The sequence below is a fragment of the Cheilinus undulatus genome, linkage group 9 (assembly GCF_018320785.1).
Source record: "Cheilinus undulatus linkage group 9, ASM1832078v1, whole genome shotgun sequence".
NCBI lineage: Eukaryota > Metazoa > Chordata > Actinopteri > Labriformes > Labridae > Cheilinus > Cheilinus undulatus.
The window spans coordinates 19,322,357-19,610,714 of record NC_054873.1 but is presented as its reverse complement, the minus strand read 5'-3'; the positions used below and the strand labels follow the sequence as shown (position 1 = coordinate 19,610,714).

The 288,358-nt window shown below is 39.5% G+C and overlaps 7 protein-coding genes across 19 annotated transcripts in view; 4 read left to right on the top strand and 3 right to left on the bottom strand.

Annotated features, from left to right (window-relative positions):
- The window catches only part of reln (reelin), a 119,783-nt gene extending 92,058 nt beyond the window's left edge, over positions 1-27,725 (top strand). For 2 of the 3 annotated variants that reach the window (XM_041795404.1, XM_041795403.1), the window contains exons 22-64: positions 253-365; positions 3,967-4,104; positions 4,259-4,445; positions 5,085-5,290; positions 5,394-5,565; positions 5,810-6,016; positions 6,118-6,353; positions 6,450-6,607; positions 6,719-6,926; positions 7,707-7,783; positions 8,302-8,460; positions 8,575-8,769; positions 10,588-10,861; positions 10,957-11,097; positions 11,199-11,376; positions 11,494-11,578; positions 11,683-11,865; positions 11,964-12,132; positions 12,283-12,388; positions 12,512-12,738; positions 12,853-13,076; positions 13,794-13,944; positions 14,057-14,315; positions 14,453-14,702; positions 15,012-15,180; positions 15,419-15,559; positions 15,869-16,046; positions 17,196-17,389; positions 17,494-17,744; positions 17,983-18,137; positions 18,254-18,468; positions 18,667-18,844; positions 18,926-19,101; positions 19,190-19,296; positions 19,409-19,651; positions 19,743-19,918; positions 20,014-20,087; positions 20,705-20,866; positions 20,993-21,150; positions 21,442-21,661; positions 21,825-22,022; positions 22,641-22,739; positions 26,344-27,725. In XM_041795404.1, the coding sequence (XP_041651338.1) occupies positions 253-365; positions 3,967-4,104; positions 4,259-4,445; positions 5,085-5,290; positions 5,394-5,565; positions 5,810-6,016; positions 6,118-6,353; positions 6,450-6,607; positions 6,719-6,926; positions 7,707-7,783; positions 8,302-8,460; positions 8,575-8,769; positions 10,588-10,861; positions 10,957-11,097; positions 11,199-11,376; positions 11,494-11,578; positions 11,683-11,865; positions 11,964-12,132; positions 12,283-12,388; positions 12,512-12,738; positions 12,853-13,076; positions 13,794-13,944; positions 14,057-14,315; positions 14,453-14,702; positions 15,012-15,180; positions 15,419-15,559; positions 15,869-16,046; positions 17,196-17,389; positions 17,494-17,744; positions 17,983-18,137; positions 18,254-18,468; positions 18,667-18,844; positions 18,926-19,101; positions 19,190-19,296; positions 19,409-19,651; positions 19,743-19,918; positions 20,014-20,087; positions 20,705-20,866; positions 20,993-21,150; positions 21,442-21,661; positions 21,825-22,022; positions 22,641-22,739; positions 26,344-26,440 (7,494 nt within the window). In that variant the 3' untranslated portion in view covers positions 26,441-27,725. Of the gene's footprint in view, positions 1-252; positions 366-3,966; positions 4,105-4,258; positions 4,446-5,084; positions 5,291-5,393; positions 5,566-5,809; positions 6,017-6,117; positions 6,354-6,449; positions 6,608-6,718; positions 6,927-7,706; positions 7,784-8,301; positions 8,461-8,574; positions 8,770-10,587; positions 10,862-10,956; positions 11,098-11,198; positions 11,377-11,493; positions 11,579-11,682; positions 11,866-11,963; positions 12,133-12,282; positions 12,389-12,511; positions 12,739-12,852; positions 13,077-13,793; positions 13,945-14,056; positions 14,316-14,452; positions 14,703-15,011; positions 15,181-15,418; positions 15,560-15,868; positions 16,047-17,195; positions 17,390-17,493; positions 17,745-17,982; positions 18,138-18,253; positions 18,469-18,666; positions 18,845-18,925; positions 19,102-19,189; positions 19,297-19,408; positions 19,652-19,742; positions 19,919-20,013; positions 20,088-20,704; positions 20,867-20,992; positions 21,151-21,441; positions 21,668-21,824; positions 22,023-22,640; positions 22,740-26,343 lie in introns of all 3 variants that reach the window. The other variant, XM_041795402.1, reaches the window with a different exon arrangement.
- A 1,115-nt stretch (positions 27,726-28,840) lies between these two features.
- On the bottom strand, positions 28,841-29,212 carry LOC121514474 (protein Bouncer-like). The gene has a single exon (XM_041794598.1). It carries the CDS (start codon positions 29,210-29,212, stop codon positions 28,841-28,843), a length of 372 nt encoding a protein of 123 aa, XP_041650532.1.
- Positions 29,213-29,214: 2 nt separating this feature from the next.
- Positions 29,215-32,308, bottom strand: LOC121514895 (small integral membrane protein 29-like). Of its 3 annotated transcripts, XM_041795311.1 has the most exons (6): positions 32,215-32,308; positions 31,849-32,121; positions 31,740-31,765; positions 31,534-31,642; positions 30,962-31,432; positions 30,725-30,864 (listed from the first exon to the last, which is right to left on the bottom strand). In XM_041795311.1, exons 2-5 carry the CDS (start codon positions 31,993-31,995, stop codon positions 31,379-31,381), a joined length of 336 nt encoding a protein of 111 aa, XP_041651245.1. In that variant the 5' UTR covers positions 31,996-32,121; positions 32,215-32,308; the 3' UTR covers positions 30,725-30,864; positions 30,962-31,378. The 3 variants fall into 3 exon arrangements, 2 of the variants coding, with proteins under 2 accessions (XP_041651244.1, XP_041651245.1); XR_005992334.1 differs by lacking the exons at positions 30,725-30,864; positions 31,534-31,642; positions 31,740-31,765; positions 31,849-32,121; positions 32,215-32,308 and adding exons at positions 29,215-29,231; positions 29,967-30,090 and having other exon boundaries at positions 30,926-31,081; XM_041795310.1 differs by lacking the exons at positions 31,534-31,642; positions 31,740-31,765; positions 31,849-32,121; positions 32,215-32,308 and adding an exon at positions 29,967-30,090 and having other exon boundaries at positions 30,175-30,869; positions 30,962-31,077.
- pik3c2g (phosphatidylinositol-4-phosphate 3-kinase catalytic subunit type 2 gamma) lies at positions 30,999-55,083 on the top strand. Of its 2 annotated transcripts, XM_041795307.1 has the most exons (34): positions 30,999-31,071; positions 33,618-33,758; positions 34,464-35,049; positions 35,180-35,259; positions 36,247-36,404; positions 37,622-37,736; positions 37,845-37,956; positions 38,325-38,395; positions 38,556-38,619; positions 38,727-38,852; positions 39,113-39,143; positions 39,275-39,458; positions 39,578-39,700; positions 41,548-41,676; positions 43,556-43,670; positions 43,764-43,897; positions 44,037-44,225; positions 45,149-45,242; positions 46,010-46,104; positions 46,361-46,541; positions 46,650-46,757; positions 46,856-46,948; positions 48,526-48,655; positions 48,761-48,897; positions 48,994-49,163; positions 49,249-49,405; positions 49,494-49,603; positions 51,159-51,327; positions 51,817-51,935; positions 52,017-52,113; positions 52,207-52,270; positions 52,405-52,484; positions 52,572-52,697; positions 53,599-55,083. In XM_041795307.1, the coding sequence occupies exons 3-34, from the start codon at positions 34,606-34,608 to the stop codon at positions 53,749-53,751; spliced, it is 4,158 nt and encodes a 1,385-aa protein (XP_041651241.1). In that variant the 5' UTR covers positions 30,999-31,071; positions 33,618-33,758; positions 34,464-34,605; the 3' UTR covers positions 53,752-55,083. The 2 variants fall into 2 exon arrangements, with proteins under 2 accessions (XP_041651241.1, XP_041651242.1); XM_041795308.1 differs by lacking the exons at positions 30,999-31,071; positions 33,618-33,758; positions 34,464-35,049 and adding an exon at positions 35,403-35,484 and having other exon boundaries at positions 35,211-35,259.
- A 168-nt stretch (positions 55,084-55,251) lies between these two features.
- Positions 55,252-77,028, bottom strand: LOC121514894 (1-phosphatidylinositol 4,5-bisphosphate phosphodiesterase zeta-1-like). Its single transcript, XM_041795309.1, has 11 exons — positions 76,839-77,028; positions 73,601-73,802; positions 71,428-71,572; positions 70,957-71,109; positions 67,189-67,374; positions 66,898-67,057; positions 65,146-65,262; positions 63,287-63,459; positions 61,101-61,227; positions 55,608-55,757; positions 55,252-55,341 (listed from the first exon to the last, which is right to left on the bottom strand). The coding sequence occupies exons 1-11, from the start codon at positions 77,026-77,028 to the stop codon at positions 55,259-55,261; spliced, it is 1,686 nt and encodes a 561-aa protein (XP_041651243.1). The 3' UTR covers positions 55,252-55,258.
- A 33,408-nt stretch (positions 77,029-110,436) lies between these two features.
- Positions 110,437-245,860, top strand: LOC121514781 (pleckstrin homology domain-containing family A member 5-like). Of its 7 annotated transcripts, none has more exons than XM_041795094.1 (25): positions 110,437-110,554; positions 110,653-110,729; positions 113,427-113,484; positions 188,564-188,647; positions 200,105-200,225; positions 200,389-200,493; positions 206,335-206,407; positions 208,442-208,542; positions 211,509-211,624; positions 213,334-213,837; positions 215,240-215,720; positions 217,943-218,026; positions 226,193-226,255; positions 226,344-226,424; positions 228,622-228,771; positions 228,889-228,990; positions 229,543-229,701; positions 232,587-232,707; positions 235,225-235,340; positions 236,634-236,849; positions 236,934-237,095; positions 237,649-237,782; positions 241,413-241,555; positions 241,797-241,896; positions 244,758-245,860. In XM_041795094.1, the coding sequence occupies exons 1-24, from the start codon at positions 110,463-110,465 to the stop codon at positions 241,886-241,888; spliced, it is 3,435 nt and encodes a 1,144-aa protein (XP_041651028.1). In that variant the 5' UTR covers positions 110,437-110,462; the 3' UTR covers positions 241,889-241,896; positions 244,758-245,860. The 7 variants fall into 7 exon arrangements, with proteins under 7 accessions (XP_041651028.1, XP_041651027.1, XP_041651025.1 ...); XM_041795093.1 differs by having other exon boundaries at positions 217,940-218,026; XM_041795091.1 differs by having other exon boundaries at positions 200,105-200,261.
- A 3,283-nt stretch (positions 245,861-249,143) lies between these two features.
- LOC121515609 (zinc finger protein AEBP2-like) lies at positions 249,144-286,556 on the top strand. 2 transcript variants are annotated; one of them, XM_041796465.1, is made up of 9 exons: positions 249,144-249,796; positions 250,674-250,884; positions 253,640-253,747; positions 254,010-254,196; positions 260,095-260,219; positions 269,587-269,654; positions 282,010-282,123; positions 283,199-283,228; positions 285,608-286,556. In XM_041796465.1, the coding sequence occupies exons 1-9, from the start codon at positions 249,222-249,224 to the stop codon at positions 285,612-285,614; spliced, it is 1,425 nt and encodes a 474-aa protein (XP_041652399.1). In that variant the 5' UTR covers positions 249,144-249,221; the 3' UTR covers positions 285,615-286,556. The 2 variants fall into 2 exon arrangements, with proteins under 2 accessions (XP_041652399.1, XP_041652400.1); XM_041796466.1 differs by lacking the exon at positions 283,199-283,228.
- The last annotated feature ends 1,802 nt before the right edge of the window (positions 286,557-288,358 follow it).

Below are 288,358 nucleotides of genomic sequence, written 5' to 3'. Positions count from 1 at the left end.
CTATTCTGTTAATCCTTGTCTTCTAGTGCTCAAGGCCAGAGACACCATAATCCTGCATTGTCTATCTAATGCCTGTTCTTTGAGGGTACTGCAGCCTCAGAGGGATATTGCAGCACATCATGCCTTCTCAGAAGAACATTACCCACAAAAACCCAAACTGCTGAATAAATAACTTATTAATGTGTAATCAGCACTTCGCCAAAAAAAAAAGTCTCTCTTACTTTTATTTTCTTCCTCATTTCCGTTTCTTAGGCTTGTCTGCCTGGCATGCCAAGCTGCTCTGAGTTTACAGCTCCCAGCGTTTACCACCCATCAGAGTTTAAGGACTGGAGACGGATCACTCTTTCTTTGCCTCAAAAGACGTGGTAAGAGATACTTCTGGAAAATTAACACTAAAAGAAAAGTTGTGCACTCTGAGAAAAAGATTTGAAATCATGCTGCTTTTAATTTTATGAAAATAACAAAAGTCATAGAAAAAAATGGTAGGTGGTATCCACTCATACTAAAGAGAGGAGATGACTAGCAGGCATATTTTGATTTGTTTCCAACACAAATGAGGATGTAACTATTAAGAAGCACGTGGGGATGGGTCATTTGTAACCCTACTTTAACTTTACATATTTAGATCACTGGACTGGATCTGGACTCTCTTAGCAACCTGTAAACTTTACTGTAAATATGTCAGGGCTAGCCAAAAGGCTAGATTCCAGCTGGAGTCCTTGCCAGATGTTAGAGTAGGCCCCCTAAGTCTGGCCACAAACTACATGATTTTAAGCCTGATTTTGGGCCAGATTTGGAGGCATATTACAATTAGAGGCTCATCAAAATGATTATTTGTCTGAATAATTCTCAAGTGTATGGTGTTAACAAGATTGTTTTACTGCTCCAAAAAGCATTGTAGCCTCCCAGACCTTAAATTAATATTTACAATTCTGGGTTGGATGTGTAGAAAGAATGCCCTCAACAGCCAATGAGAGCGAGTATGCTGGGTAGCGCCACAAGCTGGATGTGACGTACTTTTAGTGCTCACAGACAAAAACACAGCTTTACCTTTTTTCCAGTCAGGAATGCATCCTGATTCTTTTCATTCGTTTATGATTACTGTAATTCCAGGACAGCCTGTTGTTGAGTGACTGAGGATATCGATAGTAATCCATGTTGGTTATTCTTCTGAAGTCATGTTTGATGATGTGAGATTCTGTGAAATCTCATGTGTGGGGAATCTTCACTGTGAGGTTTTTGGCAGCTCTCCAGTGGTCTGACAGACTGGCTGAGTTGTCATGTCAAATGTGCGCTCAGAGGATAAGATGAACAATCGTTTGAAATTGTCTGTCTATTTATGGTCTCCTGTGTTTTTAAATTTGTTTAGTGTTTGGCCAGCCTAAAACTAGACAATAAAAACAAGAAAGAGAGAGGGAAGGAAAAACATTACAAAATAAACAAGCAAAAAAGAGTAATAAGAGTTCAAGCAGTACCTGGCATTGAAACATTTCTATAATCTCTGTATAGATATTACATGACAATGTTGGAGTGGGTGGGTAAGTAGCCATAGTTACAAAAATATATAAAGCATGCATGACAAACACAAAGCGGCAGGAGTAGATGTTAAAGAATACATTCAACATGCAGGAAAAGCATTTAAAGTCCTTAAAACTCATGTATGGAGATAAGAGACTGCGACTCAGCAGGATTTTAACAGATCAAGTTGCAACACAAGCAAGATACACATGCACACATTTGAGCTATTTTGAGCGTAAACAATACAGGAAGTTTACAATATTTCTAGTCACTTGATAAGCTCAGATTAGTTTCATAAGAAACCATCAAACAAGTAAATCTCTAAGTATTGCGGGGTGGGCTTAAGTTAGGTTTAGGTTCCATGAGTATCATTTGAAGCTTACAAGCCTGTAATTACTCAGTTGGAATGGGTAACAGACCTAAAACCTACTCTGTAAAGTCATCCTGAGCAGTTCATGAGGAGAACATGTAATATTAAAGCCCCTGCCCACTCATTTATCAACTCAACTAATCATATAAACCTTTCTCACTGAGCACCGTGACCTCCACCTCTATTTCCTTCCACTAGCAGCTCCTAAATAAAGGTGGTCTAATCTCCCGCAGAGTGTTATGGGAGGTCACGGTGTCATGGCAGTAAATGATAATAAAACAGTCACGGTGAGCTCTGTATGACCAGAAGGTGGTCTGAGTTGATATGGGTCACCAAAGCAGCAGACCAAGAAACCTCGATGCTATATAATCCCCAGAATACCTGACTATCTACACTTCTGCTAACATTTGTCATCACTGCACATGCCCAAACAGCGAGCAGTGATAGGCACACGCATGAAAAAACATGAACCCACACTGTACACACAATCACATCCAGTGCCTACCTGTAACAGTGATTATTTTATGATGATACTGCCCTCTCAGTGACATTCATATCACTCAAATGCATCGCTTCCTGTCACACACAAGCACACACATGTAGACATGCAACATGTGATAAGGTTTATCTTCACCTGCCACAACACTAAATCCACAAATCTCTACCCCCTGCAGAGAGGGGGATTAGTGAAAAAAAACATGACTTTAACAGAATAGTAACACTTTATTATCTACTTTTTCATGCAAAGGCAAAAAATTGTCTTTACTTGCATGTGCACACACTATATAAACTGTTTATATAGTAAGATAATACATTCAAACAAATAAGGTGGCACATTTCAAGAAACCACAGAAGCTAGAACTACTGCCTATGATTTATATGCTTCCTACAAGGTATAGAATTCCCAGGCAGTGAGAGTACAGTGGTCGGTCAAGCAGAAGGGCTGTGCTGGTTTCTGTGTAGAAATGTTGTAAGAAGGGTTGAACATGAACCCTAATAACCTTAAACTTTGACCTCCAAAATCTGTAATGTTTGAGGAAAAGAAATGAGAAAGAAATGAGACGATATGTTTACACCCAAGAGATGAACAAAAGGTCCAGAATTCTTCACCTTTAACCTGCAAAATCTAAACAACTAAATCTTGAGGCATTGTGTACATTTTTGCCAAGAATTGACTCAAAGCATTTTTAAGGTTTTGTGTTTACCAGAAAGGCCTGGAAGGACAGAAAAAAGGATAGCAGGAAAACTCCAACCATGACTATTGCTGGCATGGAGGCATAAACACAGCATGCACAGAACTAAAACAGACAGAGTAGAGCTACCTTAAAACAAGGCACCAGTTGTTAAAATAGATGCTGAAGGGGAGTTAAATATTTATTAAAAATTGCTCTGTGCAGTATTAGGCAGTAGGCTGACTTTAGAGTGTCCTTACTGATTAAATATAGAGTGGCAACTGGGACAAAGGATTTTTTTTCAATGCCTTTCTCTCCATGAAAGGCTCTGCATCTTTGTCCTGATGGCAAAAGCTGAATGTGTTGATTTAGTAGTTGGTTGTCCATCTATCCATTTACTATACCGCTTATCCCGTTGGGGGTCGCGGATAGTTGGTTGTGGTACTCTAAGATTTCAGTGCGTTATTTTGATACCTTGCCAACGCAAAGCATTCCCGATAACTCCAAAGGAAAGGCACAAATTATGTTATGTGAAGTTACACCTGTTTCCTTTACTTTCTATAGGCATACTATTTCTGAATCATTTACAATACTGAGACAGCTTTTAAAACACTCTTTTTCTCTTGAAAGTACCAATTCAGGCAGCTTTTAAGGGGCACCAACTTAAAAAAAACTCTATTTCAGTATCAGAAATGATACCCTAAATTTTTCGCAGCAGTGAGAATGTTGAGTATCTTTGCATCCTCTGAAATGCAGGGATTGATAAACTTGTATTACTTTATGAAAAGATGGCCAGTTATTGTCTTCACTTTTTATTTCATTCTTGTACTTTTTGTCTGTCATTAACTGTGTGAAACAACTTAAACTTTATGTTTGTCTACATATGTGTTTACTTCTTGCGTTCAGGTCAAGTGCAACACGTTTCCGCTGGATCCAGAACTACTATGGTGAGCAGGATGAATGGGCCCTGGATGACATCTACATTGGTCAGCAGTGTCCTAACATGTGCCACGGACACGGCTGGTGTGATCATGGGCACTGCAGGTGAGTTTCCCACTGTGTTCTTAAAGCCATTTAACACTTGGACTCTAAATATACTCTATAAATAATGTTTGATTGATGTTCATTCAGACGTCATATGAAAGAATAGGTGGACACAGACTGTGATGACAAGTTTGTTCCCTGCCCTCTATTGCAGGTGTGATGATGGTTTCTCTGGAACAGACTGTCAGCCTTCCTCCCCACTCTCCTCCAGTGTACTGTCAGACTTTGAGTCCCAGGATGCACTGCTGGCCACATGGCAGGAAGTCATTGGAGGAGAAGTGGTCACCCCTGACATGGGCTGTGGGGTGGTGTCATCTGGATCATCCCTGTACTTTAGTAAGGTACAATAACTTTGAAATTGTTCATGAAGGATACAATATATGGTCCTTTGTGTGTCTGTTTTAGTGATCAGGGTATAAATCAAGGCTTAGGTCAACAGATTCTAGTAGTAATTTTTTGATTGAGCAATACCACATGGACCAGTAAAAAGTTTTGACCAACAATATTTTTCAAGACTGCAGAGGTTTTGAACATTTTCTTAATCTACCATTAACTATGGCCCTAATATGAGACAGAATCAGGCGTACAGTTCCTGTAATTGTCCATTGGCATTGGTGGAGATCTAGATTAACAAAACTATAGAATTAATGTTGCTCTATCAAAATTTACTAATGCTGAGGAATTTGCAATCTTTGCTTCAGCGCTTGATGAAATCCCTGATTACTTTCTATTTATTCCTGCCAAAAACTGTCGACCTACGGACCTCTTCCTTGAAAGAATTTCTAAATTACAACACATAGCTCCAAATTTACATGTTGCAGCTGTTACCAGGAAACAGACTTCCATTTTATGCTGTAGCATTTACTCCAACAACAGAGGTACTGGCAAAACAAATATTCACTTTTTTCAGACCTGGAAAGCCTCCATTGTAGGTGGGACACCCTCTCATATGTACTACTATGTGTTTGCTTTGTTTACAGGCTGGGCTGAGGCAGCTGGTAAGCTGGGACCTTGACACTGAATGGGCAGAGTTTGTGCAGTTCTACCTACGGGTGGGTGGAGACTGGGCAGAGTGTAACCAGGCAGACAGCAGGGAGGAAGGAGTGCTTTTGCAGTACAGTAATGATGGAGGCATCAGCTGGGGACTCATCGCAGAGATGTACTTCACTGACTTCACCAAGCCCCGGTGAGAAACCTGATATTTTATTAGTGCACAAGATCTGTTTTTTCTGTTTTTTAAATATTGAGGTGATTGTATATTTATTAAAACATGGCTATTTCTTTCTCAGCTTTGTCCACTATGAGCTTCCCTTGGCTTCTAAAACTCCATCCACCAGGTTTCGCTGGTGGCAGCCCCTGCACTCCGGGGAGGGTTATGACCAGTGGGCAATTGATGATGTCATAATTTTATCAGAAAGGGAAAAACACATCATCCCCATGGCAAATCCAACTTTACCACAGGTCAGAGACTATCTGAGGTTTTTAATTTGCTTTAACCTCCCGAAGCAATGGAATTATTTCATTTGAATTTCCTATCTTTTCTTTTAATGGAAATTGTAGCCTTAATAAGAAAGAACAGCTGAGAAATCTTGAATCTCTCTGGGGGAGTTGTACATTTATTTAATGGAAAACCCGTCTGGTGCAGACATTTATTCCTTACAGCATATCATAGTAGTATAAATGCTTTTCTCTTTTTTCTTTATAGAACTTTTATGAGAAGCCAGCATTCGACTACCCTCTAAACCAAATGAGTGTGTGGCTGATGCTCGGAAATGAAGGGATGGAGAGAGAAAGCAACAATAGCTTCTGTGCCCCCACACCCTCTGCCATGGTGTTTGGTCGCTCAGATGGGGACAGGGTGGCCGTCACCAGGGACCTGGCGCTACGTCCTGGTTATACCCTTCAGTTTAAGGTACCCACATGGAAATACATTTTCAACATTTGGACATTAAAAGAAACACTCAGTGCTACTTCATCCTCATGTCAATAACTTGTTCTGGTTTCCTCCACCAGTTGAACATCGGCTGTGAGTCAGAGTTCAGCGCCTCTGCCCCAGTCCTGCTGCAGTACTCCCATGATGCCGGTCGTACCTGGGCACTGGTGAGAGAAGGCTGCTACCCAGGAACCCCAGGGACAGGTGTCTGTGAGGGCAGTGGCCGTGAGCTTCGAGAGCCCACTGTCTACAATACTGGAGACTATGAACAGTGGACGAGGGTCACCGTGGTCATACCACGCAATGTTGCAGCCAGGTAGCAATAGTAGTTTTTTTATTTTCATTTTTTTAAATGAAATTTGATAGTTAGAATTTAACAGCTTTTCTCTCTCCCCTTCCCCTCATTTTCCAGTAAAACCAGGTTCCGCTGGTTTCAGGAGAGCAGTGTGTACAGAGATGCCCCCCCTTTTGCCTTGGATGGGGTCTACATCTCTGAGTCCTGTCCAAACCACTGTGGTGGACATGGAGATTGTATTTCTGGAGTCTGCTTCTGTGATATGGGATACACAGGTAAAGATATTACAGAGTGAGAAATTAAACTGAAAGAACAAAAAAGTTGCATTAGTTTCGTATCGTCATGTTTTTTTTTTTACTGAAGCAGTTTACTGATTTTTTCCACAGTGGAGCAGGACAGCTGTGTCCCATCAGTAGCCAGTCCCACAGAGCTGACTGAGGGCTTTGAGGGTAAGCTGAGCCCACTGTGGCAGAGCCTGAGTGGGGGACACATTGGAGGAGGCTGTGGCATCATTGGCGAGGGCAAAGCACTTTACTTCAATAGTCCTGGAAGGAGAGAAGCGCGCACAGTACCTCTAGACACAACCAACACCAGGTGAGCCGCTTTCACACCTTTAAACCTCTCTTCTGGAAATTGTGAAAACAAGGTAAATACAGTGGTTAACAAATTTATTAGGTCACCTGTCATATTTGTCTCAGAGACCATCCAGCATCATGAAGTGCTTTAATGCGGACTCTTTTATTTTTGGTGAGCTCTCCATATCTTACCAATTTGAACAGGAATGAGGAATTTCAAACTGAATTCACCTTTTTATACCCAAATTTGAGCCAGCTCACTGGGCTTCTCTGAGAAGTCAGAAATTAATCAAGCATAACATTCAACCACTAAAACTATTTTTTCTGTTAAGGAATGCAAGTAAATAACTATAATTTGACATATTAATCAAGAAATAATAATGTGATTTACTATTTTTTCAGCTTTTTTGTAAATCAGTAAATTTGAAAATTCATGGATAACAATAATAATGATATTTTAGCATTAAAAATATCATTTGGGTTAAAGAGCTTCTACATATTGGTGTATTAACCATTGCAGAAACATACAAAATGATTTTGGTTATTACCAATGCTGTTAATTTAGGGCAGCTGTGGCTGTGTATTTTAAAAGCCCAGCTAGGGAAGGGCATTGCAAATTAGCTTAGGTTACAAATGCTGTAGTGTGTGGCAACGGTTTACTTGCTCCATACTTGTCCCTATACAAATAAACATTAAATAAATAAATTAGCCTTACTTTGGGTGGTGGTCTAATAAATTTGTTAAGCACTGTACATCGATGTCTGATGTTTATTAATGTGTTAATTCTGTTTGCATTCAGGCTGGTTCAATTCTACATACGAATAGGCAGCAAGAGTTTGGGGCCAACTTGCACCAGACCTCGCTCTCGCAATGAAGGTAACTATCACTTGGTGAACTCAGGCTCTTTGCTGCTTTCATGTGGTTGTTTCTTAACAGTGCAGTCTTAAAAAAGCACCTCCACATAGTTCATTCTTGTCACCATTGGTTTGTCTCCATCTGTTCCTTTTTACAATTTGTCTTTCAAGTGATGTTAGATCCAATGAAGACTGTGTAGGTACAGATGTAGTCCTTGTTGTCAAAGTTTTAGAGTAATGGAAAATCAAAGCAGAGTGTACTTGTTTTATTCTATACATCAGTGAACAGATAGTGGATTTCTAGCCTGCAGCAGTGCCGAGGGCTGAGTCTGATTGTTTCTGTAGCGGCAGATAAAACACTGCCAGCCTCCTTATCAGCATGGCTTATATAATCAGAACTTACAAACCGTTTTTTCTTCTATTGCAATTTATTTTCCTTACATACTGCTAAGAATTACCCTCTTCTTTATGTTTATCTATTAGAACAGTATTTCCCCTCTGAAAGTGCTCTCTACACTTGTGTGTTTTCTTTTTCTCTAGGTGTCATCATCCAATTCTCCATCAACAACGGTGTCCAGTGGCAGTTCCTGAGGGAGCTGGACTTTAGTTCCTTCCTGGAGCCCCAAGTGGTAACTATTGAGCTACCACCTGCAGCAAAAACCCCCTACACAGTGTTTCGGTGGTGGCAGCCACAGCAAGGTTAGCAAATTATGAACACCAACTCACAGTTAGAAAACTACAATATTTGAATATCCTATAGATATCAGAGTTTAGTTATGTGTTAAAGTTTCTACTTCCTGTCTATCCTGCCAGGGAAACACTCTGCACAGTGGGCTCTGGATGATGTCTTGATCGGAATGAACGACAGCTCCAGAACAGGTTTCCATGACAAGTTTGATGGCTCAACACCTCTGAGGCACAACTGGTATCGCATTCAGGGTGGAGAGGTGACTGTGGACTGTTTGTCTCTGGACACAGCACTCACCTTCAACTCTGAGGCCATTGATAGTAAGTCACATTAATTTTACAAACCCATGCAGGATGATGCCAGGGCTTAGACTGCAGGTTACATAAACTTAGCACAAAAAGTAAGGACATTTGTGTTTGGTAGATTATTTCTTTGTTGTAACAGTGCTTCTTGGCAATAAATCTTATACTGTTGGAAAGTCTGTTTATTACCCTTTTAAATGGTGCCACATTTGTAAGGAACATGCATTTGTGGGATGAGCAGCAGAGCTTAGTATGTGGGTTGCGCCCATGCAAAATTAGCCAAATCTTCTCTGCCAATGCCAAACAGCTTATTCTGCCATTGACTTTTGTTTGGTGTTTGGTGGATTGGTTGATTGAAGTTTGAAGAAACAAGACATTTTGGCAATTTAACAATTTATTCATTTAACAAACTGGAGCCTCAGTAGTGTGTGGAAGAACCATACACAGCCACAACAGCCGGGCACCTCCTCCTCATGCTGGTCACCAGCCTGGTCACACACAAGATTTATTGCCAAGAAGCATTGTTACAACAAACAAATAATCTACCAAACACAAATTTCCTTACTTTTTATGCTAATTTTAGATATAAATGCCTGCACTTAAAGAGAAGGAGTATTATACTGCTTTCACAAACAGTCAGTGTCAAGAAGTCCTTAAAAACAGTTAACTCACAACAGGGAAGCTGAATTGTTTGCAGTGAATGTGTTACAGTAGATGATTGCAATGGATGGACATCACTGTAAAACAGCTTGACTTCCACTGACTCTTTCTACAAAAAGATTTTAATAGAATGTACAGTATATATATACAGTATATACAAATACATAAGGATTTAAATCTAGGATACCTCTCTTACATACATTTACACACACACACCCACACACACTCAACTAACCACATAAATAGCTGCACAGTGACATCACAGTATTGCGCACACAACATGCTGAAATTGAATAACCCATTTACTGTGGTGCTGTGGGTCCTGAATTATTAATGAGAGCAAACCTGAATGGGCCTCCTGCTTGTTATTTATGCTTGCATCAAGCTGTGTGCGGATTTACTTTACACAAATATTACATTACAACTGGGTCCTTTCATTTAACATGCACAACAAGACTATGTACAGCAAGACTAATATGGCAACACAAATAAAAACATAAAGCTTTTGTGCATCAGTGTAAATACTTATGTCACACTTCATGTCTTTCTTCTTATGTGGCTATTATGCAAACACTGCAGACACAATTCTATGTTACCTATTATTTTAAAGGCTACTGTTGGTATTTGAGGATGTATGTTGTAGACCAGCAGTTTTCAACATGTGTTGTGGGCCTCCCTTTGGAGGCACCGCAGGACTTAAACCAGAAAATACTACTTTGCCAACTTCTGCTGTGTGTGGGGGAAATTGGACACATTTACAGTTACAACAGAGACTACACTATAGGGTGACTATTACAGTTTTTTGCGAGTTTTTCCTGTATTGGTCCTAATGATTCTCCACAGCCACAGTGTTTAATTTGCAAAGACTTACAGGCTAATGACATTATGAAATACATGATTGAAAATATAGTTGTTTTGTGGGGTTGGTGATCCATGGAATAAATTATTTTCTCCTAGGGGACACTCACTCTCCCTCACTTTGAAAACCCCTGCTTTAGAGGCTTAGAAATCAAGGAAATTTGGGGATTTGTCTTCTATGATTGAGCCACATTCTCTCAAATCAAGAACCTGATTGATGATGTTCAGAATGAAACTGTTTTTAGTTGAAGAAAGTTGAAATGTAATTCTGCATTCTTGAGTCAAGAAACTGTTGTTACTTTCACACTCTGTCTGCAGAGAAGCCAAGATACGCAGAGAGCTGGGACTTTGAAGTGACAGGCTCGTCATTCCTGCAGTTTGAGCTGAGTATGGGCTGCAGTAAGTCCACCTCTTTCTCCCATGGTGTGCGACTGGAGTACTCCACCGACTGTGGACACCACTGGTCCCTCATCACTCCAGAGTGTGTGCCACCAGCCATTGGCTGTGCTGGTTACACTCAGAGTTCCATCTATACCTCAACTCAGTACAAACACTGGAAGAGAATCACTGTCTACCTGCCCAGTGCTGCCAAGTGAGTTTCTTCAAACTTTTATTTCTGAAGAAGTACATGGTATTGGTGAATTTCCTCAAAGTGCGTTAACTCTTGACTTCTGATGACTCCCTCAGTTCTCCTAGAACTCGGTTCCGTTGGATCCAGACCCACTTTACCCCAGGAGCAGAAGGATGGGCTCTAGATAATGTGTTGCTTGCCCCTGGCTGTCCCTGGATGTGCTCTGGTCATGGTCTGTGCGACAATGGACGTTGTGTGTAAGTTTATCTGGCTTCACAACACAGCTGGTAAAGTTTGACAGTTATTTTCTGTCTGAATGTAACATACCATTACCCCTGCTCACTCCCTCCTTGTAAAGATGTGACAAGGGCTATGGAGGGGCTCACTGTGTGCCTTTGGCCCCTCTACCATCTGTGCTGAGAGAAGACTTCAATGAGAACCTGCAGCAGGAGACGTGGCCTGAGGTGTACGGAGCAGAGAGGGGAACTCTGAGTGGAGAGCCTCTTAAATCTGGCATGGCGCTGATCTTCAAAGGGGTAGGTATACAAAGCAACTTGTAAAGAAATCCCAGTGTACAAATATACTTTTAAATCACAATTTTATTTGAAATCCATAGATCACTCACCAACAGTGTTGTTCTTGTCTGTTTGCAGGATGGTCTGCGAATGATAGTGTCACGGGATCTGGACTGCACCAACACACTCTACATCCAGTTTTCATTCAAATTTATCACCAAGGGTAAAAGATAGCCCAGTGATTTTCAGTTGGAATGGTCTTGTTTTGATAGTTTATTATTTTTGTGAAAGTTGTTGTTTAATAGTTAATCTTTTTGGCTTTATTAGGTGTCCCAGAGCGCTCCCATTCAGTGCTTCTGCAGTACTCAGTGAATGGAGGGATCAGCTGGCTGATGTTGGATGAGTTTTACTTCCCAACTTCTACTGACACTCTGTTCCTCCACCTGCCACTGCCGGCCAGCGCTCAGACCAACGCCACCCGCTTCAGACTATGGCAGCCTTACAACAGTGGTGAGTGGGTATACATGGTGTGGGCACACATAAAACTTTTAACATCTGAACCTGTTAACATAATCTTTTTATAACTTCCCCAATACTCCATCTTTTAGGTAAGAAGGAAGAGGTGTGGGTAATAGATGACCTCATCATTGATGGCAGCTCTTTACAAAACACACCGGTGGTGATAGACAGCTTTGAGGAAGGCCCCAACGAGTCCAACTGGCTGTTCTTCCCTGGAGGAAACACTGGCCTCTACTGTCCCTACCAGAAGACTGGACTGTAAAAAGCACATTTGGTTTATTATTAACAATGATAGGGACTTGACAGTGTTTGTTTTTTAATTATTCATAAGCCCATTGGTGATAAATTTGCAAGAACCTTTTTTTGGACCAATGACTTATTTTGTGTTTCTGTGTGCATGTGATGCAGGGAGGAGGATGAGTCAGCCATGGTGTTTGTCTCTAGTGAGCTTGGAGAGCACTCCATCACCACCAGGGACATTGACGTAAATGAGAACACGATCATCCAGTTTGAGGTACATAAAACAACCTTGATGACTAATTTTCCAAAGAAACAATCTTTATTCTTATTCAGAACCCAAACCATGGCTCATCATCTCTAGAGATGTTGTTTTACCTGTTTGTCATTGTGTCTCTAGATTAATGTGGGTTGCACAGCTGAGAGCTCGTCCGCCCATCCAGTACGTCTGGAGTTCTCACGTGATTTTGGTGCCACATGGCACCTTTTGGTGCCCCTGTGTGCCGGTGCACCACAGCCCTCATCACTGTGCTCCACAGAGCTTCATCCTGCCAGCATCTATTTCCCGGGTACAACTCAGGGCTGGAGGAGGGAAGTCATTCACTTTGGCAAGCTTCGCCTCTGTGGGTAAGGATGAAATACAGAAAACAAAACAGACTTTTCCAAACTCTTTCATCGCACCTGTTTAACTCGGACTATCTTTTTCACACACTCATCTTTGTGTTTTGGTTTTTCTTACAGGTCAGTGAGGTTCCGTTGGTATCAAGGTTTCTTTTCAACTGGCTCTAATCCTCCAACATGGGCATTAGACAATGTCTACATCGGTCCACAGTGTCAGGACATGTGCAATGGTCATGGTGCCTGTGTGGGCGGCACCCACTGTGTGTGTGACCCTGGCTACTCTGGAGCTGACTGCTCTGTGCCTGACACTCCTAACCCTGACTTTCTCAAGGAGGACTTTGAAGGTACATCAGCAGAAATTGCATGCATAGAAAGAAGAAGGTGTAGCATCAGTTTTTAGAATATTACATAGTTACAATTTTTATCATGTTCTAAAGCAGTGGTTCTCAACTGGTTGGGTATCATGACCCACACCACCACCCATTAAGATAAATCACTACCCAAATTACAGAAGGAAATTATGCCTGCATGCATCTTATTTTACTTCATTTTTCCACTACAGAATGGAAATTCTGGTAATTTCTCAGAGAATGTCCTCATTATCTCAGGTATTGTTATCTACAGAAAAGGAGATAAATAAGTAGAAATCTTAGGACAAATACTGAAATGTACTCATCAGCATAGGAAAACTTCAAAATTACATTTACGAATTTACCAAATGTCTACTTAGGGCTTCCATGCAGAGACTTATTGCCACATGTTCTTCCTTGCACACAATCAAGACACACTGGAAAGAGCTTTTGGGTCCTGATCCACCAGTTGAGAATCATTGCTGGTGTTTTTTTTTTTTTTTGTTTTTTGTTTTTTTTTTGTTTGTTTGTTTGTTTTTTTTAAGTTTGAGACCGTAATGTCTTTGAAAACCAACTGCCTTTCCAGATGTGTCATGAAAATCAATATTGCAACTTTAACCTGATTTCCTTCAGGGATTTAATTTATGTTTTATATATATGTATATTTGCTGTTGTTTGCCCACAAAATATGAGTTTTCTGGTTGTTTGCAGGGGGAGCTGTAGATGCTGAGCGCTTCAGACAACTGAGTGGTGGTAAACCGTCCAGAAAGTGTGGTATCATGTCAAGTGGGAATCATCTCTTTTTCAGCGAGGACGGCCTGCGCATGTTGGTCACAAATGACATGGACCTTTCAAACGCTAGGTACAGCTGCATCAAACAAAGAAAATCAGTGTACAACTAACATACTATCAGTATGTTTTTATCCTGATGAATCCACATTTTCAGAGGTTATCTCATGTCTAAATCCCTGCAGGTTTGTTCAGTTCTTCCTTCGCCTCGGCTGTGGTAAGGCAGCCCCAGACCCTCGCTCTCAGCCAGTTTTGCTGCAGTTCTCAGTGGATGGAGGTCTTATCTGGGGCCTCCTTCAGGAGTTCCTCTTCAGTAACAGCAGTAATCAGGCTCGTCTGGTTGCCCTGGAGATCCCTCTGCGTGCCCGCACACCATCCACTCGCCTTCGCTGGTGGCAACCCTCAGAGAACGGACACTTTTACAGCCCATGGGTCATTGACCAGGTACAATTAGGATCCATCCAGCCATCCATCAATTTATAAATCTTCATGTTCACTTTAGCATTACTGTGGTTATCCATCTAATCTTTTATTTAATCCGTTCCTCACATCAACGTTGCAAACGTGTCTCTATTCTGCAGGTGGTGGTAGGGGGCAGTGCCAGTGGCTGGGGACCTCTGGAGGATGATTTTTCCTCCATTGATGGGCGTTCATGGCTCCTTCACCCAGGAGGGACCAGAATGCCTGTTTGTGGCTCTGATGGACCTGCTTTCGCTTTTATTGAGAAGTCCAACACTCGCTATGCTGTAACAACAGACATCAGTTTGGGTCAAGATGCCTTCATCCAGTTTGACTTCTCTGCTTCCTGTTCTGTTACCAACTCCTGCTACTGTAAGCATTCAGAAGTTCATAACATACTGGGATTGAATGTCTGTACTAGATAAGGACACATCTATGATTTTCAGTAAAGCTGATTTGAATCTTGATTAAAATAGTGTCAAATTTCGCTATGGCAAAGGTGATGTATCTCAGCATCTTGACAAAGTAACTGAAATACTTTGAAAGTAGTCCTAACATTCCTTATTTATCATATTGATGTAAGATTTTGGGCTTTCAAGCTGTTTATGTTAGGAGTATTTTATGCATGTTTCTCAAGGGCATATGATGTTGAACATTCTGTTTATCCTATTTCTTCTGCAGCGGTAGAGTTAGAATATTCTCTGGATCTGGGTCTGACCTGGCAGCCTGTGGTTAGAGACTGTCTACCAACAAGCCCCGACTGCACCTCCTTCACCCTGCAGAGGCTGCTGGTGTCTGACACGTACAACAAGTGGGGCCGTGTTACCCTGCCAATCCCATCATATGCCAGGTCAGAACTGAAATATACCTTACAGAGACGCATTAACAGATGAGTCGCTTCTCTCACCTTGTTCTTTTTTTTTTTTTCCCATTTGGGCTGTTGTTGCTCGGACACAGTTTGACATTACAGTCTTATTCAAAGCACATAGTCCCGTATCAGGATTTACAGTAATTCTTTTTGTGTAAATTGTTTAACATTTTAACCCTAACCTGTGAAATGTATTTGTGACTGTTATTTTGGCTCTAAGGTCTCCAGCCACGAGGTTCCGATGGTTCCAGCAGGCTCCCTTTGATAAGCAGCAGACCTGGGCTCTGGATAATCTCTACATCGGAGACGGCTGCCCAGACATGTGCTCTGGGCATGGACGCTGCCAACAGAGCTCCTGTGTGTAAGTACTCTCATTGATAAATACCAAAGTTTTTAACGTGAATGTCTGTATTTGGAGGTGTAAAATATTCTTAAACGTTGAATAATGTAATAATGTTAATTTGTTCAGGACACTGTCCCACAGCTACAAAATACATGAATAGAGATCATGTGATTTTCTGCATGTGCTAACAGCTTTCTGTAGGTGGAATAAGGTTTTCTTTCATCACAAAAGGATTATGGATGAATACTTTATCTCTGTGTTTGGATATTTAATCTTTAACCCCGCTTGTTCTGATTGTTCATATTTGACTTGTCTATTCCTGCCCAGGTGTGACCCAGAGTGGGGTGGAGAGTACTGTGATGAGCCAGTGGTTCCTCTGCCCTCCCAGCTGAAGGACAGCTTTAGCCGAGCTCCCTCACTCAGCCACTGGCACATCCTTACTGGTGGAAAGCTCAGCACTGTGTGTGGAGCTGTTGCCTCTGGAGCTGCTCTGCACTTTAGTGGGGTAAAAACCAATCAGCCAGCTTTGTTTTATCATACTACATATCATTTATCCATCGTCTGTGTTTTTCATAATTCTATTTTAATTCCATAGAGAATAATGCATTAAATGCCCTCAAAGTCTGATAAAGACAGAACAGTTTTCACTTATCCTGGAGGGTGTTAATTGTTTGCACAACTTATTTTAAAAGCTCAATTGTATTCCACTGTGCCATGACTATTTTTCTTTAGTATGAGCTTTACATTAACTGTTCAACTAAGGGTAGGCTGTGGTTCAAAAGGCAAATCCCTACATTAAGAAATACAAAAGCACCAACATGTGCTGATTCACACAGGGCCGACAGATGTAACAGCATCTGAAAGATGTGCCTTTAAGTTATACAGTAATCTATTTAATAAAAGTCCACTAAGTAAATCACTGACAAGCTTTATGTACAGCTCAAGTTTTCCCTGAGGCACTTAGAGCAGTGTTATAATGGATGCCTGTTGATGGGCTGATCTTGGGTGGAAGCATTGCAAGGGATTGTTTTAATGGGTTACTCTGGATCTTGTCCAAGCTGTGCTAAGATGAATTACAACTATGATTTTGAACTTTGTTGTTATTTTATTGTGTTCTATTAATTACAATTAAATATCACAACAAACCATCTCTGACAGCATTTAAAACATCTTTAAGAAGTGTAGTACAGAGAAAAAAAATAAAAAGGATGCACTTAGGCTCAGTCCCTATACACCTCTTGCCCCAACCACTTATTCCTATCCCAGCATTTAGGGTGCTTAGGTCAAGAGGTAGGGTGTCCCAGTTTGTTTTGGAATGTTGGGGCAAGGTGAAGTGCCAGGGCCACAGGGCCCTTCAAACCAAATATTATGACATATTTCCAACTTTGTTTATCATCAGTAATATTGTAAAATTATGACAATATGCTAATATCATTATTTTATTTTATTCCAATGCATAATGATCCTTTGATTCTGAACAAGTATTTTAAAATGACTTTGCTTGTTGTAGAAATATCCAGCATTTACTACTGACTATCAGAAGATTAAAGGGCTGTCCCATTTAGCGGGGGAAGATTTCACCACTGTTAAGATCTCAAAAAAAGGACTGAGTCATAGACATCACAGACTTATCTTTGCTGATTTCCCTTTGTAGAGTTGCAGCCGTCAGCTGGTGACTGTTGACCTGAACTTGACCAATGCTGAGTTCATCCAGTTCTACTTTATGTACGGCTGCATGATCCCACCAAGCAATCGTAACCAGGGTGTGCTTCTGGAGTACAGTTTGAACGGAGGAATTAACTGGCACTTGCTGACAGAGATCTTTTATGATCTATACACAAAGCCTGGGTGAGTTTTTTAAATCCTTTATATAAGGGTTTCTATTTGTACACAACTAACAACAGGGTGAAGCAAGATATTTTGAATTTGTTAATATTCTTTTCTGCATTCAGGTTTGTGAATGTGCTGCTGCCCCCTGCTGCCCGTCAGGAGGGAGTGCGTGTGCGCTGGTGGCAGCCACAGCATGAGGGACTGGACCACAGTGACTGGGCGCTGGATAACGTCCTCATTGCAGGATCAGATCCAAGAGCACAGATATCTGACACATTTGGAGGGGTGGCCCTACCCAACCATGAGAGAGCTCCTGCGGATGAGACGTCAGGAAGGATAGGGCAGCTGAGTGAGCAGGAGGAAACACCCATAGGTATACTCTGTCTCACATCAACTAAAGTAAAAGGGTTGTTTTGAACACCTCAGGAGAAAAGCTATGTATGTGCAAGACTATGACATCACAATACATAGGATATGATAGTATACTGCAGACACATACCTTAACAAACATGCTATCAGTTCATCTAAATCATTCTTTCCTTATAACCTGCTAGCAGAATATTTTGCCTTTTTTTGTATTTAATTTTTTGTGTCTACTTCTTTGTTCTCAGTGAGTGATCACTGGCTGTTCTCAGAGGACTGCTCCGTGCAACGTTTCTGCAGCTCTCCTGATGGAGTGATGGTGTGTGGCAATGCTGATGGGAGAGAGGTGTATGCTGTCACACATGATATTATTCCTGACAAGGGCTGGGTCATGCAGTTCAAGGTAACTTATGAGCTTAAAATCGCTCAGTTGCACAATGGAAGTTGATCAATATTGTGTGATGATGATTGTGTTTTATCAGGGTGACATAACCTTTGAAAACCTTTGTGTTGATGTAGATTGCTGTGGGCTGCAGCGTACCTGAGCGTCATGCAGACCGACAAGTTCATGTGCAGTATTCAGTGGACTTTGGAGTGACCTGGAAGTATCTGGTGCCTCAGTGCCTTCCTGCAGACCCCCGCTGCGGAGGTCAGGTTTCCCAACCCTCAGTCTTCTTCCCTGCTGAAAGCTGGAAGAGGGCAGTCTATCCACTGCCTGACAGCCTGGCTGACACGTGAGTCATCCTGCCTCTAAGATTCCGTCGCACACTTTTCACAAAACATACATACCTGCTTCATATTTGATTGAATTGAATTATAGATACTGTAGATTAAATTGTTGGCATCCCTTAAATTATTAAAATCATTGTCATATAAATAATGAAAATGGCAAACATGTTGTTAGACTAACTAAAACTCCTGTTTTTCCTCAGCGCTGTGCGTTTCCGGTTTTACCAGCAGCACTCAGACATTCAGTGGGGTGTGGAGAACTTTTACATTGGTCCAGCTTGTGACAACCACTGTGGGGGGCATGGAGACTGTCTGGATCAGCGCTGTCTCTGTGATCCAGGATTTACTGGACCAAACTGCTATGCAAGCACAGCTCTAAAGGTATAGTCTAGGTCTCAGCATAAAATTGTCCAGTTGGTAAACAGATAAGAAAAGAAAGTATTAAGAGTCTTTTTTCTGTAGGCTTCCCTGAAGGAGCGTTTTGACTGGGAGGGTGCAGCTGGCCCCCAGTGGCAGATACTGGAGGGCGGTAGACCCTGCACAGACTGTGGTGTGTTGGTAGAGGGGACAGCCTTGTACTTTGGAGGGGCTGATGCCAGACAGGCTGTCACTACTGATCTGGACCTCCGTGGTGCAAAGTTAGTACTCAGCTTCATTAAGTTTTTTTGGTGTGTCATGAAATATTGGGCTACTCTTTAGTGTGATTTAAACTGTGTTTTTTTAAAGGTTTGTTGAGTACTGGGCCAGGATTGGAAGTGAGGACAACATGACAATGTGCCATCGCCCAACTTGTCGTAAAGAAGGAGTGCTGCTGGATTACTCCACTGATGGAGGTGCGGTAACAATGTGCATGCATACACTGTGTATATTTAGCTTGGGGACTTTTCTTCCTCAGATTATCCTCATTTTTCCATCGTACCTATTCTCCTGTGTAAAAATCTTCAGGTGTTTCCTGGACGCTGCTGCATGAGATGGACTATCTTAAGTACGTGTCTGTGAGGAGAGATTACATCGTCCTCCCAGAGGCAGCTCTGACAAATGCTACCCGTCTGCGCTGGTGGCAGCCATTCACTGTTTCCTCAGGCCTCGCCACCCCTAGCCTGGAGAGAGCCCAGTGGGCCATTGACAACATCTTAGTGGGAGGGTCAGACATCAACCCATCCACTTTGCTTGACACATTTGATGATGGTGAGTTTGTTTGTTAATGTAATCAGAGTCTTAAAAACTTAACTGAAACAAGAGATACATCATTATTCTTGATCTTTTTGCACTTCATCAGAGGGTGTTTCTCATGAGGAGAGCTGGAGTTTCTATCCTAATGCTGTACGCACAGCTGGCTTCTGTGGAAACCCCTCATTCCATCTCTACTGGCCAAATAAGAACCAAGACAGAACACACAACATCCTGGCTACTCGAGAGCTCATTGTGCAACCTGGTTATATTCTCCAGTTTAAGGTAGGGTATAACAAGAGATCCACTGTACTAAATCCATCTTCTCTCTTTTAAATGAAGGCTTTGGTTCTCACTTCTAACCTATCTTCTTGATGCAGATTGTTGTGGGTTGTGAGACAGATACCTGTGAAGACCAGCATTCGGTCCTGCTGCAGTACAGGAAGGATGCAAGGTAAGTGCAGAGGAGAGTCCTGTATAATGTGGAAACAGTGTCTAGTTGTCATAAACTACTAAAACTGTAGCAATAATGGCAAAAATCATTATCACAATAATGTTGATTGATACTGGGATCATGATTCTTAAACACAATTACTCACTGATTTTAAAACATCTGCACTGATGCATTTATTGAACTTGAACACCCTTAATGATTTAAAAAAACAAACAAAAATGAATATAAATGGGTGAAATAAAAACAGAAATATGTAAAAGGAATTAATTTCTGGCAAAAATCAACAAACATTGAAGCATTTACCAACGACAAAACCTGTGGGCAAAATGAGTTTATTGTGGCATGTGACACAGAAATCATTTAGTCAAGATTATCTTGTTTTCATGATTTTGGGAAGCCATATTGTGGTTGAAAGTGAAACTCAATTAATTGCCCAGTACTAGTAGCAGTACATGAAAAAAATTCTCTTATTGTAGAATTAGACGTTTTTGTTCACATGTGATGAAATTTGTCAGATCAAAATTCAGATATTCGCCTTGAAAGCCACCAAAACTCAACTAAATCTTTCCTTTGATTATTAATAAGGAAAACCTGAAGCTTTTCCTTTTACCCTTTAGGTCAGACTCATGGCAGCTGGTACAGTCAGAGTGCCTACCCTCCTCAGTCAACAACGTGGGCTGCTCTCCCTTCCAGTTCCATGAATCCACAATCTACAGTCCGGTCAATAGTTCAACATGGACCAGGGTCACTGTCCAGCTACCAGACCATGTCTCTTCAGGGTAGGTCCACACAAATCCCTTGCTTTTCTACATATAATGATGTCACATTGATGTATAAACAGAATAAGAGACACGGATCACTTTTCACCATTGACTGAAGCAGTGGCATGTGTTGTATATTTTCAGAGCTACCCAGTTCCGCTGGATTCAAAAGGAGGGGACAGGAGAGCGACAGAGTTGGGGCGTAGACCATGTTTACATTGGCGAGGCCTGTCCGGGGCTCTGCAGCGGCCACGGCTACTGTACAAGCGGAGTTGTCTGCATCTGTGATGAGGGACACCATGGTGGGCTACAACAGCATACTGTACTTAGATTAGTTTACACGAACACACTTTTTTCATTTTTAAATGTGCTGTGTAGATTTTCTTTGTAAGATGAAATCATGCAAAGGAACAAAGAAAGAATTTGCAACAAAACTTGATGAAGTGTTCCCAGGTGATTGAAAAAACTTTGCATTAACATATCCTGGACATAGAAATACACTACAACAGCTGAAAACACACCCTTGCTTTGTCTGTGCTTTTATTTTATCTAACAAGAACATTACAAACAGTTGCCTCTTTTCACCTTAACAGGTGATGACTGCTCCCTCTCCAGCAGTGACCTGCCCAGCTCTATTAAGGATAACTTTGAGTCCGGCAGTGTGTCTCAGGAGAGCTGGCAGTTAATCCAGGGTGGTGGAGTGGGAAGCGGCTGCGGGCAGCTGTCTCCACATGCCCACGGAGACTCGCTCTACTTCAATGGCTGTAAGATGAGGCAGGCAGTTACAAAACCGCTGGACCTCACTAGAGCCAGGTACAGGTACTATCACAACATACTGTACAGTCACTAATAATGTCATCATAAACCTCACTACCTTGTATCTAAAACAAGCCATTTCCTCCCCCAATAAGAAGTTTTATGTCTTTAATTCTTTATCTAAACTTTCCTCTTTTTTGTCTTGTCTGTCTCCCTGCAGTAAGATCATGTTTGTGCTGCAGATCGGCAGCGTTGCACAGACAGACAGCTGTAACATAGCTCTAGATCAGGCTGACACAGTCGACCGGGCCGTGTTGCTGCAATACAGCATCAACAATGGAGTCAGCTGGCATGTTATCGCCCAGCACCAGCCAAAAGATTTTATAAAGGCACAGAGAGTGTCCTACAACATACCACTGTGAGTGATACTCAGATTTAACAAGGCCATCTTCTCATGCAGCATACATTTGAAAGGTTTATTAAGGTGTTAATGGCTTTATTAATGATAATGCATCATCAACCAAGCATTGCAAATTTAAATTGAGGTATTTATGAATGATTTTGGAATCATTGACTCTCTGACCATTAGTTAGTAAGTACTGATAAACTGCTTTTGTTTGACATTGGTTTATAAATACATTTTGCAAATGTCCAACAATTTTGAATTCATTAACCAAAAAAGATTTCAGTCAACCAACCTCTAACACTCTGAAGCCTTTTGTGAAGTCTAGCCATAAAGGACTCTTCATGATAGAGACTTTTCATTAATAATTTTCACAAATGTGGAAACCCAGACATTGTTTTTAATGGTGTGTAATTGATCCTTGAGGTGCTTGTGAATGAGGCATAAATCATTTGGAAAGCCACCAGTTAAAACTAATTAATGCCCATTATAAATGGTGCTGCAGTAGAGCCAGTGACTGTGATAATGATCCTTTAAAAACTTTCTCAAATGTCATTCCTGTGAATTGAGACTACTTTAACCATAATCATATTTGATGATTACTGATCCCACATGTCTCCATGGTCTCTCCAGGGAAGCAAGGGTTAAAGGGGTGATGCTGCGATGGTGGCAGCCACGCCATGAAGGTGCAGGACACGATCAATGGGCGCTGGACCATGTGGAAGTAGTTCTGTGAGTACCCAATTCCCAGCCAGTCCACGGCCCCTCAGACTGGCCCCAAAAAGAGCCCTGATCTGCCCCTGTCTCAACCTCTGCCTTAGCCTCACCTGTAAAAAATATCCCTCAGCTTGACACTAATGCAGAGATGCGTACACATACAGACATTAAGTGCACTAAAGGGTGTGTGCTTCACCTAGTACCAACCTCTAAGCGGTTTTGTCAGAGCTCATGTAGCTTTGATCGTCTGCAGAGTTGAAAATGAATGTGCTTTGCTGTGAAAGCTTCTGTTTGTGGATGTTTGTCCCATGTATGACAGATTAACCCCTGCTGTCAGAACATCATATTTTTAGTGTCTTGTAGAACCCATGGACCTCCTAGAAGAGCTGGAGTTCATGTGTATTTCCTTTAAGTTTGGATTTAAAGTACATCATACCTAAATCTAATCAACATCATGACATATGAAGTCAGAAAGTTCATACATTTCAATTCCTTTTAAACGTATTATGAGGCACTTGTTGGATGTATGAGGCCCTTTAATAAATCACAGCATTCACTCATTAACACAAAACCAATCTGCCTCAGGTTAAGGCTCAAAGGCATGACGCTAAGAGCTGAACCAAGATCATACCACTCACAATTCAAGAAACAGCCAAGGACGTTTCACATCCATGACAGTCTCTGTTCTACTGTCCATGCATTTTTCCATTTCACTTTAAAGTGCAAAAATTGTCCTGCATTTCATTGTACTTAGAATTAAATCTCTTACAGTTTTTTTTAGTTTCTTTAATTGAAATTGCAGGCATATTGCACTGATTTGCTCATTCTTCTCTCCTCCTGTCTTTACCTCTATACATTTTGTTGCACTTTCGTCTTAGATCAGCATCAGAACACATCAAATTTCAAATACAAAAAGCAGAGCTGGAAAGTCTACAGGGCACTGAAGATATCATGAAGCTTATCAGCTAGCTTTTTCCTAACACTGCAATATCATTAAGCATTTTCTGCATGTTAATGTGGGTATTAGAGCTCTAATTTTGGTGCTGATTGTTCATTCAGACATGTACCAAGCATTTTAAATGTGCCATACAACTACAACGTAATACCTTATGATTTACACACAGTTAAGACAAATTTCCACATATACACTAACACGCTTATGCCTAACCTGAGCTTTCCCTGGTCTAAGTGGTCGCGACCTGCCCCACTCCCTCCCTCACTCCTCCCACGGTTTTCAACAGTGTCTGCTGAAAAGAGTGACCATGATCCTCACACTTTGCTCTGTTGTTTATTTCTCTCTGTTCGCCACTCCTCCACTCCTTCACACATTTTTCCTCTCCCTCCTACTCCTGCTCAATCCTGTCTTTTTATGCTATTTGTGCGTTTGTTCTCTGCTGCTTTTTGTGTTTGGTTATGTGGCCACGCACCCTCTTTCTGCTTATGCTGCATTGATCCTACCTTACTCCATCACCTTCCTCCTCCTCCTTCCTCAAAACTCGCTCTTTTCCTGTTTCTTTTTCTCTTCTCACTCTGGTACACATCGGATGGATTACTTCTAAACTTCTTGCTCTTTCTCTCCAACTCTATCTGCCGTAATCTCTCACTTGCCCTTTTCTTTGCTACACATATCTGCTGTCTTGCTCCTCAATCTCTGCCAACTCTTCTATCATTCATTCTTTCTTCCACATCCTCTCTGTCTTACTATCTCTTCTTCCTCCTCAATACTCTTACTCTCCTTGTTTCTCTCCTCTCTCCTCCTTTCTCCCCCCTTTGGGCCCCTGCCTCCCCAGGCCGGGGCTCCTACCCCCTCAGACCTTTCTGCGAGACAGCAGTCCCCTCCTCCTGCTTCTCCCCTCTCGCGCTCTAACCTCTGCTCTCTTCTGTATTCTGCTCCCTCTGGCATGGCTGTAGTGTCAGGTAAGTTCTCCGCCTCTTCCCGAATGCAGCCCCCTCCCTCACCCTCCCCTCCCAACCCTTTCTTCTCCCAGAGACACTGTGCACAACCCTCTCACACGCTCACCGACACACCCAGCCCTTCTCATCTTCACCACAGCCATATCCATGCCCTTGCTTTAACTCAAGCACCAGGCAGGTCAACAAGCAGGCCAGCTGCTCATGGTGTAAAGGTGAAGGCTTTTTGATAAAAAAATATCTAACACACAGACCTTAGGAGACATCCTTGACACAAAAATACATTTTTAAGTGACACAGTGAACAGAGGGTTGAATAGGGTGGTTTTATTAATATGCCAGTGGTGGAAAATGCTTTAATCCAATCTTAAAATGGTATTTTTACCCTGAGACACATGTTTGAGGCATTTTTAGTTGAAATTACAGTCAAATTGTATACAAATGTCAATGGTACTGTGTTTGTGTGTATATGTGTGATGTAATCCATCACTATACATATATCTGTTTGTTTTGTTCTTGCTACTACCTTTACTACAAACTGTTGTAGTGTTCTTGACAGAGCAGCTAACACACTCAATCCTACTTGAAAAAGATGACTGTTAGTGGGTGTAGCATTTATTTCAATCCAGCCCAAGCACTGGAAGATTTTTTTTCATATGAGATATCAACATCAATTGCTATGCAGGCATCTTGCGTCATGATTTCAAACGAAGGCTCTTTTGCTGAAGACTTTCATCTGACTAACCTCCTCCATCCAGCTCCTTGCATGGCTTAACGGATCGACTGTTGCAACAGCTCTCCATCTTCCTTGTATTACTCATGGCTGTCTGTCTGTCTGTTGACAACAACACCATGACTCTGAGCCAGGAGCTCCCTCCTCACTCCCCTCTGTTTTCTGACCAAGGATCAGAAAATACAAAACATGCTCACATACACTGAAACACTACAGTTCACCTGCCGGCCCTTCCATCTTCATTGGCATCTCCGCCTCCCCACCATCAGCCATCGCACACACACACCATACCTCCCTACCCCCATCCCTCCTGAACCCCCCCGCTTTGCAGAGGCCCCCTGCCTGCCCTGGCTGTACTCCTGGCTCACTGGCACCGCCCTGCTGGATGGAAGAGGCAATGAACAGGCTAAGCAAGAGCGATCTTCCGCAGCTTTACTCTGTGTCACTTAGTTTTAAAACCTCCCTTCTCTGCCCCCTTTCCTGCACTTTTATGACTTCTTTAAGTTCTTTTCTTTTCTCCCAGTGATGGCTGTTGATCTCTGACCTCAAACACTCAGTGTCAGAGTTTCCCTCTGTGGTAGTATGTCTGTAGACTCTGTGTCCCATGTCTTGTCCTGTGACATTTGGTCATGGATACATGTAGCTAGTTAACCTCCATGTTCACCATGTAGCTGCCTCTCATTTGTGCAGAACTTAAACAAATCCAGGTGTGTAGAATAGTGCCACCCATTCTCCGAGCCACAAGACCCATACAGCTGTTGAGTGTTTGAGGTTATGGCTGAAACCAGATTAGAAAGGCCAGCATGGACCTGGATGTGAGCGAGCGCGAAAGCTGCATTTGACCATTTGTGTGTTTGCATGCATGGGTGAGAGTATGTGCATGGGAATGTGAGGATTTGCCGTCTTTTTACTCGGTCACTAATGTGCCCACCCCCCCTCTTCCCCTCCCATTTTCACTTTCTTTGTATTCCTTCAGCACCCGCAAACAAAACTACATGATGAACTTTGCCAGACAGACTGCCGGGCGTCACTACTACAGCCGCAAGAGGCGGGCACTGCAACAGCGTGCCTGAACTCAGCAAGAAGGGATTCGCCGTCTGACCTGCCAATCACACATCGACCCGCCATACTCATCCTTCCTCCCCTGAAGACATATCGCCCTGTTGAGTCCTGCCCACCAGTGGATTCCAGTCAGCCTTAGAGTCCCCCACCCACTTCTCTCCCCTCTGCCACAAACATGGGCCATCCTAACAGTTTATGCGAGCCAATCAAGGCCCTCACAGCCACGCAGGTCGGGAGGAATGAAACTCAGAAGATAGGAGTGAAGCGGTCATTTTGTTTACTTTATTTCATGGACGGTCGGGGTTTCTAGATGTTTGCTAATTGTTGCTGTGGTCCTTCTGATTCCCACCTCCCTCTGGCTTACCTCCCCATCACTCCCTCCTACCCTCCATTTATCCTCCTTTTCCTACCACACTGTGAAATTGAGAGATAATATATCACTGCTGAACTGACCAGCCCTTTGGAGAGTTGCCTCCTAGTTTCACTGAGCCGCCAGGAGGGGGAACACTCCACTGCCGCCAACCAGTACACCAGGAGAAAGACCACGATGTTGATACTGACCATTAAGAGGAATACCGGTGATGAAGAAGCTGAAAAAGGAAAAAAAAATTGAGTACTGTGTTCTTGCTGTTCTGTGTGTCTGTGGGTTCTTTTTGTGATGAGTTGACTGTGGTGTTCTGTTCATTTGTTTGTTCGTTTTCTACTAATTCATATGCTTTTAAGGGAGGGGAGGGGGGTGCTGGGTTAAGTTTCTTTTCCCATGTTTATCTGGAATGGATGCGGGCGGTGCCGACAAAAAGCCCGGCCCCAAACGGAAGAAGGAACAAAAGAGCGATTTGCACGACGGGAAAAGGAGAAAATAAGAAAAAATTAAAAGACTGAACAATGAGGTTTTTTTTTATCATTTTTTTATATATGTTGGTTCCCGAAAATACAGATATTTATGGTAAATGGTTCTTCACGTAACCTATTTAAGATGCACTGTGCGTGGAATCTGTATGTTATTTTCTAGTGTTAAGTTATTAGGCAGTCGAGTCAGGCTGTCAGACTGCTTCATCTCTCCTCCTCCTTCTCTTGTGCTGTTTCCCCTCTACCCATCTCTCTCTCTCTCTCTCTGCTGATTTCTGATACCTGGAGGTGAGGCTCTATTAGTGTTGTTTTTTGAAGTCTGTGTAATATGGACCCTCTGCCCTCAGTGTAACTCCAGTATAGCAATCTCCTGTATATATATGTATATCCACTATGGGGAGACCCAGCAGCCTTATCAAAGGGAAATAAAAAACTGTCCAAACCTCATACTGTGCACACTGCTTGAACTGCTTTTATTTCTTCAAATAACTGTCTGGTGTTTTATTTATACTCTCATTGGCCAAAACCTCATACCTCCAAAATCCCCAATTTTCAGAGAATGATAAAAAAAATGCAGCATTTTTTTGAATGGATTAACACTAAGTGATTGTAGTCAACATTTTTTTTTACACTTTTTATTGGTTTAAGATTTGTAAAAACCCACTGACAGTTTTAAAGAGTGACTACTGATTTATGAGGGGAAAAATGAAAAAGGAGATACAATGTATTGGCCAGGGCTGTACAAAAGTGCAAGGGCTAGCACTGTTGCCTCACAGCAAGAAGGTTCCTGTGTCGCCTCCTGGTTAGGGCTTTTCTGTGCTGAGTTTCTATGTTCTCCTTGTGCATGCGTGGCTTTCTCCCGCCAGCAAATACATGCTTGTTAGGTTAATTCATGACTCTAAATTGGCCCTGAGTATGAGAGTGCCTGGTTATTTGTCTCTTTATGTCAGTCCTGCGACCCCACCTCTCACCCAATGACAGCTGGGTTAGGCTCCAGCCCCCCATGGGCCCAACAGGATAAGTGGTGTAGATTGATGGATGGATGGATGCTTTTGACCTCATGCCAGTGTTGTGATTTTTCAAAGAATCTGTTGCATCCCATTTAATTAATACATACTTCATAACTTTAGTTATGAAATAAGGAAGTTACCTCATAAGATTTGGACTCATTAACTTAACATCACACTACTGTGACAGATTATGTGTCAGTACAAACTAATTATTTGTCACATCACCTGGATGATTTTATCATCCCTATTTGCCAGTTATGGGATTTGCTGACAAAAATACAGTGCCAGTTTTGACTTGTTTTGTTGTGTCTGTGTTGAGAAAAAATATGTATGGAATAGTCAAACAATCACTCAATGTTTATTTATGGGCATTCAAACAATTTGAAATAAAATTACTTAAAATTCGTAGTTGAGATATTGGTATACACCGCAGTGTTTTAGGACTGGGTATACACCTCAAACCTCTGCAGACCTGCTGCATTGCTCCATGCTTATGCTGCTGAGATACAGCTCAGTTGTATTAAAACCAGGTAAATCTCCCATGACATGATGCTAAAAGACTCTGCTGGCCATCACAGCTACAGTAATCAGTGTTAGTGTGATGTAGAGGGATGTGGCAGCAACCCCTGGGCTGGAGTTGCAGTACGGCCCATCGCAGCAGCTGTAGCTCATAGTGTAAACGGTTCCTTTGAGGCGGATCTTGTGGACCTGGCTGCAGTCCTTCTTCGCCATGCAGCCCCTGGCTGACAAGGCACTGTGGTTTCCATAGCGACCATCAGCCTTGAAGCAAAGCTCATCAGGAGGGCATTCGGTCACAATGAGCTCAAACTTCTTCTCCTTTTCCAGAATGGGGCTGTAGTAGCATCGCAGGTTGTCGCAGAGCAGTGAGGGAAGAAGACAGAACCAGAGCACAGCAACGTGCATGAGCAGCAACATGTTCAACCTGCAAGTTTAAGAGAGGCCTTTGGTAACTTGACTAGAAGCCATATAAATAAAACCAAAAGAGAAAAAGTCAGTGTTTCATTTTTATAAACCAGTTACATTAAAATGTTCAGATTGTATCTTTAATTTAGCTCCAAACCAAGATGATTCACTAATTTGTGAGGGTGATCTAGAGACAGAATTCAGGTAAAGTTACAAAGCACTAAATACTTTACATCCTACAATGAAACTTGAAGCATTGTTGGCCCATTTCATGTTTAATTTATTTAAATTTATTCAACCGGGGAAACCTGGAGATTAAGAAATCCATTTACTGGATTGTCCTGGCTCTGAAAGCAGATTTTACACAGTTCCAATCATGAAATATATAATGCAAACTCTGTTTAAAAAGAACACAGATCAAGTCATATCACTTAAGACATGATATAAGACTTGACAAAGATCCAAAAAGGTGTAGAACTGCAGTTTTCAGTGGCAACTTATTACTCCCTATTTATTAAAAATTAACTTTGCTTTACTCAGCCTTCATCTTTTACTGATAGACCTTCAATTTCATCAAACAAATAGAGTTTAAGCTGCAAAGCAAGTTGATTTCCTAGCCTTGTCTCTAACAGCTGTTAATGATCTCCTCTGATTGTTATATCTTAAACATTTCAGACCACAAAAGGCATTACGTGATGGCAAAACATTTCAGTGTGCAACTTTAAAAAAAAAAAAAAAACCTACAAAGACCTACCTGCACAATTTTCAAAATCTGAACTCTCAGTTTAAAAGGGAAAATCCTCCCAAAGCTGCTCCTTCTGTGCTCAACACACTGCTTCCCCCAGATCTCTGTGCACAGGCCACACCCTCCTGCACACCTGTTTGTAAAATCAACACAGAGTGGGAGTTTAATTCATGGAGCTTTTATTTTGCTGCTCTGATCATCAGGTAGAGGTATATACCATTGAAAAACCAGGAGGATGGCTGGCAAGTCCATCCTTTTCTCTCTGGAGCATACATGCAACCATACAAGCTTTTTGCAACATTTTTCTTATTTACTGTAAATGTGAATAAAATATAAAAGCATGTGTGTGAAAACATTTAACTGAATGTTTTCACTTTGTGGAGATTTTGGGTAAATGCCTCTTGTAAAAAGGCCCTTCTTTTAATGATCTATGATGCAATAGCAGGTAATGTGGAGCCTGTTGCTGTTGTGTAATTTGCACATGAATCCCATGGCTCCTCTCTTAGGACATCAGCTTTAAATAGATCTTTTTTGTGTGTGATGATCCTCAGTAGCATCTTCAGGTTCAAGTCAGACTCTGGCCTGTTGTTACACTTGTCTTTGCAGCAGCAGGTGTGGCTGACGTTGTATTCAACGCCCCGATAAGAGACAATCTCATGGGAGCTGCAGAGGTCCAAGTCTATGCAGCCCTGGGCTGACAGCACATAGATGGGACCATAGTGTCCTCTGGAGCTGGAGCAGCGCTGATGGGGGAGACACTGGCTGGTGATGTTGGGACAGGACTTTCCTTTCTGCTGCAGGGGACAGTAGTAACACGTCAGGCTGTCCAGGCTTACAGCAGGCAGGAGGAGAGAAGAGGTGAACAGGATGGTGGTCAGGAACCAGTTTGGCCCCAAATGACTGGCATCTAAACTGATGTAAATCCACACAGACACATTTAAAACATAAAATACAAACTGGTAACATACCTGTATTAATAGCTAGTATGCGTCAGTTTTGTTCACCTGCTCTCCCCTTGTGATCCCATCTTTCTGTGTGCAGAACGTGCAAGAAAAGTGTCAACCTCAGGAACCTCCAAACATCAGCAAACCCGCTGATTACCAAGTAGAAACAGGTGTGTCTTTGGAGTTCAATATAGACATGATTTTAAAGAAAACACAGCAAGTTTTGGCTTTTAAAGTGGTTTCCAGCTTTTAGTTTATTTTGTCAGTTGCACTGTGACTTTTACTTCAAAACACTCAGTACAGCCTTTAAAAGAAAAAAGTCCCAACCAAGGTGAAGAACAGACAACAGGATGACAGTGCCATCTGCTGGGTAAGGTGGGAATTTTATAAAGTTTGTGAAGATATTTGTATGTTCTTGCTGAGGCAGATATCTTCCTTTGTTTAGATCCAGTCTTCCCTCTGCCTTGATTTTTTTGTTCATGTCCCATAGTCAGTTGAAAGATAGAGCTTCCCCTCCTTGTATAAAGGTTCCTGTAAAGAATAAATACTGTGTTAGGTGGAATTTAATGCCCACTCATGTCTGATTGATTTATTAAGTATGTGTAATGTCAAAGTTTTAGTGGTTTACTTACAGCCAGCTCCTCATCCTCATCCTCTTTGTCTTCATCCCCCCACTCATCTTGTTCCTCTGCTGGGTCGTAGCTGTACAGAGGAATCAGCCTGTGACGCAGCTCGTCTAACCTGAAGCAAAACATGCAATGAGACAAAATTCTGACTTAACATTAAAACAAATCAGACCAATCTGAAAGTGAAGCTTCCACTATAACAGGCAGCTTACCTTGTTTTCCTTCTGATGTAAACAACCTGCAGAGAAGCACAATGATAAAATCTTAAAAGAGAAAACAGTAATTAAGCAGTGTGATCATAACAATGAAAATTTCTCCTACCATTGCCACCACACATCCAGTCAGCGTGAGGAGCAGAAAGGCGATGAGTACATAGTACCCATTAAATCCATGATTTGCGCTAGGGGGTGAAATGTGAGGCGTTGTGTGATTGAAATATGATTCCTTCTGCCCAATCTCCTCCATCATACACCCGGTCTGTACAGTGCACCTCAGTTGACACCTCGGTGACACATTCAGTGGAGTGCTGTCGCTGTCATTCCCTCTGAAAGGCTACGATAGACTTTCCCAGCCCGAGATTGAATCTAATCATTGCTTTAGAAAGTTAAACAGAACACAAATGAAGTATAAAGTAAAAAAAGATTCTGCCTATAATTAGATACATCAAAAAGCTTAGGTAACTCTTACCTTATGTGTCACATTTAGAGTACATGAGTAAATATTTCCTTCTTGCTGCGTTCATTTCCCTTCACATGAGAAACACACACATTCCTCAACCGGCTCCATGACATTCCTGCATGAGGAGTGGATATTAAGTTGCTCCTTATTGTTAAACTGGAATGATCTGTTCATTAAATGCAAGGGAAGATGCAAACTGGCTTCATTTTACCTTTCTTTAAATCCTTAAGTTGATCCTTTAGGAGTAGTTAATGCATAAAGCAATCAGAGAGCATAAAGTTAACCAGCTAAAGTGGCAAAATAGTTCCAAATAATTCAAAAAGACATATGTAGATCTCTTCAGCTGTACTAACAGAGCTTAAACTCCCATGTTTGCTGAGAGCTTCCCCCTCAGACAGCTGATACAGAGACTCTCTTCACCTGTAGAGTCCTCAGACACAAAACCAACCAGCTTAAATTATTCAACCAAAAAAGGAAACTGTTTAACTCATTGGCGAGAATTGACCAAAAAAGCAAACTGGAATGCTATCTGTCCCTTAATAGGGCATAGCCTACATATTTGCGAGATACTTAAACACTGTGACTAATACAAGGCTGAGAAAATGTTTGACTATGCAAAGACTCAGTGACGGACCCTCACCATCAAGTGAGGACGCCAGAGACAAAGCTGGATCCCTAAAAAGACAGACTGTGCACCCACTGTAGCCAACAGGAGGTGGAAACAGAGCTGCACTTTCCAACCACCTGTCAATTATACAAGGACATCAGAGACAAGTTTTTTTTCCCCACTTTTCACCAGCAAACAAAAAGAATTAACCAGCATAAACAACGAAGAGATACTTTTCATATCTGCTGTGTGACGTGCGACAGCGTTCAAATGCTGCAGCACATTGCATGAGCTGTTGTTCCTGAAAAAGGACCTCAAACACCATAACACCATCTGCAATTATTCATTTCATTTTTGTTTCATTTTATTATAGAATTTCTACATTAATAACTCATTTTCTACCATATTTTTTTAGGTAAACCTAAGATTAAATACATCTACCAATTGCCATTCTTTTTCCTGTTATTATTATTCAGTTGTATTGTGCTTTGGCAGTGCCAAATGATGTTTTTCGTGCCAATAAGGCTTATTAAATTATATTATTTACATTTCTCTGATGATTTTTTTGCATGAAATATTTTTGTTATTACCTCTATTCTTGTCACTTTATTTTAATCTGTCCAGATTTGACTATTTTATCACTTTTATTTCTTTTATTTGCATTTATTTTTGTTTCCTTTTTTACAGAGTTTTTTAAATTATTTTACAACTTTTCTGCTTTTGCTTTGTCAATCAAAGTGCTTTGTAAATATCTGTTTTTAAAGTTGGCATACATTTTAAGGATGTGATGCTCTCTTTCCTCCAGCAGAGGGCGCATTGTTGTGAGCAGCAGGAGAGAGGAGTGTCTACAACAGGAAACTCAGCCCTCGAAAAGTTTTACTGGTCTAACTGGCTGAGCATGGCTTCAGTGAATTATTTACCTTATCCACAGGATGGACGCTTCTGGGTAAGTTTCTTTCTTTAAAATAAGGTTTGTAGTTCTTTTCAACATAGTGAAATTTTTTGTGGTTGTCTAAAACTGTACGTAAGTCTGCTGAATGTGACTCCATTGCATAATCCTGTCCGCTCAGAATTTTACTTTCAGTTACTCTAGTAAAGTTCATTTGAAATTATTATGTAACGATAGAAAACTTCCATTATGTTTCATTGAACACAAAGTTTTGTCACATTGTGGCGCCTTCCAGAAGATTTCCTGTTTAGATTTGAAAGCTTGTTAATCATTAAACCAGCGCAAACCTCCAGGCACATATGAATCCTGTCATAAAGCAGCTAACATTTCCTGCCTGGAATAAGGCTCATAAATTAATATAATAGCTCTCTTGTTCTGCTTTTCTGTTGACTGTTAGGAAATAGAAACACCAAGTTTAGTGTAGGTCTTTAGTTTTTTATTTGTGCACAAAATTATATTAAACAAAGAGAAAGGATATCCAGTGATAGAGGAAAAACACACATGGAATAGAAAAAGTAAAGAACAAGGCTATAAAGTGCAACAAACTAATTAATGAAATTAAAGACATTTGTTTATGCTCTATGATTTAAAATCAAAAATAAATTGTTTTCAGTAATGTTAAAATAGGGACATAAGGACATTATATAAGCCTGAAATGCGAACAATGTTCATATGTAAATAACTCCTGCTTTCTGTTCCTAGGATGACGAAGGAGTGGCAGTAAATTTAACAGAACAGCTGCTCCAGATGACCAGATCTCTGCGGATTTGTGCTCTTCTGTGCTGTGGAGAAATGCTGTCAAAGTGAAACACCCAGAAAGACGAGAACAACTTCCTAAAATGTGATGGATCCCTTTGAAAGGGGAAATGGAAAAATCCAGAGTCAAGATGCCGAAGACTACGACGTCCCCTTGCCTCTCACTGAGGATCCACTTGGAAAGCATGTTTATGAGGACGTTGTTTTGCCAGAAGTTGATGAAACCCATTTGCATGAACGCAGCCCAGCTGAATTCCAGCCCAAACCTCCACCTCATCTCATGGGGGACACAGGAGGAAATCTGTGTAACACAGACCAAAAAGGCAAGAAAGAGCCTCCACCAGTCCCACTCCGGCCCCCTACTCTCAGAACCAGACTTCCCAGTGAGTGCCAGGCAGGAAGACAAGTCCCAGCTCCTCCTCCTGTGCCCCCCAGGTCACGATTTCTCTTCAGTAACTCTAACAAGCAGTTTTCTTTTGACCTCACTGAGCCTGCTCACAAACTTCACCGCTCCAAGACAGAAATAGACGATGTGAGTATCTCCTCTCCTTCCTAAGATACACGGTCAAATACCTTGAAGACCCAAATAGAAATAGAAAACAATCAGAAAAAGTGTGATAGCTCTGATTATGATTTTTTATATTATTTTCTCCTCACATCAGGACCCATGGGCCATAAACCTCATAGACACTCCAGAAGGCAGCACCAGGAGTCTGGCTTCCTTTTGCGCTGCAACTTCTAAGTAAGAGAGTGCATGACATTTACTTTGTTCATATCGGTAAAATATGTAAACTTTTTAAAATCTAGACTTCCTTGATTAAGATATCAAATTCTATTTACCAAAACATGTACACATCATAGATTGTTTTTATTATTTGGTTTAAGTTGTAAGGGTTGGATCCTGTACTGCAGTGGTTCTGAACTGACCAAGCCTTGAGACTCACTACCAACTTCTTAATAAATTATTGTGAGTCTTTTTTCTAGCACTTTATCTGCAGTTTGCCTATGCACTTTCCAAGCCATTGTCTGTTTTAACTTATTTTTGTAAACTATCACTGAAATGTGTTTATTATGATGTGTTCTGCTGATCTCTTGGCCATGTCACCCTTGTAAAAGAGATCTTGATCTCAGTTGGTCTTTATCTGGTTAAATAAAGGTTAAAAAAAAAAACTATCACCCATTTTTTTACAACTTTAACTTCTTACCTTTTTTAGTTAATAATGAAGTTTAGAAGCAAGCAAACTTTTGCCTGAACAAAACGACAGGACAAAAGAAGCACATATAAAGAAGACTATCATGACAGAAGCCTTGGTGGAACATGCATACATAGTGAAGCATACTTTATTTTACTCTGTTTTCCCCTTGAACCTCTAAATTTTGGTTGATTATAGAAATCAGAGAAATTGACATTTTACGGTGGCCTGGAAGTGCAAGACAAAAATTACAAAATCTGAAACACTTCTACAAATCTTGGAAAACATTTACATAACAAAACTTTTGAATATTTAACGAACAACAAAACAATTCAATTCAGAAAAATGTTGCTTATGTGTGTGGCCTAACCTTTCAAAAGCTAACACATTGCCTTTAAAAAAAAAAAAAAAAAAATCCATGTTGCTTTAGTTCCTTCTGCGACCTGAAATAAATCATGTTTTTTGTGTGAGGTTTATTCATGGAACATATACGCCTTCATACCTTTACACCTGTCTTTCTTCACTGTGTCTGGCAGGCTAATGTCACGTTACAAGTACACAGATAGTGTTCATAACTCAGGTGTGGTATGGGCTCGAGTGTCACACATCCACCCTGCTCTGCTGCAGCATGTAGAGGTAAATGTCAGTGTGGCCAGAGACTGGGACCACCACAAGCTGCCCTTCCCCACCCCAGGTAAGAATAACTAGCAAACACACACAGTCACAGAAACACCTACATTTTTGTTTTATTTTTTATTTTTTTAGTAGCAATTAAAATGTTAAATAAATCAATTACTCCACACCCATAATAATGGTTATAATCTGTGTGATAATGAGGCAATGAATGAACTTAGTACACATCATTATGTTTGTAAAGGCAATTGCCTTCATTATTGTAGAGGCCAAGAAATACTGAAGGTCTTAGCAGCAATTCAGCAATGTGAAAAGAATTGCAAAAAATAACGCATTCAAAATTCAGTTCAGTCAGGACCACGTTGTCAAAAAACACACGATTTGTGGCTATTTTATTCTAAATATTCTTTATTAGCTGTTATTGGTATGCACTTCTGCTCTTATTTATATTAATAAATTTATATTTATCAATATATATTTGTAATTATATCCCCCTGCCCCTCCATGAGCCTCTGAGGAAAGCATCAAGCAGGAACAGCAGAGCAGGCATCAGTGACAACAGACTGACACTGATTAAGCCAGAAGCCGAATGAAGGGAGGAGCTGGGGTGGAGGAGGGTTGAAAGTGCAGCCTGCAGAGAGGGTGGCAGAGCGTAACCAGGCAAGAGCAGTTTAAATTAGGATGTATGCGAGCGATTAGTCAGTAGTGTACTTAGAGCAAATCAGCTGGTCGTCAGCTGATGAGGGCTTGCGTGAGATCAGTTAATCTCACGGCAGGTCTCTGTGGCCTGACTGAACTAAAGCTATAAGCTTGATTTAGGTTACGGTTATAGATGTAAGTTTTGGCCTTGAAAAGGTTTCATGAAAAAAGTAAGAACTTTGGGGAAAATCAAATTTCTATAAAACTATCTTTTAAAACTGTCTTTTTTCAGTGGCTACAGATATTTTAAGGAATCAATTACAGCTCTGAAACATTTATAAGTTTTTCTGCCCTTATTATGAGATACTATAAGAACTGCTTAACAAAAATCCAAATTGAGCAGGTCTAATTAGCCAAAAAGTAAGAGGTATATTGTGTAATGTTTATCTATGTTGTTAATGATATTTTTCTTTTCATCAAAAATGAGGTGCAGAGAAAATTTCATAATCAGAAGGATGTTCAAGTAATTTGGTGCAATATCTCCAATGTAGCCTGTTTACTGTGCACTTAAGCTCACACTTCACTCTCAGCACATGTTGACACAACTGTGTGGACTCTGAACTTTTGTCTTTTGTCTAGTGAATAGGACAGTGAGGAGTCTGATTGATGAAATCTTCCTGCTGCTGGATCTCACCCCTAACACAATCGAGAATTATGTTTTAAAACTATGTGACTCTGACCAGTATCTCCAAAAGTAAGTCACAAAAACCATGACTATAAATGTTACATTTCTAGTTGTATGATTAATTCAGATATACTTTTTTGATGCATTAAATTTCAAATCTTTCACATGGCTCTCTAGTGAGGAACTGCTTGGCATGCATGAGGTAATTCAGATGTCCTGCAAGCTGAAACTAGAAGTCCCCCTCCGGCTGCTTCATTTGAACAACCTCAAGCACTGTCTGCCCAGGGATGTAAGTTAGTTCAAACTCCTTCTCTTTTCCCTCCCATGCAGGAGATCATTAACTAAGACAGAGGAGGCATTTCTTCTTCTTGAAATGCCTCTTCCATGAACACCTGAGCCTGGCTCCTGGCCAGTTTGTTATCATGAGGGCTATTGAAGTAGTCCCCACCCTGAGTTTCTGACTTTGTTCTGTTTACTCATCATGTCATGACTGGTGACATTCAGCCAGAAATTCAAAATAGAATAAAGGTGAACCTGTTGTAGCCCTTTATTTACAGTCATATAAAAGCCAGCTAATGAGTCAACATGCTTCATGTAAATGTGTATGATTTACATTATGCCAAGACCCAGTTCTTAAATCTGTGTCTGTTCTCTAAGGAGGATGATGACAGGACATCATGTCAGCTGTACCTGCTCCTGCAGCCCGTCTGTGTGCACAACGCCTGCAAGTAAGCAGCCCTGCCTTAGTTTTCTAAAATGGTTTTAAAACAAGAACTGAAACTGGATCATGTGTCAACTAGTGTCTGTTTGTAGAAAACACTGGGAAGCTTTGCCTTGAGGTTTCCTGCCATGTTTTTATGTTTGTGTTGACCTTTCGTCCTCTCTCAGGCTGAGCCTTCAAGATGTTCTCAACAGCTACAAAAGAGAGGTGGCAGAGCTAATGAGGAGTAAGGTTAGTGCCAACCGTATTTCAGTTACCATTGTTGCGTGTTCCCACCTTGTATTGTTGTGTAATTTGTTTATTTTTCCTTTTTGGCTCTGATTTAACTCTGTCTATAGTCTGGAATGAATGCTAACGTGCTCGTTGGCTGTGTTCGCACCATCAGCAATCTTCTGTGTGGGATTTCGTGCCCGGAGTTGGAGGATGCAATCGGGGCTCTCAACAGAGTTAAACCCATGCTGCTGGTACATATCTTACTTACTGCTGAGACTATTTCTACTATTAATGACTTCTTTTTTAAATCCAAAGACAGTAAAATGCTGCCACCTTTGGCCGTTTTATTCCTTTTCAATAATTCTTTTTGTAGTATGCTGTTTTGCTTGCTCAGTGTTGCCTCTATTGAGGTATTTTGAGACTTAGGTGCACACAAAGGACACAGTGGAAAAAGACACACACCTCCACATACCAGGGATAAACCACGCATTATGTTCTTGTTTTTTTACAGAGTCATGATGAGATGACAGACTGTGAGATAGGTAAGTAGCTGCTGTGTTTTATTGTAATGTCATAATCTGAACTTGCTGAGTTTGTAGAATTCAAATGAGTGTTACATTGCTGTTGAGGTCGTCTAAACTTAAATTTTTTAATTTTATTTTCTAAATTTCAGCTATGGTCATGCTCCACCAGTCGCTGTTAAAAGTCCTTCAAATCTTTTTTGACAACTTCCACACAGACTTCAGATGTCTGAGAGGAAACTGCAACCCAAAAACCCTCGACGTTGAGTACAACACTGAAATCTTCCAATTCAGCATTGCTGCCCTCTACCAACTGCAGTTCGCTTGGATGACAAAGTATGTATGCTCACACATTTTGATGCGCACCTTCCCATTTACAAATACAAATGTTAACCACACACTGCAGTTATGCGAACTCCAGGTTTTGCTTTCTCTTTCCCCTCCTTTGTTTTTAGTTTCGAGTGTTTCTCTGTTTCCTGTGAGCTGACATACGGAGGAACAAAGATCTGTGACACTGGCATTTCTGAAAACATCAGCACCGCCCTTTCGTATGGAAACAAGATCAAGTGTAACCGCATGTAAGGGTTTTGGTCTCAAAGTGTGAATTTTATTTACTCATATTTAACTTTTTTGCCTTGTGATCAAAAGAAGCCCTGGTAACACTTTTATTTTCTCTTTTTATTGAATTTTGTATTTTAGCAATAAAACAATAACTAATAGAGCAAAGCAGAACTGAGACAAGACAACACAGAAAATAAACATCAACATAAACCCACCCTAAATTGGCAACAAGCACTGTATAGAATATTTACATAAAGGCGTTTTACATAAATGATATCAAAATAAAGTGTGTAGTCATGTGTAAACAAAAACAGTGTGAGATTGCACACGCAGGATAACTAAATACAGGAGTGATAGAATCATCAGGCAACAAAGTTGGACTGTTTGCTTTTAAATTTTCTAAAGAAATGAATCCTAGGGCTTCTATAATCTGGCTGCAATGGCTGTAATTTGTGAAATCCACATATTAGCTGTTGGGACCTGTGGAGCAGACTAATACAGCAAGATACACTTTTTGCCAGAAACAAGCACATTGTTATAAGGAGAATGATTCAACAGATAAAATGAAGAAGATAAGGAAAACTCTTTGCCAGTGATCTCCTGAGTCACAGAATGAACTTCTTTTCAGAATGGACACAGTCACATGACCAAAACATGTAGATATATGTAGGTACTTTTATGTATCTTGCACTTGAAACAAAGAAGGCAGACTGCTGTAATCATCCATAAAACATTCATAGCTGTCTCTATATATGATATATCAGTTGGTCAATAACGCTTTCTAGATGAGATAACTTTGTACAAATTTATAAATAAAGCATTCATAGTTGTGTTAGCACATGACATAATTTAGTTAATAGTGCTTACAAATAGAGTTAAGAGTTTACAAATGCCTTTTTAATGCTTACTAGTGTGTAGGTATTTTAAAGTGTTTCTTTATATCTCTGTTATCAATGTGGAAATGATGAAGAATCTTCCTCTGTTTGGATTTTATCTTGATATTCTCTGAATGACCGTTACACCAAGCAGTGATCATCAACTGGCAGCCCAAGGGCCATTTCAGCCCCCCCAGAGCTTCCCATCTGGCCTCCAAAAGATGATCAAATTAAGAAAATATAAGGAAGAATAAGATGTGGGGGGTGGCGGTTACGATATCTGTAAAAGTGACCCCCCCAAAAAAAAATTTATATTGAAACAGCTGTTTGAGGATTGACTCAACAGTTGATCTGTATTTACAGGAATCCATCCATCAGCCTATATAAGTAAATATTAATTTAACCTTTATTTAATCTTGAAAAAATAATTGAGGGCATTTCCTCATTTTAAATAATTTAAAGAGTACAACCAGTAAAATGCATTAAACAATTAAGCACAGCATGATGAAAAATTTCAAAAGCAGAATAGTTTATCATAGTTCTAAACTGACAAATAGGAACAAGCGTTTGCAGTTCAAATGTTTGTGTAAAGTGTAAAATAACGCCTGATAAACACACACTTATCAGTCCTGTCTTTATTGAGCTGCAGTTTCCTGTGTCAACTTTCCACCTCAGTCTCTTGGAGACAAAAGTTTCCCCTTCCTGGGAATCAAAATGAAAGACCTGTTTCCTTTTCACCAGTCAGGAAACACCACATTGACATCAAACCATTGATGGACAACACCACAGCCCCAGAAATATGTAGTAAATTATGTCTCTCCCCTACTAGATGGCATGGGTTGATCTTAATGTTAATGCCTAAAAATTCAGCACATTTTGGAAAAAAACGTTAGTACAAACATTAAACATTACAAAATAAATCCAAATCGAAGTATCAAAAAAATAAAGTAACCAGGGTTTTTGAATGTGTTGTGTGTCTCTGGTTTTAGGATGGTGTTTCCAGTTCCTGTCATTCAGCTGCCATACGAGAGCATGTTAACATTTCGACTAAAGGGCTCCAAGCGAGGGAAAACCCCCGAGCTTCTAGGCTGGGCTGTACTACCTCTTTACAGGAACAGGTAGGTCTCCCTCATTGTTTATATTCCACTGGGGACGTTTTTGTGGACAATTGTGGATGTTAGAAGATAGAATAGGTTGAGGCAATCTTGAAACCCATTACTAATTATAGTCTATCATCATCTGATAGATGCTTTATACCTCTGGGAATCGAGGGGAATTTTCTTTAGTTCGGCTGAAGCCAGAGATTTGCTTTGAGTGACCTGAGGCAAGATTTATTTTACTGTGTGGCATTTACAGCCTCATGGAAAGATTGTTGTTTCTCTTGTCCCTGGACTAGCGCAGTTCATCTGTTGAGTCTACATACCGTACAGAAGATACCACGACTTATGGTGAAGTGCAGGGTATATGCAGGTATACAGAGTATATACATTATTTTTTCAGTCTCCTTAGAGTGTACCTACTTCTTAATCCCCTTTGATGCACATTATTAAGTAGTATGGTGCATTTTTTCCCAGGCATGACCATGCATATAAAAAAAGCCTACTTTTAGGTGTACTAAGTATGCATCACAAGCTGCTTATTCTGTGCTGAATGGGCCACTAAAAATGTGGATAATGAATTAAGAGTATCCTAGTTCTGTAGAATTCACCCCACAATGACCATGACTTGCACTCACTTCAGCAATATGAACCCAAAATGGAAACAGACTTCAAATGTTTTTTTTCTTTTTTTCACAATTAACGAAAAAAATGTTGGCCTAAGTAGCATCATGATTCAGATTTTCGAAGGTAAGAATTAAAAAGTCATGGTTTGTCATGACTCTCTTTGGAGAAGGAGAAGAAAACAACATTTTGTGATAGAATTTGGTTGCATAATTTCAGGTATGCATTTCAGGTAATGTGGGAATATAAATGCTGATTTGTTTTATACACACTGTAAGCAGATTTGTGGCTCAACTTTGAGTGCTTGATTTATAATGGATGGTTAGCTGTACGTAGATGTAAATGTTTGTTTACAGAGACAAATAAATCATCTGAAGTTTACCATAGATGGAGGTGATTTGTCAGAGAGGACAAAGTTCCCCTGGTTTATTGTTGTCTCCTAGGACTGTATACACATAAGTCTGGTTGGTAAATACAGCTTGGACTACAAATGTACTACAAACAGAATCTACATCACTACTTCTACATCTCTTTGTATGATCTGTTAGTAGAGAAATTAGAGTAGAGGTAATATTTCTGACAGCTCGATGTATCGGATCCACTTTATTGTCTTGTTCAGACTGAAAAAGCACCAACTTTTCCATAAAGTGCCTCTGGTATGAGACAAGTTATAGACAAACAACTGGAGGAAGTCAATCTGGTGGAGTCTTTTAAACTACTTGTTTAAACTTTATCATTAATCCCTTTGAAGTCTACAAGTCTCCTCTTTGCATTAGTGTGTCTTAAGAACATTAAGGCTGCAATGTGACAGATTTAAGCTTCTGCCAGATGGAGAAAATGTTTTTCCCAGCTTCTATCTTGTCTGTATTTGTTTCCTTATGAGGACATAATAATTCTTTGTTGCTTTGACAACTTAAATGTCATAAAGATACAAAACAACTAGTCTATAGTTTATGTATGTTCTGCAGCTCTAAGCAGACTATTGATGTGTGAACTCTGTTTTCCCCTGATAACAAGAAACTTTCAGTTCTTTTCTAAAGATCTTGACTCTCTTTTCTGTATTATGCATTTGCACTGCAATTGACTTTTTTGCTTATCTTACTTACAACAAACTTGAATATTTAAAGTTCAGTTTGGCATATCAATTGCTGTGTTTTTAAGTGCTTTATCCATGTAGTTTACTGACTGTTGAAATTACAACAGTTTACAAACTTCCCTTTTGATGTTGCCTGATCTCAATAGTGTAAAATATAACGTTAAGTGTTTTTATATTTAGGTCTCTGGTCACAGGAACCGTTCTGCTCAGTATGTCCTGTTTGGCTGAGCTTCCTTCTCTTCCGTCTCCTGCTCTGTTTGACAGCCACAGACAAGCAGCTGGGGTCATACTGCAGGTCAGTAGCACCGAACATTGCTGCCCCCTGTTGATCCAAACAAAAAAACATCACTTGAACTTCACAATCCTTCATTGTCCTGATGTTCTGCAGCTCGAGTTTCAGAACGAGCAGGAGTGGAAATATCAGAGGCCAATTGCACTACCAGGGTCAGCCATTTTTACTCAGCCTTGTGAGGACTTGCATAAGAAAATGCTGGATGTCTCAAAGAAGCATTGTCTCTGTTTGTAAGTAGAAGAAAAAAAAACAGACTGTCTCACAGTACCTCTGTTTTTAAACTTGCATAACCCTGTTACTCAGAAAGTGAGTTTTCAGTTCTCTTATTAAATTCTCTTATTATTTCCTTAAATATCCCTCCTTCCTCAGTCTGACACAAAATGAGAAGGCCTTCCTCTGGACAAAGCGCTATTGTAGTGATAAATCCAGTACTTTCCTCCACCTGCTGCTTGGTGGAGCTCCCAGATGGCAACCTGAAGACTTGACAGAAATCTACACTATTGTAGAAAACTGGCCCATTCATCAACCTGAGGAGGCCCTCTTCCTGCTCAGTGACAGGTAGGATATTTTTGTACTTATACTTAAAAAGGGAAACTGTCATTATGCAAGGGCAAAGAGATTATATATACAACACATGAAAAGAGATTTGTTATGGTTCCCTTTAAACTGTCATTTCTGTTTTTTCAAAGAAGATGATGCAAACTCCAGTAAGATGTATGTCAACATGTTATACCTGAATATTCAGTGTGTTCCCACTTAGATGAATATTTTTTAAAAATCCTAACATCAAAAACAAAAATATATTTTTACCCCTCTACTTTCAGCTCTTGAGATATACAAGTGTGTGACCCATAAATCCTATATCGGCTCATATAAAAGAACCACACTGAAAATAATAGCTTTCATGTATTTGTTTGTAGTTTTAAGATAACAGTGCTGGTTTTCCGATGAAAATGAGTTAATTTAAGTTATTTTCTTGAGTTCTCAGTTTGTTTTTCCGGTGATAACAGGATACTTTTTCCAGTTTCAAGAGAACAAATATAATTTTCACAGTGATAGATCAGACCACAACATACCCCACAGCCATCGCCTACACTAATGTTTGTTTTGTGCTTCTGCAGTCCTGACAATACAGATAATTACGTTGAAATCTCTGAAAAAAACAACTAGAAATTACTTGTTATCAATGATAAACAGCATCATTAAACTGTTTTGATGCATGTGGGCTTAAGCAGAGAGCAATAAAGAACAGGGAGGACTTGTACAGATTGTTAGAAAATGTTTCAGTGGAGAATCAACAAGCTTCCCTCCAGCTGTAAATGTCCTTCACTTACAGGCTGTGGATCAAACTCTTAAAGGGAAGATGAAAAAATATTTCAATTTAACACGGACAAAACTGATTTACTATGACCACACTTAGTTAAAAAGAAAAGTTACACTCTCTGTTAGTCTCACTTAAAGTATCTGCCTACATCTTTCAGTTTTCATGATCAGACTGTGAGGAGAGCTGCAGTCCAGTTCTTTGAACAAATACCTGATGTGGAGCTGGAAGTATTTCTGCCTCAGTTAGTCCAGGTAAGCAAATCAACACACAACGTGAACTTTTAGACAATATGAATGACAAATACAGATTTTTTTTCATCATACTTGCCTGTGCCTTTTAGAGGTAATTGCTTTTTCCAAAGCCAATGTCAAACTGGTGTAAGAGAAGCAGATTAAATGATGCAATTGTTTTGTATTGACTGTGAGTGAATAAATTGTGCCTGAGAAATAAGATAATTCCTGGATTGTTCTCACAAATAATAAAAATTTCATGACGATAATGCAAACTCAAGAGTGCCCTCAGCAGTACTACCTGTTTTCATTATCATTATGAAAGCTCCTGTTTATTAAGAAATGTAGAAACTAATCATTTGGATAAATCAGCCCAGCGATCACATCAGGGATCCCATCCCAAAGTCTGGCCAAAATTGATGCCAATTTGGACAAATGGAAATGTGAGCAAGGTCAAAGAAAATACAAGGGTCAACATCTGCAGGGCAACAGATCCATGGAAACAAACAGAGAGGGAAAACTTTATTCAAATGAACTCAATCAACAGTATAATGTGATCTGATGCTATATGATGCTATGCTATACAAACATACGATACCATACGATACGATACCTTGATGCACTTTATTGTCCCCTTGAGGGAAATTTTCTTTGACTCTATTTTCTGACTGAGGCTAGTTTTGAATTTGGATTCATTGAAAAGTTCCCATTGCATTTTAAAGCAAATAGGTTATAAATATGAAAAATTGAGATCCATTATCTGTTAAAGCCTTCCTCCTGTCCTGCAGGCTCTTAAGAGTGAGTGGGAGCTGGATGGACCTTTGGTGATGATGCTGTTGGAGAGATCGCTGAAGAGCATACGAATTGCCCAGCAGTTCTACTGGTGAGCAACTGGGTTCAAACTTAGGAAATGCATTTTATTTTACCACAATACATTTATTTTGTTTTATTCACTTGAAAATGACGATATCTCAGACAGGTTCAGTCAAATTTTAAACTAAAAACATGTGTTTTGGTAGAGTAATGTGGATGTTTAAAGTAATGTTGAAGACAGAAAGGAAATATTGTCATACCTGATGCTCACATTATTGTTTATTATTGAATTTTCAATCATCTTTTGGTATTTACTATGCTGACAGGCTGCTAGAGGACGCCCACATTGATCCATACTATCAGAGTTGGTTTACTAAGGTTCAGGCAGCCCTGCAGCACTGCTGTGGTCGGACACTAAGGCAGGAGCTGGAGCAGGAAACCCGCCTTGTGTCTGTCCTCATGCAGGTGGCTGAGAAGGTTCGTACTGCTGACAAGGCTCGACGCAAGGTCAGTATGCAAATGTCTCCTCTAATATTTATTTACTCGCTCAGTGGCTTGTTATCTCCCATTTTCGGGTGCAGGTTGTTAATTTATTGCATGCGGTGCATTTCTCAGAATGTTCTGATGAAAGAAAAGTTGAAGATCAACGAGTTCTTCAAAGATGGGACCAGCTGTCGTTTGCCTCTTGATCCTGCAGTACATATAAAGGCCTTGGACGTGGATGTAAGAATGATAAACAACCTTTTTATACCAGAACTGTAATGCAACTTTTCAGAGTGATGTAGTTTTAACATTGTTTACCTCTGATGTGTTTACAACAGGCCTGTAAGTTTTACAACTCTAATGCTGCTCCTCTGGGGATCTCATTCATCTGCTCTGACCCGCTGGCCAAGAACATCAGCGTCATCTGCAAGGTCTGTAGATCAGTCAGTTCACACTGTAACATGCAAACACTTTTCATTATTTTCTCTAAGCCTCTTTTCCTCTGGAGGTTTTCTGGTATCCAAGAAAGATAACCAATGTTCTCATCTGGACAAACTTGACATAAGTTTCTTTTTTCATCAAGATGAATATCAGTTGTTCAAAAGATTTAATGAAACTTAACACAAATAAAAAGTGCCTGCTTATTGTTTTGAATTTTCATTCGTAAAAACAAAACAAAGAAAAATTAACATAGTAAAGCTGCTGCAAAAATCAGAAAATCCTTTTTTTATTCTGGGCCTTTTTCTGCCTTTATTGGAGAGACAGGTAAGTGGATAGAGTCAGAAATAGGGATGAGAGAGTGGGGAATGACGTGGTGAAAGACCCACAGGCCAGACTTCTACTAAGACTATAGGCACTATGGCAATGGGTGAATTTGCCAAAATGTTGAAGTATCCCTTTAACCACTAGCACCATGTGATCATTCACAGTTGAAAGAAAATAAATGTATTTACTATGGAATTTAACTCATCATGATTATTGCATTCATACTGACACCCCTATTGGTGATATTTTCCCAGCAAAAGAAAATTATAGCAATACAGCAGCTGAAGACCTATATACTGTACCTTTATGCCTGACAGATACAAAGAGAATAGCAGCACATAAAACTAAATGAACCACTTTATTTAGTCAAAACAACTCCATAACTACTACAAATTTGGAGTCCTCTATTCTGTCTAATTTCAGGCTGATATCCAAGCTTCCATTTATCTCAAAAATCCTTGAGAAAACAGTGCTTTTGACAAATCCAATGTTATCTAGGTAATCACTGCATTCTTGATGTTTTCCAATCTGGTTTTAAGGCCAATTACAGTCCCAAGTCCACACTTTTGAGGGTTTTTAATGTTCTTCTTTTTTTTTTTTTTTACTACCGACTCTGGTGACTCAGCTCTTTTAATGCTGTTAGATCTAACAGCTGCTTTTGACACAGTTAATCACACAACTCTCAGTGCTCGTCTCAAACACTGAGTAGGTTTAACATGAACAGCCCTTACTTGGTCCAGGTTCTACTTGACTAAGAGGTGTTTTAAAGTTGAAATTGGTGATTGTGTCTCTTCTTGTGTCCCCCTACCCTGTGGAGTTCCCCAAGGTTCTAGTCTTGGTCCCATTCCTTTCACCTTTTTCGTCCTCCCTCTAGGGATGCTTTTTCAAAAAAAAAAAAAAAAGATGGTATTTCATACCATACTTATGTAGCCAACACACACGTTTAATTCATGGTTTTGTTTCTGTTGTGTTTTTGTTTGATTTATGTGTTTTTACTGTGCAGCACTTTGGTAAACTTTAATGTGTTTTAGATCTGCTATATAAATAAAGTGGACTGGATAACTTAAGAGGTTGAGATTGTTGTTGTTTCATTAAGGCATAATGGGATTAATTAAAAGCACAACTCTACTGTGCTAATTTTCTTAGTTTTTAAAGACATCCCAGTTTGCAGGCAGCCAGTTTTGCTGATGTGTCAATCATCAACCTTTTGTTCACAGACCCTTTTGTTAACTTTGTTGTTCAGACAGGAGATAACCTGCAACAGGACATGCTGGTTCTTCAGATAGTGCGTGTGATGGATAGGATTTGGCTCCAGGACGGGCTCGACATGCAGATGATCACCTACAGGTGTCTTTCTACAGGAAAAGATCAGGGTAGGTTAATTTTTGTTTTTACATGCAAGTTAACATTTCCCTTGTCTCTTACCTCAATGGCTGTGTTGTGATGTTTTTCCCTGTCTTATTATATGTGACTGGCAGGCTTGGTTGAAGTGGTTCCAGAAGCAGTGACTCTGGGGAAGATTCACCAAGAGTGGGGTCTGGGTGGCACCCTTAGAGAAGACACTCTAGAGAAATGGTTTCACATGTGGAACAAAACCAAGGAAGACTATGAGAAGGTGAAGACTACAATAAGATATCTTATACTTAAACGTTTAAGCTTGTGTTTCTGTGTTTTTGTGGCACTGTGTGACTCTCTCCTGCTGTGTGTGCAGGCTGTGATGAACTTCATAAACTCCTGTGCAGGGTGGTGTGTGGCCACCTTCATTCTGGGGATCTGTGACCGCCACAATGACAACATCATGTTGAAACACAGCGGACACATGTTCCATATCGACTTTGGTAAGATCATGGGCAATGCGCAGAAGTTTGGAACCTTTAAGAGGTACGCTGACATAAAGGCAAAGAGCGTTTTTCACATGAAATGACACGCATGCAAAAAGTAAATTGTGCAATTTTTGAAATGACAGAGACCGATCCCCATTCATCTTTACGTCTGAGATGCAACACTTCATCACAGGCGGGGGGCAGAAGCCTCAAAGGCTGCATCGCTTTGTGGAAGTCTGCTGTGAAGCTTACAACATAGTCAGGAAGCGTTCTGCACTGATACTCAGCCTGTTGGAGCTGGTAAAACATTCACTGAGTGGCACTACACTGCAACAAACAGCACATTTAAGATTATTACTTGTATAATAATATTATTGGTGGTTTCAAGATGTTACATGCAGGAATGCCAGAACTTAAGGACTCTAATGACCTGCAGTATGTCCAGAACAACCTCAGACCTCATGACACAGACCTGGAGGCCACATCCTACTTTACAAAGTAAGTGAATGCATAACATACAGACATACACAGTTCTTAGAGTCGCATTGGTTGATATAAAATCAAAGTCATGATTATGAAATAAGAGACCAGCTTAGGTAAACTGTTGATTCTGATCTCCATGCAGAGACTGTTTACTGTTGCTTTGGGTGCTTTCAATGAAACTTATCTTTACCCCTTTTTTGGGATATAAAGTGAACTACACCCATAAATGTGATAGCTTATTTGCCTGTTTACTTTAACAGTCTTGTGAACTGCTTATAATTCTTCCTACAGAGTGAAATCACTCATAGCAGGTCAAAAATTATTTGCCATTGCACGCATCTTAAGATGTTTGGAAGTTCTTAACATGAGCAAAGATGTCTGATCATCCTGTCACACAGAACAGCTTAAGCAGATGCTTTTCTTCAGTTTGGGGTTTTAGTTTACTTGTCTCTGTTTAGTTCATAACCCCAATTATTTTATATGAACAAACCCACACCGGCAGCAGCCAGACATGCGTAGATGAATGACTGCATTTTATGCCACTGCTCTATTCCTAGCACAGCCGGCCGTGTCTGGAAGATTATTTTTCCAGACAGTGCAGCTGTTTTGTTAATCTCGGCCGCTGTAGTAGCAGCTCTGTTTGAAAGCATAGAAAAAAAAACTTAGCACCATCTTTTATTGTAGGAGTAGAATAAGTAGGAGGCCACGGCAACTGTTGAAAGCCACTGCTCCTATCGTTTTTTTTTCGCATACTCTGTGAGACGGGGACTGGAAGGTGAGCCCGAGCGAGCTCTCGGCTCTGGTATGAAGCGCCTGGTCCAGCAGTGGCTGGTGGGAAGTTTGACCATTGGCCATCAGTGTGTGTTAGGGGTGGCAGCTGAGGCACGTCATATGATGCAGCACAGCAGTGCAGCGCCAGTGTGTTTTAGGCTTAACAGTCAGATTCTAGATTCTAATGTTCATTCTGATCGTAACTGTGTCAAGTGGAGTTAAAAATAAAAGGGCTTAACTCTTACTCATTCCTTTCTTTGGTGCAGTAGAACAGGATTGTGGCATCTGTGAAGGGGCCCCTCCTTATGAATGAATGAAAGTATTATTCTAAGTTAAAAATAAAATAATTTTATGTGTTCAAATTTTAATACACTAATTCAAATGTACATGTACACATTATGTTACATTTTTACCAAGTTTGTTCTGCTAAATTCTTCTTAATATTACACACTGTACCTTTAATTGCTTAGATTAACTACAAATGCAGCCGGCAGTTGAGCTTGTTGACCTTATAGAGCTGCCAATGTCCATTAAGCATAAAAGATGTAAAAGAAGCTATTCTATGTATTCATGTACTTTAGCTACCTATCCTATGAAAGGCTAAACAAAAAGTGAAATGAATTTTAAGACAACTAAAGCAATAATGATCAGTCACGGCATAGATAATAATCTTGTTGTTGCCATGTATTGTCATCTCTTAGCGATGACTTATTTATTCTCTTCTCTAACAGAATTGCTCTGTATAATCTTCAAAATATCCTGCTTTAGCATTAATTCATTTTTCACAATATGCTTGTAGGAAGATCAAGGAAAGCATGGGCTGTGTTGCAGTCAAGTTTAACTTCTTGACACACGCCATGGCTCAAGGGAAGAAACCACAGCCCCTGTCCCAGGACGGCATCCCCGCTCCGAGCACAAATATCCAAGAAGCCATCATCCAGGGGTACACCGTCAGGTCAAAGGACGTGGTGAGGATTCATGTCACTCTTTGTGCTATGAGTATTCAGATGCAAAATAATTGTCAGTTTGTTTTTATAAAATGATGTGTATGAGAAATTCAGCTTGGTGCTTCACAGAACTTTGTGTTTGATCCCAATAGCCAGGGGAGCCCCGTGTTGAGATTTCAGTGCTGCATTGCTCTGTTTTTATGAGTCAGTCCTTCACTCTTCTGACTTGAATGAAGTGTCACTGATGTTTGTTGGTGTTTCACTGCTCTTTGATCAGAACAGCCTCCTTTATGTCAAGTTTAACAGTTTTTAGGCAGTAATTGAGCACCTGGTGAGTCAAAAGAAGCAAGGAGCAAAGCAAAGAGATTTCCCCAGTTAATTAGAGACACTGACAGGTTTTCACACAGGTATTTACATGAAGCTGGTATAAGGTTTAGGAGATTATAGAAGGCTTTTCAGTGCTGTGGATGTACCTCTTTGTTTGACCTCTCAACTTCATGTTTATTGCAGATCTATGACCTGAGGGTAACCATTCATGATGGTTTTCTGACAAGTGAGAAGACATACGGGCAGTTTGAGCTGATCCATAAGCAGCTGCAGAAATACTTCATTGAATCTAAGCTGCCTCAGTGAGTGAAGGAATAAGCGTATACTTAAATCCCAGAGATACGTCCTTTTCAGACACAATATGAACTCTTCCTCTATTACAGGTTTCCTACATGGTATCAGATGTCATTCACCCCATCCAGGAGGATGTTTCTACTAAATAAATACCTCAAACAGCTTTTTGAGGGGCCTTGCAAGGGAGTAAGTTCTTCTTGTAACTGGTTTATTTCTTACTGTGATCTTATATCATATCTGGTTCTGACTTTCAAACCTGCATCGATTTGTCACCTGCAGAATGAATATGTGTGCAGCTTGTTTCTTGATGGCCCCAACATCGTTCAAGAAAGTGTAGCTGCAGGTAATGTTCTGCTCTTTTAAAGAAGAAAAATATCACTCTAAAGGCAACATTTGAAATGCTGTGACCTATACAGCACTGTCTCAAAAATATTTGTATGCATGACTTATGCTATTCAGTTTGTGTTTATTTTGCAGGAGTTTGTCCTCAGATTCAGCTTTACATTTCTTACTCAGACGCCAAGCTCTCAGTTCTGGTAAAACACTTGAAAAACATTGTGAGTGCCCTTCACTGTTTGTAACATTTTAGAAGAAAACTCTCAAAACACTTCAGGCATGTAGTTAAAGTAGACCGTCCCTTTCAGAAACTAGCAAACGGTTCAAACCCTGATGCCTACGTGGTCACACATCTGAGACCGGACCCTCAGCAGCGCTCCAAGAAGAAGACGAAGGTGGTCCGCAATCATGATAACCCCACCTTCAATGAGCTGGTACAACCTCCATATTTCCTATCATTCAAAACATCCTTTAGTTTTTGAGTCTGCTACTAGGAAGGATAAAAAAAAAGCCATGCTCCCTTCAAATTGGCTTTTATAGCACATGCAGTAAGTTCCAGATATTTTTGAACATGAATAAGGTTATATTTACCTGTGTTAACATGAAGAATTCATGAAACAAAATAAATTAATTTAAGAAAATGCGCTTAAAGGGATTGAGAAACAGACTAAAATGTCTCAAGATCCTTGATTTAGGACTTGGACAAGAAAAAACTTGTAAATATTTCCTCACTATCTTGGTAGATAGCTTACTTTCCATTTCTTTATTTCTTTATTATTATGCCCTTCTTATAAATGCTGCCACTTGAAGCCTGAAAATTCAACCTAGCTTTATGTACCGTTTCTTTTGAAAGCCGGCTCTACCTGCTGTGCTGCTCCATCCACAATGTGAGTCTGATTTAATCAGTGTTTTTCTTAAAGGTATATTTTGGGAGTTTTTTTTCACCTTCATTTAGAGAGGTGGACAGTAGATAGACCCAGAAACAGAGATCTCACTTGCAGGAAAGGAGACAGTCTGAATCCGGGCCGCTCGTATGGGCTGCTTCCTAACCACTAGGCCATCTGCACCCAAGATTTAATCAGTGTTAAACCCTGCCAGCTCTGACCAGTACTCTTTGACATACGCAACAGTCTCTTACTGTAAAAGAAAAGCTTTAACAGAATCACTGGGAGGAAACTGAAAAAACAAAAGTGCCCGCTCCATATATGAGTCAGTTTGACAAAAAAATTAGATAAAAGCAAACTAAAAACTAAAAAAAATGTACATCTTCTAGAAACAGGATGTTCTGTCTCCAGAGCTGTTGGGTGACTCATAAATCTGCTCTTTTATTCACAGCTGGAGTACAATAATGTCCACATGCTGTATGGGATGGTGCTGGAAGTGACCGTAAAGAGCAAGAAGAACTTTGTAGCTGCCACAAACATTAAACTGGAGAAGGAGCTGCTTGACAAGGAGACATGGTTTCCACTGGGGAACTGTGCAATCTGACCTTAGGGAGGTGCACTGCAAGCTTCCTGCCTGCAGAGGGGGCAACAACACCAGTCCAATAATGTTGTACTGCATGAGTGAGAGAGATGAATTCAGCTGAGTAGAGGAACTACACACTGTGATTAAAACCTATTTATGAGATAAAACTTTTGCCCAATCCAGAGCTGAAGAAGCCCAGTGTGGATGAGGGATTTGGATGACGTTACAAGTCTGAGAAAAGGACTCAGAGGAAGCTGTTTACTGTGTGAAACATCTTTCAAAGCATGCCTACTAGTGAATATTGATCAAATTAAGAACATTTACAGCCACTCAGATAGATGGTGCCACTTGATGGTGGATGAAGGAGAAACCCTGTTTGTTTTAACATATTTGCACTTTCATTTGTACTTTGTTTTATTCACCGTGCATCCATCCATTCCTTGTAAAGGTGTGTTTAAGACTACAGATGTGACAGATCAAAGAGGAGGTGATGCCCTCCTGCTAAAAGCTGCATATCTACCCATACTAAGTGTGTTTGTCCCTTTGGGCCGTGTCCACCGGATGCCCTTGACCAGTGAAATTGGAGGTGGGAGACAGGAGAAGGGTGAGGTGAGTGGGGGACATGGGTGAGCAGAGTGTGTGAGCAGGATGACAACTCTCTCTCTCTGGCCTGAGGGCCTGAGTTAACACTACCCCCCCTCGCTTCATCCTTTGTCTTATCCATCAGTGGCATTCAAGCACAGTTATGCACATGCATGCACAAACAGGCAGGGGCAGACACTCACCTGCCCACACTAAAAAAAACCCAGAAAAAGCTCCTCCACACTCGCACAGTCTTTCTAAGGCTAAAACAGGTCCTCATGTTATCTTAATGCCTTACTCCTCCTGTCAGGCCTGCTGACCCATACTCTCCTCTGCCTCATTCACAGGATTTAGTGAGGATAGAAATAGACTGCTCTGCACTGGACTCGGTTCAATTATGAATATGTCTGCAGATAGTATTTACATTATGCCCTGCTAAGGCTTTCACAGGGAGGCAGACTTGGCTGCTGCTCTTTCATAGTAGCACTCATGGACTATTTATGTATCCTGGCATCACCCATCAGTTTTAGTTCCTGGTAGAAAAAATCAAAAGCAACATTTTGAATAGATGATTAATGCTAAAACACTACTACATCTTGTGTTTGGATAATAGACTCTCCTACAATAATGGCACTAGCATCAATTATTAATTCTATTATAAGAGTCTAAAATCCCACTCAAGGGATTTCTCCATTTCTTTAGGGATGCATGCAGAGTTATTCATGAAAGAATCCTTTAAGTTCTGCTGGAGCCTTCTTTTCCTTTGCAACACAGCAGAGAAAAGGGACATGTATTCCTTACAATAAAAATGGTATTTATATCTAAGCAAACGGTGCTTTATTTATTTATATATATTTTTGTTGTTGTTACTGAATCATCCATGCTTCTTTATCTGTTGGCAAGGTGCATGGGTGCGTGTGTGTGAGTCTGATATAGAGAGCTGTTTTTAGGAACACCAAACAAAGACAAAGAGGGAGGCTGGATCCAGGCTGCATCCGTCTCGGGACCGGAGAGGCACCCAGCGGTAGCCTGGAGGTGGAGAACAAAAAAGGGGACGTGAAAAAGAGATGTACGTTAAGCTGCTAAAAATATGAACGTCACACAGATTGGAAGAGAGATTCTCAGGAAAAAAAAAAAAAACTCCAGCACAGAGCAGAGCCCAACCTTCAGTAATGCTGACACTGAATGTAGGGAAATACGATGATGGTCACACAATGTCACCTGATGCAATTTAGCTCTTCAACCCCCCCCACCTCTCCACACTCCCTCTCCCTCTTTCTATCTCTGCAGCTCACCTCTCTTCAGGCTGGTGAAGGGCAGGGAGTACTGGCCCACAAAATCACTACTGAGGATGCCGGTCTGGTCTCGAACACAGAAGCGAATGAGGCACAGTTCAGGGACGCTGACTGAGAAGTTCATGTCTGTATCCCAGTAAGGACTCAGGGCTGTAATGGCAATCAGAACAAATGATCAATAAACAATTTTGTTTTAGCTTTTGGAAAAAATTGCTTTGGGTTGCTGTAATTCTGTAGCACTTTATTTTAGTGGATACTAATTAAGTAGTAATTTTATAGTTATAAGAGGTAATCATAGATTTCTCAAGAATAGTAAAAAGTTGGCACTTTGAAAGTAATGGCTCTGTAATAATAAGGAAGTCTTTACCTAGTAATAATTTATTAATTATCAAGTAATTCCCTGAATATTGTGGCAAGTCTCTGGTAATAAGGATGTATTTTACCAAGTAATTTCTGAGAAATAAGAGTGTAATTGTCTAAGTTGCTGATAACTCGAGTGTAATTTTTTTTATTTCGGCCTACTAAATTAAAGTGAGTCCTTCCTGAATAATTTTGAAGTAGTTTCAGGGTTAGGGTAAGATCAGACATGAACTACATAGATACTTCACTGATCCTGAAGAAAATATGAGTAAAATAAGAGTTAGGATGAAATAAAACCTAGCTACCTGAAAATTACCACAATATTACAATGAATTACTTGATAATTAATACATTATTACTAGGTAAATACATATGTATTGTACCCTTTTTTTGAGGTAATTACAGCCCACTAAATCAGGTGTTACCTTTAATTCTTATATAATGCAATGAATGAGAATGAGTTTAACTTAAAATATTATAATAATAATCATATCTTTACTCCATAGTTATCCTATGCAACACATCGTGTTTGATATCTTTTATATCTCAGTGTTTTGTTGTTGCTGTCCACAAATTCACTGCTGATTCACTATCTCAACTGTTTTTAAGTTATCAACAACAAACTTCAGATGGACACAGTTAGTATCTTGTTAATGCATTTCCTTGAGTCAGTTGTTTTTCTGAGTCGCTGGGATAACAAAGAGAGCTTCAGGGAGCAGACACAGAATGGGGGAATAATAGAGGAACAATTCTGTATAAATACTGGTAGTGTTGGATGTCTTGTGGATGTGTGACCAACTAATTGTAAACATGGTCACCAAATAACCTCTGAGGGGGGATAGAGTGGCAGTGTTTGAAGTTTTTCTCATTACCTCCAGTGGCTGAAAATATTAGGCCATGTATGAAAACTTGATTATTATTATTTCTTTGAAGGAGTGATCAATGAGTGCAGCCAAACTCCTGTGCCGACCATAAACGTGCCAGTTTAAAGCTGCTAAATGCACAGTATGTAAATTCCACAGACGAGTAAAGACACGCTTCTCAACTCTGCTCATCCCTGCTGTTTACTTGTTTTAAATTGAAAACCCTGTTCAACTAAAACTTCATTTCTTAAGGTGTGTTTACTAAACAGTCAACAGAGCTTTTGATTTGATTATTACATTTCACATTAAAAGAGGGGAAACCATTAAAAGCATCTTACTTAGATAAGGCTAGGAAACAGAAAGGGCATAATGACAACTATAAACAAGTCATGACACCCACCATGGCAAGGCATCAATAAAAACTGTTGGAAATATGAGGTTATGAAAGAACTTTACTTGAAAATATCTGTAACACAGGAGTAGTCATTTTTGAATTAATGTAGCGTTTCCATGCAATGATTCTACATATTGTATCTTTAAGGTTGTGTTAATTAAATTTATTTATCTGGGAAAGCTTTACTGAAATCAAGAATCTGATTTACAAGAGTGTCCTGGCCAGGCAGCAGCACAATCACAGAGTGACACACATAGAACATAAAAAACTATTACAAATACATATCAGTCATATCCATGTCACATAACAATAAGCTAATAGTCAAAACAACCTACTGCATCTTCCTCCATCACCCTTAATCTACTTTTAAAAAGATTTAAAAAGACTAGCTCAAGAGGTCAGATTTTCCTGCAGAAGGTTCCAGGCTGCAGGAATTATACACTTTTCTCATGTCAGTTATTCTGACTGGCTTTGGTGGTATGGCTAATCATGTTCGCTGAGAGAAGCTTTGCTATAAACTCACTAGTACAAAATAAGAACATCTTCAATTATCATCATGGAGATACTAAACCATTTTAATACACTTGACAAGAGTAGCAGTCACATTCCTGAATCAAATATCAGTTTTTCACTAATTTTATAAAGTAAAGACATTAAAAGGTACAAAAGGCCACAGATATTCATTTACACATGTCATGATGGTGGAAGATTGACTGTACTGGTGTTACAGACCAGTGGCTAACTATACAGTCTAGCAACCAGCACATTCCACTGACCCCCAGTAGCAAACCATCAGCAACGCCTCATACCGCTGAACTCCTGGCACAGGCCATGTCCCAACAGTAGCATGCCCTGAGCTCAGCTTTTTATCTCACAGTCTCTCCATGGCCAGCTGTGCATGGAGACCAATGTGAGCGGTGGAGCCCGTAGGACAGGTTTTGCTGATGAATATCAGGTTGTAGCTCGCTCTGTGCCTTTTTGTGATTTGAAGAAGTGTCTCTGATGAGTTATTTGAACCAGGGAAGGCTGAAAACCTTCTGCAAGATGAAGTTTCTGGAGATTTACCACACAAAAAAATCCCTTCCATGTCCCTTTCCGGCTACATGAAACTCCTATCCTAAAGCCTGTATGTGATGAGTGTTCATTTTTAAAGACAGTAAAAGAGGAGCAAATATATAAAAGTAATTAGGCTACGTTCACACTGCAGTTGAAAGTGACCTGAATCTAATTTTTTTGCTCACATGTGACTCGTATCAGATTTTTTTTTTTTTTTTTTTTTTGTGAACAGCGCAAGTCACATTGAATCTGACTGTTTCAAATCAGATTCAGGCCACTTTCGTATGTGGTTCTAAATCAGATATGTATCTGATCTTTTGGAAGTTGACTGCAGTGTGAACAGGCAAACAAAAAAATCAGATCTGAGAAAAGATCAGAATTGAGCATTAAGGCCTGGGGTGTGAACGCAGCCTTAGTCATCTCTGCTGCATTCTACATCTTTATCTATTTCAAACATTTCTTTCAAGCTCCTCTCTTATGTCCAAGTTTTAATTCATATGCACATTCATTTGTATTCTCTAATGGCCTTATCTGTTTCAAAATGTGAAATGATTTTAGGATTTATGCCCACACTTAAGTGCTCTGCCCTCCAGGACTTGTTCTATCTCTTCTTCTTCCCCTCTCTCATATCAGCAGCTACAGTTCTTGACATTAAGTTTATTTTCATGTTGGTGAAAGCTCCAATCGTAAGGCTTCATACCAGACTGCATGTTTAGACCTGAACACCAGCTGAACTGAAACCATGACAGCTGTGGGATTAGCATCTTAGCATCTTTAAAGTCTGTAACTCGAAGTCAACTGAAGAGCCACATATTTTGTTTATTGCTCAAGTTACAATCAATAAACTAGCCTCAGTTACCACAGCGTGTGTGAAATGAAATATGGGAATAAAAAGCCTGTGAATGTATGAGAATCACACTGAAGCTTAGAAGTACACTCCAGTAGTGCACGGTGAGGCTGTCAGCTTCATGTTTCCACTCATGGCAATAGAGCATGACAGACTCCTCTTCAAAGGAAATCCACTTCTACATTTAAAGGAAACTCATCAGCACATTTCTCCTCAGAAGCCCAACAGCAGCTTACTGGGAAATGGATTTAAAATGGAAAAAAACCTGAAACCATGAAATACTGCTGTCATAGAGAGCTGTAATTCTCTGTGACATTTCAGGTGGTTTTTCATTAATCAACTCCTTTATTGACTTCTGATCCCTAAATTAGCTTCACTAGGTGGTTGACATTTGTGTGTTTGAGTGAAATTTATTGAAGCTTTTCAATGGATTTCATGTATTTTTGTACAGAATTAAATGTCTCCCACAACACTGGGTTGTGACAGCTTATCCTTGGCACCAAGCTCCAGTCAAAATTTTAATTTTTGTGTACTTCAAGGTTGCACAGTAATGCGGTGGTTAGCACTGCCGCCTCACAGCAAGAAGATCCGTGGTTAGAACCCCAGTCAGACTGGGCCTTCTGTGTGGAGTTTGCATGTTCTCTCTCTACATGTTGGACGTTTTTCTAGCCTCTTCCCACAGGCCACAAACATGCTCATTAGGTGAAATAGTAATGAAAAATTGTCTATATTTGTGAATGAGTTTGACTGCTTATTAGCCTTTACATGTCAGCCCTGTGACCAGTCCAAGCTGTACCCCACCTTCTTGCCCATTGAACAGGATGATAAAAAAAGGAAAAACATGCCAAGACTTTCATTTAGCAAAGCCATACATAGGAGCTGTTGTGCTGTAGACCTTGTTTTCACTGTTATGTTTCCAACACAAATGTGTTTAAGCCTCTGCAACCCAGAATTTTTGGCAGAGTTTTTGATTAAAGGAAAAGTCAAAATCTCCTTGTCCAAATTATGAGAACAAAACAGCCAGTCAGCCAACACAAACACTAGGAGCCTTTTAAAACACTGCAAAAAAATCAAATCTTAACAAGGACATTTGTCTAGTTTTTAGTCCAACATTTCTAATTACATTTGAAATAACTGTGTGGCTCTTAACTGGTCTATCTTCAGGACCCATCACCTACTCAATGAGTAGTGTGATCCGAATTTCTGAAAAATGTCAACTACGCAGTACCTTTGGTGGAAAATAACAACGTATGACTGAAAAAAGTTACAAGACAAATACAACCATGTTTTTAAAAGAACATCATTACAGAAAACCTGGGAGGACATGCTTGCATACCCTCTTTTTTCAGTTCTTCCACAATAATATGTGAATTTTAGACATTTTCCAGAAATCTTAAAGAACTCCATTATCATGGGAAAACCAGCATTGTCATAGCAAGATGATGAGATAATAAATAAGTTCAAATCTTGAGGAAAAAATGCCTGTTATCATGGAGACTTTTTTTTTTAGCAGTAACACATTGAACAGCTCTGCAACCAATTTTTGGGTCCCAAACCAACACTTGAGAAAACCTGAAATCAGCTACATCAACCTGACAGGTCCTGAGAAACCTCTTATTTTAAAATGATAATGCTTATTCAGAGTGATCATATTACATCATGGTACTCTACAAACACTGTCCACTGGTAGATCTTTTTGCTTACTACATGCAATTCAGGCTTGGTTTTTGTTTGTCAGTTGAACGCAGCTTGAAACTAAGAGTACCTAGACTGTCTCTTTTGGGGCTTGATTTGCTTTTCTTGATGGGAAAGCTGAAGAGAGACAGATATGGGGATAATTTATTATCATCTATTGTTTTATATTTGAATGCTAGAGAACACTTTTGGCTGATATCTAAACTTTGCTGAGAAACTCAAAATGTGTCTAAAGAAGTCCAACTCCAACCACATAAACTTTGTGCTGCAGTACTCACAGTTGCCTTTGACAGTGTGTGTGTTCTTTCTCCGTGAGTCAGATTGGATCCCATGAGTTTCTACTCTGACGAAAGGGTCCAGGGCTTTGCCACTTCTGGGAATAGGCAGGTTGGACCCACAGATCACCTGTAGACAGAAAGAAGAGAGCATGGATGGTTATGCAGGGGTGTGTGAAAACGAAATGATATGGACCTAAAGGGGAAACAGCAGAACCTGTAGGAGTAGAGAAAAGAAAAGAGCAGAGGGGTGTAATTACTTTGGTCTGGGGAGAGCCAGGCTTATCTGCAGTCCTCTCACACTGAGCCCTCCTGCTCCTTGCTCTGATCAAAGACAAACCTGCACGTACTTATCACGACACGCCCCACTTGGCACTGATGGAGCTTTAGAGTGTCCATCCCCAAACTACAGTCCCCTCGCTCTTTCTACAAAAGTCCTCATTCACAGCCAGCGTGGGCCATTCTCCTGAGTGCTGCGAGATATCATTTCATAAAGATTAAAACACAGACCATTTCTTATCGTCGACAGTTTTATGCAAACTAGACTCATGAAAGCTCAAGGGGGAATATTGTTTTCCTGAGCAGATGAATAATTTATTGTTCTACGATTGAAAAGCCCGACCATACTGAAGTTACAACACTGAACACTACTCATGACTCTGATTGCAACTGAGTTGAGACTGCAGAATTTTCCCTAAACTGATCAAATAATACAGAATGCTGACGTGAATAAATAAAGGTGAAGTTTTCCCAGGGCTTCTTTAAAAAGCAAGCACACTGCATTTATACTTCCTACACTGAGCAGAAAGATGTACCAGGTGTGTGCATACTCCCATTAGAAGTCTGATACTCTTTAGTTTAACTTGTGAGAGTCTTTACATCCTCATGAGGTGTTTTGCGAGAAAGATTCATTTCCTTATTTCTTCCTTATTTCCTTATTTATCCATATTTCCTGCATCAGAAAACAGCACAGACAAGAGCCAGAGACTTAACTCTATTAACTGATTAATGTGTTTGATATTCTTTATCTTTAATTATTATCCACATTTCTTGTTTTATGCATACGTGAAAAAAAGTTGGGAATAATTCTTGCAAACAGATCTGTAGTATGAACCATACATCTGTTCAACTTTATATTATAATGATAAATATATACCAGTGGATCTCAAAAATTAAAAATATCACAAAACATTTAATTCAAGAAGTGAAACTTCCCGTTTTCTCTGGATTACAAAGACTTTATTTTAAAATCCTGATGATTATGGCTTACCGCTCACAAAATTCCACTATTTTGAAATATTAGAGTGTCACAAAACATTAGTCCAAAAAAAGGATTTGTAATACTGAAATGTTGGCCTTTGCCCATATATGCACTCAGTAATGGGCTGGAACTCCTTTTGCACAAATTACTAGAAAAACATGATATTCTGATTTTTTTTTAGATGTTCCTCAATGTGGGGCTGTACAGTGGCTCAGGGATTAGCGCTGCTCCCTCATGGTGAGCCTCTCTGTTCAAGCATACTTCAGCAAACAACAGAAATCACATGTTTCTTTGCCTGAAAACTTTCTCTTTAAGATCAGTTATTGTAATTTTGGTAAAGTGACCCTTTATAGAGATCAATTATACCTTTGTTAAATTAAATCTTTGAGTGCTGCAGGCAGTCCCACATGTTTTCTATGCAGCACAAAGTTTCAGACATCTCCAAACACAAACTCTTGTTTCTCCTTAATTGGTCTCTTAAAAGTTTGCATGTATCTGTAGTCCTCCTGGCACACTAAAGAGAAGTTAATTGATTCCACTGTTCTCTCTACCGCCTCATTACCTCTTTGTTATACTGTTTAGATGTACTACATAAAAAGGTCAGCTATTATGTCCCCTAACATGCTTAAAACAATTGAAATTAGATGATTTATTAATTGAACCTTGTGTGTAATTGTATTAGATCATCTTCTCAGGCCGTCCAGTTAACTTTCAGGGGGAGATAATCTAATTAAACAGGGACACTCTGAGGGAGTTTACATCATAGCTGGTTCACAGCCTTCTGCAAGAAAGCATTTACATGAAAGCAAAGAGGGGCTACACATTGTGATGCATAAACACAAACGTAAATGCACATAAAGCATATACATCATTAAGCACAAATCCAGCTGGAGTGGATTATTCAGTAGTCAGTGCTCCGCAGCTGTACCTTTAGCAGCAGGTGTGTGGGTTTGCCGCTTTGCTTGCTGCAGGCAGGATCAAAGCTCTTCTGACTGGACATGAGCACCGGTGGCTTCAGGACGTATCCACAGCCCCCGTTGTCCTGGAAACGACCATCATTAAGGTCCATAGCCAAGCCCAGGGACTGGAAATTGAGAGCCACTGCAAAATACCACAAAACAATCTTGAAACAGGGACAAAGAGGAGCCATTAAAAAAAAAGAAAAAAAAAATATTTATAAGAGCAAAATTGAGAATGTGAGGCAGCATGACATGTTGTCTGCATCCCTCTTGTTTTCTAAGTCTCTTGTTCATTCTGCAGTAGGGAGCTAAATTATACAAGGACTTGAAATGTTTCCGCAACAGTAGCGCACATTGCATCAGGGACACATTCAAAATCACCAACTGTGCAATGAGAGCATCTGTAGTGGATTTTTCAGCAGTGCAAAGCTTTGTGCTGGCATCTGTGTCACATACACCATCTCTCTGTGTCATGAGTGACTAAACGTGTCAGATTGTGAGAAGAGATTGTCAGATAAAGAAAGCAGCAGATGTCACCCTGCTAAAAAGGGTTGACTTATTTCTCTGCATAAAGACCTGCGACTCTACAACACCATTAGTAACTATGCAAAAATACAACTAAGGTTTTGATCCTAACCAGCAGATTGCAAATAATGTGTACACCTCTGTTTATATCTTTGCTCTGTGTAAGTCACTGGCTCATCTATCTGTAATTGATCCTTCCAGGGTGCTGCTCTGTACTGCAGCAGAGAGCTGATCACCATCTGCACAGCTGCCACTGAGGCACATGGCAGTCTGCTCGGTGTTCAGCAGAGCGTCATGTTAGAGGCTGTGGCAGGCTTCATGAGCAGTGATAAAAGAAGACAAGCAGAGTGACAGGACTGCTAGCCAAGACAAATCAGAGCTTGACGACATGTTAAATTTTTATTGACTTTGTGAAGCAGAGTTACTCTAGCTCCTTCAAAAAATATCAACACTATCACACAACATAAACTAAGCTGTGGCCTGTGCAAAGATGAAGAGTAACAGTGGAAAAAGAATTCATTCAGGAGAGAGCGAATCAATCTTGGAAAGTCTGGATAAAGACTAGGAGAGGACTTGCTCCGGGGGAAAACACTAATAATGAGATGGTCGGGCTGCGGACTGGAATGAAATGTTCCTTTCACCGTTAATCGACAGGACAGTCAACCAGGTTGCTCCCTTTGAAGTTTGACAATCTCAGTCTCCAGTCTGAAAGTGGATTTTCCTTAGTGTGTGAGAAATGCATGAAATGGATTGTGGTGGCTTTTATGTGTGTGTAGAAACTTTGTACCATTCTGACACAAAGGATTCAAACAAGTGCTTATTTATTAATTTTCACAAGGTTTTAGATGTGAACAGAAATGAAAACAGACATGATAGTATACCGGTAACATCAGAGACATTTCATCACCCTTTCTGATTTGACATATTTATTATGAACTGTTATATCTGGTTTTGTTGGATTCTTTTCTGTTTTTTTTTTTTTTCATTTAAAGGCAACATATCATACCCTTTCCATCTTTAAACACATCCCCTTGTGGACTATGCAATGTTTGTGCCATGCTTTGGTCAAAAATAATATGAATCAAGCACCAGGGGAGGTTTTTGACCCTGTATAAACCCGTATAAATAGCCTTTCTCAGAAACCCTCAGTTTGGTGTGTGTCTCTTTAAATGCAGATAAGTTTTCTCTGACCACACCCCTCTCTTCTACGAGTACAGCTGTGTTCTTCCATGGCTGTGGGTAGAGAGCTTCACTTTGGAAGATTGCTATTTTAGACAGAAATATAAACGTGCATCAGACTCACCCAGCTGTGAGCCGACGTTCCAAAACTCCTGAGGGTTGTAGTTGGATGAAGACGTCCTTGACCCAGCTGGGTAGATCCTGCTGAGGAACTTCTGGTTGTGCAGAACAAAATCAGGACCTGACATAGACAACAAGACACTCTTTATCCTACGCTTATTGTTAGGGTCATCACACCAGAGTTTGCAAATTAGAAATAAATACCTCTTTGGATACTGCAGCAACAAAAAAGAAGCTGAAATTAATTTCTTAATTTCAATTTAAATTGCAGGTAAACTCCTGATCTCTACATTGCACAAATTTAGCAACATCTTTTCTTTGCTCATGGTAGTCTCTGTTTAAGAATATGACTGAAGATTGGTTTTTGTTTGTTTGTTTGTTTGTTTATTTTTTAGCTTTGCTACTCTTAAATGAAGTAATGGAAAAGTCACAACTTTTTATTTATTTATTTGGTAATTTTTTTTAAAGACTTTTCATTTTAACTAGATAGGACAATGTGATAATTATTTTATATATTATCATTATCACTATTATTTTATTATCATCATCATTATTATTTTCTATTATTATTTGATTTTTCTATTTTATCATTTTTATTGTTCTAATTATGGTCTAGACTTGCCCTCTTTATAAAGTGACTTGAGATAACTTCTGTTATGAATTGGCAAGATACAAACAAATAGCCTATTGATTGATTGATAAATTGACTGATTGACAGTCAGAGACAGGAAATATGTGGGGTTGAGAAGGACATGCATCAAACAGTGCAGGAATGGGATTTGTATCTTTGACCAGTGCGATGAGGACTAAAGCTTATATGGATACAAACTGCTTAATTAGCACCAAATACTAACATTTAAGAATTTGTGTTATAAAATAACCTTCAAAAAGAATATGTGGTATTGAAAAGTATTTAACATCTTAATCTTGCTCAGCGATGAGAAAAAACAGTGATTCAGATTTTACATCAGTCCATCCTGTGATCCCTTACATTTCAGCCTAACTACTTGGCATGATAGTAATGCCCTATAATAACATATAATGTCTATAATTACACAAAGCTCTTGCATTACACCTATTTAATAAACATTTACTTTGAGAGGTTATCTGAAAAAAACAGAAGTGTTCTGCTCTGTAGAACTATTCTCATTCACAAAAGACTAAAAACTGTATCTCAGATGGAGTCTGTGTGTGATCGTGCCATAGCTGTGCAGTTTTTCCCTGCGGGGCTTGATGATGACAAGAGACTATTGAAGGCTTTTACAGCTCAGCACACTGCTCATGGTTCCTGCCAGCCTGCTCCTAATGTAGCTCTATCTGGAAAGTGTCATTTCTCCTCAGCTGGAGCTGATTTCATTTCTTTGCAGCACTCTTTTTCTAACTTACTGCCGCACAGCAGCAAAGTGACAGTTTAACTGTTTGTCTGTTGTTTCAAACCTCCGTGGCCTCTTTCCTCCTCCCCTACTGGTTGGACTGAATCATATCACTGGTGCTGCGTTGTTAAGCTTTACTGAGCCCTAAAAGTGCTCCCCTTTATTCTATATGTCATGTTCAGTATGCTTTGGCTGTTAGGGAGGTTTATGGCACAAGGCATGATTGCAGTTCTGGTCCAACAAGAGGTCTCCTATCAGCCTAATGTGGCTGTAAATCCTGATGGAATCTTTTGTTATATTTATGATTAACTATTTGCATCCTTTACTGCTTTAAAGTCAGGCTTCCCTTCTTTTTTCTCCTACATAAATCAAACTGACTGTACCTGAGACTTTGGCTAGCTTGCGAGCTTTCTTCTCTCCCATGGACGTGTTCTCATAGCAGTTCTGATTGTCCCTGGAGTGACTGAAGCTGATGAACTTGACAGACCTAGTGTATATGACCAGGTCAGAGAGAGCCTCTGCAACCACCACCTTCTTCTTCAACTCATTACATTTAGGGCAGAGATGAAGAAAATTAATGCAAATCACTTCAACTTTACTGCATTTGAATCTCATGAGTATACTCTCATGCAAACATGAGGCTATTTCTCTGCTCTTAAATCTCACTGACTTACTCTCACCTTTGGCCCTGCCTTTCTGGGAGACCAGAACTTTGCTTGGGTTTGATGATCCTCATCCTCCTCCTCATCCTCCTCTTCATCCTCGCCCTCATCTACACTCTCCTCTGCCTCTGTCCCTGCTGCGTCCTCTCTCCTAAACTTTAGCTTTTTATTCTTGATCAGGATTTTATATTTCAGGTCCTGACAGAAACACATGCAGATGAAGCTCACATATAAGTAAAACAAACATTACATAAAGAATCAATACGCAGCAGGAAAATCAAATCATTCATTTACATATCTGCTGCTCCTGTCCAAATCTGTAACCACATAAGATTGCTATTTCTGCAGATGAGCAGCGATATGTTAAGAGGGAGTTAAACATTATGGTGGAAGTGGCTTCATGGTAAGCCACAGGGCCAGAGATTACCCTGTCAGCATTGCATACTGTTAGCAAGGCAAAAATATGCATAGTAATTACAGAGCCCTCAACATTTACAGTAAGAGTCTATACATTTTGGAAATTATACACCCCCAAACTGCACTGTCTGATTTTTGCCAATAGCTACACCAAAGATCCAGACTCCCAGCTAGAACAGGCTTTGAATATGTTGATGCAATTTAGAATATCTTACAAATGTTCAACAGGGCCGAAAGCCAAATACTAGTGATAAAAATGAAAGGAAATAAAGTCATAATTTGCTACTTCACTATAGCTTGTTTCCACATACACAATTACATAGTATTCTGGAAAATAGAGAGAAGAAAACTGTGTTTTTGATGCTTCCTTTGATTGAACAGATTTCAAATCTTTCATCTTAGTAACTAGAGTGAACTGTAAATTATTGAACAAGGTTGGAGGGGGTTGGAGGTAAAATCACCTCCACGCCCTGATGAAGACCTGGTGTGGTCAAAACCAGTTGGCATTACTCTGAATTGTTCCTACAGCTCTGTAGGCAATATGCTTCCATGTTGTTAGGGGCTATTTCTTTAAAACAGCTAATGTAGCTAGCTGTTAGCTACATGCCCCATCTATTGCAGCAGTAATTTCAGTCCAGTAGCCTGTAGCACCAGGTATGCATTAGTTTTGTCTGAAGTATTGGCATAAAGTCCACCACAAAGTCTACGGTGAAACAAGGTAAGTAGTAACTTTAGTTGTGTCATTGTCCAAACTAACCAAAATATTGCTGCAGATACGACGTTTTTATCTAATTTAACCAATCAGTGACAAGGCCAGTGTTTGTTGCAGTTCTGTGTCTTGTGTCAGTTTGTCTCTAAACAGGCTAATGCCTAAAAATAATTTATGCTAATTAATCCTCAAACAGTGTAGAAAATGAATGATACCTGATACGGGTATCTGTGCATCCCTACTTCCTTCTTCGGTTGGCTTTCTTCCTTTTTGGCTATCGCTCTGTTTCATAAAACAATTCAGCTCAAGCCTGCTCGTCTGTTCTCGCTGTTTCCCCACACAATAGGAATTTGATATTTAAAATCTTGAGTCACAGCACCTCTAGCAGGTCAGAGAGAAAAACACAGTACATGAAAAATTGGCAAGATAATTTTCAAACTTAAAAACCTTTGCTGTCTTTGGCCAGTTGGGAGGCATCAGGCCAAAAAGCAGCAAGATTATCTTGTAGTGTGTGTCAGACTTTAGCAGTAGAACACAATGTAGGTAATAGGCAGGTTTTTGAAATAGTTAGTGTTTAACATGCTAAGCTAAATGGAGAATTAACTATTTAAGTGAGTACAATGTTTTCTTTGCTCAAGAAACACTAAAGCTGGGTGCTCACTGTGCCAATTTCATCCGATCCAGTATTTTGAGTCACACAACTCACTTGGAAGTTGTGCCAACTGTAGGTCTGACCGGTCATGCAGTATACAGAGGCACCTGACAGCCAACCATGACCCAGCTACAGCCCGACCAGCTGCTCCCGACTGGTCAGATGGATTTCTGACACGTTCGATATTTCAGTGGTATGACTGCTTACACTACCACAGTGAAAGTTGAACCACAAGCAGAATCCTCAACTCTGGGGCATTTTTCTCCTTGTTACTTGTCAGACAATGTCTCAAATCACCATGAAAACAGCAGGGATGACTTTGATGATCCTTCCTTCCATAATAAAGGAAAAAATGAGCAGGATATACGCCTCCAACTATGCTGATGGCGATGCTGTTTGTGTGTGTGATAGAGGGAGAGACAGTGAGAGAACGACAGACATCAAGAGAGGATGTGATTTGGTAAGATTTCAACCTCAGTGTGTTAGACTTTTTCAAAGGAAAACTCCATGGATTTCTCGTTCACTCGTACAGTGTTAGCATCACATTGTGCATGACTATCAGATTATGTAGTGTGACACGTAAATTGTGCATGATGGTCAAGTGTCGTAAGTAATTCATTCGCACAGTGTGAGCTGACATTCCACTAAGACTGTCATGGAGTCGGCTTGACATGGCAGTGTATGCCCAGCTTTACAGTCTTAGGAGTTACCTTCAAGAACGGATAAGAGTGGAGGGAATTACAGTAGGTTGAGTACAATTTAAGTCATCTAGCCATAAACTATTCTGTGTTAAATGCTCTAATCATAAACAGAAGTTTGTTCTTACAACATTTTGGTAAACTGTAGTAAATACATAAGAAAATTGAGGGTACATGTGACTGCAATAAGCTGTGTAACCTGTACTGTAAGCTGATGAAAACGTGATGCAATGCACTTAATGACTGGATTCAACTGTTCTGGCCAATTACTATTAAGCTAACAAAATAGGCCGTACATCCTGGTCAGTTATGGTTTATATCAGTGCAGCCCAATGAAAGCTCTGTGTGCTGATCACGTGCATCAGTTATCTTCTATATTCATCACTTCAGTCCGTGGCCATGAGTGCATTTCTCCTTCTCCCTGTGCTGCATCATAGTCTGTTACCATCATTTAGTGTTTTAAAGCTAATGAAAGTGAATGAGACTCCATGTTTAAGTTGCATATGTAGTGAGAAAGTGTGCATGCATGGGGGGGGGTTATTCTAATATTATCCTGAGAAGTGCCTGTTGCGTATTCAAGAAGTAACTTTGCTTATACCCAAACCAAGTCTTGACAGCTGATTCAAGAGTCAACAGTAAATATAAAGCCAGTAGTGCTGCAGCTCCTATGTAAGCCAGCCGTCCTGAAGTTATGAAGATAAAAAAATGATGTGGGGATGAAAACACTCAGATGCACTCAGGATAAAACCCAGCTCATTTCTGCAGTAACTACCAAAGCAGAAGAAGTGAGAGGCAGCAGAGACACTCTGTTGAGATGTCACACATCCACACTCCTCTCATCCTCCTCATCATATCCAATAGACCGGAGTGACTGTTGCAGCATATTTCAGAGCAGTCGCACAGTCATGAAGTGAGGCAAATACTTTCAGTAGAGAAGTCAGATCCCAAAGAGGGTAATGGAATTGAACAATCAGCTCAAGTTCCACAGCATGCCCACTTATAATGATGGACACTTCTCAGGATCAACCACATCATGTAAGACTGTGAGTCTCTGAGAGATTAAAGAGTCAAATACAGCTGTCCATCTTCCCCTGATTCCCAAGAGAAGAGGGAGGCAACAGAGCCATGGAAATAAACTAATGAGGCGTTTCCCCTTTTTTCTGCTTTGCTATGACACAGAATGAAGATTTAAACATACAGACACCATCATCCCTCTTATGCTACCAGCAGATCTCACATTAAACACAGATTCTGCCCATTATTCAGCATTAAGATGTCCTAGCTCCTGCTCCTGTGAGTCTTACATTTGGGCTCGGGAGGTCTCCGTTAGTTTGGTGATCCAAAGGAGTCCTCAACAGCTTGTCCCCCAGGATGGAGATGAGGTACTGAGCTATGACCTCCTGCTGCTCCTGGGAGCAGTGGTTCTCTAATGACAGGATCACAGGGTAGGCAGACACCTGTCAGGAAATAATCACATCAATGAAAAATGATGAGTCAACCTCCTATTTGCAACAATTAGCATCAACCTGGATCGGCCCCTCTCTTAGAGGGCTCTGAATAATCCAGACACATCACAGAGAAAATCCTGAGCCATATGAATTAAAGACATCTTGCAAGCAAAGCACCACCATCAGAGGTTATATTAATTACAGCAGATCCTGCTATGGAGGAATCCTGGTGTATTTCATAGGCAGGCAAGAAAACTGAGTTGGATGCCTGGGGCAACCCTCCAGGATATACATGCACATGTCATGAGAAATAAAACTATCAGTTACCTCGAAGGCATGTTGCTCGACTGTAGAGATGACATCCTTAAAGAGTATCTTGGTGGTCAGGGTGTATCCATGGTAGACTACAGGCTCCATGTCTGGACCATCCCAGCAGTCAATCTCCAGACAGCGACAGCCTTTCCTCAGAGCACTGCACCACACATGTAAGGAGAGACATGTGAGTCATAGAAAGGCTAAAACAAGCTTTTATAATAAGCAGCATGAGAAATGAGAGGAGAAAAGTCAAGGAACAAACTATGCTTCTCCTCTTTAAACAAACTTTTGGATCAAGTTCTCACACCAATCAAAGCTACTCCTTTATGACTCTGCCTTTTGAGCCAAACTGACCCTACGCAACAGGTGAAAGAAATGCTTCTGTAGGCTGCTGTTCTGCTATTGTTTCTCATTAATATCTTGTGCTGGTTGCTTGTAATGGGCCATGATTATCCTCTACCATTTTCTCTGCACTCTGTTGCCTAAACTCCTCCTTAAAGCGGAACTCCATTCCCTACCTGTCAACCCCTTAACACTGTGGCCCAATTTCACTTGATGCTTCCAAGTCAAGTAGATATGCTGCCTGCCTCCGCCCATCTCCATGGCTTACTTCTGAGGGATTTTGACTAAAAAGTAAACAACTGTTTTCATGAATGAATGAATTCCAAATAATGAGGGAGAAAAGCTGCTTAAAGTGGCCTTCTGGTTGGAGTTTGTGTACTGTGTTGTATTTTGAAGTAAACTGGATATTTGTTACATTTTTCTAGCTGTTTGGATCAATCTGTTTTATATGGATTGACATGGTTTGGCAGCAGCCAGTGCCAAAAATAGACTGCAGCGTATCTACAACAAAGTGGAGTAGTGCTACTGGGAGGCGTCAAAGCCAGACTGGAGCAGTGGAACTGCTCTAATCACAATGCAGTAGTTGTATGTGTAAATTGGACATTTATGGCTGATTTATTTCTGCTTCCCTCAATACCTATTGTTAAATATCAAGCCTCAGGAACCCCCAGTGTTTGGAAGATGAGTGGCCAGGATGGCCAGGTAGATGTAAGGTTGTTAGTGAGGCTACACCATAACAACTAAAGCAAAGACAAAAAAACATGACAAATCAGATCCATCTTTCCTAAGACTATTATCCTTAAGGTACCTTGGAGACACAGGTTCTGTTGTACACTGAACTGTTTCAGTTCTGTGTGTGTGTTTACAGATGTATGGGGAAATGGGGGTTGAAAATGCAACATCTGCCAAAGGAGGACCCTACCAAGAAAAGTTTGGAAACTGCAACAAAGCTGGGCCAGGCTTAGTCTTTACTTCTCCTGTTGTCTACATGCTAGGCTAGTCCAGCATTGACCTGATTTCTCCTGCTTCACTTACGCACATGTGTGATAGGACTATTTTATCCAGCTCTCCAAAAGTCAGCTTAAACTGTATTTCCCCAAATGCGGGGTATTTTTTACCAGCTCTAATCCACCAGGACAAAATGAGATGATTATGCATCTTATCTTTAGAAAAGCACGTTAACAGCTAAGACATTTTCATGAACAAAAAAGTTTTAAATTTCTTTTTTCTTTTTCAGGACTTTGCTAATCTTGTACTTCCTTTCCCAACACATTTGTACATTTCTCATCTTCCACCTGTGAGGTAGTGGGATTTCTGAAGAGCCACGCTCTACTTCATCCTCTTAAGATTATTCTTTTATAATCCAAGTAAACCAGAGCTTCCAGGCATGCTGGTTTGGAGGTTTCAACTCTACCAGCCGGCCAGAGCGCTCAGCACTTTCACAGGGACCATAAATACAGCACTTCTGCTGCGATCAGCCCCTTTAGTAATCACCTCCATTACCTCATAAAAGGACTGCCGTAATTTCATCGTCTGCCTCAGCACATGAGAGGGCCAGTGAAATAAGAAGAGGGGAGAATATGCAGATAGCAGACATGTAGGTCTGGACTTTAGTGAGAGGATAATAGAGTAATGAGAGGCATTTCAGTCTAGTGTTAGAGGTGGAGTTTAAAATGCTATATCAATTGTTCTGGCTGCATAAAATGTAAGAAATATGAGATACACACACTAGCAGCTGCTAACTAATTTTCAGGTGTAATTTAACCCAATCTTGTCTGTTAAATTTTCATCAAGAAGTAAAAAAAAAAGATGCAGCTTTGTGAGAAGGAAATCCAAAACATACCAAAGATAGGCATCCAGGTGACTCTTCCCAACCAGCTGATCTCCAGTCAGGTAGGTGTTATGTGAAGAGGAGATGAAGTAGCTGGTGAGGGGCTGGTCCATGTGTTGGTACACAGATGTGTGGTCCTGATCAAACACACAACATTCTTTGGACTCCATGTACCTGAGGAAACCCTCAAATGTCAGAGACCTTCTTTCTTTGGCTGGAAGAGGAGAACAGAAGAACAGTCAACATCAGCATCAGTCCTGCTACCTCGCCAATAAAGGTGATGTTAAAAAGAACCATGCTAGACATCAAACAACAGTACTCTATGAGACTGTACAGTGTCATTTAGTTAAAAATTAGGCAGTGCTGTTTATTATCATAGCTCATGTTTACAATGTCTATAATGTAGTTTTGTTTGCCGGCACACATTTACTTTCAGTAGCGGTTAATGGTAATGTAGCTTTCTGTGTTATCATGATAGAATGTCTTTAGGTCTATTAGCACTGTAACAGTAACACATGTCTTCTGTGTTAGCATGCTAATCAATAGCAACAGCCACAGTTATAGCTGTGTTCTGAACAAGAATGCTAAAATTAGCCTATATTAGCACTTAACATTACCTGTGTCCTGAGTTAGCAGACTTACATCTGCTAAGATTAACACTAAATAGTGACATAGCATAACGATTGCTGTCTTCTGAGCTAGCATGCTTACATTTGCTAATATTTGCGCAGAACAGTAACATAATATGCTAATAGATGATCGCCCCCTGGTTAGCATCCTTACAGGTGCTAATGTTAACTCAAAAGGAGCAAGTTTGTACCAAATTAGCGAGCCAACAACAGCTAATATTAGCATTAAAGGTAGCACAGTTAGGAGATACCAGAAATCTATGGTTAGTTAAATATAAGAACTTGAGTGTAACAGTGCAGTAGTTTGCAATTCAATAAGTTCCTTGTTCATAATAGTAATCTGTCAATGAGAAACTGTGGTATCCTGTAGAAGAAAATTCCAGAAATACCTGCATTTTTGTGTTTCTCTATATGTCAGCACAATGCTGCAAACACAAAGTTAGCTGTTGTCTAGTAAGAGAAAGGTTGGCATAACACTGTAAGAAATGTTAAATGTTTGAATGAAACTCAGTCCAGTTGGTTGTCAGATTGTGAGCATATTTAAAGGTGCAGGGTGTAAAATTAGGAGTATTAGTGACATCTGTCTGTCAGATTCTAGATTGTGATGCTGATGCAGAATAAAAAATGAGTGTCTGTTATTTGGTCCTTATAGGGTTGCCAACCATTCCTTAAAATAAGGAATCATTCCTTATTTGGAAGCTTAAGTGTGTTTCTTACTGTATGATAAGGGACACCTTTTTTTTCCTTATTTTTGATCTATTTGAAAATCAGTGTCTTTGTAGATTGTATGTAATGAAATCATCACAGCTGCTGCTGCTCTCAGTGCATTTCATTGGCCAATGAGAAGCATCAATTCCCACTATGCCTGTTCTCTTTCACCCATGAAAAATGTTTCCAGTGTTGTTGCCCCATGATTGTAAAAATACTGCAGAGACGCAACATTTAAAAAAAAAAAAAAAAAACATGGCTGACAGGAAGACCCCTCAAGTGGCAGCCATGAAGAGAAGGTGGCAAAAGCACAGCAATGATTAGGAAAAAACAACAACAAATGTCTAGAGAATGTGAGAAATGTTTTTTCAATTCTGTACTCATATTTTATTCCATGTTTATTGTGTGTTCATTTAATTTATATTGTTTTTATGTTGTTTTGTTGCACTTGAGGTTATGTATGTTTGTCAAAAGTGTTATTTTTATTTTTACAGCTTGAATAAAATTATGTTAATGCTAATGATGTAATGAGTATCTAACTACTAATTAATATTAACAATTGAGTAACTAACTATATTTTATACCCTTAGTTTACCATAACTTACCAAACAAATAGGGCACCACAATTTTTCATAGTAAGTAGATTAAAGCTGTAGGTAGTTATATATTTGTTTCCTACCAGCAATGTAAAATTTGTGTACCTTATGTATTTGTGAAGTAATGGTTAACAAGTAGTAAGTTACTACATATTAACAGTTAGCTTTTAGGTAGTTATACACATTTATTAATGGCTAACTAGTAGTATGTTATTCATTAATTAATAATAACTGGCACTAAGTTATACATAACGCTGCAAAATTTGTATACCTTATTTATTTAGTAACTAATGATTAACTTTTAGCTAGTTATTTGTTTGATTATGTTAACTTATAGTTCCCAATAATCAGTCGCTAATTTGTTAATGGGTGATAAGTCGTTCCCTGTTCCTTAATGTTATACAGTAGTTACACACTGATTTCCTAATAACTATTTAGAAATTGTGTACCTTATCTGTTTATCAAGTAAGAGTTAACTAATGGTTAACTTGTAGTTTGTACTGATTTGTTAATGGTTAACTAATACACTTGTTACCTACTAACTATTCAAACTGTGTGTACCATTTCTATTACTTTTTGGTTAACTAATGGTTAAAAACTGGGTAACTACTCATTTACCCCATTACTATGCAAAATTCATGAACCTTATTTTAAAGTTTTACCAGGGAAACTACTGACATAGGTACCACATTTCAGACATTTTCCTTGCAGCAGAATAAGTGTAATCCATATTTTTTTCATGCTTATGGCTTGTTGGGAGAAAAAAACACCATTAATAAGATTCTACCCCCCAAAGACATAAATGGCCTGTTTTGAAAAGGTCTATTTGATGGCCATGCTGCCTAATACAGGCTGTGCTTGTTGACCAGCCCTTAAATTTATCATTCATATTATTTCACTAATTTAATTTGACTTGTGGGTAACTAGAAACCTCCTCCAAGTATAGACAACACAGAGAATGTGCATTTTTAAACCGTGCACTGTAACTCTCTTGCACCAAGTGGAATAATTGATATTCTCTGTTAGGCTGTAGTTTGCTGCTTTTGATGCTGTTCATTAGCCAGCAGTTAAGTTACACCAGGCAAGGACAACATCTGGTCCATTACGCCTGGATCTCTGTCATTTCCACCTCCAGCCGCCGGGACTACAGCAGTTCACTTTATCAGCCAGGCTGAATCTGAAGCCTTAACTTTAGCTATGACTAAATTATCATTATGACGTGACATGGCTTTAGACCTTGAAGACAAGATCTATTTTTTACCCATATTAATGAGCAGAAAGCAGTCTGACATAATACACAGCTCTCCCTTCACTTACCAGTCTCTTCAATCTCATATCTATCAATCAAACTCTCAACCTCCTCCAGACTTGTTTCGAGCTCCCACTGCTCCTTGTGGAGGAACGTGAGGAAGTCCCTGGCAGGCAGAGAGGTCTGTCCATCCAGGTAGTGTTGAAACAGATGCTGGATTTCAGCTCTCCTGGATGAGGGGCCCTTGTTTTTCTTCATTACGACCTGCACACATCATAGAGGCCTGTTAATGCTGTGTTGTTAAATATCAGAAAATATTCCAAAATTTCTTTTAGAAACTTCTGACTGTAAAAATCACTGAGAAGAGTAGTGCTTATTTATTGAAGGCTTTCTGTGCGTCTGAATGTGTATCATGATGGTGTAAGAAGGAAGATGTTGAATTTGGATCCGTTTAGATTATACAGTAATGCTTAAGATGATCCTTTATGTTGTCACGTTGCAGATATTTTAAACTCTTGTTAGTGTTTCAAAGGCACAGCTACATCACTTGCTCTCTAAAAATATACAGGAAATAGAGAATTGAAATGTCAGCTCAGAGATGTATCCCAGCTTTTTTACCTGCACTCGCTGTTGAAATACCACTTTAAAACTCAGCATGAGAGAGAATAAAAGAGAAGCTAGGGTCTTGGTTCTGCACAAAGTTCTCCCTTCCTTCTCCTCTCCTCCCTGTATCTCTTACTCCATCAAATACTAAGGCAGCATCTGTGTGACTTTTTATTTTTCAGTCCCCCTCCTCTTCTTGTCATTCGTCTCAGCCAGTGATACAAAAGTGTCTGTGGCTTTCCTTGGCTTTGTGAGTGCATTTCTCCCTCCATTTACCTTTCATGTCTTTGTTCTGCAGCCCCTGTCAGTTCAGAGGTATGCCTAAGCCACTGCTGTCACTGGGTACCCCGCAGTGGGCCGGTCTCCCACTGCATCTGTCTGCTCAACGTGAGCAACAGCAAGCAAACACCACCTCTGCTATCATCAACCTTTAATGCAGGCCCAGTAGGTGAATTTAAACCAGCACATCTCCATATAGTTGTTTCTATGATGGAAAAAACCCAAGAAAAACCAGAGTACCTTTTCCATCCTTACATTCATATCACCAGTAAAGTGCTGCCACTGGGATGGAGCTAGCTAGCTTTGATTGGTCTGGAAATATGATAACAAAACCTACCCGTGATATCGACGCTCTCTTAATCCTGATAGTGCTGAGAAGTTTGATTGGCACAGAGGAAATTCACAGGGTGTAAAAATGTTTAAGTAATCTGACTTTTCATTTGGTTTCTGAGGAAGTATTTTAGGAGGTTGCCATAGCGACAAAACATTCCATTTCCATGGCTATGTCCTAGAAAAACAAACCAAACTAAAATCTTATTACATACTTTAGTATGTTTTTTAAAGTTTAACAGAGATATTTACGTTAGCCTTGTTCATTTTGAAGACATGCTACTTGACAATGTGCAGTTTACATGTTGTAATGCAATACGTTTTAATAAATTGCACGAAATTAAGTTACTCATGAAGTTTCTCACTACTTGAGTAGTCTTGTAATAAGGTACTTATTTACTCTTACTCAAGTATTAATTTTTATGAGTACTTTTACTTCTGCTTGAGAAATTTTTATTGTTAAGTAACAGTACTTTTACTTTAGTACTGTAACTGTGCACTCTACCCACCACTGCATAGAGCTAAGCAGGGGCTGAACAGGTGTCTAAAGAAAATATTCAAAGCACATAAATCTCCTAATGATTACAGTTTTGTACTTTTAAGTTTCTTGGTTTTGTGCTGTATTCTGTACAGCTGTAATTTTATGGGCAGTTCTTGCCTTTGTCAACACCTTTAAGTTGATCTACGTCAGTGTAATTGTAGGAAATGTGTTACACAGATGATAAATGTTGACAAATGTATCAGAGTGTATCAGGTTATAATGGCAGGAACTTGGGTTATGGAAGAAAAGATGACTTTCCTAGTTGGATTAGGAAAACATACAAGTCATCTTAACACTCCATTTTTGCAAATCCAAATTTTGGTTCATAGTGAAAGAAAATAAAGCTGAAGAAAGCAAATTCCACCCTTTTCTTAATAAACATATGTATAGTTCTCAAATTTCTTTTTGATTTTCTTCAAAATCTCAGTAAAACTGAGCACTGACATCAACATCAGCTACAAATTGTACAGGGTGCACTGAGCAGCTCTAGAAAAACATGCAAGTAAACACTTGTCATCTACAAAGCACTAGAGGGTGATTTCAATGGAAAAAAAAGTCCATCTTCTCACTAACATATTTTCTATGCAATAGAGGTGAACACAAGTGCACTGATTGTGTTTGTTGTTCTAGCAAGTGTAACGAGAACTTCCTCCCTGGTCGTCCGTGTAAACCTGACTGTTATTGGTGTGGTGTGAGTCACTGGTGAAAAACAATGGCCTCTGCCTAGTCATAGTCCAGTGGAGTCATTCCTGTCTACAGCAGGCTGTAATGGCTCGGCCTTGCACCTGTCAGAACCATCGGGTGCATCAGTTTGATGTGATAATTCCCAGGCAGTGAACATGAAGGCCTGTGTATGGCTCCTGTCTCTGCCTCACTGCACCTCCCTCTGCACGCTCGCTTAGTTGGACTCTTTTGGGAACTTATGTATGAAGCTGTCAGTTTTTGCTTCTGTGCTCATGTGCATCTGTGCATATTGGAGCGTTGATGGTGATTAGAAGATCAGCTGGCCCGTATATGCATTTGTCTGTTAATACAACACTGAACCTTGGATGCACCAGCAGGCTTCGACCCCCTCTGCATGTAGCCCATTGTGGGATAATCAGATCACTTTTCTTTAATGTGAACCTGGGGCTCAATTTTAATATTGTACTACGACAGGGACTAAACTGCACCTGTTAGGATGAGAGGAGCTGAGACTTGCACATCTTTCTGAAATGTGATTCTGTGCTTAAAAAGGGACTGGGGGGCAGACCATGTTTCCTTTTGACAGTGTATTCCCAGCTGGATTCCAGCCGGCTCATTTGGTATTCATTGGCCCGTAGGAACCCTGAGTCAGACAGCAGAATGCCATGGTAATGTCTAATGTCCGGGATAACCAGAGAAATGAGAGGAGCTGTAAGCTGTGGCATACAGTATGTATGGAAAGAAAACAGGCATCAGAATGCTTCAGAAGATAGTTATTTCTATTTTTCTGTCTCGTCAATCTCTAAAAAGGAGGAAGTCAGGACTTTAAAACCCAGGACGTTCATGTAAACTGATGCTTTAGCTTCAAAGGCACTTTGATAAAATGAGGCAAATTGTAGACTTAGGGGCGCTGTTTGGCCCATATGTTGAGGCTATAGTCCTCAATGCACTGGTCGCGGCATGATTCCCTTGTTTGGTGCATGTCTTCCCCTACTCCCTCTCCCCAGGATTCCTGTCTCTCTTTTTGGCTGTCCTCTCTAACAAAGGAAAAAATACCCTAAAAAATACTGAAAAGTCAAGCCACACAGTCTCTCTGACCGGCCAACATTGATCATATGTGTTCCTAAAGGCTGCACTTTCCATAAGCTTACCTTAAGTGTTAGAGTGACATTAACATAAGAGTTCGAATCTTTGCCCAACCTAGCTGGAACCTAAACTGCAAATGTCATACTACTTTATTAAGAATTCAATTTGGTGCACCTTGGCCTTCACTGAAAGTGAAACGACACCTCTCGTCTTAAATAACATGCATCTGTCAACAGACAGCGGTTGACAAAGCTGGCAGAGAAGTTGAGAGAAGTTAAAGAACTACTCTGTCAAGGTACACTAATGATAGTTTTAGATCAAATATTGCTCTGCTAGAGTCTGCAGTACATTGTTTATAAGCTGTTTGCATGTGGAGTGTGTGTGTGTATAATCAGCTGTTATAATGAATTCTTACAGAGCTTTTGCATCTGATGTCAGTCTAGCCATTTCTGCCCCCTCCTGGACATTAAAGGGGCATGTAACTCACTGGCGCCAGCGGTAAATAAGTACTCCTGTCTGTTAAGTCCCTGCTGTAATCTGTGTAGTGCACATTTTGTATATGGAAAGTTAAGAAGACTTAGAGAATGTTCGAGAGAGGGGAATGGCATGAACATCAGTCAGATGCAAGGCTATTTGACAGCATCAAAGAAAAAAAGATCATTCCTGCATGTTTACTCCATGCCACGGATAACATTGACACAGAGAGTTTATATGGCTGTCTATCTAACATTTTTCTTTCTATTTTGCCAGAGAGCTGTGTGCGGCATGCAGAAAAATAGGCAAGCCCTCTGTTCTCTGGATTCTCAGCATGTGAGACATGGGTATCAGGCACTGAGATGTGGCATGTGCACATAATATCATAAATATATAATGTAATAATATATTACTATATAATATTATTATATTATTATATTATATTATAAATCATCCATAAAAACTGTACGTTGTGGAGAGGACAGGAGAGCCAACTACTAGTGAGAAGTCCTGGTACACTGGAAAAACCCATGGTACACCAAGGGGTACAACTTACATATGGCTGTACTGTGTAGAGGTGTGACCACGTAAAACTCTGTATTCGTTCAAACAAGCACATTTAAACTTATGCATAGCGATTGTGCCATAGTTGTCTCCGAGCTTTAACCATTGTTACAAACAGTGCTAAGACAGGCCAGCTGGTTTCTTTCAGGCTAAAGGCTGGAGTTTGATTAAGTGCCATAAGGCCGCACAAACTTCTTGCAGTCTGTTGCCAAAGTTAAAAAGTGCTGAAAGCCTGGTTCTCTGTAGAAATGGGCCGGACTCCCTTCTCCAAATTTAGTGTTTTTAACTGTTTGGCTGACTTCAAAATGATCAATTTTATGTTGAAATAGTTGCATGATGTTTTCTTAAAGGGTTAACTGATGAAATTTATGGATTATTATGTTTGACTCAAAAAGAAAGTTGAACTTAAAACATGAACCATAATAGGTTTTCAACTTGAAGGTTAAAAGTAAAATTTGTAGGAGTGCAAAAGTTAAAAGGTCAATGGATTTTGTTAAACCTACTAAAATCCCAAAACATAATCTACATAATCCACGCAGAAACACACACATACCATCACTCAGAGACCCCCACACCCACAGACACACAAAATTGCATGTTGGCAGAGTTTATTGCCAGCTGAGAGAGATGAGTATAAAACTGTTGGGCTTGTTACTTTGAACAATTGATTTATTGGGATCACTCCACTACACTCCTCTAGGGTTTCAGCACTCATCATAAAATCTCAAATTCTCTTTTGCTTAAAGAAACTACTGAAACCACAACCAGCAGCAGAGGAAGATTTTACTACTCACTGCAAAACCAACTTGTTTACTTTAAATTAAAAAAAAAATCTGGGCAAAAAACGAGGAGGCTTCGGAGTCTGCTGTTTACAGAGGATGAATGAGAATTCATGGCTGCTTAGTATTCCTGCTCTTCCATTGCACAGATATTGCTTTAGCTGTGAGCAAACGGCCATCTGTTCGTCGAGCGGCGTGCATGTTGCTGAAGCATCAGAGTCATTCTGTGACAGGGCTGGTGCATCGTGAAAGGCAAGCAGCCGGTTATTAGGAGCGATCCCAGTCGAGGGAAATCAGCGAGTCAAAGCAGCAGACAGGGATGTTCATTTGTTATTCTTCTCCGGATGGAGACAATGATACAGTACTAGATCACTGGTAAAGGATGTGCAACACTGATGAAACATACACACAGCAGAAAAGAGGGCCTACATGTTGTGACAGGTACTGTACATGCAGCTCTCAGCACCAAAGGCAAATATTGCACATGCATGTTTGTCATAAATAACATAAATCCTGAGTTCTGGTAATACAGTGGAGAAAGCACTGAAACCCTTTCAGCTGTAGAGATATAACTCATTTTCTGATGAGCCGTCCTGCTTTTCTCTTATTATACTACTTTCCAATTTGTCAAAAGACTCTTAAGCGCCTTAAATGGAGATAAATATTGCATTAGCCTGCAGTATGTATGGCTTATGCAGGGTACAGCTTTAATTAGAAAGCGCTACTATGAAAAGTGCTAATTGAATTACTGTCGTTACAAATTATAGCATAATTGTCAAACTTTTGCTGACTGCTGTTTTAATTATAGCTGGTTTCAGCCAGTGTGCAGTGATCCCCAGCAAATTACATATCCCCTCTCTCTGTCTCAGTGCACTTTTCCCATCCACCCTCTGTGCCATCATGCCCTGTAACAGCCAGAGGAGATTAATTGGTGTATTCCAGCCTCGCTGACATCCAGGAGCGATGTGAAAGAAGTATGATTACCTGACAGGTAAAATTGGACCATTGGACCGCTTTTTAGCATGGCTCACATAGCTTGTTCATCTTCCCAACTAATTCATGCACCCATATTAACCCAAACAGAGCCAGGCATCATATTGTAATCTATGCCCTCTATTGAACAGTTTAGGACTGATATTATTCAGAGGGTGAGTCAATTTAGCGTCTGTCTTATTGAGTTTCCCTGTTTGTGTGTGTCTTGGCTTATGTTCACCCAGCAAAGAGGATTTTATATTCTCATCATGCAAGGTTGAGCAGCCAGTCTTCATATATAATAGAATTCAGTCACATAACTACATAGCTCACCTCCATGTTAATTACATTCAGATGAAATATATTATGGAAGACCTTTAGAGGAAAAACAGAAATGAAGAACGATCGTTGTCCTCCGCTGGCTGTTCAAGTGTGTGTTCTGTTTTGCAGCAAAAAAACAAAAAAAGGAAAACAAATCTGATAGGACCACATTGTCAAGAAACACACACAAATGCAGTTATGAATATTCATAACTATTTTTCTTCATTAGCAGTTATTATTTTGCACTGATTGCCATTATTTATATGTGGCCGTTCTGGGATCCCCCCGCCCTTCTATGAGCATACGCAGAGAGCATCAAGGAGGAAAAGCACATGTTCCTGCTCTTCCTGTGCCTAAAATGAAACCCTGAGGCAAGAACTGAGCAGCAAGAAACCCAGAGCAGAGCAGCAATCAATGACAAAAGATAGCATTGATTTAGACCAGGGCAGATTAAAGGAGGAGCTGGGGTGGAAGAGGGTTGTAGAGGGAGCAGCAAAGTAGCCAGGCTAGAGCAGCTTAAATAAGGCAGCTTAAGTGAGATAAGTGTTTAGAAGCCAATCAGCTGGGCGTCAGCTGATAAGGGCTTTTTGTGTTTATATGTGCCTTGACAATTCACTGTCATGCAGTGGTGTTGATGACAATGAAATAGTTGTGAACCAGAATCATACAGCCTGATGTTACACAGTATGAAAGTGCAAAGATGCTGGGGAAACAAAACAGTTATGGTGACATACTGTCCCTCTTGTAAAGTTATATTTCAGAAATAAAACTCTAAACTGATGGAGTCATTAAGGAAATGATTCATTGGATTCAGCTCACCTGCTAAAAAGCTTCCTCCTTCAGCCCCAGGTTTGCTTCAGACCTCTGCTGGACTTTATACAGGTGCAGCTTAATGAATTAGAATATCATCAAAAAGTTGATATATTTCAGTTCAAAAAGTGAAACTTATATACATTTATTACACACAGACTGATATATTTCAAGTGTTTCTTTTAATGTTGATGATTATGACATACTGCTAATGAGTCGTGAAGCATCATGAAACAAAGCCCACTCAAGAATTTGGGGAGACTTCACAAGGAGTGGACTGCAGCTGGAATAAATACTTCAAGAGCCACTGTAAGGTGTGCTCAGATACATTGTTAGACTTCTGGCTTATTCATTTGTATATGGAAGATCTGTCCAAACATTTAAAATCCTGTAAATCTGGAAGCATTATTGGTAAATTCCTCTGGGTTTCTGTTTAAACCAAAGCATGAGAGCAAACAGGCCCTTTGGACTTTTGTGACTGAAATTAGTTTTCCCATTCTGGTTCCGCTGTTTCCCTCCTAGGAGACTTGACCAATTAATTAGTTGCTTGAAAACATCTGGGAAGGGCGTCATTTATGAGAAACACATTTTATATTGAGATAGGAATGAGAGTTATTGTGCAGCCCATCAAGCTCTCACACACTGTGTAAATATGAGACAGCATCCTCCCTGGTTGACAAGTGAAGCTGATGAGTAAGTGCAAAAACCACATTAGGTAGTTGAGCAACTGTTTACACTTCACGTGTTAAAAGTTCAGATTCACAGAAGAACTATAAACATTTTTACAGCCTGACACACTTGATGATTTTGGTCAGAAGTAGTTCATGTTTTTATGGGTAATTAGGGGCATGGCTTATCAGCTTGATCAATGCCATATATCTATATATAAATCAGTGCACTCTGATAAGATTTTTAGGAGGCATATTTTACCTGCTTGCTGTTTTAGTTATATAGAGATCCCTGACCATTCTAGTGTTAAGAAAAGAAAAAAGTTATTTGGACATGACGATCAGTTTAATAAAATTGATACACTGTCCAGATTCCATGTCTGTCATCAGGCAGATCCATCTTGCAATCTTCAGTCTGAAACAATTGTGTCTGTGAACAGATGGACCAATCAGCATCATTTGAGGAGACTGAGGCATTGGCTACAGGCATTTAGTTGTAGGCTACTGAAAGCAGTAAACAACGGTGAAGGTGTAATGATTAGCTTGGATGTAGCTATAGTATAGAAGCAGTTTTTATCAGATGATGAAGGAGAAGAAAGCAGGCACAGAGAGCAAGATTAGAACTAACTGATGTAACTTTGGTTTCTCTGTCTCGTCTCTTTACGCGGCACCCACCACTGTTGCTTTTCTGTGGAAGCCTGCTGGGCTGTCAACCCTCTCGGGGACATGTATGGAGATACACACATGGGAGGACGATGGGGCAAGAAAGGTGTTGACTTCACTGTATATGTAAATACCAAGCAACAAACGGTGGCTGGGCCAGTTTCCTGACAAGGTGTGAAACCTGGGGCTCACCACTGAATCAAAAGTCCTTATGTCTTTTAAATTGTGATGTCCAGACCAATGGTGTGCACAGACATTTTCAAGGGCAGGGGCAAAAAGAAAAAAAAGGGCACATACAGTGCGTTCTCATCACTGAAGAGGGCACTAAGTTTTGTGTGTTTTCGAGGGCACTTTAGACATGTTTATATGTTATACAAATGGCACATTATATAGCCTTAAAACAGACGAACTAGACAGACTATTCAAGTTAGTTTGTAGTTAGGATCAGCATTCACAAGAACTGTGTGAGTTCAATGTTGGACTGTGAAGAACACACAGAAATAAATAAATAAATCCCTAGGGGTCTGGGGGTCTTCCCCCAGAACATTTTCTATTAAGTAGATGCCATTTCCTGTATTCTAGTGCATTTTAACACCATATAAGCATCAGATAATCCAAACTGGTTCTGTGAGAAATAGTTCTGGCTCAATATAGAAAAGAGCCCAACATAAAAGTCATTGCAACAGTAATGTTTTATAGTATTTCTTGGTCCTAATGGTCTTCTGGAGTTTAGTGCGTTTCCTTCACCCAAGAGGGCAGTTTAGTGTGTTTTGCCAATGAGGAGGGTACGCCTTTTTGCCACCCAAGTGGGCAGTTTATCATGTTTTAACCAGCCAAGGGGGCAGTTTAGTGGGTTTTTTTTTTACCCAAGGGGGTAGATTAGAATGTTTTTTTTTCACCCAAGAGGGCAGTTTAGTGTGTTTTGCCAACCAGGAGGGCACTTTAGCATGCATTTTGGCTCCCAAAAGGACACTTTAGCGTGTGTTTTGGCTCCAAAGAGGGCATTTTAGCACGTTTTGGCTCCCAAGAGGGCATTTTAGCATGTGTTTTGGCTCCAAAGAGGGCACTTGAGCATGCATTTTGGCTCTTGAGGGCACTTTAACCTGTGTTTTGGCTCCCAAGAGGGCACTTTAGCATGCATTTTTCAACAATTGGGCCATGAGGGGGGGCAACTGCCCCCACCCCCTCATGCACACCGCTGGAAACCAAGCCCTGTCAGGGTGTGGATTATTCCCAGACAGAGGGGTGTCAAGCATACCTTGGGGAGGGGGCGTTATTCAGGCATGAAATGTTCTGGTATAGTTCCGGACTTTCTTACTGTCTTCTGCCACCCCGACCCCGCCCATGTTTTGCTGCATACTGACTGCTGTATTTGTTGATTGACCTTGCAAGAATAAACCTTTTGGTCAGCCAGCAGATGGCTAATATTTCGGTTGTTCATCAGCAACAGAGAATTGCAACAACACTGGACAGCATTTTTATTTCAAGAAGAGAAAAAAAAACACACTGAAAACTTGTCTTGATGGAAAAGATTTCTTTGTCCATCTTGCAACTGGCATTGGTGTAAGTCTGTTTCACCAACTAGCTCCACTAATAGTAAGCAATGATAGTGGCCACTTTGTCAAGTTCACTCTAGAGCTTTGCATGCCTGGAGTGTTATATGGTTTTTTGTTCCGACTGGCCTGTGATGAATGGGACAGACAAAACATTTGTCCAAATAAAAGTTAGCCAATGTTCAAACAAGACAACTGTTTCATTTCCATTCATCATTTCATACATTAACTCATTCATGTGTCTCCCTTTCCTGCTCTGTTTCTTGCTCTGGTAATCAGCTGGTATGGGTGTCTACTCACTTAAATTCTGAACCATAACTTCTTTTGATACAATCACCCTGCTGCTGTCATATTTTAAAATCTGTTCTCAGTCTGTTGTTTTAGTCTGTTTTTCACTGCAACCCTCCTCCACCCCAGCCACCTCCATTACATCTCATCAGTGTTCAGGTCCAGCTCTTCCATGCATGCTGCATCCCTTCATCGCTACTTCCAGGATATCTGATTGTTGTCTGGGTCAAGCTCCTCAGAAGTCCATTCCTCATCTTATCCTACTCCTTCCATCACCACCACCAGAGTCTGGACTCCGTAGGGGGGTATCTTATCCTACTGTTGGCCTCACTACCCCTTCAAGTACATTAAGACATCACGATAGAGTCTATTTGCAAAAGACATTTCACATTTTTTAACATTTCCAACCTTGTTAAATACATCTAATAACTTGTATTAAGTCTCTCCTGATTGAATTACCCTTTAAGATTTATAAGTTCTGCCCTCCCAAAACATTGACTGTGGGCAGATGGATGTGAGACATATGACATGCAATGGACATGTGAAACAGTCTAATGAGTCAGGCATCACATCAAACAGGACCAAGTTAATTGAAATAGTTCAAATCATTTTATATTTTGAATTATAGTAGCAAGTAAATCGTGACCTGAATCGAGTTGTATGGAAAAGAAGAGATTCACTCCTCTATACCCAGACTCTGGATTCATCTAGCTGATTTGGTTTCTCTTGTGAAGAACACAATAGCCTCAAGAATTTTTCAAATCAAGTCTCTTGTTTTCATTAAATCATTTTACCACCATTATGTTAAAATGAAAGGCATGGAAAACAGTTTTGTGAGGATAAATAGAGGCTTTGTGGTTTCCCCTAACATCCCCATTAATCCCTAAAATCATATTTAAAACAACTTGACAACAAAGAGCATGCCTCCAATTACCGTGTTCTGTTCTCACCTCAGAATCCCCAAACTAGTTGCATGCTTGTACCTGCAGGGAATTGGCAGTCATCCAGGGAATCATGTTCTCTCCGATGGTGCAGACTGTTCTTCTGGCATCTGTCTGCATTAAAAAAAGAAAGAAAGACAATCTGTGCCCTTTTCATGACACTATACTTGAGGATTCCCAAACAAAAGGCATGCCACCTGCTGTTTTGACATCTCTCTCCATAAGGACACCTCTGAGAGACATATTGATTAATCTGTCTTGTTTTTATGTTGAATTTATTTTGTTTAAACAACACGTTTAAGGCTTTTTTCCTTACTTCACTTGCATCTTTCACATCATCCCAGAAAGAATAACCTCTTTCTGTGCATGGCCTTATGTTAAGCCAGGACTGGATGTCTGTTTTTGCAGAGTCTCCCTGCAGCTCCAAGGAACTCCTTCATCCCGGCTCACTAAACAAATCAGGACTCCATTAATTGCATTTCACAGCAGTCTTGATCTGCAAATTAGGAATCAAGCAGCTCATTTTGGGAATGTTCCTCTCACAGTATGGTGGGCACATATTCAATTATTCCAATCTTCTGATATTTTTTTCCTGCTGTCATTTTTGAATTCTCCATCTTGTGTAAAAGGTGGGGTATTTGTTTTGAAACTGTCAAAAAATAGGCCAGACAGTTCTTGAAGTTCACACAAAGAGCAGAGAAATAAGCATAGTGTCATTCTTAAGTAAATATTTTATTAGAAGAAGCATTCAGATATTACATGCTGTCACTGGAGGACAGACTTGGAAGTGTTTAGCTGTAGAGTGTGTCAACATCTTTATAGCCGTGTGGAAAATAGTTTGAGTTCAACAGGGGGCTGGAGAGCAAGTAGTGAATAATAAAAAAAGAAAGATTCTTGTGAGAGGATGATTCATCTGCCCTGCATGTACAGAGATGTCGACAATTTCTGCAGAGATGGGGATGTCCAACACTTCACAATCAAAATGAGTGCCATCCAAGAGCCAACCTCCAGCGCTGAAATATGAAGGCAATATAGAAATGCAATAAACTGAGTTTGTGCTGTTATATGCATGTGCATGGCACAGGGGAGCAGGGACAGAGAGCGAGATGAGGATGATGTAGGATGAGAAAGCAGGGACAGAGAGCAAGATGAAGATGGTGGAGGAGGAGAGATCAGGGCAGAGAGTAAGATGAGAATGATGTAGTAGAAGAAGGCAGGGACAGAGAGCAAGATGAGGATGTGGAGGAGAGGAAGGCAGGGACAGAGAGCAAGATGAGGATGTGGAGGAGAGGAAGGCAGGGACAGGGAGCAAGATGAGAATGATGCAGGTGATGAAAGCAGGGACAGAGAGCAAGATGAAGATGATGGAGGAGAAGAAAGCAGGGACGGAGAGCAAGATGAAGATGATGGAGGAGAAGAAAGCAGGGACGGAGAGCAAGATGAGGATGGTGGAGGATGAGACAGCAGGGACAGAGAGCAAGCTGATGATGATGGAGGAAAAAAGCAGGGAGAGAGATAGATGAGGATGATTGAGAAGAAGAAAGTAGGGAGAGAGAGCAAACAGAGGCTTAAAAACACATAAACTAAAGAGAAGGAAATTATAAAAGTAAATTGAACATAACCACAGACAATTTGCTCATAAATATCATAAAATCATAGTTCAAAAATACATTTAATGCATAGATATTGGTCAAACTATGCAATATTTTTTGCTTGGCTGGTCAGCCCTGTGGGATTTTCTATCTTTCGGTCCAAAATCCCTTGCTGCGCCCCTGGATGGATGGCTCTAAAAGCCTCAGAAGTCCATACAAAGCTAAATAAAATGCCAATTTGTGTTATGTGGTACTTTCATTCTTAAAAAAAAGGTTTAAGAAAACACAGTGTTAATCCACACTCCTGACAGATCCCTTCATATAATTAAGTTATGTGCACAAGGTTGTGCATCACAGTACTGTGCAAAATACTTAAAATCCAGCTGGAGATATACAGTAGAGCACATCTTTTCAGTTCAGTCTTTCAGGTTTTTACATGGTTTTGAGTACAAATTTGGCCAAAATTTATTCTGTTGAATAGTTGAAATCCACAGAATATGGTTACCTTTCAGTAAAAGGAAGTGAGAGAGAGAAAAAAATAACCAAACAACCATAATGATTTGAATGGACACAAAACAATGCAGTAAATTAACCCCCAGATGAAAGATTTGGAGTCAGTGAGCAATCTTTATATATTTTTAAGCATGTGGTAATTTCTAGGGGAAGAAACAGACTTGTGAGAAGCTTTTATGTATGAAGTTTCATAATTAGGTGTAGACTGAATTGACTAATGTGGTGGGTGTGTAGAAGATGTTAGGTCTACCTCATGTCCACTTCTGTAACTGTTGCTACATTAACTGTTAAAAGTTCCAAAAATGAGTGGTCAAATGTGGAAAAAGATCTGGCAAAAATAGTAAAGACAATGAGTCAAAAAGTGGCACTTTTGAGTAACTTGAACACCAGAACCCCACAATAGCTTGAAACATTTTTCAGCTCCAAAATGAGGTAACCCTAAGCCAAGACGCTACTGCCAATGCTCCTGATCCAACACACATGCATTGATATCATCAACAAATCACAACTGGGGAGGGGCCCATTTTTTTAGATTTGCAGGTGCCAATTCTGTAGACAGGCCAGGCTGGGATGATGCTAGAAGCTATGAAGAAAAATTAGAAACTTCCAAACAATCTAAATCCATACTTCACTGAAACATATTTCTCTGTCTTTTCACATTTTTAGAAACTTTTCAGACATAACTAAGGTGTGACAGGAGGTGTTTCAGGTGTCTAAATGTAACCAGTGTTTCTCAGAGATGTTAACATTCCCAGCACATCCAGGAAGTTTTCTGTGGTACAGCTGAACCACTTTCCTTTGCCCTCTAATGTCTGACAGTGAAATCTGTAGGATACAGACTTCACATTGCCGCTTATTCCATACAATCACTGTATTGAAACTTGATGCTACACGTTTGTACTACAAAGAAACATTACCATGTGTCTTTAACCATTCCTTCTTGTGTTATTCAACAAGGCTTTGAAAAGGGTATTTAAAGAAAAGGTCAGCATTGACTAAAGCACTCTGTCCAGCCATCCATCAATCCACCCATGCACGTGTCTGTCACTTTAGAGGGTCTGCTTGCTCTTTATTTATTTTACCTTCCCGCTGAGCACAGCAGCGTCAGTGAATGTGAGCCATCCAGCCGACAAAGCACTGATTAATTGTCTGCCTGCAACAACAGAGAGTGAGAGCAGCAGAGGGAGGACGTTTAGAGGTAAAGAGGATCGCTTTGGGATAACTGTCCATTCAAGCTTTGACATGTCCAGTCTGAAAAAGGAGCGAGCCCCCCTGGAAGAGTCACTGCGTGCCTCTCGTGTTTATAAACACAGTTCCATGCAAATCACTGCATACCTGCTCTTGTGTATATATACCGTACATCTTTCTGTCACTCATTGTATTCATATGTTTGCTTCTCCCAAACCTCAGGTATGCAGACTTCTGTGTCTTTGTTACACAGCTACGGGGATCACCCTGCAGACACACCCTCTCTGCAAGAGATCACATGTGTGACATCTAATCAGCCAGCCTCTATTTGAGATAAGTGAGGAATCAATATTTATTGATTTGGGGGGGTCCACAAGAAACTGCATCCTTACCCAGCCTGCTTTGTGTCAGTGTCCTTCTGGTTTAGAAAGCAGATGGTCCTGAGTACCCGATGTAGCTCAGTACACGGGACGTGTTTAGTGGCCCAGACACAACCTCTCCACAGGACTCAGCTGCTCCACCTCCAACACTCTCATATATTTAGATCCTTCTGCAGACAAACACATACTGAGGCTCTTTTTAAAATAAAGACCTGCCAAGACATTAAACTGTATGAGTCTGAGGAACATTGTGCACAGAATTCTGATGATGGGACGTTTAAGTTGCTGTTTTAATCTTTGAGAGAACAGATTCATATTGCATCCGTTTGTAAGGAAAGAAAATCGGCTGATTTTCTAAATTAATGACACAGACAGTGCTTAACAAATTTATTAGACCACCACCCAAAGTTAGGTTTATGCCACAGCTGCCCTAAATTAACAGCGTTGGTAAAAATAGGTAAAGCCAAAATCATTTTGTACGTTTCTGCAATGGTTAATACACCAATATGTAGAAGCTCTTTAACTCAAATGATAAATTTAATGCTAAAATATCATTATTATTGTTATCCATGAATTTTCAAATTTACTGATTTACAAAAAACTGAAAAAATAGTCAAGCACATTATTATTTCTTGATTAATATGTCAAATTATAGTTATTTACTTGCATTCCTGAACAGAGAAATTAGTTTTAGTGGTTGAATGTAATGCTTGATTCATTTCTGACTTCTCAGAGAAGCCCAGTGAGCTGGCTCAAATTTGGGTTTAAAAAGGTGAATTCAGTTTGAAATTCCTCATTCCTGTTCAAAATGGTAAAACATGGAGAGCTCACTGAAAATGAAAGAGTCCACATTAAATTACTTCATGATGCAGATGGTCTCAGAGACAGGTGGTCTAATAAATTTGTTAAACACTGTAGATCCCATTAAATTTGGAACCAGGGCAGGTTTTCTGGGTTGGTGAGATAGTTGTCTTGAAAATATGAGTAGAAATAAAGTAACACATAAAAATCCAGGAACCTTTCAATGTTACAGCCTGAAAAAGCATGTGAGAAGAACCTCATGAAAGTTTTATAAATGCATACAGAGGAGACTATGCAGCTTGAGAGGATTTTAAGGATACGTACATAGAGGGCTTCAAGACATGAAAAAAGAAAATGCTGCCTCCATATACAAAAATGGGTACAAGAGGATGTAGGAATCACAGCGAAAGACTGAAGGGAAGAACACTGTGAATTTCACAACCAGATAACAGCTCAACCTCTCAGCAAGCATTCAGTTGGAAGAGTCTTATCAGACGCCTTACTACAACTGTTGAGAAATCTTATCATTCATGCTCTTCCAGCTGCTGGAGGAAGAGTGGCTCCCAGGAAGCAAATCATTATCACCCTAAAGTACACAGTTTTCTGGTGGGAAATACACAGAAAACTAGCAAACATATTTTAGACATTTGTTACTTTGAATTGTGAACATCAGATTGTCTGAATTTTACGTTTATCCACTAAGAGGAAAAAAAAAACATTTGGAATAAAGAGAATTGCTGCCAAGAAGGCAATGACTAAAAATTTACCCCAGCCATAGAAAGCTATAATGATGTAATTTATTACATTTACGTAATGGGGCAAATCTACGAAAGTGGATTAGGGCCATTTTCGAAGGAGAAAATAATTTTGGACAAATCAAGATTAAAGTCAAAAATGATGAGAATAAGTCGAAATTTTGTGAATAAAGTTGAAACACAATTTTGAGATTAAAGACGAAATGACGAGACAAAAAGTCGAAAATTGTTTTTACTAACAGGGGATCATAGATGCTATGTGTTTATGTGGCAAAAAGAGAATCTCTTTGTTGTTAAATCCAACAATGAGGTATAATTCATCATATTCATTGATATGAGGCATAAGGCATTTTGTAGAGACAGTCACGATTCTAGTTAGTAGTTATCACTAGTTTTGACTTTTTTCTCCTCATTTCAACTTCAATTTGAAATTGTGTTTCAACTTCATTCTCGAAATTTTGACTTTATTCTCATCATTTTGACTTTAATCTCGACTTTTTAAAAATTATTTTCTCCTTCCAAAATGGCCCTTATCCTCTTCCGTACAATTATCTTTTTATTTAGACTTCAGAAAAAGAATGCAGTTTGGGATGCTCTGTGAAAAATAAAAATCCTGTATGTCTCCAAATGCCCACCCTTAATTACAGCAGTTCTATTTGAGAAGACTGAAAGCAACTCTGAAAGTCAATTCAAAGACTAAAGGACATGAAACATTTTCAGAATAAAAGCATCATGTGAAAATGCAGGGAGTTTCACCTCTGAAAAAAATCAAAATCAGGCTATTTCTTAAAAAAAAAACAACCCTCTGGAGGTGTACAATTCCATACATTCCAGCCTCAGATGACCTGACAGGCAGGATACATACAGCAGTGATGTGAGATCTTACCCTAGCACATAGTGCAGATGACTATATGTCCTACCCACAGTTTCCACATAGGATGGCTGTGCTGCGCACCGAAGCACCGTGGGTTTACTCCAACTGAAGGTGAGCAACCTTGCCCACTGGAAGTGTGTCTAGAGTGCTGCGCCGCAGCATGCAGCCCTGATCAGCGGGCAGAGATGACAGGAGAACTGCAAGTTCACACAGGAATAGTATGTCAACAGTGGACAATTTTACCTTTTGGGGTTAATTTATCGTCCCTTCTGGTATTAGTTCATGATATTATTACTCCCTCCATTGGGTGGGTACATTAGGAAGTTAAAAGGTTAATGTTTGCTTAAAGGATCTGTGTTCTTATGTAAAATTCTTTGGCTAAATGGCCTCAAAAGTTACCTTTTGCTCGTCAATGGCGCCGTTGTAGCTCTGTGACCTACTGACCTCTCGGTGACCCTTTGATCTTGCTGCAGGATGAAACGTAATGTTGATATAGTGATGATTTGCAACCGGGAGTCCGTGCATTGTGTTGTATTTTGAAAGAACTGGATATTCTACGCTTGTGACTGACGGGCATTGATGCAGTTTGGAAGCGCCCAGCGCTGAAAATGGGCCTGCAGCATATCACGAACAAAGCGGAGTGGAGTGATGCTCCAGGGACACGCCACTGCCGGAGCGCAGTGCTCCAGCTCTGGAGCTGCTCTGATAGACTAGAGAGGGAGTGATGTGCGCTGCAATACGATTTGCTGGCGGATCGCGGCGTGGTCGCTGTATGTGGAAATTGGAGGTTAGGCTTTGAAGAGATGTTTTGCAGCTTCAGACTGAAATGTGCTCACACTTTGTTCAAAGAATGAACAGCTCACCAAAAATACGAGCCCACTCAGTAAATGTGTTACTCGTGCAAAAGACGGGAAGGAGATGACTAGAAATTTTCAAACCAATGCTAACTGTTGTTGGGACCAGCTATGTGGACAACAGACTCGGCCTACGTGACATGAAGACACCTGAGTCTTGGTAGATTTGTAGGAATTTGTCAGACAAAGAATCATGAAAACTGAGGGTTGTATCTTCCCAGTAGCCCTTGCAGTACTTCCCAACAAAGTGTGAAAAAGACACATTCTCCTCTCTGATAGGAGGAGACCTGAGGAGTTTAAGGTTGATATGTCACCTTTAAACCTTCTTTACACTTCTGTGTGATGTGCAGTAAATCCCTCGATGCGCCACCCTTATGCTTAGTGGACCTCAACATGTAAGGAAATGAGCTCACGATTCCACAACCCATCACTTCCACTCATTGATTCAGGGGAGATTTACTGCCCTGGCTGTTTACTAGTGCTCAAACTGGATATCATGCTGCATGGATGTCTGGCTACATGTTTTCATGCTTCTTTTTTATTTTGAGTTCAAGTTGCTCTGAATTAAATATTCCAAGAAAAAGTGAACTCATGACTCCTGAGCAGGTGTAAAAATGGAACAACAGCCAAACACTGCATCACTGACTCAGCATGGAGTGCAGCCTGCCACATAGGTGGAATAAACTCTGGTGGTTTTCTGCACTGAAAAGAGAGATCCTTGTGGTCTAAAATTAAAAATGTAGTCTGAGACTTGTAAATATTATTTGTTACACAGATACATACTATTAGGGCAACTTTACAAGAGTTTTTTTGCCTTTCATTACAACAGTTCATGTCAAACATTGAACTTCCTGAGCAGAAGTTTGGCTGCAAATGACAGAAAAAAATGCTGAAACATCATACTTTATAAAACATCTAACATTCAGATGTGTTACCTGTGTTTATTTCTGTATTCTAGTGAATCAAAACATTGTGTGGGAGTCTCTGTAGTGGCTTCCGATGCAGAGTGACTGAGAGTCCCTGTTTTGCTGGAGTTGTTTTATGAACACGCTGTAAAGTGCCGGCATCATGAGGTCTCTGAGGACGTGCCATTTGTAGAGGAACATTAAAAGCACACCGTGTCAACATGATGGGCTGTATAAATCTGCGTGGTTTCCAGCTGCATACTTCATCAATCATACCTGGATTCATCCTGTTCAGGGGTTTCTACAGACTGTGGCATCATTAAATAAATAAATAAATAAAATAAGGCAGAAGATGTCTCTGCTTCAGTAGAGAGCTCATTTATTTACCGCTGAAAGATGTGTGTCGGCTTGTGAACAATCATTTTCAAAAAAAGCAGACGCCTCCTTGACGGATAGGCTCCTGCTTTAGTAGATAAAACTCGCATATTCTTTTTGTGCACCCTTCACTGAAGAGTATGATTAAGCACACGGGCACATTCACAGGAATAAACACTCTGTGATGACTTGTTTTCTATGGAAATCCAGGATTTCGCTAACTTCCTATGTCTGGGACTTAAGAAGAAAAATGAATCAACAAGAGTCATTTTTACTTGTACTAAGAAAGTGAATGAAGCAGTGAGGATGCTTTGATTATGTGCAGGTCATTCAGTTTAGCACAACCTTGAATTTTAAAACCTCATGGCTTCAAATAACCCCCCGCAGAACAGATGTTCATACATAAATATGTGCACTGTGTTGTCAAAGCCCAGGTCATGTGTTTAGTCCTTGCCTAGAATATCTTATTGAGGTTGTTGATAATATTTTCTTTTCTGGTTGATCCTTGAAGAGCTTGAGACATCTTTTTGTCTTTCACGCAGATAGTAAGAATCTAAATAATAATTTGCAAAATTTTCCTCTTGCCTTCTTATCTTGCCTCTATAATATGCACTCAAAGAGAAAAAGCCTGACAAGAAGCCCTGTCAGATGCCCTTCAAGATGAGAAACTGGATAAAGTGCCACTCAGTATTCCCCCCAAATGTAGTAACTGCTCCATTAAGGACCCTGAAGTATGCATTTACAAGGAAAAAAGCATGACTTCTTATTATTTTTGGTTCCCTTAAAATGAAAAAATGAGCCTAAGTATCTTGAAGGAAGATCTCTAGGAAAGACAACGCAGTAGAGAGTGCCCTTTAAATAAATAGATAAATAAACAGATGGTAAAAGATGGAAGCTGTGTCCCAAATCAGGAGCTGGTTCTTTCTGATGGCCCATTTGAGGACTGATTACATCACGTCAGCACCTCAAAGGCTTTCCCGTTTTAAATGCTCCCTCTAATATGTCATAAGAGGCTTCAAACAAGATGTTTAAAATACATTATATGGACAAAAGTTTTTGGCCACCTGACCATTACACCAACAGGGATTGTTATGACATCATATTCAAATACATGTACTTAAATATGGAGTTGGCCCCCTTTGGCAGCTATAACAGCCTTCACTCTCTTTGGAAGGCTTTCCACAAGATTTTGGAGTGTTTCTGTGGGAATTTGCACCCATTCATTCTGTAAATATTTATGAGGTCAGGCATTGATGTTGGACGAGAAGGCCTGACTCAGTCTCTGTTCCAGTTTATCCCAAAGGTGCTTCATGGGGTTGATGTCAGGGCTCTATTGGCAAGTCAAGTTCTTTCACACAAAACTCAACAGACCATGTCTTTATAGTCTTTGCTTTGTGCACTGGAGCACAGTCACATTGGAATGGAAAAGGTCTTTCCCCAAATCGTAGCATTGCCCAAAATGTCTTGGTATGTTGAAGCATTAAGATTGCCCTTCACTGGGGCAATAAGGGGCCTAGCCCAAACCTTGAAAAACAGCCCCGTACCATTATCCCTCCTCCACGAAACCTCACAGTTGGCACAGTGCAGTGAGGCAGGTAACATTCTTCCAGCATCCACCGAACCCAAACTTGCCCATCTGACTGCCAAACAGGGAAGCATTATACATCTCTCCACAGAACACGTTTCCACTGCTCCACAGTCCAGTTTCAGTGTGTTTTACACCACTCCATCTGATGCTTGGCATTGCACTTGGTGCAATCAATATAGTTCATGTTATTGATTTGAACTTGATCAAATAGCTTGCAGCTCTCATGTGGAAATAGTGGGTAAGGGTGGGATTAGCAGGTGATGCACAAAATCCTCTGTAAACTGGACTGTCTCGTTTCCATTTGGCCTGAGCCATTTTATCAGCACAAAGGCTGGGTCCTTTATAGGCTTTGTCCTTCAAAGGATGCTACCCCTGAATTGGGACAGTGCTGTTATAGAGTAGTGTAATAAAAGTGGGTTCAAACACATGCGTCTGGATGTTTTGTTTTGTTTTGTTTTGTTTTTTTTACCAGTGCCTAAGGTCAGCGTGATTCTGCCAGTGTTGAGAGAGTGTCCTTTTGTTCTAGATAACTTCCTTTTGAACTGGATTACAGTGCTGAACATAGAGGGAGGGATATTCTGATGAGCAAAAAGTTTATTGTCCTAAACTCCACAGTCACTTGGGAATATCACTTATGTCCTTGAGGATTACTTACCATCCGCCTAAAAGAATTATTCCTGGGCTGGAGCCTTTCTCACTGTGGCTCACATGACCCTTGCTGCCCCAAGAAGACACTCATGACCTGTTTGTCACACTGCTCTGCTTTCCCATCAGACACAGGATATGTGTGTCAACAGAGGGGGACTGCATGCTGAGACATCTTGAATGCTAAAGAGCCAAACAGATGTTGTGGTTGCACCATTATACAATGCATGTCATTGAGATATTTATGTAAAAATAAACACAAAGGTGGTTTTGCATCCAAAACTTTATCACTTTTTATCCTCTCTCTGACTTTTCAGAAGTGTGCAGTGGAAAACAGCTACCTCCAATCCCACCACATCATACTTTTGAAAGAGCACTTCCACATACACTCACACAGTCTGTAGTAGCTCTCAGAGAAATGATCTATAATCCACCACTTAAGCATTAAAACACTGCAGGGTGAAGGCACAGGCTTGCACTCATGCAGATGAAACCAGGAGGTGTTGTGTGTCAGGATCTGTGAAGTCAGCACATGTGATGAGCTTTAATGAGTGCGGCATATTGGGGGTGAATCTCATCCATGTCTGGTTATTTATGCATTTCACCAAAGTGGAGCTTCAAACCCTGATCAATGTTAAGTACTCTCTCGTTTTTTTATAATCTACTCCATTACTGAAATGACACAGAGGGTCCTATTGAGTAATGGTGCCAGCTGCAGTCAATAGGGAACCCACTCATGAGATGTGTGGATGATTTAAAGACCAAAGTGTTTACTGTGGCCTTTTGGAGTGCCTAGTAAGCACAGACAGCAATTAATAAAGCACTTCATTATGAGAACTGGGGTTATTTTCATTATGTTTACACAGAGGGTCTTGTAAAAACCAATAATGTCAGTAGAAATTAAATGGGTAAGACTTCAATCAAAGTTTAGATACCGTAGGGTAAGATTAGGTCAGGTTAGTTTATTTAAAGAGCATCGCTTACACATGAAGAATTATGATAAAGAGTGAAAACACTTTTACACCATTGAGAGCTTTTTAAGTCATATATTGAGCAGTAAAAGGACTGAAATATGATGATACTAATAATGATATACAGAAAAGCAGAAATTTGAGATAAAGAATAAAAGTGAGAAATAAAATAGAAAATAATTAAAAATATCCACAAACGGGTATTTAATGATGTCTGAAGTCCCAGACTACAGTCTTACCTTTCCATTGGACACAGATTCATCTATGCCTAATAAAAAAAAAACCTGAACTGAAGTAGGCACTTCCTGTTGGGCCAGAATTTGGCTCACTTCCAGTGCACAAGGAAGGACTGATTTTGTTGCTCTTTTTTACTCTCAAACATTATAAGTTAAAAACCGACGTGCAAAACCTAATTACAAAATGTTTAATAAAGCTGAGTGAGTAGTTCATTTGCATGAAAAAATCTCATCATCCAAGAAAAAACTCTAACGCAGTAAGCATGACAACTGTAAGTAGATATAGTAGCTACCTAGCTAATGCAGATAACATAGCGACATAGCAAACACAGCTGCATAGCTAATGTAGCTTACATAGCTAACATAGCCATGGAGCTAATGTAGCTAACCTAGCTATGTGGCTAATGTAGCTTACATAGCTAACATAGCTATGGAGCTAATGAGCTCATACAGCCAACATAGCTATGTAGCTAATGCAGCTTACAAGCTAAAATAGCTATGTAGCTAATGTAGCTTACATAGCTAACCTAGCTATGTAGCTAACCTGATCATAGCTATGCTCACATAGCAGCTACATAAGCTGTGTAGGTGCTTATTCTACATAGCTAAGTTACCTTTAGCAAAGTTCACTAAAGCTCATGTTGCTAGAGATAAATTAGCCGCATTGTCTTATGCAGTAACGCTTTTTATGTTGCTAAGCCTAAAGAAACTAAAGGTAGCCGTTGTTCTTGTACGTACTTCTAAAACAGGTCTATACATAATTTAATCTCAGATTTGACCTCTAACCATTTTTCTCTGTTTTATTTATGAAATGTTTCTCAGTTTGTTATGATTGTCATGTGGTTATTTCATGAATGTAACTGCCAGACTTTGTTTATGAATAAAGTTGAATTAGAAAAAAAAAATTGAGAACGTTTTACCGGCATCTCCTTTCTAAAAATGACGGCATCTTAGATGAATAGTCTATAAGAGTGGCCATCAGAGACGTATGGTCTGCAGCCAGACTGTCTTGACCATATCAAGCAATATAATGCTGCCGATGCTTGTAAAACTGGCACAGTTGTGCTCGAGCATGTACATGTTTATCAGCTGAGAGGCAGATGATCTATGAGAGACTGAGCGAGAGCTACATGTGAAGGAGAGACTAGTTTCAACAGGTAAAAGTCAGATAACTTTAACTCATAGATCTTATCTAGTGACTAATACTGCACCTGCTGAGAGTCCAAGTGATTTCACAAGTGGATTAATGTTTCATTATGACATGACAAGAACTGACAAAAGGGAAAGACAAGGTGCCTGTAAAAGCGCAGCCCCCTCTCCTCTGCATTAGACACATGGTCTTGCCAAGGATACCCAAAGATGCGCCAAAGAGAAGTTGTCACAAAAGAGTCCAATTGGAGCCTGTGGCCATCAGTCAACATCCAAGCCTCACATGAGAACCAAGGACTGAAAGACTCAGAAACCAAGAAACGCCACACTGTCTTGCTCAGCGAACCCATCGCCCCATGTACGAGTCCAAGTCCGCACTTAGTGAGTCGATGGATTACAATGCCCAGCAAAGCCCGTATCAGTGATCCGGACATCACCAAATGACACTGCACAGTTTGCTGCCCCTGTTACCTACCCCATTATCCAATTCATACAGGTACTGAAGCGCATAGGCACTAAGACGCACTCCTGCCTCACCCCAGAATCAACTGGGAAGAGGTCAAAGGTAGAGCCACTACACTTCACAGCACTCTGTACCAGAATATAGGGCAAGATCAGCTGGATGCACAAATGTTGGAGCTCCAGAATCATCCAGATGGCATCTCTACTCACAGAGTTGAACACCTTCCAGAAGTTCACGTAGGCTGCAAGCAACTCTCTACTGAATTCCCAAAAGCACTCAGTGAGGACCTGAAGTGTCAGGATTCAGTCTGACATAGACCTAGGGGCAGGACTTGATTGCATAATCTTTTAAAAGATAAAACATATTGTTACTGTAAATTACTAGCATTAGTGTTTGCCAGAGCATTAGGCTACTATAAAAGATATACCTCTTTTAATACAATAATAATAATAGAGATCATCAGTACTGCTGATTACGCAGTTAAGGTTTGTGCTTGATAGAAAATTCTCCCATATCAATAAGAATTTTTACAATTAAAAAACTGTTTTTCCAAACCTTTAACAAGAAAATACCATGACAACAATATTTTTTTCCTTTAAAATAATATGTATTTTACTGTCCAAACTTTTTGTTGCACAGTTACAGTTAAAGTGTTTGTTTTCTTGATAATCAGACCCCAACCTCACAGTATAAACAGAAGTACTGATATCCTCTTACCATATTAGTGGAAGAGTTGCACCATTATTCAAACGGTAATGGCTGCCAGTAATTTACTGTGAATATATTTATTTTTTTAAAAGTTAAATTTGTAATTAAACACCAACTCTCACCAATGACACTGAAATAAAGGCAAAAACTGTCATTAGCGCTGCTTCATCCCCCATCTTAGATTTGCACACTGTCTCTTTACATCATAGCATGTCTCCCCATCCTTTCTGACAACGGAAACTTCTTGCTGTGAGGGACATGTGTGAATAAGCAAACCAGAACGATTTCAGTGGCTGGCTGTCCTGAAAACCCCTAGATATTGTCAGGAGTAGGTGTGTGAAAACAGTTTGTCTTGAGTTCTGTAGAGAGGAACAGAGTCGACCTTTACAGTCCTTTAACATGAATAAACCATCACTCTGAGCACAAGTCAAGCTCTGTACTTTAACTCTACATAGCAAAATAAATCCCAGCAGACGTGGGAAAAACATCTTTACTTGATAGCTGAGCTGCAGAGCATTTCCTCTTTCAATCACTTCACTTCAAACTGATTCTGACCACTTCATCCACAGCATCCTCTAATTACAAAAAAAGAGTACCCACTCATTCAGCCGTAATGACACATATCACTGGAGGAAATCTCATAAAAACCTGGAAAGAAAAACAGTTGGACGGCGTCCAAAGAGGATATGGATGTAGTGAGGTCATCGCTGTGGCAAACACAGAGCTGTTTGTGGGTTGGGTTCTTGTCAAGCTGTGACTAACTGTGATTCAAGGAAGCGTGTTAAATGATTCAGAGGTGAGTGTGGGAGAATTATGCCTGCTTTCAGGGTCTGTTTTTCCCCCCAAACTTTCAAGGCCTAGTGACCCACATTCATTGCACATACATCTGCATACATCTGCATTTAAACTTTTAACATCTTTCCAGTGTGCCTATTACTCTCTACTGCTTACTTGACAGATAATAGCTGCTGCACTGGATTGTGGGTTATGCATGCCAGTCAAATGATACCGTGTGTTGCAATCGGAGAAGCACAGTTAGTCTTTCATGCTCACATCACTGAGCATTGTGTAAGGTCTGGAAACAAAAGGTAGCACAAGAGGTTATCGTGTCCAGAAATTTAACATTTTCACTGCACTTGTGTGCAGAATATTATCTCCTGTAGCTATATTTAGCACTTCTATTTTTATCCAATCACAAAACAAATAAATTCCTCTCTGTAGTAGTGAGGCAGCAATGTGTTCAGATTCCCCATATTTCCAATCCAACAAATTTCAAAGCGTTTTATTCAGAGCGGATGATGTCTCTATCTGCACAAGTTTTTGATGCCAGCACAGGAGTGGTGTGCACAGATGCCGACAGGCTCCTAAAGAGGGGTCCTCCCTCCTACCTGGCACAGACAGGCACGGGGCTACTGCTGCGCTGGCACCAGAACAAAGCCCTCCAACAGCTGCGTGATAATGTGCAACCTTTAATTACATTCTGATGCCTCAAGTCTGGCCTGTGACGCAGAGCAGAGAACCCTCATCCTGCAGAGCATGAAGGAATTATGTAAGAGCACTCTGCACAATGTTAATCAGACACAACTTTGTGCAGGCTTATTATAATTCCCCTTTACATATTCAGACCCTGGGACTCCTTAAGGACATTAAAATTAATATTTTGTGAGCTGAATAGTCTTCGGACTTGGCTTGTAGTGCCCACTGCAGCTTATCTTGCTTCTTTTCTTCCGTCTTAAAACTCTGTAGAGTAGCCTTGCATTTCAAAATGATTCCTGATCCTTTAAAGTACCTTTTAGCAGAAAGACAAACATGCTTCCTGACTCTCATTTGGTTTCCCACTTAAATGTATTAGCTTTTCTGAGTGCTGATGATAAGCTACAGCACAGAGAGGCATTTATCATCCAACCTATAAACTGTGGGCTGCAGTTGAGAAATCTCTGCTCCTCCTGCCAAAAGAGAAAGAACATGAACTGACCCACAGTGCTTGACTTTCTGTTATTTTAGTACTGTCAGACCTTTGAGATAGAAGTTCATGCAAACTTGCACAATGTTGTGAAGTTCTCAAGCCTGCAACTCAGGAGGGTATTCAAACTCAAATAAGGGGAAACAGAACTAACATTAATGCCTCGGCTTTCTCTGGAAATAATCAACTCGAGGTTTTTGAATCTTTTGGTAATTATTATAAAGTTAGGAAACAGATATAAGAATCTGAAAAACATTTTGTTATTTGATTTTCTGTTTCAAATAAAAAGAATACATCAAATATTAGCTTATTTTCATTTTCATGGACAGAAACAGAAGAGCAAAAGTTTAAAGACAATTTTATTTTCATTTCAGAAAATAAAAAAAACTAAATAACCCAGAAAGAACTGAAAAAGTCTGTTTCTTTTTTCATTTTATGTGACAGACTGTTATCAACAGTGGAGGAGCCGATGAGGAGTGTGAATAATTGTGTCTCAGGGAGTCAGACATGACGGTGGAAAAACAAAGCTGCATATTTTAGGGAGAATTGGAATGATCAGTGTTTGACAGACAGAGTCTAGGATTATGTTTTAAGTTTTTTTAAAACTTGTTTTCAGACCTGTCATAGAATTTCATAGTATTCAGAAACCACCATAATTCATTTTTTTTTATAACAAAAACTACACCATAGGGCTTTAAAGTGTTTAACTTAATTCAAGCCTGTAGCTCCGTGGAATGGGTTTTCATGGGTTTGAGCAGCTGTATGCAAGCCTCACATCACTGTCTAATGCCAAGCCTCAGATGGAGTGATGTAAAGCACACTAACACTGGAGTGTGGAGCAGTGGAAACAACTTCAGAGAAGTGACGAATCATGCTTCTCAGTTTGGCAGTTAGATGGGCGTGTTTGATTTGGCAGCTGTTGGGAGAACATTACCTGTCTGAGTGCACTGTGCTAACTGTTAAGTTTGCTAGAGGAGGTATAATGGTTCGGGGCTGTTGGACAATGCAATGCTTCCAATTTCCCCAACCAATAGGGGAAAGCCTTTTTTTTATTCCAACATGACTATGCCCCAGTGCACAAAGTAAAGACTATAAAGACATGGACTTGACTGCATTGTGAGCCAGGCCTTCTTGTCAAACATCAGCGCCTGATCTCAGAAATGCTCTGTAGAATGAATGGGCACAAATTCCCATATAACACTCCAAAATCTTGTGGAAAGCCTGCCAAGAAGAGTGGAAGCTGTTATAGCTGCAAAAGGGGGGGACAACTCCCTATCAAAGTACATGTATTTGAATACAATGTCATTGCAGTCCCTGTTGGTGTAATGGTCACGCAGCCAAATACTTTTGTCCATATAGTGTATGTTCTGCACCATCCTCACTGGGTCTATGGCAAAGAATATCAGCGTATACTTTGATTTACTTTTTTCTATCTTAAAATGAAAACCAAGACATTTTTTAAATTCTAAAATCTGTTTTTGGACTGTCAATTTTTTAATTGTAATAATTATTCCTGCAGTTGATCCAAATTAATCTTCTTTATGTTGCATTTTGTTGAAATTCCACTGTTTTGCATGTAAAACTTTTTTGTTTTATTTTTTGTTTTGGTGCTGTCTAACAATAAGGGTAACTGACCACCTATTTAGATACAGACCTGCTTTTATTTCAAATGAAAATAAGGAAGTTTGAAGGGCTCAAAGTTGACAACTTACCATGGAAAAAGGAACTTTTTATGGATTTGAAATAAAGAGAAGTGGATTTTTCAGAAAAACATACATTTTCCAGAAGTTATTTTCCTGCTTGTGTTTTCTTAAAATAATCCAGATTGCACTGATCTACTCCTGCATAGCAGTATAACCCAGCTTCCATGCTTGCAGCCTGGCTTGTCTCTCTGTAAAGGGGCCACACTGACTGGCAGCTCTTGTGGATGATATTTGACAAGTAGGCAACATTTGTAACACCACTCCAAAACACCAGTCTGTCTCTTTAAAGTCAATCTTTTCTTGCAATATAAGGTATAAGGCGAGGCTCTTATATCAAGAGCCAGGAATTATATAAAAGTGCTTGTTAGTTTCTTTCCTAAGAGTTAAAAACATGTTAGAAAGGGCTCCTTGAGGAGATTAGTCTACTGAAATACTAAGTCGCATGTACCCTGGCTTTCAGACACTACCTCACTCTCAGATCCCACGAGTATAGCAGCACATCCAGGTAGGTATCAGGCTCTAATCCAATCATTTCCACCCTAATGGATCTTCTTCACAGATATTCCGAAAGCAATTATGGAGAGGCTAAGACTCAGGAAGTGGTTTTTGTACCTCTTTTCCTTGTAAAGATATTCTTAAGTGTTCATAGATATGTGAGTTTCTGAATTAAAATCCATACAGTTTTGATGAAAAGGTGAGGGAACTGACTGTTTTTGTGCATTATGCAATGAAGCCCTGCACCCCTCCTTGAAATGATGCCAGGTAAGTCCAAAGGGCACATGGGACTAAGCTTTTTGAGTTTTGTTATTCTTCCATCTCATGGACCATTGTCTTTGCTACCTGGGGAAAATAAGCAATTCTTTTGTATGCCATACAAGGAGAAAGCTGTGCTGCTCTGCCTCAGGTAAGAAGGAAACAAAGAGCTCAGTGTTTGACATCCGACCAGAAGTGGCATCGGTGCCTCGTTGTCCCCCTCCCTCCAGACTCAGTCTCCAAAGTGCTGGACCTAGCAGTTGGCAGGTACGTCATATGTCCCTCCACCAACAGCAGCTGCCCAAAAAGCAGCAGCTTACCATGTGTCATAAACACAATGCAACACAATGCCAGCAAACAGGCCAGGCACAGCGGTGTTGGATGACTGGTCTTTGTGTGCTGTGAAAGGCTGATGCTGCAGTTTCTGTGAACAGTGACAAAAGGCAGAAACGGGGACCCAAAGGTAGACTTAAAACAGTGTTTTTGCCGCTGCAGAGTGTGTGTTTATACACCAGTCTGCAGCATCATGCAGGGCTCGATTATCAAAAAGGCAAAGCAGAAACCTGCCCCTGGATGCAAGAACTTCGGAGACCACAAAAGTTTCATTCCTATGGCCATCTTTACACAGCGATCCTGTCACAGCAGTATAGTGAAGCTCTGCTCATGCTAAACTTTGTGCTTTTACACCAAACCCCACAGCAGCATAATACTGGAGTCCCGGTGTATTTTAAAACACAGCATAATGGTGTTGGGAAGTAAAGAAGGCCCAGCATATAAACAAACACCACACATTTCCACAATGCCTTACTGCAGTGTAATATCACCCTCTGAGAACATTCAAAGTAAAGTACAGAGGCAGTGGTGCAGCAGAATCTCAGTTTAAACATAGCTGCTGCCTCAAAGAGGAACCATCTTTGTCTTGGTTTTAGATACTTTTTAAAATTCAATTTGGCTAAAAGTAAGCATCAGAAAAGTGGAGAGAAATAAGGGGTCAGGAAGGTTGCTTTTATCCCCTATATTCCGTACGGTGCATACAGATGTATTGCAATATGAATTTACACACTGGGACAACATAATCACATCACTTTGGATGCAATGTGTAATGAACTACAAGTCACACCGTGGTCCAAAAATATCATTACACACGGTTTGCCTCTTATAGCCAAATGCCTTTGTTGCTATGTCTGCTAATCTTCTTATTCTGCTTTTAGATTGTTTATATCTACCCCCTTTTGATTGTTTTTTAGTGTGGCTTACTGCAGTGTCCCAGGAGCAGGACCACACCTATACCACGCCCCTGTCCTGTGTTTCTATCAGTTCAAACCTGGCCATCTCCTCCCCCTCTGTTCTTGCATTCTGCACCCCTCCCTCCCACCCTATTCCTCTTTTTCCTCCTATCTCTAAGGCCCTAATGGTATTCATCATCCCCTAAGCTTCCAAAACTGACATCAGCAGAGGTTTCACATGACCAGCGCAAAATGATCATTCCAATAAATAAATGTCAAATTTCATCCTGCTGATAATGTGGCCCTGAATCTTTTCTGATTGATTTCTTATTGTCTCTATCCCCTATTTATGTCTTACATGTTCTTACATTTGTGGTCCTCTTTGTCTTTATTTATGCAGATGGGTTTCTGTGTTGCCTGGGGTTTTATGGGTACTTATAATGTGTTCTAATAAAATGTGTGATTTTATCAGGTGGGTTATAGAGTCTTTAGCTGTTGGGATTCAGCTCCTTTGTGTTGTCTTTTAATGCTGTATACCTGTGTATGCCTTTGCATATTTGTCAAAGCCCTCTGTAAGCTTCTGTTTTAAAAGTACAAATAAATATATATTTAACAGTTTTCTATAACACATTTTGAGCTTTCAACAAGTGATATAGACACAGAAGCAGATAGTTTTCCTCAAAGATAAAAGCACTGGGAGTGCCAGCATTTTTTTTTTACCATACTTAGTAGTGTTCCTCTTCTTCTTTTTCTTATTAATATAACATTAGAAGGAAGAACAGCCACCCCCCCCCCCCCCCAAAAAAAAAAATAACAACAGATCAAACAGACAGTGTTATTGACAATAGCCTTCAGGATTTCTGATCAATAGAAACTCAACAAAACCAGTGAAAATCAGCCTTTGATTTATTTTTTCTTAGCAGGTGGTGGCCAATATCAAACAGATATGGGGGTGAGTGGAGTAAGGGGGGCTGCCTTATTAAACACAATGACAATCAATAAACAAACAAACAAACAAAAAAAAACATGTGAAGGTCCTGTGAAACCTATATCTGCCATTTAGAAAAGAAAAATATGAAATTAAGTCAATACTAACAAAATAACCTTAGACTGAAATTATGACAAAGAGTCATAGTTATTAGGAAAAGTCAAAATTATGAGATAAGGAGTTCAAATTCTGAGATAAAGTGTAAAAATCTGAGAAACGAAGTTGAAGTTATAAAACAGAATCTCATAATAATGAGAAATGTTTAAATCATAATAAAGTAAGTTATAACTATGAAACAAAAAGTTGAAATTCTGAAATAAAAGGCATAACTGTAAAATAAAAAAATCGAGATTATAAGATGAAATGCCAAAATTATGATATACTAAGTCATATTTATGAGATAAAAAGTCTAAAAAAATGAAAAAAAGACAAAATTATATAAAAAAGATGAAATTCTGAGATAATAAGGCAAATTTTGGACACAAGTTGAAATCATAAGATAAATTGTCAAAATTATGAAAAAGTGATTCTAATTATCAGATTAAAAGTCATAAGTATTCGAAAAAGCTGAAAATCTGAGATAAAAAGTCAGAATTATATGGTAAAATATCACTTGAGAAAGTGAGTTATAATTCTGAAATAAAAAGTCATAATTATCAGAAAAAAAAAACAAAATTATAAGACAAAAAGTTGAATTTCTAAGATAGAAAGACAAAACTCTGACTTTTTAACATCATGATAATGACTTAATATGTCAAACTATTTTAAAATCTTGACTTTTTCCTCATAATTATGACTTACCATCTCATAATTTCAACTCTTTATCTCATAATTATGACTTAGTATCACATAATTCTGATTTTGGATTTTGTTTTTTTAATCTTTATTTCACTTTTCATGGAATTACTTACTTTCATATTTTTCTTTTTTAAGGGGTGGATATGGGCTTCCATACACCTTGTGCTTTTGGAATACCTGAACAAAGGCGCCATCATTAATTGAATTAATAACACCTGTGCTCTTTCTGTGATATCAGATTAAATTGTCTGCAGTGAAAAGACATAAGGGGGCCAGCAGATCAATTTTGCCCCGGGGTCTCCTAGCAGGTTAATCTGGCCCTGCCCCCACTATTGTTCGACTGAGAGGTGTCTTTGTTTACATTATATAGCACCCAGAGCCAAGCAAAAAGCAAAAATAACACAGAAAGTAGCTAAAATAAGGTTTATCCACTGCTTCACCAAAGAGCATCAACATTTAAATATAAAAGAAAGCAAATCTCATTTAATTCCCACAAAGAAGAATATTAAATGGTAACATGTTTGTCAGAAACATTATTCACATGTCTGTCCAAAATCGCAGACAAAAATGAATAGACTGTTTCCTCTTTGGGTGCTCTAACCCCTGGCTCCTACCCTCCTCTCTTCACCGTACGCCGTTGCCAAGGTTTCCGTGTACGCGCTACCCGCGAGAGCGGAGCCGCGCGATTGTCATACAGTATTGCCAGACATGGCGGCGGATCTACAACCCGAGTGGATTTCTTGTCTCCCTTCTTCCTGGAGTTATGGGGTTACTCGGGATGGACGCGTCTTCTTCATTAAGTAATTATCTTTCCAGAGAAACAACAGAGCTAGAGTTTTTTTGCTAATTCCTACAAAGTCGCCGTGAAATACTGACAGTCTTTTCCCTCTCTCTACAGCGAAGAAGCCAAGAGTACAACCTGGCTGCATCCAGTGAGTGGCGAGGCGGTAATAACTGGGCACAGGAAAACTCCAGGTAAGATGGTCCTAAACGACTGTCAAGTTTCTCTGTCATGTTCCCCGTGTTCGCCGTCATATCTTGTTGTTGTTGTTGTTGTTGTTGTCGCACATATTCCCACACGGATACTTCCCACAGTGAGAAGCTCTGACATCCATGCTGTGTTTCTTAACGCATGAGCGGGCTTGGGTCGCTCGTGCTGTGAAAAGTGAGCCCTCTCATCATGCCCACCTCTGCCCCTGCTCGTGCCATGTTCCGCGTGAGCCTCGTTTAGAGGTTTGGACTGTCAGTAACCAGTGGTCGTCAGCTAACCTACTTGATCGCTTGATAAACGACGACTTTTATCAACAACTTTTACCAAGCATGTAAAGTAATTTCAGATTTCTCTCAAGCTTTAACACATTGAAATCCTGTCAAAACACACAGTCAGTATGAAATGTACGTTAATGTCGAAGCGCCTAAAAAACATTTGACAAGCAGAGAGCAACAGCTGTCGTAAAATTAGATGCTAGTAAAGGTTAGCTGTAAATCTATAGAATTATCCTTTCTTCCATACTCTCAAGTCCTCCGAGTCAGTCTTACACGCAGTGTGTTACTTAGCTAAATTAGATCCTTGCGGTGCATGGTACTAGTGACGTTACCATGCGACTAACTATGAAGCAGCCTCCTCATTCATCCCCAGGTCTCTGCAGAGCATTCCCTCTCATGTTATTGAACAGCTGCTGCATCAGGCTGCAACTAAAGACAGATCTACAGCTCTTTTTCTCCATTCATTATTTTAGTCTGTCAGATCTCAACTCTGCAGGATTATAATCAAAGTAAGCAAAGCTGAGAAGTCAGTTTATGATCATCTGATTTTCCACAGGCAGAATAATCACCCATATTTCTAGCCTCCTTATCTTAACTATTTTCTGCTTTTGGTTGACTGCCGTGATAGTATGAATGTGTATGGGCTGCTGGTTTGACAATGGGACAATATGAACCCATCAACTAGGGTGCCAGGAGGAGTTGTTATGTGTTTATGCCACCTACTGACTAAACAATTAACTGATAGAAGAATCATTTAGTGGATGATGTTAAAGTTAAGTCAGCTTTAAGCTGAGGTGTCACAGCTTTCTTCATTTGTTCAAGCAACAGATCTGAACCAGCAGGTTTTTGTTGATTTGTTCTACATTCCTCACCTTATTTTGGGGGTTATTCCCTTACTAGGTAGGACAGCTAAATAGAGACAAGAAAAATGGGGAGAGAGTTGGGGAAGACATGCGCCAGTGGGATTCAAACCTGCAGCCTGTGTCCATAATAAGGTTAACCTAGAGTTGAAGTAGATATTTCTGCAGCCGACTTTAGCCTACTTTCTACAACCTCTACAACTTCAAAGGTGCATGGAGAATGAAGAAAGTCTAGGAGGAAACAGCAAGTTCCAGCAACACTGGCAGTTTAGAAATCTAGATGACCATAATGAAGACTAAAAGTAAACACGTCGGCCTAATAAAGTTCTCTGAATCTCAAGTGTTTCTTGAGCTTTCTGTTTCGCCCTGTAAAGTGAACCTATAGACAGTTTCAGCATACACATTCAACAGGAAACAAAGGCACATGTTTGAAAAGAATGAAGTTTACACTTATTCTATCCTACCAATTCAATGATATCTATTTAACACAAATATCTACCCTGTATCAGTGCCAGAGAAACTTAATAAAACTAAAATCTAAGATCTAAGATCAATCTCTGTTCTTCTTTATACTGGTTGAAAATCCTACATTTATACAACTTTTGAACTGAATTTTGCTTGGTTTGAGTTCATTTTTTCACACACTTGTGTGTGAAAAGAGGCCACACATCAAAGCACGATATTAATCTGCAAAGAAGAATGAAGGCTGGGGGCGCTAGCTGTTAATGTTAGCCACGCTGTAGAGAGTATATCAGGCTGACAACATCTGCGTACACAATGACCCTGTGAGGAATTTGAATGTTTTCTGGGGATTTTCTTCTCTTTAGGCTAGTCGGTTAAATGAAATTTAAATGAGCGTTTAGCTGAAAAGGGAAATAGACGCTTAGGAACATCCTTACTAGCATCACACCTAGAAATGTATTTTCTTATATGTTCTCTATGTGGTCAAAAATGGTTGTCTGTGTTTATTTTTGGATTTCCTAGCAACAGAAACTTGTGATCACTTCCAAAAATTGCAGCAAATTTAAAGAAAAGTAAATTTGTATAATCAGCAATCAAAATAAGCTCTACATCATTTGATACTCCGTAAATATCAATTATTTAAAATATGAACAAATTTGGGCCCAATATTGACCCTTGAGGAACTCCAAATATAAATATGTTTGATTTGTTTGGCCCCTTCTTTCTGCCTTGTTTTGTACCACCTAAGGTCCAAACTGCACAATTTTTCATTAAATTAATCTGTCAGGTTGAAAAATCTGAGGAATTTGGGACATGATTTCTCATTAAGGAGTTGGTCTTTGGTCCTGAGGCTAGACAAGTTGAACCACTGCTGTAAATTTAGTTCCTCTCTTCAAAAGGAGAACTGTTAAGAGTTAATTACGCTTGAAGATGAATACAAGTGATGTTTTCCTGTCCGACTTTTTCTGGCAGCGCTGCACCCTTGCGTGAAAATCGACAACTGGGAATGCACATCTCTAGTGTATTTAATACGCACAGATAAAGTTTGTGTTCATGCTTGTGTCCACCTCTCTCTCTTTCACAGACCTACCCACAGGATGGGAAGAAGGATATACCTTCGAGGGTGCTCGCTGCTTTATCAAGTGAGTTTGACACTCTCCCACTACAAGACACACACCCAGCATTACCCATACTCTGTTTACAATCTCTAACATGCCACATAGATATTGGAAGCACATTCCTTTTGCATGTAACCATGATTGCCTTAATTACAAACAAGACTTTATTTACTGCAAACTTTGCTGCCTCAAGTGCGTGAAAAGCTTATTCAGAAGCAGGGCTGCTCTTAAAACATGATGTGTTTTAGAAGTAAATACTGCATGGCTGTAAATTAGGAACCTTTACACCCTGTTTCTCTACTGTCAGGACCTATCGCAAAAGTTAATGATTACACAGGAACATTGTGCAAATATGAGGCAGACACGGGCAAAGTGTGGTTGCTGGCTTCTTGTGAGTTGTTTTATTTGTTTAGACTTACCCTGCTCAGAGTTGAGCCTGCTCGGAGAGCTGAGCCAACTTTTAATGTGTAATCTTTCTCTGCGCTTTAATGAAGTGCTATCCTTGCTGCTGTATGATCTGCTCAACCATGAAAAGATGCTGGAAGAAAGTCCGAGGTGGACTTTAAGTCTTCGTTGTAACATCGTGTCCTCTGTATGCTTCCTAGCTCTTTATATGTGGGCTAGATGAGGTGTTTCACATCCTTCCTGCCCACTAAAGCACATGCTCAGATTGTGACCCTTGCTGTTTGAAGGCCAGGATCTCCATGAATTACATCAATAGCTGGCCATGTTACGTAGTTGCTCTTGAGCAGCAATTTCCCCTCTCTTATCCTTTCTGATGCATGTGGCTAATGAAAGGAGATCACAAGTCTTATCATTCAGTCAGCACTGATTCATCATCTGCCATCAGAGTATTTCACATCCAAGGATATGTGTAGTAATATTCTGTTATTTTGCATGTCTTAATGAAGTGCTCCTCTCACACAAAGGGTTTAGATATTTCACAGATGAATTCCTTTGCCAAGACACAAAAATGCCTCTGTATGATTGAAGGCAATGCAATACACAGGCTACGAATTTAGGATATTATGCCTTATTATCCCCTCTCAATCCCCTCTCAGCTTTGACTTCCTCATGAATTTGAAGAGCTGCATGTGGCAGGTTGCCAGGCAGTCACACTAAAAAGGCAGTCATTTTATATTCCAGTATTTTATCACAGCTTCTCGGCTCAGAAAAGTCAGGGAGCACACTCATTAGCTGATCACTGTGAATCTGACACAGTCCAAAGACATGGCAATGTTCTCTGTAAAACAAGTAAAGAGGTGAAAAAGATCCTATTCCTTTTACAGTGGTGTGAAAAAGTATTTGCCCCCTTTCTGAATCCTGAGTTTTTTGCTGATTTATCACACTTAAATGTTTCGGATCATCAAAACAATTTTTATATTTCACAAAGACAACCCAAGTAAATGGAAAATGCAGTGTTTGAATGATTATCTAATTTTTTAAGGGAGGAAACAAATCCAAACCTATCTGGCCCTGTGTGAATAACTAATGGCCCCCTGAACCTAATGACTTGTTGTGCCACCCTTGGCAGCAATAACTGAAATCAAGCGTTTGCGATAATAGGTGATGAGTGTTTCTCATCACTGTGGAGGAATTTTCACCCACTCTTCTTCACAGAATTGCTTTAACTCAGCCATATTGGAGGGTTTTCCAGCATGATCTGCCGTTTAAGATCACACCACAGCAATTCAGTTGGATTTAAGTCCGGACCCTGCCTGGGCCACTCCAAAACCTTAATTTAATTTTTCTTGAGCCATTGAGAGGTGAACTTGCAGGTGTATTTTGGGTCGTTGTCCTGCTGCATAACCCAAGAGCGCTTGAGCTTGAGGGCACATACTGATGGCTGGACGTTCGCCTTCAGGATTTTCTGGTAGACAGCAGATTTCATTGTTCCATCAATTACAGCAAGTGGTCCAGGTCCTGAAGCAGCAAAGCGGCCCCAGACCATCACACTGACACCATTATGTTTGACTGTTGGCATGATGTTCTTTTTACCTTTGTGCTCTTTTTGGTCAGCAGTGGTTTTGTCCTTGGAACTCTCCCATGGGTGCCATTTTTGCCAGTTGTCTTTCTCATGGTTGAGTCATGAACACTGACCTTAACCGAGACCAGTGAAGCCTGCAGTTCTTTGGATGTTGTTCTGGGTTCTTTTGTGATTTACTGGATGAGTTGTGGTTGCACTCTCAGAGTGGTTTTGGTTGGCCGACCACTCCTGGGAAGGTTCACCACTGTTCCTTGTTTTCTCTATTTGTGGATAATGGCTCTGACTGTGGTTTGCTGGAGTCCCAAAGCCTTGGAAATGGCTTTGTAACCTTTTACAGACTGATAGATTCCGATCAATTTGTTTTTTCATTTGTTCTTGAATTTCTTTGGCTCGTGGCATGATGCGTTTCTTTTTGAGATCTTGTAGCCTACTTCATTTTGTCTGACAGTTTCTATTTAAGTGATTTTTTTGATTCAACAAATCAGGCCTGGGTGTGTCCAGCGACTTTGAACTCAGCTTTCCAAAAACTGTGGTTAATCACAGTTAACTCATGATTTAACAAGGGGGGCAATTACTTTTTCACACAGGGCCAGAGAGGTTTGGATTCTCCCTCCCCCCCCTTAAAAAATTAAATAATCTTTCAGACACTGCATTTTCCATTTACTTGGGTTGTCTTTGTGAAATATAAAAATTGTTTTGATGATCAGAAACATTTAAGTGTGATAAATCAGCAAAAAACTCAGGAATCAGAAAGGGGGCAAATACTTTTTCACACCACTGTATGTGTTAACTATTTCAGACAGACTTAAGGCTTTAGGAGTGTTTAAAACTTAATTTTAGCCAATGTAAGTTCAATCCTGTGAGGTCGGATGGAGTTTGTAGTATGTTTTTTTAGCCTTATGTTTAACCCTCTTATTCATTTTGTAAATCAGTCACGGTCAATATAATTCAGCTTTTTTGACAAAAAAAGCCTCTTTAGTGTCAAAGTGAAGACAGATTTTTATACTTTTTATAAGCACTGTATCTACAAATCACTAGGCTGCCATTAAGGTCAGTGGGCTGTTTGCGGGATACAAGATAAACCAGCTGTTTAACAGAGGATTAAGGGGGTGTACACTGTGGTGATTGAATAAGATAGATTTAAATCACTATTTATTTATTATGCGCTAACCCAGCTGATGATGACAGTTGCATCTAACAAATAATTTGATTATTGAAAAATTTGCCTATTATTACATGATTTTCATATAACCACTTGGTGTATAAATTGCCAAAAATAGAGATGCATTTATTGTGAATGTGAGGGTTGACTCTGATATTGTTAAAAAACAAAAATTTAGCTGATTGCTTATGTTTTTCCATTACTTCTTGGTAAAGTTTAGGGTTGTTAATTTAAATTTAAACTGCTTGATTGGATGTATTCCAAATGTTGTTAGTATACTGGCCTCTTGAAAAGTCAGTATTACGTATCTACAAACTGCATTGGGCTGATCTTTCCCAGACACAATGTAAGTCTTTGCACTCATCCTAAAGTCCGACCATGAAAAAAAATCAGGCAACTTCTTCCCAATGAAAAGACTCTTCTCTGAATCAGCATTTAAGTATACTTGCTTGCCAGCATCCAATAAGAGAAAGAAACAATAAAAGCCCTGGAGAGTTATGATGAATGTTTACCCTGCTTCCTTTTCAAACCTACAGAACTCAAAAGTCGTCTTCATTTCTAAAGTAAAATTTGTCTCTGATCACAATAGATATGGTGGAATAAAGCTGCTGTAAACATTTTAAAATACTGAGAGCTATGTGTGACTGAAGTATGGATTTAAAGGTCAAATATTTTACCCTTTTAAGACAAGTTTATATTGGGCTCAGAGGTCCCCAAAACATGCCTGTGAAGTTTGTTGCTGAAAAAAACACTCCAGTATTGTATTTGTGCATGTCTAAAAACCCCTCTGTTTCAGCCCTGCTTAGAATGAGCTGTTTCTGTGTCCGTGGCTTTAAATGCTACTGAGCTGTCTGACTCCGCCCTTTGACTCCGCCCATTTCAGGAAATGGATGTGGCTCTCCTAATCCCAGCTGAAAGGAGGATTAGGAGAGGAAGGTGGAACTTTCTTCCAAGCGAGGAGGGCAAACTGAACTTTGGGGTGGAGCTAACTTCCCACATGACATCATGAGGGGAAAATCTGAGAATGGCTTGTTTCAGCACTCATTTTCTGAAAGGAGGAGAAAGAGGGGGGGAGGGAGTGAATTTTTCTGATTTTTGGGGGGATTGTGGGCATGTATTTTTGCTAGAAAAGCCTGAAAAAGTGTATTTTGCATAATATGGGACTTTTAAGCCAGGAAAAAATTTTTAACCACTTTCAATGTTACTAATTCTTAGGCAGGACTAAGGCCCAATTCCATTTCTCCCCTTAACCCTCAATCTTCACCCTCAGTCTCAAAGTCAGAACATAACACAGCATATTATCCATTACTCTCTTTCTCTGCACAACAGTCCAGTGTTTGTATGTTAAATATGATCCTGGTAATGTATATACAGCGTTGATCAAACATAAACCTCACCTGGCTGTCATACATTTGTTATATATTTTTGGAAATTGGTGCCATCCGTGTTCAATAAAGTGCGTGCATCTGCTCGCTCTCCCTCTCTCTCTCTCTCTCTCTCCTAATACTTGCTGCACAGAAACTTTCATCACGTCTGTCCAGTAAATTCACCCATTATTCTGCGACCTCTCTTGTCAAACATCAACTTTTTTTTTTTTTTTTTGATTTATTTTTGGGCATTTTTGTGCCTTTATTAGATAGAGGAGGACAGCGGATAGATTTTGAAACAGGATCAAGAGTGGGGGAGAGACATGCGGTAAAGGGCCTCAGGCCGGATTCGAACCTGGGCTGCCCGCGTACATGGGGAGCGCCTTTAACCACTAGGCCACCTGCTCCCCAAACATCAACTTCTATCATTGTTTAGTTTGTGAATTTATGATAAAACTCTGTGAAGTTAATGCGCTGGTTCTGATCAGGAATTAATTGACGTTGTCAAACTTCCTCGTGCAGATCAGCTGTTTTAAAAATCAGATTGCAGGTGAAAATTAAAACGATAATGTATATTTAAAGGTGATTTAACAATAGATGATAACAGTGAAGCAGAAACATAGAGAGGAAGAGAAAGAAGCAGAATGGATGAGCTGCTGTGTGTGAGGGAAGGGGAGATGTGCAGGGGTGTGTGTGTGAGGTGGTGTAAGGGGGCAAGATCATCTGTTAATATTTTTTATTTTGAGGAGAAGACCCCAATAGATCTAATAAAGTGGGATTATTGTTATAATGAAAATAATTAACCCATAATGACCACTTTTTTAGACAGATGGAAATTATAAATATCCTTATTATTGCAACAAGGAATATGATCATTAAAATCAACGATAATTTTACTAACCAAGAACTGTGTCTTTATATGCTACTAACTCGGGCTAAATTTCAAAGACTTCCTAATTCTTGTTATTGTAGTAATATATCCTTTAGTTCTTTTGAGATACTTTTGAGTATTGTTCAGTGTGTATGTTTGGGCGATAGTGGGGGGCCTCTTATCAGAGTCTGCTTAGGGCCTTTGGCCAGGGGGAGTCCTGGATCAAATTGTCCTTCAATGAGTAGAGTATCTCAGAATCACTGTATCATGATACCATCAGTATCATGGACAAAATTGTATAGTAGTGGGGAATACACTGGAGTCCTATTTGTTTTGATTATTCTTGCTTTACTAAGCACTGCAAAGTGTCCTCCTTTTTGGTGCTGTGGAAATGGCCACCCTAGTTTCAACTGGTGTTTGGCATTAGCTAATGGCCGTGTTATAAAGTGACTTTCAGCTGAACATGTCCGTGGTTGTGGTGTTTATGCATGTTATTTTATTAACATGTTCTCGTTCTTCTTCTTCCTTTGAATCGACAGACTACACTGTTTTGGCAAATTACTGCCCTCTACAGTCTGTAATCGTAACTGCTATTAAGGGGTGTCCCATTTCTAAGTCATGAGATGGCCCTTACACTTGGTTTTGAGGGGCAAGTTAAGACTGAGGGTTGAGCTTGAGGGTAAGATTGAGAGTTAAGGGGAGAAATGGGATTGGGCCTAAATATGGGGCTTAGTGCATCACTAGAGCCCCAAACACATAATCCAAGTCCCCTAATGATATAACGTTAAGCACTGAGCATGTTACCATTATATGGTCTGTTGTTTTGCTTGCTGACTGTATCCTCATGTCAGGGTTGGAAATTAGCTGTCAGTCAAATGACGTCTTTTCATTGCATAAGTTTATGGTAGGGGGCAGATTGATTTAAGTAAGATAACAGAGTGATTTTTGACAGCAAACAGCATAAACTGAATCCCAGTTCTACTTCTCCCTTTCTGACACAACCATGCAGCCACAGTGTGTCGTTATGCCAGAGTACAGGCTGAGAGCTGGAACTGTTGTCTTGATGTCACCTGAGCCAAGCACAGCAGGAACAAACATATTTACCTGCTTAAGGTGTGTTTTCCCTGGTATCTTGCTTGTCGTGTCCAGGAAGATTAAAATAAGCAGGCGGTGGCAGCGTCTCTCTCTCTCAAAGCAGTGTCTGTTACTCCCTATTCTCTGCAAACTGTAGCTCTGCTTAAGTTTCAGATAACAGTCAAACTCTGTCTCTGTCAAATTCATCACAATAAAAGTAGCTGCTTCTTATGTTGATGAGATAACAAGTGTACTGAGCAACTTAAAGCATCAGACATCTCATATACGCACAGGAGAGAAGCATAACTTCACATCACACACTCACTTAGAAAACATTAGGAGGCCTGAGCATGGTTTGGGATGTGCAATGAGAAAATGCAAGACTTTCTGTGCACTAAACTATCTGCCTTGCATGCAGTGAATCTGAATTCAGCTCTGGTGGCTCAAACATGTGGCACTTACAGATCCAATAGAGCAGACAGGTGAGCCCTATTGTTGTAGCATTTTCAAAAGTTGAATGAAGACCATCTTTCTTGTGAATGGGCGATTGTTTGACATTTTGGCTTCAAAAATGAGTACAATATATACATTAATGATTATCTCAGTTTGTGACACATTCAAAAGTATATCTTTTTTTTTAGAACAGACATTTTTAATTGGCCTCCACTCATACTGATATGAATATCCCTAGTGTTTGCTAGGGATGTGTGCGACTAGCTGGCCTAAGGCTCATTTATACTCTATGCACATGTGCATGCTTAGACAGAAGGGCTGAAAAACAAACAAAATAAATGCAGAGTAGAAAAGAAAAATAGAGGAAAGAATAGAAAAGTCTGTCTTTATGCATATGCGTTTTAAATGTAGAGCACAAATTAGCCTACAGTAGCTAAATTTGGATATCTTTGCCATCAGCACCAGAACTACAAGTCAATTAAATAATACTTCAATATGAACAACTGTTAGCACTGATAATATCTTGTGGATGCAGTGCAGTTTAGCACTATTTTGATCTAGAAAAGGGGGAGTTTTCTAGATGCTTTGTCATGCTATACTCACATAGAAGAATTAAGTGATGATATTCAGCACAGGAAGCAACTAATGGTGTTGAACAAGAGTAGTGAATAGCAGAGTCTCTGTTGGCCAAACCTTGTCTTTATTTGTGTCAGTTCAAGGTATGGGTACAACTTACAACAGCCATGTATTAGAGGACACACGACTGCTCCATGAAGATGCAAAGTAACTTTGTTTGCGAAGAAGCAGCAGCTGAACCATATACGAATCTTATGTCGCCCATAATTATGCGTACCAATAAACAATCTACACAAACTTTATATGTTTAGCTGGTTTAACTGAGACTGCTCTTAGCTGCAGTTTGTCACATAGGATACCACAAACAGGAAAACAACCCCAGGACACAGTATCCTATCAGCGATGTGACCAAAACTGTGTCTAATTAAAAACAATTTTTAGAATACACCAATGTGGCAGAGCATTGAGTGGAATAATGTGATTTAAGGTGCATCCAAGCAAAAGAGACATAGTGCAGCTCAAAAGATAACCCTGCTCTCTCTTCATTATAGCATCTCACATTACTCTCTCACCTCTCCAGATCCTCTTATCTCACTGTCACTCATCAGTGGTGCATGTCACTCATGTCTGTCATTTATTTTTGAAACACATACAAGGAATATATTAAAACTTTCTGATATATTTCTTAAGTGGAGGACCTGCAGACGTGTACAGCTTCTCGTTGAGTGGACTGCAATGTTTAAATGAAAGCAGAGGGCTGATTTAGTGGTTAGAAAGCAGATAATTAGTCCAATTATGATTGAGGCTGCTGGCTTGTTTGTACTGTTTTATTGTGACTAATTTTCTCAGGCTGTTCACTGGCCCAAGAGCTTTCTCCCTTGCTAATTTACAGAGCAAGAGCGTTGAGAAATCTAGTATGCAGTCACAACTGTGTTTATCTTTGTCGCTGTCAGTGATTAACAAGTATGGTCAAGTCATCGCACTTTGCAATTTGCTAGTCCTTAGTGGTTATGATGTGTCTTACATTGGCTTCTACTTTAATCACTGGCTAATTAGGATCTTGCCTGTGAATTTCCCCTTAACACTTTTTTTGACATAGAGATATATTGACAGGTTTATGTGATGACTTTCTTGGACAGTACTTGGGGCATTTCGAGGCTTTATGCGAGGCTGCCAATAAAAGGCTCTGAAAGCTAACTAAAAATAATGAGCCTGATGACAGCTGGAAAGGAGACACATGTTTAACAGTAGGCTATCATGACTTCATTAGTAAAAATACTGCTTATTAAGGATTATGGTTTTTGCCTTTTTAGATGTATAAATTTCAAACGATGTAAAAAACAACACCTTCCCCTTATTTCTGTTAAATGAAGTATTGTTCACTGTTTTCTTTAACTCAGTCTGTTTTAGCCTCTAAAATGATCTGTCCCTTTCACATACTGGCTGCATGGCTTGGCTCTAACCAGCAGGTTACACAGTGTGAGCATCAAGGAGCAGATTGTGCTGACGTAGCCTGTCGTTTGATGGGATGTGATGGGAAGGATGGAAGGTGCAGATTGTTGGTGCGATCGTGTGGACTACAGGCACAAGATTTGATTCATTTATGGGGCTATGAGTTTTGAATGAGTGAAGGTCAGTGCAGATGGTAATTGAATCAGTCATGGCTTAATGCTCTGCTCTGACTGAGCAGCAGCCTTTGAGATTCTGGGTTGTTTGTGGGTGGCCCAGTGCCAACATAGCTATTTCTTTTCTTCAGGGGACTGTGTGTGAACTGGTCGGTACTATTGCCTCTAGAGTGGGTAAGGGTGGGGTAAAATATTGATCAGCACCAGCTAATGCCATCAGTATGGATAGCCACAGGGACATAATGATGTAATGAATAGGGGTGGGAATCACTAGTGGCGCCAAGATACAATACTATCACAGTACTTAATCCACAATTTGATATTATTGTGATTTTAAACATTTTGCAATACACAGAGGATTGTGACACTATATATTGCTATCAATACTACTTTTTCAACTGTTTAACTGATTTAGCATCAGCGTCATCAAGTGGACAGAAAGGCAACTGATGCTCCACTATCATAGACTTCAGTTCATGTTAGCAATTAATTTGAAAACAATCAATACTTGGTGGAAGATACGATACGATATATCACTGCCGCCGCAAATATTGCGATACTATGCTGTATGGATTTTTTCCATATTGATTTCAATATGATCTATACAAAGTGAAAACATTGCTCCTGATCCTCATCTTCAAGATACACAGATCAATTGCAGAAAAATTTAATTTAAATGTTTTGGCCTGTTGCAGTACACACTGTCTGACCTGCCCAAGCCTTAATGGCAAAAAGGACACTTTACCAGAGCCTGCTACTCTTCTCTACAAATTACCTATGGTAACCTACGGCTGTAACCTGCATTTTAAACCATGGTTATCTCCTAATATCTAATGGGGTGTACTAAAAGGCAAGGCTTATATAGCCTGGGCCTCATTTTACAACCTTAATAGCATGTCAGCACCTAAAACAGGTCAGCCTACCACTTTGGTGTCGTTGGAGAAAAATGAAAACTGCAGTTTTTCACATACCATAATGAGCCTGCAAGACTGTCTGAAATCACAATCAGCAGTCAGAGAATTGAGCACTGTGCATGCAGAATCTGTGTGTCCTTGCATGCGTGTTTAGTTTGCAGGTGATGCTACTGTCACAGATACACCGGCACGACATTAGAGGCAGACGGGCAGAATTGCATAAGGCTTATCCTAAGTGAGTGGATTCCCGCTATCAGCAGCCCTCTGGGTGGTTGTTAATACACAGTTGTTTAATGGCAGGGATGGGTGGATTGTTTTTTTTTATAGCTTCACATATTCTCTGCAGTGTGTTTGGTCATAGGTATTGCTCATAGGCCTGGCCGGTTCAGCTGAAGGTAACTTTGAATGTCATAATTGATGACAATTGAGTGAAACTATTTGGAGGACATGGCAACCATCAAAGTAAAAATGACTGTGTTGGACATATATTATACAAGGAAGGTTTAGAAAGCTTGTAATTGGGGTGTGTATTGGCAAGAATCTGATAATACAATACATATTGCGATACAGGGGTGCCAGTATCGATATACTGCGATACTATGACCAAAGCGATATATTGCGATATTTTTGTAATTTAACATAAATATATTTATATATATATGTGAGTGTGTATACATATGCTTATTTATATTGATAAATAACAACTATGTAATTTTAAGTTAATATGGAATATGACATAACAGAATTAAGCTATTAATAAAAATGTATTAAAATTAGATGTATAATATATAAATATAAAATATATGGTGTATTATAAAATATGTGGTCCTGCATCAGCTACAGTTTTAACTCTTTTTTGTGCAATTTGAAGATGAGGATTTTTCCCATTTGTTGTTATGAATTAAAATGCTTTCAGGATATTTACAAGAAAAGTAGAAAAATTAATCAATATAGAGTAAATATACCAAAATCTTTTACATTTCATGGTACATCAGCTTGCATGTCTCAACGTAATGACAAGGAGCTTGTGGAGGGAGACTGGTCCTCATTTCCAGCTTTAAGGACTGATGGACTGTGTTGTGAGGAGGACATGACGTGACGGGCCATTGTTTTTAATCGTATTACGGAAGCCATCATTCTTAACGACACTACGACAGTGCAGGTCCTTACATAAAAACAAAGTGTTGACTGGGTAATTATGGTTACATGAGTAAAAGTCAGTAGTAGCTTCAGCAGGCTTCTTTCATGTTGGCTGTTAGCCGCTAAGCTATCGCTATGATGCTCAGGTTCGCTGTGTTGTCCAAGTAGTTCACTCTGGTGTGGCATATCTTACAAATGACTTGACTCCTATATAAGTCAGTGCCGTCTTTAATGTTTTGGAAGCCAAAACAAGTCCACATGTCCGCTATGAATGCAGCTCATGCAAACTTAAATACTTTCACACATGTATCTTCTCATCTGCAGTGGCTCTTTAAGAAGAAGGTTGATATGAGTCGATAGCACTCACCTATTAGTCCTAATACATTCAGGGTTTTAAGCCAATGGCATTTGGCCCTTGTCTAAGCTGCTGAACCCCATCCAGACTTTCTGCTGCTTCTGTCCTGTGGGAGCCAGAACAATAATCAGCACATCAGAAAAACAGATACTTTTTGCTCTGGGTTATCTGTTTGTAATCGTGTGCCCTTATGTTAAAAGTCAAAAGCTGGGAGACTCAGCTCTTTCTAAACTACACCTTTGCAAGAAAAGCAGGTGCTTTATCAGATGCTGAAGTTTTTGTACAATTTTCAAAGAACATATGCAGAATACTGCATGATGCATAGTCCCTGTGCAGCTCAATGGAAAATTAAGTCTTAGGATGCTTTGTTTTCATCCCATTTTCTGTTTCCCTCTCTTGGGGCTGACGAGTGAATTCTTCAGCCACCCAGAGCGCAGTGTCTGCTCAGTTAGTTTTTGTTTGTGACGTAAACAGCGTTTTGATGAGACTGTGCCATCTGGCAGATTTGTGTTTTCCATTTTATCTCTAAAGCACATAATCCCACATTTTAACTTAAGCTGCAGGACATGATTTGGCCAATTGAGCCAGCATTTGCTGTTTATGTTTAGTTAATGAGGATTCTTGACCTGTGAGAACCTCTCAGAAGTATGTGCTGGGATGAATGGGCCGATTCCAGTTTTGCTGGTGCTGAAGGATTAATATGTCAGAAGGAGAGTGATGACCCTAATTATGATTTTGCCTGGTGCAGTGTTTACAGCACTTATGTTTATGAGGAGACAGGTACAGAGCTGTACTGCCCCTCCTACACTCTCTATTTTTGTCTTATTTATGCTGTATAGAATAACCTAGCAGAAGAAGTCCAGGCTAATTGCAGGAGGTTACACAATAAGACAGCTGACATACGTTTTGAAGACTAATGTGTGAATCATAAGTTCAGGAAAAGGCTTGAACACCTTATTCTCACAGCACTTCAAACTTAAAGCCTTGCCTGATTGCTGCCCGGTCATTAATGTTTCATTTGGTGACATTTTGTCAGCGTCCTTTGAGAGTAATTTGCTGCTCCTGAGTGCTCATCAGTTTAAAGTGCAATATTAAATATAAATATTGTACTAGCCTGCTCTGCAACCACCACTTTCATTAGACCGTTCAGTTCTGCTGCTGCATAATTCATCATTCAGAACAGAGGAAAGCATGTCAATTGAAATTTCACCAATTATGACAAATATCTCTCCATGGCTTCTGTGCTAGCATAGGGCTCATTCTGACCTCTGGAAGCCATCACACACTCACTGAAGGCATTTTGAAAGGAGGTGAATGTTAGTGTTATTTTGATTCAGTTTTGGGGATTTTTTTTTATTTTACTTGGATTAAGTTTCTTTTAGATGACACCTTTGTTATAATTAATAACTTATTACAGTTGCACCCTGTCATAATGACCCTGCAATATCAGTGAAATCAGGATCCAAGAACAGAAACTGTATTTCTAAAAGTTTAAACTGGGAATGCACCAATACTTGGTTTAACATTGGTATTGCTCAATATTGGCCCTTTTGACAAACTTTGGCAATTGGCAAATAATGTGGGCATGAACAGATATCAGCTGCAAATGTTTATCTGTAGTTTTGTATCAATTTGATTCTGGCATAAAACATCTAATGGCTGATCCAAAGAAGAGATTTATTATTGGTCAGATGATGCGACCTGTTGGACAATCTCTGATCTGTTTTCATGGTCAAACATGAGAAAATGTCGGCATTGTGGATTTCAAAAATTGGTACATTTCTAATTTCAATATCAAGTAGATATTTGTTCAGATTTGCTCAGCCTTGGTTTGATCTATCAAATATTGTGTTTGCTATAATATAGAATGATTTAGAGCTTGTTTGGTGAGAAATACATAAGATGAGAAACTTCAAAAATAATTGCATATCAAATCGCAATATTAGTGAAAAAAAAAATCTCAATTTTCCCAAATCATTTGGAGGAGAGGTCTTAAAGAACCTTAGTGTAGTCCAGTTGCGCCCTTTGGACCAAGATTTAGCAATAATTGCTGACACTGTTATCGTGTCAATAATATTGTTACTATCCTTACTCTGTTTTTCTGTTTTAAGGAATAGAGTATTGTACAGATAGCCCTAAGGCTGCCACAGACATAAAGATTTTAAATATTTTAACCAACTTTTTCATGTGAGACCCCACACATGGTGACAGATAACACAAATTTTTCTGTTTTGTTCAAATAATGTGTCCATAAAAACAGCACACCACATTAGCTTCTTTACTATTAAGTCATCTTTGACTGTGCAAGATTTGGCATTTTGTGAGTGGAGACCAGGCTGACACTCTACTAGCCAGTGAACAGAATCTGTTCAATGACTAATGACTCCGCTCACAAAAGAAGAAGAAGAAGCTGATGTGGATAGCTGTTAGCGATCTACTTAGTCCATTGTGGTTTGCAATTTTGGTCCAGCTCCCTCCCTTGTAAGTTGTCATGCACTTGTCATGATATACAGTACATGTTGTTAAACACTTGTTTTGTTGCCTCAAATCAAAATGTTTCTCCTCCATTTCTGACCTCTATCTAACTTTATGCTTCATGTTTTCTTTTGTTGCATGGCTGTGTTTTTGTTTTATGTCCTCCTTTAGTCAGCTTGCTTCCTGATTGGCTATTGCTCCATTTGATGCTTGTGCCTGCTTGGCTGTCCTCCGTGCTCACCACACACAACAGGATTGCTGGCCATAATATCGAACATGCTTAATATTTTCAATCTCAAATTGGAGCCTCCGATCAGGCCATTGAGGGAAAAATTTACTCTTTACACACTGCACACCACATGATAATCTGGAGAGATAATCTTAGAAACTGTCCAATAATTGGACCTTTGCTGACTTTGTTCTGAAGAGAGGATTCAGCCTGACAATAAGCATGGTTATCGCATAGAAAGTGGTCCACTTTAGGACACTCTTGTCTAAAATTAGGTGCCTGCAGATAACAACAGCTGTGAAAAAAGACCAAAAACATCCATCCATCCATGTATATACTGCATACCACCTATCTTATGTGGTACATCACAGCATATTCCAGCTGTCGTTGGTCAAGACTAGTCACCAGTCAGTCACAGTGTTGACACATAGGGACAGACAGCCAGGCATGCTCAAATTCACACTTATGGGTAATTTAGTGTCACCAGTTATCCTAATGAGCCTGTCTTTGAACTGTGAGAGGAAACTGGAGTACCCAGAGAGAACACATGCATGCTCAAGAACATGCAAACTCCACACAGAAAGGCCATGTCCAGCGAGATTTGAACCAGGAATAGAACAAAACAGTAAAAACTAGAAATCTCAGAATTAAGCTTTGGGGAACTAAAATGTAGGTTGATAGTGCTCAGGTTAGTTTTTTGTGTTGGTATAACTCATTGTCTAGTGTTCTCTTCTATCAAAACGGTTCTATTTTTCTAAAAGGAATTGCAAGGAAGGGACTGGGTACACTTTTTGAGATGTCACTCACGTGAGATAGTTAATCTAAGCAGGCAAATGTGTCTAAAGGTTGCACACTTCAGCATTAGAACAGATAAAGCCTTGGTAGGCAACTACAAACAAACAAAAAGAAACAGACGAAAGATTGACAAAGTATTAAACCAGAGAATCATTAAAGCCCCTCTGCTAAAACCATGCTCAGCCTCTCTTCAGTGCAGGACCAATCATGACTGAGCTTTGGTGAGTGTAAAGCACATATTTATCATTGAAAACTCTGTTAAGTTTCTATTTTTGTGCCTCAGACTTGATAGCTGTTGCTTGTGGAGAACTCTGTGAATGCACAAGAAATGCAAGACATGGGCTTGTATGTAATGTAGAATGGCATGCGAGTTTTCCAGTAAGTGATTTTGCTATTATGGTATGGTACGATTAACCTATTGCAGTCTGATAACAGCTGAGGAAATGAACTGACAGCATGTAAAGACACATTTAAAGTTTGATTGGCTGTCCTACTGCTCAGTTACTTTCTATATCACTTTTCATGGCATTTATCTTGATTTCTGTTCCTGTCTTACCCCTTCTCTTCATCACAGACACTTCACATAGTGACACTTTGGGGCATCAGCGAAATGAGGCATCTTATCAGAGATCTAATGAAAGGATTAGCATGTCACAGACTTGAAGCACAGGGGATTTTTTAGTATTTCATAAGTGACATCAGCCAAATGAAAACCCTGCAGTGCTGGGGGGGGGATTCTGAGGAAAGGGCTCATATTTATTAGCATTTCTGTCTTATGTTGCATCTCTGTTTGTGTTTTCACCTGCAGTGATGCAAGACTGTGAGTTTTGGTCTTAATCTTCTTAGAGAATCATGCCAGGGTCCTTGTCAATCTTCCATCACTGTCAGACATATGGTTATGAGAGACCTTAAAGGCTCTCTGCTCTTTCCGGAGAATAAAACAAGCTTCCATCTTTAAGCAAAGCCTCATATCAGACCTGATTATGTAACGCTGAATATCCAGTCAGAGCAGAATAGTCATTGTGAGAGGGATGAATAAGAGTGTGGACTTAAACACAAAAAAGGACTTTTTTATTTTTAATACTTAAATGAGCGATCCTGGTTTTGACCTCCACATTTAGAGTAATTCTGAAAGATAAAAATAAATGTTCAGTTCACAGCGTAAGTGCTCTTTGGCAGGGCTGTTTATTACTAAGAGTCTGGCAGTACAATCCATATTATGACAAAGACATTTCAGATTGATACCTTCTGAAATATTTTGGCACTTTTACATGTCCTGTTTTTTCAATCTAATTTGGGAGACTCTGAAAATGAGGTGCAAATCAAGCAATTTCTCCATGAAAGTAAAATTAAATCATTTTATAATACAAACACAGTATCACAAAAAAAACTTTATTAGAGTCTCTCCCTGGTGTCACAAAAGCTGCAACAAATCGTAAATATTTGGTTCAGTCAGGTTGTGATTAACCTCTCCTTAATGAAACATGATTGTCACTACGCTGTTAATCTCCAGAGTGATTTAACTACATTTGCCATGAAAAATCAATTTTTTATGCCCTGGCATAGCTAATACTACTGTCTGATTTTCTGGCAGGTGCAGACTTGTTCATTGGGTCACCTGGAAGGGAGCTCTAATGAAAAATGTAATCCTAAACCAGAGTTTGAATCCGTGTGTATGATATCCCCTCTCAAACTGTCAGAAACACTTTATCTTTATCCTGTAGTTTTTATGAGTCTACTGTTCGACTACAAAAACAACATGATGTCTGAACAATAGCTTTCACAAACCAAATAGGTCTAAAAATATAGCAAACCAGCAGCAGTAAACTGCTAAAACTAACCTCAAACCTAATCAAAACTAATGAACCATATCCTTTGCAGGGTTGCTGGGGCAACAGGATGTTCTTTTTTTGGCATTTTCTTCCATTCAGATGAGTGGCAACACACAACTTAACCCCACAGATGTGTGGCTGGCAGCACTGTGAGAGATTTATTAATAAGTAGAGCCAGTTTGTTTGTTTGTGCTGGAGCTGCAGGTTATTCCGGCACATGTCTGGAGTCTGACTGGAGATCTCAGCATTCTGACACACAAAGACAGATGAGCTTATTCACACCTGTGTGCAAATTACTTTCCTTTCCACTTCACATGTGTGTATTGGGTGCTGTGGAAAGCTCGAGCAACACAGTGATAAAGACAGGATGCTAAAGTCACTATAAAATGTTCATAGAATAAGTGATAGACATAAACTGTTGCCTTTAGAATCGACAGTGTATGAAAAACATTGCACCCTTGGTATAAGATTGTCATACATAAGAATTTTACACTTTGTATGATAATAGAAATAAGAGTTAAGATTTAAGTCCAACAGTACTAATATTGGGTATTTTCTCTGTTTTGAATCACTAAAAATGCATCAGCACTGCTTAAGTTCCAAAAAATGGCCATGTTTTTGTGCATTTTAGACAGTGTAACCTTTTTTGTGTTAGTAAGAAACATGAACAGCAGTTTTTGAATGCCTGTGAGAAGCCAAAGGGACTTCAGAGATGTCAGTTTTTGCTGACCTGAAATTGGAATTGTCTGCTGCCGACTCTTTCTTTGCTTGAAGCATTTTAAGAGCAAAAATATTACTGAAAAACTTAAAGTGTTGTTATTTTAATGATCAATAGAATCAAAAAGTACTAGATTGTTTTGTTTTGAAACATGGTGTCATAATTTTTGCATTTGAGCAACAGCAGCAAAGTCTTCATGGAAAATTTATGGAAGAAGTTGGTGCCTTTAAGAACAAAAGTATGAATTCCAATGCATCCTGAGCAGGGTGCTCACAAGGGCTGGGCGATTAGGTTTCAGTTTCAATCACAATTTTGGCATCCCATGATTATAAAAACCAGATAATTGTGATAAAACTATTACTGTTATGGTTTAGGGCTGCAATAACAAATAAATTGATAATCAATAATTTGGAGTGTTGGCACACATTGATTCATTGATTCGTTTTGTTGCACAGTTATGGCGTTGCTTGACATGGCACAGAGCTGTTTGTGTCACATCCAGACAGTTAATAAACTTTACTTTCACTTTGATTAGTACTTCTCTCCTGTAATCTGACAATTAACGGAAATAATGAGGAGAAGTATCCATCAATCTGTCCTCGCCATGATGGAGATGAGACACTGGTGATCCAAAAATAGCTCTCTTATGAAACTTATGTTTCATTTCTGTTACGAGACGTGACAGGATAGATAACGATAGCAGTGGACTTACAGACATTCATGGGATCCCTGATACTACCCAAGTTTGTGTTCTAAATGTCCGCTAATACTTGAGCAGGAAAGGAATAAAAGAACAACTCTTTCACACATCGTAAAGCATTTAACATTTTTGTGGTTATTCTGTGGCCCGTTGAAGTTCTTCAAAATAAGAGAATTCATAAAAATGTTGTTTTAATTATTTTGTCTTGCACATTATTTGAACAGCTTTGGAGTATCTGTGTTCTGTTTTTGGTTGTAAAAAGAAAAAAATAGCATGGGATTCATCTGTGAATTGGCTACATTAAAAATCAATAATTGAAATAATATTTTTTGCAGCCTTGTTCTGCTTTGTATTATAACAATGATAAAAGCATTTGCTTTTCAACCAAAGTGTCAAGAGTGTCTGGGATTGAAAACTGCATGTAACCTTCAATTTCCACATACTCCAACCGAAAGTAAGCAACCTTATACACTGGAAACATGTCTAGAGCACCGCACAAGGCAGCACAGCCCTGATCAGCTAAAGACAAGAGGGCAGAGATTGAGTGGAGCTGCGAGTTCATGCAAGAATAGCACGTCAACAGCAGATTAGTTCACCTTTTTTGGGGTTGATTTTCTGTTCATTTCAACGTGATTCCATGACTTTATTGCTTTCACTATGAGTGAGTACATTGTAAAGTTAAAATTCTCTTGCTTTTTACCTGACCTCCTGATGACCTATTAGTTGTGCTGCAGGATGAGACATAATGTTGATATAGTGAGGATTTACCATCAGGAGTCCATACATTGTTTTGTATTTTAAAGTTGAACGGATACTTTGCACGTTTTCTGGCTGTTTGGATTGAGCTGCTCTTTGTGCATTGATTTGGTTTTGCAATGGAACCTCAGAGACCTGCCGGCAGCGGACCGCAGCACAGGCAGAGGAACTGCTCCTATTGACTTGGAGAGGGAGCGATTTGCCAGCTGATCACGGCGCAGCCATTGTATGTAGAAATTGGAGATTATGCAGAACAAACAACAAAAATGGAAGTCCTTAGCTCAATAATGTCGGAAAGTTTCCTGAAATTTTCTGGCACATGTGCAAACAGTTCTAGACACCTAATTTTTTCTTCATTACCAATCGTTGCTGCCAAAAAGAGATGCATGAGTTTTTCATCATGATGTTGGTTTTGGCACATAATAGCACAAATAGTAACTTAATGGTATCAGCAGATGTCAAAATTAATACTGATATTTATAGTCCATTTATAGTGATCTTGTAAAATACATTATAATGATAGTACATTGATTGAATGTGATAAAATGAAAAGTCATAGTGCCTTTGTTGCTGAAGAATGTTATCCAGGGTGGTCTTAGTCATTATGATGAAGCCAATATTTAATGCTTGCATGTATTTTTTAAAGAAGTAAGATGATTGTTCCCATCCTCACTGCTCACATAAACAAATGGCACATCAGGGACAATGCTTTATTCAAACTGCTAAGCTCTGAGAGTGTTTACTCACCCCTTTGGCAGGAGGAGGCTCTGATTGCTGTGGCTGCTGACTCACTAACTCTGTCAGAAGTCGGTACTCATGCTGCACTCTTGTGTGTGTAATGTGATTTAAGAGGGAAAACCAGTGGACCTGGATCTGCTGTACATCATCCCCGTTTCAGCTCCATAACTCTCTGTTGTGAGGCCCGGTGCTGGCTGGGGGGGAGACAGACAGTCAAACCAGGAGGCAGGCTTTGAGCTGCTCTGTCTGCTCTCACGCGTCGCGGTCTCTGTGGGGTCTTTGCCATCTGGAAGAGGAGTGTGTATGTGTTTTGGTGTTTGGATGCTCTGTTGTGAACATATGTGTTAGAGATCCTCTGATGTCGGTGTCTGCCTCAGGTGCTGATTAAGACGGTTTCAGTGTGAAAAAATCCACATCAGCCCAAGTTATCCTCAGCTGTGGGTTCTTAGTGTTCTTGGATGCTGCTGTGTATTTTGTTGTTTACAAATTGTTGGCACTAATAGCTGCTTGTTCCACTTTTTATCTTATGGGAAGACTTCTTTTCTCTGGATTGAAAAGGCCCAGCTGCCTTTAAAGGGATCAGAAATACTCCCGTCTTCTAATCTGACAGACTTTCAGATTGCTCTCAAGCTTCGCTGTACGTCAAACTCTTTCATCATTCTGTGAGTTATCACTGACAAAATGCCTTTTTCCCTATATCTTCAATGCTGTTCAAGTACTAAAGATTCTGTATGTAATCCTCAATGATGTAGATGTTGATTAAATGCTGCCTATCTCTTGGATTTAGCACGGTCTGAATGTATAGCCTTGACTTCAGTCCTAAAGCCTCTTAGTTGTGTAGTGTCTTTGATTTAATGCTGATAGGGTTGTTGAACTGGAGTAATCCCTGTTGTAATCTGTGATGAGCCATCATTCGCTGATGTTTGATGTCGGAACAGAAGTTTTCTTTGGGGTCAAACTGTTGGTGTGATATTATTCTACATGCACATGCTCATAGAAGAACCTGAACTTTGGAAAAATCACATAAAATGCTTAAAATTTGTGTTTCATGCTTTAATGCTTTGCTTTGCCATGAAGGGAGGAGAACATTCTGTATCAGTCTCTCTGCATTTTCTGTTATACAATCCTCTTACCTTTATTTTTTATGCACATGGCTGAAAAAGAGAAACATTTGGAGTCTGAAAGTTTTTGCAGCGTATGATCTTTCGTGATTAATAAGACTCTTCTGGTGTAAACTGTTCCAATACCCCTCCAGCCAGAATGACTCCTTCATAAGTGCCTGTGGAGTTGATAAACACAATATTTCTGGAAATTTAAACAGGAAAATGTTACATAGCTCATTATTAGATGTTGTAGAAATCAAAGTGGAGGTGATCAGTGCATGTAGGGCAAAAAAAAACGTGCTAATGCAATTCATATAATCTTTTTTAGGCGCCATGATAGGGCTGAACAATGCTGTAAAAATTAGCATTAGCGATATCTTTTCTTTCTGTGATAAGCAGCAGCAATAAAAAAGTATACACGTTTGTTCAAATCTAATATCATTGTGGTATAAAATACAAAGCCAAGATATATAATTTCAGAACTTTTTCTGACTTTAATGTAAGCTCTAATATGTATGATTCAATTAGAAAAATATTCTTTTGGAGGAATTAGTAAAAAGTAAAAGAAACAAATCCAAAACCTTGTTGCATAATACCCCCCCCCCCCCCCCCCCCGACTATTCACTTTATTGATTCATCATTAGATTTTATTACAACATTCAGTCTTTTTGGTTCGGAGTCTATCAGCATAACCTTTCTCAACTTGCCAAAAAATGTCCCCACTCTTCCATGTGAAAGTAGTCAAAATCTCCCTGATTGTGAGGATTTTTTTCTTTCATAACCCTCTTCAGGTTAACCCAACAGACTTTCAGCAGGATTCAGGTCTGGGCTCAGACAGGGCCATCCCAAAACTTGTATCTTCTTCTGCTGAATCCATTCTTTAGTAGAATTGAATGTACAGTGCCTATAAAAGATATTCACCCTCTTAGATGTTTTACCCTTTTACTGATTTTATAAATCAGTCGTGGTCAATATAACTTGGCTTTTTTGACAAAAAAAAAAGTTCAACATGACAATGGATTGCTACAAAGTTATGTCTACTAAATAAAAATATGTAAGGTAAAATGAATGACTGCAAAAATATTCACTGCCTTCAAGTCAGTATTTAATAGATGCATCTTTGGCTGCAATCACAGCACTGACTCTATGTGGTTAGGTCTCAGTCAGGTTTGCACATCTGGACACTGCAATGTTACTCAATTTTTTTGCAAAACTGCTCAAGCTTTGTCAGTTTACACAGGGATCGGCTGTGAAAAGCCCTTTACAAGTCCAGCCACAAATTCTCTATTAGATTAAGGTCTGGGCTTTGACTCGGCATCTACAGAACATTCACCTTGTTGTCTTCAAATCATTTTGTGTAGCTTTCGTTGTATGCTTCGGGTCATTGTCTTGCCGGAAAATAAATCTTCCAAGCCCTAGTTCTCTTGCAGACTGAATAAGATTGTCCTCCAGGATTTTATATATTTTGCAGCATTCATTTTAACCCACTGCCTTTACAAGCCTTCCAGAGTCAGCTGCTGAGAAGCATCCCTACAGCATGATACTGCCACCACTGTGCTTCACAGTGGGCATGGTGTGTTTGTGGTGATTTTCAGTGGTTATAGTGGTGGTGCAAACTCTCCCTTTCTCAAAATCTGTAAGTAGTTTGTGCTTCGGTCTTGCGCAGAAAAAATGATGTAGCTCGCCGCCAGTTCTTCTTCACTGGTTAGACATACCTCCGGGATGCGTGTTGCCATCTGCCTGCACTGCAGTCTGCCAGTGCATGGAGGAAGAGATTGTGAGAGGGCTTATAATGAAACTGAGCACAGAATAGATTCTTGGTTTTTCTTTTCTCAAGTTAAATTTTTTTCTCAAAATATGATTAGTGTGCTCACACAGTACATTTTTCTGCGCTCAAATTTTCCCAGAACTGAGGCACAAATATAACTCCATAAAAGCCATGCCTTGCTAACATGCATGGTGAAATGAAAATCAAGCAGCGACACCACTAAGATGCTGCTGCCACACACTCAGTCTTTAACAGCTGGCCTCCATTCAAAGGGTAAAATATACATTTGTTGAGTGAACAGTGATCAAAAGTTTTTCTCTTTTGTGACAAATTCAGACCTTTGTAATTTGTTCACTCTAACTGCTCACACTGGGATACCAAAAATATTTAGATTTGTTGCGCTGCCCAACTCCATGCTGTATTTGCCAGTTCACTGTCATGCCGTGATTAAACGTACACCTACTCATTGTTTTTCTCTCTCCTTCGGGTACTCTTGTCCGTCCACCCCTGTCCTGTGGACAGTGCATGGCCCAGTTGTTCTCCAGATGGTCCGCGATGATTAGAGCACTTTTGGAAGCCGTCACTCTGCCCAAATGTTGTTCAGCTGTGAGCTCTTGGAGAGACATGCTAAAATGTCCACAAAGGGGTTTGGAACAGCATATCGTTTCCTGAAACAAACTGTTACAAATTCAGCCTCCCAATTTGTCTTTATCCACATCCAGACAGGCAGTCAGCGCCCCCCCCCACCCCTCCCACACTGCTACGCATTAAGAGAATCTAAATCCTCTGTCTTCACTTAAATATTTCAGCCTACCTTCTTTTCACACTCTTCTAGGGGATTGAATAGAAACTTCAGCGGTGTTTTAGTGGCTGCCAAGTTTTCACTTTATCAGCACTAGGATTAATAATGTACCCTGCTGGTCCTATAGCTTCAGTTTGTTCCCTCCTTTCTTTACTTTTCTCTCACATCGCCCTCCATTGTCTCTCACTGGAGTGTGTGTTTTAATCCTGATGTATGCTCTCAGTTGGACATATTTGCATCCTATAACCCAAATCCATCATGGTTCTCTAATTCAGATGGCACAAACACTTTTGGTGACTAAGTTGTGAGCCTTTGATGTTTTCTTACTTGTAAGAAGCATAGCGAGTGTTAGTGATTAGGAATAAGTGGCTGGCAGCTAAATATGTAGATTTGATAACCCCTACCTTATCTCTAATGGTTTTATCACTTCTAGGAGGGATTTGATGCGCTGTGAGGCTTGTTTTTTCCTCTACTCTATCTCCAGTGCTGGCACTTGTAGAAGCCATTCATCTAAAAAGTCCTTATGTAATATGAAAACTGAGTGAAGGGCTTCCATACTTATTCCCAACAAACACTGAGCCAAAGTGAAACTGCTTTTTACAACCACTTACCCGGTCTCTTCTTTGTGTTCGTGCACATGCAGTTTAGTGTGAGGCCCATCCTGACTTTAGTGCACCGTAGATTCTGCTGCTAGATGGGGCACTTGACGGTTATAAATAGCACCCAGGTCATCACGACTGCTTCAAATAGCACCTAGTTCTCTGAGGTGTATAAGAACTGTCAGAAACACCAGATTAGAGAAGGAGGAGATATTTAAAACTTATTTGAAAATAAATCTACACCCCAGCATGATACCTGTATGGTGTGCACAGAGAGCTGAGGATGTGGCTCTCTTTTAAGGGGTCGGGTGGATGCATCAGCAGTGGCAGTGATTGGAGAATACACTCCTCTTGTTGCTCAACTATGAGGCGCTGACTCTCTTCGGTCCTCTCCCACGCTCTGTCCTCAGATCTGGCCGTCCCTGCTTAAACAAATATTTGAACTCTGTGCCAAGTCTTTCATTGAGTGTATACCTGCTGTGATTGATATTGTAAATGTGTGCTTCTCTCAGGCTTAATGCCATCACTGGAGTTACCAGAAGAATGCGCTGCCCTCTGGTTGGAAATCTTACCAAATATTTTGTCTCTCCTTTTTATGAAGAGGAGCCGTTTGTCCAACAAAACCAAAAGCCTGGAAAAAACAAACTGTTAAATGTGCATCCCTTGATCTAAATTGCCTTGGAGGAACGGCACGCTTTCTGCTTCACAGAGATATGGCCGTCTGCAGGTGTTTCAAAGATGCTGTAGATGAAAGGATAAGCACTGCTGTGCATATCCTTACCTCAAAATCTCACTCTGGGTGTTTTCTAAAATTCAGCGTCTTTGTTTTTGATTCAGTTTAAGAAGCATTTTTTAGTAAATACTTCTTCGGATTTGCTTTCCTAACTGAAGATTTTTTTTTAAATCTTAACAAATATCAAAACAGTTTTGTTCTTGAAGAATGTGGAGAGTGATATTTTATTAAAACAACACATTAACAGATTTGCAGTGCATCCAGAAAGTACTTACAGCACTTCACTTTTTCCACATTTTATGTTACAGCCTTATTCCAAAATGGGTTAAATTCATTTTTACATTAAACTTCTCTAAACAATACCCTGTAGTGACAAAGTGAAAAAAGTTAGTTTAAAACTTTTGCAAATTTATTAAAAATAAAATGTTCACAAGTATGCACAGCCTTTACTTAGTTCTTCGTTGAAGCACCTTTGGCAGTGATTACAGCCTTAAGTAAGTCTCTTTGAGTATGATGTTAAAAGCTTGGCATACCTGTTTATGGGCAGTTTCTCCCATTCTTGTTGCAGAACCTCTCAAGCTCCATCAGGTTGGATTAGGCATGTCGGTGCACAGCCATTCTCAGGCCTATCCAGAGATGTTCAAGTCTGGGCTCTGGCTGAGCCACTCAAGGACATTCAGAGAGTTGTCCCAAAGCCACTCCTTTTGCTATCATGGCTGTGTGCTGAGGGTCTTTGTCCTGTTGGAAGATCACCCTTCATCCCAGTCTGAGGTCCAGAGCGCTCTGGAGCAGGTTATCATCATTGGTGTCTTTGTACATTGCTGCATTCATCTTTCCCTCTACTCTGACTAGTCTCCCGGTTTCTGCTGCTGAAAAACATCCCAACAGCATGATGCTGCCACCTCCCTCACTGTAGGGATGTATTATCCAGGTGATGAGCGATACCTGGTTTCCTCCAGACATGACACTTGGCATCCAGACCAAAGAAATCAATCTTTCTTTCATCAGACGAGAGAATTTTGTTTCTCATGGCAGGGATTCCTCCAGAAGTTTTGGAACTGTGGGGGAGCCCCCCCCCCCAAAACCAGAAATTTTTACATAACATACAGTAACATTACCACAACTTATTTTTTAGTATTGTTGGTATTTGTTTAATTTTTTGGGCTCCATTCAGAATTTTCAGGGGTCATCATGGGCCACCTAGGCAGCTTTCTGTTCTTGATTATACAGCTGTATATTTATTTATCGATTTTTAAGGCTGATAGATATGGGATATACTGCTGATATATATGGCTGTTATATCTGAAGTAAATATTGGCTGAATTTTTTCATTAACTGATATTAAACTTTGTTAGTTAATATCTGCCGGTACTGATATCATACTGATGATATTGTGCATGCCTAGATACATGGATGTGGGAAATTAAGACAGATACTAATTCTAAACATAACAGTTTAGCCAATGCCAACATTTTCTTTTTTGTTTGTTTGCTTTTTAAATCATTTTTTGGGCTTTTTGCCTTTCTTCTGAAAGGATAGTGAAGAGAGACAGGAAGTACGGAGAGAGAGAGAGCAGTGGAAGACGTGCACCAAACATGTGCCAAGACCTGGAATCAATCTCGCAACCAGTGTGTTGAGGACTACAGCCTCAGTATATGGGTGCCTGCTTTACCAACCTAACCAAACTGGTTCCAACTAATGTTATTTCTAATTACTTCTTTAGGTGTATGGCTTTAAGTATGCCAACATGTTCTAACTTTGACCATGAAAACATATCAGTTTGTCTAAATTCTCACCTCTCCTAACCTTGCAAAGCAAAAGGCTCGCCCAGATTCCCTGCCCGACATCTGGCTAATCCATCTTGCATCATGCAAAGGTCCAGTCTAAAACAGTTGTGCTGGGTCTGAACCAGACTGGACCAATCAGCGTCATTCAAGGTGAATGAGGTGGTAGCTATGGGTGAGGTTCAGTTGAACTGCCAGACATTAGCAGTGGCTGCTGCTGGGATGACAATTAGCTTGGATGTAGCTGTATTATAGCAGCAGAGCAAAGAACCACACTGAGAGTCTTTCTTGGCAGAGAAGATGTTTTTGCACCTCCTGATCAGCCTTGTCCTGTTTGATCCATCAACTAGCTCCACCACTCTTGGCCCTCTGATTGGCCCATAATGAATGTGGCAGAGAGTTCATCCAATCTCCTCTCAAGAAATTTTGGAAAGTCCTGCCCCTCCTAAACACTTTGTATAGAATTTCCAAGATGGATATGAAATAAATCTCATCCCATGGATCTATGAAACAAACTATCTGGTGCGTCAGGTTGTAAAAATGCTCTTATTTGATTTAGCAGCAAAAATAACACATGCCAGGATAAAACTGAAAGGCCAAAACAGATAAACATTGCTAACTGATATCTATTCATACAACATTATTTGGCCGATGTTTATAAACAGGACTGATATCAGCTGATACTGAAGTTATGCATCCCTAACATTACGCTTTTTCTGGAGGGAGGAATTTGGCCAGAAATCAGCCTACTCTCTTGTAGTATTTACCCAGCTTTAGGTAATGAAATATTTGATAAAGCAAGCAATCTTATCTTTATGTTTCCTTGACCTTTCCACTTGAAACATTTGGAAATACTTGTTATTTACTGTCAAGCTTGCATTGTTTTTCTGGCTCTCCTTTTTCTCCCTTTTTTGTAACACAACTTGACATTGAAGAAATGTTTTAAAAAATGCTTGTGCTTATGCATGTTTTGATTAATTTACTATAAAATCCAGATTATAGGTTACATCAGTATTTAAGCTGCAGTCAGTTTTGTGCCTTTCCCATCGGGAAAAAGGCTTAGATTGTCTTTGTGCATGACATTTTTGTTTGATCAGCAATGTAGCTCTTTCACCACCATCTATTTTGCCACCAAGAGTTTGCCCCTCTGCTAGTTGTAGTAATTGATCTCTTAGCCTATGGTGATTGTCATGAAGACAGACCCACAGCCAATGAGTGGCTCTGCCCACTTCCATTGAGGAGTCTTTTTAATCAAACCATTAGTCTACTAATCAGTATACTCCCATCTTCTTCAAAGCAGGATTATGAAGTAGAAAAGATGGTAAAAAGTAGTACCAGTCTGGTCTTTGTTGCAGTGTGTTATAGCATGTTGTGAGGCGTGAAGCAGCTGCTTGCAATAGAGGGCAATCACACTACCAACTTTATAGAGGAAGAAAAGGTGCATCTGGTGCGTCACCACATTTTACAGCAGTTTTAATTCTCCAGATACAAACAACACAGGGTCCTACTAATCAAAACATCACTCTCCCCTGTCACTTTTGCTTAAGAAACTCATAGGTTACCTCTAAAGAGAGGGTGTAATGAAATCAATCTGTCCCCTTTTTGCAGCCAGCTTTCAGTCTCAGTTACAGGCTTTGTGTGAGAGATGAGGCCACAGTGGAGTGAGCTGACAGGGGCTTCATAACTATAGTAATGGTGGCACCAGATTGTGATCCATGGGTGTCAGCTGTCTGCCCTCTGCAGCGTGTTTCTGCAGCATCACGGATGGATGTCTCTTGCAAGTCAAGAGTCAGGTTTAAATATTCAGCACTAGTTGCTCAAGGATAAATGCAGCCTTCCCACCTCTGTGCTGCTATTCACAAACCGATGTGTGCAGGCATCCCTCCTCCTCCTCAGTGAGTGAGGGGAGCTGACTGTGTTTCACTGTAAGACCTCTGCTGGCGGTTCAGATAAATAACACCCTCTCCTCTGACTGCGATGTTATGATTGCTGCCTTTGTGCCTGTGTGTGTGTGAAGTGGTGGGATTTCACAAGACGTCTTTGCTGTGTGACAGCTTTATTACTGCCTGACACTGGACTGATGATGGGTCTTATTGAATGTGTGGGTGGGTTGGTTCGGTGTGTGGATGAAGGGGAAGGAATACAATAGGTACAGATGTCACAATGGTGGAGAGACAAGCCATGATATGATTTAAACACTGAGCTGCACCAACATGAGACAGAATTCACATTACATAAGGGCTGTCAATGAAAACTTAATAGCATATTAATGCGTTGGTACATTGGTACATTTATCAATACCAGAGGTTGCCACTTGGTTTTAAAACTTTAGCTGGATCTCTTTTAGCTGTTCACACATTATTCCTATCAGCTTGTGCTTTTGGGAAGTTGTCATACACTCAAAAGTGATGCTTTTTTGCATCTTTTTACTGTATCTGATCCTCTACCAGTCAGTCTATTGTTACTATTCACACTGTAATCCAAGCTGCATCTTTTATTTCATTTCGCTCAGTTTTGTACGACAGTGATGTCATTTTCTCTCAAAGGAAAACTTCCATCTCCTTTTTTGGAGTCGGTGTCAGAGACAGCATAAATAACTCTAAAGTCTGTGTGTATTTTTAGTCCCAGCAGGTTTGATATACATGATTTCAGAGGGTGATTTTGTAGTGTTTGATGGTTTTAAGCCCTGGCCTTCAGTACATCAGACCTAAATAGTCTAAAATCTTGTCCAGATGAACAGGAAGTGTCGTTGCATTGATTGGGGGCAATCTTGAGTGGACTGTAAGATCTTGTGAGCTGTTAGATTTGCCTCTGGTCTTATTTGTTTTCATTGTTTATTTATAGAGGAGGGGAGGCTCATTAGTCATTCAGGATGACAGTGTAAATGCAAACACAACAAGTTTGCTCTTGCCAGTAACTAAAGCCCAACTGAAGCTGGCCCACTGCCAACCTTAAAATTGGTTTCACCTTACAGACAGAATGGCAGCTTTTATTCTTTTATGAAGAATCCCAAGCAGGACAGACATGTTGAAATTCATGTAGGCGGATTATTCTGCAATGTCTTTTTTTTTTTTTTTTTTTTACAAGTATCTGAATGTTTTTAAATAATGTAGAATTTAGATTTTTTTGGGCTGTTTACTGTATGGGGTATTTTTTGCATCAAAATGAACTGCACAGGGAGGAGAAGGAAAACAGAAAAGCTGCACATGCATAAACAAATCACATATTGTAGGGATGTTTATCACTTAAACTATCCTTAAATAAACCACACTAGCTATATAGAGCAACAGCACTAGACTAAGTGCTATCAAATGATAATATTCTCAATAGTGAAAGCTGTCCTTGGGGGAAAAATGAGAGTCATGAGTAAATTAGACCAGCTTTTGATATTTATACCCCCACATCTCATTACAACTCTAAAGTCACAGTTAAAAACTGACTGAGTCAGCCTCAGCTCAGTGCAGTGTGGTTTTAGGCACTTCTGTGTGTTACTGAACGTCACTTTAGTCAGTAAAACTCTCATCACAAGTGCAACTGTTTATTGCAAAATGGACGGAGACCTTTTCTTAGGCTCTGCTCTAAAGACACTCATGTGGTCAGCCAAGCAGCATGCCTTGACTTTCCAGGAAACTTAGTGCTAAAAACTGCCTTATAAATAAATTTATTAGATAGACACATTAGTGTCAGTGTGTGTCAAACACAGCAAAATTCAGATTGGCAGCAGTCCACTCACAGCAGCATAAAAGTGATTATGAGAGTACAGCAGCTTTAGGCTTTAAAGGAGGAGGCTGGGGTGGTGGAGGAAAAGCTTTGCCAGCAGAACATTGTGAGTGCTAGTGTTGCAGGTACTGATGAGAAGAAAGACATGTGTTTAAACAGACTGATCTGTGATTGGTTGAGAGGAGTAGAAGACAATAATTCAGTCAGCTGATTGCAGCTGAGACTATGACTTCCATGTCCTTCATAAACTAGCGCTGAGCTTCATTTGTTTCTCTCTAATAGTGGATAAATTACTGGCATGAATGTGAAATGCCATGACTGAACCTCAATCACGGATATTTTTTCAAAATCTTACTCTTACAGTTAGGCTGTCTGACGGTGTATTTCTTAATGGCTTATTTCCCAACACCATGTGGGATTAGTTGTGTATGGTTGCTGAGAAAGGAGCAGTGTTTGGTTGAGTAATACGGGACTTTTGTAGCTTATTGTAGCTTAGTCAGTGCCAGAGACAAAGCCTGCAGAGCCACTGTAGAACAGACATGAGGTATTATCATAAATCAGCCTCAGACTGTCTCTCACAGATTAGTCATTTCTAGTGATGTATGGCTTTCTTTCAGAGAAGACAGAAATCACACAGTATCACTCCTTGTGATTGTACCCATTCATAAATAATTTAAATAAAGATGTGGCACAGGAATCTGATGAAAAACAGATCAAACATTCACTTCCGTGTTTACACATGGGGTTGTTTAGCATCAGTACACTGCAGTTTAATGTTTTAAAAGATTACAAAGATGTTTTTTTGTTATTTAATCCATAAGAAATTTTGTACAGTGGTAATGTGACCTAGCATGGTATTACTTTCAATGGTTTGATAACTGTATGAACAAAAATATGCTAAATTCCTGAGTTGAGGATCTTACTATCATCACTTTGTTTTTTCAATCAGACTAGATCAGGGGTGTCCAATTATTTTTCCCCTAAGGTCCACATTAAGAAAAGTATAAGGATGTTAGGGTCATGTTGATATATAGTATTTTGTAGAACTTTTACACATCTTAGGGCCAAAAATTGAGGCTGAATACAGGCATAGATGTGGCGAATAAGCCCACTGAGGGCACCATCAGGTGGAAAGGAGGATTGACGCAACCCAGGTCATGCTCTGGATGCCCTTGCATATACCAGGGGTGTGGGGAAAAAAATCTGTTGAAAAATAAAAACAATGTCTAAACCTTTGGGAAAAATAAGGGGTGGATGTGGTGGGTAAGCACAACCTAGGGTGCTGTCCTGGCAGGCAGTAGGGTTGCCATGAGCCCCTTGTCTTGCTGTGGATGTCCCAAGGGCAATAAAACTTCCAGCAGTCCCTGGGCGTGATGCAGGGATGAAGAGGCCTGGACAGAAGAGATGCTGTTGAGCTTGACCTTGGCTGCTGTGTGTCGACATACGTCAGTATTGTCTTTTTATTTTTTAAATTTACCAAAACAGACTGGCTGCAGACCGTTCATCTTTGATGGCTACGCTCACAGACTGTTCATTCGAGACACTGGATATCTCAGAATAGAAGTACAACCTAAAACTTTCCAAATAAAATCAGATTAAACTTCTATGGGGGGTAAGGGTAAGGGCTAGGATGTCAAAACGCAATCACAAATGTCGAAGAAAGCAAACAGGAAAAAACCTTGCCTCCATGAAAACACGATAATGCAGCCAGCGTAGCTCACGTATCTCCATTAGCTGCACAAGCTGCATAGGTAATGGAGCAATTTCAGCTAAAGCTAAGCTTAAAAAGCAGCTATGTATCTACATCATCTTTATAGCTTAGTTAGCTTTAACTAAGATTGCTAACGCTAATGAGTGGAAAGTTAGCTAATGTAGCTAAAGCTAAGCTCACAGCAGCTATGTAAGCTACATAGGTAAGTTATCTAAGTAGCTACATTAACTTTAGCTTTGTTTAAGCTCACGTTGCTAAAGCTAACTTGGTGGCATTGGCTTGTGTAGTAAAGTTAATTAGATAGCTAGCGTAGCTATGTTAGCTTTAGCTAAAGCAAGCCACTGTTTATTTAACTGCTTTTTAAATGGGTCTGTACATAATTTAATCCTGGATTAGACCTCAGATCTTTTTCTCTGTTTCATTTATGAAATGTTTCTTAGTCTGTAATGTTTATAACATGGTTATTTCATGAAAGCAAGGGTCAGACCAGTATGAAACTAGAAATATGTTGTATGTGTCCCAGATGAACAGTCTGTGAGAGTGGCTGCCAGAAATGTACGGTCTGCTGCCAGACCCTGCTAAAATTTCCTTTGGGCAAATGGACCATAGGCCTCAGCTGGTCCCCAAGCCATAGTTTGGACACGTCTGGACTAGATGATACAGTCAGCAAGATCAGTGAAGTCATATTGGAAACTAACTTGTTTTGCATGATAGACTTGGCCTGTCTTACTATTCACAGACAGCTTTATGATATCTCATCTTGCTTTGATAATCATGGGAATCTACTGAGCATGTTTACTCTTTTCTCATGTGCAGGAAAGACTTTTGTCACAGTTTTCTAAGGTATATTCTAAAGGCAGAAGTGGATGCTACTGCATGAAGTTTTCTTGGTCTGCATTTAGTAATGAATTAAAAAAGACTTAAATTAGAATCTGGCTTGAATATACTTTAAATGTGCACTTTACTTGGAAATTGAGTTTTACTGCAAAAAAGCAGACATGAAAGTCTGAATGTTAAGATTTAATTTGACATCTGCTATTCCTGAAAGACATAATTCACTTTGAGAAGAAGTTTACTGTTGCCTCACTTGTCAGCTCCTGCCTGAAGTCCAACCTGTTCTTCTTTTCTCTCATGAATACATGCAATAAAACAGAAACAGGCCTTTAGGAGGTAAATTCTTGATTAGTCTTTCTCCATGTTTAATGTGCTTCTGGGCCAGATTATATACCAACACTTCACCTACCTCTTTTGATGTATAACAACATATTTCGGCTATAAAAATCTAATGGCTATAAATATTGTGCATTCCTCCTGATAAGAAGATATTTCCAAACTGATTTTAGCTGATAGCTCTTATTGTAAAAAAACCAAAACAAAACAAAAAAACAAAAACCACTGTCTCCAGTGCAAAGAGAGGCAGAGTCAAGCAGAGCTGAGACAAGGGTGGGGAAGTAGACAACCTGTCGTTGTTTCACGCTTGGGAATTCTTTTAAAATGATCAGAGCTCACAGTTGGCCCGTTGAGTTTGTGGCCCCTAGGAAACTACTTAAACTTGATGATTGATTGTACATTTTGCTGATATTAAAGGCTAATATATGATTTACACTTCTGATTTACAGCCTATACATTGGCATCTATCGCACATATCAGCATGTATTCATATCTGCGGTACGGGTAGTGAACTTTTTAAGCTAATATCTGCCAGTACCAATTAGGGCTGCAGTAATAGATTTTTTTGAGTCGAGTACTCTGTAGATTTTTCTGATGATTATTCGAGTAGTCTAATAAGAAGTATTGCATTTTTTTAATCAGTCACTTTTGCTTTTTTTTTCAAGAGAAGTAATACTAGACAAATGAGAAAAGATTGGTCCCTTAAATGAACTACTTCTATATTAAAAATTGGTGTTAACAGGTTTTCTAAAGAAAATATATTTTGCAAAGTGCAATGAAGTTCTGATGACAATTTACCTTTCTTAAAGTTACAAGGAAAGGAAGTTAAATAATTACATTAGATTATGCCATATTTGGGCTTTTAAGGATCCTCTCCAAGGAAATGTTTGGTGCCAACACTGTATTTCTTTCATTGTAGGTTATATTTATTTTCCAATTTGTCATTAAAGTAAAAGAACATTTAATCATTTTAATATCCTCTACTTTATGCATGAATGTAATATTTCACATTCTAGCAAGAATAAAGTTTCATTATTCACACAGTGGTCTGATGATGTCTGAAAGCTGAACCTTTAGATTACAGGAACATGGTCTATTCTGCACGTTTTTGTTCGTGAATTCATCCACCATAATAATCTGACATTTTAAGACCATCCACTGACATGAAGAACACATTTTTAGGGATAACACTGCTTCTATGACCTGTGGAATCCTGACTGTATGATGATGAACTTTGACCTATTTAGTCTCTCTCTCTCAGTCACTGTCTGTGGCAATAGTGTTTCTATTTAATTGGTGTCAATTCATTATCAATATAAGCCTTATCAAATTATTCAGGATGCTGAAACGTTTTGAAAAATACGCTGGAATCAAGACGTCAGTGCACTGAATTTTAGATCATTTATAATTAAATGTATAACGTGCGCACGCGGGAGAGGGAGAGAGAGAGAGAGAGAGAGAGAGGAAGGGAAAGCACCAAAGCAGGACTTGAATCGTGAAGCATGACTGTCTTCTGTGAAACCGTCGGGTCAATCAGGGAAGTTTATGAAATTCCCTGAATTCTGCAGACACAAACTGAGCTGTCTCACACCACTGAGTCGTGCAGGCAGCACGTAAACTCAGAGATCTGCGTAGGTTCACTGGTGCAGGCACAGTGCCATATCTGCCATGATGCCACGGCCAGTGGATGTGTAACAATGCAGGATGTGTGCCTGTCAACATCAATGCATCAATTTCTCTTCCCTCGTGATTTTCGTGCCTCACATCATGCATGTTACGTTATAGTAACAGCGAAACAGGTGCATTGTGCCACATAAATAGCAGTCAGTCTTCTTTCCATATCATTAAAAAATGTTGACACAATCTTAATGCGTACTACTTATGCTCTGTAGCAGTACTTTGTTTCCAAATGTTTATCCTGTCTTTTTGTCTGTTCCTACCTTTAGGCACTTAAACAGTGTCTGACACAGACTCCTCTCTTATGTTAAGGTAGGAAGGAAGACCCTGAGGCCTGAAAGCCATTAAGTGTTTACACTGGCAATATAGCAGCCTGCCCTCTGTTTTCAGTTGTGATATTTATGAACAATACATCATGCCCCCGCTAAAGCTTAGAGAGCACGAATGTTCCTCTTCTGTTTACATAAAACTAATCATGTTTAGATTCTTTGGCCTCCTTTAAATGTTGCCTCCAGTCAAAATAATGTTGTATTTCTGCTGAGTGGGACTCAGTCTAAATATAATCAAACACCTCAAGATTTAAGAACATTTTTCTCTCTTTGAAAAGGTGACAAGTCCCTATATTTAAGCTGCAGATGTCCCAGTTTAAAGTGTTGTGATAGTGAGACGGTTTGTCGAGAGGATGATGTGATTGCTGTTTCAGACTGACAGGATTGGAAAAAAAAAGGGGGCAGTTCAGACTCTCTTGTTAGGAGTCAGCATTGTTCCGACCTTCACCTGGACTCAGAAACAAGATCAGGGACTAAAGCAGCCCAAAATAAATGCCCGCATCAATTTCCTGCCGGGGTGAGGAGTTTAGTGGCCCTGCTGGACCTTGATGTCAAGAGGCTAAATCTGTCTTGACTTGTCCAAAGGATGCTACATCAAAGTTTGCCTTAGAGATGTTAACTGTTGAACTGGGGGCTGAAAGGAGACCTGGATACAAACCTGTAACTCAGTTTAGAGGTCACATGTTATATTTGGCTTCAATGCACCTTTGGGATCTTCTAAAATCAGCTGGTGAAGATGATGTAGTGACACTGGAGAGAACATGTGAACATGAAATGATGTTATTTGGAGACCCTCGTGAATCTTTCAAACAGCCTGGACCCTCTCTTTCTCTCTCCCTCTCTCTCTCTTGTATGTGTGATTGTCTCTTTGACATATGCTGCTGTTTTATTCTCCTCCAGCACAGCCATTAGCAGAATGAGTTGCACGTCTCTGCATGCAGCACATGAAAGGCTCTTTGATCTGAATTATTTTGAGGTTTCCTCATTTGATTGAAGATATTTTCAAATTTTAAACGTAGGCTATTGTGTGATCAAGGTTTAGTTCCTGACATTATCTGAGTGAGTTTTAAACATTTGTCTTCCCTTTGATCAAATAATCTCTCTGCCTCTCTGGGAGTATTGTATGCATGACTGTCTTAAATATTTAAATAAGCCTTCACATTTTTAAAGGTTCATATCAGAAGTCCCTGTGTGTCGCCTGACTGCTGCAACAGAAACCCAAATCAAGTTTTTACTTGAGGGATTTTGGCTGGCATGTTCAGGATATTTCCAAGAATAAACCAGCATATTGCCTGCATGACACATTTTTAAAATCATAATCTGTAAAGATAATCTGAATCTGCATGTGTCAAAAACAAACCAAAACATGGAGACATTTTTGCATCAAGTATCTGGATTAGTGTCGGCACTGTCATGGCTTAAAATGAGCAAATCACTGATGCTGTATATTTGCATTTGAGTGAAAAGGTAGTCACCAGAAAAAAAGGACTCATTTCTGCTTTGGATTTGTGTCTTTCTATCTATAAGGCTTCTCTTCTAAGGATAGATTAGTCCTAACATTAAAGCAGATGTGCTCACAAATCTCCCTCTTTGTAATTTCTTTGATGAATATGCATGCATATAGTGAGATCATTCAATGGCTACTGTGATGTGGTTTTGATTGTTTATGCCTGCATGCTTCACTTGCTCATCTCCACAAAACGCTTTTGCTTTGCATTCTCTTCCAGCTGCAGGGAAGCTGACTGTGCTTCTGAACGTGAGAAATAAGCATAGAGATTAAGGCCAGATGTCAGCCTGCATACTATTAGTGATTTTGCAGCAACTGGAGATGACTGATTTCACCCAGCAGAGGGCGGTAATGCAGCATAGCTGGCTCCTTGATGGACATCCAGTTTTAAACATCTGTTATAGTAGCAGGGGGGAGTTCTAGATTTAAGACCCAAACAACTTTATTTATCCCATAAGGGCAATTTAGTTTGCAGCGTAACGACAGAGACGAAAACAGACAATATAGTGAAAAGCAGAATTCAGACACGTCAGTGACAACAGATTCACAGAGAGGAGTGAGTCACAAGAATCATGAGCAACAACTCAAGTTAAGCAACAACAAAATAAAAAAGACTATAATTCGTCAAAGCCTTGTCTGTTTTGCAGTTCATGTCAAATTTAATTTATCCCACAAACTGTATTTGTTTTTGTTCTTCTTTTTATTATTACTGGGGTTGCATGGTCTGTAAGGTCTAAATCCCAGTTGGACAAGGCCTTTCTGTGTGTTCTTCCTGTGCATGCATGAGTACTGCATCTTCCTCCTACAGTCTTGCACTTTGGGCTTTTTAGTTTTGACACTAGGTAGGGCTTTTATGTGAATTCTGTAAACAAACATTTTGACAAGACTAATTTGTTGATATGCTTTCCATAATTACATTAAGACAAGAAAATACATAAACATTGGCATGATTCTATATAAACCCCTTTTTTCTATTACCGACTTGGTCTTGAGGTCCCTTTTACAAAGCATGTCACTCTGATCATCTTGCACCAACGCTGCTTAAGTTTCGCAGTATGGGGCAGTTTGCTCTCTTTTGTATCTGAATGTGGAGATGAGTTGTCAGCATTAAGAAGCCCCGTGAAATCTGATTAGACCAACTTCAAATCCTTAACAATGATTGGTTATTTGCCTCGTTAGCCTTTAATGGGAAGCCATGATTTAAGTTGTGTTCTTTCTTTATGGGTTTAATCACCAAGCAGCCTGGGTGATATGGCCTAAATATCACACCACAGTACTTTTTGCCCTTCGTGGTAAAGGTATTATGTTAAAATGAGGAGAGAAACTGCATTTGAATACACATTCAGGTCTCAGAAGCCCCCCTCCTACCCTAAAACAAACTGTGATTGCACACTTAAGTCATGTCTGGGCATACGATCAAAGAAAAATGATTTACACTGTCAATATAGCAGCTCTAGACAGGCAGACGCTGTTCAAAGTGAACACTCACTTCATGTTGCTGTTATTACAGACATCAAACTTCAGGAGGTGAGAACACAATATTTACCTTATTACCTTGCTTCCCATTAACCATACGGATACAAATGGGTGATGTTTAGCAAATGGGTGCTCTTTAGCACTGGAGTGATTCATTATGATGAATGGACTCAGACTGAGCTGCTGTCTTACAGCAGCATCGTTTAAGTCTCATGTGCACCACAACACCACAAGTGTTTAGACCAGTGATGACAGTGTACCCCAAGTCCATACCAAGCAGAAATTTTTACCAGTTACCATATTGATATCAGTTTACTGGGGATAAAATAGTACTAACCTCCCAACTGAGCCACAACGTACCCATATTTTTGCTGAAAAAGTTTGGACACCCCTGCATCTTGCCCAATGACAGCTGGAAATGACTCCATCTCTGGGTGACCCCAAATGAGAAAGGTGGAGTTGATTTTTCTTTTTCTTCTGCTTATTATTATTCTTATTTTACTTATTGTTGTTGTAGGTCAAAAGCTGTTACTGAATTTATGTTTACAGTTTCAGATCTGTCTTTCATACATCTTGCAAACTGAAATAATTTCTCCTAATTTGGTATTCACATAATTTTCATATTACCCAGAGGTTTTCCTCATGATGTACCATTTTGCAGATGTTTTGTGTAATTACTAAGTGTAGCCTTTGGAGGGCAGTGTTGGCTTTTGGTCACAACATCCTGCATCTAAGTGGATATTGTCATTAAAATGTGAAACATAGCTCCATTAAGAAATATCAATACTCGACCAGAGTGGCTGCAGATGAATTCATGAATGCTTTTGTGTGTCAGAGGACAGCTGTAAAGCAGCTCTATAAAATATTGTATATCCTCATTGATGCCACATTTTCCTTCCCCGCCCCCACTCTGTGTGCCTGTTGCATAATCAATCCAGGTAAGTGGCACTTATGTGCATGTTTCACTCAAAAAAAGCCTTGCCTCTGCCAAGAGTAGGAGGATGACTGGCTGCATTTCACCTTGAGGTGTATACAGTGAAGTGTGGAGTCCAACAGGGAACGTTTCTTCCTCCTGTCTTATCGTTCACAGCTTCTTACACAGCAGATAACTCTATTTTTATTCTAAAAGCTCTGTACATGAGGCCCTTTCTACTGCAGAAACTGCGCTGTGGTTTCAAGTTCTCTTAAAAATAAAGTTTATAGACATCTAGGTTGAACTATTCACCCAATTACTCTCTGTCTTCCACTCTCCTGTCTTTCTTCCCTCCCTTCTTCTGATCTATGTGCGTGTCAAGATGTTAATCTATTCCCTTTGTGACCCCACATAACTCTATACCTGACACATGCAGCTGTTGGTCTGAGGGAGCTGCTGCAGTCAGAAAAATTTACAGCAGATTTTCATGGAGCTTGTTATATGAAACAATATCATCCCTCATGGTTATCATGAATAAACTAGACCTAAGTGCTTTCTTTAAGGCGTGCTGAGCCGTCTAAGGAACAGGATTTGAACCCCTTACAGAAGTAGCTTGTTGTTCTTTTTCTCTGAAGACTTCAATAATGCAGCTGCACCTACAAAAAACATCAGTGGGTGACCAAAGAGGAGACACTCCCTGTGAAAAGGGATACAAACTCTGCCTCTCCCTTGCAGAGCAAATAAAGTTATGGAAAGTATTTCACAAAGCTTTACGGACATGGAACTGAGTGGTCAGACTTTTGTGGATTTGAATGAGGAATATGAGGGAGAATGACAAGAGGAGAATACACAAACATGCCACACTGGCATTGCATTGAGCCACTGACTCAGTCTGTCCTCAATTTGTCGGCTTCCCGTGCTCAGGCTCAGTTCTTGTTGTAGAGTGGCATTGATCGCCCCCATTTCGTATATGGATTACCAGGGTGTTATTATGGAGTGTCAAATCAGGATGTGGGAAAGTTCAGTGAGGATATATTATAGTTTAGAAGTTGTATCAGCTCTGTACTTACTTTGTATTTACATTGCCTATAAAAATAATTCATCCCCTTGGATGTTTTATTTTTTTTAATTTTATAAATCAATCATGTCAAATTAGAAACAGATTTCTACAAAATAACATTAATTGAATAAAAATGTGTAATGTCAAATAAATGACTGCATAAATATTCAACCGCCTTCAAGTCAGTATTTAGTAGGTGCATCTTTGGCTGCAATTACAGCACTGAGTCTGTGTGGATAGGTCTCAGTCAGGCTTGGACATCTGGACACTGTAATTTTAGTCCATTCTTCTTTACAAAACTGCTGAAGCTCTGTCAGGTTGCTCAGGGATGGGGTGTTAACAATGCTTTACAAGTCCAGCCATAAATTTTCTATCAGATTGAGGTATGAGCTTTGACTTGGTCGCTCAAGAACATTTACCCTGTTGGCTCTAAACCATCTCTGTGTAGCTTTTGCAGTATACTTTTGGTCATTGTCTTGCAAGAAAATAAATCTCCCAAGTGATAGTTCTTTGCAGACTGAATGAGATTGGATTTTCTGAGAACTTGTGGCATTCATTTTACCCTCTCTCTTTGAAAGCATTCCAGGGCTGGCTGTCGAGAAGCATCAAGACACCAAGAAGGTGTCTTGGTGGCCTCTCACTAGTCTCCTTCTTGCACAATTTCTCAGTTTGAGAGGATGGCCTGATCCAGGCAGATTTACATATGTAATTTCCCTTATATTTCTTGATGATGGATTTAATGGAACCCTGCAGAATGTTCAGTGCCTTGGAAACTTTTTGTATCCATCCCCTGACTTTTACTTTTCAACCACCCTTTCTCTGATTGGCTTGGAGTGTTCTTTTGTCTTCATGGTGTAATGGTAGCCAAGAATACTATTGAACCAGTGACTGGAACTTTCAGATACAGGTGTCTTGAGACACATCCCCATTTCACTAAATGTGAGACTATTACACCATTGGCTGGACCTCTGTTAAATTAGGTCAGCCACTTTGAAGGGGGTGAATATTTATGCAGTCACTTATTTTACATCACATATTTGTATTTAATTGACATAACTGTATAAATATTTTTTCATTGACATTTAAGTGTTTTTGTCACAAAAGCCCAATGATATTGACCACGATTGGTAAATAAAATCAATAAAAGGTAAAACATCCAAGGGGGTGAATATTTTTTGTAGGCAATGTATCAACATTACTCAGAGATTCATCTACACCTTCACAATGCTAACACACTTACATGACCGTTAAATTGAAGTCTAAATACACACTCCTCCCTGTTAAGTGTGGAACAGTCATGCCTGGTGTGTGTGCTTTTTCCAGTTCAGTGCTGCCTTTCTGTGTACATCTGTTCATTTAAGTCTAGCATGCTGAAGAGACAACAGTTAGGTTACAGATTTAGCTGCAGCCAATCCATTTTCATGTAAGATTCACTGCATAACATCTGACTTGTTCAGATCTTTTTATGTCTTTGCAGAGCTAGCATCTTCTGTAAAATTTCTTCTGTAGCTTAGCTTCTGCCGTGCAATCACACTAAAAATTCTTACCTGACAAAGTAAAGGTGACTACAGATAGCAGTAGACGTGTTTGGGTATCTGTCGTTGTTTATTAGGGCTGTTCTTCACATGACTAAAGCTGTAGGCAAGAAATGGAAAATGTGCTCTCCACAGTGTTTGTTTAGTCATCTGCTGTTTGTCTTCCTGCAGCCTGAAGATGATAATATTTGACAATCCGGAGCACATGATGAGTGTTTCTGTGCTTACTTCCAGAGAGCTCATTTGGTTAGAAGAAAAGGCCTGAATAAAAGATGATAGTAATCAACAAATGTACATGTAAATTGAAAGGTTACACTTGTGTTGAAGTAAATATCAGCCTGTCCTGATTACAGGTGCTGTATTCTGCACAAATCACTCCTTATGATTTTCGTAACAGATACTTTTCTTTCATTGTGCTCCCACTTTTGCTCTCACTTTCTCTCGCCCTCGCTCTGTCTCTCAGAGTATCTTGTTCTGTCACTCTCATTGCTGACCTACTTCTGTTGGTCATCATTTCTATAATCAGTTGGACCGATGTCACAGTAAGGAAGTGCTAGTTGTATCTCTGCTCACGCTAGCAGCTATCTCTGCCTTGGGACTGGAAGAACTGGAGCTGAACAGATCTTTTTATTGCGTTTCATTACAGTGTCAGTTGAAGGCTGTCACTCTCTAAATCTTTCTGTCGATCTGGAGTCAAAGGCTTTTCCCTTCAGCTGCTTTTGTTGTCGTCGCGTTTCCTTCAGCTGCAGTTCGTCCAGATCCCTGCCCGGTAAAGTTCTGGATGATAGACGGATCAATAACTCCCCTCACCAGGGGTGGCATTATTTGTTCATGGCTGCAGTAGATATTGGATTTTACTCCTATATTGAGGGCACACACACTCTGCTCTGTCAGATTGACACTCACACACTGCAGTTTAACTTTCCATGACATTATTGGTTTTATTAGAAGTAGGCCAAAGCAGAAGCCTGGCCCTCTGGCAGGTCTACTGAGCATGCTCAGTGCTGCTGAAGGCTAGACAGTTCATTAGAAGCTTATTTTACTACTACAACTACACACCTCTCTCCCTCTCTGTCACAGCACTGACCCACTCAGCATGACAAACGAAGAACAAGGAAGAAAGACGGCCACTTCTATCATGGGGCTTGATTTTTTAAATTATGTTAGATTTCATGTATTTTTTTTCCAGTTAAATTCATTTATCTTTTACTCAATATGTGAGGGAAAGGAGAAAAAGAAAAGCAACAAATCCTCACTTTTAACATGCAAAATGTTTGCATTTTTGGCACTTTTGCTTGAAAATGTATTTAAATGTATTGTTTTTTTGGGGCATCAGTGGTGAGGCCGTGTGCCATGAAAGGAAGCTGGTCATCAATTTTATCTGTGGCGTGTCATTTCCCATTCCCACTCCCTGATTACTTTTACTATATGTACTGTCCTGTCTGCTCTAAATAAAGGTAAAATGCTCAAAATGTACATTGCATTCAGAAAGTTTTCAGACTGAAGGAAACTGAAATATCACATCATATTTAGACCCTTTACTCAGAACTTAGTTGAAGCACCTTTGGCAGCAATTACATCCTCCCGACTTTTTTGGATATGACACAACAAGCTTTGCACTCCGGGATTAGGGGATTTTCTGCCATTCTTCTTGCAAATCCTCTCAAGCACAGTCAGGTTGGATGGGACCGTTGGTGGACAGCCATTTTCAGGTGGCTGGACCACTCTAGGACATTCACAAAGTTGTCCCTAAGCCGCTCTTGTCTTTGCTGTGTGCTTAGGGTTATTGTAATGTTGGAAGGTGAACCTTCAGCCCAGTCTGCAGAAAAGGTTTTCATTGAGGATATCCCTGTACTTTTCTTCATTCAGCATTCAACTTGATGAATCTCCCAGTCCCTATTGCTGAAAAACACCCCCACAGCATGATGCTGCCGCCACCATGCTTCACTGTTGGGATGGTATTGGGCAGTTGCTTGGTTTCGTCCAGACATATTGTTAGAATTGAGGCCAAACAGTTCATTCTTGGTTTCATAAGACCAGAGACCCTTGTTACTCACAGTCTGAGAGTCCTTCAGGTGTGTTTTTGCAAACTTGAAGCACACCTTCATGTGTTTTATGTGTTTTGCACTGAGGAGAGGCTTCTGTTGAGCCACTCTATAAAGACCAGATTGATAGAGGGCTGCAGCGATCGCTGTCTATCTGGAACTTATTCCCATCTCCACACAGGTCTGAAAACTTTTCTGAATGCTCTGAATAATTTGATATAAAGAGCTGTCTGCAAGTGTTTTCAGTTCCTTTCAGATCAGAGAAAATCTATCTACTCTCAGAAAGAAGAGAGAAAAGAACATTTGCCTCGTTGTAATTGAAATGTTGTAAAATGTAATTAAAGAAAACTTAAGAGGTCATGATTTGAAAGAGATTTCTTTAATTTATTTTTTATTATTGCCTAACTTATAAACTGGTTCATCTCAGCATCAACTTGTTATAGCAATGCCATACATGACAGTACTCTTCAGCTAACACTCCTGAGAAGGCAGAAAACCAGTCTGACCAATCAGGTGGCCTCTTTAGCCTCACATGTGGCACATTTGCAAGAAATAAAAACACTGACAGTAGGCAGGAGACAAAACCAGCACAGTGTCACAGTTTCTGTGTCCTCATTTTATACTCAACACTAACTGCACACAGTATTTGATTCTGAACTTTTAAATGTACTGTTTTGCTCTTATTATTCAGGCATCCAACAGACCTCTTACTGGTTTTTCAACAATCAAAGCAGGAACTTTTATCTTAAAAGAATTCTTTCTCTAAATAAGCATCTGGAGGACAAAACAACAAGCTTTTCTGATGATTTACTGCTTATTTTTCTGTTTGTAGAGTAGTGTGACCCCCCCCCCCCCATTTCCAAATGTTTTCAATTTTCTGTATCTGTGTGTAGCTCTTACAACTCCTCTGAGTAGAACAATGTGGGAAATTGGGCACATCAACAGAAAGCATGAAAAATCAAGCAGTAATTCAGTTCCTTTTTGGCAATTTATCCAGGTAATAATATTTCCCTAAGTCCTACCAGATCAACCATAAAAACTGTGGTATATTGAGTAGCTCTTCAGCTATAATAATTTCATTTTTCAATAACCCTATGTAACCTTGTTCATCCAAAATATGATCCAGTGAGATAAGGATGGATTTCTAACAACAGTCAATTTGCCGATATTTCCAAAGTCATTTAGCTAATACAACACATGCTTTTTGTTGTAGAGAACCCCAAATATAGCCTAGAATACTCCATGAGACTCTTATCATGACAGCTTGTTTGACTTAAAACAGGTCAAACAACATTTTACTCTACCATAAATGGTTAATATGTTCTTTTTCAAATATACACATACAGAAAGTAAAACTTAAAATAATTTACAGGGATTGTAAATACAGCTGGACAGTGAGCTCTGTAATGGACAAATACAAATGCTTCCCTTTCTTATGGATCTTAAACTTTTAAGTTAAGAGTAATTCTCCTTATATAGTAAGTGGTTTGCAGGATTATTTATTGAGACAGTCCTGAGAAAGAACCCCGACAATACACATTTTTCAGTAATACAACAAAAAAGAAAATCACAAGATGACAAATCACATTCCTAGTTTTTGGGTTAGTGTTTTTAAAATTACAGGTCTTTCAATGTGTAAGCTTTCACTCATTAACACCGTCTCCTAACAATATGAGCCAACATCAGGGGCAAAATCAGCTTTAACAATTTGCAAAAATAATCGAATTGTGATTTCTTCCCCCAATACTGCGATTGTGATTTAATATCAGATAAAATTAAGTAGGAATGAATGATTTTTCTAAAAAATATCTAATTGTGAATTTGATATCAATTGCTATATTGAAGGTGATGGTCATGTTTTTGTCAGTCTTCTTTTGATTAAGAAAAACGTATACAAAAACAACTAACTGTGAACTATTCTTGTATGAATATTTGCATTATGTGTAGATCATAAAATATCTTCTTCAAAAAATGTATCAAACTGGTATTTTGACATGTTTTAGGTCAAAGAATGCACTGTCTGCAATTTGGAAACTGCAGCAGGACTTATTGCGATTTAATCTAATTTTTGTTTAATTGCCTATACCTGAAAGCATGTAGTAATGCAAAGTGATGTGCCATTTTTGTCCCTTGGCACTGCTCCTGTTTTCTTTTATGATGCTCACATGAAGACAGGTGAGGAACAAGGAAAGAGTAAGATGAGAAGGAATAAGGCATGTCAACTTTCTGCACTCAACAAAGCTTGTTAGCTTTCTCTTTAAAGTGGAGACAGTGTAAAGAGGCAAAACTTCGCTCACAGGTGTTAAAGGCTTGCCAATTTAAAGCACCACACCTCTATTTCTCCAGTTACAAAATTTCCTTGTTTTTAAAATTACATTTTCAACAGATGCAGTGCAGATAGGAAGTGTGCCATGCTGTGTCATACAATGCAATGTGCTGATAGGACAGTGTCGGACCTTTGAAAGCACTTTAAAGTTAAAGCAACAGGTACTAAAAAGGAAAAGAAGATATTAGTTTTCTATTGATTCTGATTTAAACTTAAAAAACTTAAATATGGTACATCTATACTCTCTGACACTGGTGAAAATGTTCATATTAGAGCTGAACGATTTTGGAAAATAATCTACTTGCATTTTTTTTCCCCCAATATTGCAATTGCGATATAATGCGCGATTATTCCTTAACTTTCCTTTATTCCTAGATTAGGGCTGAACAATATTGCATCATGATGATTTTGACTCGTATTGCCAATTGGATATGAATTGTTGCATCAAAAGGGTTTTGTCATTTTCATATTTAATAAGAAAAAGTACAAAAATTAAGAAGGTAGGATTTTTTTGTTGACTATTCTAAAAAAAATGGCACTTGAATGATTGCATGATATGTCATGCATAACATCTCTGCTGCAAAAAACAGTTTAAAACTGTTATTTTAACACAAATTTCAGGTCAAAGAAATATTGCACCTGTTGCAGTTTGTAAATTGCAGCAGGCCATATTGCAAATTAGTTTGATTTTTGATTAATTGCCCAGCCCTAGTTCATATCTGCTGATACAGGTGATAAACTGTAAAAGCTAATATTAACTTTAATATTGTGCTTACCTACATAAGAATTCTCCAGCCTCCTGTCTGTTCTCCTTTTGGTCTCTTTGTGCAAGTCTTTCCTTGCTTTACCATTAGTTTTGTTCCTGACGACCGCTCCAGAAAAGAAGACAAATTTAGGAGCTTTTTTAAGGTGCAGCTTAACACTGCTGAACCTATGAGCCTTATTGAAACACAGACACAGTTATAGTGCTTCTCTTTTTGTTTCCAAACAAACATGAACCAGCATTTACAGCTTCAACAGCACAGAGAAGAGTAGAAGAAAATGAAGAAGAGAACACCTTATTAAGCCCAAAGGACAAATCAGTTTTTATTCTATGTTTTTTAACCATGCTACAAACACATAGGCCAGAATTACACACTCACATGCACAAATATGATGTAGTAGTGGAGAGATATCAGATGGGCTGCACAAAGAATACTCAACTAGATGAGGGGTTTGATGTCTACTCTAGGGCACCATGGTAGTGCAGAGGAAGTTAGCTGGCAGCTCTCCAGCAACCAGACAAATTCCATACTTCGGTCCAGACCAGGACTTGAACTGGAGACCCTCCAGGGCTTAACCCAAGTCTCTACAGACTAAGCTTCTTCCAAGATACATGCATGTTTTCAGTCTCTTTTTCTCCCAGAAGCATCTTGTATTGCTGCAGTAGTTCACATCTCTATTCCTGTCCTATTTCAGACTAACAGTTGCACCTGTTGAAGTCTTTTGGGTGTTGCGACTAACTCAAAAGAAATAGTTTGCTTTTGCAGTGCGTTTTCCCCATTGAAATGCATTAAGGCATTCATCTAGTCTTAAAGTGAGTGAGTGTCATAAAGCTTCAGTCTCTTTATGGCGGTATGATGGTATTGTTGTCCCATTGAGTTGAATAGACAGTTTTACTCAATAGTGGACAATAAAGGAGGTAGTTGTAAGAAAAGAACAGCCTACAGAGGCCATAACTCATTCTCCTGGCTGTGAAGAATGGAAATCAGATGCAGAGTCATTCACTGAGAAAATACAGTTGTTTGTTTAAAGAGGGGGGGTCAGCTCTATTTCCTGAATGGATGTATAACTTATCTTTTATTACATACAGGCACACATCGCCTCCAGCCTGGTGAAGCAGGGCTGATGAATAGCATGAAGTTTGCTCTTTTGCTGCACTGAACACTGTTGTTGGTATTTGTGCTGCAGAAGCTGAATCTGCATCCCCGTAATCAATCTGAAACACAAATGTAATCTCAGGAGAGGAATGAGCAGGTAGAACAGGCGTTGATATGTGCTGTGCTGTCTTTCTTCACTGCTGCACACTCATCAGATTTAAGTTAGCGGCTGCAGAGACTCTCTGTGTATGTGGATGGAGTTAATTTTATTGGCTCTATCAAATCAGCACCATGGCCTACATTATCCACTCCCAGCAGGCTCATTACACCTGCAGACGAGAGCTGATATATTCATTAGGCTCACAATGAACTGTGTGAATCTCTTTAACATTTACCTGGAGGCCTAAAGAGCCTCTTCAGTCTGACTATTGATCTTAAGTATATTTCACATAGAGCTTTTTATGGATGTCCAAACATTGTTAAAGAAAACATACTGAGTTTTGGCAACAAACCAGCAAAATAAAGATGAGTTTTTCTGCTTGAAGCACACTGCGGGCAATTCTTACTTATAACAGGATGCTTTTTTTCCCCTTTTTTTTTTTTACTGCAATCTCTAGCTTGAATAAATATGGCCAAATATCTAAGATTTGTGGCTTGTTTGCATTACAAGTAAATGGTAGAGGTGAGAAATCAAAGCAGAAACAGCTAGTCATTTTTCTATGCATTTTATTTAAAGTTTCGATGCCACAGTCAAGAAGAACGACACGTTTTGAAGCTGCAGCTCCACTTGTACTGCAGGCATCTCACTACCTACATAGCTAACTCAGTCAAATAAATCTAATTTTTTAAACAGAAAGCTTGCCTGAAGGGATGGTGACACTGAAATTATGTTGGCATGATCATTGTTTTTTTTGCACATGTTCCTAGTCTCTCATTAGGTAATCACTTTTTTAATGTTAAAGAACTGCAAGCAATCTCTTACACTCTGTCTAAATAAACAAATGTATTAACAATATTATGACTGCCATTATATCTGTGCAATGGAAACAGTGTCAATTTATCTCATTTATGGACATCAACGTAACTGTAACATTTTAATAAGCTGCAAACAGACTTTGAGAAATGTACATATTTAAATATTTGCCTACACTAATGGTGTCTCTTTTGCTAGTTTTGGGTTAAAAAATGAGTGAAGAAGTGTTTTTTTTGTCTTGATTAAGGTTGTGAAAGTTTCTGATACCAGAAGTTTTCAAAGTTGTATCATTTCTGTATTTGGATGCTTGTCACTAGTAAAATTACTGATGTTTTGAAAAGAAACAACAGCTCTGGGCACTCAGATGGACTAGCGGTCTAATGAGCTACCCATGTAAGCGGGTTCGAATCCAGTCTGTGGTCCTTAGCCTCATGTCTCTCCCCGCTCTCATCCCTTTTCCGACTCTATCCACTGTCCTCCTGTGTCCTAAAAAGCCCAAAAATATGTCTTAAAGAAACAACAGCTCTTCTGTCACATTTTAACCAAAAGCTGTTTTAGTGCAAGACAGAGAGAGCACTGTTTAAATTGCACAGGTCGTATGCAACATTTCAGCGCCACATGTTTTAGATGTTGATGGTGTTTATATGCTATTGATCCTTAAAAAATTGAGTTTGTTTTTTATAGTTTGGCAGCAAAAATTCTGACTAAGTAAGCTGTCGGTTCACTACTGTGCAGCAACTGCAAGCCGTGTCCAGCCCAGAGTTCACTTTATGAGGAGCTTATAAAACTTTACAGAATACATCAGTGCCTAAAATAACTAGCGGATACAGATGAACTCAATCTACATTTAAAATAAAAAGGAGTAAAGACATAATTTTTAATGAGGAGAGAGTCTCTTGCGCTTCAGCCCCTCCAGGGTGGAGGTCGGCATTCACAGGAAGGACCAGCAACATACAAGGGTGTTACAGTGGATCTACCAGGTAAATCCAAGGAAGAAATTGGAGCACACGAATCACTTGATGCCATTTAATCAGGTGCAGAGGACTTACGTTCCGACAGGCACTGCGTCTTCATTAGAGTCAAACCTTGACTCTGTGCTTACCTGGCTGGTAGATCGATTGAGACACCCTTCTATATCATTTTTAGTGTTGGATGTTTTTTGTGCCGGGTGTTGCAGCATGCAGCACGTATGGTTATTAAGGAACTTCATTTCTCATCACTGATCTATACCAAGATAGAAGAATTAAAGTGTTTTAAACTCACTTTGCCATGGATCACATCACAATCAGCAGTGTACTGTAACAGTTAGAATTTTAGAGAAGACTATTTATACCAGGTTCCAAGGGTTTGTTCTGAGCTGCTCTGTGGACCTGGAGTAACTCGCTGAGCACCTTATATCTGAAACTTGTAGTCTCACTGGATCATTTTTTAAAACTTTGTTAATAGGCCATTTAACTGAAAAATGGGAATGCCTTATTTAGCTAGTTTGTCCTTTTCTTTGTTTCTCATGTTTGTTGTTTCTCTTGGTTTGCTGTCTTGGCCAGGTTTTCTTTGAAAAACATCTTAATCTCAAGGGACTACCTGGTTAAATAAAGGTTCAATATTTTTTTAAACAACTGTAGCATGGTGCTATCTCTGTGCCATGCCATGGTGCTCAAGTCTATATGCACCAGTATATATGCACTGGTAAATATACAGGTGCTTGTTTGCCTAATTGGCCTGACATCGTTAACAGGAGTCCAGTCATCACTTTTAATCTTCACACACAGGCAATGGTGCTGCTGGCGGAAACAGACACATATTCTAGTGTCCTCATAACAGTAATTGAAGCAACACTGTGGCTATTTTTGACACCCAGGGATACTGTATTGCCATATTTCTGTCCATTCTTGTGCATGGAAGTTTAAAAGTTCATATGTCTCTGCTTCATCAGGTCCCAAACACTGCATTGCTTTTCATAACTGGTTTAATATATATATCTGTAGATTTGTAAATTGTATGCACAGATTTGAGACTGGTGCTCACAGTTTTGAATTGCAAATCCTTGGGCGCAGATTAAGGAAACATTTCACAGGAAGCTGCATACAGATTTGCAAACTATGGATATGGATTAGCAAGCTGCTTTTTTCTGACCTGAGCCTTTTAGGACTCTGTAGAGCTTTATTGTTGGGGGGGACAAAACAAAATACAATGGGACTGCTTCCAAATAGGAAAACTAAATGAGTCTCATAAGCCAAGGCAGACTTGGATTCACTAATCCATCTTTGTTCACTGTGTTTATAGGCATCATGTAATGAGTAATGGAAGTTTCCACAACTGCTCAACAAGTTTTGCATGCTAGTCTACCTCCACAGACTCATTAAGCTTCACAGAGTCTTTGTATTCCACCTGCTTGTCTCTCCTCATGCTTGTTAACGTCTGCCACTATCAGTTGAACTCAGTTACCCAGGTAGTTTGTTTGCTAGCTGGAGATTCATCTAATTGGCTCGAGTATTCAGGGCTTGATCTGATTGGTCAGGTGATGCATACTGATAGAGTGCATAGCTCTTGCAATTTTATTAGTTGACAAGTTTAATGCAAAGTTTGACAAAAAAATGCATTTAATTGTGCAACACTACATGTATCCATTTCTACAGAAGCTCCTTCCACAAAAGCTGAGTTTTCTTCAAGCTACTTCCAAGTCCTGTCAGGAGGTGCAACACCAGGTCATCAGCTCAAGCTCACTGATTCAAATCCCTGACTTGGATGTTTCGGGTTTGACATAAAAGCTGCATGAGAAGCTGATGTTTTTGCAGTGTGTCTATAGGCACTTGTGTGAACTATACTCCAGTAAAAATGCAGTGCTATTTGCACATGAACACTCATCTATTCACTTATTCTTGCAGAGCCTGAAAGCAGCTTAACATTTATATGACTTGATGAGATTCCATCATTTTTTACTTTTCCACAAAAGTCAGTGCACCATCCCTATCTCATCATTCTGCTAAACTGAAGCACTGCAGATTGATGCTTACCTAAAGATTTTTGTGTTTATCGCAAACAGTTTGAATAATTCATAACAAAATAATTAACTCTGAGTTTGGATGCCAGTGTTGCAAGAGTTGACATGCTGATGCTGTCAGCTGTTTTAAGCTGTGTAGGATCTATAAATATCTCTAAAAGAAATGCATGGCTTCTGCATCCTTCGCTGATACTGAACTAACAGGCAAAAAAGTCAGCCCTGTCAGCAAGCAGTGATGTGTTGGCCGAGCTGCGTTGAAGGGGGCTGGGCTGGGCTCATGCTAGAGTGCATCCCTATTGGTGCTTTGAATGCAAACTTTAGAATTTGTGACTGTCAGTGCTGCCAAGACTTACAAAACAGCCAGAGCATTGAGGCGAGGCAGTCTGACCCCTCTGCTCACTGCTGGCCTTCTGTGAGGTCACCCACTAGGGACATTGTGCTTAAAACCACTGTGGCTTCACTGATCTGCAGGCCTCATTTTCCTCTGACTCTTTTTGCTTCATCACTGCAGTAATTTGAGCATCAGGGTTTAATCCCAGGTCCTCACATGGCCTATGCCTGCTCCAACAAGAATATCTGCTGTTCTACTTGAATAAGACAGATTTTAGAAACAGAGTTTCGATTTTCAGTGTGTCATTAGTGCAGTGATTTTTGGCCTGTTCGTGTAATTACAGTCAGTGGGGTGTTGTAATTCATGAGAGGATTCAGCAAACTTCCTGGCAGCCTGAGGGCGGACTGTGAGTTTGACTTCCTCATTGATTGGGCTGTTGTGTTAGCCTCTGCAATATTAGCCATTTGCTTTGTGATCTTATTATTCAATGTTTCTGTGTGCTTGTGTGATCCATTTTCTCTTTTTGAAGCAGCAGCAAAAGAAAAACAAAAGAACAATGCATAAAACTTCTTATTTTCCACTCTTTCAGCTGTGATAAATAAATAAAAATGCAAAAATTAGGCATTATTCCTCCAGGCTGACCTCTTTTAAGTATAATATATTAATACAAAGTGTTCCCAGCAGTTTCAGATGCTTTTGTTTCTGCAGTAAAAGCACATGATAAAACCCAGCAGACAGTAGAGATGGAGCAGCTCAAGAGTTTTCTGCAGCTCTGTTCCTTAGGAATCATGCATGATAGCATCAATCACAGCTGGTATCTTCTCAAGAGCAAGCCATGGCATGCCTAAAATTAGCGAGGAGTTGAATCTAGCTGTAATTATTAAATGTGTGCTCTTCAGAATCTGTTGGACTACATCAACAGAGTTCTGTATGAAGGAAAAAAGATACTTTTCTAACCAATGGTGTCACTGGAGTTTTGTCCTGGATTTCACTGCCCATGCACTCAGCAGTCCATTGTTATTTTTCAGCTCCATTTGACACTCAAAGCTAATTACTAAAGCTGGAGATACCCCTCCCCCACACTTACACACCAGTGCACCAAGAAGCTGACCATTTAGCCCATCTTCTCAGTGGCTCCCTGCAGACAAGCTGGTAACAGAGATATTTATGCATGCAGTATCCTTTCACCATCTCCCAGTAGGAAAAAAGAGCCTCCCTGCAGAGTGCTGGCAAATGCTCTAATTCTGCACGTCTTTTTCAACATCAACCCCTCTGGCTGATGCTGGCAGCCAGCGTACCTGCTGCAGCTGATCAGAGCAGCAGCAGGTAATGACCTGCAAATGTGACAAAGGACGGAGCGTGGGAGTGGAGATGGAAGAGGAAAGAGCCAGAGACGAGAGCGAGCGAGTGGGCAGGTAGAAGAGGATCCACTGAGAGTGGATAAACATGTGAACACTTAGCGATTTCCCTCTCCCATCCTGTCTCTCTCTCCGCCTCTGTGTGGGCTGTTAATGAGTCTGAAAGCCTCTCCTCGGCATCTGTCAGCTGAGAACCTCAAGTGCAGGCTGTAGCTGAAAAGAAATGCTCTATTGCTCATTGATAATTGGTACAACGTATAGGAGAGTTTTCAGCCCTCAGCGTCATAGACTTTCCATGTGTCCTGTTTCCTTTTTCCTGAACTTCCAAGGACAACCACTATGTTAAAACATCCAAGAGTAGTATGTACCCTCTAACTAGTGATTAACATTTGTATTAATTTGGGCCCACAATGTTGTTCAAGGGTTGTGTCTAAGCTGTAGTGCAGCCTCCTGCCACTAATGGTGCATTTGCATGAAGAAGTCTGGTTTTGCATAGTTTGGTACAGTAACTGTTATCTTGCTTGTGTTTTCACCATCAAATATACCCTTACACGGTAGGCAGGGATGTTAGCCAGAATGTGATAGCCATGTTAGCTCTGTAATAGCATGAAATCATAGCAGTGTGACGCAAGGTAGACCAATATTCAATATAGAAGATACCTGAGGTCTTACATGGGGCGATATTTCATGCTGTCCTAAATCCACAGGATTATGTTTTTTGTGTTTGACCATTACGACAGTGTGTCTGGCTCCACCTTTGAGGGCCAGATTGGTACACCTGGTACCCTATCAGAAGGGTGCCAAAAAGCTGGACAGTACAGATCAGTCATTTAAGTACCATTCCCAACTTTTGACAGGGGAAATGCATTGTATATCGCACTGTGATCCAGTGTTTAGCCATGTTAAATAAATTGTGCTTGAGACAAAATTACACGTAATCCAACAGTATCCTGACAGCTAAAAGTGATGCAGCATGAAGCAGTGCATGCAGGACAAAGTTTTTCCCCCATTCCTATATTCATCTCTTTTGCTCGCATTAAAATAGGCAAGGAATAAGGAAAGAGGTACGAAGGGAGCCTGAAATTCACGGGGCAGAGATATAGAATTTTAACAGATGCAGTGTGGACAGCAAATGTGTGATGTGAAATGATGTCTGACGCTCGCATGCTGTGAGAATACAGAGTTTCCTTTACACTTCTAGACTCTTGGATTTAAGTTTTTGTTTTTGAATGATAGAAATCGTCACCTAGAAACATCCTTGAAAAAACACAACTTGACTAATCGCATTTACAAGTGCTTTACAACAAAGACAGCTATGAAGTGTTGAAACAAAGTCAAAGGCAGTGATTTAGAGTCTAAGAAAGGTGAAAAATGAGAGAGAACAGACAAAACAGATGAAGAGAAGAGAGGGTGATTTGTAGTTTGTCCAGTGGCCTTACATAGATTAAGAGTGCAATAAGAGGAGGGTTCAGGTGCATTGATACTGATCTAAAAATGTAGATCAATATGAGCATTTAATAGGATGTACAGGAGATTGTTGAAGGGGATGGCTGAGATGGAGGAAAAGGGGGTTTGTATCTGTGGAATTGTTTTCAGACCATAGCTCGACTGCTGGTGATAAGAAAAATGGCAGAGGGAGGAATTGAGGGGCTTAACTGGATGGTGTCTTTTTGGCGGGGCCCAACAACAGCAGGCCTCAAACCGTTAGGAGGGAACTTGCCAATAGCGGGATCAGGCCAGTTTTAGGTGTGTAAATGTGGATGAGGGGCCTCCAGACTCTGGGGAGGGAGTTCCTCTTTTACATACAAATGTTAATGAGAGACAAGGTTCTAGTGGTTTGCATAAAATGAAATGCTTCCATTAGTGTTACTGTTAATACATTTAATAGAATGAAATACAATAACAATGTTATTTTTAAAAGAGAGAAAAAAGAAGGTAGAAAATTGAAATGTTGTCCTAGGTAACTATTTGACCTCTCAAAAATGTTTAAAATAACTGTTTTTGCAGGGATACAGTGTCATTTTTTTGGTAGTGATATGCAGTGCCTATAAAATTGTTAATCCCCTTGGATGTTTTTGTTTTACCTTTTTATTGATTTTATGAATCAATCAAAGCTCAGACCTCAATCCATTTGAGAATTTGTGGCTGGACTTGAAAAGGGATTTTCACAACTGATCCCCGTACGACCTGACAGAGCTTGAGCAGTTTTGCAAAGAAGAATGGAGTAAAATTACAGTCTCCAGATGTGCAAGCTTAAGACCTTTTACACAGACACAGTACTGTGATTGCAGCCACAGGTGGATCTACTGAATACTGACTTAAAGGGGGTGAATATTTATGCAGTCACTTATGTTACATTAAACATTTTATGTAATTGACATTATTTTGTAGAAGTTCATTTTCACTTTGACATTAGATACGTTTATTTTGTCAACAAAGCCAAATTATATTAACCATAACTAAGGCCCTGTATGATGCGGACCGTTGGAATTGAATAAGAAATCAACAGATATGGTTAAAGAATTATTTTCTACCAGTTGATGTACTGTAATATAATATGCATAAAGTATCAGCAAACTCAAACAAATTACTGAAAAGACAAATCTCCTGCCTGATACGCTGAAATAGAGGTTTATAATGACAGGCTTTCAGAGGTAGTACTGTTTATTGCAGGACTATTGTACTGGATTGTATTATGCTGCATGGGTGATGTTAATCACTGACTCCATATCTACATCATTACTTTACGAAGCCTTCAGCTCTGACAGCCAGCCAGCAGCATTGGAGCCAAACTGCTGTGATAACATCAACAGATCTGAGCTTGCCCACTGTGTTATCCTGACTCTGTCATAAAGCCTAATGGTGTGTAGCGGAGAATATGGAGAGTAGGTTAGGTTTGGGCTGAGATAAAACAGAGTTTGTTTGACCTTGGTATGGTCACAACCCCACTTAAAAAGACTCTTGGAGTTGTAGATAGACTCCCACTCCCTCTGAATGCCTCATGTCCTGGTAGAAGGACTAACTTGGCATTCTATTAACCTATTTTTACAAAAAAAGACAGAAGAAGAGAGAAGTGAGAACAAAAACTCTGCAGTTGGGTTGATTTCACAAGTTCTTTGAGTCATGGAAGACATTTATAGATCGGAGACACTGAAATATAAAACACCTTGATCAGTTGAAGTGTTTGATCCTAGCCTGAAGATGTATGTTTGGGTAAATGAGGAGGGCTTGTTTGCTTCGATGTGACATGTACTTTTTAATTGTGTTGCAGATGTCTTTAAAATAACAGCGAATGAACAGTGAGAAACTGCTGCAGGAATGCTTTGATGAAACTCAGTTTTTAGACTTAATTTGGTGATGCGAGGATCAGCCCTGTGAGGAGTTGTTACACCAAGGTGTTCGCCCTGACAGTACAAATTTTCTTTTCTTTTGAACAGTCAACTGCTGTTGGTTTCAACGCTGACAGTTAACATCGATTTAGTTATCCTGGATTTCAAAAAACAAGCCCTCCTGCTGCAACACACGGCACATACACAGATGGCTGAACAGCTTGCTTTGAGATTCTCCTTTGACACTTTTTTTTTGAGCTGGTTTTGGACTCCTTATTCGCCTTGGATCAATTTTTCCATGGATTGTGTCTCAACATATCATATCATATATCCTCCAGTTACTCATTATTCCATCTTCTCTCTGGTTTCTTTTGGGTGTGGAGTCTATTCTGTACCCCAGGTGGTGTTTATCCCCTGACTACAGCTCAAGCATTGAAGGCCCTCCCTGGAGAACTATGGGATAGCTAAAGGACTGAGCCCCCCCCACGCTTTGAAATTGAAGCATAATGCATTATTAATGCAGCTGAGCTGGTCAAGGTAGTTCACATCATGCTGGTGTTAATATCTGTTATGCCTCTACAACTCATAAAAACACATTTAGTAGCTTGTTTAGTGGTCGGAACTCAGTGACTGTGAGAGCCACTTTCAGCAGCAGAAATGTGAAAGTTTCCTTAAAAGGAGAAAATATGCAGAAGAAGGCACACTAATGGTGTATTGACCATCTTGTGGTGTCTTCCTGCACCATTGACTACACTCAGCAGGTTGGTGAGTGCAGGAGCTGTTTGGCATCGAGGCCTGGGCCAGGGTCATTGTCCGGGCTTTCATGTCTTCAATAGCTGCAGGCTCCCTGCAGAAACTACTTAATATTCAGTTCTTTCTCTCACTTCATCCTTTAGAAACTAACACGCTTTAACCAGATAGCACAGTCCCATCAGCTGGATAAGAGCGAAAACCAGACCTGTGATACTGTGTGAGCCGGTATGGGTACAGTATTTCACAACAAATGCACAGACCTAACTGGATGATTCAAGATACTTGAGCAATGACTTTTGAAGCCACAGTTCATTTTTAAAAAATACTCCTTTGTCAGGACATGCAGAAGAATGAGCAGAGGGAGGTGCACCTCTCCACTTTAGCAAATGCCAGAAATTTCTGAGCTCACACCAGAAAAATAAGCTCACATTTAGATAAACAATGTGACAGCTTCTGTGGGGTCTTGGATATGGTGTCATCTCACACATTCCATGTGGTTTTGTACTGAAGTGTTGGTCGATTAGGATCTTTTTTCACTCAGTTTAATATTTCCTACTTTTAGAAACCCATTCTCATTCCATAGAGAAAGGGAAAACGACAAAAACACAGCCCCCCTTCACTTACAGCCTGATGCTACAGTTTTTTTCACTCTCATTAATCTTCACCCAGTACCCCATAATGACAAAGTGAAGTCAGAATTGTAGAAATCTTGCAAATGTAATAGAAATAAAAAACCCTGATATATCATATTGACATAAGTATTTAGACCCTTGGCAATAACACTTGAAATTTGGCTCAGATGCCCTCAATCCTCTCGATCTCTAGTGAGATATTTCTACTTTTTTATTAGAGTCCACCTTTGTAAAATTAAGTTGACTGGACATGATTTGGAAAGGCACAAACCACTCTATAGAAGGCCTCACAGCTGACAATGCATATCACAGCAAAAACCAAGCCATGAAGTCAAAGGAACTGCCTGCCGAGCTCAGAAACAGGATTTTTTGCAAGGCACAGATCTGGATAAGACACTGGAAGGAGCACTAGAAGTTCCCAAGAGCACAGTGGACAAGCTGGTTATTCAGCAAAACACTGCAATCAGGGGAGAAGGGCCCTGGTACTAGAGATGACCAAGAACCCCATGGTCACTCTGCATGAGCTCCAGAGATCCTGTGTGGAGATGGGGAGATGGATCCAGAGGGACAACGTTATTTAAGCCTTCCAGTGATCTGGGCTGATGGCAGAATGGCTAGACAGAAACCTCTCTATGCAAAAGCCTGCTTGGAGTTTGCAAAAACTCCAAATGAAATCTAAGCAGGTGTGAAAGCTTGTCAGCTGTAAGGCCTTCTATAGCAAGTTTTTTACCTTTCCAAATCATGTCCATTTAACTTAATATGACACAGGTGGACTCCAATCAATGTGTAGAAACATCTCAGCAAAGAATAATAGAAATAGGAGCTAAATTCAAGTTTTTTTTTAAAGAGTCTGAACACTTATGTCAGCGTGATATTTCAGTTTTATTTTTGATTAGTTTTTACTGCTGGTTTGTTAGTATAGTTTAGATTTTATTTTGCAAAGTCATTCGTTTATGTTTAGTATTTGTTAATTTTAGTGTTAGTTCACATGAGTGAACATCATTTTTAAAAACATACTCAAACATGCTACTTTTCACTTATTATTTTTATCTAAAGATGATGTTTGAATACAACTCCAGACATAAAACTACCACTGTGTGAAGCCTTTATCAATCAATTCAGGTAATTTACGTTCCCCAGACTTGGGTGTAGGTACCAGTCAGTCTGGTTGTGTCAAAGACTTAAACTTAGGCTATTTGTTTTGATTTTTATTTTATTTTAGTTAGTTTTGTAAGTGCACTATACAGTTTTTGTTAGTTTTCATCTTTGTTAGAGCTTAGTTTTTATTTAGTTTCAGTTAACTAAAATGATTTTCACAATTTATCTTAAGTTATTTAGTTAGTCCTAGTTAACGATAATAACCTTGCTATGAAGTTATAAACTCATTTCTGTTATTATAATTGGTATATATGCATGTATAAATATCAGTATGTCAACATAAATGATAATAATACATATCAATATAAAATTGGATTCCTCAATAAAAAAATTACTTTGGGATTCAATTTTTTGAAGTTTAAAACGTTTTAGTCAAAAGTAGAAATCACGACATTATAATACAAAATTGTCATTTAAAGTCATTTAAAGGCCATAAAGTTAAGCTGAAGTTTTGTTGTTTTTTTTTAAATTTGATTTAGCAAAGATACGTTTCATCTGGTTTTACCAGCGGAAACGGGCTTCCGTACTTTATCATGCCGTGACTCGTACTGAAAATTGCCAGTTAAATGTAAAGGCTAGATTATTCCCGGGTGCTTTAGCCAGCACAGCTGTCTTCTATGAGTTTAACACGACACCGTCTCTCTACTGAAGCTCTGTGAGTGTTTACAACCTGCCTCGGCTCAGTTTGTAATTATGCGGGGCGGAGGGAGGGAATAATAAAATCGCCACTGGCCACCTTGCTTGCTTTACATCCGGACCGTGACGTCACCGCTCCTCGGGTTTCTGTGTGCCTCTACTACACACTGGCGCACGCGGAGCAGCAGTCAGCGCGAGAGCCCGTGCTCTGTACACACAGCAGCAGCAGTCTGTGCGCACCTCTCAACACACGCTTCTCCTTCAAAGTGACAAGAAACTCTTCACGTCGTTACATTTGACGTTTGGATAAAACGAGCACCGGTTTATCAGCACGGTGTTTTCTGGCCCGTTGGACTTCACTGCGATATTTTTAGTGCGTGGACATTTATGGGAGCTTTTCGTTGTAAGTAAAAAAGCGGTTGTGTTGTTGGTCTGTGCGACGTGTGATGAGTGGGGTTGGCTTTAAGCGATGTGATTGAGGTATGTGGGGTGTTTTAATGTGCTCACGGCGGTGCCTTACCTATCACACGGCTGTTTAGGTGCAGCTCCTGATTAGCTTCTGTATTACAGTCATAACGAGCTCCTGCCAGGCTCTGTTAGTTTCTCCATCTGACTTTGTATGCGCAAAGAGCCTCTTCTACACTGGACACTACTACAGATGACTCTGATACGGTTTGTAGCTATCATTTCATGAAAACATCTCTGCTTGGTTTGATTTAGTGTGATCTGTATGCTAAAAGATGCACCTACTTGTCTAAATACTTCAGTTATTTTCTTGATTTAAAAAAAAATGTATCCTCTAATAATTTCTATTTTTCTATTTCTATGATGATAAAAATTCTGGATGTTATTGTTGTTTGGTTCCCCTCATGATTGAACTTTGGACATGGGAAATTGCTATTTCAGATTATGATCTTTCTCAATTTAAAAACTCATAATCTGTTGGTCAGTAAAGCCAAGCCCCAGGACTTTCCAGCAACTGTACACAGCAGAAGGCAAACCCCTGCAGGGAAAATACTTTTCTACTTCCTTTCTCAGTTTCTATTTGGTCTGGGAATTCTTTTGACTACCAGTGAAGTTTGATTTTCAATCTTAACACTCTATGATGTTTTACTGTCTTTGCTTATATTTGACAAAACTATGCTTTCATTGCCATTCTTCTTTAGTATCAGGCATCATTTCATGCTTTAAAATAAGCTGTTTTGCAATCCATTATGTTGTATAAGATGGTAGTATGTATCCCTGACAGCTCTACACAGAAACTTCTATCTGCTATAGCCATGATCAGTTCAGTCATAATTAGGATCTTGTGGTTAATGACAGAATTTTTGGAAACTCACTGGAAGTAGTCGAACGTGTTCTTCATGATGTGTTTTCAGGCATTTTTAAAATACCTTTTTTCCTTTAACTGTAGCCTGAGGCCATGCATAAACACCATCTGTCTGACTGTAACATTATGGCGAGCCTGGAGTTCATTTTGATCCCCCCTTCTTTGATTTTTAGGTTGTGGTCAAGAAGATCAGACAGATAGTTTTGAGTGGTTCAGCACATGTGCAGTGTTGTTATCACAGGCAAGGCATAGCTGTGCTGTTCCAAGTACAGAGCTTTCTGTGTTTTCCAAATACTTTGAATTATACAGGCAGCCCCATCAGATAGGATCTGAAGTGAAAGGAGTGGTCAATAACAAATCTTAGATAATGTATTTCTTTATTTTATTGTGGTGTAACCCAATAAACCACGTAGAAGAGACACGGATTTCATAAAAGAACCTGTCAGCAGTAATGAAGACATACAGATGCTCTGGTATTGACTCATAGTCCAACCCCAGCACTCGGTGAGCTGCAGACATCAAGGGGGAGAGGAGGGCGGGGTCATGTTTGATTTCAGGCTTTGAATCATGAGAGATAAACCAGAAAAATGATTAAAGCTTGTATGAAACTCTCCTCTTAGGTAATATGCTGGTTGTAATATACAGATTTTGGCATCCTTACTGAACCCGAGGTTTATTTTGAATGATTGCAGTGAGCATACATACTTCTTGGCAGCCTTTCTAACCAGAAGTCCCATGGCATCATCAGAGGGTGCCTTCAGAATAATTTAAATTTAACTAAGAATCACCATGAATATGAAGATCATAAGCTATCCTGCTATAGATAATCTAAATTGTCTCACATGACCTTTTTCTGACATCACACCAGTGTCAGGGCTAGTGAATGAAGAGGCTTACATCATATGCAGTATTAAAGATCTTGGATTTGCAGTTTTTCAGGTGTTTGTGGAGTGACAAATATGTCAAAGTGTTTTTTTAGGGCCATATGAAGGCATTTTAATGGTTCTGAGAGGGTGCCTTTCTAGAAAAAAAGGTTGAGAAACGCTGCATTAGGGGTAGGGTTTGGTATTGCTGTTGTTTTTTGGATACTTGGGCCAAATTGATACTTTTTGTATGGTGGCGGTGCCTTACAGTACCTGGATCAGTACTTTTGAGAGAGAAAAAAAAAGTGTGTTAAAAGTCAGTGGGAAAAATAAAGCTGTCTGGGTATCTTAAATGACTCGCAGAAACATCTTTATAAGCCGCCAGTCAAACACGGGATAAGAAAAGAAAACTGGTGTAACTAAAGACCGGCTCAGACTACACGAATTCAGCCAGATTTAAGCCCGACTGTGACGTCGCAGCTTGTCGTCCTGATTTTCAGTCGGGAACAATAAGTAGTGTGACATGATTAATGACGCGTCCAAGACTTCTTACCATTCCTTACGACCACGATTCATCAAGACTAGCATGTCAGAATTTTTCGTACATCGTCGTCTAGTCTGACACCCTGACCTCACAGTAACTACATGAATCCCGACGTCAAACAACAGGAGAACATTTGCTCATTATCTTTGCATCATCATTTACAAGATTTACCACTTTTATTCCCTTTTATTCCCTAAAACTAATGTGTACATTTATTTTATTTTATTTTATTTACGTTATCACATGCATACCTTAAGTTCTATCTGAAGGAGAGCCGGTCCATATTGTTCTCCTTTTGATACATCCTTACTTATTATCCATAATCCAATCCATAATTGTTTCTTACTTTCATTTTTTGAGCAAAAAGAACGCTACAGTCAAACCGAGCGCTTCTGTTGTAGAGTGATTGACACTCTTTGGCCCGCCCCCCAACAACCTGTGAACTCGCACTCCGTTGCGGAGACAGTGGTGACGTCAGCATATGCCGAGCGGTCCCGACCACTCTTGTGGTGTGGCCAGGCTGTCAGCCAAGACAGGACAAGATTTTGTTGCATAGTCTGACATGGTGCCATCGTGAACTACCAAAAGAATCGTGTAGTCTGAGCTGGCCTTTAACACATAAAGCAAACAAATACTGTTATGTATTTCTTGCTTTTTATTGGGATGGCAGCAGGGTCCCATTAGGATGGCGGGATGTCAAAAAGAAATCAAATACTGTATCTGTGTTGTTATTTGGTCCAGTAGGTATCAGATGTGTATGTACAGGTATTATGTCAGTACTGGATTTCAATACTCATTCCTAATTAGGGGAATGGCACTAGCTTGTAGAATTATGTAAAGAATCAGTTTGACTTAATTCCATTACTTTAGCTTATGTTCTCTTAAATCAGTTATGTGGTGAGAATGAGAAATGATTTGCCCTTGTTAATGTAAATAAGTTATAAGTGACAATTTAAGGCTAAAGTTAGCAATTAGCACCTTTTCACTTAAATTCAAAAGTTATTGGAGTCAAAACATTACTGTAATACTTGCAGCTTTCCAGTCTTTGATTCATCAGGATCTTAAAGCACCTTGAAATCAGAGTCCCAGAACTGCTTAATGTGCAAAACTTTTTTTTCTTGCAGTGGATTCATGTTAGCATCTTGACTGGTCTTACGATTAGGTTCTTTTTCACTGCCATCTCTTCTAATTCTCCCTGACTCACTTTCTCTCTGTGTTTCTGTCAGCAGACAGCACCTGGCTGCAGTCGTTCCGCTGGCACTTCCGTCTCCTATTGCCAGCCTTGTTATAACACTGGAGTTGCTTGGTTGAGTAGCGTTACACAGGCTATTATTTGAGTATTTACAGTTGGCCCTTATGCTGCAGGGAAAATACACAAGCAGCCCCCATCTGCATTAATTATGAGCTGCCTCTGTATTGATGCGGGGTTGTCCACGTCTGCATCACAATGCATCTCAGAAAGGGTTATTCTAACACCAATAAATCATATAATATGTATGCTTCTGTCGTACTTTCTGAAAAATAGATTTTGTATTTGTGATGGTTTGGTGCTTGTAGTCACACAACAGAGCCATCCGAATAGAGAAAAAAAAGCAAACACATAAGGCCTCTATTTGATATCCGCACCCCAATCCAGGTGGCAGTAATGCTTGTAACTGTTTGCTTGTAAACAACAAACCAAGAACATGCAAGAAGAAAACTTGCACACAGTAGCAAGAAGAAACTTCAGAAGATCCACAATACCCGTCGGCTTCTGAACCCTCTCCTCGGTTTCTCCGCTTTGTTTTTAAAAAGCCTCTGGATGTGAAAGCAGAGAGGGTCAAAGACTGTACTGATGCTAATACGTTTTAAAGGCTATGTGCAGATACAGTAGAGGAGACTGGTTTCAAAGTATATTCAAAGTGTTCAAGTCCTGTCACAGTGTCCCTTTCCATGCTTACATAATCCAGTCTGAAGTTCGTTACTGCTTCAAACGAGCAGTGTGCACAAATAAGCCCTACACTCGCTTTTCTTTGAGAACTATTGACCGCACACTTTATAAATCAGATATCTGATTCACTGCTCCATGATGCTCATATTTAATTTAGCTTTTCTCTGTTTTATTTATTTTATAATTTCAAGTCAGGATATGTTATTAATTGCTGGGTTGCTTTTAAAATGCACAGTATGCCACAGACTGTACCAACTCTCCCGGTAATTTTAAACAACACAAGATGGAACAAACACTGTTGCAGTTTCAGCTAAAAATGATAAAGAGAACCTCAAAAACAATTTTGAACTGAACCTGTACTGAACCAAAACTGAGATACAAACCGAACCTTGACCTTTGTAAACGTAACACCCCTTGCTGCTTCCAGGCACTGTATCTTCTATGGAGCCTTAAAAACCTGCCTGCCTCTGGTTTAAATGGATTCTGAAATCAAAACTGACATGGTGTCTGTATTGTTTCAAGTTTTAGTCAGCCTAAATAAATAAATAGACCTTTAAGGAACTGATTCTCTTGTCAGATGAGGGACAGTTGTAACACTTTGGCCCTGGTCATGAGGTCACAACCAAGCTTGACAAACATTTGTGGCAGTTCCACCCCAAGTATAGTCCCGCATGTTCTTCACACTTTCATTTTCAGTCTTTATTTTTAGGGGGGGTGGTGGAAGGCTTGTTTCCATGGCTGTGAAATCTTCCTGAATCACCCGTTCAGCAGTGTCACCTTGACACACTTTGTAGACGGTCACAGCTGCTTCGAGGAGCTGCTAATTGAATTGTTTGTAGAGAAAAATCTGATTTGGGGTCCGTGTGAGCAGCTGTTTCTGTGGTTAAGTACAGAGGTCTAAGGTGAAAGTCAAAGTGTCACAGGCTCACAGCTGAAGCCACTTGCTCTTTTCTCAGTAATTACCATGGCCTGGTGCAGGTTTTCCCACAACTTTTTTTTAGATATGGACCCACATTACCCTGGATATTACAGTAACGGCAAGGTATTGCTTTTTGTGATAGAACATTGCTTCATGTTGTTACACTGCAATTCATGTGGCCTCTCATGGGGACAGCAAAGCCTCTGTTTTTGTCTTTTTTGTCTTTTCTCCTGCTGCCCTCCACATGCCCACACACAAACTGCCTAGTCGGCTCATTCTGCTCAGCTTTTGTGAGGAGGGCTATTCATACCTTCAGTCAATGTCCGTGTGGTATTGAGGAGTTGCAGTGCAGCCAAAGTCTTTATTTTTGCTAGTTAGGAGTGCTCACCTGATTATGTGAATCAGTCTCCACTGGCTGGCCTTTTGCAAAGTTTTATCCAAGTTCCCTCCTGTGATAGGATTAGATTTATGAGCATTGACAGGGGAATTAATTATCACTAAACGGCTTGTTTTTGGTGATTTGTGCTTTTATTTGTTCAGGTGCCAATAAATTATCCTTCTGGACATCTGTGGGCTTGGCTTGGATGATTCCATGTTACGTCCAGGCTTTTAGAAAGAACCTAAAAATGTTTGATGTTGATTTTATTTGGATCAGAAGACCATACAGACACTTTTAACTATCACACTAAAGTCATTTGTGTTTATACAGAGCTAAGGGTGATTTATTTTGGACTTAGGAGTCTGAGGAGTCAACATTGCATGCTGAAATGCCCCTTTCTCATGCTACTGACCAGGCTGTGATTACTGCATGGAATATGTATCATTAAATTATATCCTTAGGACAAAAAGCTGGATTGCTTGATTACTCTGACCTGCACTGTTCATTTCCATACAGCAGGCTGCCCTCTCAGTGCAGGACCTAAGGCAGCTTGAAAGGCATTCAATTAAAAATAATTAGGGAAAAATTGCTGTGGTAAGGCAGAATATATTTATAGAAGTTTTGAGTACAGAAGGGCAGGACTCTTTTGGGAACAAGACTTTTTGTGGGCTACATGCAAATATTATTATCCTGTATTGTGAGAAACCCACATTCAAGCGTGTGTCTTTGAGGGCTGGGTATTTCCCACAGCCTCACTGCACTATACGTATCACAATACATGTTGAGTTGGGATAATGATCATGTCCTAATGATCATGTCCTACACAGAATTCATTACACTTAGCTGCATTGCAAGGATCCTAGCTGTTAATCTGGATCTGTGACTCATCGGGGACTTAAAAAAGAAAGTTTTTAGTTAAAACACACCTTTAAACAGTTGTTTTATGCTGGCCTTACTCTAAAGGACTTTGATGAAACTTTCTAAAGACTTTAAGAAGACTAACATCTGAGACCCTCTCACATCTAACTAAATTTGTCAGCAAGTTGCTGAGTTTTTAGTTACAGACTAAGATTTTGGCTTAGGAAACTAACTTTAAGACTAGAATAAAACTCCTTTTGAGAATAATTCCCATCATGCATCTGGTAGAAATTCACAACCACAACAACTTTTGGCCATAGACCAATGGAGCAGAAACAAAAACAGCTAAAGGCTGAAGATATATCACAGGAGCGCGCTGCAACTCTAGCGAGACTCTCATGATTCATACCGACTTGGAATTTTGTCTGCGACTTTGAAATTGCTTTGAAGTTGTCGGGTATAAGGCTAAACTATTGTAAGATGAATCGCTGCAGATATACTGAGACTAGCCAAAGCAGCAGGTGTTTAAAGCCCCAGACGGGCCGACAGAGGCGGCGAGCACATGTTGCTGTTGTTACAACAGTTTGAAAGGAATTAACTCATATTTTACCCATTTACCGTGCTTGATTACAGCGGCATGTGTGGGTGATGTTTGGTTACCTGGCTGCTTGTAATGCTAAAGCAAAATGAGCTAATGATTGGACTCTGACCCGAGTGCATCAGAGCACAACTCAGGCGTTTAAACCATTGATGAAAGTGTTGCAAAAAGTGTTGGAGGAAAAACTCACCCTATATGAAAGAAAATAACTGGTCATCTCTCTTGTTGTGATAAGCTGTGATATAAACTAGGTTAACCGATCTCAGTCATACTATCCCCAGGATAGTATTAATGGCCGAATAGTTACCAATAAATCAGTTTTTTACCTCACAAATCACCCGTCTTCATCTGACTTTTTCCCCTCTCTTCTGCACAGTCTAGCTTCTTTTCCATTAGCCGTAGCTAAAATTGCAGATGTGGTTTCAAAAGCCTTTTCTTTTTTCACAAATCCCTGATTCCAAATAAGCTGCAGCAGTTCTGACTCTTCATTCTGAGTGTTTGTTTTTGTGTTTCCACACAGCTCCACTCTGTTTTGTACAGTTAAGCAACACTGAGAAATTTGACAAAACAAATGACCACAAGGTCTGTATGATGTTAAGCTGTAAGGATGAGAGTAAACCTAGCCATGGCTCCTTAGGGGTTGACAAATGGCTTAACATTATTTTTTTAATCAATGTTTACTTTCTTAGGTAATGTGAAGGAGTCATGAATTGGGTGGAGAGGCTCGACGATGATTTCAAACACTAGCAGTCTTTATTTGCTGTTTTAATCAACATTAAACGACAACTTAGTGGTTAACAATTCTCAAAAGCACTGGAATTCAGCCTTAAGAAAACCTAAATAAATTGTACATTTCTGCCCCCAACTTTCATCTTGAAAACACATACAGCAATGCTCTAAATTCCAAATTTGATTTGGTTTTCAGGGTCCATCTGGGACACCCAAAATCTGGTGTTAAAACTCCACCATATGTTGTCAATACTGATGAGACCTTTACCCCTCTCTAATGTACAGATCCTTTTCGGAGCCCCTCACTTGTTTGTGGTTAAACTGTATAAAAGGAGCGAGGGATCAAAGACCCACCCAGAACAATAAAAGCTAAGCCTGTGCAGCACTGACCCCCGGACCTTAAGCTCTTCATTACTGCGGCTCACTGCTAATTATTGTGGACAGGACAGTCTAAAAAGCAGAGAAATGCCCAGCCCTCCTCTCTACAGGGTGGTCAGCTCTTACAGCCACTCCCAGCTCCCCTCTTGTAAACATCTGAGGTCAAGAGGCAAGGAGCCTCCTGGTGCCCTTCACCCATAGCCACCCAATAAACCAACACCTCACTCTGGATAACAAGAAGAAGAAATTCTGAACCGTAAATGAAAAGCATGCATGGTGTTGCCCTCTCAAAAACCGCGACCATATGCTCCCCTTTCTGTACAGCCAGTTGCTTCTGTGCCAACCTAATCTTGACTGTAGTGACCACAGACCACATCCTCCACGACATGTGTGACCAGAAGTTGGTAGAGATATTTTTAAAAACATATTTGCCTCCATAAAAGATAAAACCCTGAGCCAATCACTGTACAGTTTGAGTTTATTTTGATTTACCAATGATTTCTGTCATCAACTTTGTTTACATTTTTATATGGTAATGTGTTCTGAGGACCATAATGCTGTCTAAGACTATGCAGCCATCCTACACGTACTGTCAATAATTGTTTTGCAATTTGACTCAGTCATATTTGCAATCAACTACAGATGCCATGTGGAGGATATAGATTTTAAATAAGTATGCTGCAGTGTGGGAGGCAGTCATGCTTTTTATCAGCATTGGCAGCTTGTCACAGTGATATACTGAATTGCTCCACTGCACAATTTGAATAGGATGACAACATAGCTGGAGGAGTCATTTGAAGAGAGACAAACACTGACTGTCGAGGGTTTTTTCCTCAGTTTGCCAAAAAAAAGGAAGTGTAAATTGCTATTTTTAATCCCCTCTATTTTTTGCCTACGCACAGCCACACCCATCATGTTACACGGCCCCCATGTTTTCCACTGAGGTTTAGTAGATCATGTCCTCCCATACCACGTAGGTCATGTTGGGAATGTGTAGGACCTTCTCAAATAGCTTCCATCTATAAAGGTATGGGACCCCTTTTATGTCACACACCCCTCTCTTAAAAACACTGACCGTTCTCTGCACACGTGTCAACAGTACATCTGCAAAAACTTTTCAAACATCAGGAGGGCCTCTACATTTTATAGATGTAGCCCTGAAACCTTGGCCAACTTCATGTTAAGGGGAATATTTGAAGGTTTGAAACTTCAATTTAGTCAGTCTGACTTAAAATTTTAATATAAACTTAATATGACGGGATAATTTGCTTGTAGATTTCCAACAGTAAAAGTGGATATCTATTTCAGTGGATAAATGGATTGAAGTCATACTTAAGGCTTTATTTGGGAGGTCAGAGTACAGGGTGAGCCTCTGGGGCGTTTCCAGTTCATTTTCATGACTAGTTTGGTAAGACATAAAACCAAATTTGTAATCGAACATACTCTCTTGATTACAAAATGTAACCTGCTGTAGACGCACCTCTTAACCCTGATAGTTATGCAGACTCACAATCAAGTCGATGTACTTATTAGGTTTTATCAAGTAGTGTTTAATTGCAGAGTAAAGGCAATGTTTTACTATTGTTTTAAGTACAGTCAGCTTAATGTAAGCAAGTAACATGTCAAGACTGGGCTGGCGATCTGCTCATTCACACCACTGTCCAGTAGATGGCAGTAACCAGGTTAAGTAGCATTCAAACAAGCAAAATTTAGAAATTTAACAGTTTGAGTGTGTTTGCCAAATCTTTGGACAATCATCTCTTAATCTGCACAGTTTTCCGAGAATGACCTCAGGTATTTAACACTTTTGCATCATGAGTGAAGTTACTCACCTTGTTAGAGAAGTCCTGCCTGAGTGGAGGAACACTAGTATGGCTGGGCTGGTGTACTAAACAGGATGGAAAAGAAATTCCTGATTCAGTGTTAATTCATGGCCTTTTTAAGTTGTAAAAGTTACACTTAGAGTTACTTAGAGTGGCATGAATGTTTGAAATTAAGATGTGTGGAAGATTTAAGTAAGAATTACACAGATGAGAAAAGTAAATTAAGCTCACATAAATGTGAAAGTAAAATCGAGTTGATGGGATTTAAAATGGCTAAACAAATAGTGTTTTTCAGTGAATATAACTAAAGTAACCTACACTCAAGTGCAGAACACTAAAAAGCTTTTGTTCAATGCAACACACAATATCAAGGTTACTTGACTGAGGATGAAAGGTTATTTCGCTTAGTTTTTAAGGCAATTTGTTTGCATGATTTTTTTAAGTAAGGCTCACTAATTGGGTTTTTCAGTGTAAGTGGATTGCTTTCAAAAGACCAAGAGGAATAGAACAAGTATCGGACTGTATTGAACGATTTGAGAAAGTTACCTCCTTTATTCGCTCAGTCTATTACCTTGCTAAAGATTTGAGGTCTCACTTACAAGTTAAAGTCTTCTCCAAAACAGTGTCAGGTGCATTTTGTAAACAAGTGACCCATTTAGTATTAAACTGATAAAGAAGCATGGTTCACCATATGGTTATTTCTGTCATGAAAACATGAAACAGGATGGCTACAGCCATTTTACTGTACCAAACTCTTTCAGAATGATGGGTCACACCACTGGTATACCAAAGAAGGACAGTCATTGACTGTCATTTACAGACAGTTGTTTTAGTCATTTACTGAGTCAAGGTACAAGTGCTACTTCTGAGAAAAGTGACATGGTTCAGTTGGGTGTTTTCTTTTGCAAACAATTTACAATTCACATGAACTTGTACACCCCCAAGGTGCTGCCATTTATTGCCATCGAGACTTAACTGTATGGACACATAATCCTAAACACAGCACAAACAGCCAAACACTGCATGAATTTAGAAACTAGATCACCATTATTAATGAGAATACTTTTACCCTTCAGTGTTGAAACTAGTACTACTGCCTGGTGGTCCTGCACAACTGCGAGGTTTACTATTGCCAGAAAGTGAAAGCCCAGTGGGGGGTCAGGAAGAAAGACTGAGGTGGTTTTGACTTTGACCTTGAACCTCCAAAATATATTCAGTTTATCATTGGGTCAGAGTGGACGCGTGTGATGTTGAAGAAGAATCCTCAAAGCGCTCTTGAGATATTCTTTCATGAGCAAGGAATGAACATTAGGACCAGTGAAACTGACCTTTGACCTACAGCATAAATCTAATCAGTTCATCCTTGAGCCAGAGTAGACATTTGTGCAAAGTCTGAAAGAAACCCTTTATATGCATGGATGTATAGATGGATGTACAACCTGAAATCATGGTTCATTGTTGATACAAAATAACATGTAGAAATTAACTTTGCACTATTATTTTTAGAAATGTTAGAAGTGTGCATCATAATGTGTACAGATGCCCAGGGCTAATTAATAGGTCCACAGAATGCCCTGATTTATTTTGACATCTTTTCTGTTTTGTCTTAGCTGTGGTACCACATAAGAGAAAACTTTGTGGTGCAAGCATGAAGTCACTTCTTCTAAAAGATCCACGTGGATCAAAGATTCTGAACAGTTTGATATTTTCAGTCAACTGTTGAGGGCTTCTTTCTTTTATCTTGCTTTTCTTCTCATAAATACCTATTCAGACTTTGTCTCTTCCTTTAAATCTGTATCTAACATAAGCTTAGAGCAGTATAGGCATGTGTGAAGGGAGACCAGAAAGAAATGGTGCCGCTGGTCTGCCCCAAGACCGCACAGATTGCTCTGCTGCCAACAGTGCCTCCAGTAATTACAGACCAGAGCTGTGGAGACTGCTGCTCTCCAGGCTCAGCTGAAACTAAACCTCCTATTTCATGCTCGGTATTTGCTCTTTTCAGTGCATGAGTACCCTGTGTTTAAAAATGTTATTTTTGGGCTGTAGCTCGACTCTTTTCCGTTTATAGTAAGCCTCACTGAGATAAAATATAGAAAAACGGTCCAGCATGTAAACTCAGTAGTAGCTTTAAGGATAGATGTTGACACTGTAGCTTCTTTACACCCAATATCTAACTTCTGGGTCTGTCTATTCTGTTGTGGATATTTTTGAAAATATGTAACAGCTACTGAACTCCTCATCCCTTTCTTCAAACAAGTAATTGATTTTCCTTTTCAAGTAAAACATTATGACATAGGACACTGAAGAAGTTGATTGGAGTCTGCAGGGATATGATGGCCCCATAGCTTTTGTAAATTCACTTTTGAAACAGACTTTTTTTTAATCTTTTACCAACAGCAGTAATGGTGTTAATTCTCACTACATAGTTTCAGATTTAAATGGTAATTCAGATCACATACACTGCCTGATGGCCTCCATATATCTGAGATACTGTTTAAAAAGCCCAGTACCAATGCTCACACTCTAGAAAACTCCTGAAATTCAGGGGGAGCTGTTTGTGTGAGTGCCAGTGAACAGTTTTTTCAGACTGAGTTTACCGTTAACTTTCCAAAAGTTTTCCAGTGGTATACAGTATTACTGCTAGGTGTTTAAAAATCACATTATACCGGGTCACACATGGCCTAGTGGTTAGATCATGCCCCATATACATAGATGGGCAGCCCAGGTTCAAGTCAGGCCTGTGGCTCCTTTTCCACATGTCTCTCCCCCAATCTTTAATCCCTGTTTCTGACTCCACTGTCCACCTCTCGAATTAAAGGCATTAAATGCCCCAAAAAGGAGATCTTTAAATAAATAGATAAAAAATGAATTACGAAAAGCAGTTCTGTGTGTTAGGAAAGTGCACACATGTTTGACTTTATACTTTTACATGTCTTAAGTCTTAAAAAACAAGAAAAAGGCAATAGAGACAATGAATAGATGGACTTGGGAGTGCTGTATAAGTTGCAGCATTGTTTTCACATTTCACTGCTGAACTGAGTTACATCAGGACAGCATATCAGATACAGTATGGATATATGGACTCTCCTTTGCCCCCCTACTCAGCAGATGCTTGAGAAAAAACAAAACTATTGTGAGATATGATCTAAGAATATGACATGATGTTTCAGTTGTTTTAAAACATTAAAGATTGGCCCTAAATATTATTTATTTTCACTTTGTGCAGCAATGATAAGCTCTGTCCAGCTGTGAATTTACTCAGCAGGAAGTATGGATTCATTTCATCTAGATATCTCATTAAAAAATGTGTTTATTTTTGTCTGATATTGCTGCTGCAGCACCCAGCATGTTTGGTTATTGACAATAAACTTCAGATCGTTTCTCATCACTGATTTAACCCCAGACTTAATTGCAGTGGATCACATTACACCCAGCAGTGCATGTTTTACTGTTTGATTTTAGAGGAGACCATAGCGGTGCCATGGAGGCCTGTAGCACAGTGCCATATCGAACGCCCAATTATGACTGCATATAAAAAGCAGATCCATTTTTTTCTTGCAGGTTTGTTACAGATGAGGCCTACATCATTTTCAGGAGTTCAGTCACCACTTTTAAATCACCTTCTCAAACAGGCAGAAGTGCTGCAGGTGAAATGCACTTATACTCTCAAGGTATTCATTATAGATGTACACGTTAAAGGGATACCGTAGCTATTTTTAAATACTCGTGGATGGTATTACAGTATTACTGTCCAACCTTACTTGGCACTTTTGGCATACATCATGTCCTGCCTTATGGGACTCACCACACTTAAATACTCTACTTTGTGAGGTCTGCCTGAAATTTCCCAGAAATTTCCACAGATTCATGTGAAAATGGCTGAAGACTGCATGGTCTGAGTCCTGGTTTACTGTTTGGATTAAAGTGACTGTGACTGACAAAGTCTGACACTAAGGAGGAGGAGACTCACATCCTTATTGTGGAAGGCTTTCTGCTTTACGCCTACAAACCTTTGATCTATGTGCTGAACCAGCGTTACTTTATTTACATCCCATATGAAGAATGCAAAAAGAGGAGGTGCTCTAGGAACTACACGGTGCCAGATCCACCCGGCCTGTTTGATGGCCTTGTCTGGCCCGTGTATTTGAAACACAAGAAAGTTGTTGGCAACTCTAACTGGCCAACGAGATTGGGTGTGTTACCATTTTCTGTTTCTTTGCCAGTAGATCTTGGGTGCCTGGTTGGCACTGTAGCTCAGTGGAGTGAGTAGATTGTGGTCATTTGAATAAACTGGTTCAAGCTAGAAAGGAATTTCCTTGATTTTTGTTGATGTTATCTTAAAAAAAAAAGCATGTTTTTGGGGGGTTTTTTTTCTGCTTGGGGGCAGTAATTACATACCTCTTCTTTTCATGAAGGCCCCATGGTTTTGTTTTTTGTCTCGATTTTTTTGGTGAACCATGAGTGGTTATTCTGCTATCACTGGGTCCAGAGCATTTCTTGTTTTTAAAGCTCAGTTGTTTGGACAATGATCAACTCTGTACATCTCTATGTTTATAATAATATATGAGTAACAAAACCAGCATGGCATCCATTAGCAAATTAGATTGTAGATCATTATCATTGATGAGCATGTACTGCTGAAATGTGAGTGATTTCTGACACTGATCATCTTTTTGTCTCCTCTCTTTTCTCAATAGTCACAATGAGCGGAAGGTGACCTGTAAGCATCCTGTCTCCAGCCTACCCTCCCAAGACAACTGCATCTTTGTCGTCAACGAACAGTACGTCTCTTGTTTTTACTTTTAGAATGCCACTGGGTCGCATTTTTGAGCCCTACAGTTCAGTGTGCTGTTGTAACTCCTGCAGCGAAGACCACATTACACAAGTCTGTGCCTGCAACCCTCCAAGCATCTCTCCAGTGCTTGTAAACCAAATCCTTGGATATCAGATCTTTCTTTTTGTGTAGAAATATCACTTCGTGACTTATTGTAATTTATTGCATAATTAGGCTTTCTTTTGAAAATGCTAAGCCAGGGTTGATAATGTTGCTGCAAGAGTCATTATATCATGAACTGGGAATGCAGTGATTCACATCTGTCCCTTGTTTTGACCTGCACAAGAGTTCATGGCCTTTTGAGTTGTCATAAGTAGAGGGATGTGTCCCCTAATGTCCATGTGATCACGCATGCTGCTTCTCAGCACAACAGTCATCACATGTCCGCCCATATGACTGCATCAGAGGCCATTCATCTTGAACTTTCACTTCAAGGAGAACAACACTATGAATCCATCTAAACTTAGTCTGTTTCTCTCTAAGTGAGGGAACAAAGGGCAGATGCCGATGTAAAACTTTGGCCTCCCTGGCAGCCTCCCACTCCAACTTATTTCCATATCCCAGTCTGTGAGTGTACTAAATATACATGTATTAGACTGTTTGCAACACAACCCACACCCTGACACTAGCCTCAGCTTTCATTTTCCATCCTAGACATCTTAGCTTAATGTTACGCAACATGTATCGACTCCACTCAGTTCTCATTTCCCTTAGAAAACTCCTGTCTTAGCAGATTCCTCTTTCAGAGATCTCTGTGCTCATCATCACAACTGCTGTCAATTATTTTATTGAGCAATGAAGGCTGATTGAAATACGCTCTGCTTAAAGGAAATTTCACTCCCATGTGGGAAATCATTGCCAAGTCCAAAAGGAGTCTTAGATGAATTCCCTTGTGTTTCTTTTTTTTTTTTCAGTTTGTGGCTTGACAATTTAAACTGCGGTTTAACCAGAAGATGACATAGTGACTTCTTTTTTGTCTCACCAAATTAATCCAATCTGAATTTTAATCAGCAGGGATGAAAAATCTGAAAAGAGGCTGTGAAGGAGCACGTTGTGCCAGAAATGTCACACTGCACTCTCTTGACACATTCCTCCCCTCGCTGTGTTATTCTCACATCTCTGCTGAGAGGCCCAACACGCTGCTTCAAGATGAGCACTAATTTAGCAGATAGTTCTTTAACATTAAAAGACAAAATAAGGTAAACAACCTCTATTAGATCATCTAGGGGTCAACTTTAAGATGACAACATTAAAGAGATACAAACTTCATGAGTCATTGTTATTTTGAAGGGATTTTTATAGCTCTGTCTTTTCCAACAGTTGGCTCTGTTGTACCAAAAGTGATAAGCAGTAAAATCTTCACCCTGGACCAGTAATAAAAGGCAAAGACGGATTTAAGCTGGCGCAGGGATAAAGAGGCCAGGCTGAAAATCACTGCCTAATCTGCTCTGTGCTTTAAGTAAATCCTGAACACAAAATTAAATTTACATTCACCATTATGAGTTTAAGAAAGTCAAATTGAACAAATGAAAACAGATACAGTCTATGTTATTCAAACTACAGAAGGAGAGCTGAACAGGACGTCTCTACTATGACTGCATGAGAAAGACAGCACAGTCATGATGTATGAATCTCATTTTCACATCCATGATGAATGTGTGATTGTCATTCTGTGCTAAACATATCCAACACGTGTAAAACTGTCTCTAATGATTAGTCTCTGGACTGTGCAGTCATATAAGTTACTGCCAACATCACGGCACAGTTCTGACTCTGACACAGGGCTTCACACACCTCAGTGAATGTCAGCCTCAGGATTCTTTCATTAGTGTACATGTCTGTGCCTTTTTTCAGTGCTCCACGGGGTCATGTACAAATTGAGAGGGAATATTTGTTTAACTCACATGTAAGACATGTAACATGAAACATACACTTGCCAAATCTGTGTTGACAATATCTATTTCAGGATTTTTATGCTCAATCAATGCCAAGAGAATTATACAACAATATTCTGTATGAAAACAGTTTTTGAAATTATATTGCTGTAGCTACCTTTGATGGTTCTGGATATTTTAGACCAGTGGTTCTCAACTGGTGGGTAAGGACCCAAAAGTGGGTTGAAAAGAAGTTTTCAGTGGGTCATGAATGTGTGTCTGTGAAAAAATAGTGGTATAAAATCTATATCCTTAGTGTGCATGCATTGATACCTTTTATTTAACACTGTTTTACTGTGAAATTGGGTAAATTTAAATGTTTTATTAGTATTGCAACTCATTTATGTCCTTTTTCTTGCAATGAAAAAACATATTTTTCCATGATAATGAAGTACTCTTTTAAGATCTTTGGAAAATCTAAGATGTGGAAAGGGGGTGTAAAACTTGTCAGTTTTGTCCCATCTGTTTCCTTTCATATATATTTTTTCCAACTAGGCAACAAACTGCAACAGTTAACTAAACATGCGTTGTTGGAAAATCTTTGGAAATTTGGGTCCAAAGATTCTGGGTGGGGGTTTTTCATTCGAGAAACTGGTGGGTCCTGAGGCAACACAAGTTTAGAACCACTGTTTTATACCATTACAGTGTAGGAAATGAAAAACAGTATATACTGATAATGTTGGAATTCTTTTGTGTTACTGTGACAGAGTAGCTTCACATACAGGGTAACTGATCTGTCCAGGATGGCTTTGCTGACAAGATACCAAAGGGCTATCACAATACCAGAATTTGATTTGATGTTGAAAAACAAACAGTGCTGATGCCTGTTTTGGTACCACAGTTACAACCCAAGTCCCAGGCACCACTTTTCTGGTACTTTCTTGTGTTTAGTTGTCACTGCCAAAGTTGCAAACAGACTCCTGCACTCTGTGTGGATTTCATTCTTCTGTTGGTGACATTTTGGTACCAGAAGTTGCCAGATTATCTGTGCGAGTGACAAATTTCTCAGTGTTAGTTTAATTTTGAAACATCAGGTATCAAAGTATGGTAGCATTTTGAAGACATTAAAAAAGATGACGCTGAAGTTAATAACTGCAGGTCACATTACAGAAACAGTGATTTTGAAGTGTCACTAACACCTCGTCTACATACCAAACTTGGGAGTTTTGTTTGGATTATTTAAGAGTAATGCTTTTTCTTTTGTTATCTATCCATCCATCCATTATCTACACCAATGGTTTTCATACTTTATTTGCCCAAGGCAGACTTAAGATCAAGCCAAAATCTCAAGGCATTCATATTGATGCCAAATATTAATAGCATGAGTTAAGTTTAGTTGTTGTATAGTTGTAGTGATAACATATGATTGTAAAAATTCCCAGGGCAACCAGTATGCCTTGCCACACGATTTAGAACCACTGATCTACACAGTTTATCCTGCTCAATACAGGATATCCCAGGCAATTTAGAGTAGAACCTTCTTGCTGTGAAGCAACAGAGCTAACCCATGTGCCGCAACATGTAGCCACTTTTTTATCTTTTGGTTGAATGAAGAAAATACATTTTAAGTCTTTGTTATGATTGAACCAGTTTATTTAAGGATGCACTCACACTAGGCCGTCTGTACTGTGCCTGGGCCCGTTTCAGCCTAAAAACCGGTATGTTTGGCCAGTGTGAGTGCAATTGTTCCGTGCTTCGGCGCGGCACGCTTCGCAGCCCCGTCACAGAGGTGGGCCTAGGCATGGCACGGATGCAAATGAAGGAGCACAAGCGCGGAATGTGACGTAGCGTGAAGTAACAACAAGAGGACCCGCCTCAGAGAGCCCACCGGGCAGCAGCTGCATGCTTGAGACAGGAGGATCCCAGTCCAGTCCACATTTCTGACCAGTTTCTGGCAAAGTCAGGCTTTAATGACTGTAAGAGGATTTTTGGTTTGTAAAATAAAGCTTCTTCCCTTGTTTTAGTCACAAAAAGCAGCTCACAGGATAACAAACACCTTTCATCCTCCGTGCGTAAAGGAGAGTGCCAAATACATGTGTGCCGGGGTTAATCACACGGCTAATTTAACCTCTCTTATTGAAAAATTATAATGCCAAACTATCATCCACTGAAATAACTTACCTCTTATTCTATTTCATGTCACGAAGAAGTGAGAGTGGGATCTTGATCGCTGGCATTTGAACAGAGCATCATTTATTAATCCTAAAGCGTTTTCACCCCTAGGTCTCATCAGATAGTTAAAATTGCTCTTGTCATGGTAAAAAAACTTTTAACTGAACATTTAATCCTGCTCTGGACACATGAGAGCTTGTTTGGTGCATCCAGGATTAGCTGAGAAAAGGCACAGTTCGTGGCACATAAAGGAATGCCAAGGGGATTCAGATAGTATAAGGACACACAGAGGAATGACTGTAGGGGCTCATACGAGTTAAAAGGTCCAAGTTTCATCCAGCAGAAGTGCTTGGAACTCTGATCAGGCTCCAGATTATATGCTGCTAGCGATAACTCTCCGCTATGAACCGCTTTTTCTCTCTCTCTCCTCACTGTGCTCTGTGTAGTTAATGTAGCTGATGGTCAGGGGAAATGATTCTGGTGTCGGATCAGATATCGTATAAATCTGTAACTATTTTGCAGCCTAGAAAACAACACTTATGCATACTGAGTCATCAATGGTGGATGCTTCGTGTAATGACGTTGGCGCGTGACGTATCCGTGCCCAGGCCTGGATGTGTTGAGCAATGTGAGTGTGGGCCAAAGGGGGGACAGGGGAGGGGGTCAAATGGGCTTCAGCACGGTTAGAATACGGCACGGTACGGATGGCCTAGTGTGAGGACACCCTAACATGACTTGTCCAATTATATGTATAATATAATCTACTGCAACTTAACATTGGCTTGTGTAGGTTTCCAAAATGCAAATACACAAAAAGAAGATGCTAGAAAAAATGAGTCTTTAAGATAAACTATTAATAATTGATATTTTGGTAATAAAAATCTGCATAAATCAGCTGTAAATATTGACCATAAAAGCAAACAACTGAATGGGGTTGAAATATAGTCAGCCTTTGTAAAATAAGCCCTCATGCAGCTAGACCCTGAATTTATCCAAATACACTTACCTCAAAACACTTATCTTTCCTCTGTTTTTTAGTGTGAATTGTGGGAAATTATGTCATCCATCCTTTAGCAGGTAAACACTATGAGGTGAGATGGACTACTGTGTGTTTTCCCATTCTGTTTTTTTTTTTTTTTTTTTATATGTAAAACACATGAGCGTGTGTCCATCCCTAACCCTTGTTGTTGTTGCACACTAACCACTGACTGCTGGTTGTTGGAATGATGTTTTGTCTGAAGACCTGTTATTGTATTTGCATTCCAAAGTCCTGTAAGGTGCACGTTCCTGTCAGAACCATTTGTTCTGTTCACATTTAACAGTGCTAAGAACAGGAACAGAAGGGTCATTACTCTTTACCTCAGCTGTAGGAGCTGCACATCAGTAAAAATCACTGTTTGGTTTAATCTGTTATATCTCTTCAATTAGTTTCAGTTTATTGTAAAGTTTGCAGATTTTCCTGGAAGCACTGAAACTGTACTCTTGTTATGTTGCAACATCTTAGCACAGGGCTTCTTATTATTCATCCAAAGGCATAAGAAGTATGATCAGAGGTCACTCAAAGACGCAAGGCTCTGAAACTGAATGCACAAAATCCCCTTTGTGTTCCTTCCTTTATGGATGTATTTGCTTGATAAGCAAATATAAGAGTCCTAACACAAATACATTAAAGAATCAGCATCATTAGGATCTGACATACTTATTTGGTATCAAAATGGGGCCAATACTTTTTGAAACATTACCATATTCCAGATTATGATCAGAAAAGGACGTAAAATACAAGATTAAGTTATATATTAGGTAGATAACTTATGTAGGTGCAGGGTAATTAAAAGCAGCTTTTTCTCCTTTATTAAAGGACACTTGAAAGTTTATCTACCATTAACAAATATAGGACAGCTGTGTATGTTTTCTATGCTGAAGTAGGAAACGCCATATTCCATCTCAATTTCCATGCCTTATTTTAATCCTAAACGTTAAAAAATAATAGGATTTACTAAGTGTTGCTTTTTTCAAGATCATCCCACTTTAATAGGTTATAGCAGCATGAGTGAAAGTGGTTTGTTTATTGTGTTCTGTAAATCATGAATTTATCACCCAGCTTGGTGATATGCTGCATCTATAAACCCCAGCCTTGTAAATACACTGTCTTGCACTGTCCATGCTTGCCTTTTCTTCTCCTCTTTTGTTCATTAAAAAAAAAAAAAGATCCAGTTCAGCACAGAACAAAACAGTTTGAAAGCACCCTTATTTCTTTAGAAATGCTGTGTGGTCATTTTAAAAATGCACCCTCAGCCGCTCAGCTCAGTGTTTCCCCCTCAGTTTGCTGCACTGAGCCTCAGTGGCAGTGTAATCCTTCCTTACTCTTTTTGCACACACAGACCCACACACACACACAGATGCACAAAATCCACGCAGGACGAGGCTAGGATGTTAAGCATAAAAGCCCTAAGGGTATGGTCTTAATATGTGGAGTTAAAGGTCTTTGTTTTATTCTACTGGCCCTAGTAAAACTTTTTTAAGTTACTTACAGCATCATGTAAATGAATGTGATGTTTTAAAGTAGAGATTTCATTCTTTGCAAAGCACAACGTGAAATGCATGTGGAAACATGAACAGATTTGATCATGAAAGTAAGAAAAATATATTTTAAGGTGATTTTTACATGGGGAATTCAGTGAATATGAACTGACATAGCACTTGTATAATATTAAGAGTTGTACTTTCATATCAGGGTGACGAAACTGTGTGTTAATACCTGGATCTCACTACATGGTGTTGGCATGTTTCTCAGTATATTCTTTATGGTGCAGCGGCCTCCTCCATCAGACCAAAGGCATGCAGGTTATGTGGGATCAAATGAGCACAATAAATTATCCCCGAGAGAGAGATTGTGCTTGTCTGCCTGTGGACATCCAACCCATCCATGGTGTTCCCTGCAGGTGGATACCTGTATTTAAAAGTATGCATGGTAAATCTGAGCTTATTACTTTGATTTCTCAGCTTTTGAGGTTAAGAAAGGGAGGTTTTTTTAAATTGTGTGTGTGTGTGTGTGTGTGTGTGTGTGTGTGTGTAGTTTTTTTTTTGGTTGGGTTGGTAAACCCTGTAATGCGCCTCTGAGTTTTTTGCTTAAGATTTACTGACATGTTGACATGAAACTATGGCGAATAGAAGACTGGTTGTTGTATGGGTTTGGTATTTTGCTTCGACCTCTGCTTAGTCTGCACATTACAGTCAGATCCACTTTGGGATGGTGCCGTCTGGGAATTGGCATCAACCATAAGTCTGAGAACAGACTGATACCTAAAACAACACACTGTGGACATAAAATGAAACGCCTACCTAAGGTCTAGTTCTGTATAGTTTCATTTGCCAGTATACATGTGAACCATTTGTTGTAGTCTACTGTTTGTGTATGCATACTCTGTAATTATTGCAGTTCTATATGTGGTACTGGTTTCAATCTCTTCTATATATTTTGATAAAACTTCCTCAATGTTGGCAGGCTTGTTGACACGCAGCTGCATGAAGCTGCCAGGATGTCCCACACATCGGTAGAGTACACCAAAGTAATAATGTTCCTGGTTCTTGGTCTGTGGCTTTTTGTCATAGCAAGGAGAAAAGAAAAGTTTTGTTCCAGAGAAGACTGAAAGCCGCGAGAAAAAATATTGTCGAGAAGTACAGAAGGGTTTGGGAAGTATTACAGCAGCATGAAGCCACTGATGAGAGGGATTTGATTCCTGTTTAAGACATCCTACTGACGACTCTAAAAAGTGACAAGACTCTGACCACTTAGTGGTCGGCTGTGTCCATCAATTATTCAATCAGTCTTTATTCGTTTAGTGCCAATTTATTACCAAAGTTATCTCAATACACCTTACAAAGAGTGCAGGTCGAGGCTGTTCTCTGTTACATTATTTATAGGGCTGTAACAGTATCAAAATGTCATGGTACGATAATACCTCGGTAACAAGGCCACGGTATGATATTTATTGCACTGTCAAAAAAACCCCAAAACAAAATGACAAAGAAGACTTGGAACAAAAAGTGATGTCAGCATTAAACAACAGTTGCACTTTGAATATTCCATCCATCATCCATCCATTTTCTTCCGCTTATCTGAGGTCTGGTAATAATAATAATACTAATAACTTTATTTTTATAGCACTTTTAAAAACAAGGGTTTACAAAGTGCTTTGACGTGCAGAAAAAAAGCAGCAGAACCCAACAAGAGATAATGACAGCAAAACATTAACACAAGAGAACACTCAAGGTAAGAGAACCTAAACAAGATCAAACCCCAGGCTACATGTTCAACCCAAACAACATTATTACTGAGGCAACACGAGACATTATTAGAACTAAAAATCCAAAGATATCATATGAGTTTTGATATCCCATGACATCACTAGAACTGAGAAACATAAGATGTCATTAGAACAAGACATCCTGAGATATCACAAGAACTAGGAAATCACAAGACATCTTAAGAACCCACGAGTACCCAGCCAACCTCAGAAACTCAACCACAAAAACCTGCGACCAAGGGGACTGAAGTTTTAAAAGGCAAGTAAAAGAGAAGCAATAAGAACTAAAAACATTTAGAGAAGTAAAATTGTAAAGGAAAAATAAATGTAAGAAAAGTCTGAGGAAGGGAATGTTAAAATGATAAAAGCATCAAGAGGGTGAAAGCAAAAACCACTAAGAGCAGCCTAAATAAAAACTCAAGATCATGGATATAGGAAATCAAAACAATAAGTGGAGTAAGAGATATTAAAACATGAATAAGAATAATAAAAGTTATTAAAACAAGTTAAAAATCAGAAGTGGTAATGAAATATTAGTAATAATCAACTCAACTGGCTCTGTTCGACACAAAGGAGCAGCAGCTCTTCATCCTATCTCTAAGGCAGAGCCCAGCCAACCTCCTGAGGAATCTCATTTCAATTGCTTGAACCCGCGATATTTAGGTCAGAACCCAGAGTTCAAGACGATAGATGAGGGTTGGGACAAAGATCGACTGGTAAATTGAGAGTTTTGCCTTCCGGCTCAGCAACCTATTCACCATGATGGTGCAATACAATGTCTTAAATACCGCAGATGCTGCACCAATCCACCTGTCGATCTCGTGGGCCTTTCTACCCTCACTCGTGAACAAGACCCCAAGGTACTTGAACTCCTTTACCTGGGGCAAAGACACTCCCCACCCGGAGGGAGCAACCCACTGTTGAATATTACAATATGTGCAAAAAAAATGCCGTAGGTGTGCATAAGGCTTAAAAATGTGTATCATGCTCCAGCGTGTTTACTGACCTTCTAAAACCTTTGTTGTCCACCACTGAAAACAGCTGAAGGTCTTTGACCATATATTCACTGATACATCTTATGATCTGCTGAGTCCTGATGTTGTGGGGAATTGGGATTTTGAACGCTTCCTTAAGAGTCTTTTGGCCTGGGTGGAGTCTGCTCCTCATATCCTTGCCAGTCTTTCTGAGGTGATGATTTACCAAGTGGCTCCTTATGTTACACGTACTCTCCATCAAGTGTGCCACCTCAGTCTGGCGGTGTCTGCATGTTGATTCTTGTTTGTCCGTCACCTTTTTCCTTTCTCATTTCTTGACACCAGGAAATCAAAATACTGCCATAAATGTCTTATTTCATCCATTATGAAATATTTTTGATGACCATTTTCAGCCAGAAGATGTAGCGGCTTAAGCTGACACAGCATCTTTCTGTCATTGTTTGTATTTTCCTGCAGTCAGAGGCCAGCTCAGACACTTAGCAGCTAATTTGACACAGTCATTACTTTCAATTTAGCTGCACACAGATCGATTGTTAGTCCAACACTAATTACCAACAGAGCCAAACACACACACGCTGCAGTCTAGAGCCTGGAAATAAACTACAGGCCACCCTGAGTATCAAATAGTGACTTCACTGTTAAAGCAGCCATTCATCTTCTCCCAGGTTGACGCTCCATTGATCCTGATTCACTAATTATTCCTTCTGCCTTAGATGGAGCTCAAACTCTTCAGAGCACCATTTCCGGTGATAGCAAGAAGACAGGGAATCATAGAAGTTACTCATCACTCTACAAGCTCCTATTTTTAAACAGCGAGTTGAGAAACTTTGTGTCTTTCGGCTCGAGAGAACAGTAGTCGCCCACATGTCCATCACTGTTTCCAGGGATGTGACGCATTTACGCAGAATCCCCTTTCATATCCAGACACTTAAGACTGCCAGTGAACAATGATATAAGAATTCTCTTTCCTGGAAGAAATGCTCCCACTGATCTCACAGTCATAAGATCTCAACTACATGACAAAAGACGCCGCTACTTCTTGCAGTGAAGCCCTAGCTTGTAAGAATCCTGTCTTCTAATAGCAGGTCACTGTGTGTGATCATCATTGTTTTGTCTTGTCATTTTCTGAAGAGTCTGCAGGTAATATCAGACCTGCTGCACGGGAATGAACAGAACATCCTGTGTTTTTTTGCCTGCTGTCGTGCGCCGAGCTGATGTTATCCCTTCTGATCCCTTTTTGTGTTCGTGCACTTCCAGTTTAACAGCATGCAGTCTGGATTGTGAAACCCTCACAAGATTGATCCTCAGTTTCATTTTGCTGGGTTTTGTTTCGTCTAGCTGGCCCAAATGGATTAAAAGTACATAGATCATGAATGGATTGGTTGTAGAGTAAAAAAATGCTTTATTTAAAGCTGAAAAGCACTAAATTATCTGTGATCTATAAATGCTGATATCATTGATCAAATTGTCATGTTGAATGGGGGAGTTAGCAGTGCAGTGTTGGCAGCATCTGTCCTTATTCAGTGACCTGAAACCATTATATCAGAGAGATAACACTGTTTTTACACTGCTGCAGTATTCCTGCTCTACTCTGGTTCTCCTGCCCTGCTCCCTGTAGACCGCAGCTTTGTTCTCCTGCTAAAGAATGTAGGACATTTTCACGGGCCGCAGACAACTTACTTAACAAGGTGTTCTGTCCTATGGCCGATGCATTGAACTTGCTATACTTTTAATTTGTACTCCAAAACATTTTAAAGTCATTCTGACCTGATTCACTGCTGCATTTCAACCTGTCAGGCAGACCATGTGAAGCTGTTAGAGAATGGGGAAAGTTTCTACAGTGACAGGGTGGGAGTACTTGGCGTGATTCATAGTCCCATGTTGATATCTCATTATATAAAGCTTTGAACTTCAGAGGAATGATGGTAGAACAGACAATGAAGTCTGCTTACTCCTTTCTTTCTTGTATTGAGGTCATTGGACATAGATCAGCAGTCTTTCTTTCTGACTGATGTTTTTCCTGTATGCGCTTGGCATACTTTTTGTCTTTCTCCAGATCTGCCCCAAAAGTGTCGGCGAATGAGAAAAAGGAACGGCCGCTTAGCACCATGAGTGAGGCCTCCAACTACACAGGCGGCTCGGACTATGCCACCAACCCCAACAGCCCAGCAGGACGAGTGAGTGACACAGATGGAGACAGGATTAACACGCATGTCAGTGAAGTTTGGAACATTTTGACAAATCCATGGATCATATTTTGATGCCTTTAAACGTTTGAAAAAAGTGAAGAAAAGCTGTTATTTGTGGATTGAGCTCAGTTTGCTTTTTTCCTCCTTCTAGCCCTCGAGACCCTCTAAAAAAGTTCATAACTTTGGGAAAAGATCCAACTCCATCAGGAGGAATCCCGGCGCCCCGGTTATCAAGAGAAACTGGCTTTATAAACAGGTGAGGAAGATTAAATCACTTCAAATAAAACTGGAGAATTAGTCTAATCATTTAATGCTCAGCAGAAATGGTATCTTGACATCATTTTGGAGGATGTAATGTTGTTTTCACATGTACATAAACTCCTGAATTTCTCCTATTTTGGGGTTGATCAGCATGCATAATGAAAACAGCTACAATTTCCAACCCAACTTCATCACAGAGTGTTTCCTATTAGCACCCTATTAAAATTTCTCTATGAAATATTTATAGGGGTGAGCTAATGTGTGAGCTCAGCAGGCAATATTTTGGAAAATTTACTGTGAGCAAGTAGGCAAGGGTGATGACAACTGGTGCTGTCAACACGCACATAATGTAGCTTCTTTATCAATCAATCTTTGTTTTTATAGTGCCATTTTACAACCATGGTTATTTCTAGACGCTTTACAGAGAAGGCGGATCTAGACCGTACTCTCTGTTGTGGTCTATTATAATAAAGACCAGCATTAATCACCATTAGCACAGCATTAGCAATTTTTAGCCCAGCTACAGTGGTGACAAAAACCTTCTTGAGGGGCAGGGATATCAAACAGACCAGACTTGTGTTGAAAGCCCTCTGCCAAGGCTACACTGGAGTGGGGAAGGGCTAGTACGTGGGAGGAGGGGGTGGGAGAAAGCAGGAAGAGGAGCGGGACTAGAGAAACAACAAAACAATAAATTAAATACAAATTAATGGCAGTTGAGGCCATACACTTCTCTCCCATTCAGTAGGAAATTGCTGTATCGTTATTAATAATGTTAGCAATATGTGGAAAAATTAGCAGTAACGGCCATGATTGATTGAAAACAGTATAATGCAATATTAGCATTAGCAGCTATGATGATAATGAAATAGAGAGAACTATATTACTAATTATAAAGTAGTATTTCTCTTAGATTCAAATGAACTGTTCTAGTGATGACAATAGAAGATTTCCATAAATACAGAACAATCCCTTTTATTTAGGGATGCACCAATCCACTTTTTTTCAATTCCGATCCGATTTCGATAAATATGTGCAGATACCGATACTGATACATAAATATATATATACACATATATATAGACACACACATATATATATATATATATATATATGTGTGTGTGTGTGTGTGTGTGTGTGTGTGTGTATGTGTGGGGGTGTGTGTGTGTGTGTATACAGAGAGAGAGAGAGATAGGTGTATATTAACAATTATTATTGTTGTTGGTATAATGTGTGAGGTTACATGCGGCTGTAGTAAACCACCCAGCTCCTCTTATTAAAAAGCAAAAAAAAATACAAAAATGAATTGAATTTAAATGTATTAAAAACAAATTTATTTGAACTACTATTAAAAAATAAATATCAGCATTATCCAAAAAACAACAACTGAGTATAAGAATGGAAGTGGAAGTGGAAATCACAGCTTCATTCTAGAGTATAAATCCCTGTCTATAGTGCTCTTTAATGAACCCCCCGCCAATAGAGACTGCAGTAGCTTCAGTTAATGGCCGCAGCCTTTCTCTCTGACCCTTCACCGGATATAAACAATGAGAAGGACAGCGGTGGCTAACGGCTAACGGCTAACCTGTTAGCGTATAGTAGGAAGACCGCGGTATGACAGTTTTCCAAAGTAGTAAATGGAAATAAAGTGGTATGTGGGCTGTTGAGGGTTAAGCTCACGTAATGAAAGTGAAAGTGAAACGAGGCCAAATATCAAAGCACGATATTAATCTGCAAAGAGGAACGAAGGCAGGCGACGCTAGCTTTCAATGCTAGCGCCGCTGTTATCAGGCTAACGTCACACCCACTCTTCTTTGTGTTCTCTCATCTTTAGACTAGTTTTGATCCTTCTAAATATATTTACATTTACATTAATCTACTAGGTAATTATACCGCTAAGAACATCCCGAACTAGTACTAGCTCAGTTACACACAGACTGTCTTGTGTTAAACTGCGGTGCGTTCATGGTCTACCGCAAACTGTAGGATGGATTTGGATCGGTCACTTGGATCTGTGCCGTCAGTCAGATATCTGATCTATTAATTACATCCATATTGGACCTGACACCGATATTGGATCAGATTGCTCCCATCCCAACTTTTATTGCTTACAAGTAGAGGATTTTCTCATCCTCCACTTTATTGATACTGTGAATATGTCCATGTATACACATAAAACAGTGACATAAGCTGTCATTACGGTCTGTTCCTTTGCTTTTATTCCTCATGTCCTGCCTCCTAAGATTGTATCCCTCCTGATGAAAGGTGCATACTGTATGAGAACAGGCAAATCTGGACAATTTCAGTTGCTGCCAGCTTCAGATTTTAGAAATTTTCAGGAGTGCATATGTGGATAAAGACTTGAATTAGGCTAAGTGTCCCAACGACCATAATTTTATTCTAATTTGGTAGTCACATTCATGCCAACCTAAAGTTGAATTGCTTTATTTTTGGTATTTCCTCATCTATTCATTTATAACCACAATTTTCTAAACTATTTACCTCTTTTGGCAGCAAATACAAGTGCAACACACGTGAATACCACTCTACTTCTAGTTTCACGCTAATTCACACAATTCACACACTTCACTTAAGTGCTGTTTGCATGAAAACATGATGGTGCAGCATGGCTGATGAGTCACGTTTTTAGCTGTGACATTCAGATTGTAGGGTCAGAATTTGGTGCAAACGACATGAAAGCATTGATCCATCCTGCCTTGTATCAAGGGTTCAGGCTGCTGGTGGTGTAATGTGAAGGGGATATTTTCTTGGCACACTTTGTATCAATTGAGTATCGTTTAAACACTACAGCCTACCTGAGTATTGTTACTGACCATGTCCATCCTTTTATGACCACAGTGTACCCATCCTCTGATGGGCTAATTCTAGCAGGATATTGCACCAGGTCACAAAGCTCAATTAATCTCAAACAGGTTTCTTGAACATGATAATTAGTTGACTGTACTCCAGTGGCCTCCACAGCCACTAGATCTCAATCCAATAAAGCACCTTTCGGTGTGGGGTAACGGGAGATTTGCATCATTGATGTGCAGCAGACAAATCTGCAGCAACTGCGTGAATCTATCGTGTCAATATGGACCAAAGTCTCTCTGGAATATTTCCCACGACTTGTTAAAATACAGTAGTTCTGAAGGTAATTTTTGCAGAAAAGTTAAAAACTCAAGCTGAATTTTCATATAATTTCCTACTTCTTACACATTAAACAAGTTTAGTGTCTGACTCTTCTTTTAAGCTTTGCCACAGCAGTGCTAAGATAGGCACAGAGGAAGCTTTTTTAATGTCTTCCAGGATTTGAGCATTTCTTTGTCCAGTGTTTCTGCTCAGCCAGTCATCCAGAGCCACCAATGTTTAAATACCAATCCCTCATCACAGCTCCCTGGTTACTTACAGGAGGTGAAAAGGAGGCTCTCGAGGCAGCTCTTGGTCAGTCAGGACTCTCTCATGCTTTTTAAGTGGGAGACTCATTTAGTTTTGATTGCAGCCTCCTGTTGCAGCTTTGTGAGCACACGATGGCTTCCTTTGGTACAGCTGCCAGCTGCTATTTCTTTGGGGACCTCAATCAGGGTGACGTAGATCAAGGAAGAGACTCACAAATCTGCTACCCTGAATAAAAGCTGGATTTGCACTTTTATTTTCCTGCCTCATTGAAACCTGGAAGCTATTGAGGTCCTTGGCTGGGGGAAAGCTGCAGCCCTCCAGTTGATCCATTGGGAGCCACAGTGATTGATGTGACGGTTAAAGCCCTCTTTTTTTCCCTTTCTGCCTGAACAGAGCGAGATCCGACAGAACTTTTGATAAAGTTTTTTCATGAGCACTTAGTAAAATTAGTGGTTAAAATCTTAATTGAAAAGTGGGACGGTGGTGAATCAGAGGATGCAGGAATCTGAGTCTTTTTGTTACACTTCTTATGTGCCTCCATTATGAACATGCTGAGCAGCATCTGGTATTGTGACTTTTTGATACTAATGTGTAAAACATGCTGCTTCATGGAATTGAATTTCCATTTAAAGTAAACTGCTGCCCACATGCTGTTTCACCACAATGACACAGTTGCCCAGGTCCCTCCCCCCACTTTTGTCTCCAGGTCCAATCTACGATTAAGGACTCTGCTCAAGTTTTCCAATAAAGTAACCGGGGGGGAGTTAATACCCTTTTCCTCACCCTTCATCCTTCACAAGCAGCAGCCTGAAACCTCCTTTGATCACTGCAGTGCAGTCCTGAAGCACAACTTGAGCAAAGGAGGTTTATTTTTTATTCCACACTGAACAACAGTCTTCCTTTTTAAAGGTGAAAGTTGTTTTTTTTTTTAAATTGAAATGTTAAACCATGGAACCACTTTCTTTATTATCTTTATTTCCAACTTGTAACCACATGTTCCCTTTGATCTAAATAAATTAGACGCCGATGATATGTATAGCTTAAGTGGAGGAAATCGTGCTGTGTAATACAGATGAGCTCAACACATGAATATATCTAAAACATGGCAGTTTGTTCTTGTCACTAGAAAAATAAAGTCTGATTTCAAGAAATATTGTTAATGGACTACTGTATCATATCATACTGTAGTGTATGGTCTGATATGGTAGCATGAAGTGAGGGGCTGTTGTCTCCCGTATAGTATCAGATCATAATGTATCTTATCATATTGTGCAGCATTAAACCATATTATACTGTAATGTACTGTATCATATAGTATGGAATGGTTTGGTATGGCATGGTAGCATAAAATAAGGAATCGTTTTTTGTTAAATTGTATCATATTGAATGGCATCATATCTTACCGCACTTTACTGTGTTGCATCATCAACTACAGAGTGGTATGATACCATAAAGTAAGGCATCATCGTCTCTTGTTTAGTATTGTATGGAGTCGTATCATATCATATGGCATTATACCTTACCATATTTTACTGTTATACAGTATGCTTTGGTTTAGTATAGTACCATGAAAAACAGATCCATTTCCTGTTGTAATGTATTGAACTTTTTATCTTTATTTTATCTTTTTTTTTTATAGTACAGTATGGTACCATGAAGTAAGGCGTTGTCTCCTGTTTAATTTTGTATTATATTTGATCATATCATATTGTAGGGTATTATTTCTTACTTATTCTACTTTTTCGTATCATCTAGTCTGGTGACAGTCTGGTATGGTACCATGAAGTAAGGTGTATTTGTCTCCTTTTGTATCATGTTGTGTCCTCTCCTGTCCTGTTCTATTTTATCGTATCCTTTGTCGATACACTACCTTACTTTAGTGTATCGTATTGTACATTACAGTACGGTACCATGAAATAAGGTGTCATTTTGTGTTGTTTACTATTGTCTCATGTTGTAGCATATTGTGGAGTTCCACATCTTATTATACAGTATATTTTATGTTACCATACTGTGCAATATTGCTCTGTACTTAACCATAATGTAGAGTGTCTTATTTCATGTTGAACTGTTTCATATATTGTGCCATACTGTGATACACAGTACCATTAAATGCTTTGTCATGTCATGTCTTGTTGGCATGTTGTGTGGCAGGGTGCTGGGTTATGTCATGTTGTATGATATGGTGTTACAACACATTGTATCATATTATTCTGCTTTTTAGGGTATTGTTTTTACATTGAATGGTTTAGCAACTTTTTAAATTTTTATTTTATCGTTTTAAAAAGTGATGTCCTGTTCCTAAATTGCCTTTTAATCATTTTGATGTACAGCATAGCATGTTTACTATCTTTCAAACCTTAAATTGCAAATTGAGAGGTAAAACCATTTTATCTATTTTGTGGTCTAACTGTGCTACATTTTTCTGATGTCTTTTCAGGACAGTACAGGGATGAAGCTGTGGAAAAAGAGGTGGTTTGTGCTGTCAGACCTCTGCCTGTTTTACTACAGAGGTGAGTCCTGTCCTCTGAGCTACTGTACCAACAAGTTTTATTGGCACTGCACCGCTTAAAACAATGATAGCTTTCGATTAGCAGGTCAGAGTTGTAACCTTCAAAACCACAAGCTGGCAGCTGTTCATGAATCTGGATCCAAACCCCTGTGCTAAGCAGCCTGTCAGGTCCAACTACAGAGACATGAAGATTAAAACCCCACTCCTGTAGTCTGATTTGCCATCTGAGGGATCATTTTTTCCCCAAGAAAAGCCGCAGCTTTGCTTGGTTTGGTTAAGCATGGTTTGGATGCATTTATATTGTTCAAACAGAAAGCATGACAGAAACCTGGAGCTGTTCTAATGTTAAGCTGAAATTAAGTTTCCATAGATGATGCTACTTTATGCAGTGGTTGCAAACTAGTCTAATACTTGCATCCAGTTGAATGAAACAAAATTTATGAAACTCGGATTTGAACATGCTCTCCTGATTCCACATTAGAGAGACCACTTTATATTAGTGCTTTGAAATGTGTGGTATTATATGGCTCTGTAATTTAGTGAAGACATCCTATAATTACATAACCAGCTAATAAAAATTACACTCTGAATGAAGCGGAAATTTGAATGAATTTGTATTTGATCTTTGATTTAAAAACCCGAGTACCTTAGTCACAATCTCAGTCATCGTTCATAATGATAGACTTTTTATTGGAGACCAGGCTGTTGTGGTAAATCTCTCTTTGCTCTGACTGCTCAGCAGAAGGACATTTGCAAGTGTTATATGTGATCCCTGATGCTGTTCACTAAGCCATTATTGACTGGGTCTCTCAGCTTCCCAGGAACAATGTTCATATTAAATATTGACACAGCTGTGTCGAAGTACTTGAGAGCTTTCCTATAAAAAGCTAAAGTGTTTACTGTGTATGGTAACTGTAGTGTGTCCATGTGAGGCTGCAGCTAAACAGAAAAAGACAGAAGTCTTGTTGGAAAACATCCTAACGTCCCCTGTTCATTCAGTACGGATACACTCATCATTTCTGCTGATCAGGATGACATCTCGTCTGTGTTATTTCTGGTGTCTGCCAGTCCCGTCACCCTCTTTCCACCCACTGACTGACAAAAGCCAGCAGCAGACCCAAACGCTTTATTCAGACAGACACGCAGTGAAATCCAACCATCAGCAGAGAGTGGGCAGGGAGGTCATGAACCATGCTGCCCCTCCTCCAAACTGAGCTGATATCTGCTGCTGTTATCAGGCTATCATTGTGCGCTCACAGTCTCCCACAATGTTAGCTTATGTTCAGACTGTACTGCAATATCCTCTGTGATTGTGTGCATGCTCGAGAGGGATGTGGAGACTTCATGAATAAATAAACGCGAGGCTTGTGGGCTGCAGGTACAGCTGATGCTGGCGAATAGATAAATAAACCAATCCTTCAGAGTTTAGAGATGGAACCAGAGCTTTAACATCGCTTCAGGGCAGACTGCTTTACTTCTTCATTACCAAAGGCTGGCCAGGGTCCATCTACTGATTCTTCCTCCAAATATTACCCCACATTTCTAAGCCTAATTCATCCCTGTTGCAATCATTAAGTTGCTTACATTGAATCCTAAGTCAACAAACAAACATGCACATATGCCAGTCAGACAGAGCAAATGCACATATGGGACAGCAGCAGTCATTTCCCAGATATGCTCTATTTCCCTGCACTGTTTTGGGTTAGCAGTGCAGATTGGTTATATCAAATTAAGAGTTATAGGCAATGCTCTGCCTAAAACTCGGGACTCAATCTAATCCCCCCTGTGGAGAGAGCTCCATTGTCAATGTGGAGCCCTGTCTGCTAACTTAATGAGGATTAGAGCAGCCTAGTCGCACAGGACATTGAATCAATGCTTTTTCCGCTGATTGGACACTGCTCAGCTGACTAACACACTCCTGTTTTTATTTCACATTCCCCCCTCTCTTCCCATAAGAGTTGAGTTAAAGTTTACAAGAAAAAAAAATGCTCCTTAAGTGTGTAAAACTGTGTTGACCTGCTCCTTTTCTCTGCAGATGAAAAAGAGGAGGGGATACTTGGCAGCATCCTCCTACCAAGCTTTCATATATCCATGCTGTCTGTGGATGATCACATTAACAGAAAATATGCCTTCAAGGTCAGTGCATGTTTTCATTCGTGTCAAACTTTGTTAGACTGCACATGGTTTGGATGAAAGCACAGAAAAGTAATTAGTATTATTTAAAGCTTTAATAAAATACAGCAATAGGAGCTGAATGTATAAAGCTTCCTTTATATCACTGGCTTATTGTTTGAAGGTTGGTCTTATATTCCCACGGTGTTTTACATAAATCAACCTCTACGTTTACGCTGCTTTGAACATTTCTTTACTTAAGACATAATTTCCAGTTGATTGACAGCAAGTTTTGCAAGTCATTTGTTAAATTAGATCCCTGCATTGCTAATGCGAAGAAAGCAAAGAAAAAAAGCTCTTGCCAACAGTGATATGCCTGTGCTTGCTGCTGCAAGTGATGCAGTGCAAGAGTGTGGCAATAGATGACTCGGAAACTCCAAGTTACAGGGGAACAGGCATATTTTATGGTGTATACAGCACTTGACTGTGGTTCCTTCATAAACCCTGTGAGACAAAAAAAAGTTGACCCGCCAAGTACAGCCAAACACAGACGCCCAGGAGTCTGCCCAAGGTCTCTGCAACCACACAGCCCACTCCTTTTTCCAACTTAGACTGAAAGAGAGAGCGCAAGAAAGAGAAGGAGAAACATGAGAGCAGGACACGACCCCTTCAGTTTACTGGGATTCACTCAGGATGACTTTTTGACTTCCTAGTTCTCATTCTGAACTTTTCCTGTCCCCTGTTGTTGTGGCCCAAATGGTCATGTCATTGAAAGTTCCTTACTTTTTCTCATTATTTTTGTCAGGAAGTTGGAGTAGTTTGAGACGTTGGTAAACAGGATATTGAGGTCCTGCACTAAACATTCTGTTTTTCTCTTTCTGTGTCTGGCTATAACAATGAATTGGTTTGTTTCTGCAAGCAAACAGAGCAACTTCAGAACAAGTCACCTGACAAAGCACTCAGTGGTAAGTCTAATCTGTGTGTATACATGAAACAAAGGTGAACCAAGGTGGCATTTTTAACACCACACTGATCGGATATTAAGACAACCTATGCAATGTGATGCAGTCAAACTCAACAGCTCAACCATTTTCTTTCTTTCAAAGCTTTTACATTTTTAGTTTTTGTTCACATGCTTAAAAAGGTGATAATTATACTTCATATTTATTATTGAAGTTTTAAATGGTGATTTTGGTATCTTGCTTGGTATGCCCTTTGGAAAAAAAATGCTTATTTCTCAGTGCGGCATCTGAACTTCTGCAGTTTCATCCCTGTCAGTTCAGTAACACTTAATTTAAAGGGGTATACGTAAGACTGACATGACACCAGTCATTCACGTGAAGGAGGCTTTAAGTGTCAATCGGTCAATTTTGTCTCCTTTAATGCAAAGTTTACATTGATTGATCCTTTTTGCTTCTTTGCACACTAAGGTCAGGCTGTAGCTAGCTGTCTTAGCCTTGCATAAAGACTGGTAACAATAATCTTTGTTACCAAAAACAAAGGTACACTGAAAACTTCCACTCATGATTTGGGATATCAAGTGATGTGTGTAGATGTGGGTATGCCCTTAATTTAGTGCATTAAATATGAATATGACAGTGCCGTGTCAGCCATTCTTTAGTCCGTAACATCCTGGATAAAGTGCCAGTTATACTTCAGAAATATAAGTTGTACAGCAGCCTCCTCCTGGATCACTTCAGTGGTACCAGCCTTAAAATCAAACCAGTTTTCTTGCAAATTTTCATGTAAATTTACTTGGAATTACCAGATCAAAGTTTGTTTTGTAGAAAAAATGTTGTCAAGAGGAGAAGAAATTGTTTAGTGCTTATTTTGAATGCAGTTGTATCAAATATATTTTTGAAGCATTTCAGGAGGTCATGTCTGGAATTCTAAATCCTAATTTGCTTCAACAACAGAGTCAGCATATTTGTGGCTCAAACTGAAGTATTGATCTCCATCAGTGTTCCCCACAGAATGATGCTGTACTTGGATTGTAAATAACAGTATGGCCTTCCTGCCCTTCCTTTTTCTGTATTTTTAATTTTTTTGTTTCTGCTCTTTTGCATTATTATTATTATAAAATATTATTATATTATATTATTATATTATTATAAGAAGCTGCAGAAAATTGTTAAGACAAAAGCACATAAAGATTAAATTTTAACATGAAACCTATCAACTTGATCAGTTTATTTTCTAGAAGGATTTTCTAGTGGATGTCTTTCTCTCATGGATAGGTGGTCAGCAAATATATGTGGGTGACATCCAATTATTGTCATTCTGAGAAACACTGTATATTTAATTGCTTGCTGCACATTTAAGTTGATAGGTGGTTAGAGAGACAAATAAATCATGATAAATTACCATCAGTTAGTGTGAATGAAGTCCCACCTGTGCTTCTCATTCATACATCAAAGCCTGCGTGATTGGTCATTGAACTTAGAGTACAAATGTTCTTCAAACAGAAACCAGAACACTTTACATGCTGAAAATCTTGACCCATCTATAGGTATTCTTTATTTGTGGAGTCTGATGCAGATAAGGTGTTTTGGATTGCATTACTTTAAAAGGCATTTTGCCCACTCGTGTTATAGGAGTGGGAAAAATAGTATCACCTTCCAGAATACACCACCTCTATCCATTATAATTTTATAATACATTTAATGTAGAACTAACATCTTTCTATAATGTCAACAAAGAGCTGTTACAATCAAAGTTTTCTAAAAGTAGAATTTATGATTTTACTGTTGAGCTGTACTGCATTAGATTGCGTAGGTGGTCATAAACTCATGGCATATCTGAGTATAAACACAGAATGCCTTGAAGTCATTTATTTCTCTTATTTAGATAAGAACCCATAAACAAGAAACAAACTTGATTGAAAATCAAGCTTAAAATGCTAACATCCCAAATAACCTGATGATCTCTCCTCTCTCTCTTTCAGATAACTTTTGTCTCTGCGTCACTCTTCCTGTCCACTGTCACCACAGGCAACACATCCCAACATGAGGACGTACTATTTTTGCAGTGACACAGCCAAAGAGATGGAGTCGTGGATGAAAGTAATGACAGACGCTGCTCTCGTGCATTCAGAGCCGGTCAAAAGGTTTGTAGGACCATCACTAATGTAGCCATTTTTTTCAGAGTGGCCGTATTTTGTGTGATTTGGAGAGGATAAGTTGTTTTTTACGCCTGACTGAAAGAGACGACATTTGAAAGAGGCATTTTAAAACAAGAAAGATTGACCTTGTTTCCTCCTGCGCCCTGATTTTACTCTTTAGCTGGGTCTTTTTGGAAATAAATTACTGTAACAGTGTTGTGCTAAGCCTTTTAGGTACTTAGCAACAGTTTAACACATGCATTTGACATTTTCTCTGTTATGTTATGTAATAGTTTTCATATTGGGAAACTTTTACATATCCAACCATGTGGGCATGTACAGACTGTAAGTGCGTGATGCAGGGTCGTTCGGGGGTGCTGTGTACGGCTGTGCAGGCACATTGGGATCACTGACTCATCAGGATGAGGTTTTTCCTTCCCTTTTTTTTAAAACTGTGTTAAATGTCTGTGATTTGGCAGCTCGCCTGTCTAATGCCCCCTCTCTACAGGGGCAAGCAGAGGCGTATTAGTAAAGGGCTATGTAATTACACAGCCTAGTAGTGCCTGAAAACTGCTGAACAGTGCTGGTAAATTGGACAAAGTGATGTGAGTTTAAGGTTATCTGCCTAACAAAATTCTGTCTTTTACTAGATTATAGGGAATCCACCTTTGAAAGTGTCTACTGTATTGTGTTCTATAGCCAGCCTTTAGTTTTATCACAACCTTTTCATATTTAAAGTAGATGGGACTTGTTAACTTCATATTTATGAAGGGCCTTCACCTTTTAGTGCTTCTACAATCTCTATTAAACAAGTGAATGCACACAGACCTTTCAAAGGGCTAATCGTGTGCTCTACTTGGCTGCTGGAGCCACAGAAGGCTGGAGAAGACATTACGTGACTATTTTTAAGAATAGAAGTGGAAACTGTGAAAGGATGTCTTTCCTATTGCTAACCCAGTGAGCCGTGCAGCAAAGGGGAATTTGCCAACTTTGAAGCTGTGACCTTGACTCTGTTTAAGGCCAAGGAGCAGTGGTGTCGATTACCTCCGGAGACCTCCCAAAGGACCAAAGAGCTGTAGATATCGCTTCTAGAGGGGAGTCAAAAGGGAGTTGCAAATGCACAGGCAGTGTTTTATTGGTGATATCTGATTTCCTTTTACACGCCTGGCCTCCTCCGGCAGCTGGAAGAAACATTGTGCTTCTTTGCCCGTTTGTCTTTGCACTTTCTTTTTGTTTCACTGCTGCCATTGGCAAAGTTCTTAAAGCTAGTACATTAGGTCTTCAGGATCTGTTTTTCTTAGGTAATGCTTTGTTCCAACAAGAATGAATGCCCTTGAACTTACCATATATTATATATTATATATATAATATATATTTTTGGCTTTGTTTAAAATATCCTCTTATTCATGAATAAGAATTGTTTTAAGTATATTTAATAGTAACCAGCATATTAATGTGTAAAGCATTGATAGTTTTCATTGAAAATGTATCTGGATGTTGTGACATCTACAAACAAACCTGCATTCACAGTCTTAGTGAATTTTACTGCAGTTGTGTGAGGTTTTTGTGCTTTCTCAGCCACAGCTTGAGCTAAATAAGTCATCTTTAAATGTCTACTCAAGTGATTTGTGTATCTTGCTTGCCTTTATCTTGCTTAGCTCCAGATTTTTCATTTATTGTGATGCTTTATCTAACCTACTGCTTGTCCTCATCAGGCTGGACAGGCTAAAAGTAGAGCAGTGTGGACCACAAGAGATCAATCACGTGGCCAACAACAGGCCGCCACTCACTCAGCCTGAAATCCAGAACAACGAACGCAACCGTGAGGCAGACCATGAGCACACAGCAGCAGTCACATCCTCCACAGCAGAAGAAGAGAGGAAGCAGCGAGACGCAGAGCGCTACGGCTTCCAGAAGGACGGCGCAGAGCGCGAGCGTCCGCTCACGAAGATCAACAGCATCAAACTGCAGCCGGCACAGGCAGCTGCTGTCAAGGCGAACATCGCCTCACCACAGACTCCTGCAGAAATGGATGGGCTACAACGCAGCCCACGGGTCAATGGATCTGGTGAGCCGTGTCCAACCAATGGCACTGGAGCTCCTCCACAGAGTCCCACCCAGGAGCCCGATCGTAGCCTAAGCAGGACCAACTCTATGCTGCAACTGGAGCAGTGGGTCCGCACACAAAGAGGACGAAACCAGGACGACGACACAAGAAGGTTTGTTTGACATATGACCTTTTGTAGAGTTATTGATCCATGCGCTGATATACCTTTGTGAGAAAGAGTTGTGAAATATGCCTGTATGTTGTTTAAGGTCATGTATCAGAGTGTTATACTTTGTCCATGAAAAGTTTTACACTATAAAACTTTATATAATCTATAAAGGGTGATTCACCTGCATCTTGAGACAGTAGAGATTCTCCCTGAGCACCTGAGAGCCCACACACACTACAGATGCAGCTTTTCTAAAGCTTATTAGACCCGTTTTTCCTGCAAAGCTGAGTTAAAATCAGAGGATTCACTGACTCCTCCCTGTGATTTAAACACTCTGATATTACACTGTTGAGTGTTCACTGACTAGAACCGGGGATTCACAATAGCAGAACAGAGCTTCTATTTAGTCTGATACTCTCACCCTGCTGTGACTGTGCTGCTTTTAATTGGTGGAGATTAAACTCGCTCTCTCACCATGTCTGTCTGTCTGTCTGTCTGCCTGGCCGTCTGTCAGTGTGTCTGTCTCTCCATCTGTTTATCTGTCTGACACTTAACTGGTTCCTGGCCGGTACTCACTGTTTTTCTTGTCAGCCTGCAATAACTCCTTATACTTGTTTCTCAAAAAATTGGACCTAAGTGCATGCATTTAGAGAGATACTGCTACAGTAACAACATCAAGGTCAAGACCACTTTCTGTGATAAATATGAACACACTCCCTCCGTCAACTCTGTCAGCAATCTCTTTTTCCATTACATGCATGTCCTCTAAAAGGATGTTTAGTTTCCATGTAATCACAATCGTTTTTTTTTTTTTTTTTCCGCTACTGGGTTTAACAGACTGGTAAGCAACAATCTGTCAGGGAGTCTCACTAGGAAGCTCTCCCGATGCCAGCTGCACTGACTTTGAACCCACTGTGGAAGTGGAGCTTTTCAAAGCTTTGTCGTTGCTGAAAAGCAAGCAAGGGTCCAAACTGAGTTCGTGCAGAAGACAAGACTAGAGGTGTTCTGGATCCAACAAGTTTTGGAAAAGGGCAAACCAGAAACCTTTGCTGATTTGCTGTTTCACATTATTACATTGCTTTGAAGTTACTGAGCTAGCAGGCTAGAATTAAGGGTTTTGGTGTGATGTTGATAAAAACATTGAAATGTCAAAGCCTTGTTGAGTATAAACAACTTTTTCAGATAAATCCAGTTATCATAACACAAAATTACATCTTGGTTGGAAAAACAGAAAAATAAAAGGAATATTAAAACAGTCGCAGTATAAGAACTAATTATTATTGAAAGTTAATGGAGGTCAAACTACATGTGAAGGTTGTTTCTCTGCTTCTTATTGATTGAGGTAATTAAGTGCATGATATTTGTTGAATGTCCTTATATCAGTTTCTGTTCTTTCTTTTTGCAGCATAACATCATACCAGACGCTGCCTAGAAACATGCCAAGCCATCGGGTTCCCTATATGCCTCATTATGGCGATGGCTACTGCAGTATGCCTAGGAATAGCATGGCTCAGCGGGACAGCATCTGCAGCATATCTCCATCCTTGTATGACCAGGCCCTTGGTCCCTCAGCGGCCGACAAGCGCCGCTCCATGCGTGACGACACCATGTGGCAGCTCTTTGAGTGGCAGCAGAGGCAAGCCTACAGCAGGCAGTCGGGGCTCTACAGCAACATGGCTAGCCCAAAAACCATGATCAACCTGTCAGAGCATGCTGCACCCAGCCACTCCATCCCCCCATCACCCTCACACGGCTCTCTCTCAATGTACGGGGGCTACTCGCCAATGAGATCCTACAATATGAGCAGTGCTCGTTCGGAGCTGTCCTCGCCTATCTACAGGAGAGATATGAGCATGGACAGGAGGCAGAGGCCACAACCAAACAAGGTTTGTCGATCAGTGAAATTAATGACTTAATTTTTAAGTTGCAACCCTCATTCTGACTGATATTGACTTAATACAAAGGCAGATAAACATAAACAAAGAAGATTGATTATAAGGCCATTAAAACCACAAAATGAGGATAGGTTTTTGTGGAGGGTGAATTTCTATAAATTATTTTTCCCAAGTTTAAATTGAATATAAATACTGTCTCAACAGTCTTCTTACTACAAAACTTTGGAAAGGTTGATCAATTTCTGAATGGATCTCTGCAAGGTGAAAATAAATATCAAGGCCAAAAAATGCTATCAGAGGTTTAAAGGAAAAACTGAGCAAGCACACTTGAAGCTTCTCCAAATTACGTTGAATGAAGTATACATCCCCGTATGTGTCACATGAGGCTCTTGCCTCCAACATGTACAGCCCCTGGGGTTACCTGACAGGTCATGTGACACATAGTAAGATTATCCTTTAAAATACACTAAATCTGAGTTTTAGCTTGGTTTCAATAGGTACTGTATGTGAAAAACCCTTAAAATAAAGCCCCACTGTACAATAAAAATATACAAACTCCAGCAGGTAAAATAATAATGATAATATGTTTATTTATGTAGGAACTTTCTAGACCAGCAAAATAACAAAGTGTATTATAAATGAGAAAAAAAACACAAGCAATGTTACAAGGTACAATTTAAAAAAAGAAACTACAGTCCACAAAGCAGATTAAGCAAAGGCCAGTCTAAACAAGTAGGTTTTAAGTTACGGTCGTCTTTGGTTTTAAGTCTGGAGTGTGGAATAACTAAAAGAGTCCTGCTGGGATTGTAAGGCTGCAAAAGTTGTCTTTTGCAGGAGTAATCTGGCTACAGTGGTTTGTACTAATTGTAAGGAAACGCCCAGATAACAGAGAACAGGTTTAACAAAAGTAGATGAGTTACTGTACTAAGTTGTTTTAATATAACTGGCCCTAAGCCATCTTGGAAAGTTACAAGAACTTCTGTTTTGTTGGTGTTTAACTGCAGACATTTATCAGCCATCCAGTCTTTAATGGTGCTTTAACATCTTGCAAGACAGCCTGCAGGACTTGAGGCACTACCTGAAAATCTTGAATGACATGACAGGAACATCAGAGGAAATTTTCCAATGGCACTTAATATGAGGTGAAAAGGATATTATAGAGTGCAACACAAGACAAGAATAGTATGTACATATCAATCACATAGAAAATGGAAAAATGCATACTAGATAAAATGTAAAATAGGTATTTGATATAAAGCCACCAGTTGGGAGAAAAATTATAAATCATTTTTAGAAAGAGGAGGCATCCTTTAAAGCTTTAATCTGACCAGGCAGAGAATGAATTAAACAATAAGCTACATTTGAGAACAATGAGGCAGTGGCTGGTAGTAAAGGGTTTGGTTTATTGTATGCAAGCCTGTAAACAATGTTAGCAGTAAAGAGGTTTGCACAGATGCAGCTATAGCCAAAGTTTTGACTGAATTGGACTATATTTCTTTATTAAAATAAGAAGAAAGAACCACACTTAAAACATTTAATTATGGAAAAGATGTTTTTTCTCTTCTGAATGGCTTCAGCAAGAGAATAATCTACCAACTGGCTCCACTGATAGTAAACAATGATAAAGGCTGCATGTCAAACTGGGGTTATGTAGTATACTCCCCAGGTGAAACATGTCTACTACATCACAGGTTTTGCCACTCTGATTAGCCCATTGAGAATTTGACAGACAGAGGGTTCACCCAGTCACACTCTGAGATGTTTTTTGAAAGGTTCTGCCTTTCCCAAACTAGATGAAAGTGAAATATGTCTAAAGCAATATGAATGTGAAACAGTCTAGTGAGGTCTGAGGTCTGTGCTATAAATAATGGGAAATTTTCCCTAAGGTAAAATGGAGATAAACTAAATTTTATTGTTATTCTCAGCAATAAAATGCTTTTTAATCCCTTATAGAAGAGTCCCTGAAAGCATGGTTTTTTAAAAGCTTGCCATTTTTCAGAGTGTTGCAGTTTCCATCCACCTATTAAGTAATAATCACTACTTTAACCAGCACAAATAAAAGCCAGTCATTTTCAGCACTGTTGCAGACATGAATCAGGTGTTTCAGAAAGTAAAACAAATGTCAAAATGACTGTATGCTCAAGGTTTGCAGTGAAGTATTTTTAGTGTTTCATTGTGTAAAATGCTGTTTTGCTGTTTGTGGTTTCCAGCAGTATGGCTACCCACCTGACAGGAGGTCTATGCCTGCTGGAATCCCAGTCCAGACTATCACTGCTCAGTCTCTCCAAGGAAAAACAGTGAGTTTTCTTCAATGTTGTTCATCTGTTTGCCCCTCTATGTTGTAAGCGTATCTGTAGTACACTGCCAAGCAATTCCACACATGGGCTCGACACACTTCCACATTTGTGTTTAATTGGACTTCTTTGAGTGACACAGCTATTTTCAAATAGCCACCTGCCCTCTCTTTTCTTCTTCTCTCTCTATTTCTGTCCTTCATTTCCTTCCAAAGAGACATAGTGACAGCATCTTTAGAGACAGATTTAGGCAGAACTCGGATGTATGTTCCAAGTGGTAGGATTTGGGGTGTTTCTCACTTCAGGAGCTCCTTTGACTTGCTTCACATCAGCGGAGACTTAAAAACCCTGTCACTCACAGCTCCCTAAGCCAGATCAGGAATTTATGTCAAAGCGGCGCACAGAACTGTGTCCTCGTGGAGCTGGGAAAGTGTGAAGTGAATTCTGTATTAAATGCTAAACTCTTCGTCTGTCTTGAGTGGACGTGTGGAATTTGCATGCTGCTGACTGCAATAACACCTTGGATATTCTCATGGTCCTGAGCTGCATGAAAACTAAATACCTAGATATAACAACTTTTCACCTTTTGGGCACTTGATTCCTCTTAATCTCCTGTCCTGGTGTGTTTTCTCCCTTCCTCTCCCACTCCCCCCGTGCTGTGTCCTTGCCTCCTTGTCTGTGTGTCCCTCCGTCCCTCCCTACAGCCTGAGGAACTGACTCTGCTGCTGATAAAGCTGCGGCGGCAGCAGGCAGAGCTAAACAGTATCCGAGAGCACACTATAGCACAGCTTATGCAACTAAACGCGGATGGCAACAACCCAAAGGTCAGGCCCCCAGAGATTCTCCCACAGGGATGTGTGTTATGTGTGTATGCCATCTTTACCCTCTGCCATTATTCATCTGGATCTAGAGAATTCCTCAAGTCTCTACACATGGATGATTAATGGAAAAGAGAGCCACTACAGAAGGCTCTCTCTCCATATAGGACTAAGCTTTGGCATAGTTAGAGATCAGCTATTGTTCTTTGAACTTTTTTTTCATTACTTGTGAACCGTCTACAACAAAAATAGCCTTATTTAACAACCAGAATGTGGAAAGATAAAAGATGGTATTTGATCCATTTTAGTCAAACAAGCTTTTGATAGAATCAGTGTGCAGACAGATGCAGAAAATCAAGCTCAAAGCTTAAACTTGATTCTTAAAAGTGTGAAAGAACCATGTGAACAACATTGCCAGCCGCTAAATAATAAAAAAGGTGGATGTTTGCGAGTAGGCCTACTTCCTACTCATTTTTATCCTTTATTATTATTGACTTTATCATAAAAAGTAATTGCAGCCATTTTCATTGTGATTTAAGATGCTGTCCAACAGTTTAGAAAGGAAAAAAAATTCCCTCTAATTTTGGGATACTGGGATATTGGGAAACTGTGTGCAGTTGTAGGACCAAATTATGAAACAGGCCAGAAATCCATCGGACCAATTGGAAGCAGCTGTGGTCAACCATCGTATCCCCCTTTACATTGGATGAATAAAGACATCAGACTGAAAGTCAGCCCAACTTCTAGGTGAGTTGTGCGAATCTGATGAAAATCAAACAGTGTATGCCCACCTTATCAGGATCAGAATCAGTTTATTGGACCAAGTATGCAACGCAATAAGGAATTTGACTCTGGTTAGCTTTGCTCTCAATGTACAGGAATGAAACAAATACAAAAAATAAGTCAAACTGAAAGGTATTTTAAAAAATTAAGATTTAAAGAAGTACAAGCTCTTGCTAGGAATTTTCCCTAGTATATACAAGTCAATGTGCATTGATAGTGTGGTTGCAAGATGTGCAAATGGTGCAAGAATGCTCACTAGACATGATCAGAAGTGTAAAATATAATCCGTGGTTAGATTGTCATGGTGTAGATAACATAATTTAAGAGGGTTTTCATTCATTTCTGCAAATGTGCATAAATAGAGGTATTTGCCACAGTGAGCTTTAATACAGTATTTTAGTTGCATTAAAGCAGTAAGAGACAGTGCAGGAGGTTAAGGAAATTAATACCAGTATAAAGTTGTGCATAAATGCATACAGTTGTTTTTTTTTGTTTGTTTGTTTGTTTTGTTTTGTTTTTTTTTATTTATTGTTATTTTTAGCGCCTTTCAAGTTGTCAGATTATAGATGTAAGAGGTAATCATAAAAGCCAACCAAGCCTGACATGGTTAAATATGCTGGATTTATTTATTTTTAACTCTTACCTACTACTGTGCAGAACAATTTTCCTATCTGCTTGACTTTTGCTTTATCTTATTAGGTTTGGTGAGCAAGACTAGATGTTTTTATTAGCTTGATTTGCTAAGTAAGGTTGTCATAAATTTTCAGAATGTGGACAGTCTTCCATACTTTCTTATACCATGTGTCTTAAAACAACACATTCCCCATTATTTCAACCATCATTTGTATTGAGCGTTACATATTTTTTTATAGAAACTGGATCCATTTCTTAAGAAGGCTTACCCAATATTTGGTGCCTGGGACTCCCATTTTTGTTGTATCAAAACAGGTATGCATCTCATTTGATTTTTACTAGATCGGGTAAAGTTGAATATTCAGATATCATGACAGTCCTGTTGCCAAGTATTAAAAGAGCCATACAAGGATATCTTTAGTGTGAATCTATGTACGAGAATCTAATCATGAAGGCTGTAGTTTCCCCCATCCCACATTACAGCCATTCTTTTGTGTTACAAAGCACATCCACTACCTTTAATCCACCTTGACTGCTCCTGCGTTCCTATCCGTCCTGTTATATTTGGGTAAACTGGACATGAGAAGTCTGTGTTTGTGTGTGAAAGACAGAGAGCATCCAAGTATGAATGTGACCTTTTCTTCAGTCTCACTCTCGTGTTGCCTTTTCTTTGCTCTCCTCTTCGCTGCCGCTGCTGTTAGAACGACATTCTCTCCCATCACCTCCAAAGGAACCTCATGTATTTGGACAATCAGGTGGGGTAATGCATGAATGCATGGCCCTGTCTCTTCCTGTCATGAAATGAACCCTCTTAATGCTTTGATATTATTATTATATTAAACAGTGCTGCTATTGGAAAACTGCGTTGACTTTTAGTTTAATGCTAAGCTGTATTTCCAGCTGTATTTCCAGTAATAATGTAATGTTAACATTTTTATGCATTTAAGTACTGAGCATGGACAACTGCCACATAACACAGCATCTACTGCTTAAGCCATGCTGTCACTGAAAAGCTGGACATCGTCATTCATTCATGAGTCCCTTAACTCATTGTCAGCTGTACTAACTGAATATCTAGATATCATTAAGTTCTATGGTATATAAGAGGAATAGAGACGGATGTTGTGTTTTTAAGAACACAGGAATCAAAGATTGTCTTTTGTACACGCTTATGGATGTTGTAAGATAAGATTTTATTTATTTATTACGCACACAGGAAATTCTGGGGCCATAATTGGCCATAAAAACAGTGGAAGATACTTTGTGTGTATCAGTTAGTGTGCTTTTGAAGAGAGAAATATCCACCAAAAAAATGTACATTATAGATGGAAAACCAGGAATAAAATAGGAAGACTAACTGAATAATGTTGAAAGCAAAACAGTGCCTGAAAAAGAATAGCAAAAGAATAATTATAATTGGATAAGAAGCAGAAGCCAGTTAAGAGGAAAAGTCATGGCATTGCTGTGAAAGCAGTCTTGGCAGTTAAACTAGGGAGGAGGAAACAACTTCAATCACACCAGAAAATCAATTTTAGATAGCAAATGATACCATATATAACTGTGCATGATGAAACTTAGAGGCTATGATGCACACAAAAGTGTAAGTAATACTGCATATAGCGTTAAATGCAAAGGATCAGTGATTTTGCACATGACCTCTGGTATTTAAATAGAATATTGCATATTAGGGGCCAGTGAATACGCTATAAAGAGCCACTGGAATTCAAGTAATTACACAGATAACTGTACAGTACAGAGAGGCATGATATCCCTTTGCAATAATTGATAGAGTGAGGATAATTTCTTATTTACGCCCATGAAAAGTATACTATAGTCAGGATCCATGACTCAAGTTCGACCATTTACTGCTTAATTCATTACAACAGTAGCATTCTAAATTAAACACAAGCTCGCCTTGTCTATGTGTAAGGATGTATGCTCTTTGTAAAAAAAAACCTTCCTGTTTGTAAGCATCTTTTACCGCTTCTTGTTCCTGTTTCCATCCCTGTCCAGTCTGGATGCTCGTTTTCATGTTTGGTTCAGCTTTATGAGAGCAAACGAGGTGTTAACATATTCAGTATTGTCTCTGAAGTGAAGCACTGCTTTAATCTGACAACTGATCATATCGCTCCTCTCCACACCGGACTAGATGAAGGAAAATGACCCTTTAATCGCCATGACTCACGCTATGATTGAGAACTCTGCCCCAAGGCCTCAACTTTACCAGCAAGTAAGGCCATCCGAAGGCTTTGCTCCGCCTCATCCTCACCAGTCGCTGTTGTTATTTTGGTCTGTCGTGCTGCAATGCTCCTCCTCCGGTGTTTAAAGTCCTCATGGCATCTTGAGAACTGGTCTTCCTGTATCGTTTTGTTTCGCCAGCACCTCCTCATCCATTGCTTTTGACTGTTCTCCTCTGATTGTGAGAAGTCATGCTGGAATGGGCATGACTTGGTAAAGAGAAGTATGATGTGTTTGCTTCACTGTTCAGTTAAAACCCTCCGTCACTAAGTTTGTCAGTTGGAGTTTGGATTCAAGAGGTCAAGATTTCAGTGTTGGGCTAGCTTTAGGATTGTTTTTTAAAGGCTGAAATCATGGTTGCATTTAAACTATTCAAATGGAAAGACCTCTAGTCTTTACACATCTTATTTTGTCTAGTGCTGCAACCAGCAAAGGGTAGTGAGGTATCGTAATATCTCATTACAAAATGTGTTCCTTCTTATTAGCAAAGGCCACCTGGTCTGTGCAGAAGCACTCTAATTAGAGCAGCTTTGTTATGTATCACCATATTTATTCCCTATTGGTCCCTTTTTAATCGTATTCTGTAGCTTGTTATGAAAGATAAGAAAAAGGATTGTTTAAACAGATGAATAAAGCAAAACAAGTACTTTACCCACAATTTGAGCTAACTTTGCACTTTAACTCAAGGATTTTAGGTAAAGATTCAGGGGAAGAATACATTGTAGGGGTGGGACATGTTATTGGTAGAGTAATAGCCTCTGTCCTGATTTGTGATGCAATTATCAATTCACTCGTGTCGAATGCAAGTGTGTTAAAGACATTGTATAAAGCATTTTAAAATGTGTACACCACATATAACTTAAATTCTAACTTGCTCTATCGTTCAATTATGACTGGCTAAAAAAGTGAGAACTCCCTCTGGATGATCACACTAATGGGACTGTGCTTTCCTCTGCATGTTTATATCTCACTCAGAGGTTCTGACACGTTTCAACACATTTTTTGTTTTCACTTGAACCCCTCTATTTTCCAACTATTTGTTTTCACATCACTTGGGGGAAGAAAGATGACCCTGCCCACTCTGGGAAGCAATGTCCATATTTACTAATGGTTGTCTCTAGAATACTAATGAAGGAGAAGCAACTGAATTGATCTTTACATAAGATTTTTTTGGTGTAAAATGCTTCAAAGAAATCACCCAGAATCATCCATTATATATGAATGGAGATCAGTCTTACAAACAGCCGCACACAACTGGAATACTGAGGGAGAAAGGGGAAGGGAGCTGAGGTATATTTTTTAGCTGAGGTATTATTGTTTATTCACTTTTAATTTGAAAAAATATAGAGGTCTCAACCAATTTCCCAGGTAATTTGACTCACAGTCCCATCACCTCTTGGCTCCGCATGTGGCATTTATGACCTAAGTAAGGGTAACATAAATGGAAGTTTATCAGTGGGATTAAAATGCAGAAAAGAAGGGATGAAGAGAACAAGAGCTGTGAAGAGATGAAGAGACGTTATGAGATCAAGTGTAAAAAAGGTGAAAGTGACAATAAATTGCAGTTTAAAGCTATGCCAATTTTGTACTTTGCCTTTACTAGAGCATTTTGTTGTGTTAGTTAATTACATATTAAGATGTATCATTACATGATTGTCCTCTAGTTTATAAACCACAGCAGAATCACTGTCATGTTATTATCCTTATCTTGGGTCAAGTATCTTATGCTATACAAAAAGTTACCCTGTGCTTCCCACCCCAATACATAGTACTTTGAGTGTCATGTGGGAAATCGACTGGAATAGAAAACTGCCAGTGCTAATGATGAGTATAAATACAGGTCTCTTCAGGTATACTTCCTGCTCACACTCTCTTGCCATCCTGCTGGATTCTGGTTGGAAAAGATAAAGAGAGCCAGCTTGTGTGTGATGACGGCCATGACATCTCTCTGCCACTTTTGTGATCACCTCACGGGGTGAAAAGTGCCGCCGAAAGACTGCCTTCTTGCCCCGCCCACCCTTACCCTCTGACCATTCATCACTGTCCCAGCCAGGCAACAGCTGCATTCCCACCTGTTCAACCGTCAGAAGTCCATCTCTCTCCTTCTCCTCCTCCATCTCCTCCTCCTCCTCCCCCATGTCACTCGCAATCCACACCACACAGCCTCGCAGTGACTCTCCCTGAGCTGTGGGAGAGTTTGCATGTTCTGTGTAGAATGCCGTGTGGTTCTCGGGTCCCAAATGCTTTAACTGTGCTGTGTGGTTCAACCGGGGAAAGAGGTGTTAAAGAAGTGTGTGTGAAAGAGTGCAGGTGTGTGGAGCCTTTACAACCCAGTCTTAATGTATTTGGACAGTGAGTTAAATTGTGTTATTTTGGCTGTGTTTGCATTGGATTTGAAACGAAATAACATCTCAAGTCTTGTTTCTGTCTTCATAAATACAGTTTAAGTGTCACCTTTACTTTTTTGGGGGGCAGGACTTGATGTTGGCATACTGTACAGCTACAGCAGCTAATGTTTTTTGAGTCCAAATATATTTTTAATCCGGTAATAAAATTCAGTATATTGAGGAAATGATAGTATTGGGTTTGTGATAAAATTTTGACACAATTTTCACATCTTTATTGAAGAAAAGTACTGCTGTCTAAAATGCAATGCCTACAAGAGATAGCAACCTCTGCTAATTAAGAAAAGACTTTTGCTTTGTATTTTTCTATCTAATTGATTTAAATTGTGCATTGTTACATCCCTGTTTTAATGTGTTTAACATGGTGCTATCAAACAGAGTTAGAATGATTAAAAGTGTGCTAATTTTCCAATAATCTTCTATTCTGATGATGTTTCAACCCTTAAGAGTTTAAATAAGGTTCTGAAATGGCACTTTTACCTCAAAGATGTTATTTCATTTTAAACCTGATGTTGGAAGAAACACAAAACAACACAGACTGACTCTATTGTCCTTATACTTGTGGACTTAACATGTCTTGCTTTTAGAGTAAGATGAGTGACTGAATTATTTACCTTTATGTGAATTTTCTGGAAACATGGGATCCAATGCAGTTTAAGTATTTCTCCCTGTTTTTCTACTTTGAAATAATCATGTTGATAGAATGCATTGTGATGTAAAGATGGTTGGGTTTTTCTTGTTCTCTTCTTAATGTAAACCAGCTTAAAGAACTACAGTCTCACAATAAACAACTTTTTATGTTACCGTCTGAATTTAAGTAACAACATCTGAGCATCATTAGTGAACCTCAAGTCCTCTGGAGATCTGAGGTTATGTTGTTCTGGGAGTAACTTTAGATCTAATTACAACATATCTGTAGCTGACCACAGCTACCAGAAAACCCATAGAGAAATTAGCTGCAGAATAAGTGCTGAACAAAACACAGTTGGTGGATACAGTTTTTACACTGACCCTACAGTGTAGTAAGCAAGAATGTATTCCAATAAAACCACTGTTTGCCTATGGAGACAAACGCCTGTGGGTGGTGAAACTTGAAGCACTGCAATCTTTGTTTAGACTGGCTGCACTGCCTCTGTCGGTTTGCTAATTTCAGGGAAATATGAGTTTCTACTGAAGGACAAGTCCTGTGGCTCCGTGAGAGAGCCTTGTCATGACACTGCATTAGATCTCCTCATTACAGTGTGTATGTGCATATGCAGAGTCCCTGTGTAACAATGTGTGTTTCTTTGTAGCTGAGTCCAGAAGACTACAGTCAACACGCCTATACATGCATGCCAGAGGAGGTGGACATTGATGTAAGTTCAGTGTTGCACTCTTTGATGACACGATGCTGAGTTTAAGTGTGCGTAATGGGTCGTAACTAACTCGCTGTTTCCCCTGCAGACCAAACTGAGCCGGCTGTGTGAGCAGGATAAACTGGTGAGGACGCAGGAGGAAAAACTTCAGCAGCTGTACAGAGAGAAGGTGACTGAACGTTGGGCATTAGTCAACATTTCTCTTTAACACATGGGCATACAAAAAATAATAATTTAAGGTGTTTAGAACGATGTGGTGCAGAGTGAAAGAAGATAAACTGAAAAGAATGAACAGTTTATACTTTAAACAGCAAGAATATTCTTACTTTAGTTTATATGCACCAATTATTGACGAAAAAGAAAAACAAGCATCTGCTGTAATGCTGGATTGTTTGAAGAAATTGTTCTGAAACATTTAGGAGTTCTCTCTTTAGCCAGAAGTTGCTAGAAGTGTAAGCAACAGCACCAGAAGTTGTAGTAGTAATTTAGTTAATAGACAATTTCAAGTACATTTGATGATTAAAACAACTAGAGCCCTGCACAAGACTCTTTCTTTGTCCTGCTCCCATTACCACCCAATCCCTTGACAAAGTTTCCTCCCTGAATGAAGAAAAACTCTAAGAAAACAAATACAACACTCATCCATGGTGCCACACATGGATGCTTTATGCAAAAAGCCAATTTGCATGGAAAGGGGTGTTTTCTCAACACAATCAGGGGAGCATTAAAGGCTAGACTTGTAAACTTTGACTTTCAACCAAGTCCAGTTGTTTTCTAGCCCTGTCACTTTCTCTCTCATTTATAAATAAAACACCAAGTTGTGTAGTTTCTGTCTTTTAGCGTGTTTGAGCACAAAGGCCATCTCCTCTTTGGCATTGTAGCAGAGTGATCAAATGTGTTATACAGGGGAAGTGACATTATGGGGGATAGGGAGTGGGGTAAACAGAAGTGAAGGTGCAACAATTTTGAATTTTATAGAAAATCTGTACATATTTATGATTTTGTTGTGGCACCAGTTTCAAACCAGTTCACCAAAGAAACCTTCTGAGAGGTATCAAGGATAATTGGAGCAACTGTATGGCGTGCATATTTGCACAGACAGACTGACAGACATCTGCCAATTATAGTACAAAGTTTACAAATGATTCAGCATGAACAGATTTGAACAGTATTTATCTGTCTTTTCAAAATCAATTTTATGCTGGCATATCTAACTGCTGAATCAAAATATGAGATATTTTACAGGGCAGGCGAAGTGATGGTTTAGACAAATTCTAATTTGTTTTCATGGTTAATTGTGAGAGAAAATGTTGGCCTACTAGGTATCTGACACCTAAAGAAGTAATGAAAAAGCATCAGTATCTGCATCTAAATTTTTATGTTAAACATTGGCATTGCCCTAATTTTCACAATCGATGTATCTTTAGTAATAGTTTTCATTTGCAATCTAGTATGGTCTTTGGGTGCATGGGAACGAATCATCATTAAAATACTGATTGGCTAACATTTCTCACTGTCTAATCAGCAGAACAATAACATCTAGTAGCTCAACAACTCAACTAGTTCACAGAATGCAATGAAAAGTACAACTAGTAGGCATGGTGTTTGTTGACCTATGGAATGGGAAAAGCAAGCTTTGACATAATGACATAAGGACAGTGTGCTTTGGCCCACTTTACAATACTGTGAACACAAAACAACCCATGAGATGAATGCAACAATGCATCATTTTATCATCTGAATCAGAGCAATGTAAATGAGCTAAAGGTGTGAAAGCACACTTAGTGCAGCTACTATTAGTAGCTTATAGATAAAGCCTGGTTTGCATATTGAAGTCATTTTTAAAACAGTGCTCTGTTAATTTTTATCACAAAATATTTGAAAAAAAATTAATACCACACAATGATGTAAAGTCCCAAAATGCTAATGGCTTATTAAATGATACTTTTAATCACTGATTAATAGATTACATCTTAACTTAAGTAAGGATTTCAAGCAATAGCTTGTTAAAATACCCAAATTGTCTGTTTTCTTTTACAAATAAAATATATATAATACAAAGTAAACAACAATAGTCCATTAAAATGAGAGATTGACTCAGAAAAAGGGTTAAGTCATGTCCTTGATTTTTTTTTATTTTGTATACCAAAGTCACAAAAGTGTGACTTGTACAAATGCAGATAAGTCACTTTCATAATACCTTTGCGAGACATATTTGAGCTAAAAACAGACTGATGACTCAGAAAAGTTGGTGCGGCTGAATAATCTGCTCTGACTTTGCTGAAGTTCTCTGTTCTGCAAAGGGTACAGTGACAAATTGCATTCTAATGCTGTATGTGTATTTGATATGTGACTTGTTCCCTCAGCACACCCTGGAGACTGCCCTTCTGTCAGCCAGCCAGGAGATAGAGATGGGCTGTGATAACCCTGCTGCCATGCAGAGCGTCATCCAGCAGAGAGATCTACTGCAGAGCGGCCTGCTCAGCACCTGCAGAGAGCTTTCTAGAGTCACAGCCGTGAGTCACACAGTACATACATGCACATTACATAAACTCATGCTGTGAAGTTGGGCTCTCTGGTGCTTATAAATTCGAGTTTTTGTCATTCATAAAGTTTGTTTCTTTCTTAACCAGGAGCTGGAGCGCTCATGGAGGGAGTATGACAAGTTGGAAGGAGATGTGACTCTGGCTAAAAACAACCTACTGGAGCAGCTCGAGGCACTGGGAAGCCCTCAGGTAGGTCCCTTATGGAGATTTGCACTGTTTAAAATCTTTGATGACTGGCATGGTATGGTAATCAGACCGCAGAGGTAGTATGTGTCTGCAGAGCTCTAAAGAAAGATAAAAAGGTGACAGATTACCTTGACCACACCATCAAACCTTTTGTAGACCCTTTTTCAAACAGAGGGGCAAGTAGAGACTATGCTCCAGTGCCCATAGCTGCAGTGTTGAGGGACGTATCAGAGAGATCAAAGTATCATGGTGAGTGATTGATGATAGAGAAGGTCTTAATTAGATCTGTCTTTTATCTTGTCCTTCATCATGACAGAAGTGTAGTGCAGAGAGAAATGTTCAAACACTTGTTCGTGGTTAAGCCGGGGTCAAATCCAATGATGATTCAGAGTAGAGAAGTCAGGGGGGCCATCAGGGAGCCTGGACATTGTCTTCTAAAGTGCCCTTCACTCACAAACAAACCTGTCATCAGTAAGGTGATAATTACAGGAGATCATTACAATCAGGTCAGATTCGGTGATTTGTAAACAACTGTGTTTTTGCCGTGTTTCACAGACCGAGCCTCCAAGCCAGCAACACGTCCGCATCCAGAAAGAACTGTGGGGGATTCAAGATGTGATGGAGGCACTCAGTAAACATAAAGCTCAGAGAAATGCCATTGACGGTGCGAATTATTACGGGTCCAAGAACAACTTCAGCAAGCACAAAAATGAGGTGAGCATCCTTCAGCAGAGACACCAGACCCTCTACTTATGTTGTCACACTTTTTTTTGTTTCTATTCAGTTTTCCTACTGCAGAAAAATCAAGAATTTTGGCAGTTTTTAATGGCATAGGAAATTTGCAAAAGATAAAAGAACGTTCTCAACTCAAGTGTAAAGTCTGCTCTTTTTATACTGTTAGTTGAATTTATTTGGCTTTTAGACTTCTGGTTAGTGTTTGAAAAAAACTACAGATTGACAATTAAATATTAATCTGTGTCCTCCTGTTGCAGCAGTGTGAACTCAGGCTTCAGCAATATTGAAGTTAGGTCTGTTGCAAGCAGTTGCAAATTTCAACTTGTCTCACTGGGAATCTTTGGTCCAAACTGACCTTAAGAAGTTGTTAAATGGATCAGTATTATTTTCATATTCAAAACCTCCTAATTTTTTATCCTGCTTGAGGGAAAATTTGTGTTTCAACAAGGTAAAAATGAGAAACATGTATAGAACACAGGTACATAGACACTGACATTAAAAAATACATTAGATACATAAACACAAGGGCACAGCCACAAAAAGCAGAGAATATATAAAATGTGTTTTTAAGACAAAGTTTATCCTCCTGAGACCTAAGCTTTTGTTTGGAGCGCTGTTTTAATTTCTCCCATTTATCTGGGAACAGTGGGACCTGATAAGACTCAACCTCATCTTTCAGCAGGAAGTAGTTTACTAGTAATAACTTAAAAAAAAAAAAACTCTCCAAAGTTTTAAAGCAAATCTCACCCAAAATTTCCAAACACACTCCCAGAAATGTACAAATAGATTTCTGCCAATTCCATGGAAAATCATGGAAAATTCCCCAAAAACTCCCCCACAGAAATAACAACTTCCAGTCAAACTCCCCAAAATTTACAGTTAAAATCTCCAAATTCAAGTGCCTAAAAATGTCCAAGACCTTAGACCTAAAATTTCTGTCTTTAAAAGACTCCTTAAAGTTTATGGATAAAAAAAAGAAACAAGTTTCAGTTTTAAGACCACACTTAAACATTTAAGAAATTAAGATAAACAAAGAAAAAGACTATAGCTGAGTCAGGTTTGGCCTGAAACTCTGAATACTTGTTCCTCTGTTTGTCAAAGCATTTTTTTTAAAGTGCAGTACAAATAAAGTTATTATTACTATATTATTATTAACTTAATGATGCAAACAGACGATATTTACAGCCAATACAGGCTGTTTTCTATGGCCATAAATATCAGCTGAAATGCTCCTATTTGCCATTATCAATAATTCACTTTTTAAGTTACTACCTGCTGATGCCAGCATCAGGCCGGTAACATCCTGCATCCCTAGTTAGTAGAATACAGCTGTTAGAATATTATACTTCATTTAAGCTTTAGCGGCACGTCTTAGCAGTGTGTGACATAAGTGAGTGTCAGTGTCAAATTCTGCTTTAGTACATTGATTCCTGTTGTAGTGTTCTAGTGTCCTTGTTGCTTGAGATAGCCGAGCAACAAGGACAGAGGGAATTGAAATATGTGACTGAAATATGCTGAGCTCTAACTTTTGTCAACGTAGAAGTTAAATAGTTGGGTCAGAGCTGTCAAATGCTTGTCGATACAAAGCACATTTCTGTTTCTCTGCATTCAGAATGAAAGCACTTGTCATACTCTTTGAGTTGAAAACTGGAATTTACAGGGCAGAGAATTAAATATTTGACTGATGCAGTATGGATGGTGAGTGTGCAATTCTGCATGATGTGGTGTAATATCTGACACATGCTGTTAGGATACAGTGTAAGGAAGGTAAAAAATAATATAAGAAATTCTGGGATATATCAGGAGAATTTGCAACTTAATAGTTCTTGTACATAGTTCACTTACCCAGATTCCCTGTAGTTCACAGATGATGACTAACTTAATCTGAGTGCTCGCTGTCAGCCCTCCTCATAGTCAGTCTGAATGGTGGTATCATCGTGGATGTGTCACTCGCCATGTGACAGTATGTGGAGTTCTCTCTCTGGCTCATCAGTAATTTGGCTGCCCTGTGGGTCGCAGCTACCCTGCACCAGATGGCTGCTGCTCTTAGCGTGCGTGGTGGCACCATGTGTCACCTTGCTTCCTGTCCTGTCATGCCCTGTATAATCCCCAGGAGGAGGACTCGGTACCCCCGCGGCCACCCCTACCCCAGTCCTATGAGCCTAACCCCCCCATGGTGCCCCCCCTGCCCTCTCATGCCGGTGTGCGCACTTCATCCCTCCACAGGCCGGAGGACAGGAAGGCCAATCACAGGAATGGCACGCACAGCGTAAGCTCGTTGACCTCGTGGCTGACCCCGCCCTCAGCTGTCTCATCACACGTCATTGCTCGCTGTGGTGGTTTTCAGTTAAATTTTTTTTGGACATCTCCTGTCTCCTCGGTTGTTTTTGTGAAACATCCTTTGTTTACCTGATGCCATTCTTATATCATTTCATTTTTTTCTTTTTTTTGAAGTTTGATGACTCTTCTCTTGCACATTTATTTTTCTCTTTTTAGTTGAACTGCCATGTCCTTATTTCTGAGTTGAAGTGAAGTCGCTTTGTTTGTGTTTTGTCGTGTTCTCTCTGTGGTTTCAATCTAGGCCATGTCTGAGTTTGAATGTGTTTGCCTGCTGCCTACTTTTTTATTTGGCTGTAAAACTGTTTGTTGACCTCAAACTGCATGGAGAGTTTTCTTGAAGCTTTTTACATTTGTGGTTTTTAGACGGTCCAGTCTTAAAAAAAAATGTTTGCCAATGTTTCTGTGGTAAATGAGGTAGAAAATTGCAACTTATACAGAAAGTTAATGAGCACGTTTGAAATCAATTCCCCATATTGATCCATGCTTTTCTGTATACTTATCAGACATTTTCTTCTTATCACTAGGGCCCAGACTACAGACTCTACAAGAGTGAACCCGAGCTCACAACAGTGACTGAAGTGGATGAGAGCAACGGAGAGGACCGTTCTGAACATCCATCTGAGAGAGAACATTCTGGAAACAAAGGTAAAGGAGAAAGAACAACGTACAACATGCCACTTTTTGTGCAGTTAAAATAAAAAGTTACTGTGTTGATCCTGATGAAAAGAATTTAATCACTGGCTTGATGCAGTTGTACTGTGAGATCTACAGTTCCTATAAAAAGGATTCATCCTCTTGGATGTTTTACCCTCTTATTGATTTTATGAATCAGTCATGGTCAATATAATTAGGCTTTTTTGTAAAAAAAAAAAAAAAACACATTTCTACAAAGTAATATCAATTAAATAAAAATATGTTATGTGAAATAACTGACTTCATAAATATTCACCCCCTTCAACGTAGTGCTAGTAGTCTCACATTTAGTGAAATGGGGATCACCTGAGTTCAGTGAATGTGTCTCAAGTGACTGTAGTGTAAAGGCACCTGTGTCTGGAAGGTCCAGTAACTGGTTAATCAGTATTCCTGGCTACCATTACACAGTGAAGACAAAAGAATGCTCCAAGCAACTCAGTGAAAGGATCATTGAAAAGTATAAGTCAGGGGATGGATGCAAAAAAATCCAAGGCACTGAACATCCCCCAGAGTTCGGTGAAATCCATCATCAAGAAATGGAAAGAATATGGCACATGTGTGAATCTGCCTAGATCAGGCCGTCCTCACAAACTGAGTGACCATGCAAGTAGGAGACCAGTGAGAGAGGCCACCAAGACAACAATGACTACTCTGAAGGAGGTCCAAGCTTCAACAGCTGAGATGGGAGAGTCTCTGCATACAGCAACTGTTGCCTAGGTTCTTCACCAGTCAGAGCTTTATGCGAGAGTGGCAAAGAAAAAGCCACTGTTGAAGAAAACTCATATTAATTCTCAACTAGAGTTCACCAAAACGCATGTGGGAGACTCCGCGGTTAAGTGAAAGAAAGATCTTTGGTCTGATGAGACCAAAATGGTGCTTTTGGCCATCAGACAAGATGCTATGTTTGGTGGACATCTAACACTGTACATCACCACAAACCACACCATCCCCATCACGAAAACTCAGAGCAGCCAAAGCTGCATCTACTAAATACTGACTTGGAGGGGCTGAATATTTATGCAGTCACTTATTTAACATTACATATTTTTTATTTAATTGACATTTCTTTGTAGAAATCTGTTTTCACTTTGACATTATCCCATTAAAGTCTGACAACACAAATTATAGCCAGAAAATTTAAATTTTTTGGGACTGAAATGTTTATTTCACTTTCTACTGAAATCCAAAAAACATCCAAGTTTTCATAAAATTTAACATATATATTTTGTTGTATCTCATTTGAGACATTAGGTGTTTTTGGTAACTGATGATCCACTTGGGGGCATTTTTATCATTTATCAGACTGTATTCAGAAGTTTTTTTTTGTTTGTTTGTTTTTTTTAGTAATTTATGATCATATTGATTAGATAGAGGTATCACACAAGTATGTATCAAATATGACACAGCAGGCTTTAAGGGGTTAAAGATAGTTTGTTATAAAGGTAAAAAAAAATGTTTTCCATAGTAGATTTATTACTATGGATTAAAAGGGTAAAACATCCAAGGTGGTAAACACTTTTTATAGGCACTGTTGTAGACTTTTCTAGCACATAGTTTCCATGGTTACCATGGCATTTACACAGGCATCATTTTGACTTATACCTTTAGAGCAACAATATGCAAATTTTACTTTACTATTTGTTTCCAACTTAAAATAGTAGTTTCAAAGTTGTCTGCAGGGAGAATGGCATTCATCCCCAGCACTATGTTACTTTGGCAGTGGGCTATGGCTGTCTTACAATAGACAGCCCGACTAGGCTTTTCTATGCAGTAAATATCAAAACATCTTTTACTTTCAATTATTACTAATATTTTCAGTTGCATTTTATCTTTCACTGTTTACCATTGTAGCTCTATAGATTTTTCTTGGGTTTAAAGTATATCATTGATGAAACTTCCTATTCAGATTTTATATATGCTCGATTTTGTTTAGAACTTGTGCAAAAATGTATTCCTGTATGTCTGTGGAGTGGAACTCAGAGTAGCCTATCTGCATCTATCTGATCAAACAGCTTGCACAGCATAATCCAGATGTTCTGAAGATGAGTGATTACACTGTAGCTCCAGTCTCTCCGCACTGCTGCACGGTCAATGGTAGAAACCTGACTGTGCTGCTTGTGAAGACTGCAAGAAAATCTGCTGTGTCTGCACAGTGTTCTTACTATCGTGTGTGTTATTTCCATCACCAAACTTGAAGTTCTCACAAATACACATAGGATATTATTCAAAACTGAAGTCAGTATTGCTGTACGTTACAATTATCATACAAATACAAGCTTTTGATAAAGATAATGTGCAGTCCATTTAAGTTAATTATCCGATAACAGTTTTTTTATTAGCTTGTTTAACAATGTGATTCTGCAATATGTTACACTCTTATGTGAACTGATATTACAGGGATGTATAGAAGCATATGCTCTGTCACTGAAGCAGATGGCTGATTTGGCTGTTTTTCATTGCTACCTGCAGGGATGTCCTACCCAGTTGGTATTGTCCCACCCAGAACCAAATCTCCAGTGCCTGACTCATCCTCTATAGCTTCATATGTTACCTTAAGAAAGGGCAAGAGGCCTGATCCAAGGACGGTGAGTCTCTAAGCTTTTAACACTGCTGTGATGTGGGTTTTTAAAAGAAACATTTTAAATTATCTTCAGGTTTTATTCAACCTTTTGGACCAGTGCTTACTGCCAGGATTTGCCATTACAAAGACTTACTTATAGCTGAAAAAAGTTGACACTTTGGAGCACTTACTCCCAACAAGTTACACGTGTAGTCCTTGTCTTTAAGCTTAAAAAACAATAATTACTAGGATTAGTGAATGCTCTTTGCTCTTTCTTGTTATCTTGTTGATATCAGCCTCCCACGGGCAGCAACAAACAGGCCCTCTCTTAATTTTCCTGAGTTGCATTAACTCATCAGTTAATTGTTTGTTTTAAAAATGAAGCTCTTTTTGAAAGCAAACATGTGGCAGAAGAGGCCACTCGTCACATGGGTGGGGGTGTGACTCATGCTCTTAAAGCCAGGCTGTCATAAAATAGATGCCAAGTAAGGTTTATTCAGTTTCCAGCCTCAAACACGATCAACTTTAACATACTCAACATGTCATTAGTGCACCACACTGAAGGGTGTGTCCTGGTTTTAGTGTTTCTGTTTTTGTTTGTGGATATATAACACACATACATATAAACCTCAGTGAACTTTGTTCAACATCAGCTGCACACACATGCTCTCATACATTTAGCCTGTGGTTGCAGGAGTGTGTGTCACAGGCCTATAGAGTTCAGTTTAGGCCTTTGGGTACCAGCATCTTGAACAATCTGGACAGTGAAGGCTCCGTCCTCAGGCTCTGGACTGGATCCAGATCTGCCAGCCCCTCCAGCACCACACCACTGAATGTGAACAACTTCCTCTCAATTCACGTCACATCATCTGTTTCTCCTGCTGAGGCATTAATAAGCCCCCAGCCTGTCTGAATGCACCAAAGCGTGCCAGCAGGAGTGAGCGAGCATGCACAGCAGCCAGTTTTCTCTCTGTGTTTTGACTGCTACTCAATTTATCTCAGAAGTAACATTTACAAGTTTTTTTTAATGTCTCTGTAGTCATTTTCATGTCTCTCATCACTGCAAACTTTGATAAAAGTTGACACAGAATAAAAAGATATGCTACTTGGTTAAGTTCAGAAGTTTCAACTAGACCTTGTATTTACTGCAGCAAAATCTGACCTAACCACACCATGATGTCATGTACTAACACACCCAAATTGCAGTTCTGTGTAGTAAAAATCAGCTAGGATGACATCTGTCTTTTAATATCATTAAGTGCTCTTTGTAGTTTCCTCCTGTGGTTTGATGTCCGTGTTTGTCCTCTCTGGCAAACAGGAGCGTCCACGCAGCGCGGTGGAGCAGCAGCTGTGTGCGGCAGAGAGCGGCCGGCACAGGATGAGCGTGGAGGAGCAGCTGGAAAGAATCAGGCGCCACCAGCAGGGTGCCCTCAGGGAGAAGAAGAAGGGCCTTAGCATCCGTGGTGGCAGCCAGGAGAATACACCTTCTCGCAGTCACTCTTTTAATAAAGAAAACAGCTTGAGAAGCATGCAGGTATTGTGCTTCTGCTGCAGGAACTAAGGCAAAACTCTGGTCTAAAGTGGGCTGAAATTAAAATGTTGTTTTCTCTGTTTTAAGTCACAAATGAAGCGCAGAGATGAGGTGGTCAGCAGTGACATTCAGGAGCTGGAAGCTTCGCTCAGGCAGCAGGAGTTGGTGAGGGAGCAGGAGACGCCTGCAGAGGAGATCGCTCGTCTTAAAGAAGCATCACAGTCTGATGTCTTAAATATGGACCGAGAGGTAACGACCAGCAGTCAAAAGGGCTGATATTATAACAGGAAAGGGAGGGGGAATTCATCATTTCAAGTTTGCTGCATTAACACCAGTGATCTGTGGACCCAGATATGTTCATCATCTCTCACTTTCAACATGATAAGAAAATAAGAAAGCATTATACCAACTTTCTGTTGCAAAACACTGAGCCTAGTCCAAACTGATATTAAAAGCAGGCTGGAAGCCCTACACTTGATTTTTGTTTTTTCCATTGTCTAGATTTCATCTCTTTACAGTTTCTTTTCCCACCAGTCTCAGCATACAGCACAATGTGTCACATTAATGTGTCACTTCTAGTTCTGCATTAAAAGTTTGACCTATTTTTATTCCATACCCAAAATGTTAACAACCTCCATGTAATGAAGGCTATGATGGCTGTAATGACGGTGAGGATCTGTCCTGAGCTTTCTGTTGACAGTTGGCTTCTAGCATTTAGCTTCAACCGTAAATCTCATAGTACTTAGCTTGTATGTGTGAAAGAAGCCACATTAAGTCTCTCTCCTTGTGTTGTTTTTTTTAGCTTGCAGTGCCTGATAAAGTTTTGATTCCTGAGCGTTATGTGGAGTCAGACCCAGAGGAAGCTCTCAGCCCTGAACAGGAGGCTGATAAGCAGAGGAAAGTTGACCGAATCAAAGCTCTTATAGCAAAAAACAGGTAAAGGACAAACCATTCATACATCTAAGAGAACGGTTTCATTATTGAATGGTGCTAATAGTTTGAACAGATCCTTCCTCTTCCAACATAGTCTGCATGCTGTTTACATGCAGATCAGTGCCTTAGGTTTGCAAGAAAAACATGCTCTTATATCAAAGCTGCATTGGCATTTTAATTTAAATGTCAGCCTGTTTAATTGCTTTTAAAGAGATGACTTGTCTGTCCTGAGGTAATTGTGTTTAGTCTGAAACCTTGTTTACCATCTGTCCGATCCTCTGATAATCCAGTGAACTTTTCTTAGATGTCTACCTTAGGAAATTTTCTCATCTGACTCCAATTGCGTAAACATATTGCAGAGGGTCATGTACTGTATAAGCCATTCATAGGGCTCCTTTTGACCTAAAATAGACTGCAGTATGTGCACAACCTCCTGTTTCATTGTTTAATAACATTTAGGAAAGGTTTATACAGATGAAATGCATTTTAATCTGCTTAAAATACTTTAAGAATGTGCTATTTTATTTAAGCAGCATTTAAAGAGAAATTGGATGTTTAAAATGCAAATTATCAGTTCAGAAATTAGATTTCTACTCTTGTTTTTCAAAAATATCCTTCCATTTCCTTTTGTTCAAAAGTCATCCAACAAAATAAAATTGATCTCACAGGATTGAATCTTGGATGGAATCAGGTGCTTCAAAAGAAGGAAAGGATTATGCATAAAATCAGGTAATTTAATCCTGGTTTTAATCAGTATGAAATATAAAAGGTTTGTGTTTTGTCCAAAACTTTCTTGTAGGCTTGGGATTACTTTGATCCAAAAAATAAGGATCCCAGTCCCATCTGAGGGCTCGATTCAGACTGGATAACAGCAACTAAAGATAACTATATAGTAAGATAACAATCAGCCAAAAAAGACTTCATAAGATATTTTTGTGCTAGAATGTTGTTCTTTTTCAGTGATGAAGTTGATAAAGAAAACTAGTTAAGGACAGACTTGTCACCAAATAACATCAGTATTAAACACAAAATAATCTATTTTAGGATGTTTGAGAATCTTTTAGTTTGTGTGAATTACGGTGTGATGTGGACACAGTATATGGTGTGGAGTCTTTTTTTTAAAGAACTGTATACCTGGATTTTTAATCCTTAAATATCTGTCCCTGAATCCTGGTGCTCCTGTTCATTTTTTCTTTGAGTAATCCAAATATAAAGTTAGCTGGATTATGTGATCATTCCTAAAAAAAAATGTCAAAATTTAAATCAGTATGACTTAAACATGGATTGAACAAGAGGGCAACTAGAGAAAAAAAAAGAAACTAAAGCTTTGAACAGCATTATCTGTATTTGTCTTGATCAAAATGTGATAGAACTCTTGTTATGCTCTGTCAGGATCAAGTCATTCATGCAAACAAATTCATTTTAATTGCCTCTTAGTTTGCACTCACAACCTGTAGTGTGCCTGGGCGCGTTTGAGCTTAAAGTCCAGTACATTTGACCAGTGTGAGTGTGTTCCCTGGCCTCTGCATGAAAGGCAAATGAAAGAGCACCAGCATGGGAATGTGACATAACAGTTGAAGACGTGAAATTGTGGTTTTGATCGGCTTCATTTGCGGGACGTCATTTGTAAATCCTGTGGTGTATTTACCTCCAGCTCTCATCTAATGGTTAAAATTGCTCTCGTCATGGTTGAAAAAACATGTTAACTGAACATTTGATACTCATCCAGACACAGGATGTCCTACCACATGAGAGGTCTGTTTGTTTGGTCAAGGAGCAGCACTTAAAGGCTTTGAAATTAGGCACGGAGGCAGCCCAGGTCATGCCGTTTGTAGGAATGTCAGGGGGATTCAGATAGTATGTGGACACGCAGGAGAATAACTGTAGGATTCATATGAGTTCAAAAGTCAGGGTTTCGGCCTAATTCGACAGGACTTTTATAGATACCTCCAACTCCGGCATTATTTTGACAAGAGTGTTAAAGGGTCCATACCAAGGAATTTCACAGGTATTACACAAACCTTCATTAAAGCCTACAAAACAAAAGGTTCAAGAAAGGTTATAGGTGAATTATACAGGTATATAAATGAACTAAGAGGGAACTCTACAGAATATGTAAAAGCCAGATGGGAAAAGGAACTGGGGGTGGCTATTCCCCCTGAGGACTGGACAAATATGATTAACACACAAATTACCACCACAGCCTCACAGTCATGGAGGGATTTTTCATGGAAGAACCTTATCAGATACTTTATAACACCAAAACAAAAATCCAGACAATCCAGTCCTCGATTCAGCTGTTGGAGAGAATGTGGTCATTCTTAGGCAGATCATTCACACATATTCTGGCACTGCCCTGTTCTCAAACCCTTTTTGGAAAATGTTTACACTGTTGTTAGAAAGGTCCTCTGCTTTGGTTTTGAATTTACTTGTTTATTTTTTTATTTAGGAAATATAGACACAAAACTCTCTAGTAATGACAGATACCTCCTCAGAATATTTATGGTAGCAAGCAAAAAGGCCGTAACAAGGCGTTGGCTCTGTAGGGATCCACCCACGATTAGTCAGTGGACAGGTATAGTAAAAAATATCCAGTGCATGGAAAGTCTGACCTTTTCTCTAAGACTGCAGAAAGAAAAATATGATGCTCTCTGGAAGAAATGGGAAACATACCTATCACAAAGCGGTGATAACCTATGCTAATTTTAAAACACATTTTTCAACTGAAACAATGCTGATAATGGGAAAATTTGGACTGACCCACTCGTGTCCCCTTAAGTTCTATAGTTCCTACTGTTTCGCTGAAAAATTTGTGTGCATAATGTGTTTGTAAGCTTAACAGATTTGTGTGGCTTGATATTCAGTTGTATTTTCTTTTCTTCCCTGTTTAAATCTGTCTCCGACAGAGTTGTTTTGTATTCTTTCTTCTTAAAAACTAAAAATAAAGTTATAAAAAAAAAAAAAAAAAGTCAGGGTTTCATTCAGAAAGAGAAGGTCTTGGAACTCTGTGAGCTGAGCAGGCTCCAGATTAGGGGCTCTGGTGAGGGATGACTCTCTGGAATGAACCTCTCTCTCTCTCCACACTGGGCTCTGTCTAGTTAAAGCACTGATACCCAGGTCAGATGAAATAAACAGTGTCAGAACTGATATTGTATAAATGGGTGGCTATTTTACAGCCTTAAACAACAATACTTAATGTATACTTACGGTTAGTCCTTAAGACTTTTAAACTCGTCAGTGGATGCTACTTGTGATGATGTTGCACATGACATATCCGGCCTGGATGCTTTGAGCAAAGACAGGGACTGGGTAGGGGGTCAAATGGCTTTTGGGCTTAAGCACACTGTTAGTACAGATTGTCTACTGTGAGTGCATCCTTAAAGACTATAAATGATCTGTTTTTTCCTTTTATGTAGTTGCTCACATGTAAATTCTTTTTCTATAGAAATGTACGTGAGATTTGAAAGATAAAGTACATTACTCTGTTTAACTTCTTCTAATTTATGAGTTCCCATAGAATAGAAACCATATTTGCAGTATTTCCTATCTTTAGCACATGACTTGGTCCTGAAGGGTTAGATAAAGTTAAACAGTGAATCACAAAGGACGTTTTGTACATGTCTTTGTTCCTAGCATGCAGAATGTTGTTCCTAGTATGGCTCTCAGCCCTGAGGAGGATACCGTGGACGAGGTCACTGTACAGGAGAAGGAGAAGATGATTAATATCTCCTATGAGCTGGCAGCAGAGGCCTCCAAACGCAGCAAGCTGGTAGCAGGTAAGCCTCTGGAGAGGAAAGTGAGCCTTCTTCTCAGAGGTCACTTCTGTTTTATCAAGCTGCAGCTGCTTCCATTGTGCATGTGTTCAGTCATTTATCACTGTCGTAGATTCTTCATTAATTTCATTGATTGTGATTATATCGTGTTGTTTTGTTGTTTAGTCATTAACAGCTAATTTGATTTATTTCTGTTGATTTCCGTGTGCCTGTTTGTTCAACATGTTGCTCTGTTTCATTGCAGTGAAAAGCCTGTCGTCCTCTCCCCCACCCCTTCCACAGTCTCCTAACACCCCCCCTCAACTCACTGATGGGTCTCACTTCATGTGTGTGTAGTAGCACCAGTAAGGGCCTTCATCAGTTTTGTCCATACTCACAATGTTAATGAGTGTTTTAATGTTTAATGTCTAGAAGCATGTCAGCATGAAGACATTGAATGTTTGGAGTTTGCTGTAGAGATATCTTTTTCATAGTGTAGTTTTGCTTGAAGTATTCGTAGACATGTGACTCAAACAGCTGTGTTCATATGCCATTATTCACATTTCACAATTTAAAGACTCCGGTGGCTACAAACAGGCAGTGGCCAGTTTTTTAAGCTGCACCCACACAATCCTGTGCCTTTTAAAACAGGAAGAACTTAGCTATATCTTCTTATATAACTCGTGTAATATATTGCTCTTTTTGACTGTTTAAAATCAGAATATTATTTCTATATGGTATAAAAGAGGCCATAGTTTAAAGTGCTTATCAAATACAACTATTTATTAACTTTGGTCGGGCAGAATATTAGAAAAAGTAATTGAAGAAGAGTCATAGGAATATCTTCAGACACTCATGCTGGTGCCAAAGATATAGTCAAACAGCCAGGGCATATATGGTTTAAAAATATTGAATAAATAAATCAGATTTTATAAAAAAAAAAAAGGAGAACACACCTGCCAGTTTCAGCCACACACAGCCTTCTTCATGGTTTTGAAGTCTCAACAGGTTTTATCTAATGTTGCCATTTAAAAGGTGTATTAACAGCATTATGGTCTGCCATGAATGGGCTTCTTATGCCTTAGGTTGCTGTATGAAGCAAAAATTTTTGTAATTAACCCATGCCAAGTGCTGGATATCAAAACTTGCAAAAACACTGAGTAAAACCATCACCCAATTTGTGTCTCCAAATTCTGAATGAATTCATTTGCAGCTATCTTTGATCACTTAATGGTAAATTCCACCAATTCTAGATCCATGCTTTGTATCTGAGTTACAGCTTGCCAACTTACCTTTGTTTTCTCAGTTGGAAAGCTGAAACAAAATAACCTTAGTAGATGATATAGAGGGATCTATGGATGATTTGTGGGTGCTGCCATCTTAAGGTGGCTGCAGTAACTGTGGCAACAGCTCTAACTGTGACAGCTGCACAGATAGTTGTGTGAGGCAGCTGCTGACAAAGGCACCTTAACCAGATGATCGTAGTAATATCTATATTTGACATCAATTACAAAATCCTGATTAATTAATAGAAGAATGGAGGGAAAACCAGACCATTTGCTACAGATGTTATCAAATACAATGTAATACATATGAATGTATGATATGGCTTAAAGAGTTAGAGGAGATTAACTATGACACTAGTTGCACAGTAAAACACATTTCTTTGGATTTTCATTTATCATGTATGTACAGTACATTCAGAAAGTATTCAGACCCCCTTAAGTTTTCAATATTTTTATTGTTGTAGCCTAATGCTACAGTTGAAAAGTGCATTTCCATTTTCATTAATTTACACTCAGGACCCATCATGGCAAAGTGAAAAATGGATTTTAGAAAATTTATTAAAGATTAAAGATTGATAGAATTTTTTGGAAACTCTGCTTCCACGTGTTTTGCGCTGGTTTTTGCTCTAATAGGCATTTTCAGCTATGAGGCCTTCTATAGAGAGCTGTTCCTTTCCAAATCATGTCCAATCAATTTCATTTACCACAGTTGGACTCAAATTAAGATGCTGAAACATCTCAGCAAAGATTAAGAGAAATGGAAGGCACCAAAGCTAAATTTCAATTTTTACTGCAAAGGGTCTGAATACTTATTTCAGTGTGATTTTTCAGCTTTTTTGTTTTTGATCAATTTGCAAAAAAAATCTAAAATTCTGATTTCATTTTGTCAATTTTGTGCACTGAGTGTAAATCAGTGAGAATAAAAATGAATTAAAATGACAGTTGCATTAGGCTGCAAGATAGCAAAACTGACAAAAGTAAGGGGGTTGGATTACTTTCTGAAAGCTCTATATTTTTTTGTCTCGTCTAAAGCAACTGGTCTGTCATGATTGCATGCAGCTCTCGATGATGCCTGGTGCTCAAGCATTTCCTTAAAATGCATGGTGATGAATGACTTAACATTGTCTACGGGTCATTCAAGGAGAGACTGAGGAAATGACTAGATATAATAATATTTTCCTCTTTAATCACTTGTGAAGATTATCTTAACCCTCTGTGTTGTCAGTGAATCTGTGTAAATTTGTGCTCTCATACAGAGAGACTGGTGTTTTGTGCTCTTTTTCCCCTTAAGTTTAAATTTTTTATGACTGGTAGAGCAGCTGAGAGCTCCACAGGTTCTTCCTCATACCTTCTACATTATTGTCAAAAAAAAAGGGTTCCCAAGAAAGTTGGTATACTCCAGGCTTATGCCCTCTTGGTTAAAAAACACTCACCAGTATTACCTACCCATAATATAGATGTCACTCTGTGGCAGAAGTAACTATTATGTCAAAATAAAAGCACTATTAAATGCTCAAATACCTGAAATAATAACACTAGTGATAACAAACTTAATCCTTAAGTGTCTTCCCCAAACAAAGTATAACAAATAGATCAGTAAATGTATTTTACATTACAAAAAAACACACGTGAATAGCTCCAAAACAAAGTGTCTTTATATAAATGCACTAGATGGAAGTCATTCACATTAATGGATGCTTGCACAGATGTCATCAGTAACAAGTTTTTCATGAAATCACACAAAATACCTTGAAAACACAGAACTTTAAGGCGTCCATGTGTTACTTTATGGCAGCCATGATGAATCACGTTACTAGTGCTGTTGTTTCTCATATATTTGGCCCCTGAGGTAGAACCATGAGTGTTGAGAAATCTGTAGTACTGAATGCAAGGTAGTATTGTGGAGCATAATTTGACCTTTGCCCTTTCTGTACTTGCAGCACAAGCTCTGGCCTCAGTGAAAACCTACACATGAAGGAAGCAGCGTTGGAGGTGTAAAGATGCCTCAGGAGACTTTCACAAGAACATCATCAGCACAAGGCTACGGCTTACAGAGACTAACTGCCACCTTTGAACTCCGGGGTCTCAGCCACTGACTTCTGTATGCTCACTGTGACGTCTTAATCTCTTATGCCACCAAAAAAAAAAAAAAAACTGTGTGTGACATTTCTCTGTTTTTGGGCACCACACTTTTCTCAACCTGGTGAGGCAATACAGCTCTGATACTGTTATTGTTGCAGTTCCATTTTCAGTTTTTACATTTGGCTTTTAAGGTCATTTTGATTATTTATATGGTTTTATTAGGTTCTTGTTTGAATATGGGCCAACTGTATATAGAAAGGAGGCTAACAGACTGAACTAAAGTTACAGGCTCTTATTTCCCAAAGAACGTAAGAACTGCTTTTTACATTTTTATTTCACTTCAGTCTTTTTCAGAGTCACCTGTTTTGTTTTCCAGATATCTTTCACTGACTAGCCATTCATATTTATCTACTGTAAAAAACATTTGTCTATTGGAAAGATGCATAAATAAGAGATATAGATCCCTCTATTATAATGAAAGGAGGAGACACTATTGCTGCAGATTGATCAGAAGATATATGTCATTTCTCCTCTTCCTCAGTTGTAATTATTTAAAAAAGGATCTTCTACAGTCCCTGTCGCATTGTTGCTGACACATATGTGAATGTTTAGGCTTCGGTCCCACTATACTGTCTTTTTTCATTGATGAGAATTATATTTAAACAGAGAGAAGGAAAACTAAGAAGAGTTTGATTCTATTTTATGACATGTTGAAGTCTTTGAACTAAAATGGCAAAGATTAGCACATGTAAAAAGCAATAAAATTCAAATGTTTGTGGTTCCAGGATTAATATTTTTTTTCCTTTGTGTAAAAAGTGTAATTATCAGAGGTTTACTGTGTATATAGTGTACATGGTATAGCAGAATGGGAATATGTATCCATCTTATGGTTACATACTAGATTTGATTTGCAAATGTTCATATTCCATCTGTTTTATATCATGTTAAATAAATGTTGCTGTTCTTAACAAAAGGCTTCTTTGTGGGTTTTTTTTTAATCCACTCGTACAGCCAGCTGTCAGCTGAGCAGGTCATCAGCCATGTAAATCTACTCACCATTCAGTAAAAAATAAATCAATTAATTACTGTATAAATTTTAATGAGGTTTAAGAGGCATATCCTAGACTTCTGCATTATTGAAAATTTATGTGAAAAAAGGACATGTAAGTTAAATTTTTAAGCCCATTAGGAGGAATAAGTCACTATACTAGACACTATAAGACACTATATCATGTCATATAAACAAGTCTGCCAACAGAACTTGCTGGGCCCTTGAAAAATCCAGAGAATGGGCCCTCCTTGGTGATGATTATTGATGATATTAATGCATGTGTGTTGGACCAGTAGCATTGGTGCTAGCAACCTGGCTAACCATAACTTCATTTTGGAGCTGAAATTTTTGTCAAGCTGTTATTGGGTTCTGAAGTTGAATCTATTATGTGCCACTTTCCCCATTTCCCCATTTTCTCATTTATGCCACTTCGAGCCAGGTTTTGCACTGTTTGCACCACTTTGCCACTCTTAAACCAACCTTCAACATTGTATCTGGCCATTTTTGCAACATTTTTGTCACTTTAAACCCATTTCAATACTTTATGACCCCTGTCGCCTCTTTCAACCCATTTTGCCTTTCTATTACCCCTTTTCACAGTTTTTACCTATTTTTGCCGCTTGTTTGCATTCTAGTAAGCGATGTTTGTTTTCCCTACTTTATCTGGCCATTTTTGCAGCACTTTTTCCACTTTAACCCAGTTTTAATATTTTTTCACCCTTTATGCCTCTTTCAACCCATTTTGTGCCACTCTATACCCCCAGTCACCACTTTACCTGCTCATTTTTGCCACTTCTAACCCACGGAGGCCACTTTAAATGCATTTTCAACTATTTAATTATTTTTAGCTTTAAGGTAACTCAGTTCCTTCTACTTTATTTTAGGGCATCTTTACATTTGTGAACATCATGGCTTAGCTATGAAGTCTAACATTACTTTCCAACTGGTTCAGTCAATTTACCTATAAAGATCAACATTATTAAAAAAGGTAATTCTGTTATAAGAAAAGAGGTTCACATTTTGTAAAAGGCTATAATGTACTACTTCATAAATAGATGAAATTCATTTTTGTTGATTAAATAAGTCTTACTATTCCAGTTTTAAAATATGGTTATCACAGATTAACTTTAAATGGACCATGATTTTGCTGACCTCCTCATGGGCCCCCCATTTGGCAGGGCCCTAGGAAGCTCTCCCTTTTATCCCCCTTATGGACGGCCATGGGCACAAACTGAAGTGAATGTGGGCTGAGCTTACTCTGAGTTGAGGTTTAGGCAAGTTTAAATATATGTATGTGGCTCCCTCTTGTGGCCATTCTTTTGCTACTGCAATGTCTGAAATGTCCTTTAACAATACAGGTGCAAGTTAAAAGATAGAAAGCCAGTTTGGCTGAATCTTATTCTTTTTACATTTTTGTTGAGTTGATAAGAATTATTTTTTCCTTTAAGAAACTAAAAAAAATATTTAACTATGAAAGATGACAACAAAAACAGGGAGGGGTTTGAAAGCACATTCAGAAAGTATTCTGACCCCTTTACTGTTTTCAGTTTGTTATGTTGCAGCTTGGTCCTACAATCATTTAAATTCACTTTTTCTCTCATCAATCTACACTCAGTACTCCATGATGACGAAGTGAAAACAGAATTTTAGAAACATTTTCAAATTTATTTAAAGGAAAAAAACTGAAATATCACATCACATAATTAAGTTGATTGGACATGATTTGGAGAGGCACACACCTCTCTATAGACAATTAACAATGCATATCATAAATATTCAAGTGCAGCCACAAATTCTCTTATGGATTGTGGTCTGGGCTTTGACTTGACCACATTAACCTTGTTGTATTTAGAGCATTTCTGTGTAGTTTTGGCTGTATGTGTTGTGTCATTGTCTTGATGAAATATAAATCTCGAGAGCTGTAGTTGTCTTGCAGGCTGAATAAGACTCCAGGATTTTCCTATATTTTACAGCATTCATTTTACCCTCTATCTTTGCAAGCCTTCCCGGTCCAACTGACTAGAAGCATCCCAACAGCTTGATGCTGCCACCTGTCTTCTTCTTGCGTAGTCACTCAGCTTGTGAGGATGGCCTGATCTAGGTAGCTTCACAGATGTGCCATAATCCTTATATTTTTTCAATGATGGATTTGAGTGAACTCCCAGGGGTGTTCAGTGCCTTGGAAATTGTCTTGTATCCCTCCCCTGACTTGTACTTTTCAATAGCTTTTTCTCTGAGTTGTGTGGTCTTCTTTTGTCTTCATGGTGTAATTGTAGCCGGGAATACTGATTAACCGGTGACTGGACCCTCCAGACACAGGTGCCTTTATACTACAATTGGGACACATTTACCGCACTGAAGGTGATCCCCATTTCACTAATTGTTAGACTACTAGCACCAGTTGGCTAGATCTTTGTTGAATTAGGTCCGTCATTGTAAAGGGGGTTCATATTTATGCAGTCACTTATTTTTCAATTACATGTTTTTGTTTGACATAATTTTTTTAGAATTCTGTTTTCACTTTGACATTAAAGAGATTTGTATTACCGAAAAAAGACTTTGAATAGGCAGTGTAGCCTTGTTGATGAAAAAATCTGCCATATTTAGGTAATTTTTCCGTATATATATATATAATTTTTTTTTCAAATAACTGAACTAGAAAATGTACAACAATTTATGGCATTTCAGAGATCAGTTGGATGGAATTCCCAAGAGAAAGGAGTACAAAAAAAAGCACAATAAAATAAAATCGAATTACAAAAATGAAAGGCAAAGGGGCTATGGAGGTCCTTCATATAATTTGAGATAATCATGAATGTAAAGTTCATGTATTTTATTTTTTAATAATAATAATAATAATAATAATAATAATAATATTTGCAATGTCCTATTCAACATTCTTAATAGATTTACAGTAAAGTGCTACCCCTCTCATGAAAACCGTCAGCATGGGGTTGTATGTCAATACATTTGCACTGATGAATAAATGACTTCCAAACATTATTAATATGGTGTTCTCTGTTTTTTTTTGTCCTCCATTATTGTTTCTTTCTTTTAAAGGGAACCAAGATATGTGATTTCCGGTGATTTCTGAGCCACATGGAAAGTTTAAATGGCAACGTCAGAGTTTCTCCTCCTCGTGCCAGCTCTAACCAATCAGACAGCAGACTGCCATTTGATCACGCCCTTCTTCTGCGGTGAAACGTTGTACTGTACCCCGGTTGAGTTTTCATACCGAAAGTGTCTCACGGTACGTCGGTACGCCTCTGAAATGGCTGCTGCGGAGACAGAAGAAACCCCCGCGCAGACTGCTGGAGATGATGTACCGCCCGCAGAGACAAATGAAGGAAACGGCGTAGAAAAAGAAGAGGGCCTCACCGAACCGGAAACAGATGAGCCGACAGTCAGCAGTGTAGAACCGAAAATGGAAGAGGTGGACGCGGAGGCCGGTGAGGAGAAGCCCGCCGAGGCTGCAGCCGAGGCTGCAGACAAGGCCGCGAGCGAGGCGGTTGTGACAGGCGACGGTGCAGTAATGGTCGAGCCGGAGGAGACTGCCGCTGCGGGAGAACAGGAGCAGGAACCGGAGCAGAAGACAGAGTCTCAGGAAAGCCCGGGGGACTTTAACGACGAACCGGCTAACGATAGCACAACAAAAGAGGCGAAGGAGGAACCGGGAGAAGACAGCCGGTGTTCAGGGATAGACTGCGAGAAGAGCAAAACAGTTTGTGAGGATGTGGAGAAACCCAGCGGTGGCGGTGACGGGGAGCTGGGCGACAAGAGGCGGCCGAGCGTGGAGATATCGTCCTCGGATGGAGAACCGCTGAGCCGTATGGACTCGGAGGACAGGTTTGTAGGGAAAATGGCAGGATGTTGTGGAAAATGTTGGGTGGTAACAGGTTAGAGACTGAAATTATACCAATTTCACACCCTTTAACGAGCCAGTAATCAATCATAATTAGATATCTATTGTTAACACGTCACACTACTAACGCACGTTCAACTGAAAAATCTCAAGTTCACACCGTTCTCGTTCGCTCTGTGAAATACATATAGCTATAAGCGCGTTAAACATAATTCAGGTAATGTTCAAGACGCATTTAACAGTTTTTTTCTCGTGTCCTTCACTTGCAAATTTGTTCTTGCATGATGCAGGATGTCTGTCTATTATTGAGGTTTCAGATCCCCCCCACAAAACTTGTGAAAGTGTCATGCTTGACTGTGTTAAAGGTTGCAATGGTTTTAGTTTTTTCATCAGCAAACTGTCAAACCCACATTCAAGTGAAATAGCAAACCTCTGTGGAGGTGTAGGTTGGAGGGCGCCCACATAAATGGTGGGAAAGAGACACTGAAAAATACTCCAACCAATCTCATGAATGAACTGAAGCTAAATCAACATTACTTGAATTAGGAGTAAGTTGTGGGGGTTCTTGATTATAGTATAACGGCTAAACATTTTCCACAGCCATTATGTTTACAGTTCAATATTTTAAGAAAACAATGCCAGTAACATTAAACACAAAGATATAATTGTTTTAGCATGAGTGGTATGCATGGAAAATCAGTTTCAGCCCAAAGGCTTTCACGCATATTGCCTACTCAGTGCATCTGCACCTGTTCTTCATGACTGTGCAAAGCAAGAAGATCTATTTTATGGCTATAGCCCCCAGGATTTTAACAGTGGGATTGTGTTCTTTCCTCAACCATACTTTCTCTTCACTCTCAGTATCAGCAGTACCCTGATGGAGATGGAAAGCACAGTATCCAGTGGGCGCTCCACCCCTGCAATGATGAATGGGCAGAGCATTGCCAGCTCTTCAGGGCCTAAAACAGTGGCCTATCCCTGTTGCTGGGACCTCTGCCCGCAGTGCTTCAACTCCAGTCCTGACCTGGCCGAACACATCAGAGGAATCCATGTTGATGGGCAGAGAGGAGGGGTTAGTAGACTTTAAACTTAAAAGCTTTCTCTTTATCTCCTTTAGTGTCTGAGTGGTAGCCAGGCAATCTAAAGGCCTTTACTTACTGTGTGTCTAAGCTTATAGACTTGATTTTAATGCTACTGGAATAAAAGTTTTGGCACTACATTTCAGTGGAAATGAGAACCAAAATCCAGTACCAACATGTCAGGTTCCTACCATGCTTAATCAGACCACAGATTTCAATGCTTCTTTTGATACCCTGCCAACCCCTGCCAGGCCAAATCAAAGGCATAAAATACCCTATGGCACTAACTAACTAACTTAGGTGCACTCATTTAGTCACAGCAGAGCATTTATCAATTTCAGTAATGTCTGTGCTTTGCTTGCAAGCTCTGTTATTTTATTTACTTAGTCCAGAGAAAGGTGTTTCTCTGAGTTATTTTGGACTACAATACTGAGACAGCTTTATTGCGCACATCTTTAATGTTTAAATTGACTCACGTGGTTGGGCTGTAACATGTAGGATCTTAAAGGGATCTTAAATTGTTTTGATGTTGAAGATCATTTTGATTCTGTTTCAGAAAAAATCCTATTTTGAGGATCTGTATGGATTATTATTGGTTTCTATCATTAGCAGGGGGAGGGAGAAAAATGTTTTTTTCTTCATGAGTGATGGCCTTTGATGAGAGAGTTCTGCACTGTCCATTGGCGAGCTTATATCAACAGACAAGATAATTTATAAACAATCAAAGCCGTCAGGAACCTTTAGTTCTACCTCCTCCTTTCCATGTTTGTGTCTCAGATTTGCCAGTGTCAGTATGAAATGTTTTTAAGGTTTGAAAGCCAACAGTGATGCTCTCAGCAGGATCAGCATCAGTCACTGTGGATCAGATTGACAAAGGAGGGGAAAAAATGTTTTCCGACTTGCCTGGGTGGAAGTTTAGCCACTTTGCCCTCTCTTTCCCATCACCAGACTTCTCTGTCCTGCAGCTGGCAAAAGTCATGTTATGTGCTTTACGTGTGTTAGTTGGGGAAGCCCGGGCCCTAACTTATGCAGATGGAGACATTTCATTTTTGTGCTCACAAACAACAGATCACCATTTATCAATATTGTACTTATGATTTATATGTAATGTAAACAAAAAGCAAAATATATATATAGGTTACAATGCTAAACAAAATTAGCAAGCTTTAGTCAGACTAACACTGCCTGTAAGAAAATCAGTCATTAGAAGATTTACAGATAAGGACGAAATTATTACCCCCCCACCCCCCAAAAGCAAAGCAAGGAATTTTTAACACAGCTTTTCCAAACATGCTAGATTGGTTTGGGATGTTTACATTATTTTACTTGGCACACAGAAACAAACAACAAAAAAAATCACAAAAAATACCAGGGTCTGAATTATTAGCCCGCTTTAGGACTGACCTTTTAGTTGAGCCATAGAACAACCCACTGTTGTGTAATGGCGTGCTTAGACTTTGTAATGCTCAGAGCTTGTAAAATCAAGTTAAAATTGAGGGTTATCTTCCCAATTTTCACACAGTTCTAAACTTTAGTAAGGGTTTTGCTCGAGAAAGCGCCAAAACGATAGAAATCAGTTTAAATGGGAGAAAGACAACTGTTGATGCTCATAAAGCAAGAAAAGGATATACAAAGTTATCACAGTGTTTCCAAGTATCAAGAACTGGAGTGAGAAGTATGCTCAAGCAAATTTAAAGAGAGCCACGAAGAAGCCTGGCAGGGGTTGGAAAAGAAAGATTTCAAAGACATTGGAAAGAGAACTAGTTAGAGATGTGTCTCAAGACCCCAGAAAAACTGCATAGACCGTAGTGGATGATTCGGCCAGGTCAGGAATTGTAGTCTCAAAGATGACAATCACTAAATCCCTGCATAGGAATGGACTATGAGGTTGAAGACCAAAGAAAATACTTCTGCAAAAGACTGACTGAAGTGTGCTAGAGAAAGGCTATGCATACTGGAAGCTTGTCCTCAGTCAGATCAAACCAAACTAGAGCTCTTTGGCCATAGAGACGTTGCCTATGAGAGTTGTTGAAAAACTAAAAAAATCAACTGTAGGCTGTTATCCAGCAAAAAGGAGAGACACAACTGACTATTAGGTGGCAAATAATTTTGACCCTGGTAGTTTTTGTTTTTGTGAAGTAATTTTGTTTCTGTGTGCAAAGTTAAATAATGAAAGTTACCAAAATAAAACTAGGATGTTTGGAAAAGCTGTGTTAAAAAAAATCTTGGCTCTGTTTAGCAGCACTCAGGGGGGAAAATGAAATGAAATTTTAGGGGGCCTAATAATTTTGTCCTCATGTGTAATTGGAGGTAGAAAATGGTACAGTTGCATTAAAGGCCAAACATGCCTGGAGAGCAGTGCTTTTTTAATCTGTAATGTGCCATATACAGTCAAAAACAAACATTTCGATTAAGTATAACGGGATTATCAAATGTTAAGTCCCCCCCCTTTTTAAGCAGAAAGACTTTATCAAACGCATATTCATACATTCTTCTTTTGTTTTCTGCATTCAAGAAATTCCTCAGGCTCCTGAGAGGTGAGGCTAGGACAAGTCAGTGCTACATGCCGTGTATAATTAGAGGAATCTGTCTTTGTTTTTGTGACTGTCTTGGCAACCAACTTTTCTTTTTGCTTGTATTTTCACTGTGTCAAATTTTCCCTGCCACTTTCTCTCCATTATTATTATTTTTTATGTGTTTACTGTAATCCTTCTACTTTCATCATGCCTTTTCCTCTTTATCCTGCAGGTTTTTGTCTGTTTATGGAAGGGTTGTAAAGTGTACAACACACCATCCACAAGTCAAAGTTGGCTTCAGAGACACATGCTGACCCATAGCGGAGATAAACCCTTCAAGGTAAGAGGAAATACAGATATGTAGCTGTTAATCCAAGCTGTGATGTTTTAGGAGCTTTGCTGTCAGTCTGTCCAGGGATTAAAATTTGAGCATCAACATCTAGCCTTATTCACTGTGTTAGCTCTGTGTTTCAAAGAGCATGCACTGCAAAACAGTGTACTCAAATGAAAATGTCTGTAGCTGATTTCAGACATTGTTACCATGTGGTAAACAAAAAAAAACAACAACAAAAAAAAGATTTAATTGTTGTATTCTGCTGCAGTGTGTAGTTGGAGGCTGCAACGTCAGCTTTGCTTCCCAAGGAGGTTTAGCTCGTCATGTCCCCAGTCACTTCAGCCAGCAGAGCTCTTCTAAAATGTCCAGCCAAGCCAAACTCAAGGAAGAGTCTCCCTCTAAGGCTGGACTCAACAAGAGGAAGAAGCTCAAGAACAAACGCAGGTGCTCCCTACGTACGTACCTCACAGACACACAAACTACCCCCTTTTCTATTGTTTCTCATAGTGCTTTCTGTCTTTGACTTTTTCATAAAGATTACATATTGAACACATTTATGAGGTGTGCATGAGTTTGATGTGCTGAAACAGATTTTTAATTCCCACACCTCTCTGGTGGAAAAGCTAGAACAAGACCTTACACACTCACAAACAGGTACATAGGCTGGAGCCAGATAGACAGATGGATTCTCCCCATTGCAAGGCTCTGCATTTCATTTAACTACACTTCAGTCTGTGTTCTTGTTGGCCCTTTTCAGTTTATCTCAGGTTATGCATGTGGCTGACACTGATAGTTGGTAACTATTGGCAGGTTTCACCTCAGATTTACTGTCACTGCATTGTGCAGAATTTAGTTTTTTTTCAGCTAATTTTTTTCTCTTCTCATGTTGTAAATTTGTGTGTAAATGTTAAGTGCAGAAAGCAGCCATTATTGATTTGAATTTTTTTTTAACACAAATAAAGTCCCACAGTTGCTGCTGTTACTACATTATTTTGTAGGGATGCACCGAAATGAAAATTCTTGGCCGAAACCGAAAACCGAAAATGAGGAAACCAAGGCTGAAAACCAAAACACCGAAATAAATTATTATGTCAGTTATTAGTACCATTGCATTTATGGCTATGACTGTGTACTAACCTCACTAAAATAAATTGCAAAAATTAATATTAATGCTTCAAAGAATAAATCAATTACATAATTATGTAAATATTTATTAAGCACTTCATTCTAAGAATACTCAATATAAAATAAAATAAAAAAACAAAATAAAATGTTTAACTTGACCCCACTCATGTATACATCAAATCAGTGGTTCTCAACCTTTTTTCAGTCGTGTACCCCCTGTGAAGTATTTTTTCAGCCAAGCACGCCCTAAACAGCGCAACATTTCTTTACCAAAAAGAAAGACATTAAAGACTGCTGTGACAGCCATCTGATTTATCGAACTTTGTAACTGATAAACACTTTCAAATTACAAATATTAGATTTTTTTCATACATTTTAAATATTAAAAATGCATGACTAAATTCATGGCACATCTTCTCATCACTAAATGTGGGAATTCAAATTAATGTAGCTATTAAAAACAGTGACTGGAAAGGCTTTAAACCCAGAAGTGTGCAAAACTCTGCTCGGCTGCAGTGGTCTCTCTGGAACAATTTGGAAATAAAAACATAGAGAACTAAAGAACTAAAAACCTGTAAATAATAAACAAATTTTAAAAAATGACTTCTCTTTTCTCAAACTGAAATCATGAACTTAGTTATAGATCAACATTTCTTTACAAAAAATAAATCATAAACATTTTATGAATGGAGAGGTTGTGAATGCAGTGATCGACAGGCATGTTCCAGTGTGGGTCAAACCATCCTGCCATGGGGGAGACTCAGGGAGTTTTAGGGTGATTAAATTTAAGAGCATACAAAATATTACCTCCAGTTTATAAACTTAAGGTCCTTACACTCTATACGCAATTTTTTCATGCAAATTATTTACACAAAATATTTACATTTAGAACCCGTAGCAGTCAAAGCATGCCTCCACACCTGCAACATCATTTTGCAGTGCGATATTTCTGCGCATATTTAAGTAGCGCATTTGCGCTAATGTGGACATGTGGGGCTGCCTGCTGCCTGTCTCCCTCTCTACCAGGCTAAAAAAAAAAAAAAAAAGGCAAAAACACAAGCACTAACTACAGACAAATATGAGGAGATATCAAACATCAGGTGGTGATGGAGAGGAGGACATTTTTGTTCCTCTGTCTACCTTAAAAATCGACACCACCACCACCATGTGCGCTTGTTGGAGTGAAACTCACACAGCTGGAGCTGTTTCTAAACTAATGGGACTTTAGTGAAATATTTACCAACACAGTCTCCTCTGACCTCAGACAAACAACTAATAAAAACTCCAGATCAACCAGCTAAAAGACTCCTCTGGACAGTCTTGAACACAAACAGGTGAGCCAGTCTGTGTGCTGTGGAGAGAGTTAACTCCTCTCACCGCGAGCCTTAGCTGTGCAATATTATAACTCTTATTGATCATATTTGACATAGAATAAATGAAAAGTCAGTCCCTCCTTGTACAAACTTGGCTGGCACAGTGAATGAAACAGTGAAACAAAAAGGCACTGGCGTCCTGGCTGTGCGTAGAAGTGTCGCGTTACGCACGGAGTGAAGGACAGAGAGGGACAAACCTCCTTTTATCTTCCGCTTCAATAAATATCACTGTTTATCAGAGAACAGAGAAAACACACCGCAGACATTCGCAGCACGAATGTGATTTTAGAATGTACATGATATACCCGCAAAAACGTGTTGCTCCTGACGTGCAAAGAAAGGCGCTATTTGCTTAAATAGCTGGCATGTATTTTAAAATCTCGCATACCCCCTGGAGTGCCTTCACATACGCGTACCCCTATTTGAGAACCATTGATCCAAGCGCTTGCTGGCCGCGGTTTTTGCTTGTGTCATCACAGCGTCGTGTTTCGGCCTTGTTTCGGTGATAAAAGTCTTTAGGCCGAAAACCGAAAATGCACTTTTGGGCCATTGTAGGCCGAAAATTTTCGGCAGCCGAGTTTTTGGTGCATCCCTATTATTTTGCATATGTAAGAAGTGATGTTAAAGAGGTAGTGAACCTCTGTGGTATCTGACTGAACTATGATAAAACACATCAATGCTGGTGTTTTTCCTGACATTTGCACAAAACTGATAAAAATCTGCAATTTATTGCTTTTAACTCAATAGCTCAAGCTCAAACAGACATCTGCTTTGAAAAATCTTTACTGAAAAGGCACGGCTTATGTGACAGTTTCTACTAAACTTTATATAAAAGGTAGAATGTTACCGCCTCTAACCAACTTTACCATTCAGAGACCACTCCCATCCTTTCCCGCACCTGCACTGCCTCGGTTCTAAGAGCTCTGGCTTTAGTAACACAGGTACTGGAGCCAATGGCCCAAACAGGTAGTGCTCAGGACCACCATGGTCCACCTCCACACTACAGACTGCTTCAGGGGACTCTGGAGGGGAAAAACATCCTACCTCTCAGTACCAAACTGCCCATTTTTTGTGCATTTTTCAAATTTCTTAAGTGGGCGTCGTTAGCTCTGAGCTGGAGGTTTACTTGCACTTTAAATGATTTTGATGAACACTTAGAGACACAGCAGTGCCGCGCAATTCTGTGTACTAGAACGCATGCCAGTTGCTTTCACAAGCATAACTCTTAGATTCATGACCTGGCCTCCCAGAAAACCATAAGTTTACTTTAATTTATTTAGAGAATTAAAATCATGCATGCAGACACTTAAAATGCACCTGAAGTAATGCTTCATTAAAAACACACTATTTAATTTTTGATACCAGCTTCAAACCTCCACCCCACAAGAAAACACAGACTGCCAAATACAAGTTCCTTGTTACAATTAATAAAATGATGTCGTATTACAATGACAGGCACTGCACTGCACTCTCATTGTATGATGTTCTGCTTTGTTGATACAGAGGCTAGGTTGCGTTTCCTTGCATTGGCCAGTTTAACTTGTGTTGAGTTAACCCCTTACACATCTAAGGGCCCACCGGCAGACTGCCAGATTTGGGTAACTTTTCAGTTATTTACAAAAATGTAAATATAACATGTTAAAAACCACCAGAAAGCTCTGATTCTGACCATCCCAGGATAAAATCAGCACAGCAGCCACAATTAATGCATTTGTCAGGCTACAAACAAACAAACAATCAATATTAAAAGTGACACAGCTCACCATTAGAAGCTCTCCTGTACTCTCCTGATCAGAATATTTCATCAAAAACAGTCCTGCAACATCAGAAAGAGTCCTCACAATCTATATCTAGTCCAAACATAATTAAATCCATAAAGATCCATCTGTTTTTATCATTTAAAATTTGCAGTTGTCATTCGCTGTATTTGTATTCTCTGTATTTGCTGAAATAATGTCTTTTTCCTGACAATTATTAGCAATATTGTATAGAAAAATGTCTGCCAACCTCTATCCTTAGTGGAGTCTTCAATCTGAAACACAGACTTTCCCTATAAAAAACTGTGTAAAATACTCTTTTCCTGGTTATTGTTATCAACTTTGAACCTAAACTAGCTAAGGTTTCATACTTTAGTCCAGTTGAGTTTCCAGCTTATACCTTCCAAGCTACAGTCATCTACAGGCCTCTGTTTCCCATACAAATTAAAAAATGATTTTGCTTTTATTTGTGTACTCAGTTTCAGTAGCTCCTATAGTGAGTCCGACAGTTTGGGAAGAAAAAGTGGTACCTTTCTAAAGACGCCTTGTTTGTGCTTGGACTCCAAATGGTTCAAACACAGCATTCAGATTAATTAGGGATTTCCTGGACAGCTATTTTTAACTGATTTTACTCAGATTTCTACAGGTTTAACTGGTTATAGTCCAGGCAGATGTTTTGGAATTTGGCTTTAAGACCCCTTACCTTCCAATTATTGTAAACATGCAATTACACCACTCAGTTCCCTTTATTAAGAATTCATTAGTATTTACAGAGAAATCAAGTTTAAAGTGCTAAATATCTGGAAAAAAAAACCCATAGGTGATTGTGCAGATGACTGCTCAAAACAATGAAAACAGCGGTATCACACCAAGTAAACTTTTCTAATTTGACTCAAGCATTTTTGTCCAGTATTATTGTTGGTATGACACATACAGTGTGGGGGCTGAGTTAACATAAAGCTCCTTCTTGCCCATGTTTGATTAAATGTCACAGCTTGTATGCATATATGCATAACACCTTTGATTTTTTTTTGATGAATTTGTAGGGCAGTTAATTTGAGAAATGTTTAAAAAATGTTTCCTGTCTGCCAAAAATTCAAAGAGATCCAGCTACACAACAGCAGCAGCTTCTAGTCTTAACATACAGTACTAAAGTGGCCACCTTTACTATACAGCACTTAATATTCTTTCATTGTGTCCTGTTGATTGAAGCGATCTCCAGGTTTACAACAGAAACTAGCATTGTTTTTATTATGTGTATGTCCACTTATACTCCAGATCTGTAGCAATCTGCAGGATGAATTTTTCCATGTTTCCGGATTCTCATGATAATTTTTGCCAACAGAATACTCGTGTTTTAATTAAGGGAGAACTCAGAATATATTCTTTGTATTTATTTAGTTGGGAGCAATGCTATAGACAATAATAAAAAATGTTAATTTTATTCAAACATGAACATTTTTTGTATTTTTGTTTAACCTTTATTTAGCCAGGTTAGTTCCATTGAGATCAGAGATCTCTTCTTCAAAAATGGCAAATGTATACACATGTACACTTTTTCAGTACTCCCATTATTTTTCCAGAGCTCTAAATATACATAATGCATCTCCCTGTCTTGTTTGCCATCAAAATCTGCAATCAAATCTTATTTTAATCAAAGCTGTCCTTTTTTAAGGTTGAATTAAATACATCCTCTTTAAAAAATAAAGAGTAATAAAAGAGTAATAATAAACTAGATGATCATATGTCTGTTAGCTTTCTAACCTGAAACAAAGCAAACTTATGAGTACTTGTTAGTTTTTGTTGCTTTAATCTAAAAATTTTGGATTAGTTTCAACAACAGAATTTATCAGTAACATTGCTTTTGTGCAGTGGGACATCAATTTTCAGCCAGCTAAACCATTAGATTCTTATACTTTACTTGTTGCTATTGTGCCTTTAACATATTCAGAGTTTTCATTCCATGATGACTGCCACAAAGCTGTCGTCAATAACAGATCATCATAAGCCATTAATATAACAAAGCCAAAGTAGAAACCCAGATGTGACATTTGTGTGACTCTTGCCTCACATAAGACTGTCCATCTCCGTCTTCCAGCACGGCCCCATGACTTCTTCGATGCCCAAACCATGGATGCTATCCGGCACAGGGCCATCTGTCTCAACCTCGCCACCCGCATAGAAAGCGTAGGCAATGGCCACAGTGTGGTCTTCAACAGCACGGTGAGTTTGTCTGCAGCTCCTCTGATTTTGTGATTCTTTTAATGTTTGCCTCTGGCAACCTGTTTTCATTTAAAGGATTTTAAACACAGCAAGTAGCTTAGATAAGTGAGATACAGAGGAAGGCTGAGGTAAGCAGTTCCCTTTTAGTGTGATACAAAATGCATTATGCTCCGCTTTGTGGGTAGCACTGTGAAAAATTAAAAACAAATTGATGAGGGTTACTTCTATTTAATAATCAATTGGCAGTTCATGTCAAAGGTGAATCTAATCGAGATAGGCTAACTGAGATCTTTAATAATACCTCTAGTTAAGAAGGTTTACCTCATAGCAGTGCAAAGTTTCATGTTATTGAGGACTATTTTTAAAAACAATACTGTCCTTAAGACAATTTTGTCTCTTCTGTGTATGGCAAAAAATCTTTGTGTCATAGGTAGCTTAAAATTTTTAGTATTATTAGTATTTCCGTGCATTATTGACACTTGGAATAGGCTGATATATAACACATAAACACAACATCAACAACTAGATGATTTTGAAGATTAGATTGTCAATGAGCAGTGTGCCAACTGGTCGGTTTACAGTTTTCAGTCTATTCCTTTACGTTTTGTCATTTTCTTTCTTGACAACAGGGGGCATAAATGATCTGTTATTGGCCAATCTGTCTCACATCACTGTTATTTTTTTCCCTCTGTGCACTTGAAGTGAACCTTGTGAATCGCCTCAAGGCTTAATGTTGTTTTTCTCTGAATCCATCTTCCGGGAAAGACAATTGGATTATTTTTGTGTATGTTGCTTAGTCCACACTGAGCACAGTGCAAAATACATTTTTAATGAGTTCTGGAATGCTTTGCTCCTTATAATGAAGGGCAAATGTGAGCAATCAAAAGGATAAAACTGTTTTCTAGGGCAAGATTCTCCATCATTTCCTTCTTTCTCTCATAATGGGCCATATTCTGTATTCTTTAAGATTCTTTAGTTCTTTAAACTTGCTCTTGAGAAAATTCCTGAGAACATCAGAGGAATGTTTTTCATCTGTGTTTTTTATTTGATGAATAGCAAATTCCTGTAAACTGGAAGATTGTACATATTTTTCCTGATTAGCATAAAAAACACCCCTTTTATGCCCATATTAGGACGTGAAAGTGTAGGGCTTTCTGCACACAGCACACACTCAGAAGTCACACACGATCAAATAGATATAAGTAGTGCACACTGAATATACTCTTAGATAAGCTGCAGCTTATATATAGCTTTTTAGACCTTGCTGTCATCTGATACAGCAAAAATCACACTGTGATCAATAAGGAACACACACTCAATAAAGTAGGAAATAATTAGAATAATGGGGGCTAATAAATATAAACAGATTATTTTAAATAAGGGTTTGATGAAAAAATCTTCATCATAACAGTACTCAAATGTGTGTAGTGCTCACGAGTGTTCTTTGTTTTTGTTCTTAGCTGAGAAGAAATCTCATCTAAGAAAAAATAAATTATGAAAGGATAAAAAAAATCTCCTTAAACTGCTGCTGAATGAGGACCAGTGTTTTCAAAACTGGATGAATGATTTACTTATAAAGAAGGCTTTTACATGTGAAAGGTGTCGAAGGCATTTTTTCAAGACTGCCTTTTGGTGCATCTCCACTAGAGGGCACTCTCACTCTTGTTCAAAACCCTCTTATTGCATGACTTCAGAATAAAGCGACCATCATCTACTCCCTTATTCCTCCTCTGTTTAACATACTGCACACAGATGAATACACACAATCAAACTTACCTCTTTTCTAAGCAAAGTTTCATATTTCTACAGAAAATCTTACATTTTTAGTATTAAGAGGAATTCAGATCACAGAAGCATATTGTGTAGGTCAAATTTGTGATCTTTGGGACTTGCTAACACTAGAAATTAACTATGCAGTATTTTCCACCTAGTGTGATCACTCATGTATAAATCATACCTTTAATGTGCTGTGCTATTGTAGCATGCAACCACAAGTTAACCTAGCAGAAACGATGAGTGCACTGCTCCAGAGAAGAATCTACATGTTCTCTCTTGAGTGTAAAGTAAAAACATCTCTTAGCATCTCTAGGATGTTGAAGCACTTGGATCTTGGATGCAGTCCTTACATTTGAAGACACAAACATGCTCACACAAGTGGAAGAGTAGTTTATGTTAGTGTGGTAATTATACATTTGAAATTGGATATCATTTGTTAAGAGTAGATAGTGCTGTGCTAAGTTTCTCAAAAGACAAACTCTTCAGGGGTTTGAAAGAAAATTTGATGAAGGATTTTTTTTAACAGTATCTTAAAAAAGTATTAAAAATGCATCAGTTAAGTAAATAAACACTTTCAAGTATTAAAAGGTCTTGCATGCAAGACTATAAGGTCTTAATTTTGCAGCATTAAAGCTTATGTATTCATCAAGCAGGCTATTTTTTCTGCTTTTGTTATAATTGTACACACTCATACACCGTATGCTGGGAGAAATCTCAGCTAGTCTAGACTTATTGATATAAATTATTTAAATTATTAGATCTCAACTATAGTGAGCTATAGCTTTTCAGCTGCTATGGTAGAGTGGCTATTATGACTATAATATGACTATTACTACTTTTAGGCCGCTAAGTAAAGAAAATCAGACCCACTATTGACATTTTATGGTATCAAACCAAGGAGTTTTTGTTCTCATAATCTGATCTCAAAATGCTCCTAGAAATCTTCATTTGCATGCAACAACAGGAAATACTACTGCCATGATGTCATATTTTTATCTTACAATCAGCACCAAATTAACCTTGCATAGCAGATGGATACTCCCTTTTCCTTGTTTTTCACTGGCGAATCCATCTTGTTAAACTCCCATCTGAACCGTTTGAGCCCGGTTAGAAAGTGACAAGACCAATCAGCGACAAGGGGCAGTACTTTCAGGCGCGGCAGAGTCGTGATGTAAACAAGCAGCAGCAAGAGGCTGGTGCAATTATGTAGGACGAGCTTAGCGTGGATGCTGCTAAAGGGCAAGTTTTATCAGAACTTGACAACATTTCGTTGTTAAAAGAAGAACAAAGAATAGCTGTGAGTTGTTTTCTTTTCAAAAACGACAAAAGTCGTGTACTGACATGTCTACAGTCGCCATATTTGCGTTATTCCTTGGTAGCTGCACACGCGCAGCTCGATAGCTGCTATGTCACGTGTTTTGTTGCTCTGATTGGCCCGTAGAAATGTGACAGACAACGTTCATTCAATCACACTCTGAGTTTTTTTCAAATCCTCTGCCCTTTTCCAAACGCTCAGTGTTAAAGTTTTCCCAGATGGATGTGTGAAACACATCCATCTGGCGTGTCAGGTTAGCACCAAATAGGGTCTTAAAATATATGAAGAGAGTCTTGAAATAAAGTAATTAAAAGTATTAAATTTAATGACAGATTTTCTGTATATACCCTGTTTGATTAAAGCTTGATTTCAGCAGACCTGCAGGATACAGGGGTGTCTCTTACTCATGCGAATACATTTTCATCGTGCACACGATAAAAAGTACAATGCTGAGCACAGATCAGAATGAATAATGTGATACAAATCTGCAGTGTTTTTACATTTCTTGATAGTCACATGATTAGCTTTAGCCATAAATTTCCAGTGTCTTCTTTGCAGTTCAGAGCTTTACAACATAGTTTTGTTTGTAACATGCTGCCTCTGCTGAACTGAAATAATCCCAAACAGCTGAAGAGCTGTTCTGTCTGTGCTGAACTACATTTTTCCACTTCCTTGGCTATCATGCCAGCTAACCAAGCAGTTGCTAACCAAATCAACACTCAGTCCACTCCACTTTACTCCATGCTGGTGCTTTACTCAACACCTAACAGCAGGGACTGGGCGACTGTTTAAATTTGGTTTAATCTGTCAGCCAGGGGCAGCAACAACTGAACAGTCATCTGACAAAAGTATAAACCACAGGGAGGAGCTGTGGAAGTTCATGAATAAGATTTTTTTTAACCTTTTTTATCCTGGGAAAATTTGGGCATAGCAGTTGGTCTTATGCTGAATACAAGCATGAAGATATACGATACAAGAAGGCTGATTTTTTTTTACTGTCTTTTGTCTTTTGTCTTATGTCTGCTCTTCTCAGCTTTGTATTTTATGTTTATTGATTCTTATGTGACATCTCCACTTCTCTTACTTGGTTTTTAGGGCCCCCCTGCTTTTATTGCTGATATCCTGCCCCCTCTTTTTACAGCTGTATCGGTTTTACCAGGCAATTATCACTATTATGATTATGATTAATATCTTTTACTGTCTAGAATTTTAATTTTCATATGATAACTTTTTAATCTCTACACATTTTAATTGTTTTTGTTTCCTTATGATTTTGATTTATATTCCTTTCTGTCTCTTCCTAATATTTTAAATGCTTTTACATTTCTGGTCCTAGGTCTCTTTTATGTAGTTGGTTCCTGTGTTACCTGGATTGGTCTAGGTTATTCTGGGTTTTTATTCTTGGTCTTCACTTTTACTATGGAATCTTACATATCTAGGTTTTTATAAAGTCTTCTAATTTGACATCATTTTTGTGTTTAGAATGTTCTGCTAGTTTTTTTTAATGATGTTGTAGTTATATTCCTGGCAGAGTTTTTCATGGATTCTTCTGTTGTTGGGGTTTTGTCTTTCTTGTGATGTTTTTCTGTTTGTGTTTGATGCTGTGTAATTGTGATTCTGCTTATTGTCAAAGCACTTTTTAAACCTCCATTTCTAAAGGTGCTATATAGATAAAGTTTATTATTATTATTATTGTTATTATTGTTATTATTACATAAGGAAGAAAAATGTAAAATATGTCAAGTAACTCTGTGACTGTTGAGAGTGACGGCCTGAGGGGAGAATCTGTTTCTGGGTTTGGCTTGTTTTAGTATAAAAGGAGTAGGACTCAATAGCAACAAATACAGTAATATATGCAAATATGAACATGTGCATATGAAAATGCTAAGAAATTGTTTATTTGATTCTAATATAAATCTCAAAATTGCTTAATTTACAGTTAAAGGAGAACTGTAATGAAGAGCTGTAATAAGTTGAAGGTATTGCTATGGCATCTCAAAAAGAACAACAATTCTCTACTGGTCATGTAGTTAAGGTGTTTGCACATGTCCCCTTTTTCACTGGAAATGAGTGTATGAGTCTGCTGACATGGGTCAGAGTTTTCCTCTTTAATTTCGTGTCAGGAAGTTTTTTTGAAATGTCTTTGTTTGACATGCTTGAATTCCAGTTGCAAAAAGAATGCAGTTTATCAATCAGCACTGTAATAATGTCAGAAAAACTCTTGTGTTGGCATCGGTTCTGTCCTCACTGTAGTGATGATCTGCTCTTCAGCTCTGTTTCTATAAAACCTCAAGTGAACACCCGCAGCCAAGAATTTTAAAAGAAAAGCTGAAAAAAATGCAGATAGAGCTTGGGAAGAGGTTAAGGGAGGTAACCGCATATTTGGACTCAGACTGAGAAGGAGGAAGAGACAGCCGGGGGAGGGAGAGAAACAAATGGAGAGAAACAGAGACTTTAACGAAAGGACAAGAAAAAAAAGGGGGTTAAGTGAAGGTCAGTCTTGGAATCGGAAGAAGATCCGACCAGTTGGGCATGCATTCCCCCTTTTCTCCAACCCCTGGAGGATTGTGGTGGAGAAAGACCACTGCGCTGCGTCAAACCCCGAGCCCCAGCAGACCCTCCCAAGCCCAGGGAGATGGAACATAGCCGTGGGGGTTCTGTGGAGTTTGGCCGTTGGGCTTGCTGACACACCAGAGCTACTCAGGCATGTTTATGATGGGATATTTTTGTTATTCCGCCAATTTGCGTCATCCACAGCTTGACCCCCTGACACGAGACAGGCACCCGGTTTTCAGCTGGCCTGCCCTCCCCTGGATTTGGTCCTGTAGTTTTCAATGACTTGTTTTGGAGCCACGCTAATATCCACCGTTCACTCCCTGTTTCCTCCCACACTCTCTCTCTCTCTTGCCTCCCTCTCTTGGCTCTCTTAAGGATTAGGATCTGTCCCCTAAAGCACCATCAACAAACTGCTCAGCTCACAAATCACTTCATGCTGCTTAACCACAAACTCACTTCTTCATCATGAGCCTTTACATACAAAGTCATGGCCTCTTCAGGTGTAGCCTGAGCTTGTGATTATTAACCTGGTGCTGTGAGGAGCCTGAGGGTACACTTTAACATGCATTTTTAATAAAAAGGGCAGCAAAAAGCAGCTGCTGGTGTACTGAGTCTTAGCTGCAAGGATTGAAAAACTTACGGTAGAGCCAGCACAGGATTCAGTTTAATGCTGTAGCCGGTTCTGTTGTTGTTGTTTCTAAAGTTGTTTCGTCTCCTTTCAGTGGGAGTCACCATAGAGCAGAAATAGTCAGCCAAGCAGTGAGAGACAACCAACAGATAAAGACAGAGACAGACAAACAAGAGCAAAATGTAATGGTAATGCTAATTTATGAGGTGGGACTGATCTCTGAAATGCTGGAAGGAATTTTTTTGGAAAACATTTAAGCTTGGTCTTTAATAGCGATTCAAGTTGGTCTCTTTTAACAACAGAGAAGAAGCATGTGTTTGGATTATGTGCCATTAGCGTGCCCTGACTTTGGAAACATGGCTCATGATTTTTAACTGTATTGGTGATAAAAGATTTGACACTCTGTGGCCTTTATTTTTTGGCATGTGTGCCTGAAAGCACAGAGTAGACACAGTATGAATCCCTCCTTCTCAAGATGATTCGATTCGAATCTCGATTCACAGAATTCGCTTTGATTCACTGACGATTCATTAAAATACAGAACGGTTTGGTCCGATTCGATCGGATACAATCGGTTTATAAAATCAAAATAACTTTTTGCTTCAACAAAAATTAGCAAAAAAGGGGAAAACAAGATAGTTTCATAATAATCTAAGTTTATTTGATCTTATTTATAAAACAGACTAAATGCCAGGTCTCCTGTGCTAACATTCTGAAATTATGTTTAAGAAAGTTTTCATCACACCCAGGTGCCCATGTGTCTTACTTTGACATTAAATTGGGAGAAAAATATTCAAATGAGTGTTTCCTGGTACATGTTTGTCTTTCTGTACTTGTAACTTCCTTAGCATTATTAATCGCAATAGCAGTACAAACTAAGTATCAAATTTTCCAAAGATAAAAAAATCAAAACATCTTAGCCCACTGATTTAATATTAAACAGAAATCACTTCACTGAGCTGGAGATCAGCTGTTCTCCTGTTGTCTTTCCTTCATATAAAGTCCACATGACTTTTTCCTGAGGTGCAGAACTGTAACTGAAAGACGTTTAGGCGATGACCGGTAAAACACATCCAGCTACCTAGCAAGCACCTATGGCGAACGGAAATCTCGTTTAAAGGTAAAAGGTCACCGTGGGTCACGCAAGATTACAGACACTGAGCCAGAGCATGGCGGAACGGGCTATGAAAACAAGCAGCAATCAATGAACCGATCTTTAACATTAAAACCGGTCCAAAAACCGGTTCATGCTACATTTTTACTGGTCCAGGGCTCTGCGGACCGATGCACTCGGACCGCTGACGTCAAGAACAGTTAACTGATCCATATCGGATTATCTTTACACCACAAGGGAATTAATGTTATATAATTACACACACATGTTAACACCTACAGCATCTACTCTGTGTTTCAGCTCATCCTAGCACTTTTCTAATCAAAAACAAGGTAAAAAAATAAAAAAATAAAAGCACAAATCTCCACTGATTGCCTCATAAAAAGTGAAACTGTTTTGTCTCTAATTGTATTGGTAAGTCAAAGAAAGATTAAACATTAAATCTTGTAAATGTGAGATCCTCACTTTTCAAATCCTTTATCATGGCTCTGAATGCTTGTTCTGTTTTCCACACTCTGGTTTTAAGCTTACATACTGTTTCACACACGAGAGACATCAATATGCTTGATTTGCCATCTTGGTTGAAATGTGCAATGCTTCACACAGTGAAATATAAAGGCACAATGCCAGCAACAACAACATTTATATCTGCTTACCAAGTGGGAATATTCTTTCAGAATGATCATCAGACTGTAGCTAAACAGACTCCTTCTTTAAAGCTTCAGCCAGACAGCTCTATACCAGGAATAAAAATACCTCTGCAACTTTGTTGCTAAACATAAATATAGATTTGTGCACATGGTCTTGCCATTCCTGTATTTAAAAATTGGTAAATGTGTTTGATCACGAGTATAAGAGGAAGAAAAGCTGTAGGATGAGGATGAGAGTCATTTCTAGGTCTCTGTCTCTTGTCTCAGGAGAAACATCTCCCTCCTGTCCTCAAACCAGTTTCCATCAAAGCCCCAGCCAGTCCCCAGAGTACCAAAAATAATTTCAGATATTCATGTGCGTAAGAGAGCTTCTTCACATGTGAGCTCATTCCCATCTCCTATAAATAGACATTCCTTATAAAAAGAGCCCATTGACGCAAGAGGTTATATCTGTGGCTATTTTTGACTCTCCTGGTTATTTTTCTAGCTTTTCTTCTCCTTTCTGACAATATTTGTGTGAATACCAGACCAGTTTTACTATCAACCAACACAGCTTGATTGCTGAAATGTTATCTATGAAAAGGGCCAAGTATGCAGGAAATCTTGTGTCATCTCAGCTGTATTTTCACACGAAGACAGGCCTTGAAGTTTGAAGTTGAGGAATAACGCCAGGTAACAAAGACATGGAAAAACAGCCAACTAGCTGCAAATCTTAGACGCAGTGTGCCAGTTTCCACAAGACACACTCCTGTTAAAAACCTTGTTGTGTCTGGTCAGTGTAAATCTCATGTCTCTAATCAATGCCAGCTTAGATAAACACTTCCCTAATGTCCAGATCAATCTGAATTTTGTCTTGATTTGAATTCCCCGGTGACAGTTTGTTGCAGGGGAATGTGGGAGAGATCCTGTTGAAAATAGAAACCTCACTGAGCTCTTGCATGCATTATTAAGAGGGCTCACATTGCTTATTAGTGTAATGATCAGGCACTGTATCACTTGTTGAGATGTTTGAAGCATGTAGCCTCATTATGGGTTGGAAAGAAGGGGCCAGGACGGGGGCATGTCTTTGAAGCTTGCTCTCCACAGACATGAGAGGATGCTGCAATAGGAGCAAAATCCAAAATGTTAATGCTAATCTGATGCTTGTAAAATCCCCATCTCTTGAAAATTGAAATTAGCAACAATATGTAGGTTAAATAACATGCCTACAGCAATATTTGGTATGGTTGGACAGAGACAAACACACTTGAGTGAAGGGAGTATTACTAGGCTCCTCACATTTTTCATCTTATAGAGCTGATCTTGTGTTTTTGCTTGTCCCTGTGCAGGTTCTAGCCAGAAGAAAAGAAGGGTCTGGCAAGGTGAAGGTCCTGCTACATTGGACACCTGAGGACATGTGAGTAAATCCTTTTCTGCATAAACCCTTATTGAAGTGAAACACAAGCTTTACACTGGTAGAGATTTGGTGATACCGCATTGATCAAAATATCAGAATCAGCTCAATAGACCTGTTCTGTGCACATGCATTAAATGTGTCTCCAGCGAACTTTGCTCTCTGCATTCAAGCATAATTATTATACCAGACAGAGCAGTGTATTTTTCCACTTCGTGATTTCTTTTTTTTTTTATTTATTTTTTTTATCACACTTAAATGTTTTGGAAAAATAATATTAGACAAATTAACCCAAGTATATTCAAAATGCTGTTTCAAATGATCATATGAAGAAGCACAAATTAAAACAAATTTAACGTCACAAGGAGATTTGGATAGACAGAGATCCGTGTGTCTGCTAGTACAGGAGAACGTAAGGGTTGTGCTACAACCCAAGTTTTACGAATGAAGAACGAGAGTTCTTACACATGCTACCAAGCTGTCATCAGCAGCGCTGCTGAATAAATTTTATTTATAAAACCTTAACACCACCCAAGTTACGTCTTGGCCTGAATGGCAGGTGATTGGCTCAACGCCATGACACCTCAGTTGTAGCACAACCCTTAAGATTTACTTCATTTGGATCTCGAGTTCTTACTTATGCTACAATGTATACCACTGTCCTTGCTGGCCATGAGAGGACACAGGCATGTGCAACCTTCTTGACCAGTGGTCAAGGCAACATGGGAACCATGGCAACTCAATGTTATCCGTAACAAAAGCGCATAGCCCCTACCAGTAATTGCCAATGCCAAAACGTTTCAATGTCTGGCTGCAGACAATACAACAAATGACGCGTTTGACACATCCAGACTATAATATCTCACAAAAGTGAGCGGAGTTGACCATGAAGCAGCTGCACACACATCTTCTACAGACACACCGCGTAAAAGCACCCATGAGGTAGAAACACCCCGCGTGGAATGCGCCTTCAGATCCTTTCAGGGATCCTGTCCCAAGGAGGAATAGGCTAATTCTATAGCCTCAACTATCCATCGAGACAGACGCTCATTGGATAAAGTCTTACCTCAGGACTGAGACCCGTAGTACACAACAGCTGGTGAGAAAGGCGCAGTGGGCGCGTCCTCTCCAAATATGCCAAGAGCGCACAGACTGGGCACAGCCTGTGCAAGCGCTCCTCTTCTGCTGAAGCAAAGGGAGGGGGGTAAAATGCCCCCAGATCCTCCAGCATAGCTTTAAAACCAACCTTTGGCTGATAAGCTGGCATGAGAGCCTTACTTGTTGCTTGATGTCTTCGCAACATGGCATCTGTTTCGGAGGGAGAGCTGGCTGCATTGCAGAACTCCGAAAAAATGCACTGCTGAGCATTGAAGGGGGTTGCGCTGGGGGGTCCGGCCATTGAATCCCGAGCTTAGCCATCGCTCGTGACATCACCTCCATAAATTCCTTGTGGAAGGGGTCCTTAGACCCCGACCCTGTGGAGCCTCCCTCACTGCCGAATATCTCCTCTTCACCATGGCCATCACTGGTGATATTTCCATCCTCTTCACCATACTTCTCTTCTCCTGCAATGGATGCCCATTCACCGGCATGAAATTCAGCAGGCTCCTCGTGCTGCGGAGATTCCTCAACTGAAGGCGAGAGTTGGTCTGCAGGTGTGTCAGAGGGATAGAGGGGCAGAAAGTCAGCATCTGTCCACGGGCTAGCAGGCTTGGAGAGAGCTGTGCTGGCCGTGGCGGGACCAAATAGCTGAGTTTGATGATGGAGCGTGGGGAGAGGGAGTCGAGAGCATACGAGGCAGAAAAAGGGGTCGCTTAAAGATAGCTCTGCATGTTCCTGCCCCAGACAGAAGACACATTTCTCGTGTCCGTCCTTTCCCGCCATTTGCCTCCCGCGCTGAGAGCAGCGCTTCTTCATAGCGTCCGGCATGCTAACCTTAGCGACTCGTAGCACTACGTATGCTAGGATAACTGGTTGAGTGGCTATCAAAAGCTAACTCTGACCAACAGTAGCGTCACTGAAGAAGTCCACTTCTACAGGGATCCAAGATGAGTTTTTGTTGCTCAAAGGAAGGCTAGGCTGTCCGTGCTGGAGCAGTTCAGATGAAAATCACAAGCTAGCAGCAAGTATCCAGGGGTAGGTGTAACAATATAAGCGGCAGGCTGAATAAGCTCAAATGACGTTGGCAGGTGCACAGGGTCCTTTATAGCCTTAGGGTGGGCCCAGGCGCATCATGGCGTTGAGCCAATCACCTGCCATTCAGGCCAAGACGAAACTTGGGTGGTGTTAAGGTTTTATAAATAAAATTTATTCAGCAAAGCTGCTGATGACAGCTTGGTAGCATGAGTAAGAACTCTCGTTCTTCATTTTTTCATACCTCTGAACAGTGAAATAGAGTCTATATAGCACTGCATGTTAATGCAGCCTTCATCTCTGGCCTTAGAAATAGTGGTGATGCTAATACAAATAATTATACAAACGAGGGAAGCACAGAAATGTCAACACTAGCTACTGTCACAAATCATGAGAAATCAGAATCACTAAAATAAAAACATCTGACGTATTGGTTAAGGGCTCTAGATTACTCAAAAGCTTTATGGATTCATCAGTTGCTAAAAGACCTTCATTTAAAATATTTGTAAGTATTAAATATGCACACAGAAATTGTTAAAATGCACGACCACTAAATGTTCATAAAAATTTCTGAACAAAGATTCTGAACAAACTTTTAAATGTTGCTGATGTTCTAACCACCAACACTTACAATCTTCAGCACATGCTAACCATGTAAAGCCTGAAACTGCAGCGTTTCCTTTAAGGGAAGCACAACAGTTCAACAATGTATATGCATTGCTTCGTGATAGTTTTATTTGTTTGCTGTGCACTCAACATGTTGGCCTTCCCTCATGTCAGGGCCTTCCATAAATCTATCTTAACCTCCCTCACTTGGCTTGTCCAACATTTAGGTAACTCTCAGTGCAAGGAGTCAAGATCCTTCCCCTGTCCATGCACCACTTGAACCTCTGCTTAAGCCTGAAGTCTCTCTTCAAAGGGAGCTGAGGATGACTGCCACATTTTTTCAGCTGCTGTAGTCTCTCAGTTTTATGATGGACCTGTTCTTTCTGATTTATTGAGTGCTGATTGGGAAAGGACTGTCCTCGGCCCTCATTAGGCCTGGCACTAGTTCTTTGCCATCTGCTTTGCCACTACACTGTCTTCAGACAGTAAATTAGCATCTTGAAGTCTGTTTGTTTCTTTTTATGTGGCCTCAGAAGCACTATAAAACCATCTAGTCCACTGGGGTATGAGCTAAACTTACCGCATACCTATTCCTTGCTCACTTTAGGGGAAATATGTCACCTCCTAAGGCCCAGCTCATTTAAGTAATTGAGCAGAAGGGCAGGCAAGACCTGCACTGTGCATCTGTGTATGAGAAGTGCCTTCCTCATGAAGAGAATAAGCTTCACAGAATGATGTGATTTTCAGCTCAGGAGAAGCTCCCACCACACTCCCAGCACTCCCACACTCCCATTAAGGGTTTGACTGCACAGCCTCTGAGGATGATCAGAGGGAATGAGAGGAAGAATGGAAGTAAGGGGGAAAGAGGGTGAAAAAGGGTGGAGAATAAGAAGAATAAAGCCAGAGGGAAAAGAGGTGTGCAAAGAGAGAGCGAGAGAATAGAGGAACCAGAACAAGGTCAAACTAGACACATTTGAGTTTGAAATCAAAGGAAAAATGAGAAAAGAATCCAGGATGATGCATCATGAAGTAAACTTTGCCTGACAGCTTCCGTAGCCAAAACCTTAGACTATAAACCCTCTTCAGCTCCATCCTCACATACTTCCTCTTCTTCTTTCCTTCTCTCCTCTCTGATCCACCTCTGCTGTCTCCTTCCCACCTCGCGTGTGGGAGTTTAATCGTGTACATAGAAAAATAGTGAAGGGAAAGGGGGAGTAAGAGAAAGATAAAGTTTAGTGATCAGGAAAGACGACTCAGTTTAATTCCAAACAGAGTGAGGCAGATGGAGATTGATACGGAGACTCCAACGCAGATAGGAGCAGAATGGATGAGGGGGAAAATTTACCAGACGGAGAAGGGAGAAAAGTGAGAAATGGGAGTGGGAGGAAAGTGGTTGTGGAGGAGGTAGAGAAATGTGGTAGGGTGAAACCAGAGAGTGAACGATAGGGAGGGAATGAACAGAAAGAGATAAAAAGAGAGTGAGAGGCCTTTTGGCTTAATCCATGCAGGAGAAATCAGAGACGCTGCTGAGTCATATATTTGCCCCACGGCTGGCAGGCTCTGGTAATTAATACGCAGAACCAATCCATAGAGGAGCGGAGAAGGAAATGTACAGTGAGATCTTAAGCTGTGAGCAGGGTTGTAATAACTCCCAGTAGATTAAAGCTGACCAGGTGATGATAATATGTGCAGTATACACATTTTTTCTTACTTTATGGCTTAAATGCATGCATTTTACAATTTACTTATTGAGTTTGGCTTTAGCTATCAGTCCTTCTTCTAACAGGGCACACTTACAGTTCACAATTTTCATGTTTCGATTTAATCCCTCAAAATTCTGAGATATTTTTAGCTCAGAAGCACAATTGAAACATTGCGGACTAGCTAAAAGCATTTTCCAGAGGAGGCTAGTGGAAGTTTCAACTTGAAAATAAAAAACAGTAAGACATAATTCTTAACTACACATAATTTTCCCACGATTCTGGTGCTTTGTCAGGAATTCTTTTGTGAGATCTTCTGGTTAATTATTGCAACATTTCCTAAGCGCCTGGAGTGAGCATGTGCATCACAGTTGGAAGTCAGCTGCTACCAACAGCTTCACTACTGTCACCCCTGCAAGTGCGCTCCTGGACAGGGATTGTAGTGCAAGTTCTCTCTCAGATTGATATGGTAAAATAGTTGGTATGGTTGCAAGACCACTAGTTCTTGACCAAAGCTGGAAAAAAAAAATCAGCATCAAAATAACAGAAAATCACCATCAGAGTGGAAGGGGAGTAACAGGGTATGAAAACAGCAAACCCAGCCAACTGAAGAGGAGACTGGAGAGAAAGAAGAAGTTTTGGGATAAATTACCTTAGAATCAGATCTGTTGATCAACTTCATATTAGGTATAAATTCTTAACAGTTTTTTAAATCAAAAGCTATGTTCCTGGGCCAGAGGCAAGGAGTGTAAACCCCAACAGCCATTTCAGACTGGATACTTGGCTTCTCGGCAGCATAACAACTTGATTTTCAGCTTGCAAGTAAACAAGTCAGGGATTTTAAACTGCCTTCCTGAGCACCACAACTTATGATATGTGCATATCATAGGTGGCAAATCTTGAGAATATTAGGCTTCCTTTTTTCCTGACAGCTGCTTGCAATGCTCAGGCAAAACAGACAGGAACATGATAAATGAAGAGCCTTATTTATCATGTTTTATCAGATGTGCATGTCTGAATTGGTAGAATATGTTTGCAGTGGGTTTCTTGATGACACCGATAAAGGCTATAAGCCAGATGAATGTGTAATACAGTTTTCTAAATTTCACTGTCACTGGAGCTCTCCGTTTTCACATTGTTAGGCACAGGGAAGATGACCACAATGTAAAAGACTGCTTAAACATTTATTAAAAAAAAATCACTTAATTTTATACAGAATTCCTTATTCTTCTGAATGTTTCCTGGCTCAGTTGTCAGTTGTAGGGAGATTTAATGAGGGAAAACTTGTGAGGAAAGACAGGGCTGTGCCAGCAGAGAAAAGCAGCTAACACCCAATATATGCCCATCTAGTGATGTGTGAGCTTCAGCACACAGACCCAGTCTGAAACTGGTGTCAAATTTGACTTGATTTTCTGAGACCAAAATTGTCTTATGTGACAAAAAGAGACACAGGTTATTTAAAGTTAAATAACTTTTGAACCATGAATTTAAGCCTCTTTTTTCGTGACTGGCTGTGACAACCAATGACAGGGTGTTCGGTTGCATCGTCATGCTATATCAAACTGTGAATATCTTTACTCTTAGAGATGGCATCACTAGCTCATAATAGAGAGAAAGCAAGACAGAGAGCCCGTGACGTGGCCCTCTGTGTCTGAACTGCATTGAGTTTGTTGCAAGAAGAAGTGCCAGTCATTTTTGTTTTTCTGCATGTCAGACAGAAAATCTTTGAGTTTTTTGTCTTGTCTATATAGTTCCTTAACTTCAACATTTATTACAGCATGGCATTACTGCAAGACACACAACGCCAAGGTTGTCCTGACAACAAGGATTCTTAGTGCTCGACAGTGCACCACAAGGTTGATGTTTTACTGGACTTTTATAACCCAAATGTAATTAAATTTAGCCCAGTAATCTGGTGCGTCAATGGCAGCCTAGCTCAGAGGAGATGAACAGTTTAATCAAACCTGTATATTTTTTTGTGATTTTGGTTTTGGAAAGTCTTGTAAACAGTTGTTCACTCTTTAGATACTGGACATTGTTCTGGGTTAAGCTTCATGCACGTTACTCCAGCATGTGGATAAGCCAAAGCCTGATGGCTCAACAGTCACTGTTCAGGGGAGGAATTCAAATTTAAGTTATTTTGAGACAAAGATGGTTGGTAGTGAGTCTCATTTGGCCTTGTAAATATTTAATCTTTGACTCTGTGTAATATCCTCGTATCTGACACACAGTCTGGTGGTCATTTGTTCAACCATCAAGTGTCATGACCTTCAACACCAAGGTCAACATCAAGTGCTGCACTCTGCGTGTCTGTGGGTGTGTGTTTGTTTACATCTATGTTCTCGGTAGCTGAGTCAATGATTAGCTGCTGGTGTGAGTGGGAAGCCATATTTATTAATACTGGAGCAGACCATTCACATTCTGACTGACACTCATTAACTCCATCTGGGTTAATGAGTAACTGATTAACACGAACCACTCTGAACATGAACCACCAGCAGCTATCTGAGAGGGGGAGGGGTTGTGTGGGATGAGGGACAACAAGAGAACTATAATTGGTGTCTAATCTTTGATGGATGGCTGAATGGATTCCCCTGCTCACTGTTGAATGCTTCGGAATAACAAACAGAAGAACACACAGTCAGTGACAGTGAACGCCCCGAGCAACTGGCACATCATGTTGTGTGACAAACTGCACGTTGTTCAGCAAGCTTAACATAGCTTTATCTCATACACCTTTGTTTGCCAGTCTATGATTTGTTTGTTTTCATTGCTTTTTATATATTTATGCATTTATCGAATAGTTGTTAGGCTTGTGCATTTAATCAAAGACACACAGCTCTAGGATATTCATTTATACATGCATCTCCCTAGGAAAAAAGTCTTGGTGTCACTGGGCACAAAGATTACAAACAGGACCTTTAACAAGCTAATGGTCTGTAAGCGACAGCCTTATGAGGTGGGTCCGTTCTTTTATACATCTTTGATCATGAAACAGCAGTACATGAAAGTATAAACGCCCATGTCAGTAATGTGCTCACAGAGTATCTGTTCTGTGAAATAAACAGCTACATGTCAGTGTAAAGGGAAAAAAAGCTTTATGTACCTTTGAAAGCATATATTTCTCATACGCTTTGATGGGCAGCGCGAAGGCAGGAAACTAGGGAACATGTTAGAATACACAATCAGAGAGTCGTTTGATAGAAGTAGTGAGTAGTAGTTATAGATGAGGTCTAAATTATTAGCCCTGCTATGAAAATTTCAGTTTTTCCCAAGTATTTCCCAAGTGCTGTTAAACAGGGCAAGACATTTTAAAACTTTTCTCAACCTTCAGATTTGATGGTCTTCTGGCATGGACCTTGGTTGTCAGTTCACCCCACAGATTTTGAATGGCATTCAAGTCAGGGCTGTGTGCAGGCCAGTCAGTAATGTTCACTTTAATCTTCTAGAGGTAGTTCTTCACCAGGAACCAAATATGTTTTAGGTTGTTGTCATGTTGAGAGACAAAGTGACAACCCAGACCCAGTCTTTCTGCTGACTGCTTGAGGTTTTGTTTAAAAATCTTTACATATCTTTCATTTTTATGATTTCTTTCCCCCTCATCTTACCTCTCTCTTCTTTCTCTAAACATAAGCAGCGTCTCTGTGGCCACAGAGCTCTAGTGTGGTCTCATCTGACCAAAGGATACGCTTCCAGTATGCATTATCTTTCTCCAGGTTGCCCTAAGCATACTTCAGTCTAGCATGAAGGTGTCTCCTCTGCAAAAGTGTTTTTCTTGATCTGTAACCTTGCAGTCCATTGCTGTGCAGGGCTCTAGTGATGGTCTTCTTTGAGACTCCAGTGGTCTTGAGACACATCTCTCACTAGTTTTCTTTCCAAGGTCTTTGAAATCTGTCTTTTCCTACCTCTGCCAGGATTGTTTAGTGCTGTGAATTTCTTAAAGATACTTCTCACTCTAGTTCTTGACACTCGGAAAAGCTGTGATAACTTTATACATCCTTCTTCTGCAACAGTTCTTTTACTCAAGTCTAAACTGGAGCCTATCCCAGCTGTTTTTGGGTCAGAGGAGGGGTACACCCTGGACCGGCCAATTTAGAGTCCCCAATTAACCTAACAACAAGCATGTCTTTGGTGGTGGGAGGAAGCCAGAATACCCAAAGGGAACACACGTATGCACAGGGAGAACATGCAAACTCTTCACAGAAGGGCCCTGACCGGGAAGCGAACCAGGAACCCTCTTGTCATGAGGCAACAGTGCTAACCCCTGTGCTGCTGTGCAGTGTTAAGAGGTGCTGTGCTAAAAATTCCTTGCAGTTTTTAACAGCACTAGGAAAATAAATTTTAAAAACTGGAATTTGCATTGGTGGTTGCAATGATTGCGACCTCTCCTTTATATCTGTATTGGCTTAAATGAATTTGAAAATATTGGCACAAACCAGTGTCATGCATCCGTAGGTAAATGACTTGTGAGTCAAGAACTTTAGCTGACACTTAAGCATACTTAGAATTTTACTGATGCCTTAAAATGAGCTGCAAACCATTTATCTGATGATTGACTTGATCTACAATGTAACTGTCATAACACTGCTTTCAGGTCTCTGTAAGGTAACATCATAAACAACACCTTCTTTTCCAACAGTAACACACCTTGCACATATACAACATCAGATCAGCAAGAACAAAGACAAAACACTTTGTCCTCTGAGGTTGCTAGTATCAACAAAAAACAAAAGTTCCTTGAAGGAAATGTAACTTGTTTTTGTCAGTTTTCATACATGACAGTTGCAAAGTAAAATTATATTTGAAAGACTCAGTGCTAACCTTAAAAAAGCACTGCATTAGGAATAAAAAATCCACTTGTAATCCAATCAGTTATAAATCTAAGGCATGATTATTTCTTTGAATAAAAAATGATGTAAGCCTGTTTAATCAGCTATAAATGCGTCTCCACGAAAATTAGCATGTAATCGCTTAACCAGTAAATCCTTCTAAACACTGAATACATATTTTGAACCAGGGCTCTAAGTAACCTCTTTCCTGTGTTCCAAAATTATTTCGTTTACAAGGAAATCCAAATCCTGCAACAGTTCTTTCTGCATAACATATATCCATTAAACATGCTGGTGAACAAATAAGCACTTACCTGCTTTGTGATGAACATTTTGCTCCAGGCTTATTCCAAGTCTTTCAGCCATCAATCTATGCTTAAAGAGTGGGTTTCACTTTGGCTTATACCCTCTGTAGCTCATAGATCACAATAAACAGTTGCTTTTTAAGTACCAGGTAAAACTAGTAACCTGACAAGCCAGATGGATGTGTTTCACTTATCTATCTGTGAAACCTTCAGTACAAAGCGTTTGGGAAAGGGCAGATGATTTGAAAACAAACCTCAGCGTGTGAATGGATAAGCGTCTGTCTGTCACATCTTTACGGGCCAATCAGCATCTTGCAAAGCTATAAGCTGAAACACTTGTTCCTGGCCTTATTGAAAGAACAGAATATCACACTTTAAGTTTTTCTTGGTGGAAAAAATGTTTTTACTTTTCTCCTTACTGGTTTTGGCAAGAGTTTAATTTACTAACTGGCTCAACTGATAGTGAACAAAAATAATGTTTGCCTTTCAAGGTCATGTAATGTAGTTCATTCCCTGGGTGTGGCCTACTATGTCATATATTTTGTTGCTTTGATTGACCTGAAATTAACGTGAAAGAGAAAGTTTGTCCAATCATGCTGAATGTTGAATATATGCCATGGTTTTGTGAAACTCTATGTGGTGTGCCATTTTGTTCTTTTAGTGTAGATGTCTTTGGAAATATGTTCATGCATGCATAGTGAGAACTGATACTAACACCACTACATAAATGTGTATGTTTGACGCCTGTGACATGCTGATCCTAGGTTTGGCCCTCCTGTGTGCCTCACAGTCATCAGAAAATAATTACTCATCTGTACCACAGCACTCTCACTGTGACATGTTTACATGCCACAGTTTACATCATAACTCTGGGCTGGAACATGTGCACTCACACAAGCTCACACTCGACAGGTCCTCCTTTGCCATTTGTGGTTTGCTTTCCACAGGGACATACAACTCAAGACTTAGACAAACTTTAAAGAGGACTGTTTCTTGTCTTGTCCCTGCTTCTTCTCAACTTCCTCTTTCTGCTCTGGTAACATTAAAGTGGATGAATCTGCATTCTCTATGCACTTTGGGATCAAAAGAGAGAGAAGCTTCACTGATACAAAAGTTTCAGGGTTATTTTTAGGTCACAAAAACAAGAACTTCTCCTTTAGCCCTATTGTGCTAATCCTTATCTCTGTCATCAACATCAGCACAGAAATCTTTAACTTTTAAATGTACGTTTTCTTTTCTCTTAACTCAATTTTGATTTGGAGCTTACTTATGTTTTTTGAAGATTACAGCTTAGGGCCATTGTCAGCTTTCATTTCCTTAAGCAGTGTATTTCTTTGGCTTTTCAATGCAGAAATTTTTTTTTAACTGCTTCTGTGTGCACTTCTTTGCATAACTGTTATAATTTAGAATTGAGATCTGCATTACTCATGAACATCAAGTCATGCTAAGGTCAAATAATGTTTGTTTAACTATTATGGCCTAAAGGATATTGTGTAATGCATGGTTGGATACTGGTAGATCATGAGCACACTACTGAGGCTTTCTGAACTTTATAGCCTGCACTAAATTATCGTATGTAGCTTACCCCATCCTCCAGGCCCTAAAACAGGCCATAAAAGGATTTTCAATTACTGTTTAAGCCAGTGGTTGTAAATTAACATGAGCTATTTTACTTTCCCCCCTCCATCACCACTTTCCCTTTGCTGTCTGTTGTATCTTCTCTCATTTGTGTTGTCTATCACCTCTCCTTTGTTCTTCACCTCTACCTGCACTCTTTTGCACTGAATGCGCTTCATGCAAAGCTCAGCCATCACCCCGTCCCACTCAATGGGCTGACTAGGCATGTGAATGAGTGATTTGGCTGGGTGGCTGCCTGCAGAAGGTGTGTGAGTGTGTGTCTACATCTCTGGGGGCTCCGGTGATGACGCACGTAGTGACGGGGGGAATGCTGGGGGTGGAGACAAGGGGGGGGGGGGGGGCTGAAGGAGAGAGGGGCGGTTCAGTCAACTCGCTAAGCTCTTTGTTTCCTCTGCACCTCAGCTCGCCACGCCAGTGCTCTTGCACACTCCCGTCTTTCATGGGCAATCAAACTGTACAGTAAGGTGCAGCTGAGCCGTACAGTACACCATGTGCACATGTGCAGGAGTGCCTGTCACTCCAAAGACACCCTCACTTTTCCTGCTTAAAGAGCTTAAAAAAAAAGAAAAAAAAACAGCCCCTTCTGATTGAATGGTCCCTGGTATTCTTCTGTCAGATCATTTTGAATGCAAAAAATTCTAAATGATAATTTTGAGGGAGATGTTTTGCCTCTTTTGGACTTTGACAGCTTTAGAGTTGCAGAAAACATGGAGGAGAGGGGGGAGGTGACATGCAGCTGAAGGCCGAGCATTTGACTTGAACCTGAGGCTGCTGCAATATAGACGTCCATCACATGGATTATTTTTAGACTTAAAAATGACTTAAAGCTAATTAAAGATACTATAGAGGACAAAAATATGCCCCTCCTTTGTTTGTGTGAGCATTTGTGCAGATCTGTGCTCCCACCAGTGTCTGTGTCAGTCTCAGTGCTTTGGTCAAGGCCATGTTACTTATGGAAATGTACTCAGTGTTCAGAGGGAGGTGTTAACATGTGTGCTGGACTCAATGAAGCTCTTTGTTCATCTCTCTCACCCCGCGCCATTCAACCTTCTCCACTCTCCATCCCCCTCTCTTCTCTCCATCTTCCTCACTGACTCTCAGACTTTAACCACATGTCCCTTCTCTATGCGTGTGTGCTGTCTTGCAGACTACCTGACGTGTGGGTGAATGAAACGGAACGATCACAGCTGAAGACTAAAGTGGTGCACTTGTCGCAGTTACCGCAGGACACGGCCATGCTGCTCGACCCTAACATCTATAGGTGAGTGTGCAGCATGATGGTGTGCACATTCACACATTAACCTACAGTAATGCAGATCCTTTTTGTTGCAATAAAAAGTCAATATTTGTATTTCTCAGTAGGATTTATCTTGTTTAGTGTTTAATTCTAAATGAAAGTGTTAGTGAGTGCTAACCTCTGCCCTCCACAACAGTTTTTCTGTGTGTGCTGCATAAGAAACACCTTACTCCACCAGGGGGCAGCAACTCCTGACTTCAGTTTTTGGACTATAAAGTCCAGTAATAACAAGGATGTCACTCAATCTGCAGTAGTGAGATGTGATTGTACTATCCAGAAATTTTTAACAATGACAATGAAGAGTGAATGTATGTATTAGAGCCATCTTTTCCACTGGGGGAGTTTTCAGCCAAAATTTTCAGTGTAAGCTCCCCAGCAGATTAATATGAAAACAAAAGAAAGGGATACTATCAAAATGACATCTTAAAATAGAACTAATAACAACTTAAGAAAAAAATAACAGTTCTAAAATGAAATGTGACAAAACAGCATAAACCTCCTCCTGTCAGTTGCACCTCATTTTAAAGTTTATACTCTGTGCTATCATGAATGTTGGCCGAGCTGCCAGACTTTAAAATTTATATTTGAGATGGAAAAAAGATTCTCTTTATATTCAACAAAAAGGGCTCAAAATACATCCTAACAATGTGCCCAAAAACAACAGATTGGCCTTCTTACCAGAGATATATGGCTCACAAGTGTGCTGATCAGCACACAGGCTGCCTGATTTTAATTGGACCTGAAGGCTCAGTAACTGCAGGGGCTGCTGCTAGACTCTGGTTTCACAGTGAATATAACCGTCAGCACTCAGCCAGTTTATGTCAAGGTTGTCCTTATGCATGGTCAGTGCCTGTGGCACAGTAAATACAGTAAATACAGTAGTGTTTTACAACAACTCTATATTTGAATGGTAAAAGAAGGCTGAGCAAGGTAGTGTTAAATTCTGTTATCACCAGATTATTAAAAATGAGCTCAAAAGCCTGATTACATCAGAGATTCTTTCACAAAATTGCTTCTCAAACTTTGTTTTTCTTTCCAGAGCACTTCCTCAGAAACGCCTGAAACGCAGGTGAGCCTAAACACTTCAACATGAGTGTTTGTGTCACAAAAAGATAAAGATAAGGAATGCACAGATACAGATGTTCAAAATGAAAATTTAGTTGATGGCTGATAAAGATGCTGATGTTTTTTATTCATTATTTTTTTACTGTAATGATAAAGTAATAATAGTGTCATACTCCACAGTACCAACAACAACTCTCATGTTTGACTGGTTCATGGCGACATTAACTATTTATGGCCAATGTTTGTCAAAAGGATATCTATTGGCTGATATCGATTCTAAACTGATGCATCTGTTCATCCCCAATAAAAACGACCCCCATTTATCAAACGTGTACACCAGAAATTTGGTTGTATGGTCATTTCCATACACTGATCAATCTGAGTGTGGGCCTCCAGTACGCTCAAATCCCACGCCATGTCTTGAGTTCATGTACGCAAATCTTCAGATCAGTGGCCTTTCTGTGCAGCATGGATCTGGTAGTGATAGATTAGATATGGCTTTAAAAAATGTATTTAACAACAATCCAAACCTCTGACAGGCCTTCTGAGCAGCATTGCTTTTTAAATGATGAGTAGCACAAGCTCTTAGCTGATTTACTTGCTATTTGGTACATTTGACAAACGAACATTTTTTTTATTGACCGGATGCAATCAGTAATTATTAAAGATCTGCTTCATACCTTAATATCACAATATCATAGTAGATTTAAGCCAAAAATAACTGCAGGTATTAAGTAGAAATATGAAACTCAAGAGGAAAATAAATATCACTGTATGCCCCTCCACACTTACAAAAAGCCTCTATTTATAATAATACCTCAGGTGTCACAGCCACTCTCTTCTCAGTCTAGGAAGTTTCAGGATTGCCTCCTCCTGTTAACACGTAACTTCTTTTAATTGCTAAAACAGGCTTTTTGTTGATATCTTAAGAGCTGACCGTGTTTTCATAAGCCCAAATGTAAAGGATGTTTATAACATTATAATCTAAACAGAAGGCATTGTGATAATATTATATACAAGTTATACATCATGAGTGTATAAATTAAATATTCTAATATCAGCTGGAGTTCAGTTGTCCACAACAACTGTTAACCACAGCAGTGATTTCCTTCTACACATGGTGCTTCTGATTCACTTTAACGCCACTTTTCAGGCTAAAAAGTTACTAGATGTTTATTTTTCCTGGACATCTCTGACATGGTGACTGAAACCATGATACAGGGATCATAGTGTCATTACTGTATTCTATATATCCAGGTCATAACGCTGAGGGTGAGGCCGGGTGGTCCTATTTAAATGATAGTGTTTTTCAGCTGCTGTAATTATCTACAACTGCTCAGCTGTAAGCTGGTAATGGTCAGATATGTTTCATAAATCATGTGGAGCTTGTTATAAGATAATTTCTATATCTTGATTTAAGCTTGTTTCTATGCAAGTTTGATAAATGCAGGCCAATGTCCTTAGACTTCAATATCCAATCATTATTATGTTTTTGGCAGAAACACAATGCTCTCTAGATTTCAACTTAATTACTCTTAATGTAGAAAGTATCAAAGAAAAGTACATGGTATTTTTTTTTTTATGAAGAAACATGAGAATATTATTTAAATGTTACTAACCATTGAATATTAAAAGACAGTTCACTTTTTCATTGACTGAAGTAATAATGCTTCATCACATTAACTTCAGCTTTTGAACAAAAGTGATTCAGATGTATGTTGATTAAGGGCAGTGCTGGCATAGTTTGCAGTGTATTTGTTTGCATGGATTAAGGACAAAGGAATTTCATTGCACAAAAAGAGCATTTTTATCAACATCCCTGAAAGCTTGAGCTTCAAAGTGATATTTGTATTTATATAAAGATAAAACAGAGCTGCTGCTGCTTTCTTGCTTGCTAACTCAGCTTGAAAGGCTACATATCCACACTATAGTGACAGCCACATTTAAAATTGCCGTTTTCTTTTTGCTGTAAGGTAGATCAAATGAAGCTGATTCCTTGATGGAATGGTAATGCTTGTGCAATCACAGTATTACCCGTGGCTCTGGCTCTGCTCTGGTTAGACATCATTGTAGATGATTACTCATTCCCCACGGTGTCACTGTTCCTGTGTACCGTGAAGCTAGTTAATTGGGAAACGGGCCATTTTAGAGCCATGACCCTCAGCATTGCCTCTCAATATACATGAGGTCATACTTGGATGTTGTTCCTTTAATTGAACACAGTAGTTAAGGGAAGTAAAAGCTCTAAAATACACACCGCAATGGAAGACATCTATGTGTCAGAAGATTGATCATAAAGCCCCTTTCTCAAACCTTAATCTGTCTGATGACACACTGAGAACATCTCATCCTGACTCTCTTTTTCTCCTGTCTTTGTGCTCAGCCTGTAAGGACTCATCTGTGGACTTCATACTTAAGGGGAAAGGCTTGTTCATAGGAAGTTTATCTATATGGGATGGGACGCGCTTCATCTGTCTCTGCTGAATGAGGGGATTGAAGTGGCGATAAAAGGAAGTATAACTTGGCACTGCTGCAGTTCTCCTTTTTCTCTCCCTTTTCAATTTTGTATATCTGAAATGACTGTTGTAGCCAAGAGTGGTGAAAAAGAGGGCAACACTTTTGAAAAAGTTTGTGTTTATCAACAACTTAAATGAATGTGTGTGTTTTTTTTTTTTTTAAAAAGCACCAAACTAAAAAAAATCATGTAAAAAATGTTTTGTGTAACTTGTCAGAAAAATGCAGATTTTATAACGGTTTTGTGTAAAATATTTATGCAGATTTTTAACTTATTTTTATACCATTGTGAAATGTGTTTTTGTGAAGGTTTGGATAAAACCGTATTTACTGTGATAATCATGTAAACTCTCAGTTTGGAGTATTTGGACATTTCTTGTTGTAATTATGTTTTACACGATATAAGTCTTAACAGATTCTCTTATTTATACTCGCTGAATGCAGTACTTTAACCTTTGTGTATGACAATGAAGTATGTGCTCATACTAGTCATGACAGACCTGCATTTGATGCAAACAAAACTTCACAGGAGCAATAACTCAGTAGTTTGGGACACTACATCGCAGCTCTTAGTCTTACCAAGTCTGAAGACAGTATGGATTACTTGTATGAGGATTTATTAGATTTTTAAGCGTACACTTGAGAACTGTAAATCACCTCAGCTCCAACCCCTCTTGTAAGTAACATGAACTGTTAATCATAGTTGTTATAATAACTTAACATTAATGCTTTTTTATGGTTAAAAGGTGTGTTTTCTACTGTATCATGTCCCTGTTGTAAATGGAATACTGTGTTTATAATAAATGAAAGAAACTACAGATGTTGATCGATGCAGCTTGTTTGTATAGATGAGGATGCAAGGTGTTGGGATGTCTGAAAGGAGCAATGCATCCATCGTGATATGAATATGAGTTCCTTATGCGTGCATTGGAGTTACTGGCGGGAGTATTTGGCGTCCATTAGCAGAGCAGCTTTGGGAACATACTGTGGAGAAGCTAATGACTGGGCCAGCGGGGCAGAACCCCTGCCGGCCTCAGCTGTTAGTGAACATGCCTGCAGAGAAATCAGAGTTCAGGGAGAGGTCTGTTACAATATGGCTGTCCCACTCTTTAATGTCTCATACACTCACACATACAAAATTCATGGGGATTTAGGACTCCTGCATGAGGCATAATGAGGCCTTCAGGTGTAGTTCCATTCATTTGGTGCCCGGGAAAGCACTGAATGTTTTTGGCAGTCCATTTTTTAGGTGCTTTCAAAGATCTGCAGTGGTCTGTGACAGCTCATTGAGAACTTTAATGCCAAATTCCTTAGAGATGACTGTAAAATATTCAGGCAACACACTCTAGGTTCATTACAGTAACCCCAGACTTGAGTTTAGTCAAATGTGAAGCTTTCCTGAATGAAACAATAGGATGTTTTTTATTGTGACTTCTGCAAAAGATTGTAAACTTTGATATTATACATTTAGCCACACAGCTGTAAATTGATCATGGTTCAGATTTTGGTGTGTTACTTTAACACAGAGGTAAAGTCCACAATTATTCGCTAGAATCGTTAACTGCTACTGGAAGCTGCTGTTCTGTTGCTGTATCTCATTCATGTTTGGTGCTGTTTACTTGTGATTGACCACGATTACTCTCTGCCGTTGACTGTGCTATTGTCTGAGTGTCCCTAGTGACTCATAACTCCACCTGTGACTGTTAGAATGGGAGTTGTGACTGGACTGGTTGCTCATCTCCACTAAACTCCACTTCTAATTTATTGTTTTAGACCAAAAAACAACTTTTTTGTTTTATTGATGAATTCTACATAATGAAGGTGAAGAGTCGTTAAAGGGGCCTTCCTGGTTAACACAAAGTTATTTCTCAAAGGCTACTTTTAACAGCTTTCCTCCCTCACTATGTGAAATTGATTTATCAAATGAGTCCAATTTATAAACAGTTATTCTACAATACTCAAATTTGAAGGCCCAATGCTCTTTTTTTTTTTTTTTTTTTTTTTTTTTAAGCTGTACAAACAAAATCAAACTATCCATTTATTTAGGTAACGGTTTGATAAGTAAGTTTTAAGACTTTTCACAGGATCATAGATTTAAAGCCATCTGTGTACAGGAAGTTCTCACGGATAAGCATGTACTGTGACAGTTGAATAGACCTTCCCCACATTCCCACAGTTGTGTCGACAATGCTATGCTAATTAATAACAGACCATTTGGCTGTGACTGAAAGATTGGAGTCGAGATTTCAAACAGGAAGTTGGCTATATCTGCTGTGCTCCTCACAATTAATGATCAATATTTGTCTTAGACAGACTGGCCCTTTCTGAGGAATCTGCAGTGTTTTCTGCAAAACGTGCTCACAGTGGAATGCCAGTAAAACTTTCTGTTTTCTTTAGAGGCATGGCATCTGTGTTTCTTACCACTTAGACTTTAAATGTATGTAAGCTTGTTTTTTTTTTTTTGCTTTTGTTATTTTAGAACCCTTACCCCAAATCAAACACTTCACTATTAAGTGCTGAAAGAGGCATCATAATAACTGCCCTTCAAAATAAGAGACATTTATTCACTGTTTCATGTTGTTTCATTCTTACATCATAGCCTGGATATGAAACCCTGAAG

Excerpts from the sequence above, each read along its gene's own strand:
- LOC121515609 (XM_041796465.1), top strand. The coding sequence starts at position 249,222 with ATGGCTGCTGCGGAGACAGAAGAAACCCCCGCGCAGACTGCTGGAGAT. Across the intron at positions 260,220-269,586 it reads GTGTGGTCTTCAACAGCACG|GTTCTAGCCAGAAGAAAAGA; the intron begins GTGAGTTTGTCT and ends GTCCCTGTGCAG. Across the intron at positions 282,124-283,198 it reads CTCGACCCTAACATCTATAG|AGCACTTCCTCAGAAACGCC; the intron begins GTGAGTGTGCAG and ends TTTTCTTTCCAG.
- LOC121514781 (XM_041795090.1), top strand. The coding sequence starts at position 110,463 with ATGGCGGCGGATCTACAACCCGAGTGGATTTCTTGTCTCCCTTCTTCC. Across the intron at positions 110,555-110,652 it reads GGACGCGTCTTCTTCATTAA|CGAAGAAGCCAAGAGTACAA; the intron begins GTAATTATCTTT and ends CTCTCTCTACAG. Across the intron at positions 228,991-229,542 it reads AGGCACTGGGAAGCCCTCAG|ACCGAGCCTCCAAGCCAGCA; the intron begins GTAGGTCCCTTA and ends CGTGTTTCACAG.
- pik3c2g (XM_041795307.1), top strand. The coding sequence starts at position 34,606 with ATGGATCCCTTTGAAAGGGGAAATGGAAAAATCCAGAGTCAAGATGCC. Across the intron at positions 35,260-36,246 it reads TTTTGCGCTGCAACTTCTAA|GCTAATGTCACGTTACAAGT; the intron begins GTAAGAGAGTGC and ends TGTGTCTGGCAG. Across the intron at positions 46,542-46,649 it reads CTGACAAGGCTCGACGCAAG|AATGTTCTGATGAAAGAAAA; the intron begins GTCAGTATGCAA and ends TGCATTTCTCAG.
- LOC121514474 (XM_041794598.1), bottom strand. The coding sequence starts at position 29,212 with ATGCACGTTGCTGTGCTCTGGTTCTGTCTTCTTCCCTCACTGCTCTGC.
- LOC121514895 (XM_041795310.1), bottom strand. The coding sequence starts at position 30,984 with ATGGGATCACAAGGGGAGAGCAG. Across the intron at positions 30,870-30,961 it reads GGATCACAAGGGGAGAGCAG|TTTAGATGCCAGTCATTTGG; the intron begins GTGAACAAAACT and ends GATTTACATCAG.
- LOC121514894 (XM_041795309.1), bottom strand. The coding sequence starts at position 77,028 with ATGAAGAAAAACAAGGGCCCCTCATCCAGGAGAGCTGAAATCCAGCAT. Across the intron at positions 71,110-71,427 it reads TCGAGCAACATGCCTTCGAG|GTGTCTGCCTACCCTGTGAT; the intron begins GTAACTGATAGT and ends ATTTCCTGACAG. Across the intron at positions 67,058-67,188 it reads AGGCAGGGCCAAAGGTGAGA|TTGAAGAAGAAGGTGGTGGT; the intron begins GTAAGTCAGTGA and ends AAATGTAATGAG.